This window comes from Rhipicephalus microplus, chromosome 5 (genome assembly GCF_043290135.1).
Source record: "Rhipicephalus microplus isolate Deutch F79 chromosome 5, USDA_Rmic, whole genome shotgun sequence".
NCBI classification, from domain to species: Eukaryota; Metazoa; Arthropoda; class Arachnida; order Ixodida; family Ixodidae; genus Rhipicephalus; species Rhipicephalus microplus.
Window position 1 is genome coordinate 199,847,533 of NC_134704.1, and position 288,358 is coordinate 200,135,890.

The 288,358-nt window shown below is 46.2% G+C and overlaps 5 protein-coding genes, 1 long non-coding RNA gene and 1 pseudogene across 10 annotated transcripts; 3 read left to right on the top strand and 4 right to left on the bottom strand.

Moving 5' to 3' along the window:
* Positions 1-44,805: 44,805 nt before the first annotated feature.
* LOC119173570 (RNA transcription, translation and transport factor protein) lies at positions 44,806-159,868 on the bottom strand. 4 transcript variants are annotated; one of them, XM_075896371.1, is made up of 9 exons: positions 159,513-159,864; positions 134,721-134,807; positions 134,296-134,420; positions 125,933-126,032; positions 85,631-85,720; positions 68,562-68,650; positions 62,191-62,262; positions 61,295-61,343; positions 44,806-46,184 (listed from the first exon to the last, which is right to left on the bottom strand). In XM_075896371.1, the coding sequence occupies exons 1-9, from the start codon at positions 159,571-159,573 to the stop codon at positions 46,030-46,032; spliced, it is 828 nt and encodes a 275-aa protein (XP_075752486.1). In that variant the 5' UTR covers positions 159,574-159,864; the 3' UTR covers positions 44,806-46,029. The 4 variants fall into 4 exon arrangements, with proteins under 4 accessions (XP_075752486.1, XP_075752487.1, XP_037280270.1 ...); XM_075896373.1 differs by having other exon boundaries at positions 46,152-46,247; positions 159,513-159,868; XM_075896372.1 differs by lacking the exon at positions 85,631-85,720 and having other exon boundaries at positions 159,513-159,866.
* A 2,861-nt stretch (positions 159,869-162,729) lies between these two features.
* LOC142818091 (uncharacterized) lies at positions 162,730-176,255 on the top strand. Of its 2 annotated transcripts, XM_075896374.1 has the most exons (7): positions 162,730-163,097; positions 163,421-164,066; positions 164,162-164,410; positions 171,698-171,908; positions 172,717-172,859; positions 173,017-173,145; positions 173,620-176,255. In XM_075896374.1, the coding sequence occupies exons 2-7, from the start codon at positions 163,995-163,997 to the stop codon at positions 174,232-174,234; spliced, it is 1,419 nt and encodes a 472-aa protein (XP_075752489.1). In that variant the 5' UTR covers positions 162,730-163,097; positions 163,421-163,994; the 3' UTR covers positions 174,235-176,255. The 2 variants fall into 2 exon arrangements, 1 of the variants encoding a protein (XP_075752489.1); XR_012895555.1 differs by lacking the exons at positions 171,698-171,908; positions 172,717-172,859; positions 173,017-173,145; positions 173,620-176,255 and adding an exon at positions 164,479-165,396.
* Positions 176,256-176,950: 695 nt separating this feature from the next.
* LOC119173569 (uncharacterized) lies at positions 176,951-180,633 on the bottom strand. The gene is made up of 2 exons (XR_005110148.2): positions 178,530-180,633; positions 176,951-177,565 (listed from the first exon to the last, which is right to left on the bottom strand). It is a non-coding gene; the product is annotated as an uncharacterized LOC119173569 (long non-coding RNA).
* Positions 180,634-210,561: 29,928 nt separating this feature from the next.
* Positions 210,562-212,520, top strand: LOC142817188 (uncharacterized). The gene is made up of 3 exons (XM_075894247.1): positions 210,562-210,801; positions 211,405-211,567; positions 212,185-212,520. Exons 2-3 carry the CDS (start codon positions 211,511-211,513, stop codon positions 212,518-212,520), a joined length of 393 nt encoding a protein of 130 aa, XP_075750362.1. The 5' UTR covers positions 210,562-210,801; positions 211,405-211,510.
* LOC142817189 (uncharacterized) lies at positions 211,782-213,444 on the bottom strand (annotated as a pseudogene).
* Positions 213,445-216,458: 3,014 nt separating this feature from the next.
* LOC142817190 (uncharacterized) lies at positions 216,459-218,102 on the top strand. The gene is made up of 2 exons (XM_075894248.1): positions 216,459-216,702; positions 216,931-218,102. Exons 1-2 carry the CDS (start codon positions 216,459-216,461, stop codon positions 217,962-217,964), a joined length of 1,278 nt encoding a protein of 425 aa, XP_075750363.1. The 3' UTR covers positions 217,965-218,102.
* Positions 218,103-239,103: 21,001 nt separating this feature from the next.
* Positions 239,104-249,103, bottom strand: LOC119173568 (uncharacterized). Its single transcript, XM_037424372.2, has 2 exons — positions 248,938-249,103; positions 239,104-248,694 (listed from the first exon to the last, which is right to left on the bottom strand). Exon 2 carries the CDS (start codon positions 248,539-248,541, stop codon positions 247,777-247,779), a length of 765 nt encoding a protein of 254 aa, XP_037280269.2. The 5' UTR covers positions 248,542-248,694; positions 248,938-249,103; the 3' UTR covers positions 239,104-247,776.
* Positions 249,104-288,358: the final 39,255 nt, after the last annotated feature.

A 288,358-nucleotide genomic window follows, 5' to 3' on the forward strand; every position in this document is an offset into this window, starting at 1 on the left:
GTGATGTTGCGTCCTTCCTACTGCATCGATTTATACTGCGCCACGGTCCACCTCAGGAGCTTCTCAGCGATCGAGGCCGTGTCTTCTTGTCGGAAGTCGTCGAAGCCATTCTGACGGAGTGCCATTCTGTCCACCGCAAAACTACTGCTTACCATCCACAGACGAATGGCCTAACCGAACGCTTTAACCGCACCCTCGGCGACATGCTTTCTATGTACGTCGCTGCCAACCACACTAATTGGGATAATATACTGCCCTTCGTCACCTACGCCTACAACACCGCCCCTCAGAGCACGACTGGTTTTTCACCTTTCTACTTGCTGTACGGAAGGCACCCGTCGCACACCATGGACACAATGCTCCCGTACACGCCGGATCCATCTGAGTGTACACCTATTTCCGAGACAGCCAGGCTTGCTGAAGAGTGTCGCGAGCTTGCCAAGACTTTTACGACGCAAGAGCAAGAGCGGCAGAAGAGTATTCGTGATGGCTCCACCACTTCTGAGCCCACGTTCCTTCCTGATGCGCTTGTATGGCTCTCAATCCCGACCTCTGCAGCTGGCCTTTCTTTCAAACTACTCCCAAAATATGAAGGTCCCTACCGTGTGATCGTGCGCACATCTCCGGTCAACTATCTGATCGAACCAATTGAAGAATCTTCGGACATGCGCCGTCGCGGGCGTGACATAGTTAACGTGGAGCGCCTGAAGGCTTACTATGACCCACTCATAGTGACAAGCTGTTAGGTCGCCAGGTGCCTCCCTCTTCAACCCCAGGCTAATTGTAGAGAAGCCACTGAACAATGAAATGGGTCGAACTCTTAAGTGTTCTCTAGTGGGTCTACCCAAAGAGGACGCCGCTCGCGCAGAGAGTTCGTGCTTAGCCGTTACTGTCGCCATTGTGTAGACTCGCTGTGTGACGGCTAATAAACACCCAAACAATATATATATATATATATATATATATATATATATATATATATATATATATATATATATATATATATATATATATATATATATATATATATATATATATATATATATATATATATAGATGAAATAGATGATCAGAGTTTCTTCCGGCTACCGTAATAAAAGTTATAAACTTCGAGAATAGTGCAGTATAGGAAACAAAACAATAAAATATTTATTTAATCCTAACAGTTTCGGCTGGTGGACCAGCCTTCTTCGGAGGATGTAAGTGAAATGATACAAGTTCCCGTAGCAGAGGGTCACCCTCACAGTTTAAAGACCCTCCAAAAAAAGAGAGAGAGAAAAAGACAAGCGGGCGAACGAGGTAGCAACAGACAACAAGAAGGAGAAGAAGGAGAGGAATTAGAAAGGAGCGACGGAGAGCCGCCGGAAACGAGCGGGTAATTCTGGCATTGTTGCTGCGTATAGGTAAGACGCGCCGCCAGCGGAGGCGACCAAGAAAAACGGAAAAATGTGGAACATGTTGCCGCTTACTCGCATCTCACACATGGATCGAGTTTAAGTTCACGTGGTTCGGCGGCTGGCCCGTGGCATCGGGCCACACACACACACACACACAAGAAGCATACGACCCGCTCCAGCTTTCGGAATATAATGGCCACGTTGGAAAGCTAATGTGCCCTCTCCCCCTCCCTCCACCTGCCCTCTCTTGCAGAAAAATGTACAACCAGTCATACTGAAAATACATAAATGGGTATTCTTGTAAAGGATGAAAATATATAAAAATAAATAATACTAAAAAGTTCTCAGAAATGAAAATAAAGTTTAATAATACTAACACAATCCGTTCGGTTTACGTAGCATCGAATTCGTTTAGTTTCGCTATATTGACTAACTTGCGTGTGCGACTTCACGTATGTATAAATAAATTAATTCAGTAATTCAATTTCTGTGTTTCACGAAACGTCGCGGAGACACGTCAGTCGCCCAGGGCTCTCGTTGATTCCGTGGGTAAGTGATCTGAATTTCTTTATAAAGTATGACTCCCGCTGTTCGCGCTCCCGTGTGTTCTGGAAGCCGGATTGTAGGAGTATGACACTTACGCGTTCGAAAGAGTGACCAGGAAGATTGATATGTTTGGAGAACGGCAAATTGGGGAGGCCCTTTACGTGTGCCCTGTGGTTGTTGAAACGCAAACGGAACGCGGTTTCCGTGTGTCCAATATATTCCTGTTTGCACACCTCGCAGCGAATTTTGTATACCACATTGGCTGAGTCACAGTTAAGGTCGTCTTTAATTTTGTACACATAGTCTGAACAGGAGGCTTCGGCCGTATCTGTGGTCACCATGTGTGTGCACACCCTGCAGCGAGGTTTCCCGCACGGTCTACAGCCCTGATGGTGGTCGGATTTGTGTGTTTTCGCCCTGACCAGTAAGTCTCTCAGGTTTTTATTTCTTCGGTAAACCACCTTGGGCGGAGTCTGAAAAATGGCAGAGAGGCGACTACTCTGTTTAAGTATGTTGAAGTGGCGGTTTAGTATAGAATTCACCCGAGGGGCGGCGGCGCAGTATGTGAGGATTAAATTTGCCCCTGAAGTTATATCATCCTTATTCCCACCTTTTTCTCCCATTGTTGATTCTCGGTCCAAAGAGCGAGCGCGCTCAATTGCATTGTCAATTATTTTTTCGGGGTACTTTTGACGCAAGAAGGCTGTTCTCAATTCCTGTGCGTGGGTGTCAAATTGCGTGATTTCAGAGCAAATTCTTCTGTATCTGTGGGCTTGAGAGTAAGGAACACCTGTTTTGCAGTGATGGGGGTGACTGCTATGGAAATGCAGATACTGTTGGCGGTCTGTTGGTTTTTTATACAGGGAAGTAGATATGGTGGTGCCACTGAGTGATACAGTGACATCCAGAAAGTGAACACTCTTCTGCGAATACGTGTGCGTGAATGTTATCGAAGGATGCACGGAGTTGAAACCGGAAATGAATTTGGAAAGATTATGTTCACTATCGGCCCACACGAAGAATATATCATCGAGGAAGCGTCGGTAAAATATAGGTTTGAATGGAGAATTTTCGAGGAAAGGAATCTCTAAAGAGGCCATGAAAATATTTGCGTAATTTGGGGCCATTTTGGTTCCCATGGCAGTTCCGTTTACTTGCAGATAATGATTTTGGTCGAATTCAAAGTTATTATGTTTAAGTACCAGATTTAGGAGCACCTCTAAAGCGCTTTCGTCGAATTCACTCGTCGATTTACTTTTTCCATAGGCGGCGACTGTGGCGGCGATTCCTTCGGTGTGGGGAATGTTTGTGTACAGTGATGAGACATCCATGGTGACCAAATAGCAATCTAGAGGTACCACAAGTTTTGAGACTTCTCGAAGGAAGTGGCTGGTATCTTTGATGTATGATGGGAATGATTGTGGGATGTGCCTAATCACGGAGTCAATGAAACTAGAAATTTTTTCAGTAGCAGTACCGTTGCTGGAAACTATGGGTCGGCCGGGATTGTTAGTCTTGTGAATTTTGGGTAGTAAATAGAAACGCCCGGGAGACGATTTGCCAGGTGACATCATTTTAAGCATAGGGTAGGTTATCTTCCCACTTTTACGTAATGATATTAGTGAGGCCTTTATAGTACTTTCATACTCCTCTGTCGGATCACAAGGGAGTTGTTTATAGAAATTTTCATCTGCCAGTTGGCGAAGCCCTTCTTTGATGTAGTCAGTCCTGTCGAGTACAACCACAGCACCACCCTTATCAGCTGGTTTAATAACGATGCTCTGGCTGTCACTTAAACTGCGCAAAGCCTCCCGCTCCTCTTTGGACAGATTGTTGCGAATGGGTCGGCGCTTTTCATATTCCCTGATTATATCACCCTGGACGGCTGAAATGTACATGTCTAGATATTTGTCTCGTTGTTCACCTGGAGTCCAAGATTTATCTGAAAATTGATTTTGTTGCGTGCTGCTTCGATCATGAAAATATCCTTTTAGACGCATGGTTCTGGCAAAGTTGTCCAAATCTTGGTAAAGTTTAAACTCATCAATTTTGCCAGAGGCGGGGCAGAAGGTTAGACCTTTTGATAGCAGCTTTGTTTGCGCAGGTGTCAAAGATTTGCCGGAAAGGTTAACCACATTGGTGACATCGGTGCTCTTTTGTGGAGATTGATGAGAGGTAACAGGTTGATCTGTATACGTTGTGGGAGGATTGCTGGCGGAGTATTTTAAAGTCGGCCACGCACCGTCTCGCCTCAATTTCTTGTCCTTCTTGCCCTGAATGGTCAATCTCTTTTTTCCTTCGTATTTGGCCAGCTCTTCTGTTTCTGACTGCGTTAAACTTGACTGTTTTAGTCGCGCCTTTTGTTCTTCTTTAAGTTCCGCGGCCTTACGTGTACTGTGTTGTATTACGACCTGTGTAAGCCTAATAGATGCATCTTTTAAGATATTGCTCCATTGCCGCTGCTCATTTTTGTTGAAGTTATTCATTGCGGGTTGCAGTTGCACAGTGAGACCCTTTGGTGCGAATCCCGATGAAATATATGTTTTAAGGTTTGAAGCATGCATTTCAAACCTCACGCGCTTATCAACATTCTTTCTTAAGGCCATGAAATCACGAGACCAATATGTGCTGGAGCGGGCCGTACCTGACGGGTTGTTGAGTCAGTCCCTGCGTGGGGGAGAAGCACTGTCACCGGAAGCCTCTGGGTGGCCCCGAGTCGTGTTGTAGGGGCTCTTGCTTCTTGATCTATGAGGAGCACCCCTCGGCGCTCGTGGTGATGATCGTCGGCATGGGATCCCGCTTGCTTCGCGGATGCTGGGGTTCTCACCCCGGGAATGACAATGTTCTCTCGGTGGGCCCGGCAGACCTAATGGTGCATGGTCAAGCCAGGTTGACGGCGACCTCACCATATTTCGCAGAAGCAGCGATCTCAGGTGGCTGGCGATGAGGGCAACACCCTCAAAACTTGGGTGTATACCATCGGCCGCCAGAACCCGGCCAGGCGGAAGCCATTCCAAGGCGTGATCGATGTAGAAGAGAGTCCCGTTTCGACGACAGTGCAATCGAAGGAGGTGGTTGAAGTGGCCCGCTTCTCTGTTAAACCGTGCGACGAAGGGCCGGTTGAGGCACGCGCGCCTGCGGTCTGGGGCCCTCGGTAGCACCAATGTGGTGAATATCTTCTTAATCTCCGGCCGCTGCTCCACGATTCGGCTCACCATGTCCTTGTATTTTTGAAACACCACAGTGGCTGAGGAGGAGGCTATGTCATTTGTACCCACGTGTAACACCAGAGTGGTCACTGTGCGTGGAATAAAGTCCAGCAGTGAGAGTGCTTCCTGCATAATCAGTCCAGATTGAGTCACGAAGACGGGCGTGTTTGTTCGACGGGGGTCAAAATGGCTGTAGAGATACTTTGCTTGAGAGTCACCGATGATGGCTGTCGTTGAGGGATGGTGGGGGAACTTCCATGTTAACTGTTTCCTTGCAGCACTTGCAGTAGCCATGAGTATAAAATAGATGAAATAGATGATCAGAGTTTCTTCCGGCTACCGTAATAAAAGTTATAAACTTCGAGAATAGTGCAGTATAGGAAACAAAACAATAAAATATTTATTTAATCCTAACAGTTTCGGCTGGTGGACCAGCCTTCTTCGGAGGATGTAAGTGAAATGATACAAGTTCCCGTAGCAGAGGGTCACCCTCACAGTTTAAAGACCCTCCAAAAAAAGAGAGAGAGAAAAAGACAAGCGGGCGAACGAGGTAGCAACAGACAACAAGAAGGAAGGGGTGCTCCTCATAGATCAAGAAGCAAGAGCCCCTACAACACGACTCGGGGCCACCCAGAGGCTTCCGGTGACAGTGCTTCTCCCCCACGCAGGGACTGACTCAACAACCCGTCAGGTACGGCCCGCTCCAGCACATATTGGTCTCGTGATTTCATGGCCTTAAGAAAGAATGTTGATAAGCGCGTGAGGTTTGAAATGCATGCTTCAAACCTTAAAACATATATTTCATCGGGATTCGCACCAAAGGGTCTCACTGTGCAACTGCAACCCGCAATGAATAACTTCAACAAAAATGAGCAGCGGCAATGGAGCAATATCTTAAAAGATGCATCTATTAGGCTTACACAGGTCGTAATACAACACAGTACACGTAAGGCCGCGGAACTTAAAGAAGAACAAAAGGCGCGACTAAAACAGTCAAGTTTAACGCAGTCAGAAACAGAAGAGCTGGCCAAATACGAAGGAAAAAAGAGATTGACCATTCAGGGCAAGAAGGACAAGAAATTGAGGCGAGACGGTGCGTGGCCGACTTTAAAATACTCCGCCAGCAATCCTCCCACAACGTATACAGATCAACCTGTTACCTCTCATCAATCTCCACAAAAGAGCACCGATGTCACCAATGTGGTTAACCTTTCCGGCAAATCTTTGACACCTGCGCAAACAAAGCTGCTATCAAAAGGTCTAACCTTCTGCCCCGCCTCTGGCAAAATTGATGAGTTTAAACTTTACCAAGATTTGGACAACTTTGCCAGAACCATGCGTCTAAAAGAATATTTTCATGATCGAAGCAGCACGCAACAAAATCAATTTTCAGATAAATCTTGGACTCCAGGTGAACAACGAGACAAATATCTAGACATGTACATTTCAGCCGTCCAGGGTGATATAATCAGGGAATATGAAAAGCGCCGACCCATTCGCAACAATCTGTCCAAAGAGGAGCGGGAGGCTTTGCGCAGTTTAAGTGACAGCCAGAGCATCGTTATTAAACCAGCTGATAAGGGTGGTGCTGTGGTTGTACTCGACAGGACTGACTACATCAAAGAAGGGCTTCGCCAACTGGCAGATGAAAATTTCTATAAACAACTCCCTTGTGATCCGACAGAGGAGTATGAAAGTACTATAAAGGCCTCACTAATATCATTACGTAAAAGTGGGAAGATAACCTACCCTATGCTTAAAATGATGTCACCTGGCAAATCGTCTCCCGGGCGTTTCTATTTACTACCCAAAATTCACAAGACTAACAATCCCGGCCGACCCATAGTTTCCAGCAACGGTACTGCTACTGAAAAAATTTCTAGTTTCATTGACTCCGTGATTAGGCACATCCCACAATCATTCCCATCATACATCAAAGATACCAGCCACTTCCTTCGAGAAGTCTCAAAACTTGTGGTACCTCTAGATTGCTATTTGGTCACCATGGATGTCTCATCACTGTACACAAACATTCCCCACACCGAAGGAATCGCCGCCACAGTCGCCGCCTATGGAAAAAGTAAATCGACGAGTGAATTCGACGAAAGCGCTTTAGAGGTGCTCCTAAATCTGGTACTTAAACATAATAACTTTGAATTCGACCAAAATCATTATCTGCAAGTAAACGGAACTGCCATGGGAACCAAAATGGCCCCAAATTACGCAAATATTTTCATGGCCTCTTTAGAGATTCCTTTCCTCGAAAATTCTCCATTCAAACCTATATTTTACCGACGCTTCCTCGATGATATATTCTTCGTGTGGGCCGATAGTGAACATAATCTTTCCAAATTCATTTCCGGTTTCAACTCCGTGCATCCTTCGATAACATTCACGCACACGTATTCGCAGAAGAGTGTTCACTTTCTGGATGTCACTGTATCACTCAGTGGCACCACCATATCTACTTCCCTGTATAAAAAACCAACAGACCGCCAACAGTATCTGCATTTCCATAGCAGTCACCCCCATCACTGCAAAACAGGTGTTCCTTACTCTCAAGCCCACAGATACAGAAGAATTTGCTCAGAAATCACGCAATTTGACACCCACGCACAGGAATTGAGAACAGCCTTCTTGCGTCAAAAGTACCCCGAAAAAATAATTGACAATGCAATTGAGCGCGCTCGCTCTTTGGACCGAGAATCAACAATGGGAGAAAAAGGTGGGAATAAGGATGATATAACTTCAGGGGCAAATTTAATCCTCACATACTGCGCCGCCGCCCCTCGGGTGAATTCTATACTAAACCGCCACTTCAACATACTTAAACAGAGTAGTCGCCTCTCTGCCATTTTTCAGACTCCGCCCAAGGTGGTTTACCGAAGAAATAAAAACCTGAGAGACTTACTGGTCAGGGCGAAAACACACAAATCCGACCACCATCAGGGCTGTAGACCGTGCGGGAAACCTCGCTGCAGGGTGTGCACACACATGGTGACCACAGATACGGCCGAAGCCTCCTGTTCAGACTATGTGTACAAAATTAAAGACGACCTTAACTGTGACTCAGCCAATGTGGTATACAAAATTCGCTGCGAGGTGTGCAAACAGGAATATATTGGACACACGGAAACCGCGTTCCGTTTGCGTTTCAACAACCACAGGGCACACGTAAAGGGCCTCCCCAATTTGCCGTTCTCCAAACATATCAATCTTCCTGGTCACTCTTTCGAACGCGTAAGTGTCATACTCCTACAATCCGGCTTTCAGAACACACGGGAGCGCGAACAGCGGGAGTCATACTTTATAAAGAAATTCAGATCACTTACCCACGGAATCAACGAGAGCCCTGGGCGACTGACGTGTCTCCGCGACGTTTCGTGAAACACAGAAATTGAATTACTGAATTAATTTATTTATACATACGTGAAGTCGCACACGCAAGTTAGTCAATATAGCGAAACTAAACGAATTCGATGCTACGTAAACCGAACGGATTGTGTTAGTATTATTAAACTTTATTTTCATTTCTGAGTACTTTTTAGTATTATTTATTTTTATATATTTTCATTCTTTACAAGAATACCCATTTATGTATTTTCAGTATGACTGGTTGTACATTTTTCTGCAAGAGAGGGCAGGTGGAGGGAGGGGGAGAGGGCACATTAGCTTTCCAACGTGGCCATTATATTCCGAAAGCTGGAGCGGGTCGTATGCTTCTTGTGTGTGTGTGTGTGTGTGTGGCCCGATGCCACGGGCCAGCCGCCGAACCACGTGAACTTAAACTCGATCCATGTGTGAGATGCGAGTAAGCGGCAACATGTTCCACATTTTTCCGTTTTTCTTGGTCGCCTCCGCTGGCGGCGCGTCTTACCTATACGCAGCAACAATGCCAGAATTACCCGCTCGTTTCCGGCGGCTCTCCGTCGCTCCTTTCTAGTTCCTCTCCTTCTTCTCCTTCTTGTTGTCTGTTGCTACCTCGTTCGCCCGCTTGTCTTTTTCTCTCTCTCTTTTTTTGGAGGGTCTTTAAACTGTGAGGGTGACCCTCTGCTACGGGAACTTGTATCATTTCACTTACATCCTCCGAAGAAGGCTGGTCCACCAGCCGAAACTGTTAGGATTAAATAAATATTTTATTGTTTTGTTTCCTATACTGCACTATTCTCGAAGTTTATATATATATATATATATATATATATATATATATATATATATATAATATATATATATATATATATATATATATATATATATATATATATATATATTATGACATCTGGGTTGAGACAGCGTTTATTCAGCCCAAGGGCTCAGCAACGAACGGGCAGTCTCAGACCGAGCATGCACACACACGATGATGATTGTGGTGACACCCAGTGAAGACAAGGACAGAGACCCAGGCAGAGGATGATGATTATGATAATGCATATATGAAAAGAAGCGCATGAAGAATGCCCACACTAATTCTCCCCCACATCCAAAACGGCCAACCTGGCCGTAGAAAGTCAATGTTACAGAGAACGTCGCCTGAAAGGCATCATGCGAGACACGTGCACAATCTCTGTGTTGCGGTGACGGTGGTCTGTTGGGACGACAAGTGGGGTCACACGATAATTAACGGGCGAAGTCTGCTCGATAACTATGTAAGGCCCAATGAATTGTGGCTGAAACTTGTCATACAGACCAGGTATACAAATAGTTGTGAATAGGAGCACCTCGTCACCAGGTCTGAAGAATACAAGGCGATGGTATGCGTCATAAATGACTTTTCCATCTTGCTGTCAGGCTTCCGTGTTGATGCGAGCACGATCTCGACACCAGGCTAGTCTTGAAATGTATTCCTCGCGGATAAACGGAGACGAGTTGACGTCAGTGTTGAAAAAGGAAACGTCGAGGAAAAAAGTAGGGGAACGTCCATAAACGAGGTAGAACGACCAATATCCGATGGTGCGCTGAACGGCCGTGTTGTAGGCAAAGGTGAGGAATGGCAGAAGAGTATCCCAGTTTTTGTGGTGTGGACTGATGTGGACGGCTATCATATCAGCAAGAGTACGGTGAAACCTCTGGGTAAGACCGTTGGTTTGAGGGTGGTAGCTGGAAGCTGTCTTGTGTGTTATTCCAGAGGCGCGCAATATTTCATTTAGCGCTTCTGACAAGAACACCCTTCCACGGTCACTCAAAAAGATACGAGGGGCGCCATGGCGCAGAATGATGGCGTGCAGAACGAAGTCGGCAGCTTCCGAAGCAGAGGCAGTTGATACAGACGTTGTCTCCGCGTAGCGCCGTACCGACGTAGCGCGCAACGCTAGTAGAAATACCAGGCCAGTAGAAGCGACTTCGGATGCGGTCGTAAGTTTTTTTGAATACCAAGATGTCCGGCAGTCAAGTCGTCGTGGAAGGCTTTAAGCACTTCAAGTGAAAGAGAGCGTGGTAGCACGGGAACCCAGCGTTGATCATCTGGGTGGTAGATGTGACAGTTGACGATGGTGTCGCGCGTTAGGTGGATGGGAAGCTCCTGAGAGCTGGTCCATGATACGCCTACAGTACGGATCAGACAACTGGCAGGAGTGAAATGTGCGCTTGTCATCTAAGAATAGCTGGTCTATTGAGGCGAGCGTAGGCGCTGCAGTAGAAGTGACGGCTGAACTTTGATCGATTCTGAGCTGGTTATTTGGTAGCAGGCAGCGGGAAGGGTGTCAGCGTTTTGGTGTTTTCTACCTGACTTGTAAGTGATATCGAAGTCATACTCCTGTAAACGTGGAATCCACCGACCCAAGCTTCCAGACAAGTTCTTCAACGTGCAGAGCCAGCATAGGGCGTGGTGGTCGGTAACGATCGTGAAATGATGGCCGTGGAGGTAGGGACGAAACTTTTGCACTGCCCAGACCACAGCCAAGCACTCCTGCTCAGTTATGATATAGTTCTTCTCGGTCGCGCTCAATACTCTACTGGCATATGCAACTACTCTCTCTTGTGAAGAGGTGTCGCGTTGGGGCAGAATGGCACCTATACCGCGGCCGCTAGCGTCCGTATGTAGGATGGTCGGTGCGGCCTCATCAAAGTGGCGGAGTACAGGTTCGGACGTGAGGGCACACTTTAACAGGTCGAATGCCGTTTGACATTCCTCCGACCACAGAAAGGGCACGTCGGAATCAAGAATCTTGTGCAGAGGAGCGGCTAATGATGCGAAGTTTCGTATAAAACGGCAAAAATAGGAGGCGAGACCAAGAAAACTTCGCAACTCCTTCGGCCTTTCAGGATGCGGAAAGCAAAGCAACGCAGCAATTTTGTCCAGATCCGGCCGAATTCCGTCTTTGCTCCCGACGTGGCCCAAAACTTTGATAGCTTTTGTAGCGAAACGGTATTTTGTCATGTTGAGTTGGAGACCAGCGCCGGCAAGGCACGTCAGAACGTCATCCAAATGTTGCAGGTGCTGAGGAAACGTTGACAAAAAATGAAGATGTCGTCCAAGTAGCAAAGACAGGCCTTCCATTTAAGGCCGCGCAGCACGGTATTGATCATGCGCTCAAATGTAACGGGCACGTTGCACAGCCCGAAAGGCATAACGTTGAATTAGTATAGCCCGTCGGGTGTTGCGAATGCCGTTTTCTCTTTATCCTCTTCGTGCATAGGAATTTGCCAGTATCCGGAACGCAGGTCGAGGCAGAAAAAGTATTTTGCGCCTTGTAGAGAATCGAGGGTGTCGTCAATGCGAGGCATTGGGTACAGATCTTTGTGAGTTATCTTGTTGAGCGCCCTGTAATCGACGCAAAAGAGCACGGAGCCATCCTTCTTGCGAACCAGAACCACAGGCGACGACCAAGGGCTAGATGAAGGGCGAATTACCTCTTGTTTGAGCATGTCAGCTATGTTTTCTTCGATGATTTTTCTCTCAGCAGGAGACACGCGGTAGGGCTGGCGGCGTACAACAGATGTTCCGACTGTGTGGATTCGATGCGTTATAGTAGTAGCGCGGCTCAACGTCGAGGAGTAAACGTCGAAGGAACTTGCGTGTTTCTTTAACAAAGCAAGTAGCTGTTGCGTCTGTGAAGGTGTCAGGTCCTCGCTAATGGCTGCAGTAAAGGCGGAAGAAGAAGCAGGCTCACTCCTAGGGCTGTCGTTTGAAGCGACGACATGAAGTGGCACGACGCACACAGGCTCGGGATCCGTCACGCAGGCACCGTGATGTTCTGGGGAAGTAGAATTTTTTCGGATGTTGTATTCACAGCGGTGACAAGTGCGGAACCATTAAGAAACCTAACTACACCGGAAGCGAGAATGATGCCTTTACCGACGCAACTAAATGATGGCGAGACCAAGACGTCGCCATGGTCGATGTCCTTGGAGGTAATAGCTGCAATCCGCTCCTGACCTGGTGGTAATTCGGTATCTTCCGCAGCTGTCAAACGAAGTAGCCTCTGGGGGTCGTCGTTGAGCGTGCAGTCCGTGTCGGTGAGGTAGACGACGCGTTGGTCCCAGCAAATAGCCGCGGAGGCAAGAGAAAGAAAATCCCCCCCTAAAATTAATTGGTGAGAGCAGTCAGTCAGGACAGCGAACTGAATGTGGTGTCGGATACCATCAATAAAAACGCGGGCTGTACAGAAAGCGGAAGGGTGAATGGTATACCCCTGCGCAGCAACCAACGTGGGTCCATCGTAAGGGGTCATCACTTTTTTCAGACGTTGGCCTAAATCAACGCGCATAAAAGAAAATGCCGCACCCGTGTCCACCTAAGCATCCACGTACACTTCTTCCACTACCACCGAAATCATACTGCACGGGCCTAATCGAGGAATATCAGTCCTAATTCGGGATGCAGTTTTTCCCCAGAAACTGCATCACTTAGTTTTCCGAATGACTGTTAGTGACGAATGAGGCAGGCCGAAGTGGGGAGGAGGAGCGGCGAAAGGGTGATGGTGAACGGCTTCTGGAGTTCCGGCTGTTCCGAGGTGCACTCGATGCGAACGGAGAGAGAGACCGGTGTGGAGGAGATGAATGGCGTTGAGCTTGATAGTACACACCTCGTTCACGCATGTCATAACCGCGGCGTTCGTCTTGCTGGCGCTTGCGGCAGAAACGAGAAATGTGGCCGCGATACCCACAGTAATAGCAGACAGAGCGGGACGAGCGCCAAGGGTGGGGAAAAGAAGGCATTAGGGGCACTTGGAGATAGCGCGCTCAGGTGGGCCGAAGAAGGGTCAGGTGGCATCGAACAGTAGTTGACCAGGGGAGCCGCAGCAACCGACGCGTAGGATGGTTGCGGCAATGTCACGTGTACATTGCTCGGAGGCGCGGCAGCGACCAGCCTAGATTGATATGGTGCGAGAAACAGGTGGTTGTACGATATCAGGGCCGGTCATGGATGTAAGTTCATCCCTGATAAGGTCACACAAAGGAACTCCCAAAGACTGTGTTGAACGTGGTGAAGAAGGTGTGAAGCCCATAGACCGCAATTCTTCTCGTATAATGTCCCGGATGAGGTCACGCAGATGGCCTTGGGACGTGGAGTGGTGGTCGCCAACGTCCGTTTGGAGACGAACGGAGTCGAGCGAATCAAGGCGCTGGCATGTCGCGACGTCAGCGATGGTAGCCAGATTTTGCGCAGCGAGGGCATTAAAAGCAACCGGTGCAACGCCTTTCAAGATGTGGCGTACTTTGTCCGATTCTGGCATAGATGAATTGACACGCCGGCACAGTGAAAGGACATCCTCAATGTAGGAAGTGTAAGATTCGCCGGGATGCTGTCGGCGAGTATCGAGGGTCCTCTCCGCGACGGCGGAACAAATATGTTCCAAAAACATGTGTGAACGGTGTTCCAAAAACATGTTGCAGCTGGTGCTAGAAGGTCGCCCAGTCGGGTAAGTCAATGACGTGGTTGAAATACCATGTCTTTGCCACACCAGTAGGTAGAAAGAGACGTAACGGAGCTTAGTGCTATCGTCCCAGTAATTAGCAACACTCACGCGGCTGTACTCATCGAGCCAGTCTTCCACGTCTTCCCCACGGAGACCGGCGAAGAGAGGGGGATCACGCTGGTGGTTGTGTACGTAAACAGGAGGCACGGCTGAAGACGCCGTGGGAGAGATGGCAGCAGCGATGATAGCAGCGCTGGCAGGCTCGTTCCGTGACATGCTGCCAGTGCCAGGCAGTGGGGGCAATCGGCGGCCTGAACGCAGCTCCAGGGAGCCGAGGGAAGTGGGAGAGGACCAAGGACCGAAAATCCACCTCCACCACGTATGACGTCTGGGTTGAGACAGCGTTTATTGAGCCCAAGGGCTCAGCAACGAACAGGCAGTCTCAGACCGAGCGTGCACACACACGATGATGATTGTGGTGACACCCAGTGAAGATGAGGACAGAGACGCAGGTGGATGATGATGATTATGATAATGCATATATGAAAAGAATCGCATGAAGAATGCCTGATCCCCTGATGAAGGGAGGACCCCTCCCGAAACTGTTGGGAAATAAATATATTTATCCTTGTTGACACCTGGAGACTTACAAAGAGGGTTCAGCTTAAATTGAGGACGACGCAGTGAGCAATGGAAAGAAAAATGGTAGGTGTAACCTTAAGAGACAAGAAGAGAGCAGAGTGGATTAGGGAACAAACGGGGGTTAAGGATATCATAGCTGAAATCAAGAAGAAGAAATGGACATGGGCAGGGCATGTAGCGCGTAGACAGGATAACCGCTGGTCATTAAGGGTAACTGACTGGATTCCCAGAGAAGGGAAGCGGGTTAGGGGGAGACATAAGATGAGGTGGGCAGATGAGATTAAGAAGTTTGCGGGTATAAATTGGAAGCAGCAAGCACAGGACCGGGTTAACTGGCGGAACATGGGAGAGGCCTTTGTCCTGCAGTGGACGTAGTCAGGCTGATGATGATGATGATGATGATGATGATGATCCTTGTTGACAACGCTCCCATTGTGCCATATCCCATACCTTCACAAAGAATAACTGGCCCATTGAATTATTACTCCCACTATATATATATATATATATATATATATATATATATATATATATATATATATATATATATATATATATATATATATATATATATATATATATATCTTGTAAGGCAACGTTTTGTCTGCAAGACACTTCTTTTACTTTCTGAGCCTCTGCCCCGTAACACAGATCAGGCTGATGATGATGAGTATGTACATATGATAAACGACGCGCATGAATAATGCTCACACTTATTTCCCCCCAACGCTTGAGCGGCCAGCCCGGACGCGTCTTAGACGGAAACGGAACGTCGAACGAATGGCTTCAGACGCGATACGTGGACAATCTCCGAACCACGGCAGTGACGATCCGAAGAAAGGTCGCTGGGAGTGACACGATAGTTCACTGGTGACGTTTGTTCATTGATTATATAGGGTCCAATGAAGTGTGACTGAAATTTATCGCACAATTCTGCAGTACGAATGGGCGTCCAAAGCAACACTTCATCCACAGGACTGAAGGAGACGTCGCAATGAGAGCTGTCGTAGCGCTGCTTGCGATCTTGCTGATTGGCTTCTGTATTAAGGCGAGCCCGTTGCCGACATTCCTCGAGCCTTCTGATGAACTGCTCTGATACGGTTGCCGAGGCGGCAGTTGGAACATTTAGGAAAGAGACGTCGATGGTGAATGTCGGTGAACGGCCGTACACGAGGTAGAAAGGCGAGTAGCCAGTAGTTCTTTGAACAGCGGTGTTATGGGCAAACGTCACAAAAGGCAAAATCGTATCCCAGTTGTCGTGGTTTGGTGCGATGTACATCGATAGCATGTCTGTTAGTGTCCGATGAAATCTCTCTGTCAGCCCATTAGTTTGGGGGTGGTAGGCTGACGTCGTCCTATGTACTGTACCACAGGTTGTGAGGAGGGTTTTTCGATTATGGCGGACAGGAACGTTTTGCCGCGATCACTCAGGAGGACGCGAGGTGCACCGTGGCGCAATACAATGGTGTTGAGAAAGAAGTCTGCGACGTCTGAAGCAGAACTTGTGCGTAGTGCAGCAGTCTCTGCGTACCGTGTCAGGTGATCGACAGCAGTCGCAATCCATCGATTACCTGCTGGTGTGATGGGAAGAGGTCCTAGTAGGTCTATGCCAACGATGGCGAAAGGAGTCTCGGGACACGGGATGGGTTGCAGAAGGCCGGCAGGAGACAAAGTTGGCCGCTTCCGCCGTTGACACAGATGGCAAGATGCAACGTATTTGGCCACAAAGGTAGAGATGCCAGGCCAGAAGAAACGTTTCCTGATGCGGTTTTGTGTTTTGTGAAATCCCAAGTGGCCTGCACATGGGTCGTCGTAAAAGGCTTCAAGGACTTGGTGACGTAGAGAACGCGGAAGTACTGGAACCGAGCGGTGTCCATCAGTAGTGTAAACGTAACGATAGAGCACATTGTTATCGAGCTTAAATTGCCGTAGTTGTCGGTTCAATCTAGCATTAGGAGTAGATGATATACCATTTAGGCGTTGAATAATGCTATTGCAATATGGATCAACACGCTGGCGTGTGGCGAACTCGGTGTAGTGATTTGAAGCCGGCGTGTCGATAACCGCAAGTTGTGATAATGTGAGGGTGGACGCAGAGTTTTGCCCACCAGACGAGCAATCACCTGACGTACTCGATGATCACAGGGGAAGGGGGCAGCGAGAGAGAGCATCTGCATCTTGGTGTTTTTTGCCAGACTTATAGATGACGTCAAAATCGTACTCTTGTAGGCGGAGCACCCAACGACCGAGGCGACCAGACAAGTTTTTCAGTGACGATAGCCAGCACAAGGCGTGATGGTCTGTAATGACTGTGAAGTGGCGTCCGTAAAGATACGGTCGAAATTTTTGTACAGCCCAAACGACAGCAAGACACTCCTGCTCAGTTATGGAGTAGTTCTGTTCAGCAGCTGTAAGAGCACGACTAGCATACACAATAACTCTTTCCCGTGAAGTGGCATCCCACTGTAGAAGAACTGCACCAATGCCATGGCCACTCGCGTCGGCGTGGAGACATGTAGGTGCGTTCTCGTCGAAATGGCACAGAACAGGGTCGGATGTTAAAGCATGCTTTAGGGCTTGAAAGGCACGCTCGCAGTTGTCGTTCCAAGCGAAAGTTGATCCGGATGTCAGCAGCTTATGCAGTGGCGACGCGATGGTAGCAAAATGGCTGATGAAGCGGCGAAAGTAGGACGCCAGGCCCAGGAAACTTCGTAGGTGTTTCTGATTTTCTGGCCGAGGGAAGCGTATCACGGCAGCAAGCTTGTCAGGATCCGGGCGAACGCCATCTTTGCTGACAAGGCGGCCCAACACCTTGATGTCCTTGTTGGCGAAATGGCATTTCTTTGTGCTTAGCTGAAGTGCAGCGCTAGAAATACACGTCAAAACTTCGTCTAAATGATCAAGGTGCTGACGAAAAGAAGTGGAGAAAATGACGATGTCATCTAGATAACAGAGACATGTTTTCCATTTTATGCTGCGTAGAACTGTGTCAATCATGCGTTCAAACGTGGCAGGAGCATTAAATAAACCGAATGGCATCACGCTGAATTCATACAGCCCATCTGGTGTTGCAAATGCAGTTTTTTCTTTGTCCGCTTCGTGCATAGGTATTTGCCAATAACCAGACCGTAAATCCAGGCTGGAGAAAAATTCAGCGCCTTGCAGACAGTCAAGTGCGTCGTCGACTCTTGGGATCGGGTACCCATCTTTTCGCGTGATCTTATCAAGTGCTCGATAATCGACGCAGAATCGCACCGAACCGTCCTTCTTTCGGACTAGCACTACAGGGGATGACCACGAGCTGGACGAAGGCCGGATAACATCTCGTTTGAGCATATCAGCAACGTTGCTCTCGATTATTTTTCGCTCTGCGGATGACACTCGATATGGGCGGCGGCGTACAATTGTATTGCCTTCCGTTTCAATTCGATGTACGGCGACGGAAGTGCGACCCAAAAGCTTGGAATTGACATCAAATGAAGCACTGTGTCTTTGAAGGATACCCAAAAGTTCTTGATTTTTCGCCGACGTGAGATCGGGATTTATTGTGGCTGTTAAAGCAGCCGTTGTAACATCGTCATCATTACTCGTAGAGAAAGATGGCGCGTCTGCGTGAAGGGGCACCAGAGAAAGTGGTTCGGTATCTGTGAAGCAAACCACACTGGTGCCCTGGGGCAGTGCAACAGGCAAAGAAGTAGGGTTAACTGCCGTAACTAATGCTCTGCCATCATGAAAGCGCACCAGGCTAGGAGCGATGGTAAGCCCACCAGAGATGTAGCGTCCACACAGTGACACATCACCAGTACTGATCTTATCTGATGTGAGGGTCAGAATATGCTCATTGCCTGGAGGAATAAAACAGTCATCAGCGGTGACGAAGTGCTGGCTATGAGCATCTTTATCGGACGAAAGCACAGTATCTGACATACCAATGATCCTCTGACGGCAAGATGTCGCGGCTGAAGCTGAGGAGAGAAAGTCCCACCCTAAAATAAGCGCATTAGTACTTGATGACAGAACGAGGAACTGTATATGGTGAAGGATGCCCTCGATAAAAACTCGTGCTGTGCAAACACCAGAAGGCTGAACAAAAACCGCATTAGCACAGCGAAGGGGAGGGCCATCATACGGTGTCCTCACTTTGCGCAAACGGGAACACAAGTCCACACTAATAACTGAGAGCGATGCACCTGTGTCCACCAAGGCTTCAGTCCATATACCCTCAACACACACTGAAAGTACATTTGAAGGGCGTTCCGGAGAAGTTTGATGCAGTTCGCCAAATGCAGCTTTCCCTCCTGAAGCTGCACTGTTTAGTTTTCCGGGCGGTGATCAGACGCCGTGGTAGCCGGACGAAGTGGTGACAAGGAACGGGGCATAGGTGATCCACAGGACTGAAGGGGAACGACGGCGTGAGGAGCGGAATGTACTTGCTGCGTCGAAGTGCTGTGGAGATGGTGAGCGGCGTTGGTACAGTTGATATGGGTGGCGATGATGTGGAGCAGGGGCAAGCTCATCCCTCTCAGTCACCATAGCCCCGCCTTTCGTCTTGTTGACATCGACGACAGAACCGTGATATGTGGCCACGTATTCCGCAATAATAGCAAATCGGTCGAGTTGGACGCCAGGCATGGAAAGAAGAAGGCGGTGCCCTTGGGGCAAGGGCATTTGAATGGCTGCGTAGTTGACACATACTGCGGTGATGGCTGAGAAGGTGACGCTGCAACCACCTGAGCGTATGTCGGCTTTGGAGTGGTATGCGAGCTCGGGACTTGCTCACACGTCATAGATGCCAGCTCCTCCCTGACGATGTTGCGGAGGCTGCCTGCAGAAGGCGTTACGCGGAGCTCATAAGACGACGAGGTGGCCTGGAGTTGCAGCTCCTCGCGGATCATGGACCGTATCAACGACCGGAGCTCATTGTCATGCGTTGGCCTGAGATCTCCTGTGTCAGGTTGTAAACGTATAAGTTGAAGGTCTTCGAGTCGCTGACACGTACTGATGATATCCGCGACCGTGGTGGGGTTCTTTGCCGCTAATGCCATTGAGCAGGTGGCGAACGCGGTCATGTTCCGCCATCGAGCTGTCGATGCGACGACATAGGGCGAGGACATCCTCAATGTACGCGGTATAAGACTCGCCGGAGTGCTGAACACGTTCAGCAAGCTTCCGTTTGGCTATGTCTGCACGGACAGAAGGGTTGGCAAATATCTGACCGAGCTGCTGCTTAAAGGTAGGCCAGTTTAGGAAATCCAGTTGATGGTTGAGAAACCATGTCTTGATTGATTTGTGGGCTTTAACGTCCCAAAACCACCATATGATTAAGAAACCATGTCTTAGCGACCCCGTTAGATAGAACGGTACGCGGGACAGCTTCAATGAATCATGCCAATAGTTAAGCGCACTCACACGGTCGTACTCATCCAATCAGTCTTCAACGTCTTCACCGCGAAGGCCGGCGAACATCGGTGGATCTTTTTGAGGGGCCGTGACAGTCCAAGAAGGCATGCCCAGGGGTGCAGGCGCGGTGGATGGAGCCGTGTTGCTGTGCTCGTCTTGCGACATGACCGTGGGCTGACTGCGCAGACGGCGACCTGACCGGAGCTCCAGGGATGGTTGATAGTCGAAAATAACGAAAAAGCGCTGCAGAGAGAGGACCAGGGGACCGGAAAGCACTCTCCACCACTTGTAAGGCAACATTTTGGCTGCAAGACACTTCTTTTACTTTCCGAGCCTCTGCCCCACAACACAGATCAGGCTGATGATGATGATGAGTATGTACGTATGATAAAATGACGCGCATGAATAATGCTCACAATATATATATATATATATATATATATATATATATATATATATATATATATATATATATATATATTGTTATGGCATTTATTAGCCGGCACACCGCGAGTATACAAAATGGTGACAGTAACGGCCAAGCACGGACTCTCCGCGCGAGCGGCGTTCTTTTTGGGTAGACCTACTAGAAAGCACTTGAGAGCTCGACCCATTTCAATGTTCGGCGGCTTCTCTACAATTACCCCGGCGTCGAAGAGGGAGCCGCCTGGCGACCTAACAGCTTGTCACTACGAGCGGGTCAAAGTAAGCCTTCAGGCGCTCTACGTTGACTATGTCGCGCCCACGACGGCGCATGTCCGAAGATGGTTCAATTGGCTCGATAAGATAGTTGACCGGAGATGTGCGCTCGATGACACGGTAGGGGCCTTCGTATTTCGGGAGTAGTTTGGAAGAAAGGCCAGCTACAGCGGTCGGGATTGAGAGCCATACAAGGGAACCGGGAAGGAACGTGGGCTCAGTAGTGGCGGAGCCATCACGAATACTCTTCTGCCGCTCTTGCTCATGCGTCGTAAACGTCTTGGCAAGCTCGCGACACTCTTCAGCAAGCCTGGCGGTCTCGGAAATAGGTGTACACTCAGATGGATCCGGCGTGTACGGGAGTATCGTGTCGATGGTGTGTGACGGGTGCCTTCCGTACAGCAAGAAGAAAGGTGAAAAACCGGTCGTGCTCTGAGGGGCGGTGTTGTAGGCGTAGGTGACGAAGGGCAGTATAGTATCCCAATTCGTGTGGTTGGCGGCGACGTACATCGACAGCATGTCACCGAGGGTGCGGTTAAAGCGTTCGGTCAGACCATTCGTATGCGGGTGATAAGCAGTAGTTTTGCGGTGGACAGAATGGCACTCAGTGAGAATGGCGTCGACGACTTCTGACAAGAAGACACGGCCTCGATCGCTGAGAAGCTCCTGGGGTGGACCGTGGCGCAGTATGAATCGATGCAGCAGGAAGGACGCAACATCACGCGCAGTAGCCGCAGGGAGAGCGGCGGTTTCGGCGTATCGCGTTAAATGATCTACGGCGACGATGGCCCAGCGGTTGCCAGTGGACGTCAGAGGGAATGGTCCATACAAATCGATACCTATGCGCCCAAACGGACGGTCAGGGCAAGGCAACGGTTGCAGACCGGCCGGTGACATGTGTGCGGGCGGTTTGCGGCGTTGGCAAGCGAGACAGGAGCGAACGAACTGCTGGACGTAGCGGTACATCCCACGCCAGAAGTAGCGTTGTCTAATCCGATGGTAGGTTTTGAATGCCCCAGAGTGCGCGCATTGTGGATTAGAATGGAAGGATTCACATATCTTTGACCGCAGACTGCGGGGTATCACGAGTAGCCACTGCCGGCCATCGGCGTCGTAATTGCGTCGGTGTAGGAGGCTGTCACGAATGGCGAAATGGTGAGCTCGACGACGCAAGGCACGCGTGAATGGCGTTGCGGATGGATCAGAGAGCAAGTCGATCAGTTGGGCGATCCAGTCATCCTTTCGCTGTTCGGTAGCGATGATGTCAATATCAATGGCAGAAACAGCAACCGAGGATACTAAGCAGAGCACGTCAGCTTTAGGCAGAGGGGAGCGCGAGAGGGCGTCGGTGTCAGCATGCTGGCGTCCGTTGCGGTAGAGCACGCGGATGTCGTAGTCTTGTAAGCGAAGAGACAGATGGGCGAGGCGGCCTGAGGGATTCTTCAATGATGATAGCCAACTTAGTGCATGATGGTCGGTGACGACATCAAATGGGCGACCATACAAATAAGGTCGAAACTTTGTAAGGGCCCAGACGATCGCCAAGCACTCTTTTCCGTGACGGTGTAGTTTGTCTCGGCTCTCGTGAGCGTACGGCTTGCGTATGCCACGACATAATCAGGGAACCCGGGTTTGCGCTGCGCCAGGACAGCGCCGAGGCCTACACCACTGGCGTCCGTGTGCACCTCCGTTGGGGCCGTAGGGTCGTAGTGGCGGAGAATGGGAGGAGATGTCAACACATGGCGGAGCTTCAAGAACGCGTCGTCGCACTCTGACGACAACGAATTGAGGGGCCCGTTACTTCCAAGGAGCTTCGTCAGCGGTGATATAATCGTGGCAAAATTTCGTATGAAGCGTCGGGAGTATGAGCACAGGCCCACGAAACTACGCAGTTCCTTGACGGACGCAGGTTTTGGGAATTCGGCCACGGCCCGAAGCTTGGCTGGGTCAGGAAGAATGCCATCCTTGGACACGACATACCCAGGGATGATGAGTTGACGTGCTGCAAAGCGGCACTTCTTCAGATTTAGTTGCAAGCCGGCATTGCTCACACGCGCGAAAACTTCTTTCAGGCGTTGGAGATGCGTGGGGAAATCTGGAGCGAAGACAACAACGTCATCGCGGTAACACAAGCACGTGTGCCATTTCAAGTTGCGCAGAACGGCGTCCATCAGCTACTCAAATGTCGCAGGTGCATTACACAAACCAAACGGCATGACGTTGAATTCGTACAAGCCGTCTGGTGTTATGAAGGCAGTCTTCGGTCGAGCGTCTTCAGCCAGGGGTACTTGCCAGTACCCCGAGCGCAGATCGAGAGAAGAAAAAAATTGGGCTCCGTGAAGACTGTCGATTGCGTCATCGATGCGCGGCAGTGGGTAGACATCCTTGCGAGCGATCTTATTGAGCCGTCTGTAGTCTACACAGAACCGTACAGAACCATCTTTCTTCGCAACAAGGACAACGGGAGACGCCCATGGACTGTTCGACGGCCGAATGACGTTGGGTCGGAGCATATCGTCAACCTGCTCGTTAATTTCCCGGCGTTCAGCAGGCGACACGCGGTATGGACGTTGCCGTAATGGTGGATGGGCACCAGTGTCGATACGATGCGTAACAGTGGACGCGCGACCGGGAGAACTTCGCCCGACATTGAAAGAAGAACGGTATTCTTGCAACACGTCCAGAAGCTGGGAACGCTGTACTGACGTAAGGTTGTTATCAATGTATGGGCCAAATACATCAGGAGATGATGGGTCAGAAGTATAAACAGCACTGATGGTACGCGAATTGGGACAACGCGAGTCTTCGGGTACATCCAGGACTTGTGCGTCGTCGACTGGTTCCACTCTGCCGAGACATTCCCCTCGAACCAAGGTAACACTGTACGGGGATGGGTTGGTCACGAAAACAGCGGCGTTGCCCTGGGTGATTTGCACGGTCGCGAAAGGTACTAGCAACCCTTTCCTTCTGGAAGCACGGTCAGATGGCGAAACGAGCGCAATTGTGTCGGAGAAACCGGTGCAGTAGACCGATACACCCATCGTCGAGCTTGGAGGCACTATATTATCGTCTTTCACGAGAATCTTGCTCAGTGTCGAGGGACCGTCTTCTGGCATCAAATGCGAGAAGGGCGAGAGTTCAATTTCGGCGGCGGCACAATGAATGACGGCGTCGTTGCGGGAGAAAAAATCCCATCCCAAGATGACGTCATGAGAGCATGCAGGAATGATGATGAATTAGGCGACATACAGAGCGTCCTGAACGACAACGCGAGCTGTGCAGCCTGCTGTAGGATGAATACGATGTGAGCTAGCGGTACGAAGGGACAACCCAGAAATCGGCGTCGTCACTTTTCGAAGCAAGCGGCAAAGGTTTTCGTTCATAACTGATACCGCAGCTCCATTGTCAATAAGAGCAGATGCATGAATACCAGCTCCAGTGTCAATAAGAGCACATGCATGAACACCGTCCACAAGCAAGTCAATGACATTATGTGGGCGGCTCTGAGGGCTTTCACAATTCGATAGCGTCGCAGTCCTTGCCTCTGGGACTGCGACGACTAGTTTTCCCGCTCATGAGCAGCCGCACTTGGGCGCATGGGGGACAGGGAACGACGTCGTGAAGACGGCGATCTTCGAGATGGACCTGGGCGAGACCGAGGTGGCATAGACGCCGGTTCTTCGCGATAAGGGCGGCTGAGTTGGCCAGCAACAGGTGAAGGAATAGGAGCCGGCTGTACGCGATGGCAATAACGGGCCACGTGATTGGCGTAACCCCACGCAAAGCAGATCGGCCGGTTGTCGGGTGTGCACCATCTGTTCACCGGAGTAGGTCTCACCCATGTCGCAAGGGCCGATGGACGGAAAGGTGGCTGCATGGTGGACTGAGGCTGAGGAGTTACGTCAACATACGTAGCCGGCATACCCGCTGCGAAGGACGGAGGCCGAGCGGCAGCTTCGGCGTAGGTCAGAGGAGCGGGTGCTGGAACGACTTGGGGCGGCCTGGCGACCACTTGCGCGTAACTCAGGGGCGCAGGAGCCGGAGGCTGTGGTGGGTGGTACGCAGGCATTACCTCCGCTATTTCCTGTTCAATCGCTCGACTGATGGGAGGGAGAAGGGTAGTAGCCGATTGTTGAACAGCCGGTTGGTGGGCAAAGGGCAGGAGCGAGAACTGACGCGCGATTTCCTCACGGATGAAGGACTTTAGGTCTGCTATCAACGGCACTTGGTCACAACTGGCCAAGCCAGCAAGCGTTGCAGCTCGTTGTGGAGAGCGTCGGGTCATCGAACGCTGCCGGCGGAGCTCCTCGTAGCTCTGGCACAGTGTGATGACCTCAGCCACTGTGCCGGGGTTTTTGGCGAGCAGCATCGTGAAGGCATCATCGTCAATGCCTTTCATGATGTTCCGGATCTTGTCAGACTCGGACATGGTGTGATTACATTTGTTGCATAGGTCCAGTACGTCTTCAATATAGCTGGTGAATGACTCACCAGCCTCCTGAGCACGTTCACGTAAGCACTGCTCGGCTTGCAGCTTGCAAACAGCAGGGCGGCCGAAGACGTTGATGATTACGGTCTTAAAATCCGACCAGGTGGCAAAATCGGACGCGTGGTTGTTGTACCACAAACTGGCAACACCCGTAAGGTAGAATACCAAGTTGGTCAGCTTGCCGTCCTCGTCCCATTTGATGGGGACGCTCACGCGCTCGTAAAGGGCGAGCCAGTCTTCCACGTCAGTGCCATCAGCGCCAGTGAAGATGGGTGGATCGCGGATCCTGGGGACACCGGGACAAGGGGGTGGCATGTGAGGAGGCGTTTGCTAAGAGGCGTCGTGGGACATGATAGATTGCAGGGTACGTTAGCGTAGTTCCAAGGGCATCGAAGGGGATCGTAGCACTCTCCCCCAACTTGTTATGGCCTTTATTAGCCGGCACACCGCGAGTATACAAAATAGCGACAGTAACGGCCAAGCACGGACTCTCCGCCCGAGCGGCGTTCTTTTTGGGTAGACTCACTAGAAAGCACTTGAGAGTTCGATCCATTTCAGTGTTCGGCGGCTTCTCTACAATATATATATATATATATATATATATATATATATATATATATATATATATATATATATATATATATATATATATATATATATATATATATATATATATATATATATATATATATATATATATATATATATACATATATATATATATATATATATATATATATATATATATATATATATATATATATATATATATATATATATATATATATATATATATATATATATATATATATATAGTCTAGTAGATCCTCCGTGAGCGGTCACAACGTGGTTTATTTCGACGTTTCGGCCTAGAGTCTGGCCTTCATCAGGAATAAAGATACAGTTTGTCGGTGCTCAGCTTTATACAATCTCAAATCAGAGGGCAAGGAAAAAAAAAGGAAAGAAAAAAAGAAAAGAAAAGGAAAGAAAAAAAGAAAAAGAGAAAAGTAATATACGGTGGACGCCCCTGGGGTGCCCCCCTTTCCACTTTTCCCTCCACTTCCCCCTATCTCTCTCCCCCCTCTCCCCTTCACCTTTCTGATGTCAGCGGTCTGTGTATGTTTCCGTTCACTAGCGCATTCCTCCCGATCAGACGGTTCCTCCTGGCACTGGCGGTTCGGTGTGGGGCAAAAAAGAGCTTTTCAGGAAGTCCTAAGCCTTTAACTACTCGGGGTCCCGTAAACAATTCGTCGTAGAAGGACGGGGACCACGTATTGTGGCAGAGGCTGGTCAGCGGGCATTTTAGGAAGTTCTAAGCCTTTAACTACTCCGCGCCCTGTCAACATTTCGTCGTAAAAATAGGGGTGCCCCGTATTGCGGTAGGCTGTGCAAGCGCGTGCAATGCGAATTCCTGGCCCGCTTCTAAATTACGCGTGTCGTGGGGGCCTCCTGGCTGTGCACATGGTTGCTGCTGGGCATGTCGTGCATGGCACAATTGATTGGGTAGTAAAATAAAACAAAACAGACGACAGCTGCACTTAGGAAGAGTAGTTACACTTGGAATTGTTTTAGGTTGTCCAGTGCCCTTCGCAGCTGCAGTGCCGTGAACTCAGTTACTATTTTCATTGTTGCCGTTATTGTTTTCTAATGCTTTAATTGCTGCAAGTGTACCAGGATTCTCATTTATTCCTCTATCGAGGGTGTTAAATCGGTGGATAAGGTATGACTCTCGTTGTTCACGTTCTCGATTTGATTTAAATCCCGTCTCTAAGAGCGTTACTGATAGTTTGTCGAACGCATGGTCGGGAAGATTGAGATGTTTTGATAGAGGTAGACTTGGGGCTGATTTCGCATGGGCTCTGTGATTATTGAAGCGAATCCTAAATGGTGTTTCTGTTTGTCCGATGTACTGCATACCACACACGTTGCATTCGAGTAGGTACACCACATTAGAGGAATCGCATGTTAGGTTTCCTCGTATCTTAATCGAAAACTTGGATTGCGTGCTGGTTGCTTTGTCTGTTTCTCGCATCGCCTTACATACAAGACATCGTGGCTTTAAGCAAGGGCGGCATGAATTATTGGGTGGTGATGTGTTAATTTGGGAGTGGACAAGGGTGTCTTTGAGGTTACGTGGTCGTCGGTAAACGACGCCTGGAGCGGATGGGAACGCGCGTTTCAGACGTTCACTTTGTTCCAGAATGTTGTAATGTCGTTTAAGGATTTTGTTTACATTGGGGAAGTTTGTGCTGTAAGTCAAGCAGAGGTTTGTTCGTTGTGGGTCTTCTCGTGGTGGTCGCTTCATAAGTAAGTCTTCACGCTTTAGTTTTTTCGCTTTTTGAACAGCGTCATTAATTACATGTGGGGGGTATTTTTGTTGCTCGAGCATAAGTTTTAGCCTCTGTGAGCTCGTGTCAAAGTCAGCGTCTCTAGAGCAGATTCGCTTAAACCGGTGAGCCTGGCTGTATGGAATACTGTTTTTACAGTGGCGTGGGTGATCGCTTTGGTAATGAAGGTATTGTTGTCGATCCGTTGGCTTGCGATATAGGGTTGTAGAGAGCTTCTCTTCTTCTATCGTTATGGTAACATCAAGAAAATTTACGGTAACTTGCGAGTATGTGTGTGTGAAGTGTATGTTCGGATGTACAGCATTGTAAGTGTCTATAAAGCTGAGAAGTTCGTCCTCGCTGTGGGTCCAAATGAGAAAGATGTCGTCTATGTATCTTCTGTATAACATTGGTTTCAAGGAACTTTGTGCAAGAAATTCAGATTCTAGCTTTCCCATAAATATGTTGGCATAATTAGGTGCCATTTTGGTGCCCATAGCGGTCCCGCTGATTTGTCGAAAATACTCTTGGTTAAACTCGAATGAATTTAATTCGAGGACCATCCTCGTCAATGTTGCAATGGCAGAGAAATCTGGGGTGTTAGATTGTCTATGGTTTGTGTACATGTTTTGTAATGCAGCTATGCCGTCATCGTGAGGAATATTTGTATATAATGAAGAGACATCAAGAGTAACCAAGTACGAGTTTTTCGGCACACAGATACCCGCAATGTCTCGAAGAAAATGTGTGGTGTCTTTTATGTACGACGCGAGGGTGCATGGAATGTGGCTTATTAGTTTGTCCACGTACCCTGATATGGGTTCAGTTATTGTACCGATGCCTGATATGATTGGTCGACCTGGGTTACCGGGTTTATGAATTTTTGGGAGGATGTAGAAGCGACCTGGACGAGGGTATGCTGCTTGCATCAGTTTGTGGTCAGTGTTGGTTATCTTTTCTGCGTCCAACAGTTTCTTTAGTTCTGTTGATACGATACGTTTGTACTCGTCTGTCGGGTCACCTGGGAGGCGTTCGTAAAATCTTGAGTCGTCTAGTTGGCGGTATGCTTCTTGTAGGTAGTCGGTTGTATTAAGGACTACAATTGCTCCTCCTTTGTCAGCGGGTTTTATTGTTATGTCTGTCCTAGATGCCAAATTTTTCATACTTATTTTTTCAGATTTGGTCAAGTTTTCTCGGTTTCCTTTCTGTCTGTGGTATTCGTGTACTATATCTTTCTGTACTGCAGTGATATAAAGGTCCAAGCACTTGTCTCGATTACTGTTCGGTGTCCAATCATTTGATTTACGGCGGTGAATTGTTTCGTAATTAGAAGGCCTATCCAAGAAATATTCGCGCAACCTTAAGCTTCGAGCGAAGTTGTCGAGGTCTCGGAGTAAGTGGAATTCATCGAAAAATTTTGTGGTCGGGCAGTAGCTTAGTCCCTTAGATAGCAGTTTTACTTCGTCAGGTGACAAGCTCGTGTCCGATAAGTTTACAACCACAGTGTCACACGGTGTGTTCCTAGATGGGTGCTCGTTTGTACCATTAGTGTTTTCCTGGGTGGTGGTGTTGTAATGATAAGGCACTGTATCAGGGAACGTGGGTTTGGGCACATGGTCTCTTTCGAGTTTATGAATTTTTGTGGTCCTGATGGCTTGGTATTTATTCTGCTCAAATTCTGTTAATCGCGTGATTTCTTCGTTCGATAAAGTGTTGTGGCGGAGAATGGTGTTGGTCATAGCGACCAGTTTCTTTACCTGCTTGTCACTATGATTAAGAGCAATTTCTGTTAATTTAAGAGATGCCTCAAGGAGGACGTTTTTCCATGTTATTTGGTCGTGTTTATCTAGATTTGTAGCGGCTGGTGTGAGGGAGAGTGTCATACCCTTGGGGGCTATTCTAGCACGAAGGTACACTTGCAATGTTGATTTATGCATTTCATGTCTAATTCGTTTGTCAGCAAGTTTTCGTACTTTAAGGAAAGTGGCACTGCAACTGGGAAGTGATGAGCTGGACTTACATTTCAGAAGTCAATCTTCTTTTGGGTGCGGGGATGGCACTGATGAGGTGCGCAGGTTGTAGTTATGTCCGGCAGGCCTTCGTCGTTGTGGGGAGAATTTCGGCGTTGGGCTCCCGGCGAACGTGTTCGTTGGCAGTTCCGGGGTCCGTAATAGGGGGACGCGGTTCCGTAGTTCGGCAGGCTTCCCTTTGAGGAGTGGTGTAGTGGTGCTGTCGTGTAGTGCTTCTGGTCTCGACATCCGCAATGGAGGGACGCGTGTTGGCTGTTCTGCAGACTTCCCCTCTAGTAGTGGTGCGCTGTTGATGATGATGAGGGGGTGCTTGAGGCTCGCGGGAGTCACAGTTTCGTTGATCGTCGGGAACTCATCTGTGGTGTTGGGTGGGTGTGGGGCTCCTGGTGTATGTTGATGTGCAGAAGTCTTCTCATGGGTGTCTTGTGTTGAACGTATATTCACGGGAGCTGCTGGTTGAGTCGACCACCCCGTTGTAGCTTCAAGATCTCCACGACCGAGTGCTTTCTTGAGGGTTTCGGCAATCAAAGCGACACCCATAAAACTCGGATGAAGCCCATCCGCAGCAAGAAAGCGTCTTGGTGGCAACTGCTCGAATTGGTAGTCAATGTATGACACCTTGCTTGGTCTTCGGCAGTAGGCCTTGACTGTCTCGTTGAATTGACGAGCGTCCCGGTTGAAGCGGTGCACGAATTGTTCGTTCGATCGCTGCAGGTGTAGGTTGAGGTACCGGGGCAGCACGCATGAAACAACGAGCCTTTCGAGTTCCTGGCGTGTCCGAAGCGTGTTGTTCACTAGGCGGCGAAGGCGGCGTAGCGATTCATCTAGTCCGTACGACGCCAGCTCGCTCGTACCGACGTGAAAGACGAGCGTGGTCACAGATCGTGGTATGCCAGAAGGCTCTTTCTCGATGTCGAATGTAGAGGCTCCGCGGATAGAAATGATTGCAGGTGTCGTCTTCTCATGTGGGTTGAAATGCCGATGTAAATACCTTGTTTGCGAGTTTCCGATGATGGCTGTAGTTGGTGCATGTTTAGGGAAATTCCGTGAGACCTGCTCGACTGGAGGTGCGCCTGTGGCCGGTCTTGTGTAGGCAGGCATGGTGGTTGAGTGGCCGTAGCGTTGCATATAGTCTAGTAGATCCTCCGTGAGCGGTCACAACGTGGTTTATTTCGACGTTTCGGCCTAGGGTCTGGCCTTCATCAGGAATAAAGATACAGTTTGTCGGTGCTCAGCTTTATACAATCTCAAATCAGAGGGCAAGGAAAAAAAAGGAAAGAAAAAAAGAAAAGAAAAGGAAAGAAAAAAAGAAAAAGAGAAAAGTAATATACGGTGGACGCCCCTGGGGTGCCCCCCTTTCCACTTTTCCCTCCACTTCCCCCTATCTCTCTCCCCCCTCTCCCCTTCACCTTTCTGATGTCAGCGGTCTGTGTATGTTTCCGTTCACTAGCGCATTCCTCCCGATCAGACGGTTCTTCCTGGCACTGGCGGTTCGGTGTGGGGCAAAAAAGAGCTTTTCAGGAAGTCCTAAGCCTTTAACTACTCGGGGTCCCGTAAACAATTCGTCGTAGAAGGACGGGGACCACGTATTGTGGCAGAGGCTGGTCAGCGGGCATTTTAGGAAGTTCTAAGCCTTTAACTACTCCGCGCCCTGTCAACATTTCGTCGTAAAAATAGGGGTGCCCCGTATTGCGGTAGGCTGTGCAAGCGCGTGCAATGCGAATTCCTGGCCCGCTTCTAAATTACGCGTGTCGTGGGGGCCTCCTGGCTGTGCACATGGTTGCTGCTGGGCATGTCGTGCATGGCACAATTGATTGGGTAGTAAAATAAAACAAAACAGACGACAGCTGCACTTAGGAAGAGTAGTTACACTTGGAATTGTTTTAGGTTGTCCAGTGCCCTTCGCAGCTGCAGTGCCGTGAACTCAGTTACTATTTTCATTGTTGCCGTTATTGTTTTCTAATGCTTTAATTGCTGCAAGTGTACCAGGATTCTCATTTATTCCTCTATCGAGGGTGTTAAATCGGTGGATAAGGTATGACTCTCGTTGTTCACGTTCTCGATTTGATTTAAATCCCGTCTCTAAGAGCGTTACTGATAGTTTGTCGAACGCATGGTCGGGAAGATTGAGATGTTTTGATAGAGGTAGACTTGGGGCTGATTTCGCATGGGCTCTGTGATTATTGAAGCGAATCCTAAATGGTGTTTCTGTTTGTCCGATGTACTGCATACCACACACGTTGCATTCGAGTAGGTACACCACATTAGAGGAATCGCATGTTAGGTTTCCTCGTATGTTAATCGAAAACTTGGATTGCGTGCTGGTTGCTTTGTCTGTTTCTCGCATCGCCTTACATACAAGACATCGTGGCTTTAAGCAAGGGCGGCATGAATTATTGGGTGGTGATGTGTTAATTTGGGAGTGGACAAGGGTGTCTTTGAGGTTACGTGGTCGTCGGTAAACGACGCCTGGAGCGGATGGGAACGCGCGTTTCAGACGTTCACTTTGTTCCAGAATGTTGTAATGTCGTTTAAGGATTTTGTTTACATTGGGGAAGTTTGTGCTGTAAGTCAAGCAGAGGTTTGTTCGTTGTGGGTCTTCTCGTGGTGGTCGCTTCATAAGTAAGTCTTCACGCTTTAGTTTTTTCGCTTTTTGAACAGCGTCATTAATTACATGTGGGGGGTATTTTTGTTGCTCGAGCATAAGTTTTAGCCTCTGTGAGCTCGTGTCAAAGTCAGCGTCTCTAGAGCAGATTCGCTTAAACCGGTGAGCCTGGCTGTATGGAATACTGTTTTTACAGTGGCGTGGGTGATCGCTTTGGTAATGAAGGTATTGTTGTCGATCCGTTGGCTTGCGATATAGGGTTGTAGAGAGCTTCTCTTCTTCTATCGTTATGGTAACATCAAGAAAATTTACGGTAACTTGCGAGTATGTGTGTGTGAAGTGTATGTTCGGATGTACAGCATTGTAAGTGTCTATAAAGCTGAGAAGTTCGTCCTCGCTGTGGGTCCAAATGAGAAAGATGTCGTCTATGTATCTTCTGTATAACATTGGTTTCAAGGAACTTTGTGCAAGAAATTCAGATTCTAGCTTTCCCATAAATATGTTGGCATAATTAGGTGCCATTTTGGTGCCCATAGCGGTCCCGCTGATTTGTCGAAAATACTCTTGGTTAAACTCGAATGAATTTAATTCGAGGACCATCCTCGTCAATGTTGCAATGGCAGAGAAATCTGGGGTGTTAGATTGTCTATGGTTTGTGTACATGTTTTGTAATGCAGCTATGCCGTCATCGTGAGGAATATTTGTATATAATGAAGAGACATCAAGAGTAACCAAGTACGAGTTTTTCGGCACACAGATACCCGCAATGTCTCGAAGAAAATGTGTGGTGTCTTTTATGTACGACGCGAGGGTGCATGGAATGTGGCTTATTAGTTTGTCCACGTACCCTGATATGGGTTCAGTTATTGTACCGATGCCTGATATGATTGGTCGACCTGGGTTACCGGGTTTATGAATTTTTGGGAGGATGTAGAAGCGACCTGGACGAGGGTATGCTGCTTGCATCAGTTTGTGGTCAGTGTTGGTTATCTTTTCTGCGTCCAACAGTTTCTTTAGTTCTGTTGATACGATACGTTTGTACTCGTCTGTCGGGTCACCTGGGAGGCGTTCGTAAAATCTTGAGTCGTCTAGTTGGCGGTATGCTTCTTGTAGGTAGTCGGTTGTATTAAGGACTACAATTGCTCCTCCTTTGTCAGCGGGTTTTATTGTTATGTCTGTCCTAGATGCCAAATTTTTCATACTTATTTTTTCAGATTTGGTCAAGTTTTCTCGGTTTCCTTTCTGTCTGTGGTATTCGTGTACTATATCTTTCTGTACTGCAGTGATATAAAGGTCCAAGCACTTGTCTCGATTACTGTTCGGTGTCCAATCATTTCATTTACGGCGGTGAATTGTTTCGTGGTTAGAAGGCCTATCCAAGAAATATTCGCGCAACCTTAAGCTTCGAGCGAAGTTGTCGAGGTCTCGGAGTAAGTGGAATTCATCGAAAAATTTTGTGGTCGGGCAGTAGCTTAGTCCCTTAGATAGCAGTTTTACTTCGTCAGGTGACAAGCTCGTGTCCGATAAGTTTACAACCACAGTGTCACACGGTGTGTTCCTAGATGGGTGCTCGTTTGTACCATTAGTGTTTTCCTGGGTGGTGGTGTTGTAATGATAAGGCACTGTATCAGGGAACGTGGGTTTGGGCACATGGTCTCTTTCGAGTTTATGAATTTTTGTGGTCCTGATGGCTTGGTATTTATTCTGCTCAAATTCTGTTAATCGCGTGATTTCTTCGTTCGATAAAGTGTTGTGGCGGAGAATGGTGTTGGTCATAGCGACCAGTTTCTTTACCTGCTTGTCACTATGATTAAGAGCAATTTCTGTTAATTTAAGAGATGCCTCAAGGAGAACGTTTTTCCATGTTATTTGGTCGTGTTTATCTAGATTTGTAGCGGCTGGTGTGAGGGAGAGTGTCATACCCTTGGGGGCTATTCTAGCACGAAGGTACACTTGCAATGTTGATTTATGCATTTCATGTCTAATTCGTTTGTCAGCAAGTTTTCGTACTTTAAGGAAAGTGGCACTGCAACTGGGAAGTGATGAGCTGGACTTACATTTCAGAAGTCAATCTTCTTTTGGGTGCGGGGATGGCACTGATGAGGTGCGCAGGTTGTAGTTATGTCCGGCAGGCCTTCGTCGTTGTGGGGAGAATTTCGGCGTTGGGCTCCCGGCGAACGTGTTCGTTGGCAGTTCCGGGGTCCGTAATAGGGGGACGCGGTTCCGTAGTTCGGCAGGCTTCCCTTTGAGGAGTGGTGTAGTGGTGCTGTCGTGTAGTGCTTCTGGTCTCGACATCCGCAATGGAGGGACGCGTGTTGGCTGTTCTGCAGACTTCCCCTCTAGTAGTGGTGCGCTGTTGATGATGATGAGGGGGTGCTTGAGGCTCGCGGGAGTCACAGTTTCGTTGATCGTCGGGAACTCATCTGTGGTGTTGGGTGGGTGTGGGGCTCCTGGTGTATGTTGATGTGCAGAAGTCTTCTCATGGGTGTCTTGTGTTGAACGTATATTCACGGGAGCTGCTGGTTGAGTCGACCACCCCGTTGTAGCTTCAAGATCTCCACGACCGAGTGCTTTCTTGAGGGTTTCGGCAATCAAAGCGACACCCATAAAACTCGGATGAAGCCCATCCGCAGCAAGAAAGCGTCTTGGTGGCAACTGCTCGAATTGGTAGTCAATGTATGACACCTTGCTTGGTCTTCGGCAGTAGGCCTTGACTGTCTCGTTGAATTGACGAGCGTCCCGGTTGAAGCGGTGCACGAATTGTTCGTTCGATCGCTGCAGGTGTAGGTTGAGGTACCGGGGCAGCACGCATGAAACAACGAGCCTTTCGAGTTCCTGGCGTGTCCGAAGCGTGTTGTTCACTAGGCGGCGAAGGCGGCGTAGCGATTCATCTAGTCCGTACGACGCCAGCTCGCTCGTACCGACGTGAAAGACGAGCGTGGTCACAGATCGTGGTATGCCAGAAGGCTCTTTCTCGATGTCGAATGTAGAGGCTCCGCGGATAGAAATGATTGCAGGTGTCGTCTTCTCATGTGGGTTGAAATGCCGATGTAAATACCTTGTTTGCGAGTTTCCGATGATGGCTGTAGTTGGTGCATGTTTAGGGAAATTCCGTGAGACCTGCTCGACTGGAGGTGCGCCTGTGGCCGGTCTTGTGTAGGCAGGCATGGTGGTTGAGTGGCCGTAGCGTTGCATATAGTCTAGTAGATCCTCCGTGAGCGGTCACAACGTGGTTTATTTCGACGTTTCGGCCTAGGGTCTGGCCTTCATCAGGAATAAAGATACAGTTTGTCGGTGCTCAGCTTTATACAATCTCAAATCAGAGGGCAAGGAAAAAAAGGAAAGAAAAAAAGAAAAGAAAAGGAAAGAAAAAAAGAAAAAGAGAAAAGTAATATACGGTGGACGCCCCTGGGGTGCCCCCCTTTCCACTTTTCCCTCCACTTCCCCCTATCTCTCTCCCCCCTCTCCCCTTCACCTTTCTGATGTCAGCGGTCTGTGTATGTTTCCGTTCACTAGCGCATTCCTCCCGATCAGACGGTTCCTCCTGGCACTGGCGGTTCGGTGTGGGGCAAAAAAGAGCTTTTCAGGAAGTCCTAAGCCTTTAACTACTCGGGGTCCCGTAAACAATTCGTCGTAGAAGGACGGGGACCACGTATTGTGGCAGAGGCTGGTCAGCGGGCATTTTAGGAAGTTCTAAGCCTTTAACTACTCCGAGCCCTGTCAACATTTCGTCGTAAAAATAGGGGTGCCCCGTATTGCGGTAGGCTGTGCAAGCGCGTGCAATGCGAATTGCACGCGCTTGCGGATGTCGCGACATCCATTGCGGATGTCGAGACCAGAAGCACTACACGACAGCACCACTACACCACTCCTCAAAGGGAAGCCTGCCGAACTACGGAACCGCGTCCCCCTATTACGGACCCCGGAACTGCCAACGAACACGTTCGCCGGGAGCCCAACGCCGAAATTCTCCCCACAACGACGAAGGCCTGCCGGACATAACTACAACCTGCGCACCTCATCAGTGCCATCCCCGCACCCAAAAGAAGATTGACTTCTGAAATGTAAGTCCAGCTCATCACTTCCCAGTTGCAGTGCCACTTTCCTTAAAGTACGAAAACTTGCTGACAAACGAATTAGACATGAAATGCATAAATCAACATTGCAAGTGTACCTTCGTGCTGGAATAGCCCCCAAGGGTATGACACTCTCCCTCACACCAGCCGCTACAAATCTAGATAAACACGACCAAATAACATGGAAAAACGTCCTCCTTGAGGCATCTCTTAAATTAACAGAAATTGCTCTTAATCATAGTGACAAGCAGGTAAAGAAACTGGTCGCTATGACCAACACCATTCTCCGCCACAACACTTTATCGAACGAAGAAATCACGCGATTAACAGAATTTGAGCAGAATAAATACCAAGCCATCAGGACCACAAAAATTCATAAACTCGAAAGAGACCATGTGCCCAAACCCACGTTCCCTGATACAGTGCCTTATCATTACAACACCACCACCCAGGAAAACACTAATGGTACAAACGAGCACCCATCTAGGAACACACCGTGTGACACTGTGGTTGTAAACTTATCGGACACGAGCTTGTCACCTGACGAAGTAAAACTGCTATCTAAGGGACTAAGCTACTGCCCGACCACAAAATTTTTCGATGAATTCCACTTACTCCGAGACCTCGACAACTTCGCTCGAAGCTTAAGGTTGCGCGAATATTTCTTGGATAGGCCTTCTAACCACGAAACAATTCACCGCCGTAAATGAAATGATTGGACACCGAACAGTAATCGAGACAAGTGCTTGGACCTTTATATCACTGCAGTACAGAAAGATATAGTACACGAATACCACAGACAGAAAGGAAACCGAGAAAACTTGACCAAATCTGAAAAAATAAGTATGAAAAATTTGGCATCTAGGACAGACATAACAATAAAACCCGCTGACAAAGGAGGAGCAATTGTAGTCCTTAATACAACCGACTACCTACAAGAAGCATACCGCCAACTAGACGACTCAAGATTTTACGAACGCCTCCCAGGTGACCCGACAGACGAGTACAAACGTATCGTATCAACAGAACTAAAGAAACTGTTGGACGCAGAAAAGATAACCAACACTGACCACAAACTGATGCAAGCAGCATACCCTCGTCCAGGTCGCTTCTACATCCTCCCAAAAATTCATAAACCCGGTAACCCAGGTCGACCAATCATATCAGGCATCGGTACAATAACTGAACCCATATCAGGGTACGTGGACAAACTAATAAGCCACATTCCATGCACCCTCGCGTCGTACATAAAAGACACCACACATTTTCTTCGAGACATTGCGGGTATCTGTGTGCCGAAAAACTCGTACTTGGTTACTCTTGATGTCTCTTCATTATATACAAATATTCCTCACGATGACGGCATAGCTGCATTACAAAACATGTACACAAACCATAGACAATCTAACACCCCAGATTTCTCTGCCATTGCAACATTGACGAGGATGGTCCTCGAATTAAATTCATTCGAGTTTAACCAAGAGTATTTTCGACAAATCAGCGGGACCGCTATGGGCACCAAAATGGCACCTAATTATGCCAACATATTTATGGGAAAGCTAGAATCTGAATTTCTTGCACAAAGTTCCTTGAAACCAATGTTATACAGAAGATACATAGACGACATCTTTCTCATTTGGACCCACAGCGAGGACGAACTTCTCAGCTTTATAGACACTTACAATGCTGTACATCCGAACATACACTTCACACACACATACTCGCAAGTTACCGTAAATTTTCTTGATGTTACCATAACGATAGAAGAAGAGAAGCTCTCTACAACCCTATATCGCAAGCCAACGGATCGACAACAATACCTTCATTACCAAAGCGATCACCCACGCCACTGTAAAAACAGTATTCCATACAGCCAGGCTCACCGGTTTAAGCGAATCTGCTCTAGAGACGCTGACTTTGACACGAGCTCACAGAGGCTAAAACTTATGCTCGAGCAACAAAAATACCCCCCACATGTAATTAATGACGCTGTTCAAAAAGCGAAAAAACTAAAGCGTGAAGACTTACTTATGAAGCGACCACCACGAGAAGACCCACAACGAACAAACCTCTGCTTGACTTACAGCACAAACTTCCCCAATGTAAACAAAATCCTTAAACGACATTACAACATTCTGGAACAAAGTGAACGTCTGAAACGCGCGTTCCCATCCGCTCCAGGCGTCGTTTACCGACGACCACGTAACCTCAAAGACACCCTTGTCCACTCCCAAATTAACACATCACCACCCAATAATTCATGCCGCCCTTGCTTAAAGCCACGATGTCTTGTATGTAAGGCGATGCGAGAAACAGACAAAGCAACCAGCACGCAATCCAAGTTTTCGATTAACATACGAGGAAACCTAACATGCGATTCCTCTAATGTGGTGTACCTACTCGAATGCAACGTGTGTGGTATGCAGTACATCGGACAAACAGAAACACCATTTAGGATTCGCTTCAATAATCACAGAGCCCATGCGAAATCAGCCCCAAGTCTACCTCTATCAAAACATCTCAATCTTCCCGACCATGCGTTCGACAAACTATCAGTAACGCTCTTAGAGACGGGATTTAAATCAAATCGAGAACGTGAACAACGAGAGTCATACCTTATCCACCGATTTAACACCCTCGATAGAGGAATAAATGAGAATCCTGGTACACTTGCAGCAATTAAAGCATTAGAAAACAATAACGGCAACAATGAAAATAGTAACTGAGTTCACGGCACTGCAGCTGCGAAGGGCACTGGACAACCTAAAACAATTCCAAGTGTAACTACTCTTCCTAAGTGCAGCTGTCGTCTGTTTTGTTTTATTTTACTACCCAATCAATTGTGCCATGCACGACATGCCCAGCAGCAACCATGTGCACAGCCAGGAGGCCCCCACGACACGCGTAATTTAGAAGCGGGCCAGGAATTCGCATTGCACGCGCTTGCACAGCCTACCGCAATACGGGGCACCCCTATTTTTACGACGAAATGTTGACAGGGCGCGGAGTAGTTAAAGGCTTAGAACTTCCTAAAATGCCCGCTGACCAGCCTCTGCCACAATACGTGGTCCCCGTCCTTCTACGACGAATTGTTTACGGGACCCCGAGTAGTTAAAGGCTTAGGACTTCCTGAAAAGCTCTTTTTTGCCCCACACCGAACCGCCAGTGCCAGGAGGAACCGTCTGATCGGGAGGAATGCGCTAGTGAACGGAAACATACACAGACCGCTGACATCAGAAAGGTGAAGGGGAGAGGGGGGAGAGAGATAGGGGGAAGTGGAGGGAAAAGTGGAAAGGGGGGCACCCCAGGGGCGTCCACCGTATATTACTTTTCTCTTTTTCTTTTTTTCTTTCCTTTTCTTTTCTTTTTTTCTTTCCTTTTTTTTTCCTTGCCCTCTGATTTGAGATTGTATAAAGCTGAGCACCGACAAACTGTATCTTTATTCCTGATGAAGGCCAGACTCTAGGCCGAAACGTCGAAATAAACCACGTTGTGACCGCTCACGGAGGATCTACTAGACTATATATATATATATATATATATATATATATATATATATATATATATATATATATATATATATATATAAAGTCAAGTAGATCCTCCGTGATCAGTCACAAGGTTCATTTTGACGTTTCAGCCAGAGGCTGGCCTTCAGGATTGAGGGTACAGTTTGTTAGTGCTCAGCTTTATACATTCTTAAATCGGAGAGGAAGAGAAAGGAAAAAAACGTGAGAATATAAGGTGGACTCCCTCGGGCGCCCTCTTTCACTCTTCCTTCACTCTCCCTCTTTCTCCCTTTTCTCCTTTTCATCCTTAGGATGTCTGCGGTCTGTGTATCCTTCCTTTCACTAACGCATTGTTCCCGACCAGACGGCGCCGCATGGCTCTGGCAGTTCGGTGGGGGGGAAAACAGCTTTTTTAAGAAGTTTAAGCCTTTAACTACTCAGCGCCTTATCGGCATCTCGTCATTGAAAGAGGGGCGCCGCTTATTGCCGCAGAGGCTGGCAAGTGGGTGCAATGTCAATTCTTGCCCGCTTCTGGATTACGCGTGCAGTAGGGGCCTCCCGATTGTGCACAGGATTGCTGTTGGGCATGTCATGCTAAGCACAATTGATTGGATAGTAAGGTAAAAACAGAAACAGACAACTGTACTTAGGAAGAGTAGTTACACTTGGAAATATATTGAGTCGTCCAGTGCCCTTCGCAGCTGCAGTGCCGTGAACTCGGTTGTTATTTTCATTATTGCTGTTATTGTTTTCTAATGCTTTAATTGCTGCAAGTGTACCCAGATTCTTATTTATTTCTCTATCGAGGGTGTTAAATCGGTGTATAAGGTATGACTCTCGTTCACATTCTCGGTTTGATTTAAATCCTGTCTCCAAGAGTGTTACTGATATTGTGTCGAATGCATAATCGGGAAGATTGAGACGTTTTGATAGAGGTAGACTTGGGGCTGATTTCGCTTGGGCTCTGCGATTATTGAGACAAATCCTAAATGGTGTTTCTGTTTGTCTTATGTACACTTGACATCGAATATTCTAGCGTTATGGCTAGCGGCGACGTAGGTTCCTAAATAATAATCGAAAAGGAGTACGAAAGGTCGTCTTGGATAGCAGGGGTGACTGCCGCAATGTAAGCTCAGGTGTGGAGGCCGCTGATCCTTGTGCACCACTGGACGTAGTATCAGGTGACACAAAGATGGTTGAGGACCAGGCAAAAAACTTTCTGAGCTACCAGAAGGTTAGGTCACAAGCACTGGTCCAAGCAGACAGGATAGCATCGAAAGTACACTCAAGCGCATCCGATGACATGGTCGTGCAGGATAGCCAACATGGTAAGGAAGATATCATTGAGTTCAACACTCATTTCGTTGAACATGAAGTAGGAGATGACAACAAATTGCAAGGGCATTAATTTCTCAGAAGCGAGGAATCTGGTACGTTTCCTGTGGCGTCTTGTGGCGCAGAATGCACTCCATTTGAGTTGTCAGACGAGTTGAGCACTTGTAGTAGAGCGCCAGTTGTCGGCTTGTTTGGGAGGCTCACTTTGTTACTACCTACGGGCTGTGCACGCAGCTGATGCCGCTTTTTGTATGTAAATCTTAGTTCTATTGATGCTACGGAAGCAGCTGGGCTTGCGCAGGACTCCATGCAGATTTACACAGAGGTGTCTGGTCATATATGCTCCCGAGTGTCTCGATTACTCAGCTGTGCGGGCCAGGCGTATGCCACCCGTCTCGTGTGGGACGCCATAACTTAAGCATACAGTTTTATAGTCAATTGCCCTGTCTGAAATTAGACTTTTCAAAACGAACTGGCATACTTTGTAGATAGTTGAGTGGAGTGTAAACTTGATCGGTGGCTTAATGCGTTTAATGTTTTAATGTTTAGCGATCAAGCGCATAGCTTCTGTAGGAGTTATTTGGTTGTATAGTGAAAGTCGACACTAAAAGAAATTTACTTATTGGGAAGTTCTTAGCTGTGACCGGGCTTCCCAAATAGCACATATAACTTGCATATGTTCACTGAACTTAAGGACACTATAGTTATGACGGCATTGATTATGATTCTTAAGCTGACGATTAGTAACTGAAGTGTGTCCGTATAGGCAATTTTGTGTGCTGTTCAGAGCTTACGAATGAGTTTTGCGCACTGGGCCGTAGTTTTTCGCAAGAAAGCTTTTCAAAAAGGGGGCCTGTGTGATAAGTGCAGTGCATACGTTAAGTGAGTGCCTCGGAAAGGTGCGCGACACTAAAAATCAGAAGACAAACAAAGCACATGCAAACATAAACCGGGTGAAGACGAGGAACATCGGCACGAGGGCGCTACATCAGCAACATAAGAGGAAAGTGGCCCAATCAGCAGTTCGTACGGAGTTCTGAGGGGCCCAAGTACGTGTTGATGCGGCAACCCAGGTAACTCGAATGAGAAGCTGCGGGGTCGACCCAAGGAGTGCCATGCAGTTGGGAATGTGGTGTTCGTTCGGGCAGAAGCAAGGTGGAGGCAGTTCGCCAGTGTCACGGTCATGGTTTGCCTCGAGTACCTGGCAGAGGTCAGGAGACAGCACGGCCTGTTTTGCTTGACCTCAAGCTTAGATGGTTCACGGAGCCAGTGGGAAGCTATCGCAGCCACCAGGTCCACTGTCTGGTGTTAGCCCGAGTGCTTGGCTGTGGCTCCTGGTGCGCACATCCGAGGAGAAGACTGCCTGATTTTGTTGGCCCTGTCTTCGGCACCTACCTGCTCCCTTGTGCCTTCATCTGAGCGTCGCCATGCTCTTCGCCGAATTTCTCTGGGGACGGCCTTTCCATGCACATATCTGCTCGCCGTAGATGTCTGCGACACCTCAGTAAACAGTAGGATCTCGATGGTACGATTAAAGTTAATGCGAATTTCATGACGATGTGAATTTTAAGGTTGCTTCGGATGGACTACATTATATAAAATACGACGCGATTCGGTGTCATATGAACGGTTTCCCCAGGCACCGCGGATGATACGAAAGCGTGATTGACTGCTGCACGCGAATGGCGCAACCCGGCTTGTCTGTAGGAGAAAGGCTCATTGACACTGTGCTTCGAAGGGAGTGAACACGGCAAAACTCACAGGAACTTCCTTCACTTCGCCACCAAAGTGGCTGGAAAACCATGCCGCAAGGCTGATATGACAAAATCGGCCTGAGATTAATTTTATCGCCCCACGATAGCAGAACGCCTTTTTGCTTCACGGCTTTGGCTACACAGGCTGCACTAGCTACGGATCATGCCCTTATATTTGGTTCAACCCACTTATGTTTGGATTCATACTAAAAGCAACACCTTGACCAAATATGAATATTCCGGCAATACCGTTCTACTTCCCCAAGCTTTGACTTCACCATTTGGCACTCATGCCACATCTTCACAAAATGAGCAACAGCTGCTCTCATGTTTTGCCATGTGAATCTTTGACTCAAAGTTTATAATCTGTATGCAGGTGAAATGACCCATCTAGCCTTTTCCTAATAGTGAATTTAGGTTCGAAGTGAATAGTGATTTTGGTCGAATAACTTCAAATGAAATAATATATATATACTATTTGAGTGGAAGTTACACATGTAGGATGCTATCGAGAGAGACTCAAGATGTTATGTCCAATTTATCACGAACATATCAAAATAGATAAGCGATTGTATATTAAACTGTGCAACCGGCGCCCAACCTGTTCATCTCATTCATTCAAGTTAATCGAATGTTCATGCCGAACCAACTTATTGAAGCAATAGTTTTTCCCCCAAGCAATCCATGAATGGAACGTCCCGTCAGAAAATGTACTGCAGAGCCCAACTATGTCGTCGTTCGTGATCGCTCTCGCTAATTTACGACGCGAGGTGTTTCACATATCTGTCGTTTTCAGATGACGTGCGATATTGGAATAAAACTGATAATAACACTGCTCTTTTTGTTTTCAAGCAGACCACAGAGTGAAGATGCACTCTTTTACACTTTTTTTCCTTGTAATTTTTATTTGCCTTAAACTGTCAATATCATTTTGCGATCTCTGTATTTTCTTGCCAATATGTTATGTACACTATCGTGTGTTTTTTTGGGTTTCATTGCCTCCTGTGTTTTCGCATAGTGACAAGATTGTTGAACACTGTTATTATTTTTCACAGATTTGTTTTCATTATGTTCAGAGATTGTTAAACATTTTCTTTTGTAGATTCCATTTCTGCCTATGGCTTGTAATATAAGCTGGCAGTATGAAATAAATAACATATATATTATAAAGAAAAACGGGCACATTTGTCATTGCCTATTGAACATACACAATATATTAAAAAAATTGAAATGAGGCCTATGCAAATGCCATTTTCTTGCATCACAACTTTTTTTTGAAACAACATTCTTGAAACAACTTTGCATAGTAGCAGGAGTTGAATTTCGGTACAATGCAAGTGACAGCCCGTAAATTATGTGATTTTAAAAGTTATAGAGACAAGTAGAGAGATTTTATTTACAGAAAGGTAGAGAAGTCGGTTTTTTCCTATACTTAGAGCATATAAGTCAGTATAACAAGCTATTAAACTTTTAAAGAATTAATGTGGAAGTAATATTTTCACTTAAACCTTGAAGAGAAACGTTGGAGCAATGCGGATTTCCCCTGGATATGTCTTTTCACGGCTTAGCACTGTTTTACTACAGTGAAACCACCTTAACAAGGTACGACATGCGGATATAAATACACCTATTATTTGTTTTGAATCATTCAAAATTACCAATTTTAATTCCATTAAAAGCAAATTCCAATACTGCATTATTCGTTCAAATATTTGAAGCATCCGTATATTCGTGCAAGCCTACACCCATCTTCTTTTCGAACAAATGAATAGGACATCAATAAACAACGACAGTCGCATTGTCTGCGTGAAAACTTTTACAAGATTGAATGCCTGCTGCCCGTCAGGTACACGGATCACTTTATCAGCAGTGCTTCTCAAAACATACTTCAGAAAATAAAGTTACAGAAAAGAAACCCGAACACTTAAATCAAGAATCACTTTTTATTACACCATATTTTCATTGTCTATCCCACATAAAAAAAAGTAGCGAGAAGGCACGGGATTCGCATCATGTTTTTAGCGCCATGTAAGCTCGAGAAAGTGTGCCCTATAATGCTAACTAAAGAACGAATAATGCTAACTAAAGAAAAGAACCCCAGGCCTGCGTAGAAGCACATAAACACATCAATGTTATGTATGTGTATTTTTTACTAGAAAAGGCATACATAAGTAACTCTAAGGACCGTAGCGTTTATCACACTGCGCTGACCATGCAATGCTTGCTCAAAAAGGCAAGTGTTTCCGATGCTTTGCTAAGACGACACCGTGGTGGCACCTACCCGTCGCCTTGCATTCTACACCTTACCACCTCAGAGATGGGCGCGCACGCCGTGCACTCCGTTTTCCAAGATAACTGCCAGATAGCGCTCATGTATCATGCGTGGCCTGACTTGATGCGCTCGTTCGCATCCGCTGCACGCTCGAAGCACTCTAAGCAGCGCCTGCAGAATACCATGCACCGATTTTCTTGCACAGAATATCAAATGAATGTTTCGTTCACTCTCTTCAGACGCAAGATTATCGTCTTTCGACGACATTTGCAGTGTAATATGCAGATACGGGCCAATTTTTTTATGTGGCTGACGGTATCGTTGATGTAAAAGTAGTTAAATAAATGTTTTTAGTTTGGGCTCAACAGCGTCGGCTGTGTTCGTTTGCTCTGAGGGTGGCTCTCATTACGAGACCTTACAATGTCTGTGCTTCAAGTGTCCCTATTCTGTGTGCCTAACATGTTGTCTTCTTTCCACAGTTTAGATATGTCTTCAATGTCGATTAACCAACTAGCCCAACAACATGCATTACTTGATCCAAAATATTGGCAGCATAATGAAGAACTGTAAACACAACACCCATGTGCACATTACAATTCCATTTTCTTATGGGGCTATAAACCTTTTAGGACTTCCCTATCTCTCTGCTCAGCAAAACTGTGCTATAAAGATATCAGCTAATAATCAACAATTGTGAACCAGAGGATATGAGTGTAGCTGTGAAAACAAAATGCAGAACCATTGTTAGTACTCCCTTAAAAAAAAAAGCAACACTTGTAAGATGTATGTGCTTAGTCGTTTCATGCATTCCACTACAGAAACCCAGGAGTGCATTAATAGAAATGCACACATACGAGCGCTTATTTGAGAAAAAAAACAGCCTAGCGCCCAACTTTTCCCAGGCGGGTGTCTGTCTTTGGATTTGCGGTGATGGCCTGCACGGCCACGATGGCTTCGTTGATGCGTGTTTGCAGGTCACGCAGGTCCTGCACGTACAGCAGTCGCAGCACCTTGGCGGCATGGTTCAGCACAATGTCTGCACCAATCAAGACAGAGCCTGATCAGCTTCCACATATGATTGACTTCGCAAGAAGACTACCTGCACAAAATACAATACGGGGAACATCTCCAGCTCATCTAATCACTGTTTCCATCTGCTCACAAAGCTGGCTTGGTCTGTAGCACTTACCACGTATCTCCGAAGGATTAACGAGACAAAGTCAAATAACAGTAGCTATTACAATTCAATATTACTATTATATTGCCACATTCTTTCCTCCCCATTACACAGTCAGTAATTATTAGAGCTAACCCAACAGTGTTCAGGAAGCTTGTAGTAGATTGTTTTGTTAAGATTACGCCCACTTCGTGAACATTACAGGTTATTCTAGAACCTACGTGGCCACTAGGGATAATGCTACAATATCTGACCATCCCCAGGACTTCTACACATGTACATGTTGCGCCATCTCTCGACGGCAGCTGGTGCGCCCCATTGTATCTCAATGGGAAGCGCACGAAAAACAATCATATCTCATGAACGAGACACAATATTAAAAACAACTCCCGGTTTGAGATACTACAGAACCACTAGAAAATTTAGAGCATTATTTTAATAACGTGCCACTAAGTTTCTTTCTTCCCAGGCCATCTGTTATTTACAAACGCTCGGAAGGCTCTGTAAGAAATAATGTGAAAGCGCAACTGAGCTTTATTACTAAATTAATCAGGATATTATGTGATAAGAAGGAGGGATATCTAGTTGTTCTCGTTGCAGCGCGATGGGGCGAGGACAGGAGGTACGGAAAAACGAGTGGCGGTGGCTCCCTCGAGGCAGCAGCCGCAGCAAATTAGCTGGTGGTTGTCACAAAAGTGACACACTCAGTTGTTTTAATCAGTGTTTTTTGAATCTCATTTATCACAGTGATTACCTATTGCATATTTAGTAGAGTGTGTAGGAGCTATCTAGTTAAAAAGCCAATTGAATTTTCGTGTGCGTGCCGAACACCTGTCTTTTTTTTTTTTCCAAAACCAGCTTCCTGCTTTGAAGCTGGAAGAAAAATCTACAATGCATGTAGCTAAATTATATCGCACTGATTGTGTGACAAAGTCATTGTTTTATTTATGATGATGTGTTAAACTAAGATATTTCAATTTTTGTGACGTTTATTCAGTACCTTCGCGTTTTCTCAGTCAAAATGCTTGGCGACTAATTTTTAGAAAACTTGACAGTAGACGTTCATAGTTTTTATATGCTGAACAAGCATGAAAGAAACATAATTGAATATTTTCCATCTTATCCGGTACACGGTAGTGTGCCGAAAAGTAATTCAGCTTCAAACAATGGATAAAAGTGGTTTCTACAAATATCAAGACGCTCTCCTCGTAACTTTATTGAAGAGGCTGCGAAAGTATGCATCATTAGAAGTGGCATTCAAATTTCTTGATAGTTCTTACAAGGCAGGAGAATTTACACACACACACACACACACACGCACGCACGCACGCGCGCGTTTTCCATCTTATCCGGTACACGGTAGTGTGCCGAAAAGTAATTCAGCTTCAAACAATGGATAAAAGTGGTTTCTACAAATATCAAGACGCTCTCCTCGTAACTTTATTGAAGAGGCTGCGAAAGTACGCATCATTAGAAGTGGCATTCAAATTTCTTGATAGTTCTTACAAGGCAGGAGAATTTACACACGCACGCACGCACGCGCGCGCGCGCACACACACACACACACACACACACACACACACACACACACACACACACACACACACACACACACACACACACACACACACACACACACACACACACACACACACACACACACACACACACACACACACACACACACAGAGTCGATCCGAGCCCACATATAACGACCCCACTTAAAACGAACAATATCCGCGTGACCGTGAAAATATACATTGGTTCAATGGCACAAAATCACACTTACAACGAACGCCTCCCAGCGCCGCTTATCAGTTACAGCGAACTGAATCAGCTCTCTGCCGACTTCCCGGGAAACAACTTTTGACCACCGATCTGGCATCGGCGAGGTGCCCATACATTCTTATTGTTAAACGCCGACCCTGCCTCCGCGACCCTCTAGTAGTTGCTGCTCTTCCTGACCCATAGAAGAAGAAAAGCTGTTTCCTTCCCCCATGCCCCGACTGTTTTTTGTTACGCACCCCTCCGTCCTTTGTCCCCCTGCTACTCTGAGTACCCCACATTGCCAGAGGAGGCCCGGGTTTCACACTGTCACCGATCTTTCGAAGACCTGTCGGCCATCTACCCTGTTTTTGATCGCTGGTGCTGTCGTTGGCGTCGCCAGCCTGGAGTGACCAGACCATTTGCCAACATCGTCGGCCACCGACTGTATTTGATAGTCTGCGCCTAGTGGACGCGCGTACGCTACCCCACCGACTCTGATAATTTGCGATTCGTTCCGTGTTTAGGACTTGTTCTAGCTCACTTCGCACTCGGCTCAGCATGCCTTTTGCTCGCGTGCGGAAGCACGAAAATGGCTGTTAATTTGCGTGGAACGAATTGCGAAATATCGAAGTTCGTGAGGCCACACAGACCCGCCGGCTCAACAAAACGATTTTTCGACTGCAGTCACCGATTCTGCAAAAACCGCTGCGCGCACCAATCCAGGCGGCCGTGCTTTGACTTTTTCTACGTGCGAGTTTCGCGGACCTTTCAAGCAAGCTACCCAACTTGCCAGCTTCCCATGTGTTTTGGTTTTCAAGGTCGCCCTCCCGCCCTATCCTCCCCTCTCTATAACGCAGCTCCTTCGAGCCAGTGTGGTGACGCCAGCCACGCTGGCTCGAATTAGTTTCGTTTTCTGGCTGGAAACAGCCCAGAACTGTTCCACGCGTTTTGGCATGTGTGCGCTCTTGGTGTGCATGTGTGATCAGGATGGCAGACGGGAGGACTAGCACGCTTTTTCCTGCCGCTCAACAAAACGTCGGAAGTGTGACCGCTTGGCTTGAGCGTAATCCACGTGATAGATGCCGCGTTGCGGAGCACTTGCTCATAGCTGTTGACCACTTGGCAGCCTACTTGCCGCTACGGGCGTCCCGGTATTCAGCAGTGGAGATGTTTAATATTTCGTGGGCGGCGGTGACGGCTACATATGCACAAACTGCTTTCACGAGGCAGACTTCGTTGACGCCAGGCCCGATGCCAAGCCTGAAGCTTCCGAACGGGACCACTGCGGCGGCGATTTCTGGCGGTGATTTCTGGCACCGCGTCAACTCTGACCTGGGAGAGTGGGCGGGACATCTGTTGCAATGGTTTAATTATGGCCGACAATAATGCGGACACTGCGAAACCATGCACGGATTGGGGCATTGTGAATGAAGTACGTGGCGAGAGCAATTTAGAGGAATCGGGTTGCGAGAACAACGAAACTGGAGCCAGTGCCTCATGCAACTTACGCCACGGGCTTCGGCGAACGAGCACCCTGCCGTTTTAAATGAACTCTAGACCGCCCTTATCGCTTCTGCTCTTCGTAATACATGCATAACGGACTTTTGGGGGCAAAATGGTTTGTGTTTTCACTGGCAACTTTTTTAAAAGCTGTGTTCATTTACTACGAACTTTCGAATACAGCGAACGGATGCCGCATCACGCTCAGGTTCGTTATAAGTGGGCTCGACTGTATATATATTGGCACAAGTTGTCTGGCCCCTTCTGTACTCACAGGCCCGTTCCTGTTTTGTGTATTCCGCCACACACCAGGTAAGAAAAGTGCGCACTTAAATGCTGAACTGCACGTGTCACCATACCACATGCTGAAGAAGACTGGTGGCTCATAGAATGACTAGCACGAGACAAAAAAAGGTTGAAGAAGACGTCAACGAAGTTTTGGAGAAGTGAGCGTAGAAGTTCTTCACAATTTGAGTAGCTTGAGTTAACGGGCACAGGTTTGCCCTAAACAAATAGTTGTTTTAACTGAAGATGCTGTATTTGTTGCTTACAATATATATACTGGCGTGAAGTGGCTTATATATAAAGCAACGACACTGACAATAGGCCTCAACTCCTCAAACAAAATGATGAAATTGCAGGGATAAACTCAAGCTATATTTATTTATGCATGACATTCACTTCCCCAGTTTTATATTTATTTATTTCTATTTATTTATTTTATATTCATTTATTCATATACCCTAAAGGCCCATTTGGGCATTACAATACAGCAGTATAGTAGTTACAATACAGTAACAGTAATATAACAATACAATACAGTACAGTAATATAACTACAGTATAGTAGTTACATAGTAGTTACAATACAGCAGGGTTATGTGCAAAACAGAAATATTTACACAGAACACGAAAAATAAAAAGGTAAACACAGAAACAAAGTTCGCACCAAAGAAGACATAGTAATGCAATGCAGCACTCAGTATGGCATAAAATGAGGTGTGCGATAAGTGATGTAATAATGGTACTATACTAAGCAAAAGAAAGCCACAAAATGTTACATTTCTACTTTACACATCTCCATTAATTTGCTAACAAACATGTCGTGATCATGCACAGTTACAACATCGCTTGGTGGTTTATTCCAATGATAAATCGCGAGAAACAATGGCGAGTCACGAAGGAAGTTAGTACGGGCAAACATGGGTTGTATTTTGTAAGCATGATCCACATGTGGAAAAATGCGGTGAGCTGGTTCAAATTGTGAATGTAAGAAACATGACTCACTGAAATAAAGCCCGCTGAAATGAGACAGCAGTGCAATAAGCCTACGTATTTCTAGAGTAGGTAATTTCAACGACGTTTTAATAGGTGTTATGCAATATAGCCGAGAATATATTTCTGTGATAAAGCGGGCTGCTTTGTTTTGAATGGCCTCAAGTTTATGAATATATTTGTGTTTATGAATATATAAATTTGTCGACGATACATAGTAGCGTGACAGAGACTGCCAAAAGACAAGCGCGTTGGAGTGCTATCGGGATTCGCCAGTGCCCGTGGAGAGGCTAACATGAAAATATGGAATGGATGGTTTTATTGTCGATAGACACATAAGTTAAACGTTGGGCGCACAAGATGGAGGCAGAACAAAACAACAATGACAAATAATGTGACAAGTAAACGGACATGAGTATAGCCGTGCATTTATGCCATTTTTTTTTCCTATCGCAGCTCTTTTCAAAACGACCCTCCTCACAATCTCCCGGTGAAAGGCTCTCAACGTGTGTGTCGGATACCAGTTGTCAGCTGCCATTTGTTTCAAATATACACTATTTTCGCCCACCAGCTGCTTAATGGCACCTCTTTGCCTCAGCATGTTTTGCTGATGTAAGTTTGAGTCTGTGTGCAGTTCCGCAAATGACCACAGACAGCCAAACTTCTGCAATGAAAGGGGTTGTCGAGCTGTCCTACGAGAGCGAACATCAGTTCCACATGGCCTTGCGGGTGAATGCACGGCACCGCAATGCGACAGCGTTCGGAAATAACTGGAACTAATGACAGAGGCACCAATGGCTTAAAAGGCAGGCATTAGAAAAATACTAAAGCTGGCAATTAGAAAAAAAAAAAACCTAGAGATAAGAGAAAATGGTCAGGTGGTGTGAAATCTCCTGGATGCAACAACGTTTCCAGCCAGCGGCTGTGGGGGTGTGAATGTAAACAATGCCTGTCGGCTGTGAAACGTGTGTGTGTGTGTGTCGCCAACTAATATGCACTCACTCAGGTATTCTCCCTGAAAAATATCGCCTACGAAGCTGTGAAGCAATTGCCAACTGGTTTATTATGCAAAAGTGTAAAGAAGTAAAAAAATATGAAAATTGCCAGGATCAGCCCTAAATTGAGAATAGATAATATATTTTCACATGATTGGTTCAGATTATGTGTTCACTGTTGAATGTAAAGTTGAATAAGTTGCATTATCATAAGAACGTCGTGACAGAAAGAGACGAAAACATTCAAAAGCGCAGGAACACAAACAGTTGTGTTCGCATTTTTCAGCCTTTCATTGCTCTTTTCGTTTCACAGTTTTCATATTATTCACTTCATAACTGCTCGCTCAATTGCCAGCACTGAAGTTACAGTCACTGAAATTCGAAAGAAGCTCGGGTCCACTGTTATGAGATCGCACACATGCTAAGTATATTTCGTGGCTGTTGCATCTGATATTGTATTGTAAGATTACTATAGAAGTGTTTGGAGCAAGTAAAAAGTTTATCTTATTTTGTGTTTAATCAACAGTGGCAACTGCAATTGCTAAGGTTGTTTATTCGAACGCGGCTGAAGCAGAAATTAAAACAGCCGACCTGTCTTTGTTGCACAAAGGGTGCTTGCGATCAAATAACCCCGCGTGCAGGCCTGCCATCAATTGTTACTCAAGCAGGGGTGCAAAAGCCAAAAAGAATTTGTAGCAATTTTCGGAGCAGCAAAACGTTATTTTTAGAGCACTAAAATCCACATTTGGAGCAGGTTACAGGGGAACAAACCATTTTTTAACACAAAAACAAGTTTGGAGCAGTTTGAGCAAGAAGGCTTACACTAAAAGTTTATATGTACAAACCATTCAACATACTATAAAGGAGATTTATTGAGCAGAAAGGTTCATGCTTGGAAGGCTTGGAAGGCGATGCACCAGCCGCAATTCCCGAGTTCGAGCCGCTGCTGCACGCTCGATGCTGCTGCCTCTGCGCCGGAGTACTTCCTCTTCTTTACAATGGACCCGCGGAGAAAAAAAGAAGCCATCCTGGCGACTTAGTCCTGTGCAGGCGGCGTTGAACCGTGGTACTGCTTGAGCCTCTCGACGTGTACAACCTTGCGGTTGCGACGTCGCAAGTCTGACGGTGGCGTAGGAGGCTCAAGAGGTAATTTACTGGCGAAGTTTGTTCGAGAATACGATATGAGCCATTTTACTTTTGCAGAAGTTTGGAAGAGAGCCCAGGTGTGCGATGCAGCACTGACAGCCACACGAGAGCACTCAGAAGAAAAACGGGAGTTGAGGTCTGGTCATCATGAATTGCTTTTTGCCTGTTTTGGTCATCGCAGGTAAAGAGAAGAGCTAACTGGCGACATTCTTCTGCGTGTCTGGCGGCGCCCAAGATCGGTAGACACTCGGACGCATCCGGTCGATAGGGCAGAATGGTGTCAATGGTGTGGGAGGGGTGACGGCCGTAGAGGAGGTAAAAAGGGGAGAAGCCTGTTGTCACTTGCGTTGCCGTATTATAGGCGTATGTAATGAATGAGAGAACTAAGTCCCAATTAGAGTGATCAGGCATCACATACATAGATAGCATGTCACCGAGAATACGATTAAAGCGCTCGGTAGCCCCATTGGTTTCAGGGTGGTAAGCGGTACATGTGCGATGTACAATAGCACACTCAGCGAGCAATTTTTCAATGACCTTGGACAAGAAGGCGCGGCCACGGTCACTGAGGAGTTCTTGAGGCCCTCCATGACGCAACATAAAATTACGCCGTAGGAAGATCAGCGGTCTCAGCATAGCGCGTTAGGTGGTCGAAAGCAACTATTATCCACCTGTTGCCAGTCGGAGTCAATGGAAGTGGCCTATAAATATCTATTCCGACCCGTTCGAAGGGTCAGGAAGAGCATGGCAAAGGCTGCAGTTCACCGGCAGAGGCGTGTGGTGGAGATTTTCGGCGCTGACGTTCGGCACAAGAGCGGACGAAGTTGCGGACGAAGGTATACATACCACGCCAGTAGTAACGATGTCGAAGCCTTTCGTAGGTCTTAAAGACTCCTGCGTGGCCACATTGTGGGTCAGCGTGGAAAGAGGAACAAATCTGTGACCTCAGGGTTCGTGGACCGACGAGCAGCCACTTGAGTCCCTCTGGTGCGTAGTTGCGTCGATAGAGAAGCGTGTGACGTATCGAGAAGTGTGAAACTTGGCGCCGGAGCGTTCGCGTCTTTGGAAGTCCAGAAGTGTCGGAGAGATGATTGAGAAGAGACGCAGTTTACGGGTCATTGCGTTGTTCGATAGCAAGGGTGTCAAAGTCGAGAGATGACAATGTGGAATCGCGAGCGGAGTCAGCTGTGGCATTCTGGGACAGGGGGGAACGGGAAAGGGCGTCGGCGTCAGCATGCTTCGGTACTGACCGATAAACGACGCGCATGTCATATTCTTGAATTTTCAACACCCAGCGAGCGAGGCGGCCAGATGAGTCTTTCAACGTCGAAGACCAGCACAGCGCGTGGTGGTCGGTCACGACGTCAAAAGAACGACCATATAGATATGGGCGAAACTTTCCAAGGACCCACACAATGGCCAAGCACTCCTTTTCTGTGACGCTGTAGTTGCTCTCAGCCTTAGTAAGTGTGCGACTAGGGTATGCCATGACGTATTCCTGATGCTCCGGTTTACGATGTGCGAGCACAGCACCCAGGCCTACACCACTGGCGTCGGTGTGGATTTTAGTTGGAGCTTTAGGATCGAAATGGCATAGAATGGGTGGCGTCGTGAGAAGCCGTCGCAAGGTGGTGAAAGCCTCGTCGCAGGCAGGGGACCACGATAAGAGGTCTTTACAGTTGCTGAGAAGTTGCGTGAGAGGTGATATAATAGACGCAAAGTTTCGGACGAATCGCCGGAAATACGAACACAAGCCGATGAAACTTCGAAGTTTTTTGATGGTGGCAGGTTTAGGAAACGCCGTAACAGCTCGCACTTTCTCAGGATCTGGGAGGATGCCTTCCTTGAAAACAACGTGGCCCAAAATGTTCAGTTGACACAAGGCAAATCGACATTTTTTGAGGTTTAATTGCAAACCGGCGTTAGTCAAGCAAGTAAGGACCTGCTGAAAGTGACGTAAGTGGGTGCCAAAGTTAGGGGCGAAAAACACGATATCATCGAGGTAACACAAGCATATCTTCCATTTTAGTCCACGCAGGATGTTGTCCATGATTCGTTCGAACGTTGCAGGTGCATTACAAAGTCCGAAGGGCATGACGGTAAATTCATATAAGCCGTATGGCGTGACAAAAGCGGTTTTGGGACGATCGGCCTCTGCCATAGGCACCTGCCAGTAGCGTGACTGCAAGTCTAATGAGGAAAAGAACTCGGCAGCCTGTAAACTGTCCAAAGCATGGTCAATGCGCAGTAGTGAATAGACATCCTTCAGCGTGATCTTTTTCAGTCGTCGGAAATCGACACAGAAACGAATAGAACCATTTTTCTTTTTGACGAGAGCCACCGGAGACACCCATGGGCTCTGTGAAGGTCGAACGACGCCTCTGCGAAACATGTCGTCCACTTGGTCAGCAATGACGCGGCGTACTGTAGTGGACACACAATATGGTCGTTGTTGCAGCGGTGAGTGGGACCCAGTGTCGATGTGGTGTTCTACTGCTAAGGCATGGCTGAGAGATGTTTGTTCAACGTCGAAAGAATGACGGTAGCACTCAAGAATGGTGAAGAGTTGTGAACGCTGCGCAGATGTCAAATCTGCAGCGATGAATGGTTGAAATATGTTTGCCAACGTTGAGTCAGCCGCTGAGACGACAGCCAATTCACAGACGGAGGTAGAAGGCACCTCATCGGGGACGGATATAATTCTGGTAGAACTGATTGTCTCGACGTGGCCAAGGCACTCGTGACAAAGTAGGGATAAAGACGACGACTCATGATTATAAATTAGCATTGTGGTTGAGCCTTCTACAAGGTCGAGAGCAGCAAAAGGCAGGGGGAGGGCTCTTCGGGCGACGAATATTGGAGATGGTGTGAATAAGACCGTGCCGTCAGATATGGCGCTGCATGAAACTGGCACGAACGCAAAAGAGCATGGAGGGATGTAGGTGTCATCGTTAACGACAAGTTTAGCGGCAGACTGGGTGTCGACGGACGCTTGGTCATCCAGTGAGCAAAATTCAACCTCAGCCCAAGCACAGTCGATTACAACGTTATGACGCGACAAAAAGTCCCATCCCAAGATAATAGTATGGGAGCACGATGAAAGGACCATGAACTCCATCGTATACAGAACATCCTGAATTATCACGCGGGCTGTACATACTGCGGTCGGTTGAACAGGTTGAGCACTGGCTGTGCGAAGCAATAATCCGGAGAAAGGCGTAGTAACTTTACGAATTGAGCGGCAAAATCCAGCATCTATAACAGAAACAGCTGCACCGGTATCGACAAAAACAACAATAGGGATATTTTCGACGAACACATCAATAACATTGGTAGGTGACAAATGAGAACTTGGGCGAACCGAAACTTGCGCAGTTCTTGCCTCAGGAACTGCGTCGTCTAGTTTTCCTCCTCGTTAGGCACGGGCCGTCGACGCATAGGAGAAGGCGAGCGGCGGCGTGGAGAGGGCGAGCGAAGACGTCCCGACCGAGGGCGGTGGTCATCCTGGTAGCGGGCTGGCGTTGGAGTGGAGGAACCGTATTGCGCGTTGGAGTCAAGCGGGAAGAAAGGCTCACGGTGGTTTTCATTGGTGATATGCGTCCGGCGGCGGCAATACCTTGCGACGTGTCCGGGGTATTGACAAGCGTAACATATCGGGCGATTGTCGAGGGTGCGCCACGGGTTGGCGGTGTTAGTGCTGGTCCAGTGAACTGGAGCTGGGGGATAGCTCGCACGAGGCTGGAACGGAGGCGCAGGCACCTTGCGAGTTGGCATGGCTGCAGCCGCGGCGTAGGTGAGAGGAGCAGCCACAAGATTATGCTCGCGAGCAGCTGGTAAGGCCTCGGCGACCTCTCCTTGAATGACGCCACGAAGAGACGATGGTAAAGTTGTGGTAGGTTCTGGTGTGAAGGGCACCAAGGAAAGCTGTCGTGCGACTTCTTCGCGGAAAAATGCTTTTATTTCGGCTATTAGTGACGCTTGGTCATGACCATTGATCACACTAGACAGTGATGCCAAATTGTGCGCTGGAGGACGTCTTGTCACAGCTCGCTACTTCCGTAATTCATCGTAGCTTTGGCAGAGGCTAATTACATCGTTAACAGTGGTCGGGCTTTTCGCCAAGAGCATTTGAAAAGCGTCGTCGTGAATCCCTTTGAGAATGTGCTTACATTTTTCAGCTTACGTCATTGCGGCGTTCACGCGTCTGCACAAATCGACGACGTCTTCTATGTAACTAGTGAAGGTTTCACCAGTTTCTTGTGCGCGTGTGCGTAAACATTGCTCGGCACGAAGTTTTCGAACGGCAGGTCGATCAAAGACTGCTACAGTCGACGTTTTAAATTGCGGCCACGTTCGGATGTCTGCCTCGTGGTTTCTAAGCCAAAGGCTGGCTACACCCGCGAGGTAGAACGACACGCGCAACTTGTCCGCGTCCGTCCATCTGTTTAAAGCGCTCACCCGTTCGAAAGTCGAGAGCCGGTCTTCAACGTCGTTGTTGTCTGTTCCGCTTAAGATTGGAGGCTCCCGCTGAGGAACACTGCCTGAACAGGAGGCCGGAAGAGATGGAAGCGTCAGCTGATCGGCGTCCGGCATAGCAGAAGGTAGCCGTCGAGAACGAAGTTCCAGGATAGTAGCGGGAAGGTATAGGGGACAGTACCCAGCATGGCTCCACCAATTTAAAGGAGATTTATTGAGCAGAAAGGTTGACGCTCGGAAGGCTTGGAAGGCGATGCACCAGCCACGATTTCTGAGCTCGAGCCGCTGCTGCACGCTCAATGCTGCTGCCTCTGCGCCGAAGTACTTCCTCTTCTTTACAATACCCTAAATCACGCAGAGTGAATATGAGCACTGATATTTCAATAAAAGAAGTATTTTCTTTAACTCGGCAAACAATGATGAAGTCCACAGAAAACTTCACCACTTCGGTCAAGTTGTTTGACAGACTAGTGATAGTTATTCGTCCCTCAGTTGTGTAGTCGCGAATCGCTACTAAGGTGTCGATAGCTACTCGGAGCAAAAATCTCGACATGAGTAAATTTGATGTCAGTGCTCTTCTAAGTTCCCCCGTCCCGCCGGTAGATATGCGCTGCCGTCAGCGGACAAATGGGCACGCCGTGTTGTTACTTCATCTGGTCAATCGCGTTTCACGAGTGTCTTGGTCTAATGAGTACATATATCCGACACCGCCGTTTACGGTTAGGGTCTGCTCGCTTGGATTGATTGATGACACAAATTACAGGTGGCCAACGTGGCCTACATTTCTCGCTCGAATTAGCGCAACTGAGAAATTTTGAGGCTGGTCGGGAATTTCGGCACAGCGTAGCATAAGCTTAGCAAATTTCATAATTAAGGCGCAGCTCTGCGCACAATTGAGAAATTGTATCGAATTGGCGCAACTGGCGCAGCTGTTGCACCCCTGCTCAAGCAAAGAGGAACATGCCGCCCATCTTCAAGGAGCATGAAGGAACTACAAATGTAAGTAGGGGAAGGGGGGGGTGTAGTGGACTTTAATGATGTGAGCGCTATTGTGGCAGGCATTACAGATGGATCATTTACCATTTTACGTGTTGTACTTTTAATGCGAAAAAACTGCGCGAAAAGTACTTCACTTTCTGAAGCGGCCATATAGGGAGTATGCACTAAGTCTTGAGTGCAAGACACCCACACCATTTTCACGCTATTTTGGAGGTCCATTCATATTCACCGTTTGTGCTGTACGTGCATCAGCATGCACATACACGCTGATGCACAAGATGTGTTCCAGGGATCTCTAGTGATCCATGTTGCTGTACCGATATCGAACAGAACCCATGCAGCACATTTCTTGCGCATTCGACGAGTGCGCAGACCTTCGAAATGGTGCTGCTCGCAGATGATGTCAAGCCTTACTTTACTTGGTATAATTACTTGATATAACAATACAATTTTTTGGAATCGTGGGGGGTCGTCATGTGTTCATTTTATTTCAGTGTGATAGCCAGCGCCGTTGACAATCCATACTACGTTAAATTAAGGCCTTAAGTCACAAAATAACAACACAATAAAAGCCAAAACACAGTTTTGCAACTGTGCTAAACAGTTGCGAGCAGTGCGAGAGCGGACGGTGTCAATCAAAACTTAAATGCTAAGCTTTTTGCACCAAAGCGCCATCTGTCGAATGCAGGAGAAACTTCTTTGCATTTAGCACCACACAAGCACAGCGGCACGAAAACAAACCAAAAAACAAAGTGCATGGCCTTCGCAATGGCAGGCATGCAGTGTAGAAACGCGGCATGCGCCCGCCATCTCGGAGCCCACGCAAAGTACAACCACGCCGATGATGCGTCGTGCACCCGCAACAATTGCGCGCTGCCATTTGACGCTGTTTTTTGTTGTCGGGTTTGTCATAGTGAACTTATTTGGACACCTGCTGTGCAGAGCTTGTTCGGCCAGTATGCTAGCTACATGGCTGCTTTAAAACCAAAGCTTTGTCGAGCATGCACTGGAGCATGGGAACCGAGTGGCTAGACGACATTTCGGCGTCAATCCTTGCACTTTTGTAATGAGAAAAAACGCGAAAAGCTTCGGACTACAAGAAGTATTCGTCACGCATTTCGCTGGCCAAAAGAAGCAAAGATGTTGTGCGAAATTTTCACTACCATAAGTCTCGTGATTTTTTCTCCCCCGTAATGAACCCTCCTCCCAAATTGGCGTCAACATTTCTGAAAAAAAAAAAAAAAAGGTGGGTTCAATGCGCCAGTAAATACGGGACCTTTTGAATTAGATAGCACCTAACAGAACGCTGGTTAAAGAGACTATGATTACTTCAGGTGCTGAAGCGGTTCTCGTGCTGTCACTTATCTTAATGGGAAGCAGAGGTTAATAACACAGAAAGTTAACAAGGAGTCTCGTGATGCCTCGAGACAGTGTGTGCCATTCGAGGGACGTAGCCTATCTCTCCTCCCCCGCCACCCAAACAAACTAAGGAATGAATGAGATGCCGTGATGCCCTTTTTTTTTTTTTTTTTTTTTTGGAGTGCGAGAGGCAGACGTGTAATAAGGACTAGCCGCCTCACAGTCGGTCTTCCGGTACAGGGGCCGCGAGCAATTGGCTCACTACTACTGAAAGCTGCGCTTATTAAAACTGAATTGTGGCTGCTCCGACCAAGGGGCACGCTTTTATTAATAAGATAACATAAAAAAACAAGAAAAATCTGAATTCAGACCCTAGCACTCAGGAGTTCAAAAGGACCGGTATAACAATACCGGGCGGGGCCTTTACCGCAACAGTGATTACAAACAAGGATTTGCTGGTGAAAGGAATGACGAAAAAGCTCTTCGGAAGGAAGATCTATGAATAGGAGAGGAAAAAGGCCAATGAATTCCCACCGTTCACCATTCTTCTGTGGACAAGAATCACTAAAAATTAGTTGTAGCAAATTGCTAATTGGAACATACTCGTCACGTTCAGCGCACAAAACGGACAAAAAACACAAGAAAGTGCACTACACAAGCGCTGCTGCGTCTTTTTGTGCACTGATCATGATGAGACGGAAAATGAGATCGCCATGTCCAGAAATAGATACCGCGGACATTGTGGCGGCACATTACTAGAGAAAATAGCTCCGGTTACGTGCAGTGCAACTCTTCAAACGAGCTATCAGCAGCGTTCCTAGAACAGACGACATCCGCCGGTGAAGCGCTGCCACAGCTACAGGCTATCAATTGAACTAGACATCATGAGCCCCTGCGAAGAGTGCATTCTTCTGTTGAGCCAACTTGCACAACAGAAGTTGCATTGGCACAGAGCACAGCATCATATATTACTTGGGATGTACGCGCAACCCTTGTTTATTTAGGTGCGTGGTTGTCTTTGATGTCCCCAAGAACATGCTGCACATGTTCTGACGCGCCAGCCTGACTACTGCCGGTGATAGACGCTCCCAAATCCTACTTTGACGCAGTTTGGTGCAATTTCCATTGATAATATCAGGATGGCGCAGTAAATCTGATTTGGCACTCTTTGGTGCAATGGGTGCAGGAGTGGAATCCCTAGACAAAGAATGTATTTTATTGCATAACCAACGTATTTGTTGTACTTGTATTTTTTGGAAAGCAATGTGTGCTACCCTTTCTTGTTGCCTGTATTTTTACCATATTATGATATATTTCCACCATCTTGAAATCCCCTATGGGAATCTTTAAATGAAAGAAAGTAAATAACCTACAATGCAATGCCGACACCCGCAACCAAAGCAGCAAGCAAAAAACAAACACTCGCATAGAAAAAGCTTTACTTCTGGCTCACCTCCAGTGTCGAAGCCTAGGCTGCTCTCTTTCAGAGGATAGGGTTTGCCCTGCACACAAGGACAGCAGGATCATCAAGCTAGTGCACAAAGGACCAGGGACCCACAAACCATTTAGAGTCCACGGGGACAGCAGGATTGTCACATTAAGCGAGTAAGTTGGAGATCTGTGATTTAAGTCAATATTATAGCATTACATGAGGAACATATAGCATATGCCATAAAAAATATTATTATCTATATTGTTGAAGCAGTACAAATGAGCGCATAAAATACAGATGCTTTGGTCTTCCTTTATTCCAGCATTTTTGAACTGTTGAAACTGTAAACAGACACACTATATCGGGGTTAGAAATACATGGTGCTCTATGGACATATGTCATAACATAAAGTACGGATGAAGCACTTCAGAAAACTTGAGTTTTGTGCTACAAAATGCTTAGTCTGAAAGCAAATGTTGTGGTTCGGACACCCATCAATGCAATTAGAAATCCCACTTGAGGCAATGACCTTTTAAAGTAGCGCTTACCATGAGCACACTACCCTGCAGCTGGCACAGCACAGCCAGGCAAGAATATAACTTGACTTGTTCTCGAGAGTGTAACAATAGTTTTTGTTTTGCATTAAACCAGACTGAGATGGTTCTTTTTCTGTCATAGGGAGTTTGAGAGCTTGCGATTGATTGTACTGAGACCTTACTAGGTCATCGGGTTCTAGTTGCAGGACGTCCCACTAGTGGTGCAAGGCATATCCCACATTTTACCTCAATGTCACAGTTACTGACGCACTGCTGTGTATACTAATTTAGATGTTGTAAACATTCTGAAGCACTGACTGTTGAAAATTTATTCACCCTTGGTGTCCCTTTGAATAGTTTGCTGTCTGTCAACTGTCCTACCTGCGTACTGCGTTGCTTGACAGTCTCCAGGCCAGTGGTCGACAGCCGCTCCTGGATCAATGCACACACACCCTGCACAAGGGGCACCACCAAACACAACAAACACGCCTCAGAAGATGTGCGCCCCAGGCTTGAGTCCAAATGACAATAATAGCATACCTGCCAAGTTCAAGAATTCTGAACCCAGGAGATTCATGCGACCGAGGGAAGGGGGGGGGGGGGGTTAGTGCTGATTGATGTCTTTTTTTTTTTTGCACAACAAATTCGCAAAAAAAAAATGGCGAAGGGGGGGGGTCCCAGCAACCCTGCGAACGTAACCATTGGCGTCGCGGTCTTATAATGGCTTGGAGTGGCTGAACACACGATGGTTCCTACCTAGTAGTAGAAAGCTCGAGTCTCAAAGCGCAAATACTCCCAAAGCTCCGAGCCATGAAAACAACTTGCAAAATCATTTCTATCAAAAGAAATGTCTTCCAGAGACACACCTGAACAGAGGAGACTGAGCATGGGTTAGAGATTCGCTACATTACTAGATTCTTTCAACAGGAATGCCAAAATGCTTCCAGCTTTTTTTTTTTTTACTTTTTCAGTGATTTTAATCTGCTGCTGTGTTAACTGCGTGCCCTCGGAGCTCGTAGATCGCTATCACGCCGCTGCGACATTGGCTGCAGCTAAAGGTAGATCTATTTTCAAACGCTCTGCACTGGCTGTGCACGTGCTTTAAGTTGTTTTCTACTATGATCGTATTTGCCGCAGTTTTGTCCACAGCGTTTGTGGAAAGCGGCATCGTTTAACTGGTCGGGCGATGAACGTGAGCACACTTTCAGAGTGCTGTCAGTTACGTCGTCACAATACTTGATTCTGTCAAGAGCAATCACTGTGGTCGTGGCGCGCACACTTTGAGCACGCTGCTTTTGGGCTTCGTTCGACGATTTCGCTACTAAAGTTCATATGAAATTGTTCGGCGCGTACGAATTTTGACCCAATGGACACAGTGAAATTCGGCTGGGTAATTTTGCGAATTCGTATCTGCAGGTTTCACATCACTGTGATGGGTTCACAAAACGTCTGGATCGGATTGATTGGCTTGCATTTTCGTCAGCCCAGCCAGATCATGCACAGGTATTTCGATTTCCAGAAGGTTTTCATGACAACCGCACAAACGTGAGAAATGGTCAAAATCCGCGAGTCTCCCGGGTGTTCCTGGAGGCTTGGCGAGTATGGAATGTCTAGTATGGAATAATGACACGCTATTGCCAAGTGTATTAAAACAATCTGTAATCTCATCAATACTTCACTGCACTTGATTTATTTGTGGGGTTTAACGTCCCAAAACCACCATATAATTATAAGAGACACCGTAGTGGAGGGCTCCGGAAATTTCGACCACCTGGGGTTCTTTAACGTGCCCCCAAATCTGAGTACACGGGCCTACAACATTTCCGCCTCCATCGGAAATGCAGCCGCCACAGCCGGGATTTGATCCCGCGACCTGCGGGTCAGCAGCCGAGTACCTTAGCCACTAGACCACCGTGGCGGGGCACTTCACTGCACTTGGTGAATGAAAGAAAATGAATTTTAAAAGCTCTTTTCTCTTGTTAGACATTATAATAACGACAACACTAACAGACAAGAAAGCCAAGGAAAGTATAAGAAAAGTTAAGTGTGGAACACACTTTTTGCCTGTTGGCATCACACAGCATGCGGTGCCATGGGCTATGTGACACCAACAGGTAAAAATAGTGTTCCACACTAGCCGTAATGGCAATGGGTGGCGCTGACTGATGCTCTCATGTCTAAATGCACATATGTCCTTTATGATGTGGACGGAGGAATGACCATCACTGTAGCTAAGTGGTAGAGCATCGGCTGTGCTATTCAAAGGTTCTGTCCCTACCGGTGGCAAGTTATCTTCTCATCCCCATTTCTTTTTTCACATTGACCATACAATTTCTTCTAATACCGTATTTAATCAAATCTAGGCCGATAATTTTTTCCAAATTTCTGTGTATTAAACTCCAGGATGGACTTAGATTCGAGGATTTCGAAAAAATTGGCAGATCCCCCATAGAATGGGAATTGATGGTATGCAACAAATCAGGAAGGTTGATATGTGACTTTAAAATCAGCAGAACGTTACGAGCGTAAACCTTTTTCAATGAGAATGTTTCAGTCTTTTTCTGGCTGCTTTGGTTGCGGGTGTTGGCATTACATAGTAACGTAATGTAATTACAAGTAAACGACTTCTATGTCATGGTTATCATCTTTGCACATGCCATTCACCTTCATTGCCCATTCACGTCACATGATACTAAATTTGGTATATGTGAAGCTAGCGAAATAACCATGAGCACGCTATAAGCTTAGCATGTAGTCATGTTTTACATGACACGCATGTCATGATTATCATTAATCGGTGCATGTCACCAGTAATGGTAATCCATCCATGAGAGCCTAGATGTGCGGCAAAATATCTAGTAAGTGTACTGGGAGGCACTGAAGCTATTTCAGACGTGGCTGCCACGATTTGACCACTTGAGCAGAATAAAAAAAATCATCAATTAGTTTTTTTGATTCCGATATTATGGACGATTTTGCGGTCTCTAAAAAGTCCAAAAAATCAGGCCATTCACTGTGTCGTGCAAGATAACGATGTTAGGCACAGTTTGTCTCGTCTATTTCGAGCTTCTAGATACACCTCCGGGCCACACAACGAGCAAAGGAGGTGGCGGAAAGACACGGCCTTACCACCATCCCTCTGTTACAAAATATTCTCACTTCAATAAAGCTCTTTATCTCCCTTTCTTTGCTCAGCTCGAATAGCGTTGTATGCAAGTGCACTGAGATTTTGCTTTCAATGGGAAAACTTGATCTGTTTTGTTTCTGAAAGTCAGCATACACCTTTTGGTGCAGGTTGGGTGCAGACACCCTAAATTTTAAGGAAATATAACAGGATGTAGCAGCAAGGGCACTTGGGCGCAATTTGGGGCAATTGGCGCAGCGGGAGCGTCACTGCAAGTTACATGGTGTATATGCTTTAAGGGGAGACGCGGGTCGAAAAGTCGTGGTTTTCCGGAAAATTTTCGCTTTTTTTTTTTCCGGCTGTATTGGCATCCTTGGACTATAATCTATTACTTCTGAAAATATCAAGCTGAAATTCGCACGAGAAATTATCAAAAAATGCTTCCAAGTGGGCAGCGTTGACGCGAGAAATGCGCGAAAGTCGCGAAAAACGGCGAAGTTCGTGTCGTCCTGTCGCGAAAACGACGCGTTGGCCGCCATTTGCAATCGTGCACGCATGCTGCGAAGGCCGTATCCTTCATAATCCACTAGTAGCCAGTCTCGTGCCTTCACGCAGAATAAACAAAAAACGAGAAAAACAACGCGTACGTCACGCGTTTTCAATAATGCGGCACACAGCGCGAGGCCGCCATTGGACGGCGGTGCGCTCCACGCTCCTCCCCCTCCTATCTCTCCGGCAAAAGAGCGAAGCCTCGGACGTCGCGATCGAGTTTTTATGCGTTTTTCTGCATTTTTGCGTCATGGCAAGCCCGAAGAAGTGCAGTTCAGATAATCGAAAGTTCAGAACTCGCCACAAGTATCGAGGGAAATGGCGTCGGACGCTTCGCAAAGTGACAGCGAACGACGATGTCGTCCCCGACCAACGCCCCGACGCTCCGACTTCGGATAGGCCTAACACCGTCACCGAACCCTGCGACAGTGGTTGTGAAATAGCCGCTGCCGTGGAATTCGTCAGTGCATCCCAAAGGAAGATTCGATTCTTCGAGAGTGAACGTAGACCGGTAGATGCTGCTACTGCGAACATGCTGCTTTGCGAAATCGATGCGCTGATGGCACTTGTGGCGGGTGCGCAATGCCCAACCTACCGCGAACGGAAGCTCGGCGTGCGAGAGGCAGCTGGAAAGTGCAAAGGACTTTCGGCATTCCTCGAACTGTGCTGTCAAAATTCTGATTGTTCTGAATCTGCACTTTCGTTCACGCACACGTCGAGACGTACTGCTTCGGCCGGGGACCAAGGAACGAGCGCTCGTTTTGACAGCGGCAGCTCGCGTGACAGCTTTGCTGTAAACGTGAAGGCAGTTCTGGCAGCACGCGCTATAGGCGCAGGCCACGACCAACTTTCACGATTTTGTGCGATTCTCGGTCTTCCGAGCCCTATGCATCACAAGACATTCAACGGCATTTGCAAGAAGCTCCATGGTGCGGCGATGACGGCAGTGAGCAAAAACTTGCACCAGGCACGAAACATCACGAAGGACGCAGTCGGCGGCGGAGATGTGCCAGTCATGTTTGATGGCACCTGGCAGAAAAGAGGTCATAAAAGCCACAATGGAGTGGGCACAGTCGTGTCCCTGGACACGGGGCTCTGCCTCGATTTTGAAGTTCTTTCGAACTACTGCCATGCTTGCAGTATACACAGGGACCTTGGGGAGGATGAAGAGATATGGCGAGCTTTTCATCTTCCAGTTTGCCAAAAAAACACTGACTGCTCATCCCATGCAATGGAACCTGCGGCAGCTGTCAATATATGGCAGAGGACCTTGTCTTATGAAACTCCACTGCGATTCACCAGCTTCCTAAGTGATGATGACAGCAAGGCCTACACTGCAGTCTGCGAGGCAAACGTATACTGTGACACCCCCATTGACAAAAAAGAGTGCACGAACCACGTTGCAAAGCGCTTGGGAACTGCCCTACGGAAATTGGCAACGCCACTGCCACGAGGCGAAAAACTGAAAGATGCGACAATAATAAAACTACAAACATATTACAAGATCGCCATCACGAGCAACAAGGACAGTGTCCGAAATATGTACACTGCCATATGGGCATCGTATTTTCATTGCTGCTCCAGTGATGGTGCCAGTAGCCACAACTTTTGCCCCGCGGGACCAAATTCGTGGTGCAAGCACAAGCGTGCGGAAGCACTGGGGGAGCCTGCACCACGCCACACCCCACTGTTGACGAAGGCTCAAGGATTGGCAATTATGCCTATCTACAAGCGCCTTACAGAGGAGAAACTCCTTATTCGGTGCCTTCATGGCAAGACACAGAATGCAGCCGAATCGCTGAACAGCAAGATATGGCTGTTAAGTCCAAAAACAAAGTTCGCCTCCAGAACAACTGTGGAGACAGCCACCGCTCTTGCTTTACTCTGGTACAACAAAGGCCACAGGGGCTTTGAAGAAGTGCTCGAAGGCATTGGAATTCTCCCCTCACAAGATCTGGCCACACATGGTGACCACTGTGACGTCATGCGCATCAGGAAGATGAACCTGAAGCGAACTGCAGAAGCGAGGGCACACCGTCGCAACACAGCGAAGAGAGCTCGTGTTGAGGACACTGACCGCAAGAGCCGTGAAGGACCAAGCTATGGTGCAGGGGACTTCTAGACACTTGCAGTGCATTCAAGGCAAGGTACTTTTCATTGTGCCCCAATTTGATGCAAAAAGAATGATTTCCTAATAAATGCCAACTTTGCGAACTTTCAAACTTGTTTTTCTCATTTTCATTTTTTCTGACAGTTTCACGTTTTCCGGGCAGCCTTTTAGAAACTTATATTCATTGTATAGTAACAAAACTTGGCACACATATTCTTCAACACATGCAGAATGCAAATATCTACTCTAAATTGCAATGCCTACCAGCATTAGTTGTGAAAGTACTAGCTTATTGTTTCAAGGGAGATTGAAAATAATAAGTCATTCAATACAATTTTTTTTTCTTGGTTCCAATATTTCTGTGACATATCTATATAGATATTTGCACTTTTCAATCTACCAAGAGTCAAATAAGATCAGACACAGTGCTTTTACTGAAAGTTTAGTACATAAAAGAGTGCCCGCAAAAAATGTAACTTTTTGCTATTGTTTATGGCATAACTCAATAATTATAGCAGCTACACAAAAAATGATTGCATATTTGAAATCTGCATGAAAAACTATACTAATAACAAACTTTTCAAGTCTCTATTATTAGAAATAAAAAAAAAACTTTTTCGAGGAGCGTCTCCCCTTAATTTGGCGACTTGTGTTATATAAGCAGTTCATGGTATAAAAGAAAGATAATCCGACCAGCACTGCACAGACGTGCATGTTTTCCTTAGTCTACGCATATTCACAGCTACGGTAGCATGGTGTGTGCACGTGAAGATGCTGGGGCGTTTTCGACCTCAATAAATAGTAGTTTAGTTTTCAAAATATGAAAACGCCATGTTTGGCGCAGCTTTGATGCAGAACAGTATAAGGATATAGTAGCATCAGTGTTTCCGCCTAGTTTTGTGCACTTGGCACAGCTTGAAGTTGCTCAAAGGGTTCAAGTGCAAGAATGTTACTAGAGGAACGACCTACTTGTAGCGTAACTATGTGATCTGGATGCTGAGTGACTCCAAGATACTGTGCCAGTGCTTGCACTCCTTGTCGAAACTCTTGACAGTCAACTGCAACACACAGGGTAAACCGAGCATTATCAAACAGGTCAGCCGTAGTGGTGCAACACACGTGATCATTAGAGACCGGATTATAGGAAAATGCCTGCTTTGTTCCTTGCATTCCTATCGTGCCATTTTGATATACGAGCGCAAATTAAAGGTTAAGAAGGGCTTTTATAGTTTTTTTATAGTGCCTATTAATGCCTATTTATCGTGTTCCCGCCTAAGTTCCTGTAAGTGCCTATGAATGCCCATTTTCCAAATCAGCGTCTATATGAGCGCTTTTTAAGCCCAAATTTTCTTTTCGAGCATGATTTGAAACCGTTATTCATGTGAAAAAGGCAATATTGCTATCTTCAAACACTATGAGCTTCAACAAAGTCCAATATTTCTAACATCTCCCGAAAAAAAAAAAAAAACCGCTAACCGCAGTAAAATGGCACTCGCTGGCCACCTTATGCCACAGAGCTGACACGCTGCGAATTATTGGAGGAGGAGCATGAGAAGTGCAAAAAAAAATGACATCTCTGCAGCCCTAAGTCTACAGAGGAATGAGGAGAGAGAATTGAAGATGGGATAAGAAATAAGAGTGGCGTCTATGGGCGAGGACATGGCGACCGTCTTCTACAGACAGCTGTCCAGTGTCCTTAAAGAACTGAAGAACCGCCCTTAAAACCTAGGTGTTGGGGTGGGAAAGAAGCAGCAGGTTTTTCTGTGCAGCCCCGGGTAGGTGGAGAATGAATGAAAAACCACGGAGGGCCAGACATCGAATTCTCATGTTGATTCACTGGTGGTCAAGACCGCCAAATCGTTATACTATATACAGCGAAGTCTGAGACAGGTGCCGGCACGTTTACAATCAATGGTGTATTTAGCATACATTCACCCTATGCCTGAATATGCTTGTGCCGTATGAGATTCCTTGGTATATGTCTGTAAGTGAAAAACACGAAGAAATACAGAACACACCTGCAAGGTTTGCCCAAAGCCACTACTCAAAAAATGACAGCTGTACCAATATGAAAAATGAGCTAGTATGGGAATTTATCATCACATCGAAGTAAACCGTGGCTAAAGCTCCTATGTCAAGGATTTAATGGTCAAACTGACATTCGAAAATGAATTACCTAAAGAGTCTTCTAACGGTAATTGTTTAAAATTTTAGAATGTCGTATCAGATCTAATATTTATATTATTTCACTTTTTGTTGTATTCATGACTGAATGAAATGGATTATAAAGAGAACAAGTGTGCTGTATCAATGAAGGTATGTTTTCATTGACATTGTAACCCATCTGCCGCAGCGATTTTGGGTAATAATTGTGATGTGCACGCGCCTTTTGTTTTGTTTGTAATTCACTTCTTCAAGCACCCCTCTTTAGGTGACATAAGAAGTAGTACTTGGACACTAGAGGTTTTTGCATGCACAATGAAAGGAGTTCTACCACGTTGATTTTTCCAATTGGTTTGCTACGAGCCACAAAGCCATGATGCGAAGAGGCAAGCTTGGATCCCTTGCCTCTTGCCCCACGTAGCCATCGCAAGCCTAATTCCTTCCCTGCTCTCTTCGGTATCCGAGCTGAAGGATCAGACAATGCACACGCACCAAAAACATCATGCATAAGCAAGGTCACACTTGTATGACGTGCCCTAGCCTATGTGTGCACGTACGTGATCGATGTTGTGTCGTTTCGGTGTTCTCTGTTGTGTATTACCCGCTTCTGTGTGATGAATCGGTCAGTGTGCGTACATTAGGAAAGGCTGGCATGGATCATGTATCGTGACCGCGATACATGACGTCCCTCCGCTGAAACTGCGGTCAGAGACGATTCACAAGCTAAGCGTTGTCAGGGTTGGGGAAGGCACGATGCAGGAATGACGAGAAGACGAACACGAGCGAAATCGGGGAGTAGTAGTCATAGTATATAGTAGTTGTAGTAGTAATAATAGTACATGTGGTTTTACGTGAAAAAACCACGATTTGATTATGTAGGATGCCGTAGTGGATATCTCTGAAAATTTTGGCCATCTCGTGCCCTTTAACGTGCACTGAACATCGCGAAGTACGCGGGCATCTATACCTTTTAGCCTCCATCTAGACGCGAAAGCCGCAGCCGAAATCGAACCCGCGGCATTCGGGTCAGCAGCGAAGCACCCTAGCCACTGGTTCACCGAGGTGGACGGGAAAAGTGGGCCGATTAGTGTATAGTATCTCACGGTCATTGAAAACAAAAATAAAAATAATAACAAGCTGACATTCCATTTGCGTGTTTTATTTTTCTTAGCTTTCGTTCATTATACTCAGTTTTAAAGGGCAGTGCAAAGACACAGAGAAAAGAAAAACATAGAAACAAAGGGCGCTGTCTGTCTTTTTCATTCGCGTTGCGCTTCCCTTTCAAAATGATATAAAGCAGCTAGCCCAAACCATAGTACTCCTCAGTCATGCTTCAGAACAGAACACACAAAGTACACACGCCAACTAGAATAATGTCACATGCAACTCTCTAATGAGGTACCGTTCTAAATGCAAAATACAATCATGAGACGGGACATTTTTCATTCGTTTTTCTAGATATAGCTAGCATTTAACATTGTTCTGATGTGTTTGATGAAGAGTGCACGGTGAGCGATGTCAGAGCACCAATGTCAACATAAAGGAGCAATGTAAAAGCAGGACCATTCCTTGATGAACGTCACTCCATCTATCTTGGGGCACACGCCCGCAAGAAGAGCAAATGATATTCAGTAGAAATTTAGAGTTTTTCCGTGACATGTAGTGTTGCAAATCTTAACAGATTGATTGATTGATATGTGGAGTTAAACGACCCAAAACCACGATATGATTATGAGAGACACCGTAGTGGAGGGCATCATGAATTTGGACCACCTGGGGTTCTTTAACGTGCACCTAAATCTGAGCACACAGGCCTACAACATTTCCGCCTCCATCGGAAATGCAGCCCCCACAACCGGGATTCAATCCCGCGACCTGCGGGTCAGCAGCGGAGTACCTTAGCCACTAGACCATCGTAGCGGGGCACAAATCTTAACAGGCATGATACTGAGGGCCCAGTGCATTCATTACGCTTGTCAGCTCGAAATGCCCAAACCAGTGAGAAGCCCTCTAAGGTGTTCATGGACAGGCGAGAAGTTGACCCTACGCGATTAGACCTGGCATCACTCCCTTCTGGGGTATCAGTAATCTGGTTATCTGCTCCTGTGCTGCCCTTTCCAGTCACGACGAAACCAAAGAGACCCAGAATAGTGTTGATTGGACGGTAGACACTTGACTCGTAATGCTAGACAATAAAACAAAATACCGTAATCTGCGAATCGTGTGGCAAAATGCATGCTTATGTTCAACTGTTGGTGCCTTTGTGCTTTCTTAAACGATATCATTTTTTTTGCTTCTTGTCATAGACACAAGTCACGGACGCCATTGTTTTAAATCATTTCAATTTTTGTAAAAATCAATGTGCCCATATTTATGATTTTGAAGGCCTAAAATGGTGATTTACCTGCCTGTCTTTGGTGCCTAAAATACACTTTTTTAGTGCCTGAAAATCCGGCCTCTAGTGATCATAACCACTATGATAAAACAATGAAAAGCTCTCTGTTAAGCACACGATTGCCTCTGGATTGTTTTTGCTCAAATTTCACAGCTACAGTCATCACCCACCAATTGGGCACAGCCCCCCTGATCAGGTCAGCCATTGAACAACAGCTTCACAAGTGCATCTTAATTTAGCCATGTGGTCGAGTAAATACAGCAATATGTTAGATCCGACACATTGCCAGTGCCTCGCTATACTAAACCGAAACTATGAAACAAATAGATCTCACAACCACAACCAAATTTGAAGAACAACAACTAATAAACTGCATCTCACATAAATCTGCCCTCGTGACAAACAGAGAGCATGCTACATTATTAAGAATGTGAAGGCAGTATTAATCAGACTTTAAATCAGGCACACACAGCTCATGCAGACAACTAGCCAGTTGCAAAAAGCAAGACCAGCCAATATGTGATATACTACAAGCACCACTGACAATACTGCACTGCAATTAAATGTCGCTCAGCTGCCAACTGAGCGAGTTGATGTACGGATGCATACTAATGAAACGGTACTGAAAATAAGATGAAATCATTCCGAACTCATGAACACAAGCACCAACACTTGACTGAAATTCTGTCGAAATGCATGCACAGAACTTATGAACTTGTGCATTAGAATAAAATTTCACTCGAGAGTTCGGGCTTGTGTTTGTATGCCCTTAGTGGTTTCTTTTCATTTTCTAGTGCCGTTTCACAAATATAAATTCTGATTATGTGCCGCACTATTTGCTAGCTGTACCACTTATGATTTCCACTCATTCACACAGCTAGCTCAGGACAACTGGTAAACCATTTTAGCCACTAAACACCAAGAGCACGCCAATAAGTTTGCTTCTACAAGAGAGGTGCTGATACAAAAAACAGTCCGGCAAAATAAACCATGCATGTCTTGAGGCCAAAGCCAATAGTAGACATATCGAGCAACAGCCTGCCTATGCTTTCACAGTGACTGCAAGGCGATTTAGCTCTTAACTGTGAGACCAGCCTTAAGTTATGTGAAATTGGCAAAACACTTGAACCATTGGCTTCCGCATTCGGCGATCCGCTGGCAGTGGCGGCGAGACCAACAACGCTTTGACCAACAAATCGCTGGCCGCTCATAGAATGTTTGTTTTGGACAATTCACCATATTTGCACAGCGCAATACTACAAGTATTTACAGCATAACTACTCGTAGTCTTGCTCTATACAATAATGTTGATTCTCAATCACCAACTAGCCCAAGCATCTGCCTTATCAAGTTTTATAGATGGCAGCACAATATTTAATTGTTAGCTGGATATGATCTCAGCTAAATGAGCATAGTTGTGCACTGTTCTTTAGTGGCGAAGGGTGCACGTTCCCGGCTTTTTCGATACATGGCATCAAGCAAGAACCTGCCCGTCACGGCCTCACCGATGTGCCTGCAAGCTGCCGAGTGGGCTCACTTTCCTCGTCACAAGCTGTTGAACGAATTAAAAAGAATCTCTCAAGGCTGTGCTTAGTTTGCAAGGCACACAGCAAAAAGTCCAAGAGTCGAAAAGAGTGTGAAACATGTGAATTGTTTTTCACATGACAGTGTGCTTCAAAGTTTTTCACAGACAAAAATCGTATTGATACATCTGATGCAGTGAAGCATTGCTAGCTGTATAAAACAAGATCTGTTATTTATTTATTTATTTATTTATTTATTTATTTATTTATTTATTTATTTATTTATTTATTTATTTATTTATTTATTTATTTATTTATTTATTTATTTATTACATACTGTCGGCCTCATATGGAGGCCTTAGACAGGAGCGGGGCATAAATACACAACACAGAACAAGCTCGAAGTATTGAATAGAACTACACAAACAAAAAAGAAATACATGACTTATTATTCTGCAAATCAACGGCATTGGCAAAATATGCAAAAGCAATGAAATGGAACCAATTGCACAGCAGTTAGTACTCGCATAGCACAAATTACTCACACTAAGTATTTACATAGCAAAAGCATTGCAGGTACTGGCATTGTACTTACATAGCACAAAAAGTCAAAAGGAAAAAAGAAAAAGAAAGTTTCAGCATTTATTCGAACACAGCAAAGTGAAAGCGAATGCAAGTGAGTACATGACTTTACATGACGCTTCGAGCATAGTGGCGATTAAAGAACTTCATTTCTGATCACCTGCAGAAAAGAATCAATGTTGGAACGTTCTATCACATGAACAGATAAGGCGTTCCACTCGACGATTGTCCGAAGAAAGAAAGAGTACGTAAAAGTGTTTGTTCTGCACTTCAGCTCGGCCACCTTTTTTGCGTGAAGAGACCGAGTAAAGCGGCTAATGGCAGGTTTTACGAATGCGGATGCATCAACGCGTAGCATTTTGTGATAGAACAAATAAAATAACTTTAACCATTCTATCGCATCTGAGTAGTATTGAAAACTGGAGAAATTGGTAACGATTCATAGCTGGTCGAGGTAAACAGCGCAAAAAACGAAGACAGAGAAAAGGAAGGACACAAGCGTCTTTTTTTTTTACAAATTTTATTGGTGATGATGATTTGTGGTGATTAATAATGCAAGAGCCAATTGATGGCCAAAGAACGCCATATCAGTAGACAGGAGATGTGAACAATGATATGGTATGTGGCTGTAAAGGCGCGTTAAAATTCTTCGCGCTAGCGCGGGTAAAACCATAGAAATAATAAAATCATGACAGTGACATGAAATATGTGCAGTGAAAAGGAAAGGCGAAATTTCGTGATAATAAAACCATGGTGAAGATGCAGCCACCTCAGTAGTGAGGTCGTGCTATGGATCAGCTTGGTATATGGGGTTAAGGCTATGTATGTCGTTTAATGGGCCATTCACCAGGTTTGACGATTTTGAGCTGACAAGTGCAATGTGTAGATGTATTTGTTCATAATCAGGTCTGTCAAAATTTGCAAGGCTACGCGCCGTGGAAATGGGTCAAATTTCAAGATGAACGCTGCTGCCCCTCCTTTTTGCGGGCGCACGCCCAGAGAATGAGGGCATAACGTGCGCATATGAATGGCACTACGTACACGGCAATGCAGTGATGTTGGCTACGTAGACTATGCTCTGACGTTGCCAACAGTGGCGTGTGACATGGCGAAAATTATTTAACACGACATGTGTAGTTTATGTATTTGTTGCTTGAAAAGAATAATAAAAATCTAGATAAATAACTGGACAATAAAGGAATGTGAGCATTCTTTTTTTTCATTTTTTTTCCCCGTGAATTGCAACGAGGTGCGGGGCTAATGTGCTGGCGTTTCGCACACGTTCGTGTCCCCGTGGTCAGCACATCGAGCAGACGATAGGTGTGGAACGCTCCTACGCGTTGGCACACCCATTGTGCTCATGTATTCTACCACTTCTAAGCCAGCGTTTCCAAACCGTCCCACAGAAACAGGCAGTAGACCTCAAAACAACAACAACAAAAAAAACCTGCTCGCATGCACGAGGGTTGGGCTTGTTCGGGCACGTCATGCGAACGTCAACTCTTGGTCGAATGCCGGAGAGGGTGGGGAAGATTTGGCTTGCGAAGGCTACGTAGAAGAGTGGCATGCGTTTCGAGCTCGCCTCATCTTCTCATTTTGTGCCGCTTCAAAAAAAAAAAAGTTTTCAAAGCTCGTAATGAACCGATTCAAGAAATTTTTGTGGCAAAATGTTTCTCAGCGAACACCCAACAACTTCCACGGTCTGACTGAAATTTTGTATGGGGCCTGGTGAGCCCCCCTTAAAAAACGTAAACAGCGATTCGAAAGCGGATCCCTACTGAGGAGCATGACCGGATGCAGCGGCAGCTGCTGTCGGTAGGGAAGTAAAACGTGCTTTTTTCTGAGAGAGTCTAGCTCATTGCACTGCACAAGGATGTGGAGAGCCGTAAGTGGCTCTCCACATCTCTCACACAATGGAGGATCCCCAGCTGACAAAAGGTCGGGTAAGTGTAACTTCTGTGCGGCGTGACCTCGACACTGGCGGCCAATTCCCTAGATGTGGCTTTATAAGATGAAGTTTATTCTGTGTTTGCCTGTCCCGTAATTGCTGTCAATGATCGAGTTTTCTTTTAAGGTATAGTTTCAGGTCAAGTGCAGGGATTGGTATTGATGTACTGGCAGTGGTTTCGTTAGCGGTTGCAGCTGGGCCAAAATGTTTACTTGTATCTCAGGATGCCCTGGTACCCAGCAGATTACAACATGTGTATTGAGTGAGTACACCGTGCACAGGACCGAGTATTGGGAGACAATGATGGGGTCTTTTTTGCCTTTTGTGAGTTTCGAGAGCTTTCACCACGCTCGGGGAATCTGTGTATATTACTGCACTTTGTAATTTTAGTTGTTTGATGCACTTAACAGCCACAAGTATAGCACAAGCTTCCGCTGTGTAAATGCTAGTGTTCGAATGCAGAATACCAGCATCTGAAAAACATGGACTGACTGCTGCGTAGGAGACAGAAGTACGAGTTTTTGAGGCATCAGTACAGGATTCTGGGCATGAGTATTTTTGCTGCAGTTCTAGGAAGTGTGTACAGATATGTGCAAAGGGCACGTGCTTGGTAACTTCTACAAAGTATATATCGCAATCTATGAGTTGCCACTGCCAAGGGGGAACATATGCAAAAGGATCAAAATGTGGGCCAGTTGGTAATTCATTTTCTTCGTTCAGCGAACTGGGAGCGCTCCCAGTTCGCTGAACGAAGGAACATATGCAGCAGGAGCAGCCAAACGGTGTTCAAGAAGCGGCACGCCCATCTCTTCGGCTAGACTCCTTACAAGAAGTGCGTATGGCTGTCTGATGGTAGGGCGGTTGTTGTACAGAACAGAACTTGACAAATCGTTGATGGTGGAGTGTACAGGGTGTTCTTTGTTCGCATTCATCTTGTGGAAATAGACAAAAGATTGGTAGGATCTTTGCGGATGGAGTGACCACTTGTTCGAGTCAACGTACTGGCTTTCCACGGGGCTAGTGCGAAAAGCACCCGTGGAAAGACGAATGCCTGAGCGATGTACAGGGTCAAGCATCTTTAAGGCAGTTGGTGTCGCAGACTGATAGGTTGTGGCTCCGTAATCGAGGCGTGTTCATATGAGGCTTATATACAAATTGATCACGCACTTTTTGTCATACCCCAGGTAGAGCGTAATAAGACTAAGAATGTGCATTGTTTTTAAGCACTTGTTATTTAGATACTTTATATGCGGTATGAAAGTTAACTTCGTGTCCAAAATTAGGCCTGAGAATTGAGAGAAACTCGCTGGCCATGTAGTTAAATGTCAGGTTGGGAATGATTGCCGCTCCTTCTAGAGAATAAGACGCACATGCTTTTTTGTGGATTCAGTCGGAACCCGTTTTCGTCAGCCCATTTAGAAATCCTGTTCAAACTGAGCTGAAACTGACACTCACACATCGCCAGGTTGCAAGACTTGAAGCCAAACTGGACATCATCTACATAAAGGCAGTAAAACATGTTGCTAGGGATGGAAAGGCTAAACGAATTCATTTTTGATAATAAAAAGAGTACAGCTCAGTACACCACCCTGGGGCACCCCTGCCACCTGAACAAATGTTCGGGACAAGACAGTGCCTACTCGAGCGCGGAATGTCCATTTGGAGAGGTAACTTTAAATTGTGGTTAGCATTTTACCCCGTAGAGACCCTTTCACTGTTTACAAACACAGCCCCTTGATGACATCCGGTTTCGTCCACCGATGTGCCAAAATAGAATTGGTGGGCAATAAGAGCTTTTAAAAATAGCCTGCTGATTTTCTATGCTTTCTTTCCATTATTTGGCAAAATATATTCAAATAAATGTTTGTTTGACCTACATATAAATTGTAAGATATTACCTTGAACTTGTGCACATTCCTTTTATCTGAAAAACTAGAGCGAGACATTTCTTACATTTAAAAAGAACTTAAAAACGTGCTTTCAGTTTCGACGTTAGGAGCTGTTAAATGAGGTGACCAGAAGTTTTCTGGGGTACAATGCTTGTGACCTTGAAACCATCTATACCCGAGTCTGAGAGGTCTCGAAGTATACCAAAGCACCATGTCGTGTCACAAGCCTTTTTAGTATCTAGAAAGACCAAGACGAAGAATTGTTTGTGGATGAAAGCATCTCGGATCTGTGCCTAAATAGGTACCAGGTGGTCAATGGTGAATCTACCTTCTCGAAAACCGCACTGGTACAGGTCAAGTAGACTGTTTCAAAATGGGAATGACAATGGCCTCTTTCCAAAAGGGAGGGATGACGCTGGAAAGCCAGATGGCATTATAGAGGGAAAGTAAGGTTTTCCCGAGTTTCGAGAAGTAGGTTTTTCAACGTTTCATAGATTACACGATCACATCCCGGGACGAAATCCCTGTAGCAATTAAGAGATGCCTGAAGCTCAGTGAAGCAGAATGGTTGATTATATGCCTACTCGTATTTTGTACATTTCGTGTCTAGTTTATTTTTCTCCACTCTTGTAGCGCCAGGATTCCGGAGAAAAATGTGAAGAGCTGGAAACTTGCTCGAAATGTGTGCCCAGGTAATTTGCCTGGTCTTCCAAGCTGTCGTTTTATGCCTTTATTAGAGAGAGTGGATATCCTTGTTTTTCTTCTACTCTTCTTAGCCTGTTCCATACTTTACCTTCTTGTGTATACGAGGTGATGCCTGATAAAAATGTATGCCAAATTTCTCTTGTAGCTTGTCAGCGCGTGCTCCTGCCTTGGGACTTAATCATCTTAAAGTTTACAAGGTTCTCGAACGTCATCGAGTTTCGAAATAACTTCCATGACTTGTTTTGTTTTTTTCCGTGCATTTTGACATTCATTATTCCACCATGGGACATGTTTGCCCAACAGTCCGCTTGTTTGTGGAATACATTTGGTGGCAGCATCGACCAAAAAAGCTGTGAAGTAATCCACAGCAGCCTCTATGTTTAACGCACTCATCTAATTCCAGGTTAAGAGAGTAATTTTTTTAAACTGTTCCCGATCGGCTTTTTGGTTGAGCCACTTATGAACCTACGGAGGACATTCATTTGCAATTGAGGTGCCGAGAAATGATCACTTCCACATGGATTATTAATGACTTTCCATTTGAAAAGGGCAAAAAATGATGGAGACGAAATGCGAAGGTCTGTTGAAGAGTAGGTGTTGTTAGCGATTTTGTAATATGTTGATATTTTGTGAAACAAGACACGTGAATCAAGACATGTGCCAGAACAGAAAAAGAATTGTTCGATTAGGTGACCTCGGGCATCGCACCATGAGTCTCCCCATAAACTATTATGCGTGTTGAAGTCTCCACGGAAAAGATACAGCTCAGGAAGTTCATCAATTAGAGACTGGAATTCCTGTTTATTGAGTAGGTGATGTGGAGGTATGTTAACAGAGCAGTGTCACTAGTTTGTTGAAGATAACGGCTCGAATGGCTACTGCATCAAGAGTGAAGAGATAAATGTGTGCAGGCCGTTCCTTGATTGACTATAACGGCAACACCACATGACACAACCGTGTCATCTCAGTCCTTTCAAAAATTAATGTACTTGCGTAGGAAGTTGCTGTGTTTCAATTTTAAGCACGTTTCGTGCACACACAGCACTGTTGGTGTATGTTTGTGTAGAAGTTCTTGGATGTCATCAAAGTCTTACAACAGTTTTCTGACGTTCCACGATAATTTGTGTCATTTTAAAGTTGTGTGGTGCAGTGTATACAAGTGTTGCCTAAGGTCACAGGGCCTTTTGAGGGCCCTGTAATGCGGGGCTTTCTTATTTTGTTGCATTCCAAAGAGCTGCGCCTGTCTTTCGGCGTCTGAGGCGAACGAAAAGCGTGGCTTGTATCCATCACTTCTTCCGAGTTGGCGGATGGCGCCTGCTCGGAAGGCACTTTAACAGCGGTTTCGGGTTTAGCTGTGGTTGGAGTGGTCTGCGGTCCGGCAGACTCCGGCGTCTGCTGGGCCAGTTTGGCAGGGGACGGAGCAGCATAGGCTACTCCAGCCTTGAGCGCAGATGGCGCGACCGCGGTCACACTCAGTTTCAGCACTCGCGAGCGCAGAAAGATGTGATGCGGCGCCACGGCGCGTCACAGCTGCAAAGGAAGGAGAGTGCTAATTATGGAGAGAAAAGCGCTTGCGCGCCTCTTCGAATGACAGGTTGAATTTGACCTTGATTTCTACTACTTGTTTCTCTTTTTTCCATGTGGGGTATGATCGTGAGTAGGCAGGGTGATCTCCTTCACAGTTCGAAAAATGAGTTGCTTCTGAGGGGCAGTTGCGGATATGTGTACAATAAATGCACACTTTGTGCAAGTGTTGAGCCCTCTGCAACTCTGCGATCCATGCCCGAAGCGTGGACACTTGAAACATCGACAAGGATTGGGTATATATGGTCTTACAAGGAGCTTACAATAGCCGGTTTCTATTGATTCTGGTAGGTCACTGGTTCGAAAGATAATTATGTGTTTTGGAGAGGTCTGTTTGTTGTCACGCCTAATTGCTATCCATTAGACCTTGACTATATTCCGGTCCTGCCAACCTTCGAACAGTTCACTTTCAGAAAGTTCAAGAAGATCATCATCGGAAATTACGCCACGGACAGTATTCATTCACCTGTGCGGGCCCACTGAAACAGGGGTCTCTCCAAACACCGCAAGTTCAGACAGCTTGACAATCTCACGAACCTCCAGAACAAGATCGCCACTTCCCATCTTTGTCACTTGATAACCTAGACCTATCGCTTCTATGAGAGTTTTCGACACAAGGAAAGGGGAAATTGCTCGGACTGTCTTCTTTTCGTTCTGGCTGTGGATAACATGGTACTTTGGGAAGGTCAGCTTTGGTGTGTTTAGCAGGAATGGTTTTTCAGTGCACCAACTTTTCAGGGAGCAATCAGGAAGAGGGGGGGATAGAATTTGCTATACGAAGACTATAAAGTTGGGGGCAATGGAGGCTACCCATCCCCAAGCCCAACAAGGGGACACTACAAGGTTGAATAACAAACACTTGGAGTCACTAGCCATGCATCGCTGCTGTAACCCTCATTGCCAGAAAATTTCAAAGTAAACAGAAAAGAGAAGATGACAGGACAGATAAAAAGTGTGAGAGAAAAACGTCTCTGTGAAAAGTGTGAGAGAAATCGTCTACGTGAAGCTGGGGCCAAATGGGAGTGTTGCCTCTGCTGGGGGGCTTTAAAGGTCCAAGCAAACAGCATCAGCTCAACCCCCAAGATCCCCTTTTCCACGGACACGGCTAAGCCACAAATTTTGAGATTTAGACGCACCGGCTCATGCCACTTGTAGGCATAGATCGGTCAAGCACGTGGAGTTCACTCACGAGAATTTTTTCCCAGCCAGACTCACTCAGAATCAGACTCACTGTCTGAGTCTGACTGTTTAACACTACTATTATCTCGCATAATCGGTGCTACATTTGGTGTCTTTGATTTCGAATGTTCAAGTACGAGATCCAGTAAGCACTTCTTAATTGACTCACATGACTCTCATTGAAAATTTCTGAGAAAGGGTTTTTGGATGTAGGGGAGGTCACACCCTCCTCTCCTTAATAATTCACACCTCTGATCAATAAATAGAGAGCAGGCATACGAACACTCATCAGTCATGCTTTCAAGTATGCTTGAGTTGATGTGAGCATAAACGTGAGCCTACCAACGTAAGGCTGATAATAATGCGCAAGTTGAGCAAGCAGAACCATATATCGGCAAAAAGTTAACCTCTCACTTAGACTCACTTGGGCTCACTCGGACTCGGACTCGCCAAACTTTTCCTCAACTGGACTCACTCGGCCTCACATTCGCGAAATATTACTCGTCTGTACTCGCTCAGACTCACTGCTCGATTAGAGTATGAGTGAGTAGACTGTCAAGTACCTCAACACTGCCAAGTGTTTGCAGTGTTTCGATTTAGGAATATTATGCCTGAAGTAAAGTAGCAAATTGGGCTAGTTGCAACATACCTATCACGATCAGTGCACAAAAAAAGCACAGAAAAACACAAGAAAGTGCATGACAAAAGTGCTTTCTAACAACTGAAAGTTTAATGGATGAAACTTGTCATATAGTTATATGCAAACATGAAGGCATAAAAAAAAAAAACCTTCACCCCCCAAGTACATACCGTAATTACTCGAATCTAACGCGCACCTTTTTTCCGGTTAAGCGAGTTTATAAATTGCATGCGCGTTAGAATCGAGTACAAACAAAAAAATTACGGTCAATCTATTGCCATCAGCAAATCCAAAATGGCCGCCCCCCCCTACGTGCGTCGGCATGGCGCGTCGGCCATTTCTGCCTATGTGTTTCCCATGTGCGGCACTTCGTACGTGTGCTGAGGAGTTCGTCATCTAGTAGTGCATTAGCATCGACGGCGTGGAAGGGCCGGCTCCAAAAACTCGATAGCACCACGATGCCGCTTTTAAAAGAAAAGTTATGGCGTGTGCAGAAACGGACGGAAATCGGGCCGCATCGCTGTTGTTCGGAGTTCCCGAAACGTGCGTGCGGGACCGGCGGAAACAAAAGCAGAAGATTCTCGACAGCAAAGCTTCACGCAAAGGCTTCAGTGGACCACAGCAGGGTCGGTTTCCGCAAATTAAAGAGCTGCTCGGCAAGTATGTGCTTGAGCAGCGAGCGGCAGGCACAGCAGCCCGTGACGACAGAACTGCTCCAAGTGCGGGCTATGCAATCAGTCTTGGAAAAAGGTCTAATGCAGAGCCAGTTTAAAGCGAGCAGGTGCTGGCTAACTAACTTTATTTAGAGGAAAGGCTTTTCCCTCCGAAGAGAACATGCATATGCGAAAAGTTTTGCGGAGGAGTATGATGAAAAGCTTCACAGTTTTCAGAGGTTCGTCCTAAACTTGCGGCGCAACAACGGCTACCTGCTTGGGCAAATCGGGATTGCCCATCAGACGCCTCTTTACTTCGACATGCCTGGCACCACAACCGTCGAGAAGAAGGGCGCGAAGCAAGTTCGCGTGCTGACATCGGTCCACGGTAAAACTACCGTGATGGAAAGCTCTGTTACACGTCAGATGGGCACAAGCTTCGCCCGTCCCTCATATTTAAATAGAATACGCTCCCGAAAGGAGTCGTTTTTTCGAGTGGTGTGATCGTGCGGGCCGGCGAGAAAAATGGGTGCGCGTTGCAATTGATGTCTTACGTTTTTTTTTTTTTTTCGCGGTGGAAATCGGGTGCGCGTTACAATCGAGGGCGCGGTAGAATCGAGTAAATACGGTAATCAAGTATGCTGTAGATACGAAATATCAGCATCTGTAAAAGCGATTGAAGGCTCGATCACACACCTGACTCTTGCTTTTATGAGTTCATACGCTTGAGCAATTTCACGCATGCGCTGGTCTTTACGCCTCATCAACACAGTGGTATTTTTTGAACTCAGCTGTACAGCCACTCTGCCAGCAATGAAGGGCAAGATGTGTAAATAGTGTACCTTTCAGAAAGCTAGCATGCTCCCTTAGACGGACGTTGAGGCAACGTCTCATCTGCCCAATGTATGTGCGCCCGCATGACAAAGGGATAGAGTACACCAATCTGCTCGCACAGTCAGTGAAACATTTAGAGTGCTTTATAAGGCAACCTGTTGTGTTGTGTTTTGGCGGCCCCAGCACCAAAGAAGAGGAAGAAGAGGCGTGTGGTGGCTCTTCGTCGTGTGGTGGCACGCCAAAGAGCCACCACACGACAAGATGCAGAGTGCCGAAGAGAACGTTTGCCTCGTCCCAGTGCTCATCATAAACTTCTTTTATTTACTCATATATACTTATGATGCATATCACTGCTGCACGAGGTGCCACATGACAATCGAACTGAAACCAAAACTGACACAACACCACACAACCTTCAGCGCTGACAATGGCCTGCTCCTTCTGCTCTCTTTTGTTAACTCTCACACACGCTTCCTTGCTTCTTGCCAGCACAAAAGAGAGTGTTTATGTCATGATGACTGGCCACCTTTCTCAGACAATGTGACACGTGCAGGTATAGGATAACGACGAACTTTTTTTGCCAATCCAAAGCCACACCCACTGCGTGAGGTTGCTCTATAAAGTACTTTAAATGTTTCACAGACTGTGCGAGCAGAGTGGTGTACTCTATCCCTTTGTCATGCGGGTGCACATACATTGGGCAGATGAGGCGTTGCCTCAACGTCCGTTTAAGGGAGCATGCTAGCTGTCTGAAAGGTACACTATCTCCACATCTTGCCCTTCATTGCTGGCAGTGCGTCTGTACAGCTGAGCTGTACAGTCATTGCTGGCAGTGCGGCTGTACTGCATGAACAGGACTCATGCATTAGCAAGCCTTCTGTGTCGCTGTCCCAGAAGGAATTAAGGTTCTTGTAAAGTATCGGCACACACAACTAGTGATAATCCTTTTATAGTGCAAAACAATAAAAAACGCTGACCAAAGTAAAATACACAAAAATTAAAGAGACCTTTGGGCTATTCTTATGAATGTTTCATCACGTGTTGCAGACATCGCGCGTACACAGGGGGGAGTGTCCCGATATTTCTGTTCAGCGTATGCGCAGTAGTTTGAATGGCCAGAGATTCCATGTGCAATCATGGTAACAAATTTCTTTCCGTCGCAATGATGCAGGCTTTATCCCAGTCAATAGCGTGCCCACTAGACGCAACATGTTCTGCGAGGGCATTAGAAGCCACTTTCTTGTTCCTGACATCATTAAAGTGTTCCCGGAGCCTTCATTTGTAATTGCCTGTCTCACCAATACATCCATATTCACAGTCTTTGCAAGGAATTTTATATACTACACCAGAAAAATTGTGTCTGTCCAACTTATCCTTCACATTTACGAGACGGCCTTTGAGCTTTTGTGTCGTAACTTGAGTCACTTGGACGTCACATTCTGTAGTTTTCTGTATCGTTTTCTTAGAATTCTTTCTTGGTTTTTGTCTTTCCTGCCTTACTCATCTTTGCATTGCTCATTTTTGTCACATGGTTTTTTTTTGTCACATGATTTACTGTCTCCTTTACATGTTTTTGCACTCTGCACAATGACTTTAGTGGGAAGCTAGTACTAGTCTTCTTGTCCCTTTGTTGTCGATCTCAGCTCGCGCTATAACAAGCGTCACTACTTCTAACTGTTACAATCCAATCACTAGTGACCGCATGACATAATCTGATCACATAAGAATACAGCAGTCTGAAACCGTTAAGCATTGACTACTGCAATAACTTCTCACCTCTACAGCCTGTACCCGCAGTGGTTGCGATTTACTTGCCACACAAGCTACGAAAATGTCACATGGGGTAGAGCGTGGCAGGAGGCCTGCTTGCTCAACGGAAACCGCATGCACAACAGTACCGTGCACACATGGGAAACCATCCGAACGATTGTCCACACACTCACAGTCCAGGTCATCCAGAGGGTTAGCATGCACCATCTTAGGGGCGCCTGTGTCCCGATCAGCCTCCTTGCTGGCCTTCACGTATTTGTCCGCTGCACACAACAAAGCAGTACACTTGACATGCACACAAAAAGAGACCAGCTTCTAAGCGGTGAGGTGGGCTAGTAGGCTTGTATTCATAGCACAAAAAGACCAGATGCATACAGTAAGATAGGTGAACACCTTCAAGAAAAAATTTCAGTTTTAATCCAAAGGTTACAATTATGGCTTTTACTTGTAGGGCTTTGAAAAATTTTTAAATTAAGATGATAAAATAGTTAAAAATCTAAAAAATAATATTTATCAAAATCAATAAGTGCTAAAATATGCATGTTCCACCAACAGTGATAACCAAAAATTTTTTCGTGCGACTCAAACGTGAATTGGCAGCTATGTTGCGAGGACAACACCCAGGGCATCCAGCCTCTACGACCATCGTATCTTGAAGTTAAGGTGTGTTATCATAAAAATAGGGAAAAAGTTGGTATTTGGCAAGTTTGTTTTGAACGCAGTTTGCCATATTACAAAAAGTTGCCACTTGTTATCAATGATTCTGCACGCAAAACTTTACGTGAAAATATTGGTTAGAAGCAGAGTTACCATTGTTCGCGTAAGACTAGGATGTAAAAAATCATGTTTTGGCAATAATGGCTTTCAAAATTTGAATTAAATGTTCGTGAAACAAAAAAACATTCAATACACCTGAAATTCACCAGGCTTATAGCTACTCCCCGTGCTCCACAACAGGTTCACGCTTGGCATACCGAATGGCTATTTGCATTTATGCTTCTTTTTTGTGCCATATTTTGCCATGTTTCATGGAATATCATAACTTTCTTCTTTTTTTTAAACAGCCAAAACAAAATCCGAGAACTCTAAATGACATAGAAAACACCACTGACTGCTGAACGAAAATGCATGCAATTTGGCTAGTGGAGTGCTCCGATCAAGTAGGAAAAATTTTAAAATAAATTGAGAATGTGATGTTCTGTGAGCTTTAAAACGTACTTGGATAACTTTGCATTACGTAGTGTGTATATGAAAAATATTTATGATGAGATGATAGGTGCTGTAGAAACGAAAACATTGTGTTTCGTTTTCGGATGCATCCACCAGGGTTTGAAAAAATGGTGATAACTATTGGCCGGTCGCATCCACGATGACTGGCACATAGGCAAAATGTCTTCAAATCAGGTGATCAGTTGCCTCTTCATTATCATTTAATCTCATTAACCTACACAATCTGTAAATTACTCGAGCATATTGTACATCTGAAATCATCACCTACCCAGGGGTGGAAGCGGGCTTCAGCCTTTTGAAGCAGCCTGGGAGCAGGAATAATGCGGTTTTAGAGCAGCTTTGGAGCAGTAAGTAGTTTTGGAGTAGCTCTAGAGCACTAAAAGATGTTTTGTAGCATCGAAATTTAGTTTGGAGCAAATTTCCAAGGTCACACATCCCTGTTAATTAAAATTTTTGGTTCCTGGTGAACACAAAAAAATTCAGAGAATTTCACTAAGCATGCAATGCTGATGAAGCTACCAGACTTACCCAAATTAGTATATATTAAACCTTATAACATCAAAGCTGAAAGCTCAGCAACTCAAAGAAAAAACGTAAGTGGTGCTGTGGACAGCTACTAGACCTCGGACGAATGGAAAACTTTAATGTTTAAATATTTGAATGCTCAAAATCTCATCAATACACCACATCCAACAAGAATAGAAACTCAAGACTAGAGATGAGCTAATATAATAAAAGTTACTTTCATACTAAACCAAAAGAGCTCTTAAAAATAAATGTAAAAAAACTATATTCCTGTCATTGAAGTGCGATAGCCAACATGAGAACTACGAGGAAGATGAGCTAGCCACACCATTGCTAGGCAATGAATTAGAAAATTCTTTATTATGATAGGAAATATATGGACACACCATAGGCTTTCGTCATCGCCACCATGTTCCGCGTGAATTCCAAGTTTGTAACATTCCTGCGCATCGTACGACCCACCCGCGCGTTAAATCGCGCGAGCTGGAGCAACGAGATCTGCTCAAGTAGATTAGATGAGGCGGCCAATCTCAGTCACTCGGAGAGCGCAGGCGATATTGAGCATGAGGACATACAGTGGCGCCACCATGCGGAGGCGTCCCTGTGACGTATGTGGTTGGATCGCTCAGACGACCTCTCGCGCACAGCCCTCAGCCGCTTTCGTGTCTTCTCTTTTTATTATTTTTTGTTGTACTTCAATAGACGAAATCAGCAAAATACTGCCGCAGCTTCTTCCCTGACTGTACGAAGAGCTAAATAACTGCCCTGGAAAAGTTTTACGCTTTCATAATGCCTGACTGCTGGCATCGTGTGCTATCACCACCTGAATGAAAACCACAGGGGCCGAGCGTGCCGCCTCTGTAAAAGATCGCAACTCATTCCGTGTAGAATTGAAGTATAAAATAGGTATTAACGGTAAAGAAACTTATCTTTGCTGCAAGAAATGTGTCCAACCACGCTACTTCATTCATTGTAGGTTTGCATCTATAAAGGGGCCGTGGTTGACATGGCAAGAATGCGCAAGTTGCATCTTTGTTTAGCAGACATAGCCCTACGAAGCATAGTGCAAGTCGATTCCACTATTTGTGGGAAGCAACACAGCATTATTACAGCCGCATGCAGCCGCAACCTTTTTGTTATCACTGCGGGCAAATGAGAGAATCACGCACGCGCGTGCCTCATTCAGAGTTGCAACTTTTCTCTGTGGCACGATCCTAATATCTAATGCGCAAAATTTCTATGATGGTCACATGTTGCACATTCGATCGCCATCAAACCACGCATGCGTAAAAATTATGAATGATTGGCTCAGTTACCGAGCTTCTATAAAAAGGTAAATCATGATAAAAAATGCGACCAACCAGCCGTATCGTTTGGTGGCTTTGAACGTGCATGCTGCGAGGTCTTGCGTACCGTGATCTAAACGGCACTTTCATGCTTTAGTAAAACTGCCAATGTTCAGTTTTTTTTTCTTTCTCTTTGCAGCTTGATTCATAATCTGTGTAATATTTCATGGCAGCTCTTAGAAGATGAATCAGTTTCCAAAGTTGACAACCTTTTCGCCTGTAGATCAAAACATTGAGAGGAAGTGACAGTGGCTACGGCCCGTTGTACAGAAGTAACCTATAAGTAATGAATTGAACCTGTGAGCTGAAGTCGTGGATGGCAGGGGCGTAGGCAGAAATTTTTTCCGGATGGGGCCATTACTTAAAGCACAGATACCATGAATTTTTTTTTTTTTGGGGGGGGGGGGGGGAAGGTCTGGCTACGCCACCATTGGCGCATGGAAATCCGTGGGGTCGGGCACACACACGGCGACGGACGACCGAGGAGGAGGATGGGGGTGGCGCATTCTGCGATAAAGGTTACCTTGGCAAGAGAAGTAAGCTTTAGCAAAGACTGGACTGGCACATGTATGATGTAAGAAAGAAGGTCTCGTCGAACGTGCTGGTCGAACACGCTGAAGCAACTGGTCACAAAATAAACCGAAATAGGGTAAAAATAGCGCAAATAAAGGGAAAAGAATTGGACTTGCGGGCTATCTTGACTCTCTGACAATTCAGACAACGGCGCACATTTTTTAATGTAATAATGGCAACTTCCTGCACATGTACGCTTCTACGTCCTATTTTAAAATATACATAATCGGAACGTTTGCACATTCCTTTTTCGTCGTGAATGAGGCTCCCGTGCGGAAACTGAAACGATCTGCTTTTATGTAAACATCAGTCTGTGCTCATGGGCTCGAAATAACAGCCACAATAAAGAAAGAAAGCGGTAACAGTGGCACTGCCAGCAGCTGTAACAGTGGCATCGCGTACGCAGCGAACTGTAGCACGCCCCCGACAACTTTTCGCATTGTGTAGTCTGCAGAAGTTTGTGCACCATACGTCAGAGCAATACAGCCCTGTTCAAAAATGAAAACACCGTGAAGTCGCGGCCAAGAACAACACATCCAACCGCCAGCTTTCCTTCCCCAGAGCGATGCGAGATTCCGTGATCCAACCCTGCACACCACAGTGATTGCAGCGCTTGCGCCTCCAATGGTGGGCCTCGCGCCCAATAGCATCCCACCGCATGTTAGACCTGCCATCAAATGCTCAAGCAGAGAGGAAACACACTGCCCATCTTGACAGAGCACGAAAAGACATCGGGGAAAGGAGGAGCCGCTCGGGCAGCAGCTGTGCACTTTGATTTTAAGGTGTGATGAGTAAAGAGGCACGAGGCACGTGCCGAACAGGGAAGCGGCACGGCGGTGCACGAGGAGAGGAGAGTCACCCGAGAGCACGCACCAGTCACGTAGATGCAGGAGATTGGTCGGAGAAAGGCTCGTGGCACGCGACCCGAGCCGAAAAGAAAAATTCCAGAGGATGAGCTGGCGCTGTGTGTTGGGTCTCCGAGCTGTGAAGACGGGAGAAAAGAGCCTTGCTACTGCGACGGAAGTAGCATGACTGCCCATTACTGAAGGATGTCGGCGTAAAGGGGCCCGGGAAGTGGCCGTCAACTCGAGATGGTCCCGAGTGAGGCTGCTTGGACTAGCTGCATCCTGCCCAGCTTTTCCTGGTAGACAGCTTCCCCACATCGCATTAGGAAGAGAGCAACCCACACCAGTCAGCCAAGTGGACGCATCAGCGGAGGAGTCCTTCACGAGCGGGCCCTAGCGAAGCCGGAAGTTGAGACAAGGACTGAGACATTGACGATGAGGAAGAGCAGTACATGCGGCGGGAGCCATCGACGGCGACCTTAAAGAATTAGAGAAGCCTGTCAACGACGTAGAACTCGATGCAACGTCGACACCGCAAGGGGCGCTGAGTCGTAACGTGACATGCTGTAATCAACGTTATTAAAATAAACTCAGTTTATTAGCTCCATATCTTTGCCAACGGAGGAGGACGAGCCAAACGGCAGTCGCAAGACCTAGCAGCGCTGCAGTCTGATCTTTCCCTACTCTCGACGCATCCTCTACTGCGGCGGTTCGCTGCACTGTTTCTCGCGCTAGCTTCCCTGTTGTACTGTTATTGAACTTATCCATTCATCATGCGCTTCCAGTTGACATTCTCGCGTTGCATTTGTGGACTGGACAAAGTCTCCTGTATAGACTGGCCCGGATGTGTTGCTCATTACAACTTGGCTAAGAATCAATGTCCTGCCTATACTAGCGCTGTCTACATTTGCGCTAACCTCCAAGTTCGAAAAATTCTACATAAATGAGCATATTCAGCGTAAAAATTTGATGACGACCACTAGCATTTTAACCACTGTCATCTGGCTTAGACGAAAAATGGCCCAAAGCATCTGTAAAAGCGTCAAACAAGTTGACTAACTGAAATACGAAAATGCTCTGTAAACAGTACTCATGTTTTCTACTAGTTACAAAAACAAAAAACTTTCTTCAAGAAACAGTACCCGTGCTTCACACTGTTCATCAGACAAGTCTTCGAGACAGCTGCCAATCGCGAACAGAGTGCAAAATGTTACAGCAACTTCACCTCCTTTCTTGCATTTTCCACATTTTTAGAAAGTTCCCGATTGGTTTTCTTGCAAAAAAAAAGAATAAATAACGAATATTCACGTTCTCATGATGAGCAGTATAACTCAAAAGATGCAGCAGCAGCCACTCAGACTTTTCAAGCACAATTCTAAAGAGGTTATCAACCAGGGGTTTTTCGTAAAAAGCCTCTCGACAGTTATCTGAATTGCTTTTAATGTAGAGAAAAGGCTGTGTAAGGGATGATCTAAGCAGCCTTCGTGAAAACACCACCTGAATGAGTTCAGTTTCGTTTGGTTTGGGCGCGCCTACTCCAGGGGTACTTGTGCGAGACGCTAGAGGCCCTCTTTGCACGTTGTCACTTATTCAATTTTTTACAAACGTACCCACAGACGCAGTACAATCATGGTGGGCTACTTCCTAGCGCACTTCGCTGCACCGAGAAGTGACACCGACATGTGCCACCATTGCCTGCTCTAGCTTCAGAAATGAGAACACTGCGATTGAGAAAAATATCTATTGCTGTAATATTAATGGAATGTAACAAAACCTGGTCACTGGCGAAACACCAACACAGATACGTTTGTGTCTTACTGCCTTTTGTCTTGCTGTTCTACTTCTGGCAACTCCTCCACACTAGGCACTGAGCATTCGAGAGGCGTTTGGGGCAGGGAGGGGGGGAGGATTGGCACCTTGGTTATGAACATTTCGGCTTCCAATATATAGGGCGGAATCGCTGGGAACAAGCGCGGATGGGTACCGGGTGCGAGCTCCCACTTCCAACATGAGATCAAGAATTCTTGTTCAGGAAGATACGACCGTAGTGCGTTACGATGCCGTCATTCTCACACTGAACGTCACAGACTTTGCGTTTGGCAGTGACCTTTCTATCTTGGCGACGCAAAGCTTGGTACCACCTTCTTAATTGCGCCAGATTTCTTCGGAGGGCTGTCACGGTCAACATAATTGGTTTATATCACAATCAAGACAAAATGATGGCACGCAATTGATTCACTTTACTATGCCTGATTTAAAAGTTCTACTATAGTAAAGTGGTCTTAAATTGTTTCGATCGTCTGGTCACTCTCCCGGGTTATTTTTGTTGGATGTTAGACCCACCTTTCAGTGTGTGCTTTGATCATACTCTCAAATTAAGTTGTAGGATAAACAACCATCCCAAACAAGTGAGGCCTCATGTTTGCACTTCTTTTGTTCATGTAGTAGAAGGAATTTCTTCAATCCATGCAATATTCAGTGGTACAAGCGTAGAATCGCGTCAGGCGTCCAAACATGTGAAATGCGCAGCGAGCGGGTGTTAGAAAGGCCCAGGCATTACAGGGTGCTCACTTACGCTCGCCTGTTGCTTCAACATGCGTAGAGGCCTCTTTGCTGATTCACAAAAGGAAGAATTATGGCACAGTGGGCACTTCGCAACTGTACTTGCAGTATACATCCTACAATACTTTGAAATGGCCAGTGTTGCACGCACAGTCATTCGTTCCCACACGGCACAGTTGAGGCATACACCGAGACTGAAGCTAGGCTGGCAATTGAAAAGGTGATTCACACAGGGCCCAGTTACGCTACTGCAGTCTACTCTTGAAGGCAAAGCTCAAGCGTCCTGCATGTTTTGTAATTGTTGTGTAATTGTTGTCACACAATGTACATAACACTCAACGGCGTCACCTCTGCCATATCCACCAATTGCTACCGCATGTATAATAATAATATTAATAATAATATTAATAATAATAATAATAATATAATTTTTATTTGCACTACAATATGTATTCTCTCGGATAACGTGCAAGGCTGCACAGCAAATTTGCTTACGATCGTTCATCTGCTAGCCCATCACCGCTGGGCAAAAGAGATCGGAGGCTACATATGTGAGGTTCTTAAGCTGCTTATAGTAGCTCTTATGTTGGCCCACACCACTGTGTAACCGTGTTTACACAGAAAATAAATTAATGAGTAAACAAACGAACAGACAAGTTCCGTGAAGCAGAGTCATGATTGCGGTCACCACTGTTGGGAGCCTGGCGCAAAGCTAATCTGTGTACCTCAATGTAGATAAATCTGCTCCTCCTCGCTCGCCTCATACTTGACAAAGGCGTTTTCGTACAAGAAACTACGCAGTGCCGAAAACAGTTCAAGAAGTGACGTGGGAATTCAGAGCACCATTCGCGGTAGCCGCTTGCACGTCGCCACCTATCACAACAAGTGCGCCCCGCGTCGCTAGAGCAAGATCGTACTGCAGCGCCACTAGTTCTCGTGACTGTCACGTGGCCCGGCTCTCCGGCGGAGCTTTCAAACTGAGTTTATTCTAGTAATGTTGGCTGTAAGGACCTACCTTAGTTGACCCCATATTGGCTTAGGGCTAGTGGCTATGGCTAGCAATAAATTAGAACTGAGCTGCAGCCAGTTTGAGCTTGCCCAAATACACAGATTGTTATTGAGGGTTATTGACTTATTGATTGTTGAGATATTGTATTTAAATTTTTGAGCATTATTGTTATTGAGTGCTGTAACGCGAGTTCTGGGCGTTGGTGTTGTCCGTTTGGTGTGATAAAGTATTTGTTTTGCCATGCCCGCGTTTGTCCAGTTCCTCCTTTGAATCCATCCTTCGCAAACGCTTCTAAGATAAATTCGTGACATGAGGGCGTAGTTACGATAGCTGGCACGCACGCTATCAGCAATCATCAGCACACTGCTCATAAACCATTCTACGTGGTGCACTCTCAACAGAAAGGGATAGTGCAATGAGGTCATTTCTCCCTGGAGCGGCTGAACTTTTTCTCTCATAACGGCGTTCTTTCAAGTGTGGTGATGACGGATCAAAAAGAGTTAACTGTGAGCCTCCGTATTGTTACAAGGTCATAGTGTTGACGAAGGCAGCAGCCGCATTTTCATGAATGAACATTTTATTTGGGCAAACCTGGGTCCGGAAGACGAAACATCACTCTACAGGCAATACACGCTGCAGACTGATAGCAGCAAACATAGAGCATCACTGCATAGACACCCTTGTTTCAGCCATCAATAATATGCCAAGCACCAAAGTGCGTCGGCACTTCTACATGTCATCGAAGATTCCACCATTATCGATAGAAGCCGCGTAAGCTCCAGAACAAGCTCTAATGTACAAGTTGTGCGTATAATCTCATTAAATGGTTCCAAGATTGTCTAGATGTTTCCCAGTCATTCGGGCACGGTTTGCACAAGGCAGCCTTACATGCATAGTGGTGTGGTAACATAAACAAAGGAGCATGTGCGGCATTACCACTAAAACATTACAAACTATTGCTGCTACTACAGTTATCGCTTCGCCGTTGAAACTGGATTTTATTTATATTTTGTTCAGTTTATATGTTTTGACGGTCTACATCGCAGAGCGCGTGCTGAGCTCGGTAGTTGCTTGGCAATGGTGCAGCCAGTTTTTCTGCAACACCACTGCTGTCTTTGTATTTTGACTAACAGCTTGCCTGTTAAAAACATTTATATAGAGTTGCATATATGCACACAAATGCCACTTTAACAAGATTCATGCTTTTTGTTCATGTGTTCATGCATGACCTAAAATACGATGTGACCAAACTAATTTGATATGGGCGTGGCTGCGTCCTCTGAGTAGCCCACGTGTGTTGCTCGATCGATGATAAAACTCGACTAAATTTGGCATTGCACGTGCAAATCGCCGTTTAGGCGCAACAGGTCAGATTGGCGCAAAATGATGCAATTGGCGCAAGCACTTCCACCTCTGCCTACCTTGAAGATCACAGTACCATTTTTAAGCACCAGCACGGTTTTCTCAAGGGCTCCTCATGCGACACCCAACTTGCTGGTTTTATTACCGACATTCACGCACTAATACACGCTCGTTTTCAGTTTGACACCATAAGTAAGAGACATTTTATTATTATTATTACGATAACAATTATATGAACATTCTCGACTCGCTTTTGCTGTCGCCATTACTTTTTGCGTAATGTCCAAATCGGTAACATCCCCCCCCGCATTGTATGTTTGACACGCAGGTAAAAGCATGCGGGTAAAAGTAGAGATAAAAAGAGCCGATCTATTCCTGTAACACGAAGGGCACATGAGATAATATCACTCCATGTGCCAGGCCTCCCATATATTGCTATTTTAGCAGAGAGGAATGCCCTGTTGTCTTCAAAGATCATGCATTGTGTAAGAGGGGGAGGGTTGTGCTCGTAAAGCGGCACCTGTGAACTTCGACTTGAAAGGAACGGTCACAATCGATAGTGTGTGCGCTTTTTCAGCAGGCACCAGCGTGAACAGACTGTGGGAAAAGTGCTACTCTCCATGAAGCAGCCATATCGGGGTATGCACCAAGCCTTGAACAGAGGCAACACCATCGTTACACCATTTCAGAGGTTCGTTCGCATGCGCCATTCATGCTGTACGTGCATAGGCGTGCAAAAGGTGTTCCAGAGGTCTCAAGTCTTTAGTCATCCAAGTCTCCGTATGAATCGTACTTTACTAAACAATAAAACTTGTGGGTATCGCATGAATTCATTGCTAAGAGCTTAAGCAAAGTTAACAAATGGTATTGTTATACGAAGTAAGGCCAGGAGCTCTTTCCGACGCATTATCCCGTAATTCCACAGATTGCTCGTTAAATAGGGCCACTCCAAATGCTGAAGCGATTTTCCTGCAGTCAGTTCTCTAAACACAAAGTATACGAGTAATCTTATGATGCCTTGAGATAGCGAGCGCCAACGACTGTTTTCGAGGGACGCTGCCTGCATCTCCCCCCCACAAATGAAGCAATGATTTTGATACTGTTTTTCAGGGTTGGGCATGTAACATTGCGTAGCCGCTACACAGTAAGCCTTCCGCCAGAAGTACATATCAGGGCAATCGGTGATGGGCCTGCTACACACAGCTGCACGTATTAAAACAGAATTGAGGTTGCTCCAACATGGAAGCATACATTTCATAATTAGATGACATTTTAAAAAAAAAAACACAAAAAATTCGCATTAAGACCCTAGCACTCACGAGCTCGAAAGGGCAGGGCCTCTTAAGCATTTACCGGAACAGAAATACTAACAAAGATGTGCTGGTGAAAGTAATTACGAAAAAGCTCTTCTGGAAGAATATTCATGAATAAAGTATATTTGAAGAGAAGTGTCAATTCTATGAGTGCAAAGCACGGAGAATTCGATATTGTTTCTTATATCTATTTTTAAAGTGTTCCCAGATTCCATTCTGCTATGTTCATATGTACAGAAATAGACGTGACAGACACTTGGGCAGCACGTGTGCAGTAGTAAAAATTTAATTATATACATGCAGTGCAACTCTTGAAGTGAGCTATCAGCAGTGTTTCTGGAATGAACGATGTCCCCGATGAATTGCCGCCATCCTTACACGTTAACGATTGGCCTACACGTCACAAGCCTGTACGGAGAGGGTATTTTGTCATTGAACCTAAAATTTCTTGAACTAGTGAATTCCAAAGGTGGCTGACTGATTTTGGTAGCTGCTTCACACATGAAGACCTTTGGTGACGTGCACTCGCTGTCTCAGAGTTCACTCAGCAACATGCAAAGCGGCCATGTAAATATTCGCAAATACAGACAAGTTCTGATTATCCCGAAGCCAAAGTTTTCAGCAATGCTTTCATGGCACAGTCGCAAGCTTTTTACACAGCAGTGTAATAAAAACAAATTGTGGACGCCATAACTCATCGTGCCCAGTTTTTCGGACAGCCCCCTCAGATTTCAGGTCCGAAATAGCATTAGTTAAAGCCCCACCTCTGCTACGTCTACCATTTCATGGGCTTGAATCAGTGCTTTTTTGCCAGGAGAACAATGTTTGAAAGCCAACTTTGCTGCAATGATTAGGTGGTATGGGGTGCAGCAGACTGAAAATCAAAAGGAACCCCTATCACAGTGCAGTGCAACATTGTCTTTACCGTTAAGTACCAGAGTCGCACAGAGGCAGGATCGCGGCAATGCAGGATACATTCCAGTACAACTTAATGGCTAACATCCCTTTTTGATAAGCATATTCAGTTAAAGGACAACTCCGGTGATTTTTCGAGGTCAATGGATTACAATGAAATTCACTGGGTACGTTGACTCGCACGTTTGTGCCATTCATACCAAATTGCAGGCCTGAGAGTTTTGCAGATTCTTTTAAAATTAATTTTTATAGCTTGCCTCGAAATGCTCACCTCACTTGCCAGAATTAATGGCAATATTGTGAGTGACATTGGTTTTTGCAAAGTGGAAGTGACGAAACTGATGTGCCACTGCAGCGTCTACTTGTTTGCTATGAAGTGTACACGTTTGGCCGACACGTCCTTGGTTGAGTGTGTTATTTCCTTTACCATGATGATGATGATGTTTGATGTTTTGTGGCTCAAGAGCCATTTCACGGCCAAAGAGCGCCAGTTCATTTTACAAGAAATATGGACAATGATTGTGATAAGCGACTGTATAAGGGCCATAAAATTCCTCGCGTAAAGGCGGGTAAAAACATACAAGTAATAAAATCATGACCATGCCGTGAAAGGTGTGTGTGGTGTGAATAGGTGACAAAAGTTGGTGATAATAGAAAACGATGGTGGACATGTATGGCATTAGCACAAGTGCCTCACTCGTTCATACCCTTGCGTCCAAGGGCTATAAGGCAAGTGCTTTGTTGAGTGTAGCCACCGCAGCGAAAACCTCTCTGGAGAGGTCGTGCTACAGAATGCCCAGGTATATGATATGAAACTATGAATTTCTTTTAAAGATGCTAACAATGATTTATGACTAAAAAGTGGTTCCCTGCCTACGAACATTGCAGGGTGTAAAGGTATATGTTGTCAATAGGGTAATGGAAAGTGTTGTTTTCTTAGAGTTTCTAACTGTTTCCACTGGATTAAAATGTGAAGAACTGTTAGTGCTTCACCACATCTGTCAAACAATAGTGGATCGCCGCGGGACGAAAGATATGTGTGTGTCGTGTATGTGTGTCCTATCCTGAGCCTCGTTAATATTACCTCTGTATGACGCGATTTTGATACTGGCGGCCAATGGCCAAGGTGTGGCTTAATAATCTGTACTTTGTTTTGTGTGTGTCAATCCCACTAGCTCTGCCAGTAGTCCCTGAGCTTTCATTTGAGAGACAGCTTAAGATCAAGGGCTGGGATTGATAGAGTGTCCGGCCATGTAGTTTCTTTTATGCTTCTTCACTCATTTATTGTTGTAACGGGCTTGTATATAGTTATGTTGGTAGCACACCTCCCCCTCACCCCTACCCTCGTTTTTTGTTCTAGTCTGTCACTTGTACCACCCCTCATGTAATGCCTCCTTCTAGGAGGCCCTTGAGGTATGAAAAATAAATAAATAAAATAAATAAATATGGGTGTAGTGGCAGTGCTTTTGTGGACGGATGCAGCGAGCTGATCCGCCATCACGTTGCCTTGGATCTCACGGTGCCCTGGCACCCAGCACGCTACAACATGTTGTTTGAGTGTGTAGAGTGTGCATAAAATGGAGTAAAGTGAGACGAGGACAGGGTTTTTTTGTTATGAGTGTGCAGAGCCGTTACCACACTGAGGGAGTCCGTATAAATTACTGCTTTTTGTATTTGTAATGGCTTGATGTGTTTAGCCGCCACAAGTATTGCGTAAGCTTCCGCTGTGAAGATACTTGTGCCTGGATGTAGAGGGCCAGCATCCGAAAAGGATGAACCGACAGCAGCGAAGGACACAGGGGAGTTAGACTTGGAGGCATCTGTAAAGAACTCGGGACGTGCGTATTTGTGTTGAAGTTCCAGGAAGTATGTTGGGATATGGGCAATAGGCACATGTTTTGTAACTTCTAGGAAAGACACATCGCATTCTATAGTCTGCCACTGCCACTGTGGCGAGTATGCTACAGGAGCCATTAAACTGTGTTCAAGTGACACTCGAGTTTCCTCAGCTAGATGCTTCAGGCGAACTGAGAAGGGCTGCCTCATCGAAGGCCTGTTTTGAAACAGAATGGAGCTCGACAAATCATTAATAGTAGAGTATGAGGGGTGCTTCTTGTCTACTTTCACCTTAAGGAAATATACAAAGGACATGTAAGTTCTCTGCAGATGAAGCGACCACTCATTTGACTCAACGTAAAGGCTTTCTACGGGGCTGGTGCGAAAAGCACCCGTAGAAAGGCGGATGCCCAAATGGTGCACGGGGTTCAGCATCTTCAAAGCACTTTGAGTCGCAGACTGATAAACAACGGCCCCATAATTTAAGCGGGTGCGAATGAGGCTTCTATACAGATTCAAAAGACATTGCCTGTCGCTACCCCATGTAGTACGTGACAGCACTTTTAAAACATTCATGGCTTTTAAACATTTTGTGTTTAAATACTTGATGTGCGGTACAAAGGTCAACTTGTTGTCCAAGATGAAGCCTCAGAATTTATGCTCTGCATTAACAGACAGACGTTGACCGTTCAGTTCAATGTCGGGTTTTGAGTGCATGCCTCTCTTCCGGGGAAAGAGACACACGTGCTTTTTTGTGGGTTCAGTCGGAATCCGTTTTCCTCTGCCCATTTGGAGACCTTGTTTAAACCTAACAGAACCTGCTGCTCACACATTGCTAGATTGCAAGATCTAAAGCCATGCTGGACGTCATCAACATATGTACAATGAAACATATTGCGAGGAATGGACAAGCGCAAGGAATTCATTTTGACGAGAAAAAGTGTGCAGCTAAGTACACCACCTTGCGGCACGCCTGTTTCCTCGACAAATGTTTGGGAAAGAACGCTGCCCACTCGGACACGGAATGTCCGGTTTGACAGGTAAATTTCGATTACGCGAAACATTCTTCCGCGCACGCCAAGGTGGGACAGGTCTCTTAGAATTCCAAAGCACCATGTTGTATCATAGGCCTTTTTGATATCGAGGAACACAGAGAGAAATATTGTTTATGGACGAAAGCGTCTTTGATCTGTGCCTCGATATGAACAAGGTGATCTGCGGTCCATCTACTCTCTCGAAACCCGCACTGAAATGGGTCGAGCAAATTGTTTGTTTCAAGAAAATGTAAAAGTCGGCAGTTTATCATTTTTTCAATGACTTTGCACAAGCAGCTCGTATAAGTGCAATAGGCCTATAACTCGAAGCTGAAGAATGGTCCTTGCATTCTTTCAAAATGGGAATAATAATAGCCCTTTCCAGGAGGTAGGGATAGTGCCAAAAAACCAGATAGCATTGTACAAACAAAGTAAGGTTTCTCGTGTTTCGATTGGTAGGTTTTTTAACATTTCATACACCACACGGTCAGAACCTGGGGCAGAAGTTCTGCCGGAGTTCAGAGATGTTTAGAGCGCAGCTAGACTGAAAGCTTGGTTATATGCCTCATATCTAGTGCATTTGTATTCGAGTTTCTGATTTTCTATTCTTGTTCTGTATTTTTGGAAAGTGTCAGTATAGTGTGACGAGCTGAACACCCGTTCGAAGTGTTCACCGAGGAAGTTTGCCTGATCTTCCAAGGTATCACCCTTAGTGTTTACGAGTGGAAGTGAATGCACTTGTCTTCCTGCTACTATACCAACCATGTTCCAGACTTTAGCCTCTTGTGTATATGAATTGATCTCTGATAAAAACTTGTGCCAACTTTCCCTTCTGACCTACCGACGCGTTCTCCTGGCCTGAGACTTCATTTTCTTAAAGATGTCAAGATTTTCGGCTGTCGATGAGTCCCGAAGCAACCTCCATGCTTTGTTTTGCTGCTTGCGCGCATTTCGGCACTCTGAGTTCCACCATGGCACACGTCGTTTTCCAGGGTGTCCATTCGTTTGTGGGATGCATTTTGTTGCTGCATCAATCAGAAACGCTGTGAAGTAGTTGACAGTCGCATCAATGCTTAAACTGCATATGTCACTCCGAGCTAAACGAGCGATGGTGTAAAACTGTTCCCAGTCGGCTCTGTTTATGAGCCATTTGGGAACACGTGGTGGACACTTAGTTGCTGTAGTTGTGCTCAGAACTAGGGGGAAGTGGTCACTTCCGTACGGATTACTGATGACTTTCCACTGGAGTAGAGGTACAAGATAGAGATACTATGCTTAGGTATATGGAGGAGTAGGTATTATTAGCGAGATTATAATAGGTTGGTTCTTTTCGATTTTAGAGACATGCGCTCGACGAGAGAAGGAACTCTTTAATCAGTCGACCTCGCGCGTCGCAACGAGAGTCACCCCATAGCCTGATATGCGCATTAAAGTCTCCAAGGAGAACATAAGACTCCGGAAGTTCATCAATGAAAGAGTGTAAATCACGTTTTTGCACCTGATAGGTAGAAGGAATGTAAATAGTACAGATTGTGATCAGTTTATCAAAAAGAACTGCTCGAACAGCCACTGCCTCAAGGGATGTTTGGAGTTGTGTGTGCATGCAATTCCTTGATTCACTATGATGGCAACACCTCCGGATGATGTCATGGCATCATCACGGTCCTTCCGGAAAATAACATATTTACGAAGAAAGTTGGTGTGTTTTGAATTAAGGTGTGTTTCTTGTACACACAGCACTTTTGGCGAGTGTTCGTGTAAAAGCTCTTGGACGTGGTCAAGGTTTCTCAGAAGGCCCCTGGCGTTCCATTGTATAATTTGAGTGTTCATGGTGGATGTAAAATAGTGCTGTGTGTACGAAAAGCGAGTGGCTGTTTAGGCAGGCAGTTTGAGTTCACATAACAGGGCCGTCACCAGGCCCTGTTATCTGCTTTTTTGTTTTCTTGGCACGCTCCAAGGAGCCACGCCGCTCTTTCGGCCACAAGGGTACCGACGTATCCATTGCCTCCTCGGAGGCACTGGATGCCCGCACGTTGTTACGCTTCATTTTACGCGAACCCCTTTGGGCCCAAATGCAAGACCACGGACAGCGTGCGAACGCTCCCGGGCCTGTAAACGTATCGGGGGTAGAGGCGCAGAAGTGTATGCCCAGACGCCGAGGAACCTGAGACGCTGCTGCCGCGAAGGTCGTCATGTGCTGTGCGCGAGAACGCGGTGAGCTCGTGGCTCATTCGCACCTGGCTCTTGAGTGTGCGAACGCCGGTGGTGTGATCCGTGGCGCGATCAGTTGCGTGATCGGTGGCGTGACCAGTGGCGTGGTAGGTGGTGCGAACACAAGGTGTTCCATATTTGGTCATGTCTGGAGGCGCCTGACGTCACACAAGCGTCTGGAACCCTTTAAAAACGCGCAGGGAGAGACTGGGTGAAGCAGTCTGGATTGAGACTCTGCCAGAACTCTGCTCCTCGGCTTCTTACCTTTGTGTGTAAACTTGAATGTCCACTTTGGTCTAACTATGTAGTATTAAACTCTTTTGATTTGCTGTTCTGCGCCGTCTCGCCGGTACTTCCCTTCTCGTCGGTCCTGATGCAAGTTACGAGCACAACCTGCTGACGGCGGTGGTCAAGAGACACCCTTAACAACTGGTGGCAGCGGTGGGATGCTGCAGTCATTTCGACGACTCGAGGGCTGAACTGCGACACGGATCCACGAGCCGTCTTGTCTGCCAGGCCGCAACCAGATGCAGTGTTTGCGAGGGTCTACGCGGAATTCTTGGCTGTTGAGTGGTGAGTGCGGGGCTTTGTCTGCCGAGTTTTGCCAGGCTTTTTCAGTGGGGAAGCGTAACTGGTAATTCGAACTATTGTTGTCGCCAAAGTGGGCTGCGGCAAGATAGTTGTGTACAGTAGGAAAGGTCGCACTGAACACAGCCATGAATTTGAAGTTGCTGCGTAAAGCGGAGTTATTACAGTTTGCAAAGGAGTTGCGTTTGGATGTTTCTGACGCACTCCGGAAACCAGAATTGATCGAGGCTATTAGTGCTCTGGAGGCTGAGGAAGATGAGCTGACGGAATGCCTTGAGATAGTTCGAGAAAGGGAAGCCGCAAAAAGACAGGCAGAGGAGCGTAGAGAACAGCAAGAGAAAGAGCGTGAGGAAAGGGAGCTCGAATTAAAACGACTCGAGTTTCAACGTTCGAGAGAGCGCGAGGAACGCGATCACGCGCTCGAGTTAAAGCGACTCGAGGTTGAAATAGAGCGCGTGCGAACGGCAGGGCAGAGAAGCGAGGCAAACAGTGCAGGGGTGCACATATCGCTCAAAATGACAGAACTAATTCGCCCTTATAAACTCGGAGAGGACATTGGGTTGTTCTTGGTGAACTTTGAGCGGACGTGTGAGAAGCAGGGGTTCTCCCGTGAGTCGTGGCCACAGCGCTTGCTCACACTCTTACCTGGCGAGGCAGCAGAAGTAATCGCTCGTTTATCCACTGAGGAGGTCGACGATTACGATAAAGTAAAATCCAGTTTGCTTAGGAAGTACAGGCTGTCCGCGGAGGCATTCCGGCGGAAATTCCGTGAATTGGAGAAAGGAAGGAGTGAGTCATACACTGAATTTGCCTATAAACTGAAGTCAAACATGGTGGAATGGCTAAAGGAGGAGAAGGCCTTCGGTGACCACGCAAAGGTTATTGAGTGTTTTTTACTAGAGCAATTCTACAACCGGTTACCAGAGAACATTAGGCATTGGGTGCAAGACAGGCCAGATGTTAGCTCTGTAGCCAGAGCCGCGGAGCTAGCAGAGGAATTCGTCACACGTCGGGCTCGCGAAGGCAGTGACAGTGGTCGAAAAGGGGGTCCCGATTTTGGGTTCAAGCCAAAGAGAGGGCCTGTGAAAACGAAGGAAGAGCCTGAAATTGGGAATGCCCGAACCATAAATACGTCGAAGTCGGAACGGAACACCGAACCTGCGTTAGAACAGCAAAGGAAGCTAGAAGCGAGGAAACCGTTCCTTTGCTATAACTGCCATAAACCCGGTCACATTGCGGCGCACTGTAAGAAACCAAAAGTTGTGTTTCTATCCATCAGTGGTAGGGACGAGAATATTGAGCTTCTCGAACCTTACATGCGCGACCTTGAAGTGAACGGGAAGCCATGCCGCGTACTGCGCGATTCTGCGGCTACAATGGACGTAGTTCACAGCTCGTACGTTGAACCGCAAATGTTCACGGGTGAGTGTGCTTGGATCAAGCAGGCTGTAGAGTCGTGTAGTGCATGCCTTCCCGTCGCAAAGGTAACTATCAAAGGCCCTTTCGGCACGCTCGAGACGGAAGCTGCCGTGTCACCGGCACTCCCTCCGCAATACCCTTACCTGTTTTCGAATAGATCTGACAAGATGCTGCGCGAGAGAGGGCAGCTGTTTGGGTAGGCAAATGTGATGGCGCTAACGCGTTCGAAAGCACGGGAACTCGCTGCGAAGGCAGTTGCCGAGTCCCCTTTAGCTGAAATCGGCCTGACGCAGGACTCCCCAGCAGAGGTCGAACTTACGCCAGCGTTACAACAGCAGGGGGTCCCATCCGTGGAGGATGAAGCTACGGCACGGGCACCATCAGAAATATTGGAAGAGCACTCCAGAGATTTACTTGTAGCGCCTACGTCGGAAAGCTTACAGCGACTATTAATGGTAGACAGCATGGCCTTGAGGAATCAACAAGATAAAGACCCGAGCTTGCGAAACATCCAGAGCAGGGTACATGAAAAGATAGCCCCGAAAAACATAAGTTATTATGAGAAGGATGGCATACTGTACAGGAAGTATGTTGACAAAAGGGGTGTAATGTTTGATCAGCTGGTCATGCCTCAAGCTTATCGAGAGGATTTACTGCGCTTGTCGCATGGAAGTTCTTGGGCAGGTCATTTAAGCGTCAAGAAAACGAAGGGACGGTTGTTGCAGGAGTATTATTGGCCAGGCTGTTTCCGCGACGCAGAGCGATTTGTAAGGACATGCGACACGTGTCAGCGTGTAGGTAAGCCGGGTGACAAGTCGAGGGCGCCGATGAAGCTGGTGCCTATCATCACAGAGCCGTTTCGGCGGCTCGTAGTGGACACTGTAGGCCCACTGCCGGCGACATCGTCGGGGTACCGCCACGTGCTGACTGCGATATGCCCAGCGACTAAGTTCCCCGAAGCGGTTCCACTTAAAAAACTTAGCTCTGTGGAAATAGTTAACGCGCTCCTTTCCATATTCGCACGAGTTGGCTTTCCCGCCGAAATACAGTCGGATCAAGGCTCTGTGTTTACTAGTGCTCTTACCACTACGTTTTTGAAAAGGTGCGGAGTAAAACTAATTCATAGTTCAGTCTACCACCCTCAGTCTAACTCCGTGGAGAAGCTCCACTCCGTTCTAAAGCGAGTGTTGAGGGCGTTATGCTACGAAAGGAAGACGGACTGGGAGCTATGTTTGCCGGCTACCATGTTCGCGTTAAGGACTGCCCCGCATGAAGCAACGGGGTTTTCACCAGCCGAGCTCGTGTACGGCCGCTCGTTGCGATCTCCTCTTCGCTTGCTTGGAGAATCGTGGGAAGGCCGAGCCGAAGACCCAGTAGTGGTCGAGTACGTTTTGAAGCTACTGGAGCGTTTAAGAAGCGCTCAACGGCTATCAGAGCAAGCCATGGCTAAAGCGCAACATAGGTCAAAGGTGTACTATGACCGCACAGCCAGAACCCGTCGATTCGATGTCGGGGACAAAGTAATGATACTGTGACCGTCGCAGAAAAACAAGTTAGAAGTGCAGTGGGAAGGTCCCGCCAACGTAGTTGAAAAGCTTTCTGACACAAACTACGTGATACGCCTGCCCGGAAAGCGAAAGATACAGCAAGTGTATCATTGCAATCTGCTCAAGCCATACCGAGAACGGGAGGCAGTGGTATGCATGATGGTGAACATCCCCGAGGAGATTCCAGTTGAACTTCCAGGGCTTGCATCAGTCATAAACGGTGAGGATGGTGAACCACTAATCAAAGAATTAATATCGAAAGCGCAGTTAGAGCCGGAGCAAAAGATTGAGCTCCAGGATCTTCTGACAGAATTTCAGGACATATTTGTAGATAGGCCTGGAAGAACCTCGGTTGTTACTCATGACATCGAGCTGACATCCTCAGAACCCGTGCGTAGCAAAGCTTACCGAGTGTCACCGCGCCAACGAGAGATTATGGATTCCGAGGTGAAGAAGATGTTGGAATTAGGCGTGATCGAGCCTTGTGAGAGCAATTACACTTCGCCCTTAATCTTAGTTGAGGTGCCGGGAAAAGATCCACGCCATTGTGTGGATTATCGCAAGCTAAACTCGATCACCAAAGATCAGATTTACCCGATACCAAACATTGAAGAGCGCATTGAGAGGGTTAGTGGAGCTCGATATATTTCCACGCTGGATCTCGTTCGAGGCTACTGGCAGGTTCCTCTCACCGAAAGGGCTAGCAGATATGCAGCGTTCATATCGCCGTTGGGAACGTTCCGCCCTAAGGTATTAAGCTTCGGTTTGAAAAATGCACCATACTGTTTTTCAAGTCTTATGGACAAGGTGTTACGAGGACTAGGGGAATTCGCTTTACCCTACTTAGACGATGTGGCGATATATTCGTCCTCTTGGTCGGAACACATGCAACATCTGCGAGTGGTTCTAACGCGTTTGCGTGAAGCGGGACTAACTGTGAAGGCACCTAAATGCCAACTCGCTCAAGCTGAGGTGATCTACCTAAGGTCACATAATCGGACAAGGACGCCTCCGACCTTCTGAGGTCAAGGTGGCTGCCATACGCGATTTCCCGCAACCACGCTCAAAGACAGATATCCGCTCATTTCTGGGGGTTGCAGGTTACTATCAACGTTACATCCCGAGATATTCGGAATTAGCTAGCGCTTTAACTGACGCGCTCCGGAAAACTGAGCCACAAACTGTCATCTGGGATGACCGTAAAGAGGAGGCTTTCAAAGCATTAAAAGCCGCCTTAACAGGTCAACCTGTGCTGAAATCACCTGATTATTCGAAAGAGTTCATAGTTCAGTGTGATGCTAGTGAGCGAGGCATGAGAGTAGTGTTGTGCCAACGAGGAGAGGACGCTGAACACCCAGTTCTTTATGCCAGTCGTAAGCTGACTGTGCGAGAACAAGCGTATAGCGCAACCGAGAAAGAATGTGCATGTCTCGTATGGGCAGTGCAAAAGTTGTCGTGCTACCTTGCAGGCTCAAGGTTCATAATAGAGACAGACCACTGTCCTCTCAGATGGCTGCAGTCCACTTCTTCCAAAAATGGTCGCCTCCTGTGCTGGAGCCTCGTTTTGCAGCAGTATTCATACGAAATACGGTACAAAAAGGGGAGTCTCAATGGCAATGCCGATGGCTTAAGCCGAAGCCCCTAGGTCATGAATTGGCCTCGATTGTTTTTCTTCCTGACATAGGTTTTTGTGTTATTATTTCTTCCGTAGTTTTGGAAGACCTGTGCGTCGTTAGGTGGGCAACGGAATTAGGGGTGTGTTTAGTACTTTGTACGAGTAATAAGATTGAGACTTTTGTGTTTAAGGTAAGCCTGGCGGGGCTCAGTGGATACGTGTCTCGCGCTTGCTTCTTCAGTGGCTTTGTTATCCTGTGTTTTCCCGTGGATTGTTTGTTCAGTCGACCGGCTCTATCATAGCGAGGATCTTGCTCTCCCAGAGAGAGGACTTCGTTGTCATCTGGCATCTCTTCGGACACCACGTCGGTTCCAAACTCTTGGCAGGAACGCCGGAAGAACCTGTGGTTTCCCTTCTTGCTGATGAAAGACCTGAAGCGGTGGGGTGTGATGATCTCACCACCCGGAGCTGCCTGGCGACCAGCCCCACCGACAAGCCCCTGCGGGGTCGCCCCGGAAAGGAGCTCATACCATTGTCTTTGGCCACTTTTGACTGTCGCCATTTGCTGGATTCCATTGTATGGTTCGCCTCCAGCCTCCGGCGAACCTCGACAACATCAGGGAAATCTGGCGGAACTACCTTACGAGACGGAACAGGGCCTAGAGCCAGGTATCACGTACCGTGCTCCAGGTTAAGAAGGCTACGAGCTTCGACGACTGATCCCTGTTGACAGTGGATGCTGTCCCCTGCCATTCGGGATCTCCATCCGCGAGGGGGCAGTCTGTTACGCTTCATTTTACGCGAACCCCTTTGGGCCCAAATGCAAGACCACAAACAGCGTGCGAACGCTCCCGGGCCTGTAAGCGTATCGGGGGTAGAGGCGCAGAAGTGTATGCCCAGACGCCGAGGAACCTGAGACGCTGCTGCCACGAAGGTCGTCATGTGCTGTGCGCGAGAACGCGGTGAGCTCGTGGCTCATTCGCACCTGGCTCTTGGGTGTGGGAACGCCGGTGGTGTGATCCGTGGCGCGATCAGTCGCGTGATCGGTGGCGTGACCAGTGGCGTGGTAGGTGGTGCGAACACAAGGTGTTCCATATTTGGTCATGTCTGGAGGCGCCTGACGTCACACAAGCGTCTGGAACCCTTTAAAAACGCGCAGGGAGAGACTGGGTGAAGCAGTCTGGATTGAGACTCTGCCGGAACTCTGCTCCTCGGCTTCTTACCTTTGTGTGTAAACTTGAATGTCCACTTTGGTCTAACTATGTAGTATTAAACTCTTTTGATTTGCTGTTCTGCGCCGTCTCGCCGGTACTTCCCTTCTCGTCGGTCCTGATGCAAGTTACGAGCACAACCTGCTGACGGCGGCGGTCAAGAGACACCCTTAACAACGTGCGAGCTGTTAGTTCGAATTTCGGGCCTCGCCTGGTGAGGTGAGGCCTTGAGACCTGAGGACTCTGGAGTCTCCGGTCTCTGTTCGGGAGTAGGCGGTGTAGTCTGGACTACAGCCGCCGGCTCGGTATGCGCGGGCTGAAGGAGTGGCGAGGGCTAGTGCGACGGTGCCCCCTGACGCGCTGCATCAGCATATGTAGGTTCATAGAAGGGTGAGACTCTTCGCCGTGCTTCCTTAAATGAAATGTTCTCCTTCACCTTCAATGTAATTATCTCTTTTTCTTTTTTTCAGTATGTGCAGGAGCGTGAATATGCGGCATGGTTTCCTTCACAGTTTACACAGTGTGGCGGTTGTTTGCAGTTCTCAGACACGTGGCCTAGAACTCCACATTGTGCACAAGTCTGGCGACCACGACAGGTTTTAGAACCATGGCCATATCTCTGGCATTGGAAGCAACGACGATAGTTCGGTATGTACGGTCTGAGAGAGGTCTTCGTGTACCCGGTTTGAATACTTTCTGGCAGATTACTGGAAGCGAACGTGAGTATTAGGTGTTTTGTCGGTGTTACCTTGTTGTCTCTTCTGATGATGATCCCTTGTACACTGGTCACATTCTGACTCTTCCACCACTCCAGAAGTTATTCTTCGGTCAAGCCAAGCAAATCAGCATCAGATACCACTCCACAGCTTGTGTTCATAGATCTTTGTGGTGTCACCAAAAAGTTGTGTCACCAAAAGTTGAAAGATTGTGTAGCTTCTCAAAATGCTCTATTTCTCGAATTTCGAGGAGGAGGTCTCCGCTGGCCATTTTGGTAACTTTGCACCCAGCCCCAAGAGTTTCTGTAAGACACCTGGCTACTACAAAGAGGGGTACAGTTCTGGCTTGCTTTCCACTTCTGGCTTGCTTTTCATTTGAAGTTATTACTCGCTGCCGAAACACATTGAGAAGACATCGACAGACGGACGAAAAATTAGAACATATTGATTGATTGATTTGTGGGGTTTAACGTCCCAAAACCACCATATGATTATGAGAGACGCTGTAGTGGAGGACTCCAGAAATTTCGACCACCTGGGGTTCTTTAACGTGCGCCCAAATCTGAGCACACGGGTCTACAACATTTCCGCCTCCATCGGAAATGCAGCCGCCGCAGCCGGAATTTGAACCCGCGACCTGCGGGTCAGCAGCCGAGTACCTTAGCCACTAGACCACCGCGGCGGGGCCTTTTCTCACTATGTATGACGTGAAAATGGGGGAAGTTTTCTTTTGAATGGTTCAAAAAACCCAAGTTTTAGGTGCATACGCGCTTTAAGGCGGTACGATCATTTAACGGAAGAAAAGCTCTATGCATGAGTGTTTCATTTTTTTCAGAATCGTTGGCAACCACCCACCACGGAGCCCAACGAGGGGACACTACAAGTTTGCGGATGCTAAAACCTGCAGACGCCAGTCGTACAACACAACTATAACCCAATGCACCTAGACCAAGGTAGGCTATTTGCACAGGGTTAACCCTAGCCACCACGAAGTTTGGAATTAAACAGAAGAGAGTAGAAGACAGGATAGATAAAAAGTGAGAGATAAAGACGAAGATGCAGGGAGAGCGAGATAGGAAAAGGCGACTGCCGATTTCCCCTGGGTGGGTCAGTCCAGGGGTGCCGTCTAGGTGAAGCCGGGGTTAAAGGGGTGTGTTGCCTCTGCTGGGGGGCCTTAATGGTCCGATCATCCAGCGTCGGCTCAACCCCCAGGATCCCCTTTGCCCCAGACTCGGCAGAGCCACGCACCGCTAGGCGTGGGAGGGAGTCGAAATCCCCCGTTAGCTCGGGTCCGTAATGTCGCTACACACCAAACGCCCGCTTTCACAGGCGCCCACTTTCACAGCTCACCCTATATGCAACGAAACTCTCCTCAATACCCCCTTCGCGCTCCTGGTGCCGTCTCGCGGCCACTGTGGCGACATAGCAAGCTCTCCCTATAGCGTTACCGGGGAGTTCCGTGACCAGAAAAGCATTGAAGGACTCTGGTTATACTGACGTTTTGACTGTAGTACAGTACAATTGTAGTTCTAGTTCCATTGCAAGAATAGATGCCAACAAATAAAATGAAACAACCCCAAAAGCTTTAGAGATAGTGCTTTGCAAGAAATCAAGGTTTAAAGAAGCCTTAAAATAGATGGAACCTATAGGGCCTGCCCTGTGCCCTTAATGAAGTCATTTTATGATTACGAGGAAAAATGCGGCTGTACTCCTTTGAAAGTGCACAGTCACTCATGTGCAACGCATGTATTAACGCACCTGAAACAAGGCTCCTTGTTTATAGCCTTATCACATTGTGTGTGCTCTATTGCCAAGATCAATGACATTTTTCACATGTCACTCAGACTGTTACAGCTGACTTTATTCTGGAACGGTCACACGAGCTGAGGCAATCAGCGCATATAATTTTCTTACATATATCCCGAACACTCCATAGCGATTCACAGGAAGTTTTCTACAATCCACACATACTGCTGCAAAGCTGGCGATCCCACATAGCTGACAAGCCCTGCTGTGAATCCACTTTTGCAGACAGGAGTAAATAGAAGCAATATTTGGCAATTTAATTTATCTGTCAGTGCAGCCACTGCATGCTGATATGCGGTGTCAGAATAAACAGGATCTTAACACTCCAGATTTGTAAAGCGAGTTGTTAGATGTAAATACAGAGGAATGACTAGGGGTCTTTCTTTTTTTTCAACTCTACCTAATCAAGAACCCAGATGGGAGATTAGCTTCAGCTGCCATTGTGGCTCAATTGCTACAGCATGTTAATTAGTAGTTCGGGGTTCGGTTCTCTTCAAGCCGATTCTTTGTCATCTTTATTCTTTTCACTTGCTTGAATGAACATCATGGAGTGACAATGTGCTCTTCTAAAAATTTTCACGGAGCAGTATTGAGCTATGCACACGTCCTACAAAGCAGAATATGTGCAGGAGGGTAGTTGGTATAGATCCCCAATTGAAACGTGAAAATGCGAATGAATAGGGCACAGAAAAAGCAGGACACAAATTGCGATTGTACGCATTTTTCTCTGTTCCATTTGTTTACACCACAAAGGATAAAGCCTGCCCTACCTTATATGGAAAATTATTGACAGGCGTAAGCTATCTCCCACCTTTTTCTGACCGTCCTTTCATATCCAAGCTTTACGAGAGTATTTTCAGAGCTTTTCGATTGTTTCCCACCAGAAAAATCTACTTATTTGGGGATTTTAATTTTCCTGACATTAACTGGTCATCCATGTCTTCATCGTGCAGTGCATCATGTGAATTCATTGAGCTATGTCTTGACCTCAATTTCACCCAGCTTGCTTCAGAGCCCACTCATGATAATAATATTTTAGATCACATTCTTACAAGAGAGCCACATACCATATATCTAATTTTGCAATTAGGCAGCTTTAGTGATCACAACCTTCCAGAGTTCTCAATCAATATCCCACAAAGCTTTTTGAGTGTCCAGCATAAGGTAATCAGGGATTATAGCAAGGCAAATTACAATAAAATGAGCACTAAACTTGATGTCTTCCCACACAAAACATTTCTTGCCTAATGCACCAACAGGTCTGTCCAAGATAACTGGATTTCTTTTAGAAATATTATGGCGTTCCTCGTAGACAAGTGTGTTAAACTAATCAATACCCCCACAACAAAACCAAACCATGGTTTATTAGATCGCTCAGATCTCTCAGAAATAAAAAGAAAAGGTTACATGCTTGCACTAAAAGGATATTGTCTCCTGAATCCTGGTATATATATATATAAGGACTACTTAAAATCTTACTGTCTTGCTGTTAGTGAAGCGAAAAAGAAATATTTGAACACTGATCTATCTACACTTTTGCACATTAACCCCAGAAAGTTCTGGCAAACCATTTCGCCTGATCGTGGCAGTGACATAGTTACATTACACAACACTGACAATATTCCTGGGTCTGCATCTGAATGTGCTTCATCCTTCAATTCATTTCTTTTTCTCTATCTTTACAAATAAAGACTTTTCATGAGTTCCCTGCATTTCTGATCTTGAATACTGCTTAATGTACCCTAACAGTGTTACTGTCGAAGGCATATGTAAACTTATAAACAGTCTTAAGTTGTTTAGATCGTGTCGTATGGACAATATATATTTCAAGGTGCTCAAAGACATATCCGCTTCGTCCAGACAAAGTTTATGCCACATTTTTCAAGTCTTTACCCACAGCTCAACTTTCCACCGACTGGAAAATTGCAAAGGTCATTCCGAAATTTAATGACGGGAACAAACGCTCTCCAGCTAACTATCGCCCCATTGTTACCTAATAGCTAAACTATTTGCATTTAGACTCGACTCATCAACATTATCTTGGCTCTGGAATTTTTTTATTGTATCGACAGCAGTTAACATTTGTCAATACCTCCAGCTCATCTAGCTCATTTGTCATCATATCTTCTTCAATTAATCTTTTCGTGGATTAATGTATAGTGTATAGGACCAGTAACTCTAAGGAAGACCTAGTAAGTGTTGAACGGGACCTCGACCTAATTAATCAGTGGTGTGACCGCTGGCAAATTATGCTTAACACATCTAAGTGCTGCGTATATTCTTTCACCCATACGAAATCTATTTTTCCCTTTCCTTTCTACTCTGTCTGTTCAGCTGAAGTTCCCTGTTACTCCCTGCAAATATCTCAGCGCTTATCTTGGTTCTAATCTTGCCTGGTGTAGTCGCTCCAAAAAGGTATGCGCGAAAGCTAACAGAACTTTGGAATTTTTGCACCAGAATCTAAGCATTCCCCATCGTCTATTCGGCAACAGGCCTATCTAATAATTGTGCGCCCTCACTATAAGTACACTTCATCAATCTGGTCCCGTCATCAACAATACCTAATAGAAAAAGTAGAATTCATCCACAGCTTCGGTGCCCCGGCAGCTCAACAGACGTTCCTCGCCTCAGCGAGGACACAGCCAGGCACAGCTTGGGTGCAGACGCTCATGGGCCAGTAGCCCAAGTCCCAGCCTAGCACATCGTTCGGTACGTCTCGGATCCCCTTGGCGGCCCTTTGATTAGTGAGTCCCCCGAACGCTGGCACCTGGAGCCTCGGCACATAGGCCACTCTGGACCTCGCCCGGCTCCATGGTCTTCCGTACTCTCACTCTTCTCACCGGGCAGAACGTCTCGCTCGTCTTGGAGCCCGGAACTGCATTGCGCATGGCATGAACCCTGAAAGTGCACCTCGTGCCACCGCGCTCTTTTTTTTTTCGTCCCTCCGTGCTCGGTGGTCTGCGCCGACGTTTTCGAAAGGTATTTACACATGACAGTTTGCTTCATTGCTGATTACTAATGCATGGTATGCACGTGCATTCATGTGCGCTCCGTAGGCCCTTACTTATTCCTTTATAATACCCTACAGGCTCCGAGGAGCATTGAGTGGGGGGGGGGGGGGGGGGGGGCTACAGAGAATTCATCATAAATCATCATTATGACTGCATCAAGAAAATACAAAGAAAGATTATACAATGAAAGAGAAAAGAACAAGCACTATAATACATTGTAGTAAAACATCTTTATACAAAAATCAAAGTAACATATAAACCTGCAAATGCTCCCGAAATTTCACAGGGTCTCTTCATGAGACAATCTCATCAAGAAGAATGTTCCCGTGCGATGGCGCGCGGAAAAGCAGAATTATTGAATGACTGTGTGTGACCTAAGATGCATCCGAAACTGAGATGATTATGAAGATGACGTGATGTACGCGAAGGAATTTAAACCTAGATATGACTGGTCCAAGAGCTGGAGAGGTATTTATAGAAGATGCATAGGAGGGGGACAGAGGGGTGGGAATCTAAGTTAGGGAGGGCAATATCGCATATGATTTGGTTGATGCTGAAATAGCGATTGTACTTAGAAGTTATGAAGCGGGCTGCACGATTTTGGGTAGATTCAACTTTATCTGTTAGGTATTGTTGATGAGGAGACCAGATCGATGAAGCGGATTCCAATTTAGGACGTACAAAAGTTAGATAGGCCTGTTGCCGTATGAATGATGGAGAATGATGCAGATTTCGGCGCAAGAATCTCAAAGTTGTATTAGCTTTTGCACATACTTTTTTGATGTGACTACACCAAGTAAAATTAGAGCAAAGATGAATGCCGAGATATATTTAAGTATATGCATGGGGAATTACAGTGGAACGGACAGAGTAAGAAATGAGAAAAACATTTTTAACGGGTGAAAGTACGCTGCACTTAGATGTGTTAAGCGTCATTTGCCATCGGTCACACCACTGATTGATTCGGTCGAGGTCGTGTTGTAATCTGACGTGGTCCTATACACTATGCAGTCATCCGCAAAAAACAGAATTGAAGAAGAAATGTTACAAGACAAACATTATATAAATGAGAAAAATAAGAGGGCCTAATACACTACCCTGGGGTACACTTGATGAGACAAATGAAGTAGATGAGCTGAAGTTATGGACAAATGTAAACTGCTGTCGATTAGATAAAAATTTTGGAGCCAAGATAATGTTGACGAGTCAAGTCTAAGGGCCGATAGTTTAGCTACTAGACGACAATGGGCAACTCTGTCGAATGCTTTCACAAAGTCAAGAAAGATGCCAATCAATGATATTATTATTCATACCATTATGTAAATCCAATGTAAATTCGAACAGTTGAGTATCGCACGATAGTGTTTTCCGAAAACTATGTTGATTTTCAAAGAAGAAGTTATTATACTCGAGATGACTGTAAATATGGGAGGCGATGATGTGTTCAAGTAGCTTGCAAGATATGCATGTTAGCGAGATGGGGCAATAGTTACCAGGGAAGTGTTTGCTCCCGTCTTTAAATACCAGAACGACCTTTGCAGTCTTTCAGTCGGTGGGAAGTTGACCAGTCGATAAAGACTGTTGAAAAGTGTGGCATAAAATTTGACTGGACGAAGCGGATCTGTTTTTCAGTATCTTGGAATTAATATTGCCCATACCACACGATGTAGGCAACTTTAGACTCTTTATTAGTTTAGACCGTTTATTATTTCAGCCTTTTCCCCGTAACAATATGCCTTCAACAGTAACACTGTTAAGGGACATGAAACAGTGATCAAGATCAAAGACGCAGGAAACTGATGAAAAGTCCTCACTTGTAAAGACGGAGCAAAAAAAAAAACGAATCGAAGGATGAAGCACATTCAGATGCAGACTCAGGAATATTATCAGTGTTGCGTAATGTAACCATGTCACTGCCACGATCAGGCGAAATGGTACAACAGAACTTTCTGGGGTTAATGTGCAAAAGTGTAGACAGATCAGTGTTGAAATATTTCTTTTATGCTTTACTAACAGCAAGACTGTAAGATTTTGAGTAGTCTTTATATATACACCAGGATTGAGGAGACGATAACGTTTCAGTGCAAACATGTAACCTTTTCTTTTTGTTTCTGAGAGATCTAAGCCATCTATTAAACCATGGTTTGGACTTGTTGTTAGCGATATTGATTAGTGGTACATATTTACCTATGAGGAGCGCCATAATATTTCTATGTGGGGTATGTAGTGTGCGTGCGCTCCATGCCAGTAGTTGTGAGCACTCTGCAATTTGAAATTTTACATGCACAGTTGTGTACAATAGTGGTGCCCTCTATTTGTTGTAAAAATATACCAAATAGTAGGTTGGCATTGCCCTGAATAGCTACTAAGCATACCATGGTCAATTGGCCAGTAGATCAGAAAATAGTCGAATCTCAATAATTCAAACTCGAAGGGGCCCGAAAATTTGTTCGAATTAAAGGAAGTTTGAATCAATAAAGGCTAAATGAACGGAAGGATCACCATGCAGTGGCGCATGTGCATTGAGCTAACACACGAGGTGGAAGTTTCAGAAGACTTACATTTATTTACAAATCACAGGACATCCGTCATTAATTTACGTAATCGGTGATGTGCGTCTGCACACGTTTGCCATGCAGCGAGTCAATTTTGCACGCAGCTTGCAAAGCATTTCTACTTCGGCTTCAGCAATCTCCTGGCAAAATAAGTTGCGCGCGGCAATGACCAGCGCTTACACTCTCCAAAGGCAACAACGACGACTGCATCCATGCTACGTAGCCGGAGCATGGCCAGCACGTGACGAGAAAGGAAGAGCGTCTACACGCGGAGAGAAACAGATCCGCATTTGAGAGAGAAACAAAATTCCACGGCAGCTTTTTTTTTTTTGCTTTCTTCGCACGCATTATTGAAAGGAGAAGGGTCTACCTGGCAGGGACGGGAAAGAGGGAAATGTGGCATCAGCACGTGAGAGAGAGCCAACACTCTGCAACAACTTTTTTTCCCTCACTCTCTTCGAGCACGGCGTTGAAAGGAGAAGGGTCTTTACATGGCAGGGTCGGAAAAGGGAGCAGCGTGGCACAGGCGCATCGCAGATCAGCATTTGAGAGAGAAAAAACATTCCACCGCAGTTTTTTCTTTCCTTTTTTTTTTCCTTCCAGTGCAGCGTTGAGGTGTCGGAGATACCGCTGCGGTATTGGGCGTGGTGCTGAGAGCATTTTCAGAGTGCGGTATGTTCGAATTAACCATCACAAGTGCTCCCGCATTTGAATTATAGGGTGTTTTCGCCCATTGGAATACACATAGCTTTGACGGGACCTCAATGTGAGTTCAAATTAACCAGTAGTTCAAATTAAGCGTGTTCGAATTAATGAGATTCGACTGCAGTTCTTTGAGAAAGGAAAAGAAAGGCTTTAACGTCTAGCAGAATGCGTAAACCACTGCCAGGTGAGTTGAAATACATTCGAACCCCGCTACAACGAATGTCGCTTCAATGAAATTCTCACTACAACACAAAATTCTCGGTTCCCCGCCACCAGTCCATAGCAGTCAATGCATAAATATTTACACCACAATGAACACTTTTTCTTCTGCTATTCCGCTTCAATAATGTTCGACAGTGGTATTCCTGGCTCAGATATTTATTGCTATGCAGTGAACACAATCTTTAATATCTTTATGCATTTCCAGAACCTGAACATACGTTAAGTCTAAAACACCGTTGGCACCACCAGAAACCAAAAACCGCCGCTGTTCACCAAGCATGGGGAGCCGCCATAGCTTGATAGCGTTGGCAATGAGACTGCCTTGCTTTTGCCACTAGCTTGCTTCTGAGCCGCAGATGATCCGTAACTGAAACTTAGTCGCCCAGTTCATGGTTTCCTTCACAGAGCTGCTGGGTGCAATCGCAGAACGATGCCTTCGCTGATGCCACTGCTTATTATTCTGTTTGCGCTTGGCCAGTGTAGTAACTAATCAGAGCGGCTGTTCGTCTGCATTACCAACAAAATCAGCCAGCCGCGAGTGAAGGGATGATGAAAATAGCATAGAATAAGGGAAAAGTCACCGCTCCACGATACGCAGTCTCCATCTCGGCGGTGTCGGATACACTTGGACGGTGGATAGCTGCGGGTGTTAGCGTGTTAATGCAACTGTTACGTTCGCTCACGAAAACCATTGTGGCCATTGTTTCAGCCTGCTCTTCACCATCCTATCGTTATGCATGAGTGAGAATTGCCTCGTGACGCTGCTGAGTAAAAATTAGAAGCAGCCAACACTTTCTGATTTTGAGGAGTAAAAGTTCTTTTATTTTGCTAGCTAAGATCTGCTACATTTTTTTTTCATTCACTACAACGAAATTTTCGCTTCAATGAAACTTTTTCTATGCCCCGTCAGTTTCATTGTAGCGGGGTTCGACTGTACCATCACGCATGGGATGAATGTTTTTGATTATGGCACGTACTGTTACTGTCTGTACTGTTGCACAAGAATGCCCCTAGAAAAATTTCAGCACACATCACTCAGGCCTGTTACACACAAGCAGCGCCGTAAATGTGTGCTTGCAACATTTTACTGCAAGTAAACTGCACAATACACGATACGTTTACGCAGACTCGAAAGATCTGCACAGAAACAAACCAGCAGCATGGCGGGGAGCCCGCTTGGTGGCTAAGCACTGTTTTGCATGCCGCTCTGACGTCACTTCCACCACCACACTTTTAGCAATGCACTGGAATACGATAGGGCCTCTCCCGAGTTTTCCTATCTGCAGTATTTAAAATATTCGACAGAATTATTACGCAGCTTTCAGCAAACAAATTGTATGATGGATATAGACATTTTTTTAATGTTTGGCAGGGGCGCAACAACTAAAGTAGTATTTGGAGCAATTTTGAAGCACAAAAATGTTACTTTTCCAAGTATGGAGCAGGTTATGCGAAAAAAATACATTCATTCAAAACTAAATTTGGAGCAGTATGAAGAAGAAGGCTCACATTTAGGGAAAAAAATATGTTCAAACCATTCAACCTAAACCATACAAAGTGAAAATGAGCACTACTTTTCTAATAAAAGTAGTATTTTGGAATATTCCACTCATCAAACGATAATGAGGTCAACATTAGTGCTTGCAATGCCTGTCAAATTCTCTGACAGAATCTGAGAATTAAAATAAAAGAAAACTGGCATACAGTTTTGTTAGATTTTTTTAGGGCTGCAGAGACGTCACACTGTGCTCCAAATGATTCTTTAGACATCGGCAATCGTATTAGTACTCACAATTACGCGGGGTACACATGCATGAGCAGACACAGAAAGGAGCTTTTGTCTCGCTGCCTCAGTGCAGAATGTCAGGATGTTGCGTTCCATAATACACTATCAAAGCTAAGATGGCTTTAAAATGTTCTCGTTTTTTTAAAGAACCAAAAAGACCGCTCCGGTGGACAGTGAAAATTAAGGGGAGATAATACAATTAAAAAAAAAAGGTTTCAGTAATTTGTAGCCTAGAGCAATCAAAAGCAGCTGTATCTATATGCTCTTATGATTATTTCAAATATGCAATTAGCTTCATAGTAAGTTGCAAAGAGAGAGAGAGAGAGAGAGACAATTTTATTTTAAGTTTCACAGTTTTTGTTTTGTGCCATGCAAAAGTGTAAGGTATAGTTCGTTATGGACAAACTTTTTATGCCACTGAACTTTTATGGTTCTGAGCCAGTAATGGCTCATATTGCTCTATATTTACTATAGAATGCATAAAGCTATAAATAAAGTGTGTGTCAAACATTTTAATGGAGAAAAAAATTCTAAAGTAAATATTCGTGGAATCATCAAACCATACTGATTGCTTACCTTAAGTTCATAATAACCATACGAGCAATATAAAGATTTAAAGCAGATAATTGCATAATCACATATTTAGGAACATGTGGTCGAAATTTCATCCCAATCGAGCTATCCGAAATTCCAACTCAGACTCAAGAAGTTGCTCAAGAATAGATCTTGAGAAAAACGCACTTATTATGATATAAGTGAAAGCTAATCTATGCAGGGAAGATAAGTTTTACAGCGAAAGCTGTTATGAGATCACTTTCCGGGTCGCGTGCAGTTGTTGTCCGCCACCGCCGCCGGTGTCCGTAACCACATCGCCCGAAATTAGAAAAAAAGACCTTGCACCAATGACACAGTGGAGCTTGAACAAGGGTCCGCTGGGTGCCAGTCCAATATTATAAAACTGAGTTATGCCGATGCTTGTAACTTGCCAAACTTGCCTTAGGCAGGCTTGATGTTGGGAAAGCAATCGCGTCTTAAGACATTATACAACTTATAAAGCATTTTACAGCAGCGAGAGAACAACCAGTCATCACATAATGCGAATAGTGTAACAAGTGGGCCGTCCAATGCTCCAAACCATCACAAAAGCTTGTTCTTGTTCCTCTATTATCTGTGGCGCATACTCATTTCATCCATAATTCCTCATCGTCATCAGCCACTGCACAGACAATTGGCACAAAATTTCTTGCAAGTGTTCAGCAGATAACACGATCCTCAGAAGAATGACGAAAAACAGCATAACGAATGCCGGCCTACTACCCAAAAGGTCATTAGTAATGCCCTAGTGGGTACCAAGCAAGTGTGCTTGCAGTAGTTACCCAATGCGTTTTTTGAAAAGGCTCTGAAAGGCCACTCTTCTAGCTTTCGCTGTGACTGTGCTGCGCCTACCGCGCAGGCCTGGCGTTTTTTTTAAGACAATTTCTTCCATGATGAGTGGTTGGGAATCATGGCTATCTTCAGCATACGGCTATAGTTAACTCGTCATGAGATTTGCAATGGCAAGCAGCCACGTGACAATTTCCACGGGGACTCACTCTAGACCATGATTATTTCTTAGTCTTTAGTAGCCGCAACGTCCCTTTAAAAGCTACTTTAGCCTACTTCGAGCTTAGTTGCAATCTAATTTTTTTTCGTGAAAGTAGAGAAACTAAACTTGTGAAAGCAAATAAAAATGAAAAATATGCAGTTTTAGAAAGAATTTGCATTTTTCGATTTGCATTTCCCCTTAAGCGGGACAAGAGGCAGCCGTGAAACTATTTTTGTATATATGGAATGTGAATAGGCGTGACTTCACAGCCGTACGAAATCCATGGACCAGAGCTTGTGCACCACTGTTTCTTTGACGCAGATGTGCGATCTTGTGTGTTTAGACTAGAGGGCTTTTGACAAACGTGTGGCTTTCTGATGCTTTATCATTGCATGCGTTTTTGAGCGGTGACCAACAATGAACAAATGGTGCACTTGCAGCTCCTGTTTTTTTTCGCCACTTGATATTAAGTACGTGTGAGCAGTGCAAATTCATTTCAAATCAAACTCTAATCGAACAGTGCAGAATAGTGACCAACTATCGAAAGTAGAAAGAAATAATATCTTCTCATAACCTAAAACGCAGTGAATGAGTGCTACGCTAAGACTACAGTGGTAAATATGGTACATCTGACAGTGCTCGTGGTACTTGGTCTTTTTGTCCCGTGTCTCCTCTTGCGCTGTAAACACTCCTGAAGTGAGATACTAGCTGGCCCATACACACATTGTTTCGGTAATGATCACTATGCGTGCTCTGGGCCCAAAAATGTTTGTGTTCTATTTCACAGCAGCGTTCTAATTGCACGCTAGAAAAATGGGAGTTTCTAATCGAGTGGTGTGGGGTGACAGTAGCAAATTCACAGCGACAGTCAAATTATTCGGAACTTTTAATACTGGCTATTTGGAAATGGAATTCAATTATTCAGATAGGTATCTTTTTAAATAAATTCAGAACATCAATACGTGATGTTTTGTATCCCAAGAACAAGAGAGGCGCTGTAGTGGAGGCCTCCAAAAATGTTGACCCACTGACATTGCACAGGCTTCTACCATTACATCTCCATTGATCAATATGAGGCCGCTGTGGCCAAGATTAAACCCTCTGGGTCAGCAGCCGAGCATCGTAGCCACTGTTCCACCGTAGCGAACGAAGCTCACACACCCCTACTTGTTGTAATGAAACAATGATATATTATGTGGGGTTTAACGTCCCAAAACCACCATATGATTATGAGAGACGCCGTAGTGGAGGACTCTGGAAATTTCGACAAACTGGGGTTCTTTCACATGCACCAAAATCTGAGCACACAGGCCTACACCGCCTCCATCAAAAATGCACCCGCTGCGGCCAAGATTCGATCCCGCGACCTGCAAGTCAGCAGTCGAGTGCCTTAGCCACTAGACCACCGCTGCGGGGCTTGTTATAATGAAATATGGCACAGGCTTAGAAAATATGACCAGTCTGTCTCAAGCATAAAGCGGAACCAGGAGCGCATCCCACTTATTTCCACAAAGGCCTTCACGCGTGTATAGCAGCGTGAAAGCAAAATTTGAGAGTGCAAAACAACATGTGGTGTGTTATGCTTGTACTTCGCTGCATTTTATCATATCAATTTCATTTATATGTTTCGGTGTGTACAAAATTATTATGGTACTTAAGACACTTAGTCTAGCATGTAATAGAAGCAGCGCATGAAGGTTAAATTATTTAGAACTGCAAATTCGCTTGCATTCTGAAGACGGCCCGTATTCGTGCTGATCTGTTTGTTCGATCCCATTGAGTCCTCGGAAAATTCGTATGAAGAAATGAACAATTCGAAGAATTTATTGATTAAGGTGCTGACGTCAACAAAATGCTGCATTTTACACTATCTTGAAGGTTTCGTACTAAAAAGAGTTTTGATGTCAGTATCCTAATCTCAGTGCAAGAATGCCATCTCTGGCACAGCCAGCAATAAATATGCTTCTTTGACGGTACTAAAAAAGATACAAGGAATAAAATGGAAAAAAATTGATTCATCCAGACAGTGAAGCGATTCGCTCCCTGAAGAACTACGACGAGACCTTCAAGGGTATTATTGTGTGGTGTACAAACAATGAAAACATGGTTAAGTCTCTACTACAGTCGATGACATAATACCTTACGGAGGTATTAAATGATTCTAGTCAAAGTATCAAATGATTGTACTCCTTCATGTGTAAGCATTTGTTTTGATTACCTGGTGTATGACTGACACAGTTTGCCGCCATGTCATGGTGTAGCCGCGCAGTAGTGCCAGTGGTCTTAAGGATGCCGGGAAACTGTACTTGTTATACCGTATGGTTAAGTGGTGCACTTTTTTACAGGGACAAGAAAGACAGTTTTATTATTTTTTTTATTTGATTATTTTTTTTTTGACAATAGAATTGCATTGCCCACGGTCAAGACAAAAGGAGGTGGTTTGCCTCCTGACGAGGTCCTGCTCGCACTGAGCGTAACATGACACTCGCTACTCTTGCAACTAAATTTATTGCAGAAAAAAATTCTTCATATGTATGCATCCTTCCGAGCGAGAAGGAAATGAAATAGAAGTCAATGAAATCTTATCTATAATATCAAAATTTGCACACTCAACAATGAAATGATCGCGGCATGTGCAGAAATGAGCTTCACAGTTCATGCATTCTTAAACCAATGAGGTGTCATCAAATAGTGGCAAGCAGCCACACTGAGTCTCTTAAGGTGGAAAAAATAATTTCTTCCAACAGATCTCGTACATTCCAACAGCCCGTTGTTCATACACTGACCAACCTAGCCAATGTATACTTTCCCAAACGACAGTGGTAAACAATATTCAACAGATTACTTGCATCTTACAAACTTTGTTTGGCGCTCGGTAAAGTGTGTCCAAAATTGAAGCACAAACTTTCAGCAACGAAAATATGTATGTATTATCAATGAATGCACGATAAATCATAAAAGAAAAGTGTCTGAACACCAGATTGTTGGTAACATAAGAGATCTTTAGGAAGAAATAATTTTTCTCACCTAAAGGGACACTGTTCTCAGTGTGGCTGCTTGCCACTATTTGGTAACACCACAGTGGATTTTCACCACGGAAAGCAAGAATAATTTCACATTAACAACAGAAAAGACTCCTGCGTTAGTCAATTATCAATTTCATCGGGAAGCTACCTTTCTGGGAGGGCTTCAAGAGAATGTGTAGTATTGCATTTGTTATGCAGGTTTTTGTAGCCAACGTCCATTTTGAGCACATGCAAGTTCTACCTGAACGTCTTGCAATAACCCTTAACTGTACATTTTTTTAGGTTTGCATTATTATTTCTTTGAAGTGTATAGGCTGCACATGCTCTGCTTTTATTTCCACATGTGCCGTTATTATTTCATCATTAAGTGTGCAATATTTGATATTGGATAAGTTTTCAATGACTGTTATTTCATTTCCGTGTCGCACGAGGGGAGCGTAGGTGCATATATATGAAGTAATTTTTCATGAAATAAATTTAGTTGCAAAAGTATTAAGTGTCGTGTCTTTCTTGTTCCTGTTAAAAGTGTGCTACTTAAACATACGATTTTTTGAGCAGTTATTTACTTTATTTATACATCCCGCTATGCCCAAACACAAGAGCAACGACAGAAAGCTCAGGGTGGCTGTGCTACTACGACGTGGAGCAGTTGCCGGCCGTTGTCAACTGTTGTAACTGCAATAATAATAATTATTCTCTCGAATTACTGGTCGCGTTACCGAATCTACTCTTGCTTATACTCTAGCAAAGGAATAAATACATCCAGGCTAAAGGGGCATGCATGCCCCCACTGAAAGTAGGAGCCATCACTGTTGAGGCGAAGCCCACAGCCAACACACACCTCACAACCCGTAGAGGCAAGGAAATGGTAGTTGCGCTAGCAGACGACGCAGTTGTCCTCACTCTGTGAAGGTGCTCGCATCGAAGCACCCTAGTGTTTACAGCCCCTTTCAAATCTTACGATTTTTTGCAAACCATTAGAGTACTGCGACCAAGGTGGCTTAAGTGGCATTGTGCACCGGTTGAAACAAGGCCAATACATTTTCAAACTGCTAGACACCCCCCCCCCCCCCCCATTTTGTTTTGTTTTTTTCACGATGGATTTAGGTTTAGGGCACAACTTCTTGGCTCACTTGCAGAGTATATTTGACCAGACAAAGTAAGAAGGGCACACACCCGTTGGCCTGGTGGTGGCACCGCATATCCATCACATGTGCCATTAATATGGCAACTTATCTGGTTGCCAGGAACTTCGGTGTTCGCAGCACGTCAAGTTTGCTCGCACGCAGTAATAGCAACATACGCTTCCAGCTTTAGTTCCTACCATGCCATAGCCATATTTGCTGACTAGGAAATTCATATTTCCCACAAAGTGTTGCTGGTTACGGAAACATATTTCTGGTATGAAGTTGTGTCATCCTACCGATAGACATCCGCTGCGGTCAGCGAACCGATGGCCACATGGCGTTGTTACTTTACGTGGTCTATTGCGTTTCTCGAGTGTCTAGGTTTAATGAGCATATACCTTATACTCTGGTTTAGGATTAGGGTCTGCGCATCTTTAATGACGCAAACTAGAGGTGGCCACCGTGGCCTTCATTACTTGCTGAAATTAGTGCAACTGAGAAAATTTTAGGCTGGCGGGACATTTCAGTGCAGCATGGCGCAATTTTGACAAATTTCACGGTTCCGGGGCAGCCTAACACGAAAATGGGGAATTCCTTCAAATTGGTGCAGCTGTTGCACCTCAGTGTTTGGGCATCCCTTACAGAGAGTCAATGCCAGCTGCATCTCCTTTCACTCACTTTTCTGGAAACTGCCTCTTGTGAAGCTCAGAGAAGTGGTGCTTGAAGCACGATCCCCAATGTGACTAATTTTTCAAGGAAAGACATTTCAAAAGCTTTGATGAAAGGTGCACTTACGGTCATCCGAATACTCCAGGTGCACAGCCAGGCCGAGAAGCCAGTCTAGCACAGTTTTTGTGTCTGAACTCTTGTGTGGGCAGCCCAAGTCTTGCAGGTACTGCACACAGTCAGGGAAGAGATGTACTATTGCAGCAGTACTGAAAGTTGAGCCAGTTGGTACAGAGGATACATGTTTGGTTACAAAGGCGGAAGGGACAGGGGACGAGCGCTGGCTCGCAACTGAAAATTTTATTTGAATAACCCAATGTCATAAGTAGGAGCCCCTCAGAGACAAAGAGGATAACAAAATTCAGAGAAAATTGGAAAAAGCGCGAGCACGCACACCGTAAAGCGAGGCCCACGGTGCGTGGAGCAGCCACGAGCGAGGATCGTCAATGTAGCCTTGCAAGAATTTCGCATTGCCAGCAAATACACTGGTGACGGAAGCGTCAGAACAGCGACTCTGCAGCTTGTGGCGCGGGCATCCCGAGCAGCGGGTGGAGACCTCGACCTGCTGCGAGGTAAGCTGCTTGGGATACAGCAGCCACGCACAGCAACCGCTGACGTTTCCTGGCGCAGGCCCCCTCACCCAAGCAAGCTGCCGAAGACAGTCCCCGGGTGGCCAAGTCACTGTGTAGCTCCGGCCACAACACCGTGTAGCCAGCGGCCGCTAGGCCCAACCACCGAAGCATCTGCCACGTCAGCATCGACGTAAGGCGACCACGTCGGCAGCGGCACGAACGGCGACGTTCATAGAGAAGGTCGACAACCCCAGCAAAGAAACAACCAATCAGGACATTGGCCACAAGTTCAGTGGTGAAAAGTAGAATAGACTTGAGTCATGAGCGGAATTAAGAGGGTAGAGATGCTGACCATGTTTAGAACAGTTTAGTTTGTGAAAGAATTTATTTGCAGGTTTGATTTGGTGTTAATTACATTTGTGGTGTATATTTTTTGCATATATTATTAGACTGCCCTCAGGGTTTATTAAATAAATATGTTGTTCACGGGGTCATGTCTCAGTTCATCACCCGCAGCAGCAGCCCGTAATCCTTGACACACAGGAACGTGAGAAAAATGATGAAAAAAGGTTCATAATGTGACTGTTGGAAAAAAAGGATAAAATAAGAAGCCTAATCACATCGTGCAGAAATGTTAAAAAGGAATATAAAAAGTTACATGGCTTATCACAACGACACATGTGCCAAGAAAATATGCCAATCCTTTTCTCATGTGATACATCGATGCAGCACCTCACTCACTGACGCATGCTGCATCCATTCGTTTAACATGGGAAGCTTCTATCACTTCCATTTTTATCTGGGATCTGTTTCGACAAAAGCTCTGTATGGGCAAAAACAGATGAACAGCCATACGTGCTGCAGTGCGATGTCAGATGCCAAGCATTCAGATTCTTGAGCGAATTTCTGTGCTCTCTTAAGCAGACATTAATGCATCGGCCGCTCTGCCCGACGTATGACCGCCCACATGTAAGAGGGATCTGGTATACGATGCCACGCATGACTTGAATAAGTCCTCAGTCAGGGGTCATAAATTAATACGCAACGCAATTTTTTATATTCCTTTATAACATTTCTGTGAAATGTGGTTACGCTTCTTTCTTTTCATCCTTTTTTTTACTGCTTTCAGGTTGTTGTGTTTTCTTAAATAAAACTTGCATTTGTGAATCTGCCCTCGTCTGGGCCCCTTCCATCTTCAACAATCTCACACTGTAACCAAAAATGCATAAAAAATGTGTTGCACTGCACAGCAATTCTGCAGCTACTTCTCAACACTTTGAATGGCTACAAAGAAATGATAACTGTTTTCATCTGACACAGTAATGTGATCAACCATAGCAACTTTGGCACAGCTCCTGGGGCTGAATTCTCGCTCAGCATAACATTTTATACAGCAAACATTTGTCTCTATGGTTGATCTACATGCTGAAAAATATTGGCATGCATGTTCACTTTGAACAAACGGAAAGATGAAACATGTTTAAAAATATTGACATGCATGTTCACTTTGAACAAACCGAAAGATGAAACTATGTTACTGCCTGTCATTTTAGAGTGTAGCTCTTAGGCCCCCGTTCCCGCATTGAGCAGCGCTGCCATAGGTGGCACTACCGTTACATGTGAAAAATAAAAAGAAATGAGGATTGAACGGAATCTGTGCCTGGCAGCCGAGTATTCCACCACAGAGCTACACTGGTGCTCGATACACCGCATACGGGCATCATGTCGGGCAAGAAGTTGTGTTAACCTCTGTAATATAACAAGCAGTGCTAATTGCACAACGCTTGCCACATACTGAAAAGCTGAAATTTTTCGTCAACCATCGTCAAAGTGCACAGACAGGCGAATCGACAAAGTGTGTAGCGGGTGCTGCCCCACACCATAAAAAATGTGACTTATGGCGTACCTTGTAGAAAGCCAAAATGTCCGACACTTTAGCTGCAATCAAAATGCCCATCAGGCAATGTCCTAACCCTCAGTGAATTTCTCTGTGCACAGTTGAAGCCACAAACCATGCTTCCCCCCCCCCACCCCCACCCCACCCCTACGGAGTTCACCTTATACTCGTTAAGGAACATAATTTTCTTCAATTCTTTAAATACAAGACTTCAAGCACAACCCGGATAAAATTTCTATGCACTATATTTACTATCCAGAAAGGCTACTATGATTTTCATACTTTCAGAACAGCCTAGGCCTTCGCTGCGACGTCAAGTGCCTGTCGTTGTGCTTTATGAAAAGGATCCTAGTTCATAGACGCTTGATAAAATTGAGGTTCTAAAAACTGGTCCTTTATACCTGAAATATAATTAATGCTGCATGAAAATTGCAGTAATGAAAAGCTTCATATTTAACTTGGGCAAGTTTTCAAACACCAACTTGCTGCATCCATAAACAGAACAGAGATACCAAAATGGTGGAAATGAATACGATTGGTATTGCTGACCAGAGACCGTATGGTCAGACTTGTAAATTGAGCACTCTGTACAAACTTTTATCGTAAACAAGTAGTATAACTTTTTTTTAAACAAGGTCTATTCAAGCACAAATATGTACTGCTTAATGTAGCTTGGTCCATAACCGTTAAAAGCTACTTTACAGAGCTTAATTTTGTAATACACTATGGACTAGCGGTAGACAAAAGCTTTACACATAGCATGAGCCAGTCAGAATTGTCCGGCACAGTTGCACGCAGCAACTACTTCAACTACATAGTACACGTCAGTATGGTCCAGCGATAACAATAAATAATATGTCTTGAACCATGATATCATTATGAAGTGCCATCTGGTGTTTCAGCCATCTGGTATTCTTTAACATGTACTGAAATCACACACTACACTAGCATTTCACCTCCATCAAAATACGTGCCCAGTATGCTCAAACTTGAAATGTGATTTGTGGTAGCTTAACCCTTTGATTCCAAGATTTGTCCATGTTGTCTGATGTCGCATCGCAGAGTGTCGATCTTCTGGCTCATGCAAGGGCACTGTTAGAAATTTCTGACAGCGTAGATTGTGGTCGCTTCACGTGGGACAACTACGAGGTTGCAAAGACCGCATTAGCAGAGACTGGGCCTACGATGAAAAGCATCACGCATGGCGCTCCGTCGCCTCGCCATGCAAAGAGAGAGGTGCTGCCACAAGTTGCTTCGACACGACGCAACTGTAGGCGAGTCTGTGGGCAACAGTTTGCCCTCGAGCGAGGTAGTCTTACAGAATACGCTGTCAGTGATGCAAAGCCTGGCGAGGAGCGCCTTGCAGAACACAGTGCAGGCCCCCGTGCAGAATGTGCGGCCCCGTGTCAAGGCAGACATGCTTACCTACAGTGGTTACGACGACTGCAAGAGCACCGAGTATCTCGACCGGTTGCTCCACTATCAGCAAACGACGGGGCTTTCTGACACTGAACTTCTCGAGCAGGTGGCCCCGGTGTCGCTCACGGAGCAAGCGGCTCGATGGTTCCAACTAACCGGACATTGTGCCCGCATGGTAGAAGAGTTCAGTGGCGAATTCCTACTGGCTAATTCTGAGTGGCGTTTGCGGAGGGAATTACAGGCTGGCTAGCCTGAAAGCAGCATTGCCACAGCAAGCCAAAAGTGCCTGAGGCTCATCAAGGCAAAACCGAATGACAAAGAAACAGTTGCCACAGTAGAGGAGAGAAGAAGGCACGCCATCATTCTATATGTTCACGGTCTTTTTCATCGACTGAAGAAGGTGGTCTCTCGATACAATGTGGACATCGTTTTAAATGAAAAGCATAAAATAGGTTCCATTTGTCCGGCAAATTTTTTTTTTGTATGATGGTCTTCATGAGTAGGAGACATGTGGGTTTGTTCTTTTTTTTATCTCTGAGGTGATAGCTGTCCTCCGGGTCTTTTAGATTGTTGTTTCACGCATGCGTTTCCGTGTTCCGTGTAGAATAAAATCAGGCCTTTTCTGTGAATGAACTTTAGTTTGAAGTGAGCGCTCGTCTGTCCACCTCTGTCTTTTGTTTCTTGTCTATTTACGCACTTTAAATACCACTATGTTCAAGTGCAAACTTGGCCAACTTTCAGTGCTTTGAAACTTTATTTCTAGTACACAGGGCTCTTACAGTCAGTCTAATTTTCCATTCACTAATCCGGCCATTTTGTCCTCATTGATCCCGGCCTACACTTCATGTGCAAGGACAGCATCATGGTAAGCCAAAACTTCTAGGTGTCCACCGGAGCTGCAAGTCCTGTGCGGTGTTCTGCGCCCTTCTGTTGGTCACTACAAGAGGATGTGCCGGCTACTCAATGCAGAGTATTGGCATGAAGTACGATTCTTCAAGGATTGTCTACATGTTGCGTGCAACATGGACGTACACCAGAGGAGCGCGACAAGAAACTTCTACATATGGTCTAAGGTGAGCAACCAGACAACAGAATGGCTTTGGCATCAGACACACCCTTTATTGCCTTCAAAGATGAAAAAGTCAGCTAAGGTGTTGGATAGTGTGCTTAATTTTGGCAACCAGTTCAACCCTCCAGAAGAAGAACATTTGCTCCGTCTTGGTCCGAAGTTCTGTCTCGCACAGCAGTTACAGCCAGGGGAGTTGCTAACGCTGTCAAGGACGATAGTGGCTCGACTGCCCAAAGACTCTAGGTCGGTGTGAATGGGAGAGTGCATCAACGCATTGTCAAAACTGGGTCGACCGTCATCAAGCAAAAAGAGCACCGGTTCTGTCGTCAACTTCTTTGCCACTTCTGGTCCCATAGCAGTCTTGTTGAACAAAGAGGGTTTCTTCGTCATTATGGCAGAAGAAATGTCCTCAGAGAAGAAAACAGCAGCCGTGAACGAGAACTTCAAAACAGGTGTTTGACAGGCCGGCGAAAGTGAGAGCTCATGCCGTTGACCTCCTAAACAAGTTCTCGCTTCAGAAACTTGCAAGCGAAGAACAGCAAGGGATTACTGATGAATGTGTTTGTCTCCGCTAAGACGCACAAGCCCGAAGTTCATTTCCGAGAAGGGTTCCTGGCTCTACGCAATGTCAGGCTGCCTACAGAAACTTTTGGGAGACTAACAATTGATGAACCTTACTACATTTCTAGCTCATTCTCTGTTGTGACATTTCCGTGCCAGGAGAACCCGGTTGGATGCAGTGCTTTTAGCATCGATGTTGAGCACCTTTATTATTCTTTGCTTCACAATGATTTGTTATTGAGAGTAAAGAAGTGTTTGTGAGATAACGAGATTTATTTAGAACCAGGTGCGGCATTTCTGTAGATAGTTTCCAGGAGCTGCTGTTTTTCTACCTACAATTCACGTTAAGGTCTTGGAAAAGGGCCGCTTATGCTCGGCATTTCGGTGTGTGTAGAGGGTCGCAAAGTTGCACCAATTTCAAGCCACGTTATCTCCACTAAAGTTGATAGAGCAGTTAATAAGAGCCTGTGTGGGTTGGCTCATAAAGTAATGGGGTACATGGATGACTACCTCATGTTTTTTTGATGCACTCAATTTCAGTCACAAGCTAGTGGACGTCTTGAAAGCCTTCAGGAAAGAAGGATTAGGCCCAAAGTTTTCGTTTGAAACCCCTTAAGATCAACCCATCCACTTCCATGACCTGAACCTCGTGCTAGGTGGTTCACACGTGTACTGGAAATACATGCCTCCCCTTTCAAAAGCACTGGTAGATAAACGCTCCGTGCACTCCAAGCTGGTAAAAAATAAAAGTTCCTTTAACTTCATCCGTTCAGCAGTCACAAAATCATGCCACCATTTGATGCACGAAAGTGCAACAGGCCAAGTAAAGAAACTACGCGAGGCTGGGTACCCTGAAAGCAGCATCGCCACAGCAAGCCAAAAGTGCCTGAGACTCATCACGGCAAAACCGAATGATGAAGAAACTGTTGCCCCAGTGGAGGAGAGAAGAAAGTACGCCGTAATTCCACAGGTTCACGGTTTTTCTCATTCACTGAAGTAAGTGGCCTCTTGATGCAATGTGGACGTTGTTTTTAATGCAAAGCATAAAATAGGTTCCATCTGTCCAGCTCTTCACAAAGGATTGCCAAAGCAGTCCACATGCAACGTTAACCATGGAATGCCTTCTGTTTACTGTATTTCCAACATTGTTTACAGTACTCCTTTCATATGCGGCCTATGCTATGTAGGTCAGACTGGCCGCTGCCTAAATGTCAGACTAAGGGAACACCATAGTTCCTTAAAAGGCGTTCCATATTCACACCTCGCACGGCACTGTCAAGAATGTGGGTGCACTCCAGAGTTTAACAATACTTTCGTTCTTTTCTGGCGCAGAAACAGGACAACAAGAGATATAATGAATGCCTTCTATATTCATGAAAATGCTTCCACGTGCGTCAGCCAGCCACTTATTATTCTACTAACCAGTGAAGTGGCTTACTTAAATAAGTTTTTCGACGCAGAGAGCAGGCCAGCGATAGCCACTTTCTTACTTGCCCTGACATGTGTGGTCTTTCACCTCAGTTGTTTCATTTTTTCTTATGATGTCTTCATGCGCAGAAGATACGTGGGGTGTTTTGTGGTTTTTTTACCTCCGAGATGATAGCTGTCCTCCGTGTTTTTTAGATTGTTGTTTCACGCATGCGTTTCCATGTTCGGTGTAGGATAAAACCTGGCCTTTTCTGTGAATAAACTTTAGTTTGAAGTGAGTGCTCGTCTCTCTACCTCCGTCTTTCGTTTCTTGTCTACTTACACGCTCTAAATACCACTATGTTTAATTAAAAAGTTGCCCAAATTTCAGTGCTTTTAAATTTATCAGCATGAGTAACTTAATGCTTGGGACCTAAGTGATATGCAGAAGCAACAGTAATGCACCACCTCTTTTTTTTACGCTTGCTTTTTTTTGTTACGCTTCTGCTCAGGTGTTCACTGTGGCTGCAGCCGAAGGAGCAACTTTTCAAGCTCTGATCAAAGGTAGATACAACTTTCATGACACAGACTGCTTCTACAGCCTGGCCAGGTTTTTCAATAATGCCTTGACTACTCCCCAACTTTACCAGGCTAGTAGACACCCTGCTTTAGGTACTATTTTTTAGGCACTATAATTCAGGCTTAATGTCACTCCCTCGGTCATTTTTACAAGTTTTTTTTTTTATACTGTCAATGGCTTGCACAGTGCAAATTATGGTTTAGTGCATGAAGACAGCCACTCAAAGTGAAGCATGAAAAGTGTCCACAAGTTATTTATGTGTTCTAGTAAGGAGAAGCCTAGAAGGATTTGCATTATAGATGTACAGTGAAAGCTCTGCAATTTAAATGTTACAGGACTGCAAAAATGTTTCTATTACCCGAACACGTAATTATAGAAAGTATTATAAAAACAATAAACAAGTGTGTGCTGCACCAATACACTAAATTTCTTCGAGTCTTTGACATAGGATCAATTGGTACACAGCAGTGAAGGTGCCTTTTGTTTCTATTATATATTAATATTGTGCCAGAACAGATATATAGAAACTATATGTTACTTCACATCTTTATCACTAACATTGTGAGTCCCCTGCGAGACATTGTGTCAATAAGCGCAGTAGTGAAAAAAAAAAAAAAGGTGGGAGTATAAAAGGTGGTGCGGTGAGTAAACACACGTGACTGCCATTAACAGAGCTTTTATACAGTTCCTGAATCATTTTTATAAGCTCACCCGGCATTGTTCCACTACTCTATGGCAATTAGATGGGTTTTGTCAAATGTAGCAGCAGGGCCATCAATGTGAACATATAAAGCTAACCAAAAAGACAATGGGATATTTCATAAATTAACCATTGCATGTGAGAAAAAAATGCTGAAGAATTTGCAAAATAAGCTGAGCTGACATATTTTCATAACTGGTAACTCATGCATTGCGAGTAACACAAACCGTTTCAAATGCTTGCATCCATCCAGGCGCGTCTAGTGCTCGCAAGGCTGCACGATCCTCAAGCTTGTAGTGACGTATCTTCTGATCCTCGAGCCAGGCTACCAGGCTGCGAAACTCACCTTGGCCTAGTAAAGACATTTGAGAGTCACGCATTATTAGCACACTATATTTCCTTAAAGGGAAATATGCTGTTGATGCATACACTAACAAGTAGAACATATCATCCCATTAACAATGGTAAACCTCAATAATACGGCGATTTGGTACTACTGCAATTTGGGCCCATTGGTATGTTAGCATGATAATTGACGGTAATGCAAGACAAAGAAAGCCACATTCAAGACAACAAAGCACAGTATTGAACTGAATGTGCCTTCTTTTGTTTATGTCCCTAGCCTGCACTATCATCAATTATCAAGGTAAACCTGTTTGCTTGGCTCGTATAGATGGCATTGCTTGTAGCTTGGATATGGCTGCAGAAGTCCGCTCATCTGTGGGTGCATAATAGGGCACTGAAACGAATAAACAGATGCCAAAACTGTTGGAAAGCATGTGATTACGTACCTTGTTATCTGCCATCAAACATTAGCAGTTAGTCAACAATTCTTACACTTTATGCACTTGCACATGTAAACAGCTATCTATATCAGTCAATTAATTAACCCCCGTGACAAACAGGTCACTGTTGGCCATGCGTTAATGTCAATACAGATACCGTATCCTGCCTGAACATATTGAGCTAAAATAGAAAAGAACAGCACAAAGAAGGTACACCAAACAGATTGAGCGCAAACTATTATGTGTTTTTATTGACTGTAGAGCGCTGGTAAACTAGGGATACCGAACATAGCTGCACAGACGCACCCAGGAACATCCTGTGCTAACGCACCTTATTCCAACTAAGCTCCTCAAGACACCTTGATCATGTGTCTGATGCTAGTTTTTCATTCACCTTTATAGCAGACACGGCAAATTAAGGTTATCCACCAATGAAGAAGTCTTGGCAAGCTTCTCATCTGTCAACGCACAATCTGTAGGTTGTGAAGCAAGTGGCGCAACACTGGCAGATGAACATGATATTAATGCTCATTTTTCCACCGCTTTTCAAGCTCTGAAAAATTGTTACTCTGTATATGCTATTTCAAATCTCTTTTCTTTTGTGGCTTATGATGGGACTTGACAATGCCATGTCTTTTTATACAAGTCCCTGCAAAATAAATTGATATCCTGTTACTGCACAAACCAAACACAGTCCTTGCAAAATGTTGATTTGATTGATTGATTTCTGGGGTTTAACGTCCCAAAACCACTATATGATTATGAGAGACGCCGTAGTGGAGGGCTCCGGAAATTTAGACCACCTGGGGTTCTTTAAAGTGCACCCAAATCTGAGTGCACGGGCCTACAACATTTCCGCCTCCATTGGAAATGCAGCCGCCACAGCCGGGATCCTTGCAAAATGTTGGCCTCTCTATTGCATCATGAAGTTTTTATGCCTTCAGCCCCTTTCGTGCTCTTTCAGTGCATACCTTTTTCAAGTGAAAGCTAACTATAGGATTTCAGTGACGATGCTGCACAGAGATGTGGCCCAACAAGTGCGTGCATGCCAGCCAGCGAGCTGGCCAAGGAACAGTTATTACGTAACGAAACTATGGAACAGTTATTACGCAATGCCTTTTTCTGAATTTTCATATCCACCATCTCCTGCTGCTTGGTCTAGGTAGTCTTCCTAAGGCCTTGATGACGTACACCAGGTCGCTAACTGTCTCCGCATAAGAGTCTGCTGTAAAAGTGGCTTCAAGTTTCTTTACCCTTTTTGTAAGCGTAGTCATCTCCTCCTCAATGCAACAGTCATTTTCTGTTCCTGCCTTTTCCAAGTTTCCAGAAATGCATGGAGTAGGTTTCGTGCACAAGCTACTGATGTTCTAAATTCTTTTGTCATAGGGACATTACATATGCAACCTGCTACATTTACGGCATCCCAAATAATGCATTTGCAAAAATTCTAGCACTTTTGAAATCCTTAAAAAGTAATTTTTCAAATTCAAGGATTTTCAAGGATTTCAAGCACCCGCATGAACCCCACAAAGAGAAGTGGTGTTTGTGATCAGTTTCAGTTCCCCGACACTCTATCAAGACGTGGATGTCAGTCAGCCTGTTGCTACATTTCCGAAAAATAGGAGGCTCTTAACCAATTAGGACATACGAATGTGTGCCGTACCTGCCTCCTATACTTAGGCAACAAGAGATGACATCATTCTTTCGTATTCTTGTTCGCTGCCAGAGTCCCAGCTGTGGCTAGATTAGGTGTAATTTGATTAAGGCATCCTCATCACACAATTGCTGTCAATAACCCTTAAGTGCTTTTCGTAAAGTTGGGTTCAAGGCAGTGGCAGGAACAGCTATTGAGGAAGTACTTCGTTTGCTTATTATCGATGTTGTCATTTCGTAAACAAGGGCATTACCTTTGATGCCTATGGTCCCATGAACCCAGCATATTACACCTTGTTGATTGTTGGCGCAGATGGCACATGTCATTCAAATTACCCCCTTATGCACCTTTCCTCCTCCTCCTTAATATGATTCATTGCTGACAGAAGCGCCTATGCTTCTGCAGAAAAGATCTCGTTTCTGGTGCAAGAGCACTAAATTCAGAGAAGGACAAACCAATGGCCATGTACGACACACCAAGGTTCAATTTTGACGTGCCTCAGTAGAATTCAGGGCAGGAGATTTTCGCTCGCAGCTGTTCAAAGTACCTTTGTATAATAATATCGGGGACATGCTTTATGGCATCAGTAAATGACATGTCTCCTTGTACTACCTGTCACTGCCCACGGAGGTAGGAGTTTCACTGGAACCATCAGGCTGTACTGCAAGAGTCAAACACCAACTTCCTCGCAAAGTTTGCTCCCACAAAGTGAGAAATGTTCTTACACTGATTGCCTATTGATGATTCTGTCACTGATGGTCACAGCATTCATGAGATAAGCTGTGACATATGCCACTGCATCACCTACATTGGGGGTGATAATGTCCCCCCGCACTAGAAGTGAGCAGTCTTGGAATTTATTCGTCTGCTGCAGCAGTCTTCCACCCAGGTCTAGATGGTATGCAATCAACCTGTTTCTGTAAGTTCAGAATTGACAGAAAATGATCCCTCCCGTAGGGATTCATCACTACTTCAAAACCTAAATAGTGTACCAGTGCTGCAGAGGCTCAGGAGAGTTGCTTGTTGGGCAAGTTGGTACATACTTAGTAAACTACAAATGAAGCCACGAAACGCCGAAACTGGGGGGGGGGGGGGGGGGAGCAGAGCTGCAGAAACAGACGTGGCACTAACAACTGACATTTCGAAAAAAAAACCTTCCTCCTAAGTATGTGCAACGCACGCTCAGATAACAAACCACAAAAACCAGCTAATCTAAGCAGATCACCTCTGTGCTAGAAACAAAAACATTCTTTCTTTGTGAGATAAACCAAAACTGCACTGACACATTTGTCTGAAACAACTTTCCAAATATAGAATACCTCTATAATCTCCCACATTCGCAGTGTCTTAGCCTTACCTAAAATTGTAACCTTATCAAACAGGGGCGTACAGCCACACAACTTGCAACGCAACGGCATTTTACCACCAGTTAACGAGGGTAGAAAATTTTCATGCTCCCTCAACCGAACAATTACACATGAACCAGATTGTCCAACATAAAACTTGTTATAACTTGAAGGGATGCTATACACCACACGTGTTACACACGCAGTATTTCTTGATTTGCTTTAAGTCGCAAATCCTGCTTTTCGTGCCGAGCTGCACAACCCTCTTACAAAGACTCGCGAGTTTGCTGGGTGTGGAACAGAGTAGTTTTACAGCAACCCTGGCCGGAACCATTTCCAATCCATGTGATATGCCATGTACATACGGCATAACCACAAGCTTCTTCTGTTCTCGAACACCACCATCACTTCTGTGTTTTACTTTGAGGCGCTTAAACACATATTCAGCAACAGAAGTTATCTATGACTTCAGGTAGCCAGCCAACAAAAATCTATTTTGCTGCTCAACCATGCTATTTTGCATTTTATGATTGCAACTAAGTAACAGCATTTAACAGACAAAAATTGGCAATACCTCTTTTGACCAGCTTGAAGTGAAAGGAATCATAGGACAAAAGATTCTTTTTAGTCCTTGGACTATACTTCCTGCACATGTGAACATGAGGATGAAACAAGCGTGTAAGGTCTAGAAACCTAATGATAATTTCCTGCGGAACTTCATGCGTGAAACGAAAGTGTCAGCAGCATGTTTGAAACACTGAAATGATGTTACCAATGACGTCTAACCCCCGTATTCTACAACGTCCCTTCACTCAACGCTTCACCTTCACTCGAGAAAGCCGATGGAAGCGCCCTCTCTAGGCATGGCAAGTCACTGCATATCAGCGATAATGTGGTGCGATTCTTGAGCAGCGCAGCGTCTTTTTCAGCCGATCAGCGGCGCAGTGCTCAACTCTGTCAAGTGAAGGGTTAAAGTCGAGTCGAGGAGCGTTTGTGAATACGGGGGTAAGACACAATCACTCCCGTCAATATTAAGAAAAATGAAATCATCAACATATCTGAAAAAACCAGCTCCCCGGTGATCATCGAAGCTTTGGCACAAGTGACTGTCAAAATTGGCTAAGAAAATACTGCAAAGCACCAGAGCAACACAAGACCCTATGCATAAACCGTTTTTCTGTAAAAACAACTTGTCATCGAAGGTGACAGAAGTTGCCAACAGATCAAAGTTCAATTACACTCTCAGTTGCAAGGCTGCAAAAAGAGGTCTCGCCTTGCAATTCAATGGCCTTGCGCAGAACTGCAAACAGTTTGGTATGGGGTACAGAATAATACAGCTCTTCAATTTCAACTGAAAAAGCTGTGTTCGTTAACTGCACTTCCGCCCTCAAAGCCCCAATTATCACACTCATGCTGTCAATGCCACACGTATCATCGGAAACAAGAGCGTTTAGGGAGCCTTGCCGAAATCTAAATACAAGTTTCTGCCACGAACCTTCCCCAGTTCTGATAGGGTGCTCCGGCTTAACTGTCTTAAGCGTTAAAAACACAGAGCACAGAGAGCACATGCTTGGGCTATTGAGTAGTAGTGTGCAGTACTTATGAAAAGTGAACTTCTTACTGTTAAGTACGACTGCATCGGAACACATAAACAGGGATGCAACAGCTAAAATAGAATTAGAAGCAATTTTTGCAGCATTAAACTCTTACTTTTGGAGCACTACATTGAAAATTTGTAGCAGATTACAGGAAAAAAACAATCCTACTTTTACCCCCAAAAGACCGAATTTGGGGCAGTATAAAAAACAAGGCTTACGTTTAGAAAAAAAAAGTATGTGCAAACCATTCAACCCCACTTAAATTGCGCAGAGTGAACATGAGCACTGCTGTTTCAATAATAGTAGTATCTTCTGCCATCGCACTGAGCAAACAATGATAAAGCCCACATTAGCATTTGCTGTGCCTGTTAAATCCTTTGACAGAATCCATGAATTCGAATGTAGATGTACAAAGCTGAGAACCTTAAAATTGAGGAGATTCGTGAATCTGAGCGGTAGGGGTGCCAAAATAAAAACTGGCGCAGAATTTATATATATATTGTAAGAATTCATTGGACGTCATCCTCATTTGTCAATAACCATCATCAGTCTTCGCCCGTTCCTCTTCATCATCGGCGCCATTTCGCTGTTGCTTGAATAAAGCGTCAGCTGAACCCGTGATATTTCAAGTGGTGGAAGGTGCTTCTTGATTTCTTCGACCTCTCTCCATCCAAAGCCACCTCCTGGAGCTCCGTTCGGAACGTCGCTTACGCCAGCAGAGCACCATGGCGCAAGAGCAAGCCCTCCAACTATTCAAGTTGGAGGACGATGTGCTACATCGATACATTTTCCACCCGGAAGGTCACCGATGGGTTCCCGTCGTACCACGAAACTACGCACTGAAGTTCTGCGCGCTTCCCATGACGACCCGACGTCAGGACACTTGGGTTACTACAAAACATAAGAGCGCATCCGCAGTCGATTCTTCTGGCCAGGTCTTTCCACGACGGTAGCTAAATATATTGCCTCGTGCGCACTTTGCCAACACCGCAAGCGGCCCACTACTGCTCCAGTCGGGACCCTACAACCACTTCCTTGTCCATCAGAGCCGTTCTCTGTCGTCGGAATTGACCTCTTTGGGCCCCTCCCAACTACATCAGACGGCAAGAGATGGATCGTCACCGCGGTAGATCACTTGATTCGGTACGCTGAGACGGCCTTGATCCCTTCAGGAACTGCTTCGGAAGTAGCAACTTTCTTCTTGCATTCTATTTATCTACGTCACGGAGCCCCTCGTGTTCTTTTGAGCGACCGGGGCAAGGCATTTCTTTCAAGCATGCTCAGTGAAGTTCTTCAAGCACCAAAAACAGTTCATAAAACAACATCTAGCTATCACCCGCAAACCAATGGCTTAACGGAAAGATTTTATCGCACGCTGTGTGACATGCTGTCCATGTATATCTGACCGGACCATCGCGATTGGGATGCCATACTTCCCTTTGTCACGTATGCATATAATACGGCAGTTCAACGAACCACAGGCTATTCTCCATTCTTCCTAGTATACGGACGCCAACCGACATCACCACTCGACGTTTCATTCTTTTCTGGCCCCGTCAACTCTTCACGATTCGTTTGCGACCAGTTTCTGTCCCGTGTTGCTCGATGCCGTCGTCTTGCCCGTGTAAACACCGAAGCTAGCCAAGAAGATCGCAAACATCGTTACGATGCCACTCACCGTGTCGTTCTCTACCGCCCTGGCGACGATGTACTTCTGTGGACTCCTGCGCGAACGCCTGGCTTATGCGAGAAGCTTGAGTCACGCTATCTCAGCCCCTACAAAGTTATCGAACAGACCTCACCGGTGAACTACCTTGTCACACCTGTTCATGTCCCCACTGACCAACGCTGCCGCGGGACAAAGATTGTTCACGCTTCGCGTCTCAAGCCCTATCGTATGCGTTCCCCAGCGTAATTCGCGGCCAGGCTGGCCGCTTCCGTCGACGGGGAAAATTAGTGTAAGAATTCATTGGACGTCATCCTCATCTGTCAATAACCATCATCAGTCTTCGCCCGTTCCTCTTAATCATCGGCGCCATTTCGCTGTTGCTTGAATAAAGCGTCAGGTGAACCCGTGGTATTTCAATATATATATATATATATATATATATATATATATATATATATATATATATATACACAGGGCAGCAGAAATGTCATACACTACTTTAAATGATTGCCAGCCACTTTTTCAGCTTTCGGTGATTATACCAGTGCTCACAATTATACATGCATGAGTAATTGATTGAAAAATACTATGTCCCATGAATAATGCTAACAGCCCCTTCCAAATCATAATATGCTTTCCCGCAGGGCACCAGTGTACTGCAGCAAATGTGGCTAAAGCCGCGTTCTGCGGATGTTAGATTAAGGCCAGAAAATTTTCAAACAGCGCTACGCCACCCCACCCCCACCCCCTTTTTTTTCCACGATTCGGGTTAGGTTTAAGGCACAAGTTCTTTGCCCACTTGCAAGATGCTTTCAACCAGATAAATTACAATGGCACAAGTCCATTGGTTCGGTGACAGCACCGGATATATTGCCAGGGCGATGCAACTAACAGAACTTCAAGATAGAAATATTTGATGTGCAGATGCTATGGCTGCCAATGTGGTCACCAGCAGTACTAATGTTTGCAACACGTTAACTCTGTTCGCGCAAAGAAAATGTGGTATGCTTTTCCAGCTCTAGTTGCTAACATGCCATAGCCGCTTTTGCAAACTAGTAAGGTCATATTACCCGCGCAGCGTTGGTGGCTACGGCAACACCGTTTTGTGTTGAAGTTGCGCTATCGCACAGATAGGTATCCCCTGCGGTCAGCGGACCGTGAGTGGGTGCTTGGCTTTGTTACTTCATATAGTCGATCACATCTTGCGAGTGCCCTGACCTAATGGGAATTTATCTTACACCATAGGTTGAGGTAAGAGTATGCCTGCTTGGATTGATTGATGCCGCAAACTGCCGCTGGGCAACGTAGCCTCCCTTTCTTGCTTAAATTAGCGCAACTGAGAAAATTTTGAGAATGATCAAGTATTTTCGCACAGCTTGGCCCAAAAATAGGGAATTGTATGAAGTGGCGCAATTGGTGCTGCTGTTTCACCCCTGCATAAGAAATTTTTCAATCATACGACCCGTTGCATCACAACGCATATTGGCACATAGCGTGTTATGAGCATTGAAGTTGCCAGTTAAAATGTAAGACTCGGGGAGCTGGTCCAGAATTTCCTCAAATTCCTCTAATTCCAAACAATATTCAGGTGAAATATACGAAAAACAGACCGTGACCAGCTCATCAAACAGGATGGCCCTAATGGCTACTGTTTCTATAGCATTGTACAAAGGCGCAAGTATTGACAACTTCAGCAATAATGGCCAGAGCTCGGATGCTGCGAGGCTAGTGTCGTGATCATTGTGGAATATCATGTACTGCATCAAAAAAATTGTGTTCGAACACAGAAAAGCCTCAGATCGAATTGCGGTAGTATTTCTCGGATATCATCAAAGTTTCTCAAAATGCCTCTGGCATTCCATTGGACAATTTGTGTCTCCATATCATCAGAAGGAAAAGTGTTCTGTGTTCAGGTGCTACCAGGACTATCGCCCAGTACTGTTATCAGCTTTTCATCTTTCTTTGCACGCTCAGCTTAGCCGTGCCAGACTTTCGGCACCAATAGTGCCAATGTTGTGTCGATCTGTCATGAACTTATCTCGAAAGTAATTGCAAAGGATGAATTTGGGAGAAGCGGGAGATGGGCGCGGCGAAACACACTTTATCACACCAAACACAAACAATGACAAAAGAAGTCAAAAATCAAAAGCAAAAACGAAACACTCGCGAGTACCCAAAATTATCACAATGACAACCAATACATAGTCAAACCAAAACTGACTATTGCTCAGTCTCAATCCATTGCTAGCCTTAGCCACTGGCCCTAAGCCAATGTGATGTCAACAATGGAATATTCTCCGGGCTCGTTGCGTTGTAACTGATTGCCCCTTGGTGTGTCGACATCTAGTAGAGTCCTCCGTCATCGACGGGCCACTCCACCTTTTACGGTCACCATGGGGTGCTCCTGCCGCACATACCACTCATCCTTATTGCCGGTGTCTCATTCCTTGTCTCAATTTTTGGCCTCGCTAGGCCCCGCTCGTCAAGGACTCCCCGCTGACACGTCTACTCGGCTGACTGCTTGGGCTGCTCCCTTACTAATGTGATGTAGAGAAGCTGCAAGTCCACCAGGAACTACTGGGCAGGATGTGGCAAGTCCGGGCAGCCTCATTCGGGACCATCCCGGAGTCGACGGCAACTTCCCGAGCTCTTCGAGTCAACATCCTTCAGAACCAGGCGGTCATGCTGCTTTCGTCATGGTAGCGATACTCGTTTCCCCCATCTTAGCAGCTCGGCGTCCCAACCCACAGTGCCAGCTCATCCTCTGGAATTTCTCTTCTCAGCCGGTCGCATGTCACGCGCCTTTTTCCGACCAATCTTTTGCGCCTACCTGGCTGGTGCGCGTGCACTCAGGTGACTCTACTCTTCTCCAGCATCGTCGCCGTGCTTCCGTATTTGGCCCGCGTCTCTCCTTTACTCATCGCATCATCACTTCCCAAGAGGTGCTGACAGCCCACATTTGGAGGCTGTTGCTTCGAGTTCGTGACCTCGCCTGGTGAAATGAGGCCCTGGAACCCGCCGTCCTTGGAGCTGCCGGGCTCAATGACAGTGTAGCTACTGCCATTTTAGGGGCAGGAATCACAGCCACAAGCTTGCTCTAAGCCGGCCGGACTAATGGCGAGTGACAGTGATGTTGGGCCACAGAATGTGCGAAACTCTCCTTTGTGCTTCCTTAAACGAAATGTTCTCCTTCACTTTCAATGTAGTCATCCCTCTTTCTTCCAGTATGAGCAGGAACATAAATATGCGGCATGGCCTCTCACAGTTTACGCAGTGCAGCGATTCTTTGCAGTTGTCGAACGTGTGGCCCAAGACTCCACATTGAGATAAAGTTTGGCGACCACGACCCCTTAGCGAGTCGTGGTCGTGTTGTTGACATCGGAAACGACTGGATTAGGTTTGTATGGCCTGACAGCAGTTTCGTGTACCAGATATAAATAGTTTCCATCAGATCACTGGAAGCAAACGTGAGTATTAGATGTTTTGTTGCTATTTTATTATTTTCTCTTCTCATGTCAATCCTCTCTACATTGATTTGGCTCTTCCACCTCTCCAGCACAATTCAGTTTCAGACAGGTCAAGCAAGTCTGCGTTAGATCCACGAGCTGATTTCATAGATCTGTGCGGTGTTAGAATGTCACCAAAACTTGAGAGACAGCCTGTTGTATTATCGTGTTTGTGCATCATGGTGCTGACGCAGACGCGCTTCACTATCAGCGGTGACCCAGACACGGACTGTTCGGCTTCGTGACGTCAATGCTCGGTGTGATAGTGACTCGAGCATGTATATAAGCAACCGCCCCTTTTCCTTCCAGGTTGTTAGACAGTTGGTTGTGTGACCGAATAAACACGAGTTGCACTTAGCCACCGTGTGTTACCTGCCGGTCTAGCACCCGTTTAGAGGAAGATATAATACAGCCTAGCTTTCCAAACTGTTGCTTCTCCCAAACTTGAAGAACGAGGTCTCTATTAGCCATTTTGGTAACTTTATACCCGGTTCCAAGAGTTCCTGTAAAACACCTCACTTTTTTTCGCAGGGTACAACATGGTAGTGAGGGAGTGTTTCACTTGGTCGGTCAATAAAATGAGGTCATCAGCGTGTATCCGCTTTGAGGAGGTACTATTACTTAGATCAGGTAATTCTCTATGCATGCTCATTGTATTTTGTTCAGCAGTATTGGCCCCACCATGGAGCCCAACAAGGGGACACTACAAGTTTGTGGATGCTCAAAGCTTGTAGATGCCAGTCGTACAGCGCTGCCATAACCCACTGCACCTAGACGAAGATAGGCTATTTGCACAGGGTTAATTAACCCTGTGCAACCATATGGTGCTTCACAGGTTCGAATGGCTTCATTGAGTCCGCCCTGCAAGAGGCCATCGACACCGCGTAGTCCTACCTCGACCACACCTGCCTCAGGTGCTCAACCGCGAGTCGGAGCTGTTGATATATTTGCCCAAACGCCAAAATGCCAAGCCCAAAGGGTGGAAACCTTCAGCGGAATGCAATATCACCCTCTACACCTACACCAGATATGGACGTACATTCCCCAGGGTAGAACACCATCAAGGTCCTCGGCATGATCATCGAGTCCCGCAGAACCAACACCCAAACAATACACAAGCTCAGGACTAAGACTAAAAACGCCATATGGCTCGAACGTAAAGTGGCCAACCATGACCTCAAAGAAGACAACCTGCTGCATTTTATCTATGTTGCCACTATACACAAATGGCTACGTGCTGAGCGCGATAAACTCAATACGCTTATTTGCAAGGTGGTCAAACGAGCTTTTGGCCTCCCTATCACCATTCCAATGCACAAACTCCTCGACCTTGGCATACATAACACACCAGGAGAAATCCCCGAAGCTCAGGAATGCGTACATTGACCTGACTCACCACCATAAAGGCGGGCCGCCATATTCTGCACAAGCTCGGCTTCTCCTCAACAGCCAGGGATCCCCCATAGTTGACTCTAATTCCCCGTGAAATCCGCGACCTTATCACAATCGCATCCATTCGGTGAAATGTACACTCCGAATACATCAGAGTTCAATAAAACTTGTAGCTGGGCGAGTTGGTTCATAATACTGGGTAAACTGATGTGCGCACAAAAAACAGACAAACGACAGCACGACCAAACGACAGCAGCGACCCTGTCTCTTCTCTGCTGTCGTTTGTCTGTTTTTTGTGCGCACATCAGTTTACCCAGTAGAAATACATCAGAGGCAGGTGCCTTGCGCAGGCGACTGCCATTCTCAAGCGCATAGACATGGAAACGGACGTCTCGTTCCTGGACGCCGCTGCCTATCACAACCGAGCCTTCACCGGGGTCGCGGTATCATCCCTGCAGCAGATTCTTAACTCTGCCACAATCCTCCTCCGAAACCCCTAAGTAGCGGAGCAAGTAGCTACTAGAGCTATAAGTATGCTCGACAGCAAACTGGAACTCATCTACATTGACTCCAGACCGGCCATCAAAGTCTTCGAACGCGGAGTCAACTTCGAGTCATCTGCGCTGAGCGGACCCGAGTGTCCTGAAGCACCACGCTGTCATCTGGTTCCCTGCCCATCTCGGCCAGGTGCCGGGTGCATCCAACCTCACTTACCGACCGCCTCGCCACTGGGCAACGCCATCTCGCTGAGTTAGCGAGCAATCAGGATGCACCCATAATGTACAACGACATAACAAAAACACTTACCATGAAGCCGCATTTGTCCATACCCATATCCCAAACTTAACAGATCGCAGGCGCTAACCCTTTGTATATTACAGACACACACGCACCCAAACCTTGCCAAGCTTCACGTTTATTATCCTGATGCATATCCCAGCGACACATGCCCCTCGTGTGCACAAACGGCAACACTCACACACATGCTCTGGGAGTGTAAAAACACTCCTCCCGACTCTACCTCAAACAAGTGGGAAAGGTCCCTCAGGAGCTCAGTTCTAGCCGACCAGCAATAGGCCGTCCAGCAGGCCCACAAAGCGGCCGCCAGGTACTTCTTGTACGTCCCTACGTGGGAGATGCCCGCTATGCGCTAAGCCCATCCTGCAGGACTGTAATAAAGTTTTTTCATTCTATTCCATTCCCTCACCACCAGAAATTCTGAAGTATACTGAAGAAAGGAGAAGACAGGAAAGATAGAGTAAGAGACAAAGGTGTAGGGAGAGAGAGAGAGATAGAAAAAGGTGACTGCCAATTTCCCCTGGGTGGGTCAGCCCAAGGGTACTGTCTACGTGGAGACGAGGCCAAAGGGGCGTGATGCCTTATAAGTCCAACCACGCAGCATTCGCTCGACCCCCGGAACCCTTTCCTCCGGACACAGCAATATCCAGCACGGCTAGGCAGGATCGAGATCCCCCCGCTAGCTCGGGCGACACCATTCATCAAACGACTGGTTGTGAGAATTATAAGTCTGTATAATGTATTTGCCGAGTTGTTAGTGTAAAAATGCTATAATTTATATATTTTAGTGTTTAACTGTTTTTTCCCATTTGTTGTTATGTCTATGCCTCGAAAACTGGAGCCATGGACTTCAATGCTTGCTGTCTTTTTTTCCATGAACACTATTTGTAAGAATGTTGAAATAACTTGATTTCATTTCATTCGGCTATTGTTGCCTTAGCCCTTGAATAAAGGTGCGGTTCCTGGCATGGAAGAAGCACTGCACAATGCAATAGAAAAGCAATAGGTTCACTAAACCCAATTTTCCCTGAAGCTCCTGGATTTTTTTCGTTCTCACACATATATTCATTCGCTAGTAATAACAGTTACCACAAATCCCTGCAAGCCAAGGAAGAGCAGTGAACAGAAATGTGGCTAAATCATTGCTTACTATGTACAAATTGTTCTTTGCGATGTCAGTGTTGAGAACTAGTCGGGCTCATATTTCTGGAAAGCTGCACAGCAGACGATACGCGCAAGAATGTTGCTTTTTGTTCTCTCCTGAGTTCCCTGTGCTGCGCAGCTTGCTAAAAGATGTCAGTGAACGCCAGATGATCAACATTGCCCGAGCGCTCCACCATTAAATGGCTCAAAATCATGATGTGGTACAACAAGACTTTGAAAGCACGGTTCCGCTTGGTGTCGCACAAGCCCACTGCCACATACAGAAGTCATTTGCTTCAAGAAAATAACTGTGTTGGTGGCACCGTCGCATCACTGTTGACTCTTGCTTAGTCAGTAGTAATACTGGCAAAAAAGTGAAGACCACTTAGTGGCACAGCGTAAGTTACCACCACCTTTGACATGGGCCAATCACTGACACTCAATACCACTCGTTCATTCTCCCACACAAGTGACACTGCAGGCACAAGCCAAGCGAACACCTATGGAAGTGACACAGCATTTTTGTGAAATGAATGCTCACTCATGAACTTACTTACAGCGCAACATCAGAAAAAATACAGGACAGGGAAGGAGTAAAAGAGAAAGAAAAAGAAAAGACGGCGCTGACTCACAACTGTTGTTTATATAAACAATGAATGCTCACTCATTAGACTACCAAGTACAAGACCATAAGAGCGGAGGATTGTGCTAGATTTCACATTAAGAACACTGTATCTGTAGAGATTCCCACCACACAATGTCTAATAAACACATCCCACTTTTCAGTGATTTGAGCGATAAAGTATGCCTCTCACGTGCAATATGGATGCTCAATGAACTGACATTTCATACTCACCACTAGAGATCGGATTTTTGACAAATGCCTATTTTGTTCCTCGCATTCCTATCGTGCCACTTTGATATATGAGCATGAATTAAACGTTGAGGAGGGCTTTCGTAGCGTTCTTTAGTGCCTATAAATGCTTCTTTTTTTTGTTCTTGCCAAGATTCTTGTAAGACTACTTTCAAAATCGGTGCCAACATGAAAACTGTTTAACGTCACATTTAGCTTTCGAGTACGGTTTAAGACTCAGGCAAAATTAGCGTTTTGAAACTCTATGGAGTGCAACCTAGCTTTTTAATTCTACAGACTTCTGGAAAGCAACTGCTCGCGGCAGTGAAATGGGACGGGCTGGCCATCTTACGCCACAGCATTGACACGGCATGTAGTGTCATTTCTGCAATTACTTTTTTCTGTAACCCTAAATGGGAGCATGCCCTAGCGTATACAGTGGAATAAGGAAAGGAAAATGAAAGTGAGAAGAGGAGGGGAAGCAGGAGAGAGGTCGGCCGAGGACGTCAGGAAGGGCTTTTAAGGCCGGTTTTTCAGTCCCGAAGAATTGAAGCACCTCATACAAAACCTGGTTGTCGTAGGGGTAGGGAGAAAGAGCCTTTGTGCACCTGAACAAAGGTCCTGGAGAGAAACCCTGGAGCGCTGTCACAGGCAAGAGAAAGTAGGTAAAATCACATGTGCACGTTTTTTGGAATTTCACTTTAAAGGGCATTTCAGCAGGTTACGTGAGAAATTTCAGTCAGACTCTGGAAGTTGTTGCACAACCGAACGAGAGCTTTGCACCACAAGAATTTTTTTTTAATTGGTTCATTACGAAGCACGAAAGCATGATGCAAAGAGGTGAGTATGAAACCTTTGCTAATCACTCTCTGTAGACTTCGTTAGCTAAATTCCTTTCCTGCCCTTTTTAGTATCGAAGCAACTCAAAGCCAGAAGATCCCGCAACAATGATGTCACGTCATACGCACGAAAGGCTACATGCACATGAAACGCCTCAGCAAGTATCTCGTGCACGCGCGGTTTCGTGTCGTTTTCAGTGTTCTCTGTAGTGTACTACCTGTTTCTGTGCCCTCCATTAGAGACAGTGACATGAATCAAGTATCCTTACCACAATACAGAGCATTGCACTGCTGGAACTGTTGTAAGGGACAATGCACCAAAACTGTGTCAAGCGTTGTCAGGGTTGGCACCGGCACAATGCGAGAACGGCGAGAATGTGAATGCAAATGAAATGGAGGCAGTTTAATTAAGCACTATGATACCAATAGACACACCAAGACGGGAACAAAGAGACGATGCACAGGGCCCTGCGTACAACGGACATATATTGTGATGCAAGCATGCCACATAAGTAGTCTCTTCCTTCAAGAAATGGTAACTGCACATGTTTGTGAGCCTGGCTTTCAGTTTCTCTCCTATCTCTACACTCTCCTTTCTCTCTTCTTTTTCCTTTCGTGCTAACCACACAGGCTTTGCTAGAAAGTGCATGGAAACTGGGTGACGCTGGAATTAAGTGCGTGATATGAAGTGGTTTTTTGGCCGGGACGCGTAGCATTGTAAACCTTGGCAGACGTGATCTTGAGCGCCCATTGCACGCCTTGCCACTTGCCAGCTCGAAATACTCAAACCTGGTGAGCGGCCCTCTCAGGTGTTCACAGGCAGAGGAAAAATCGACCCTGAGCAATGCCATAAAAAAAAACGGAAGAAACCCAGAAGCATGGCATAACTGTCAGTTCAAGTGCATGATTAAACAGAAAGGAAGAGAGGACAAGTGCTTTCTCGCAACTAAACGATTTATTAGAAAGGGAAGAATATATAAACAGGCATTCTTCCCTTTCTAATAACTCGTTTAGTTGCGAGAAAGTGCTTGTCCTCTCTTCCTTTCTGTTAATTCGTGCGCTTGAACTGACAGTTATACCATACCATGCATATCCAACTAGCCCAACTTTCGATTCTGTTGCAACCCAAAAGCATGTTAACTCGACACTTGACTCCCCATGCTGTACAATAACAGGAGAGACCATCTTCTCCAAACTGAGCGGCAAAAAGGACAGCAACATGGCTAGGTTATTGATTGATTTGTGGGGTTTAACGTCCCAAAACCACCATTTGATTATGAGAGACGCCGTAGTGGAGGGCTCCGGAAATTTCGACCACCTGGGGTTCTTTAACGTGCACCCAAATCTGAGTACACGGGCCTACAATATTTCCGCCTCCATCGGAAATGCAGCCGCCACAGCCGGGATTCGATCCCGCGACCTGCGGGTCAGCAGCCGAGTACCTTAGCCACTAGATCACCGTGGCGGGGCAACATGGCTAGGTTAACCCTAACGCACATGTTGTTGGGTTAGTCAGTTCATGCTCATTCAGAAGCCACCATTGTGGCTATTTCGTGCAAAGAAATAATGAGGGAATGTCAAGGTTAAACCATTTGAGCCTTTGTGCCATCATATTCTTGTTCACTGTGATAAGATTAGTTTTCCGCTCCCACCGAGGCGCCGATGTTTGCAATGAAATAAATATGGCACACAAGAACAGCCAGTCAGTGTGGAATCCACCAACGTCGGACCAAATCGCCGTGTGATTTGGTCTGACTTTCATAGCTCAGGATTTGGGCCACTCTCATAGCTCAATCACATTCACCTTCTCTTGTGGCTCATATCCACCATGGTAGATTGCCCAGAATTAAGTGGTTTTATGAAATCTTATGCAATTAAAGAGTAATGGAGGTTATAGAATAAAACATTACAATTTTAGAAATTTTGATGCTTACTGAAATGTATACAATACCGTATTTACTTGCATAATGGACACACTTTTTTTCCAGAAATTCCGGCACCAAGTATGGGATGCACCTATTACGCGGTGCAAAACTTTTGTACATTTTATTTCCAATGACAGCACAGACAGTTGATAACGTAAGTCGCCGATGTCATGTCTATTCACACTACAGCCAAAACAACCTTCTTCATATGCTACACTAGCGCAAAACATAATGATCCTGCAGTCGTGCATGTCCGAGAATCAAGGCATGCAAGGCGGTGTGCTTACAAGCATTCAAATTTCCCAAAATTGACATTGAAAGACCCAGGTTGCCGAAAAAATGAACAGGAACACGAAAAAAAACTACAAAAAGAAAGCACCATCACGGAAATTCGCTGATTACTTTTCAGGCCACCCAGATATGCACAATGTCACGGCCGAAATTTTGAGTACTGATTGGTATCGATGGTTCAATTTTACGGTCACGCACTCCTATCTAAGACATTGCAATTAAATTGCGAACCACCATTCAAGTGTTTAAAGCGCCACCCGAGCCCCTTTTCCTTCAAGTAAAGACACAGGAATGAGTTGAGTTACGGTGATTCCACACAAATGCACAACTATGGTCTCTCATGACCGCCACTGAAAAGCGTCAACAGTGATAAAGCCTAGCCTACGATTCAGCACGTTGTTTGGGGAGGTTTGTACAAGACAACATGAAGATTTGGCCACTGGGCATCTAAATGATCGAACTGAAGAACTGCATCCAAGAGCAGAGCGCATGATACGATGTTTAGGTTCAAGGCCAGAAAATCAATGGGACAGAAGTTCGTGGGGTAGCAGCAAAAGCAAAAGCTCGCTTCAGAAAGCCCAAAGTAGTATAAACTAGGTAGCAAAGGTGATGATGGCGATGTTTTGCCTGACAGGAAACTCAAAGCGCACTCGAAGAAGACTTGTTTGCGTTTCATGCCGAGCGCGCGCAGCCAGCTAGCGGCCAGTGAAAAGGTGCGACACCCAGGCAACCACCTTTCTTCACTCGGCGAGCCCGCAGAGCTGCAGCGCTGCTGCAGTCTTTTTTTTAACATGAAAGTATTTTATGGCATGGTTCACCACAGCTCCGCTGACATTTTTCCATCACAGAAGTGACGAAAAATATTTATTGAGATTGCAAAAAACCAGCAACCTCTCGATTCGCAGCGCACAGCACTGACTACTATGCCGCGAAGCCTACATTGTCGGGAGTGCTAACGGCAGGCCATTTATATACACCATACACCTATTGGCAGTCCTCATAGCTTCGAAATTTTAGCGCATTTTCGTTTATCAGTGGCGAGATGACGCGACAGGCTTGCGATAGGCACGCTCTTAAGGTTAGGTTAAGGCCTGACCACAATGCGTCAACGCGGGGCTTTTTGACGCAGCATCGTGCCCTCTCCCTGTGAAGAGAAAGGCCGTGTGGGTACTCGAAGCTGCACGCTCTCTCTCTCCATATGAGAGAGGGCTCGGCACCACGTCAAAAAGAGACGCGCCAACGCCTTTCAACGGATACATAGGGTCAGGCCTTTATACTCCAACGTTCTCAACGCCCGCGCGCACCGGCGTTCGTTTCGTCGCGTCACGCCGGTGTTGCCATGCCAGTTGCAGATCTACCTGCCATATACTCGCAGGCGCACAACGCGCTATATTGCCTAGACGCACACGCGTTTGAGTGGCGCCCGGCGTCCCTCCGTTGCAAAGAGAGGCAGTCGCGGTGCTGTATTTTAATGTCGGCGGTGTGAAATGCAGCATGTCGCATTTCACGTCGAAGGACGCTGGTCACGCCAGGCGTCAAACTATATAAAGTGCTCGTGTTTCGCTAGCGTTGCATCGTCACGCCCAGCGTGCGCGCACATGGCCTTTAGGTCGCAGTATATCAGGCCCTTAAGGTTGTCGCCTCCACGAAGCCCTGCCCCCACGGAACGTGGTTTCTCCTGCAAGCGCGCTTATCAGACTTGCAATTCGGGAGAAAACTTAGGTCACCTTGCATGCTGGCATGGCCGCGTTCATGAAAGCAACGCGTTGCTGACACAAGACGCAGGAAGAATCGTGGCAGTTGAACTGTGACAGCTCGTGCTTGGCCTGTGTATACTTGTGCGCTCATATGGTGCGTCTTTCTGATTGAACAGCGTGCTTTCTGTGACAGTTGTTAACCTATGCTCGTCCTGTGTATGCTAATTTCGTGCATGCTCTCTGCTTGAGATATGCACTGCAAGTTTTGAGCTGCTTGCTGATCCCACCCTGACTGTGTAATTTGTTGCAGTTTCTAAAACAATGCACAATAAATGCTCAACTACCTTTGTAAAAGCACGTCTCACTTTCGTGTTACACTGATTCCTATATAGGAGGATCAGCCAAGTTTTTTTAATTATGCTAATGATATCCACTATCTCCTGCTGCTTGGTTTTGGCAGTATTCCTGAGGCTGCTTGACTTGATGCACGTCAAGTCGCTAATTGACTCTGCCTATGGTGTAAATGAGTCTGCTGTAGCTGTTAATTCCTTAACAGAAGCTTCTAGTTTTTTTTTTTTTTGAGCATTGTGACCTCTCCTCAATGCAACATTTATTTTCCTATTTCTCATCCTCCTGTTCCTGCCTTATCAGAGTTTCCAGAAATGTATGGCATTGGTTTTGTGCAGAAGCCTCTGATGCTCTCTATTCTTTTGTGATGGGCACATTACATATGCCATATACAGCATTGCAAATAATACACTGTGAAATGTGTCAATGTTTATTATTAAAAAAAAAACCAAAAAATTTCCAGGATTTGTGAAAATTCCAGCACCTTTAAGGCCATGATAACAAACTTTTTGAATTAAAAAATACTCAAGGATTTCGAGGACCTGCATGAACCCTGCTAGAAATAGTAAACTTGAGGTAGTAAAATCTAATTCAAGGATGCGTAACGGCGTTTCCCGAGATCTTTTCTTAATGTAGAAAACTTTCGACAAGAGATCAAGAAGTGGTCTTTATAGTTTCCTTTTCTCCACAAAAAGGACAAATAGGGGAGGAAGTAAAGCCTGCACTGAATAAAAAAGAAAACTTATTTGAGGAATACGACAGCGTAACCTAGTGGTTATAACTTCAAGACCTCTGTTATGACATGAAGTTCTCCAGGGTGTCAGTAAACTATAAAAATTTCTTAAATAATAAAGTTTTTAAAAGATGCTATAGAGAATTCTTGCATCATAATTTGCCTCCGGAATCTAGCCCCTGCCATAAAAGCTGTTGTAGGGGTAATATTGATAGCTGGTTTGTCTAACGCCACTTTCGCTAGTGCATCAGCCGTTTCGTTTAGATTTAAGTCTATATGCCCCGGCACCCATACTAACTGAACTTTAGTTGAGTGATTAGGTACTAGTGAATTTCATTCTTTCAATGCATTTGAATCACCAGACGCCGTGAGCACACTCCACACTGATAAAGTGTCCGTCATTATTACGGCGGAATTAACCGATGTCAGTTTTCGAAGGGCCAGTACTACACCTAAAAATTCTGTAATAAAAATGGGTGTGGAATCTGGAATTCTGAGGGAAAGGGACCAATTAAGAACAGGGTAGTATATACCGATGCCACTCTTTTCAGCTCTCTGTGAAACGTCTGTTGCTATGATGACAATTGTTTGCATTCTTAGCAGGTAGTTCTGTAAAGTAATTCTTGACATTTACTCGGTAGGTGTTTAGCACTTTTAGAGAAAATGTCATCAAAGTATATTTGAAGAGACTTTGTCAAGTTACAAATTTGAATAACCTCCCTAATTTGCACGGACAGTAGATCGAGAAGAGATAGTACAAACTTTACTTGAGGTGTATGAAATCTAAGCCAATGACAATCGAAAAAAAGAAACACGCTACACAATAAAAACTGTTTCTTTACGCCTTCAAGGGGACTCAAAAGCCCTTACATATGCTTGTACTACCAATATTCTGAATCTCTTGACGAGTGAGGGGATTCTAGCTCCCACATACAAAACAAGGCTGATAAATTAGATGAAATGTTACTGCTCTATTCTCCAGACCCTATCAAAATTACAGAAACCTAGCTTCATCTTGAAATGTGTGATTCAGAGGTAGTCCCTCTCCGCACTGTTACACACAGATCGTAACTGGTGGGGAGGTGGAGTGGCTATCGCTATAAAGAATCACTCAAGGCCAAACCTAATAAACGCAAAAATGCACGTGACAGCGACGAGCTATGCTAGGAGCGAGGAAACAGCGCGTTTGCGCGACGTGCCGCGTTGTAGTTCTGGCGCGATCGCTCGGTTCTCCAGATTTGGAAACCGTGAGAAGAAGGCATAATAAATTAAGAGATTACATGTTACGGACAAGCTTCGGGACACTTCACTTTTAATAGGAGCTATTTATAGATGTCCAGTAGACCAGATGATTACCTTTTGCAGGTGCATGACGTTTTACTGAGCCTGACAAAAGATAATGCTAACAGATGACTTCAACCTGCCGGACACAAGGTGGGAAGACTTAACTGTGGGAACAAAGGTTAAGCAAAGTTTCGAGCAACTTTTTGATAAAATGTTCCATTTTTCATTATCTCAAACTGTCAAAGAACCGACCCATGCACAAGGAAACACCTCACAAGTGCCACACCTTGCTTTCGTGTCAGGAGCAAGTATAACCATGGATGACGGGATCTTGGATCATAAGATTTTGATGTTGCCAGTACGTAGCACAAATATGGTCTCTAGCCATCGTATTAAACCCTTGTGTATTGAAATTAAAGATTACAACTGTGCTGCTGATGAGAGCGTTATAGATTATTTGGACGAAGCATTGAAAGCTTCAAGTGAGCCGTGCTGTAATGTTAATGAATCGTGGCTGAAATTCAAGGAAGCTATCATTTATTGTGAAGCAACCTTTACACCCACAAAACGTAACAGAATTAGAAATATGTCTCCTTGAATAACACGCACCTTAAACGGAAACTAAAAAGAATGAGAAAGGAAATACCTGTGAAGACATACGTGAACTATGATGGACTTTAAAGTCGAAGATAAGAACTGCAAAAAAACAACTTCTTTTCAAATACCTTAGTGAATTTTATGAAGAACCAACCCCAAAAGTTCTGGAGATATCTATCAAAACCAGAGGATCGGGCAAGTAAATCAGAAATAAATGGTTCAGTAGTAACAAGTGAAGTTGTTATAGCAAACAAATATGTTTGATAATTATTTTCAGTTCGTATTCACTTGTTCACCCACGATAAGCACGCCTTTGGCTGAGCCTTTAATTGTTATGCAAGAGGTTGTGATTACAGAGTTTGGTGTGTTCAACTTGCCCTTAGAAAGTTATACCAAGGAAACGCCCAGTCCCGATAGCATATCTAGTACATTTCCAAGACAATATGCAGATTTCCACCGTAACACAACTTTTAGAGATAACTAAAGACTTTGCTTCAGCAATTAACGATAGGTATCAAACTGATGCCATATTCATAGATTTCTCAAAAGCATATGACTGCGTAATGCATTTTAAGGTAATTAAGAAACTTGAGTCTATTGTTATTGAACCAAAGTGAATGGCCTGGAGTACTGTCTATCTGTGCAATCGAACAGAATATGTCACAAGTATTAATACTAATGCTGACTTACCTTTATTCTACTCGGGGATACCACAAAGATGAGTGCTAAGATCCCTATTGCTCCTTATTTATATCAATGACATTGTTAATTTTGTTAAAGAAGGTGTGAAAGTGAGTTTATTTGCTGATGATCTGGTTATGTAAATCTGTATGCCTAGTGTTGACGATTAGAAGTTTCTTAATGGGTCTTGAAGATAAAAATACTGAGTGGTGCGCAACTTTTGGTATAGAAATAAACGTCAACAAAACAATGTGCATGACTATTGGTAATTAAAGATTACCTCCTACATTCATTGATAAAATTGCAATCTCTGATATCACATGAACGGACTCTAAGAAATCTTTGCATAAAGCCATCACAAGCAGCTTAAAGTGCAACGGTCACATTGGAAACACATGTACAAAAGCATTCAAAACACTCGAGTTTCTGCACAGGTCAGCTGCGGCTCCCGCATCTGTCAAATTAACAGCCTATAAAACTTCAGTGCGTCCACTTCTTGAATATGACCGTATAATTTGGAATCCCCACCAAGCATACCTTGCAGATGGAATAGAAAGTATCCAAAATAAAGCACTATGTTTTATCTTTTCAAAATATTGTCGAAAGGATAGCACCACTGCTCTTCAAAATGCCGCAGGAATTCCTACGCTTGCTTGCCGGCAGAGAGTGGCAGCAATAAAATTTCTTTTCTTGTTTTATAATAATAGTGTAAACATAGATAAGCATGAGCACTTAAAACCACCTCATCGCCAATGGCGCAGAAATTGTCATGGGAAGTACCTCAAGCAATACGTCACATGCCGCAACTCATTCAAATTTGCAATTTTTGGGGGGCTTCTAGTGAAATACGAAACACATTGCCCGAAGATATTATTGTCATGGATAGCATAGAGAGTTTTGTGGAAAAGGTAGAAGATTATTAAGTACTCTACAACGTAATGTTTTTTTAACTTTTCTTCATATCTTGAGTACGAGGCTTACACATTGTTTGTTGCTTTGGTTGTCGTTAATAATGTGCAGTTTGATGTAGCGCACATTGTAACCATTTTCTCCCTGATTATGAGACTTGCCAAACTTCGTTGTTTTGGTTCTTCTTATCAATGTCTAGTTTCATTTATTGTACATTGTACTACCGTGTGTACCTCTTGGCCCCCTTCCTGTAACGGACTTAGAGGTGTTGACCGTATTTGACAAATAAATAAATAATAAATAAACAGTGTTCACTACAAATTTAGGTAGCCCTAAGCACATGCGCAGTGCCTGCTTGTCTAGAACAATAAAAAAGCTGCCGTGAAGTATATTACACACCCAAATTCTAGAAGTGGTCTCGCATACATGCGGTATATTGATAATAACCTGGCTCTATTCCCGATTTCCTGTTGCTTATCCTCCGAAATATCCCAGCTGCCCGAACACCCTTTGCTGCAATATATTCGATGTGTTTTCGCTATAAACGAGAGCCGTCATATATCACTCTTACATATTTGGTGCTTTGAACTTGCGGCATATCAGTAAGCGAGACATATACGTACTGGGTCTTGTATAGGAAATACTAATAATGAACACTTGTTCACGTTTAGAGAAGGATGAATAACGTAAAGCCAGTGTTCTGTTTCAGGTAAGTATATATGCAGGTTTTGAGAGAGAGAGCAATACAATTATCAGTACATGTGATCAAGCTCAATCAAATATTGAATCTAACTTTTTTTTCCTCGCTTTCGTGTCATACACAAGTCGCGCACGTCTTCTTTAAAATTTGAATTTTCAGTAAAAATTTGTTGTGCCTATATTTACAAGTTTGGGGGCCCATTACTGTGCGTTTCCTGCTCGTTTTTGGCGCCCAAAATGCAATTTTTAGTACCTAAAAATCTGACTTTTACATCACAAACAAATTATGTTCACAACGTTCACAAAAAGTTATGTTGAGCCTTCAAGAAAAACAAATTAAATGCCTCAGCATGCACCACCAAAGTATAACAGGCTAAGCGTTCAAAAACCGAAAAAAAAAAGATTAAATAAAATACGTAGGACGAAAGAATAATGTGTACCTTCCTGGCACAAAAAGCCCGAAATATGATCCTGGCCTTCTTCCACACCAGAAGAGAGAACGAAAGATGCGTGAGCCAGCCATCGATCAGGATAAGCAGTACAAGTAGCACGTGCGAGAATTTGATGTAAGAACTGCTGTGCGCTGGTTCGAGCCGTTGAGGCATTCTTTCGTCTCTCTCTCTCTTTTCTTTTTGAGAGCGCTCAGTATGTATTCGAACCGAAGCTTGATGTAGCGAGCAATAACACGAGAACTTACTTTGAATGTTGAAATTGTCGGTGTTGTTGAATCCCAGTGCGGTCAGCTTTCGCTTGAACATCTCACAAAGGTGGTGCACACAATGAACCGCAACAAAGTTGGTCCTCTTAATGATACACTACAAGCTACGGCCAGAGAACACCTATACTAGGCAACCAACTGTAACTGTACCTTCGGACAACGCCTCCTAGAAATTCTATAACCACAGAACACCTACACACTACCAATTGGAGAAGGGAAACTGTACCAGTCAACAGGCAACAAAAATATGGGTTGCGGTGGCGCTGTGAACTAACTTATCCAACCTAGACACAGAACACCTAAACCAACGGCAACGGCTACTCTAGAAAGATGCCTGAGGAATGGCTCGCGCTCCCAGCGGCCTGCCTTCAGTTTTAAACGAGCTCCGCGCGGTGGCACTCGCGGCGACACTATCAACATCATCTGTCGGTTCACCCCGTTAAGCAGCAGCAGAGTGCTATTAAGGGACTGTGGCAGCAGGGTGAACCCACAGATGATGTTGAAAAGAAAGGGGAAACCTTTCTAAGCTGTAGAAGGGATGCATCTCTTCTGATCACTGAAAAGATTAGAAGAAAGGGAGCTCAGTGGCTGGCAGAAGTACAAAAAAAAAAAAACAAGATAGAAAAGCAGCTGCGAAATTTTGGAACCATCTAAACTCCCTAAGAAATGACACGAGCCTGGAGCAGAGTTTTATAACTACAGCCCAAGGTGCTAGGCTAGAAGTGGACGAAGCTATTGAATATATAAGAACAAGGGTGACAGAAAAATTTCAACAAAGAAATACTTTATGCACCACAATAGACAAGAACGAATCAAGTGGTGCAATGGCTCCATTTTTACAACGAGAGTGGGAAAAGGCTGAGAAAAGGGTTCCTAGTAGTACACCAACAGGCCCAGATGGCATTCCAATTATGCTGATAAAGACATTAGGTCCGAGGTCTAAGCAGGCTTTGAGAGAGGCAGTGAGCAAAATAATAATCGATGGTGAAGTTCCCGATGGATCGAAACTTAGCAGGATGAGCATGATCTATAAAGGAAAGGGGGACAAAGCTGACATAAACAACTACCGTCCTATAACACTGACATCAGAGGTCTACAAGCTGGCGATGCAGATTATAAAGGAAGGACTGCAGGCATGGATAGAGGATGAGGGGGTGCTGGGGAACTGCAGAATGGGTTTCGGAAACACAGGAGGTTGGAAGACAATCGGTTCTCACTGACGCAGTGCATCGAAATAGCAGAAAAGGAACACACGCCCACAGGGCTAGCATTTTTGGATATCAAGGGAGCGTACGATAGCGTGGTTCAAAAGGAATTGTGGGGAATACTGGGCACTCTAGGCGTGGAACATGTAGTCACTAATCTTTTAAAGGATATCTATAAAGGTAACAAGGTAGTTATAAAGTGGGAAAAACAGGTATCGAAGCCTGCAGAGGTAAAACGGGGGCTTAGGCAGGGGTCTTCCCTGTCACCCTTATTAATCATGATGTACCTACAAGGATTAGAGGCCAAATTAGAGGGAAATGGACTGGGCTTCAACCTCTCCTTAGGCAAACAAGGAAAGCTCATTGATCAGGCGCACTACCAGCATTAATGTACGCAGATGATATAGTGCTAATGGCCAACAACAAAAACAATTTGCAGAGATTGATGGACTTCTGCGGTAATAAGGGAGACAGGTTAGATTTCAGATTCAGTAAGGAAAAAACAACAGTCATGATTTTCAATGACAACGAAGGAAGTGAGCTTAGAATACAGGAGGTCACGCTAGAGATAACAGATAAATACAAATATCTGGGCGTATGGATAAGCAATGGGACCGAGTACCTGAGGGAACACTAAATATACGTGACGACTAAAGATAACAGGTATGCAGCAGTGATGAAAAATAGGGCACTGTGGAATTACAATAGGTATGATGTTTTGAGAGGAATATGGAGAGGGGTCATGGTTCCTGGGCTGATGTTCGGCAATGCGGTCTTGTGCATGAGATCAGAAGTTCAAGCAAGATTAGAAATTAAGCAATGTGGAATAGGTAGGCTTGCTTTAGGAGCTGACGGGAATACACCAAATCAGGGAGTTCAAGGTGATATGGGATGGACATCATTTGAGTGCAGGGAAGCTAGCAGCAAGATAAAATTTGAGAAGCGATTGAGAGAAATGGGGGAGGAGCGTTGGGCTAGGAAGGTTTTCAGCTACTTGTACATGAAGAATGTCGATACAAAATGCAGGAAGCCAACCAGGAAATTGACTGCTAAATACTTAGAAAACAGCAGGTGGCCAAACCAAAAAGAACTATCGGTTAAGAAAAAAAGTGAAGGAAAGGGAGACTGACATGAGGAGAATGGGCATGATTAAGAAGTCCGCACTAGAGATCTATCGAACTTTTAAGCAAGAAATTGCCAAGGAAAGGATCTATGATAATACTCGGGGTAGTTCTCTACTGTTTGAGGCCAGGACGGGAGTACTGCGAACCATATCGGCCAAATACGAAGGGGTAGACACAGTATGCAGTGCGTGTGGAGAGGAAGAAGAAACTGCCGAACACTTGATAATGTTCTGTAAAGGGTAAAGGATAATGTTCTGTAAACCCTATAGTTCAGGATGATGGCGCAGAGTTTTTCAAAGCACTGGGGTTTAGGGACGGGGAGGGCAAAATAGACTTTATGCGGGTAGATTTAACTGAAAGGAGGTTATCTGATTGGTGGCTAAAGTCAAGGCACGAGTGAAAATTAAACCCTTCACTACAAAGTATGAATCCTTAAACTTACTTTTTAAAGAAAAAAAAATAAATCTAGTTCTTGATTCATTAAGTATCACGGCTTGGTGGCGCTAGCCACCGCCCAATCTAAAGTGTACAGCACGGAGGAACCATAGCCATGATTTCATCCATCCATCATCACGGTGATGAATGGTACCTGGGTAGGGTGGCTAGAATCAACGTTTATTAATATATTAGTATATATTAATATATACTATATTATTAATTATATATTAAGTATATATTAATATAATATATTAATATATACTAATATAGTATATTAGTATATATTAATATATTAGTATATATCTATAAACGTTGGCTAGAATGGGGAGGTGTGATGACAGCGGCGGCGGCCTCTTGCCTAGCGAGGCCCCTTGCGCGTTCTCGCCGCTAGGGGAAAATTTGGCGCGTCAGTCTGGGGCGCTGTTGGCATGTGCCGACTGTGAGCATGTGTTGCTCGTGTCTCGTAGGTGACGGAGCAGCGCAAGTTAGCTGTTGCTGTTCGCGAAGTACGGCCTGCTTTTTCTATCGCTTCCTGATTTCTTGAAGGAGATGATGTCAGCGGTTGTCGTCAATTTTTGAACCGCTTTGAAGAATGCCGTCGACGGGGAAAAAAAAACGCAGAGGTGGTGCTTTGTGCCAGGTTGCGACGCCGGCTACAAGTCCTGCGGTGAAAGACTGTCTCTCTTTCGTGCACCTGCCCGTGAGGTTGAATTTGAAAAGTAGGCACGTGCCATACCATGTGCCGACAAGCCACTGCAAGAGAATTCTGCAGTTTGCGAAAGGCATTTTGACTCATGGTACGTATGGAATTCGTACATGTTTAAGCATATAGAAAAGTTGAGGTTTCTACAAGTTAACACACTGACCCGGTGTGACACACGGGTCATGAGCAGCAGAAGTGCAGTGGAAAGAGCCAGACTAATTCAGATCATCGGTTGTTCTTGTACTTACATTGGCATGTTGCTCCACGTGGGCGCGTTTTGCGTTCTGCCTCCATCGACCCGCGGCTAGATGTGTGTCACCTAACGCTGCAGCACATGCATTAATAATTGTTTCGTTGCTTGTAAATCCGAAGTGTCTTCATTACAGAGGCTAAGCTCACTTTTTATTACGTTTTCAGGTTTATTATGAGACACTACGTGCACATTGTGAATGAAAAGGAGGTCCATATACCACGCGATGTGCCTGCCCTTAAGGAGAGTGCTATTCCAACAATTTTCCCGAACCTTCCAAAGTATATGACGAAAACTCTGCCAAAAGAGAGGAAGAGGAGAGTGGGACAGGGCTCTTCCGTGCGTGCAAAGAAGAGCCGCGAGGACATTGACGATTCAGAACGCGAATCGGTTCAGCTCATTCCTCATGACGAACTGGACATAGTCAATGATGAGGTACCTCGGAAACACTTCATTTTTGGTCTTCGACTACCATCGGAGTATTGGTCACGTCCGACATTCCAAAACAAAAACATAGCGATTTACCAAACAGCTGAACATCATAAAAGCAAAATACCCCCTGTGGCCTTCAACAAGATAGCTGTGTTCGAAATTCACCCTCCTGCACCATTTTCCCGGCTGGCCACCTTCACTGTCAGCGCACCGTTGAGTCTGAGGAAGAGGCCCAAGAGCTTCTGGTGTATGCAGAAAAACTCTCTGTGTGTTGTGGAGTTGGAAATACCAGCGAGTTTAAGCGATTAGATGTGTCTGACTGCACAACATTGTCAGCAAATGGCCTGTTCTCCGCCGTGTGTGACGGATCTGTGTCACAAGGTATGTTGTGTTTTGATACATACGTCTTGGACATCACAACTATGAAAAATTATTTCATATAGTTCACATGTCACCCATTTTGTTGTTTCTTCCAGGTATATATGCCGGCCCATATGCCTCAGCGGTGTCTGAAGTGCAGAAAAATTAGGCGAATCCTCATGGCTCGTTTGCTGCGCTTAAAAAATAAGGTGCGACGCCCATTGGTAAAGACAGCGGGAATGAGACTGAAATGTGCCATTCGCACTTTGAGGCAGCGGAGTATGAAAGTGCACACCCTTCATGAGGTCGTACGAACGTTACGACAAAGGAATTCCTCTATCAAGGAAAACAGCTTTGAGGCAAAGGTAAGGTGCTGTATTTTTACATATTTGTTGTCATAAATAAAGCTTCCTGTTTCGTGCATTTGTTTCAGATCAAGCAGCTTCCGAAAAAGCAGCAGTATGCAGTCCGAGCATGTTTTGAGGCATCGAAGCGGAAATCCATGCGAGGATATTGATACGACAAAGCGTGGCTCTTAGAGTGCATTGTTTTAAGGATCATGAGCCCGAGCTATGTAATGTTATGTGATGTTTTAATGTACTGTTTCCAATAAGCTTGTATCAAGCCACCAGTCTTGTACTTTATTGCATTCTTCTGCCGCACTGCATACAAACTGCATTGCCTTCCACTATTTAAAGTACTATTTCAATCGAAAATGTATAACAAATCTGCGAGCGACACACGCAGGGTTGTTGCCACCTGCTGGTCTGCGGGAGAGATTCCTCTAAACTATTTTTCGCGTGACAAGCGCGCCCACCTCGCAAGAAGTTGCCGCGAAACCCACGCTCTGTATCGGCTGCGTGGTTGGCGCTTGTAGATTACACGTGCAAGTTTCTCGACGTCAACAACATAAGTAAAAAGACTACAGCGGTAAAACTGAGCGCGGTCGAATCATTTACCCGCCCAGAGGCAAATAGACGACGCGAGAAAAGCACATGGATGAATATGGCTGTACCCTTTAAATCGGGCGGTGGCTAGCGCCACCAAGCCGTAATACTTAATGAACCAAAAACTAGATTTATTTTTTCCTTTAAAAAGTGAGTTTGAGGATTCGTACTTTGCAGTGAAGAGTTTAATTTTCACTCGTGCCTTGACTTTAGCCACCAATCAGATAACCTCCTTCTAGTTAAGTCTACCCACTTAATGTCTATTTGGCCTCCCGGTCCCTAAACCCCAGTGCTTTGAAAAACTTTGCGCCATCATCCTGAACTATAGGGTGAAGCCCTTTACAGAACATTATCAAGTGTTCGGAAGTTTCTTCTTCCTCTCCACACGCACTGCATACTGTATCTACCCCCAACGTTTTTAGAACAATTCAGTTTCACAGCTTCCCATAGGCGCCCACTATCCGGCGCGGCCGCATAGCGTGTCGCGGCCGCTAGGGGCGCTGTAGGCATGCTTTGCTCCGCACTCTGCGCGTCGTCTGCTACACCGGAGGAAACGCGGTGCGGCGCGGCCGTGTTACCGCTCGCATTTCAAAGCGTTTCGCTTTGCTGGCGGAACAGTTCGTGCCAAAGCAGCAGTTTCTTCGTATACATGCATTTCATTGTTGCTGCGCCCATTTTCATCTGGTGGAATTACGTGTCTGGGCTCCATCTATAGCTACCGTCGCCAGTACATTCTTATGTGGGCATAGGCGGCCTCGCGCGAGCATAACTGTAAAAAAAAAAAAAAAAAAAAAAGACACCCTTCAAAGAAAACGTAGATGCAGTAAAACTTTTTAAAAGCATAGTGCTCGTTTCTGATGCCACATAGTCATGCGCCGTTTACCGAACAGACTCTGATTTCGGTGTTTTTTTTTTTTCCTTTCCTATTCCCGTGAATCTTATTTGAAGATAACATGGTGAGAATAATAATACGGAGAAAGTAAAAATGGCCAATTCAGAAGGAACATATATTTTCTTGCACATACAGATTAGTATTGCATCGTTCACTGAGCAAGAAAGGCAGCTCAAAGCAGCTTAGCTTTTTTTCTTGCATTTTGAACTTTTTCCCTGACAAGCAGTTCACGGTTCTTCTTTCGAGAGAAGAAGTGCATGCACATCAAACAATAGCATTTGATTATCTTTGCGGTGAGGAATTCATGGTGCTCATTACAACCAATTGCAGGCAGTGCAGTCGCATGAAGCCTGTCCAATACCATCCAGAAAATATCCCCGAACACTGCCGACGTTTCAAGCGTATCGTGCACAACCTCTTCTACTTCCTTAATTAATGCGTACAGCCTAAATGAGGCCTCTCGAAGGCATCCTGGCTTGAATGACCTCAACTCTGTCAGGCGCCTCTGGTTGAGCTGTGTTTCCTCGGAGTTGAACTGATCGGGAGAAGCTGTGAGCAACGCACAGCATTATTCGCACGTTATTGTTTTCGTGATTTTCTGGGAGTTTTGTGGGAGTTGCCATGCTGCCACTAACACCTAGCTGTTGCCACATGGAGCGGTTGTTTCCCGCACCATCGCTCACAATGGAAATGACTGTAGCATTATGCTTGTGAAGGCGCACCACTGCTTCCAGGACTAGTTCCGCCAAAATTTTGCCAGGAGCAGCACCTTTTGTCGCGAACGCTGCAATTGGCTGTACCCAGGATTCAAACAGAGGAACAAACATCAATACTAGCACATGGTCGGCTAGCTGGTTGGTTCCTTCATTCGTGACGCCTCCATAATCAACAAATCCGTCCATCTTGTAGCTGCATTTGTTGAAGTCATATGCCTGGCGCAACTTGATCTCGTCTAAGATCAAAGACCCCAACCTTTGCTCATCTGCTTTTCCATGAAACTGCTTCTGTATAGCTTCCAGACAAACGGGGTTGAAGCCGTGCTTGCACGGCAAGCCTTTCAAAATTTGTGCCAAGCGGCTAAGAGAAGGCAGCGGCAACATTTTCATCTCGCTAATCAGCTTGTATGCCCGTGGACTTGAAATTCTCAGCATCAAGCAGTTCAAAATCCACTCAGAATTATACCCCATGCCACACGGAGCTTCTGCTTTGAGTGACTTCAGTGCTGTCAGGAATGCCAGGCGTTGCAAGTGAGGAAGGCCACTTAAAGCTTCTTCTATTCCTTGGTAGGAAGCCTTCGCAAGCTCCTGTTTGAGCAGTGTGATTTCTTGCTTCCCCTTCTTCCTTGCAGCTGCAGCTCGGAAAACTTTTTTGGTCAAGTTTCGCATTTTTTTGCTTTTGTTCACCGCTGCCTTCATTGGCTTTCTTGCTCGCATTCGCCTTCGGAGGCGTAGGCACCGAGCACATACAGGTCGAGTTGTGAGGACAGAACACAGCTTGTGATGGACATTTTCTAATTTTCCTGTCACACCAGTGTGAGCTACCTGAATGCCTGAACAGATTTTCAAGCTATCTGTCTCATTGAGCAGGTGCTCGACGCTAGCAGTGCTGTCTACAGTCTTATGCAGTTGCTTGTGCATCTTGTTGTAACCGTTCACAACACAGCTACCATCATTTTTCACAATAACGGCCTTGCTCACTTTGAGCTCCCCTGCCACACCGCAAGTTTGCCCAGAACATTCATCGACGATGAGTTCAAGCTTCCAGTCCCTACTAGATAACGGCACTGTCACCAGTTCGTTCAGACAAGCACCGGAGGAGTTCGTTGCTGAGGTGCTAGGTGGTGGCGTGATGCCCACTGCTCCAAGCGAATCGCCTAAGGACAAAGAGGCCTCTCCTCACGAGCCACTCGAACAAGACGCACTTTCCGCCGATGCTTCCAAGCCGATTTCGTTCCGCTTTTTCGGTGATTTTCGCGTGCATTTCGTATTTCCTGGCTTGTGCTCCGGCAAGCCAGGAAAGAGACGCGGCAACGCTCCTGGCACTAACTTCCAGTTACCACGGGGAATTAAAACCTCCTGGCCCTTTACAACATGCTTGAAATACTTCACAATGTCTTGCTCTTCGAAATGTCTCTCACATACCTTGGACTTTTGCGTGAGGCGCCTGTCCTTGCGGTGCAGCATGTGTTCCCATTGTTTAAACTCCATGGCCTTACGTGGTGGGGTAAAAAAATGATGATTTGCGGCGTCATTTCTGTAGCCACTCGTACATCCCGGCGCAAAATACGAAGGCATTTTCACAACAAAAAAGCGAACATTCGGAAACCGGAAGATTCAGGCGCACGTGTGGGGAACGAAATCGCTTCGAACGACGCGCGCCGCCAAAGCACCCGCCTGTCCGCGCGCCCAAGTGAAGAAAAGCGTGACTGCAGCGCCACTAGTTCGCGTGACCGCCACCACGGCCGCCTCGGGAGCGGAGCTGTGAAACTGAATTGTTCTAAAAACGTTGTCTACCCCTTCGTATTTGGCTCGATATGTCTACCCCTTCATATTTGGCCCGCGCGGTGGCGCCCCCACCAGCAGCGCCACCGCGCGGCAGGAACGCGCTTTTGGGCCAGCCTCCGGAGGCTGGTCATCACACCTCCCCATTCTAGCCACCCTAACTTGGGTGCGACTGTTCTCACAACAAATCCGTGCAGGGCGGGGCCTCGCCGCGATGACGTAGCCACCATTTTCTTTTTTTTTCTCTCTGTCTCTCTCTCTCTCCGTTTGACGGCGCGGTACGCGGTAGCTGTGGATCTAGATGGATCTAGATGGATATACAGAGTATAACGGTGCAATGGTTATCGATATGTGTGAAGAACAGCAACTGGTAATAGTTAACCGGGGACATAAATGCGACGGGCAGATAACGTGGCAAAGCGACAGTAGACAGTCTTGCATAGACTACGGCCTGGTCTCAGAGCACACGTACGAGCGGTTGAACCAAATGACGATAGATGAAGAAGGAGAAAACAGTCTGGGCAGCGACCACAGGTGTATAATCCTGAAATTTGACAGTGGGGGGGCTAGGAAGAAAACACAGGAGGTTGGGCTCCCGAAAGTAAGCGAAAAGCAGATATCAGACATCGTCAATAGCATCGAAAGAGAATTAGAAGCACAGCCAATAAAGGTGTGGGAATATGGCGAGGTTGTTAGTTGTATACAAAAGGAAATAAACAAAGTAAAGAAAAAAAACCGCTGGAGGGGTAAACGGAAACCACGAAGCTGGTGGGACAAGGAAATTAAACTGGCTATTGAAGAGCGACGACGGGCCTCTAGACTGCACAGAAAAGCAAAGCAAATGGGATATCACGATGATGAGATGCAGTTACGGTGGAGCCGGTACCGAGAAAAGAAATTTGAGGTGCAGAAACTAGTACAAGCGAAGATTAAAGCTGCGAGTGAGAAATGGGTATCAGACATACGTAAGAAGGATAAGAGCGCCCTCCAAAAATTCTGGAGCCATTTAAAAGCATTGGGAACGACGACTAAAGAGATGCAGACTCACATACAGGACGGGGACGGTAACGTTCTCCTGGGGGACAGCGCATAAAAATACCTACATGGAGTCATAGGAAATACTTTCGGCCAAGCACGCGCGAGGTCGGCTAACTGGACACAGGTGGCAAATAAAATAGTGGCAGATGAAAAATTTAATATTGAATTTTTGTACTGGAAAAAGGCAGAACACAGTGTTCCAAAAAGTACGGCAACAGGACCGGATGGAATCCCGATAGAGATTATCAACCATTTGGGACCAGCGGGACAGGCGCACTTGTATGGAGCCAACGAGCGCGCTATAAAATCCAAGAGGATTCCTGCGCACTGGCGCGAAAGTAGAATGAGTTTGATCTACAAAGGCAAGGGTGAAAGGGACAACGCGAGCTCTTACAGGCCGATTACAGTCACGTCAGTGCTCTATAGATTAGCTATACAAGCCATCAAAGCCGAGTTGTTGAAGGGGGTTGAAAGTAATGGTATTTTAGGGGAACTGCAAAATGGATTTATGCCGGGTCGACGCTTGGAAGACAATCTATTCGTCATAACCCAGACCATCGAAATTTCGGCAGCACAGGGCAGACCAACATGGCTACTGTTTCTGGACATAAAGGGTGCCTATGACAACGTGGACAGGGGATTGCTGTGGCATATACTGGAAGAGGAGGGGATTGGGTCGGAATTTGTAGGGCTGCTAAGGGCAATATATGAGGATAACAAGGCACACATTACATGGGAAGGGCGTACATACACAGAGCCCGTGTACATTCGAAGAGGTTTAAAACAGGGATGCCCTCTTTCGCCATTGCTGTTCACACTGTACATTAGAGGAATGGAAAGACGACTAGAGGAGAGTGGATTGGGCTTTGATTTGTCACACCGAAGCAATGGAGTGTTAGTGGAGCAACGGATTCCGGGATTGATGTACGCAGACGATATAGTGCTGCTGGCGGATAATGCGGAAGAACTTCAAAAACTGGCTGACATTTGTGGTGATGAGGCAACGTACCTAGGCCTACATTTTAACCAACAGAAATCTGGAGTCATGGTGTTCAACGAGGAAGCTCATGTAGCACCAATAAGGATACAACAGGAAGCCATACCATTAGTAAAAAGTACAAATACTTGGGGATCTGGCTTAATGAAGGAAAAGGCTACCTGAATGCTCATGAAGAACACCTCAAACTGAAAGGGAGACGAAATGCAGCAGTAATGAAACATAGAGCACTTTGGGGACACAATAAGTACGAGGTAGTACGAGGCATCTGGAAAGGAGTAATGGTGCCGGCGCTCACGTTCTCTAATGCCGTATTAAGCTTAAAGTCAGATATCCTGTCGGGGCTGGAGGTTAACCAAAAGGCAGTCGGCAGGTTAGCTCTGGGAGCTCACAGTAAGACTACAAACGAGGCTGTACAAGGCGATATGGGTTGGGCTTCATTTGAGGCGAGGGAAGCACAAAGTAAAATACGGTTTGAGGAGCGACTCAGACATTTAGATGAGAAGAACTGGGCAGCCAGAGTGCACAGATACCTGTACCTGAAAAGTGTGGACACCCAATGGCGTAAGAGGACGCGAAAGCTGGCGACTAAATATAACTTGACCGCGGCAAATAAGCAAAGGGGGCCAGTTAAAAAGCAAGTGAGGGAAACAGAGACGATCATGTGGAAAGAGAGGATGGAAAAGAAGGGATCGCTGGGAATCTACAAGGCAAGCAAACAAGACATCCGGAAAGAGAACTTTTATGACAACAATAAAGGTAGTGCGTTGCTCTTTGAGGCGCGGGCTGGCTGCTTGAGAACTCTAACTTACAGGAGCAAATATTCGTCACAGGATGAGACATGTGTTGGATGTGGCATAAATAAAGAAACAATCGACCACATAGTCATGGAATGCCAAAAGATTCAGCCGGATAGAAATAAGGGGAAGGTCACACTTCCTGAGGCGCTGGGCTTCGCGGTTGATGGAAGCATTAACTGGTCAGCAGTAGGTATTACTAAGCAGCGGCTGGAGTATTGGTGGAGGAAAAGCAGAGAAGTCGATAAAATAACATCCCAGCCAAGAGTAGTGGCTGGGCAAAATTAAAGAAACATCCGAGTTGAGGGACAAAATTTAAACTCGAACTATTAAGGTAGGCTAGATGGCGCATGCCGTCACCCCGATTCAAAGGGGAGGCCTTTAATCATCATCATCATCATCATCATGTTGGCGTGCACTCACTGGTAGGTGTTCTGTGTGCACTCCACGTGAGCGAAAAGCGTGCACTGTCTTGTTAAGTGGCCGGAAAGTCGGAACGCAACGATGAGCGAGCCTCCTGACCGACAAAAGGTGATCGAAAAGTACCTCCAAGGATTACGTCATGACGACGGCTACTCTCATGGCTACCTGAAGTCAGACGAAGAGCTAAAGCTTTTTGAGAGGTCCCTGCCTGCCGTCAACGAGAGGTATGCTGTGCGGACATCAAGAGACCTGAGCAAGTCGTCTAAATGTGAGGATGTCTCGATTGCTCCTTAATGTATTGATCTGCGCGTAGATCTAGCATTGAAACACGCAGTAGTAATTTAAACCAGCTAGGGACACGGCAGGACAGGCTTCTTCTCAGTTGCGGTTATTGGTTATCGCCTTTTTGAAGTTGGGGTTAGGTATCATTGTTTTCGTTACCGGTTCACAGTTCCCCTGGAACCGATTCATTTCGGTGTGAGTGAAGTATTGTTCGGATTACTGGGACATGACCTGATCTTCAGAGATTCTATTGGAGCTGTAATTGGCGCCTTGTCTGTGTCTGTGTGTTTCTTTGGTCCCCGTTGCTTAGCAATTATTCAGTTGTAACTGAACTGTATTTTTTCGGTTTTAGTCATGATTAGCACCGCGCTAGCAAGCCAATTGTGACACGGCCGTGCGTGCCATCCGTGGTCCTCCAGGAAGTGTGAATTAGACGTCTAGAGCAAGGCGGGCCTGATGTTGAACGCTGTATATGAGAAGCTGAAGGGTCAGGGTCGAGATTTTTTGCCCAATTATATTAAAATCCCAAGGCCCAACCAAACTGTAACGTGTTGGGGCTGCTTGTAAGTTGTAACTTAAAAACCGCATAAAAACTCTGGGTAATTGTTAATAATAATAATGATCATTATATTTATTATTCTGGTTGACGAAAGCCAGAATTTCTTGCCAGAGGCAGCGCATCTCAAAGTTTTTTTGCTGCCATTACACAAAAACTAAAACAAGATTTGATATTGCCCTCTGCCATGCATAAAACTAGGTGCCTTCATTAAATCATCTTTATTTTTTATTTTCAGCCAATGTCGTCTTCTCCATGATCCACTGCGGATCTCGAATCTCTCTTGACAATGTGCCGTTCCGAGTTGTCAAGGAAACCGTCAAAGTGTGCATATTTGGAACGGAGTACTACAAGAAAACTCAGGAGAAAAAAAAAGAACAGGTATGTTACTGGGTGATGCACTTCCAAAAGTTTCAATCTCATGCACATATCCAGCAGTCTTCCAGTTCAAAGATTGTGTGTAGGCAGTGTAAAGAAGATTTACTTTAAGTTACTACAAGTTTACACAAGAAATAAATATTGTTAACTTCATTTACAGAGTTCAAGTACCACTGACTGGCAGAAGGAGGTGTACGAGAAGAAGCGGGTGAACCTCCAAGGCACAAAGAAGAAGGGGTGCGCAGCAACAATGAATTTGAAGCGGATTGAGTTGTACCCAGATTTCCAGGTATGTAATGTGCAATGACAAGTAAAAAATAATTCCAGATTAATTTCTGGGGACCTTTATCATGTCATTTATGATTGTGCAATCCGACACAACACAGTTGGTTGACGATCATTATGGTTTCAAGCAGCGCAACAAGATGAGGGCAAAGTCAAGATGAGACAGAAGACAGCGCTCTATATTTCCACCATTGCCAGTATGTATACACGTGAGAAATAGCAAGATAAACAGAGTGTGAAAGATAAAATGAGCACAACGCATACAGTCTCGGCATCTAAGCCAAGACTGTATGGGTTTTGTGCTTTGCGCTCTTATTTTACTATTTCCCACATGTATACATACTGGCAATAGTGGAAATATACTTCCAGCTATTAGTTCAGCGCTGTCTTATGTCTCATCTTGATTTCGCCCTCATCTTGTCGCACTGTTTGAAACCATAAAATATGATCTGTGTACTTAACAGTGCCTGCTTTCTAGGTGGATGTGCCCCAGCCATGCGGCCAGACAAGAGAGGGTCGTCTCAAAGCCGACAAGGCCAAGGAGCTGCAGGAGGCACTTGACGCAGAGCAGCAGACTGTGGCCAAAGAGACGCGGGTATATGCTAGAATTGCCGACTGCAGTTCCCATCAAAACCATCGTTTCGAGGACATGGAAGCTTTCAGCCAAAACATGGACAAGAGTGTTGCTGAGCGAATTCAGATGTTGGCAAGAGAAGGCATTACTTCTGTATCAGATGTGAAAAAGTGCCTTCACTATTATGTGCACGACGTACTTTTTGCGAACAAGGAGAAGCCTGATAGCAGCTGCAGGGCCTTTTTCCCAACACATCGTGACATCAGCAACCAGATCCAAGCTGTGCTTAAGAAAGACCGCTTCAGCACAGTTGATCAAGAGAATGCTAGAATCCTAATTGAAAAGATCAGGGGTGAGCAACCCGAATCCTCCGTTGTCTATCGGCCGTATGCAGCACCCAGCTTCGTGGGTAGCAGCGACTCCGACAACGTGGAAGAGGGTGTTGCCAGCGAGTGTGAAGACACGTTGCTGTTTTGCTTCCAAACAAAATTCATGAGGAGCATGCTTAAAAAGTACTGAGGCTGAGTAGTTTGCCTGGACGCAACGCACAAGACGAGTGACTATGCCCTATCACTTTTCTTGCTTCTCGTGAAAACACCGTCGGGATACACACCAGCTGGTGTGTTTATCATACAGTTCGAGACGGCTCGTTGTATCGCTGAGGCTTTAGACGTTTTCAAGCAGTGGTGTGACAACTGGTCCCCACAATACTGGATGGTGGATTATAGCAAGGCAGAAATAAGTGCCATCAAGCAAGTGTTTCCAGGGAGTCAAATCTCCATCTGTGACTTCCATAGACTACAGGCATGGCAGAGATGACTGCGCAGAAAGGAAAACAACATATCCGATCCAGATGAGGTCCTGAGACTCATGAAACACGTAGCCAGTGCTTCAAATAAGCATGACTTTGACAAGGCAGTTGAAGTCCTTGTTGACTCTGAGTGTTGGAAAAACGAAATATTCCGCAGTTACTTTAAAGAAGTGTGGCTGTCAGTAAAGGAGCTGTGGGTCATGTCTTACAGGCTGGAGTTTGACGTTGTGTTGACCACAAGTAACGGCATTGAGGCCCGAAACCACGTGTTGAAGGCACAGTACGTGAAAAGTTCCAGCGGGAAACGGTCGTTAACATTCCTGATCATGACTGTCGTTCATGGCTACCTTCCCGACAAATAAGCGAAATTCCATGAGGCAGCAAGGAGGCAGTCATCAGCGTACAGACAGTACAGTAATAATGTTCCTGCATACCTGCACAACCGGCCTCATGGGTTCGTTAAGCATATGCTGAGACGGCTCGTAATGCAGAGGAATACACCCCCACAGACATGGAAGAGCTCCCCGTTGAAGGTGTGTTTACGGTTCATTCTGAAAGAAGTGATGACGATCTGTACACTGTCGACTTCACCAAGCCATCGTGTACCTGCCCTGATTTCAGGAAGCACAAATACCCATGCAAGCACTTTTGTGTTGTTTTTAAGTACAGCGACAGGTGGGGCTTTTCCTCTCTTCCACAGAGTTACCTCACTCGACCGCAAATTACTCTTGGAAGCTGTCCAGAATCCGAAACAAGTTCCGAGATTCCCCTTGTCAATCAGCCCAGCCCTTCTGAAGTGTCTTTACAGGATCTTGGTACAGCAGCATCGGAGTCAGACATTCCCTTTGTCAATGAGACCAGCTTTTGTGAAGTGCCTTTACAGCCTGGGGTTGCTATGCTTCCTGGTTCAGCAGCCCCCTCAGTGTCAGAGCTACACAAAAGTATAACCGAGGAATTGGAAAAGTGCACTTCCCTCCTTTACTGCTGCCATGACGTTCAAACACTGGTGGAGGCTAGGGGCTTATTGCAAGCCACCTTCCGTAAGCTGGCTGAATCTGTGCCAGAGTTCTGGCCTTCACATTCGGGGCTCACCGACAAAAGGATGCTCGTCTCTGAAGCCTCTTCCGAAAAGAAGATGCCTATAGTGTGCTGTCACTCTGCCATTGACTGGAGCTTTGACTGCTAGGAAAGGATCGGGGGAAACGGTAGAGATGGACCACTCGGTGATTTTTTTCCATTCTTTTTAAAAAAACTGCAATTGTTGCAAAACTCAATTTATTTTACCATTCATAACTTTGGCCTAAACACAGTGTTCGGACATCTTTGTGAATAATTTTTAGAATGTTTAGAGCTTTTAAGATTAATATGGTATGTTTTATACTAGACTTCATTATAGTCATGCAATTGTGACATTGGCAACGACTGTGTATGTGTATAAATGCAGCGGTAATTTTTTGTGTTGGTGATACTCTCAATTCAGAGAGTGTGTGAAAGTATGTTTTTAGGCTTCTGCTTTCAATCTATGTGTATAAAACTGTTTTTAAAGTTGCATTCTTTCTGTACTTGCTACGGACGTGCTTGCTTTTATACTTTCCTTTTGACATTTTAATATAGTACCTGTTGTATGTGAAAGCATGTTGGTACATTTTTTCGGGTGGTCATTTCAAGATGTATTCATAGCGTGCTTGTAATATCCATAGACTGTAAATAAACCAAATGTGAGAGAATGCGTAATGTGCACAAAAAGTTTACTGTGAAAATGTGAAGTATGGTTACCTACACAGCAGAGCAATTTCATCAAGACTGCTGCAACAGCTGTGACCGGTTGATGTAGAGGCTGGGCAAACAAACTGGCCTTTTTTTTAGGGCAACTATGGGAAATACCCCCTCAGTGAAACGCTTTAGGTATACATATTGATACTGCAAAGGAAAGTTTGACATCCACCTAAATGTGGATGTCAAACTTTCCTTTGCAGAATGTTACTCCACTTTGGGGGTTTCCCTTAAATCTGGTCCATATTGATACTACTGACTTGGGCGAGCTGCTTAATTATTCAATCTGACAACTTTTTAAATGGCATCATATGGGAATGGGGATATAAAAAGGGGTTGCATAAGGAACACGAATGCACAAGAAAATATTACCGGAAGGTGATCGTCTCAACTTAGCATTTATCAGCTAGTATTTTTGAACTAAAGTCTTTAACATGTACATTAAGTATCGTGAAACTAGAAATAGTCAATGCAGAGCTGCCTAGTTTTTGCCCGTCATGTATCCAAAACATGCAACCCAATGTATGGTGCATACTACATAGCCTTTCCATGCAAAGGAGAGAAGCCTCATGAACCCTCTTCTTTGTGCCTTGGAGGTTCGTTCACTTTTTCCGTACACTCCTTCGGCCAATCAGTGGTACTTGCATGCTGTAAATGAAATAAAGAATATTTATTTCTGGTGTTTTTGCATGTTAACAGACACACAGGTTGGCTTTGATAAGTGGAAAAAAAAACAAGCCCATGTTCTTATAGTTCACACCAGGGATGTAGCCATGATTTTCTTTCGCTCGCAACCACTGATGGGGGGAAGGCATGGCAAAACGTCAAAGGTGGGAGAGGAGGTAGAAAAGGTCCTAGCAAAACTGAACATTTCGGTGTGCAGCAACCCCCGGTTATGTGTCTCGTTCACAGTCATAATGCTCTTGGGCTTTTCCTAAATGTATTCATTGGCTAGAAATACCCTAAGGGCCCCAAAAGGGGCACATGCATAAGGGAAAATACGTTAAATACAGCTGCCGCAAAGTATGCACCTTACACTGCCTGCACACAATCTTTGAACTGGAAGGCTACTGCATATATGAATGAGATGGAAACGTTTGCAAGTGCATCACGATGTAACATATTTGGTCTTCTTTTTCTCCTGTGTCTTCTGCTAGTATTCCATTCCAGATATGCATACTTTGACGGTTCCCTTGACAACTGGAAACGGCACATTGTCCAGAGGGATTCGAGATCCGCAGTGGATCACGGAGAAGACGACATTGACTGAAAATAAACAATAAAGAGGATTTAATGAAGGCACCTAGTTTTATGCATGGCAGAGGGCAAGATCAAATCTCGTTTTAGTTTTTGTGTAATGGCAGCAAAAAAACTTTAAGATGAGCTGCCTCTGGCAAGAAATTCTGGCTGGCTTTCGTCAACCAGAATAATAAATATAATTATCATTATTATTAATAATTACCCAGACTTTTTTCGTATGGCTTTTAAGTTACAGCTTACAAGCAGCACCAACACGTTACAGTTTGGTTGGGCCTTGGGTTTTTAATACAACACTACAAAAAAGCTCGACGCGGACGCTTCAGCTTCTCATATGAATTCAACATCGGGCCTGCCTCGCTCTAACGTGAAATTCACACTTTTAGCAGGACCAGGGATGGCACATACGGATGTGTCACGAATAACCCAACCACAATCCGTCTCTCGTGTTGCGCACGATTGCTTTTTCGGTGTTGAAAATAACATAAATGTTAATTCTAAAATGCACAAATAGAAAAAAAATAAATGCCCAAGCGCAGCTCTGCCTTGAATTCAAGGCAATTATCTAAAGAGCACAGGAGCAGAATAGATAAGGTATGTGACCCTATGGCAGACCTTTAATTTTTTTTAAGTCATGATTAGCTTGCATGCGCTGTTCTAATCATGACTGGAGCCCGAAACTAAAACAGTTCACTTCCAATAACGTTTCTTAAAATTTCTGAAGATCGTGTGATGTCCCGGACCCGGTACTCCACTCAAACCGAAATGAATCGGCGCCAGGGAAACTGAACGGGCAACCAGAACAATGATAACCCGACCTTCAAAAAGGCGAAAACCAATCAATTGTCTAGTGTTGCACTAACCGCAACTGCAAACAAGCCTGTCCTGCTGTGTTGAGTCCCTTCATCTACGTGTTTCAATGCTAAATCTACGCGCAGAGCAAAACATTAGGAAGCAATCGAGACATTCTTACCTTTAGGTCTCTTGATGTCCGCACAGAATACCTGCCGTTGACAACAGCTAAGGACCTCTCAACAGCTTAATATGACAAGACAGCGCACGCCACCACAGAACAGGGAGACGCCCCGCACAGCATACAGCGAACCAAGTCTAGGTGGTGTTGAGCGAACGCGCTGCCAAACAGAGAGGAAGGGAGAGAGAGAAAAAAAAAGGAAATGGTGGCCACGTCATCGCGGCGAGGCCTCGCCCTGCACGGATTTGTTGTGACACGGCCGGACTCGACGCTCCTTCCGCACACTCCTTACGGCCTTCTCAATACCGGCGCCGCGCATATATTTTTTTCTGACGCGTAGAGGGCAGCACCACCTCACTGTAAGCTCCGCCGGCTCCCCGCGTCGCCGACTGCGACTTTTCTTGACTGCGTTCGATAGCCTCGGGTAAACAATGCATCAGACACGCTCAGGCACGCTAACTGCACTAGCGTAGCCATGGTTTATTGTTGCGTGCCGCTGTGTAAGTCACAGCAAGGGAAGACACCGGGTGTGTCGTTCACCAATTTCCTAGCGATGAGGAACTGTGTTCGGAGTGGAGGAAAAATGTTTCACGTGAAAAACCTCGTCATCAATGACAAGTCCGCATCGACTGTAGTGTGCAGCAAACACTTCACGGAAAATGACTATGTTCCCGGATATCGTATCCGGAAACTGCGTCCAGGAGCCGTGCCCACGGTCTTCGATCAGTATCCTTCGTATATGGTCCCGGCTACGAAGAGGCCGTGTAAAGAACCTGCAGCGCGTGGCCACTCGGCCACCTCGGCTCCTCGACAGCCGACGAAACGGAAAGCGGAGTCATCGCCGTCTACCTACGGGAAGTTCTGGTCCACCTTACGACAAAATAAATATTGCTTTTTCTCTCTGAATTTTGTGCGCTGGAATGGATTACTGTTGCTTGTGACAACAAGCGTGTGCGAAAATCCGGGAAAGCCGCCGGAATGGTGTCGACTGGGTAAGCGGTGCTCTCAGAGGTAGACTATACCATTTTAACCTCATCACATGCAACGACCGAGCTGTATTGTGTGGATAAAACGTTCATCTTCGAGAATTCAGGCGCCGCAGCTGGTTCTGTTCCTCGTACTCAGCGCTGTTATGATGGCCATAGCGCTGTGGCGCGCACACTGCGCCCGTGAACGCGCTTGGAGGCGGCGGAGCATGGATAGATGGATGGATAAGGCTGTACCCTATAGATCGGGCGGTAGCCAGCGCCACCAAGCCGTAATACTTAATGAACCCAAAACTATATTCATTTTTTTCCCTTAAATAGTGAGTTTGAGAATTCGTACTTTGCAGTGAAGAGTTTAATTTTCACTCGTGTCTTGACTTTATCCACCAATCAGATAACCTCCTTCTATTTAAGTCTACTTGCTTAAAGTCTATTTTGCCCTCCCGGTCCCTAAACCCCAGTGCTTTGAAAAACTCTGCGCCATCATCCTGAACTATAGGGTAAAGCCCTTTACAGAACATTATGAAGTGTTCGGTAGTTTCTTCTTCCTCTCCACACGCACTGCATACTTTGTCTACCCCTTCGTATTTGGCCCGATATGTCTGTGTTCGCAGTACTCCCGTCCTTGCATCAAACAGTAGAAAACTACCCCGAGTATTATCATAGATCCTTTCCTTGGCAATTTCCTGCTTAAAAGTTCGATAGATCTCTAGTGCGGACTTCTTAATCATGCCCATTTTCCACATGTCAGTCTCCGTTTCCTTCACTTTCTTCTTAACCGATAGTTCTTTTAGGAGCGAAGCTCCTTAAGGCGTGGGCTGTGCGTCCCCTGTATGTAGCCACCTCTCGTTCAGTTCTAAGTATTACGCTAGCAACCGCCCGATCTAAAGGGTACAGCCATATCCATCCGTCCATCCGTCCGTCCATCCATCCATCCATCCATCCATCCATCCATCCATCCATCCATCCATCCATCCATCCATCCATCCATCCATCCATCCATCCATCCGTCCGTCCGTCCGTCCGTCCGTCCGTCCGCCCGTCCATCCATCCATTCGTCCATCCGTCCGTCCATCCATCCGTCCATCCGTCCGTCCATCCATCCGTCTGTCCGTCCGTCTGTCCGTCCGTCCGTCCGTCCGTCCGTCCATCCATCCGTCCGTCCGTCCATCCATCCGTCTGTCCGTCCGTCCATCCGTCCGTCCGTCCGTCCGTCCGTCCAAAAGATGCAAGATGTTATAAACTAGACGGCGGTACGTGTAGTTGATTATGAAAGATGCGAGGTGTTATAAAATAGGAATGATGCCACATATGGCGCATGTCATCGTTCGATATAGTGCGGCGACGTACGCTAGGGGGAGCGTTGCAATAAAATCGAGTGGGCAAAATGTACGGAGGATTCATGGTTTACCAGGTTTACCTCCGGAGCTTCGCCCACTCATCATCATTCACTTCGTGGATGTGGCGGCATTTTTTTGGTTTGGCCACCTGCTCTTTTCTAAGTATTTACCAGTCAACTTCCTGGTTCGCTTCCTCTATTTTGTATCGACATTCTTCATGTACAAGAAGCTGAAAACCTTCCTAGCCCAACGCTCCTCCTTCATTTCTCTCAATCGCTTCTCAAATTTAACTTGCTGCTAGCTTCCCTGCCCTCAAATGATGTCCATCCCATATCACCTTGAACTCCCTGATTTGGTGTAATCCCGTGAGCTCCTAAAGCAAGCCTACCTATTCCACGTTGCTTAATTTCTAATCTTGCTTGAACTTCTCATCTCATGCACAAGACCGCATTGCCGAACGTCAGCCCAGGAACCATGACCCCTTTCCATATTCCTCTCAAAACATCATACCTATTGTAATTCCACAGTGCCCTATTATTCATCACTGCTGCATTCCTGTTTCCTTTAGTCGTCACGTATAGTTCGTGTTCCCTCAGGTACTCGGTCCCATTGCTTATCCATACGCCCAGATATTTGTATTTATCTGTTATCTCAAGCGTGACCTCCTGTATCCTAAGCTCACTACCTTCGTTGTCATTGAAAACCATGACTGCTGATTTTTCCTTACTGAATCTAAAATCTAACCTATCTCCCTCATTACCACAGATGTCCATCAATCTCTGCAAATATCATCTGTTCTCTATATCATCTATATCATCTATATGATCTGCGTACATTAATGCTGGTAGTGCCTGATCAATAAGTTTTCCTTGTTTGACTAAATAGAGGTTGAAGCCCAGCCCACTTCCTTCTAATTTTGCCTCTAATCCTTGTAGGTACATCATGAATAATAAGGGTGACAGGGGACACCCCTGCCTAAGCCCCAGTTTTACCTCTGCAGGCTTGGATACCTGTTTTTCCCACTTTATAGCTACCTTGTTACCTTTATAGATACCCTTTAAAATATTAGTGACTACATGTTCCACGCCTAGTGTGTCCAGTATTCCGCACAATTCCTCTTGAACCACGCTATCGTACGCTCCCTTGATGTCCAAGAATGCTAGCCCTGTGGGCGTGTGTTCCTTTTCTGCTATTTCGATGCACCGCGTGTGTGAGAACAGATTGTCTTCCAACCTCCTGTGTTTCCGAAACCCAGTCTGCAGTTCCCCCAGCACCCCCTCATCTTTCATTTCATTTCATTTTATTACCTTAAAAGCCCAACAGGGGCATTACATAAGGGGTGGGTTTACATATGTTCATTATACATTGTTAGAAATGACATTTGAATAAGCATTTATTAAACATGACGTGGAAATATGGTTTACATGATTTTGTGGTATATACAATCAGTTGGAAAGATGAAAAATGACATCCAGTAATTGTTATTCTGAAAAATGATGAGATATCTCTTGCATGAATGCGGGTGCGCTGGTTAGGGCGGCAATTTGGTGAGGCAGGCTGTTCCAATCTATGGCTGTGCGAAGAAAAAAGAATCTTCTATCCATGCCTGCAGTCTTTCCTTTATAATCTGCATCGCCAGCCTGTAGACCACTGATGTCACTGTTACAGGACTGTAGTTGTTTATGTCAGCTTTGTCCCCCTTTTCTTCATAGATCATGCTCATCCTGCTAAGTTTCCATCCATCGGGAACTTCACCATCGATTATTATTTTGCTCACTTCCTCTCTCAAAGCCTGCTTAGACTTCGGACCTAATGGCTTTATCAGCCTAATTGGAATGCCATCTGGGCCTGTAGATGTACTACTAGGAACCCTTTGATGTACTACTAGGAACCGCGTTGCTTGGCATGTCTGTGTTCCCTAGATGTTTCATGACGTTTTTCTACGGCTCTCTTAACCTCCTCATCCCACCAAACTCGCAAATCATGTATTGTAGTCTGGGGTACGTGTAACAAAACAAACAATTAAAGTATTATTATTCTCGAAAAACGTGCACTACGTCTGCTAACTACATCGGTACCCACAAATACATCGCTTGTTCTTTCAACATCATCTGTCGGTTCACTCCGTTGCTTAGCATGTCTGTGTTCCCTAGATGCTTCCTGGCTCTCTTAACTTCCTCATCCCACCAACTCCCTGACTTGTGTATTCTTTCCGGGGTGATTTGTCACGTGCCTTAGCAAGTTCTAGCCCAAATAGTCTAATTAGATTTGTGTGACACTAGCGCCAGAGTTCTCTCTAGTAAGTATTGTAGGAAACTCAATGCTTTTACTGTCACTGACTGTCACTTGATATGCCTACCAGTGCCGTCTCTAGGTCTAGGCAACGCCTCCTCTAGGAAGATGCCTGCCGCATGAGAAAAAAAAACAGCCGCCACCCCCTTTCTCTCCTTCATTCTGAAAATGTTCTCAGTCGCTAGCGTCACCTGTGGCGGACGGTGTCACAACGCAACACTTTGCATAGCCTCCAAAACAGTGGTGCACATTTGCAGGTCTCGAACAAATCTCGACGGACGCGCCCCTATGGGCCGCAGATGAAAAACGCTTAGCTGGTACTAGAGGTGTGCGCCGACTGGTCGGTGCGCCGCTGCCGAAAGTTTTCGCCGCTTCGCCGCCGCCGACGCGAACTGACCGGCGCGCCGCAGCCGCCGACGTTTTTCATCGGCGCAATCTGCGCGCCATTTATGCACCAGTACCGACTTTTCAAGATTTGTTTGTTTGTTTTTCATCTTGAATTATAGCTTTGTTTCACATTTATGTAGCCAGTAAAAAACAGGCTTCTTAGTTATCTTATCCAGTTTTAGAGACCGAGAGTACCACTATGAACAGCGACACAAGTTCGGCGGCCGCTGCATGAAATGACATATTGGACAAATTGACAAAAAATAAATGTAACAGTTACAGTAATGCATAGACGCTGCCATCTGAGGCTTCAAATCAATTTTTGCTGGTTTTCTATGTCGTATTTAGCAATGAATATGGTCATACAACGTTGAATGTACTGGCCCAGCGTGTTGACGCGTGCAAGTTCACCGTAGCACTATTCAAATATTCATATGGATGCAAAACGGCATCATAATCAGTCCAAGATGGCAGCCTATGATCGTGCCCGAAACAGGGCGTATACATAGAAGAAATGAAATGGTAGCAGTGCAGCACGAATGCAGCGCGTTAGGTGAAGAACTACACAAAGCCCCGAAGGATGAAATCGAAAGGAAGAAGTTTAATGGAGATTAGAAGCGTCGAGGCATAATACATGCTCGAACCTACTCAGGGTATATCATCACCTGTCCGTGGTGTTAAAGTTGATAATTTTCGAGGATGACCACTCATATGCAGCGTCTCAAGATGCTGCAGAAAATATTTGATGCCGGGATGAAGATGCCAAGGCAGTAAGATGGCAAGAGAGAGAAAGGAAAGCTGTGGGATCAACCAGATCTTGGCATCCGGCTTTCTGCCAAGCACTGGGGGTGGAGAATTAGGGGCAAGAAAGGGGGTGTAGAGAGACAGAAAAGAAAACGCATGTGCACTCAGGAGTAGGATGGCACACTTAACAGAGGATTTATTACATTCTGTAAAGACAGGGCGAGAGATCTCTTGCGAATGAGCTGGGTGGCTCATTATAAAGTGTGCGTTTTCACTAAATCAGGGAATGGGTCCAGAATGCGCCGTTTAATCACGGGGGACACACACCATTTCTGACGGTGCTGCTCACACTCGCTCAAGTCAACGTCTTTGATTGGGGCGTTGCCACCACACTGCACATGTGACACCAAGAAACCACTGTGGTCGTCAATTCGAACGTCTTATGGTGTCGGAATGCCACCTTACTTCCCGGCTAAGATGGACAAAACACGGCGGACAGCAGGCTGGCAGCCCTTCGGTGACTTGTTTGACGAACAAAGAACGCCATTCTCTCCTGTCGGCCCAGGCGCCGCGTGTAACAACGCTATCCAGTGGTGAGCAGAGGCGTAAAAAGCTTGTCTTAGGCCACCAGTTTTAAAAAGAACAAAATAAAATTAAAAAAAAATGTGCCAGCAAAAAGTTTACAAAAGACGGCTGGATTCGTCAATATTGCGGAGACAGACACTTGAGTGACATGTCATATTTATAACATAGTCCAGCAAACAGGTTCTCATTACGTCACTTGAACGAACCTACTGGCACTGGGAGAGATAAAGAATAATTGTCGCGGACAGTGGTGATGTACTTTTGATGTGAAGGTAAGGCTCAGAATAAACCAAACCAATCTTAACATTATACTCAGGTCTTGATAAAAAAGTAAGTCAAATTAGAAAGATCCCCAGGTGGCCAAGTAATAAATTACTTCACCATACGTTATGGTGAAGTTCTTTGCAAATAAACAATGCAACCGCTGTTTAATTGATATTCAATGACATGACCGCAATCAACGGTGTGTCGTCGCTATAAAAACTGGAGCGTTATTGGCAGACACGAGTGGGCGAATGCAACGGAGAACGAATATGGCATGTAATAAAGCGATGTGATGTCGCACATTTTCGCCTGTTCAACTCCGTGCCCTTTTGCTTGCTCGTGATGTATTCGAAGCAGCTAGCCAACTCTTGGGGAGAATTCGAGCAGAGTAGCCGGGGCTGATAAGAGGAACGTTTATGTACACTATTTACACACTAAAGGTAGCGTTACACTATATGTTAATGGTAACATCATGGAAGCGTGATGGGAGCTTCTCAGGGATGGTTCAGAGCGTCTCGGTGCTTACGCTTTACGCCCTGGTATTTCTAAAATTATCTGCAGGAGAAAACAGTGGACAGTTTGCAATAATCTGCTAGGCAGCTTTTCTGTAAGGTTAGTTTTCAACCAAGAACTCACGTTCACAGGCTGCTTTTCTCGCTCATTTCGTTTTTGCCACTTTTTTTTTTTTGAGATCTTGTTGTGCTCGCGTGCCTTTGGTGGAATTAGGAGAGGTGACATTTTGTTGTACTCGCGTGCTCAAAATGAGAAACAAAAGCAGTCTGTGAACGAGCATTTTTGGTTGGAAAACAAACCTTACAGGAAAGCCGCCTTGCAGATCACTGTAAACTGACAGATTGCATGTCGATTCAGTTTAGGGCAGTCCGAACAAATTGTCGTCTTCATCTCCATCCAACAAATGGGGGGGGGGGGGGGGGTTATAAGAAGGTGCCTAATTTATGCAGCCCAGCAGGGAGCACAGGGAGCAGCGAATAAGGATTTAAAAAAAACGAGAGAGGGAGAAAGAGAAAGTCAAACACTGCCTTCTTTTCAACCAAGGAAGGAGAGGAGGTGCACGTTCAGTTTGTCACACGGCGAGAGAGAAACATAACGTATGTCACAGTGCAATAATACGCACAACATATCACAGTGCAATAAAATTGCATCGCATGTGCAGAATACGGTCTGCAGTGCTAGGCAGGCTAGGGCCTGGGGGAGTGGAAGACTTGCAAGCACCACAGAGTGTGGGAAACATACCTGACGAGGGATCCCAAGCTTTCGGCTAATTGTTCAGCGCGTCTCTTGGCACGTCGAACAAATCAAGCAGCCTCGATTTCAAACAGCTCTTCCTAGGCCGTCAGTCAGTCAGGTGTGTCCGAAGAGTTTTTGACGAGGGGAGCCAACAGCCCTAAAGAATTCGAAGTATGATTTTCATGTTGTCGCCGCTTTTGGCGCACCTCGAGAGCGTTGACCCGGAACAAATCAGGGCAGGCTTAGCTGCAATCGTCCCCCGCGTCCAAGCGGTGCCCAGCCAGGGAGGCCGATCTTAACATCTTCTACAGACACACGCACATAAGCACGCACAGTTTCACTCCGAGAGGGAATTGGTAGTGGTCGCAATGACGTACCTAACGTGCTTCTACTACAAAAAGGCGTGCAGTGTATGCGATAGCTTTTTTTTGAAAGTCTTGTAATTCTAGTATATTTTCATTATATAGCCGAGGTATGAGGCGGTAGTTAGTCGCATATATTTGAGTTAAAGTACTACAAAAATTTATTCGCCACGCATGACTTCTCGAAATGATACTCCAAAAAAAAAAAAAGGAAATCGCTCCAATATTTTTTAAACTAAGTTCGCACGTGGGAGTACTTGTTCTCTGTCTGCGCTTTTCCATGGTTCATGAGTGTTAAGCCCCGCTGCTGCTTCTATAGAATGGTGTACAATAAGCAATATCAACGCAGTGACAGGATTTCCTAGAGACTACCAAGCATTCGATCACCAGGAATTTTCCCTCTGGCATATTTTGATTGAAAGAAGCGACATATTTTTGCTGAAAACCCGGTTTATGCCCTGGGGCCCGGTGCACAGGTGTTCCAAATTGCAACTCTTGATCATCGCGAGCGCGAAGACAGCAAGTGAAAGCCACCATGATGTTGTCTGTACGGCCGGTGTAACGAAACCCTCTAGTCTTGAGGTTGGTGGGTTAAACTATGCACTTTGCTCATTGCTATTTTTCATCATGGCGTTTGTCAATTCACTGAGTGGTGCTATGTGGAGCACGCGGCAGTAGTGTCGATGTGCTTTTTGGTGCTGGTACAAAACGAAAACTAGCTTGCATCTCTTCTTCATTGAGTCCTTCAATTAAACCTATTCTAGGGGGCTGCATAGAAGAATATACGCCTGACGCAGTTGGAAAAGTAAAGCACGTTGTAAGAGACCACTTCTGCTAATTGAAGGACTTGTAGACCATCACCATCTAGACTTGGGTGTTCTGCAGAAAACCCGGTTTATGCACTGGGGCCCGGTGCACAGGTGTTCCCAATTGCAACTCTTGATCATCGCGAGCGCGAAGATGGCAAGTAAAAGCCACTATGCTGTTGTCTGTACGGCCGGTGTAACGAAACCATATATAAACATATTTTGCTTTGGACTCACTCGGAGTGAGACTAACGAAATTTCTCTCTATTTAAACTCACTCAGACTCACCGATGTTTTTGTCAGCCGGATCCACTAATTCTTTCCTCAAATATACCCACTCATACTCCGAGTGATCAAAACGTTCCTCCAGCGGACTCACTCGGACTAATAGACTCGCGAAATGTTTTTAAAACAGACGCACTTGGACTGAAAACGAGCGATATTCCACTTGGTCCGGCTCATACAATAAACGTCTAAGGAGCACCATTGAAAAACACATGTTGTGAAAGAATTGCAATTGCCAAGCAACCTATATATATATATATATATATATATATATATATATATATATATATATATATATATATATATATATATATATATATATATATATATATATATATCTTGAAAGTCTTCCTGGATTCCGGTCGAGTTATAAGTCACCAGAAGAAGCGAACGAGCAAACGAAAAACGATGCTTTATTGCCAACGTTACGGCCGGGGACCGGGCTTCGTCAGGGCATACGTGCATATGCACGTATGCTTCTTCTGCGCGTTCGCTTCTTCTGGTGACTTATATATATATATATATATATATATATATATATATATATATATATATATATATATATATATATATATATATATTAAGGCAAGGAAGTGTATAGCTAAGGGCTAGTTTTATATATATGTCCATATTCTAATAATATATGTCCATGTTCTACCACTAATGCGCAGCAGTTTGTTTCTTTTCTTTATTTATTTATTTATTTATTACAAGTACCTACATCGCCTATTGGGCATTGTTGTAGGGGGGTTACAGTAGAAAATAGAATACAAAACAGCAAAATTAAAAGCAAATAAATCGTGCATTGCAGTATGCAGGAGAAATCAACACTTGTTGTACAGCATGAGAACAAAAGTACAAAACACAGGATTATACAACGAAAGCAGTAATTATACATATTGTCACGCGGTTGTGACACACGCAGCACTTGAGAGGAAGCACACAGGAGTCAGGGCGATGTCGGGCGAACTGTTTATTGGGTGAACTTGTGCCCAGCAAAACAAGGCCAAACACAACTCACAGCAACAGCGGCGTGAACAGTCGTCGGTCGACGGAAAAAGACTGACTAGTGGCGCACTGCGCCGGCTTTTTATACACGCGTCATATCGCGTTCTCGATTTATTTCTGGAGCTCCAGAAGTTACTAAAATGTGCGCGTCAAGCATGCAAAGTTTCAAGAATGATCCACACGGTTCCAGAGTGGCATGCAAGATAAACGCGGCCTGCGTTGCGCTTAACAGAAAGTGATAACAATGCTCCCCGCAAACAATCACAACGAGCGCGCGCGTCACTGGAAAGTGATAGCGGCTTTCTTCGTAAACCAAAAAAACCGCACGTGTCACTACCCCCCCTGAAAAAAACATCGTCCCGATGCTAAAGACAGAACATAAGAGAGAGTACATGCAATAAAAACATTAACAATGCGTCACAGCTAATCAGCGCGCATAATAAGGTTTAAGTCGCACCACGTGTACGACTTCGGGTTGTGCACGGCGTCGTTGGGATGACGTTAAGCCATCGGGCACGACCTCATAGTCCAGTTCACCACGACGTCGGACTACCTTGTAGGGTCCAAAGTAGCGTCGCAAGAGCTTCTCAGACAATCCCCGTCGTCTTATCGGCGTCCAGACCCAGAAAAGGTCGCCGGGTTGGTATTCGGTGTGGCGTCGTCGAAGGTTGTAGTGGCGCCTGTCGACCGTCTGTTGGCTCTTGATACGCAGGCGGGCTAGCTGTCGAGCTTCTTCAGCGCAATCCAGGTGGCTGGCGATGTCGAGGTCTTCTTCGTCGGTGCCGACCGGTAGCATGGCGTCAAGCGTCGTTGTTGGGCTCCATCCGTAGACGAGCTTGTATGGAGCAAACTGCGTCGTTTCCTGCACGGCCGTGTTGTACGCGAAGGTTACATACGGGAGTATGGCGTCCCACGTCTTGTGTTCGACGTCCACGTACATGGCCAGCATGTCGGCGATGGTCTTATTTAGACGCTCGGTGAGGCCATTCGTCTGTGGGTGGTACGCGGTGGTTCTGCGGTGGCTTGTCTGACTGTACCTCAAGATCGCCTCCGTTAGGTCAGCCGTAAAGGCCGTACCTCTGTCGGTGATGAGGACCTCGGGGGCTCCGTGGCGGAGGACGATGTTCTCAATGAAGAACTTGGCGACCTCGGCGGCAGTGCCCTTGGGCAAGCCCCTTGTTTCGGCATAGCGGGTGAGGTAGTCAGTCGCTGCGACAATCCATTTGTTGCCAGAAGTTGACGTCGGGAACGGCCCCAGTAAGTCCATGCCGATTTGTTGGAATGGCCGTCGAGGTGGTTCGATGGGTTGCAGAAGTCCGGCTGGCCGAGTTGTCGGCGTCTTGCGTCGCTGACAGTCTCTGCATGTCTTTACGTAGTGGGCGACGTCGGCAGTGAGGCGAGGCAAATAGTACTTCTCTTGTATTCGTGACAGTGTGCGGGAAACACCAAGATGTCCGGCTGTCGGGTCGTCGTGTAATGCTTCCAGAACCTCTGGACGTAACGCTGAAGGCACCACGAGGAGGTGGTCGGCGCGGAGCGGCGAGAAGTTCTTCTTCAGGAGGACGTTGTTCCGCAGGAAAAACGAAGCCAGTCCTCGGCGGAATACTTTCGGCACGTCGGCGGTCTTGCCTTGCAGGTAGTCCATGAGGATCTTGAGCTCTGGGTCAGCTCGTTGGCGTTCCGTGAAGTCGTCGGTACTTATGGGTCCCAGGAAAGAGTCGTCGTCCCGGTCATCCTGGGGCGGCGGATCGACAGGGGCGCGAGACAAGCAGTCGGCGTCCGAGTGCTTTTGTCCGCTCTTGTAGACGACGGTGATGTCAAATTCTTGTAGTCTGAGACTCCACCGTGCGAGGCACTCTGATGGATCCTTCAAGTTAGCTAGCCAACACAAGGCGTGGTGGTCACTCACGACTTTGAAAGGCCTGCCGTACAGGTAGGGGTGGAACTTTGATGTAGCCCAGATGATGGCAAGGCATTCCTTTTCTGTCGTGGAATAATTGGCTTCTGCCTTCGAAAGTGAGCGGCTAGCGTAACTGATGACCCTTTCAAGTCCGTCGGTCCTCTGCACGAGCACGGCGCCGAGCCCTGTGCTGCTTGCGTCCGTGTGAATTTCGGTGTCAGCTTCTTCGTCGAAGTGCGCCAGTATTGGCGGCATTTGCAGGCATCGCTTTAATTCTTGAAATGCCTCGACTTGCGGCGTTTCCCATTTGAAGTCGACGTCGGCCTTCGTGAGGTACGTCAGCGGCTCGGCGATCCGCGAAAAGTTCTTCACGAAGCGCCTGTAATAAGCGCAGAGGCCAAGAAATCGGCGTACTGCTTTCTTGTCGGTAAGTGCAGGAAGTCGGCGATCGCAGCTGTTTTCTGTGGATCAGGGAGCACTCCCGACTTGCTGATAACGTGGCCAAGGAACAATAGCTCCTCGTAGGTGAAGTGGCACTTTTCTGGCTTCAGGGTAAGTCCCGAGGCTTTGATTACCCGAAGAACAGCTTCAAGGCGCCCGAGGTGCTCGTCGAAGTTGGAAGAAAATACGACTACGTCGTCCAAGTAGACGAGGCAAGTCTGCCACTTCAAGCCTGCGAGTACTGTGTCCATAACCCGTTGGAACGTCGCGGGCGCCGAGCAAAGACCAAAGGGCATGACCTTAAACTCGAACAGGCCGTCTGGTGTTATGAAGGCAGTCTTCTCTCGGTCTTTCTCGTCTACTTCGATTTGCCAGTAGCCGGTTTTGAGGTCCATCGACGAAAAATACTTGGCGTTGTAGAGTCTGTCCAGAGCATCGTCTACCCGTGGGAGGGGATACACGTCTTTCTTCGTGATCTTGTTCAGGCGACGATAATCGACGCAAAAACGTAGGGTTCCGTCCTTCTTCCTCACTAACACCACGGGTGATGCCCACGGGCTCGTAGACGGCTGAATGATGTCGTCACGCAGCATTTCGTCGACTTGTTGCTTGATGGCCTCGCGTTCCCGTGCAGAAACTCGGTAGGGGCTCTGACGGAGCGGACGGGCATATTCGTCGGTTATGATGCGATGTTTCGCGAGAGGGGTCTGACGAAGCCTCGATGACGACGAGAAGCAGTCCTTGTATTGGTGGAGTAAGGCTTTAAGCTCCTTTTGTTGCTGCCTGGAAAGGCCTTGACTTACGTCGAAGGCGGGCGCGGAAACTGCTGTCGACGTTGCGGCTCCCTGAGAATCGGTGAGGGCGAAGGCATTGCTCGTTTCCACAAATTCGCTTAGATGTGCCACTGTCGTGCCCCTATTCAAGTGCCTATATTCGTTGCTGAAGTTCGTCACCATTACCTTGGCTTCGCCGTTATGAAGCTTGGCTATGCCTCTTGCGACGCACATCTGACGGTCTAGGAGCAGGTGCTGGTCGCCTTCGATGACACCTTGTAAGTTGGTAGACGCTTTGGTGCCGACGGAAATGATGAAGCTCGACAGTGGCGGGATGGTTACCTGCTCTTCTGTTACATTCAAGGCATTGTGAGCGACGTTGCAGTCTGACGCCGTTGCATTATCCGTGGACAGCGTGATTGACCTGGATCTTAGGTCGATGACTGCGCCTTGCTGGTCCAGGAAATCCATGCCTAAAATGACGTCTCTCGAGCATTGCTGCAGGACCACAAAACTCACAGAATACGTCTGGCTGTGAATCGTGACTCTTGCCGTGCAGGTTCCAGTCGGTGTTATAAGGTGGCCCCCTGCTGTTCGGATATCCGGTCCTTCCCATGCAGTCTTTACCTTCTTGAGCTTAGCGGCGAAGAGACCACTGATGACAGAGTAGTCGGCGCCGGTATCGACTAGGGCGGTGACGCTGTGGCCGTCGATGATCACGTCGAGGTCGGTGGTTCGTCGTCTGGCGTTCCGGTTAGGTCGGGGCGTTGGATCACGGCTGCGTCGGCTTGGTCCGGCGCTGCTATGTCGCGTCGGCGGCGAGGCTCTGTCGTGAAGACTCTGCTCAGGCGGCGTACTGCGACTACATCGGGAAAGTTCGTGCGTCGTGGTCGTCGTCATCGGCAGCGGCGGCGGCGGTGGAGGAGGATCTTCGGCATTGCGTCGTGCAGCAACCATACCTCAATCGGTTGCTGCCTTTAGTTTCCCGGGTAGGGGCTTGGGGATCGGCCCCGGTTAGGGCCGGTGTACTGGCGGTGATCCGGAGAGGCGTAGCGGCCAGGCGAAGGTGAACGGGATGGTCGTCGTCGTTGCCACTGCGATCCGGCGATGTAGTCGGCGATGTCGCTCACCTGGGCGCGGACACGGCGCGTTCACGTCGAAGCCACGCAGTCCCATCTCACGGTACTCGCAGTAGCGGTAGGTGTGCCCTGCTTTGCCGCAGTGGTAGCATAGTGGGCGGTGGTTCGGGGTGCGCCAAACGTCAGTTTTCCTCGGCGAGCGCTGGATTACTGGCGAGCGGGAAGGCGTCGGGGGTGGCGGCGGTGGTTGGCGACGAAACTGCGGAGACGTTGGGTCCTGGCGTTGGCGAGGAGCGGCGACAGGTGCAGTAGCGGCGAAGGTCATCGCCTCCGGTTGGGGCTGTGGCCGTTCAGGAACGCTCAGTGAGCGCTGTAGTTCCTCGCGGACTATGTCTTCGAGAGAGGCGACTTGGGGCTGAGACGATGGCAACGTGCGGCGCAGTTCTTCACGAACAATAGCGCGTATGGTCTCGCGCAGGTCGTCGGGGCAGAGTCCTCGGACTTCTGCGACGTCTGGCGACATGCGCCGATCGTATTGGCGGGTCCGCATTTCAAGAGTCTTCTCGATGGTGGTAGCCTCGGAGAGGAATTCTTGTGCCGTCTTTGGCGGGTTTCTAATCAGTCCGGCGAAGAGCTCCTGCTTCACTCTTCGCATAAGCAGGCGAACCTTCTTTTCCTCAGACATGTCGGCGTCGGCGTGGCGGAAAAGTCGCGTCATCTCCTCCGTGAAGATCGTTACGTTTTCGTTGGGGAGCTGCACCCGAGTTTCAAGCAGTGATGCGGCTCTTTCCTTCCGCACGACGCTTGCAAAGGTGCGCAGGAAAGCAACGCGGAAGTCGTCCCAGGTTCGAAGCGTTGACTCGCGGTTCTCGAACCAAGTCCCTGCGGCGTCTTTCAGGTAAAAATACACATGACGCAGCTTGTCGTCCGGGTCCCACTTATTGAGGGCTGCGACGCGGTCGTAAATGTCAAGCCAGCTTTCCGGGTCTTCGTAGGTCGATCCGCGGAAGGTAGGCGGCTCTCTGGGCTGGTTGACGACCACGGTTGCCGAAGACCTTGCTTCCGTCATCGTGGATGCCGGCTTCGTAGCAGCCTTTGTTTTCTTGTCCTTGTCGGGAAGCGGCAGGTATTCGGGCGGTAGTCCTTGTGGTCTTCGGCTAACTCGAACGACCGGGTCGGCGTCGTCCTCTTGGCGGCTTGGGCTTGTCTCACGGCTGGACGGGGGCGTACGGTACATGGACCGAGAAGCACCTCCACCAGATGTCACGCGGTTGTGACACACGCAGCACTTGAGAGGAAGCACACAGGAGTCAGGGCGATGTCGGGCGAACTGTTTATTGGGCGAACTTGTGCCCAGCAAAACAAGGCCAAACACAACTCACAGCAACAGCGGCGTGAACAGTCGTCGGTCGACGGAAAAAGACTGACTAGTGACGCACTGCGCCGGCTTTTTATACACGCGTCATATCGCGTTCTCGATTTATTTCTGGAGCTCCAGAAGTTACTAAAATGTGCGCGTCAAGCATGCAAAGTTTCAAGAATGATCCACACGGTTCCAGAGTGGCATGCAAGATAAACGCGGCCTGCGTTGCGCTTAACAGAAAGTGATAACAATGCTCCCCGCAAACAATCACAACGAGCGCGCGTGTCACTGGAAAGTGATAGCGGCTTTCTTCGTAAACCAAAAGAACCGCACGTGTCAATATAAAAATCAACAACCAAGAGAAGTACAAAGCCAACGTTAAATATATGGGTTATTTCAGCAGCTCAAAATGCTGTTTCAATGGCTGTTAGGAAATTAGAATCAGAGAATATTGGTATTTTTAGTGCATTCCAGTCACTAATAGAACTTGGAAAGAAAGAGTATTTAAGGACATTCAATCGACGGGTATATTCTCTAATTTTATATAACTGATCTTTCATTTTGGACATATAACTAGGCGTCTTTAAATACCGCTCTTTATTTAGCCCAGTCTTACCGTGATATATATTATAGAGAAATTTAAGTCTTTGAACTTTCCGTCGTCCACAAAGGGGTTCCCATCCCAAGGCCTGAAGGATTCCAGTACACCTTATTCTGTTGGCTACGTCATACTTCATGAAACTTTCCTTCATTGAACATCGAGCAAGCACCGACGCACGTCACTCAGTTCGCTTTTTCCGAATCGGATTTCACTTTTACATGTACGCTGCACGAAAAAAGAAGCACCTCTGCTACGAGTTTTCTTATTGCGATTGCAGAAAACCGCTCTTTTGAGTTTCAAAAGAATCAAAATACCTACTTTTCACAATATGAGAATAACTTATGTAGCGGTATAAGATGCGGAAGAAAACAAATCTGCGCATTTAGTCAACTAGTCCTCACCGCAGTGTTCAATGAATGAAGTGTTCACATGGGCGTGGGCGAGGCGGGTGGTGCAAAAGGGGAACTTGACCCCTTCAAGCCGCGCCAGCACTTGCTACCCACTCTAGCGACACCAACACGACCCCCTCCCTCAGCCGTATTGCAAGTTGAAAAAAAGGTTTTCATCCCCCACCAAGACAAAAACCTGTCGATGGTCACCTGTGCAGATGAGAGCAAATTCAATATTTGCTCAGATACACAGTCCATACTGGTCACGACCTGGACGCCCGTTGACCACGCCTGCAGAGAACCTTGACTCCCCGACCCCTTTGTGCTTGGTCAGGGGAGGGCGGCACCCCTTGCAAGTGGGCTCCATGAAAATTTCTCTTAAAATGTCACAAATAAGAATGCTTGATAAGTATGTATAAAACATTCAACTTTTTACTGCTCTTTTGTAGCGTGTACACGTGCTTAATACCCATCAGGTGTGTGAGACAATTGAAATCGCAACTGCCCCTCTCGACTGGTTCCGGAAAAGACTCAATAGAAAAATGCAATCATGAGTGCTGGGAACCTACATTCGTTTGTCAATTTGATTTCTAGGCACGATTTTAATTCTTATATAAACAAAAAAAACCTGCAAAATATTAAAACAAAATGGCTGCTATAGCAAGATGTGTGTGCCCCTTCGTGATTTTTCTAGACTTACGTGTCTGCAAGCCACATCTGGTGTCACAAACTTGCAAGTGTCCCCCCTCCTCCCCACAACATCTCCCATAAAAAGGCACTAATGTAGGCCTCCGTAGGCCTCCATGATTGCCTACTGGCGTGCGGCGGGCCATTTCGGTTGTTAGGACCAACAGTACCGATTTCGACATGCTTTATTCAAGGTGCTGAAGGATCAAGAAAAGGCCGATTGTTGTAAATTTTTTGAGAGTTCAATGATAGCTTCTTTGTGAATACCGTAGATTATCGACCCTCACTTTGTGTATAATGATCCAATGAAAAAAAAATGGTTTCACCCTGGGTCACTGCAGTGTCAGAAGCCATCACATGGGCAGGCGTCATTAAGCCTTTATATAACATTGCTAAGGTTCAGCACATTTGTACAAATAATTCTCGTTAAATGAACATTGAGTATAATCCTTGCTTGGGTATGTGTGAAACATAAATTTGAAGTTTAAAAATTCTCATTGTGGATTTCTGCAGCAAAGACAGATTGATTAAAACTGACGATTCTGGAGCTACGGCAGAGGTAACATTCCTTATGTTTTTTTCGGTTACGGTAATGGTAATGCGTTACCTTTTTTATGTATATATAGAACGTGGAGCCATGAAACGTTTCTTATTAGAGTAACGAGTAACGTATTTAGTTACCTTTTACTCTAACGGATACAACCCTAAATATATAGACTTACAGGAGTGATGTCGGCCCACACCGTCAGTTGCGGTCTATAGGCTGGCTGTAAACATTACATATATATATTCCTGTCATCCAGCACGTGATAGTGAAGGTTCGCTCGACCATTGATGTTCTCGACCTTTGAGGAATACACAACAGCTTCTTAATAATATGCATATCATCCAACCGAAGCGTGTACTTCGTTTCGCTAAAATTTACAGTCAACGTGAGTGCTGTCGTCACGCCGTATGTTTTAGGTAGAAACTTAGCCTTCTCGAAATACCCAAAGACGTCGATCCACCTAGCAACGCGTAGCTATCCACTGACGGTTCTGTATGAAAATAGCATCCACAGCGGAGCCTGTCGCATCTGCTGAAATTTTATCGCAACATTACTATACTGCCACTTCGCTTGTATTTTTATGTCACTGTCTTGCGCAAAGACACCACCATTGTGGTTCAGTAGCTAAAGTAGTCGGCTGCTGACCCGCAGGTCGCGCGATCGAATTACGCCTGTGGCGGCTGCATTTTCGATAAAGGCGAAAATGCTGTAGGCCCATGTGTTCAGATTTGGGTGCATGTTAAAGAACCCCAGGTTGTCATAATTTCTGGAGTCCTCCACTTCGGCATCTCTCATAATCATATGGTGGTTTTGAAACGTTAAACACCACATATTAATGAATTGCCTTCTGCAAAGCACGCTTGGCTGTCTGCGGAAATTCTAGATTATTTTAGAATCTTCTGATAAGCTTGAGACACCTACAATACTGATGATGTTCGATGCTACGGGTATATAAAGCGATGTACCTTCACGCAGATCATAGTACCATCGACCAATGCTCTAATTACCACTATCTGCGTAAAGCGTGAAATTATAGTACTTTGTACTTCACTAGGCACACGTTCACGAAATAAAAAGTGTCGTCTTGAGCAACCAAAGTACCATATTTTTTGTCTTCACAACCACGTGGCAATATGGTGAGATGAGAACGGTGAGATGGGGCGTAAGTACACGGCCAAGTTTCATTTAAGATGCGTATACCACAAGCTATTTTCTTCTATAAAATCAACATAATGCGGATTTGTTAAATTACTGTGAAGTTAAATGTCAAGAAAGGAAGTACACGAACTTGGAAAGAGACAGTGGAGACGAAAAGTGATAAGTATCGACGTAAAGTTTGATCGGTCATTCCCCGCCAAACGTCTAAGGCGTTTTGGTGGCTACCTCAGGTGCATTCATAAAATGTCGGGATGATTTACTACATTGAAAGCAGTCTATTACGAAAATGTTTTGCAGAGAAAAATGTTTTTCGTAACCTATATATGTGACCAAAATACCGGCTACAGGCTGGGCCCTATATCGAGTCCTAAGATAAAAGCACATTTACTGAGCGAGTCTATATAGGCTCCATTTATTTTGCCGACCCATGGTTCCGAATATTTAAAACCTCCTACTATGGCGTCCCTTGTTGTTGTATTGACGTTCCGGTTTGCAAAGCCGAAAACTTTATTTTTCAGATGATAAAACTGTTCATATCTCTCCCTCCCTGGAACTCATTCTAGGTCCTTTGATAAACGCCAGTCATATATATTTAAAAAATACTTGGATATCAACTTTTCATAACTCTCATTTAAGGATATGGAAATGAAATGACCGTCACTAAAGGACCGATGAGGTGAAATATTAACAATAAAGGCATAGTAAACGTGACCAAACAGCTAATTCTACGCTAAAACAATGTAACCTGAACTAATGATGTCCCCACACATCTAAAACCTCATGCAATGTCTATTGCATACCTGGAAGGTGCAGTTATTCAAGCGCTTTTTGCAGTAAAATTCGGCCATGGAGTTAATCCCGTTCATGGTGGTGCTATTTTTAAATTTGACGTTTGAATATATAACGACGCATTAGAAAATTCTTTCCGTGAAACCCGTATTTTTTGTTTTTGGTGATGTAATTGAGGATTGCATGCATTGTGTTGGCATGAAGTTTAATGTAGGTGATGTGTTTGTAGAGTGCACCGTTCGCTGACTTTGGTGAAATAGAAACATCACCTTATGTTAATTCATCACGTGATCTGCTCCCAGAGAACAGAATACATAACGAAGTGCGTTACTAACGAACGGAGGAATTAAATAATTCTCGGTCTTTTAATGTTGTTTCGGTTCTCCAATCTACAAACGTTTGTATTAAACGAGCATGACGGTACGAAGGGATGGAATTGGGTTCTGCGACTTGTAACACATGTGCCACTCCAGGACACCGTTATTACGTGACATCGGAATCTACACTGAGCTTGATCTATGAATATGTACCTAATCAACGGAGAAGAAGTGCTAAGCTCCAGATTCATTATTAATGTGGCTTCAAAGACGAGAAAGCAGCACGATTCGTGAGCAATCGAGCACCCGTTCTCTCTCTCTATTGCGTTGAAATGCTTGTGCCCTGAGATGCCACTTCAGTTTTTTTCTTGAATAAATGTGGCAATTGGGATAGTTGTGAGCGCTAAACAAGACGTTAAGAAGAACGAGAGAGACAGGATGGGTGCTTGTGAAAGTCGTGAGGAAGCATTAGTTTGCGCTAAAAATTTCTCGATAGCAATGAGCCATCTGGCTGGATTTCAAGTTTTTTTAAAATGTACGATGACACCGACCATGGGCTTTTGTCATGTCATTTGCTACCAATTAAACAGCGGCTGCGTAATTTAGGGTACCATGAAAACTCTCGCAGCCATATTTCAAGAAGGAAGGAGGCAGAAACGCACCGTTCATGCCGTACGTGATCCTTCGTCACTCGCGGAAATAAATTTATTGAAGCTGAAACGTGGTCGAAGAATTCTTTTACCTCTCGGCAATCAGAGAGGCTTTTAATTTTCGAGCCTCTTTGTGAGATATTGCTGCCATCTTTTTCCAACAGGCCTGCAGTTCTGTTGTACCGACACAACATAGCAACGCCCGTGTTTTTGTAGATTTTTTTCATTCCCATTTAAACACTTTTCCATTCATAGTCATCTCTGAAGCACGTAAGAACTTCCTGTCGTCCTTCACCCATCATTGCGTTTTTTCCAGTCCACACTGCAAAAGGCTTGATGGTTAGGTCGTTCTCCACGCTCAACTTTCTCGTACCTAATCTTTTGCGCTCTGTGTGCTCTTCAAGGAATGCAGAAAGACTACAAATCGCAACGAGCTCTACACCGTGCCTTCGGGACTGGTATGGGGCAAACATGTTGCGAGTGGTGTCGCAGTGTTCTGCCATTGTGCTCCGTTCCCTGTTCCCTGCACTCAAGTTTGGTCGACATGCGGTGTCGTTGCAGTGCCATTGGTGTCGTGTTTCCCGTGTCGTTTCTTATACACAGTGTTCCGCGAATAAATGCCTCTGTGTAGCCGCTGGTGCTGAGGTTACGGATTACGTTTTTCCTTCTTTTCGCAAGTGTGGTGACAATCGGTGGTTGGATTATCGGTTGTTTATTTATTTTAGTTTTCTTGTTTAGCTAGGTATTCTTGCCCAAGAAGTGTGATCTAGGACATTTTTTTCTCGTGGGGATGACCATAGGTATGTGCGTACGTGGTTGCAGCTCCACATTTCCAAGTCGTACGACTCCAACTGCCCTGCCAACGACCCCTATTCTCTTTCTGCTCCGGCAGCCATGGCCGTCACGTTCTTCCAAACCTTCTCCTCCTTCCTACTTCTAAACTCTTTTCTCCACTACCCCCCCCCCCCTATCCCTTCAAGCCACTAAGCCCTGTTCTCGCAAGAAAAGATCGCGTCTTTTTCCTTTTCCTCAACCACAGATTCATCCAGTCAGGGGAAGCTTGCATGCAGTAACTGGTTTGAGAGGCAGGTAAGGTTCGCGGAAACTCACCTCACCCTGAGCTGCCGAGCACAAAACAAAGCTTAGCCGAGAGTCATGAGAAGGCAAGGAGATTACACAGCAAGATGAAAAGAAAAGATACTTTGCCTAATGAATTATTGCGAAAGCCACTGGGGCAACCCTTTTCTTTAATACCATCACCACTTCTAGTTGTACATTGAAGTAATGAGAAAAGTCCAACTAAAACATATTAAAAAATGACGTTTTGAAGCCTATCTCTCAACCCTGAGGAAGAAGCCGGGCCAGCTGCGAAACGTCTGTTTTTTTTCCTTAAATATATTTTGGTTGGAGTTCTCATTCCTTCAGTTTCTATCCAAAACAGACAGGCTTATGTCGAATGTTCACCTTTGATTCCTGTCGTACATTATATCCTCGCTGCTCCGATAAACCCCCTCACAGCGAAACATTTAGAGAAGCAATGACAGGTGCGCAACCGTTAAGAGCCCCTCTTCCTTCTTGGACACTTATGACTCTGGTGTGCGTGTGTGGTCCGGGGGTGGGGGGCAGAAAGAGGAGTACTGAAAGAAAAAGATGTTGCATCTTGTTTTTTTTATTTGTTGCAGCAGGTAGCTAACGACCCAGTCATTATATTCCTTTTGAGGAAGCAGTATACAATACAATACAATCATGCCCACCTAAAAAGACGCAAACATAGGCGCTGTATTGCAACTGATGAGTTATTGTCGAAAGACTCAGCTTATGTAGGATAACACGTGCATGTGCATTAACCACAGGTCCTTCCAGTGAAGACACGTTTTTCTTGCAGTGTTTGCAGGAAGACTTGATGAATAATGAACCATGAATGCATCTTACCTGATACGAAACTCGGGACAGGTAACAGACTTTTTAAAGAACGCGACCCTGTCAAGTCAAGGTTCTCAGATTTTCTACTGAGAAAAATTTTATATTACAGCATTCCGCACAATGACCAAATTACAGGCGTGGGCGAATATATATACCAGCATAGTATCACTAAATTTCAAAAATAGCACAGGTATTTACAGCAGCCAATTCATATGGTACTTATTTTATTTAGTGCTATCAGTGCGCATGTGCCTGTCGCGGAAATTGCATGTAATGTTAAGTTTCTCTTTAATAATAATATTTAGAGGCAGTAGAAATAACTTGTTATATATACATATGTATATACATAAATATATATATATATATATATATATATATATATATATATATATATATATATATATATATATATATATATATATATATATATATATATATATATATATATATATATATATATACAGGTTGCTTGGCAATTGCAATTCTTTCACATGTGTTTTTCAATGGTGCTCCTTCAACGTTTATTGTATGAGCCGGACCAAGTGGAATATCGCTCATTTTCAGTCCAAGTGCGTCTGATTTAGGAACATTTCGCGAGTCTATTAGTCCGAGTGAGTCCGCTGGAGGAACGTTTTGATCACTCGGAGTATGAGTGGGTATATTTGAGGAAAGTATTAGTGGATCCGGCTGACAAAAACATCGGTGAGTCTGAGTGAGTTTAAATAGAGAGAAATTTCGTTAGTCTCACTCCGAGTGAGTCCAAAGCAAAATATGTTTATATATTGTTTCGTTACACCGGCCATACAGACAACAGCATAGTGGCTTTTACTTGCCGTCTTCGCGCTCGCGATGATCAAGAGTTGCAATTGGGAACATCTGTGCACCGGGCCCCAGTGCATAAACCGGGTTTTCTGCAGAACACCAAAGTCTAGATGGTGATGGTCTACAAGTCCTTCAATTGGCAGAAGTGGTCTCTTACAATGTGCTTTACTTTTTCAAGTGTGTCAGGCGTATAGTCTTCTATGCAGTTCCTTAGCACAGGTTTAATTGAAGGACTCATTGAAGAAGCGATTCAAACTAGTTTTCTTTTTGTAGCAGCACCAAATAGCACAACGACACTACTGCCGCGTGCTCCACATAGCACAAGTCAGTTAATAGACAAACGCCATGATGAAAAATAGCAATGGGCAAAGTGCATGGTTTAACCCAACACCTTCAAGCCTGGAGGGATTCCTTACACCGGCCGTACAGACAACGTCATAGTGGCTTTCACTTGCCGTCTTCACGCTCGCGATGATCAAGAGTTGCAATTTGGAACACCTGTGCACCGGGCCCCAGTGCATAAAGCGGGTTTTCAGCAAAAATATGTCGCTTCTTTCAATCAAAGTATGCCAGAGGGAAAATTCCTGGTGATCGAATACTTGGTAGTCTCTAGGAAATCCTGTCACTGCGTTGATATTGCTTATCGTACACCATTCTATAGAAGCAGCAGCGGGGCTTAACACTCATGAACCATGGAAAAGCGCAGACAGAAAACAAGTATTCCCACGTGCGAACTTAGTTTAAAAAATATTGGAGCGATTTTCTTTTTTTTGAGTATCATTTCCAGCAGTCATGCGCGGCGAATAAATATTTCTAGTACTTTAACCCAAATATATGCGACTAACAACTGCCTCTTACTTCATCTATATAATGAAAATATACTAGAATTCCAAGACTTTCAAAGAAAAGAAGCTAAGGCATACACTGCCCGCCTTCTTATAGAAGATACACGTTACGTACGTCATTGCGACCAATTTCCTCTCGGAGTGAAACTGTGCGTGCTTGTGTGCGTTTGTCTGTAGAAGATGTAAGATCGGCCTCCCTGGCTGGGCGCCGCTTGGACGCGGGGGACGATTGAAGCTAAGCCTACCCTGATTTGTTCCGGGTCAACGCTCTCGAGGTGCGCCAAAAGCAGCGACAACACGAAAGTCATACTTCGAATTATTTAGGGCTGTTGGCTCCCCTCGTCAAAAACTCTTTGGACACGCCTGACTGACTGACGGCCTAGAAAGAGCTGTTTGACATCGAGGCTGCTTGTTTTGTTCGACGTGCGAAGAGACGCGCTGAACAATTAGCCGAGAGCTTGGGATCCCTCGTCAGGTAAGTTTCCCACACTCTGTGGTGCTTGCAAGTCTTCCATTCTCACAAGCCCTAGCCAGCCTAGTGCTGCAGACCCCATTTCTGCACATGCGATGCAATTGCACTGTGATGTGTTGTGCGTATTATTGCACTGTGACCTACGTTATGTTTCTCTCTCGCCGTGTGACAAACTGAACGTGCACCTTCTCTCTTTGCTAGGTTGAAAAGAAGGCAGTGTTTGACTTTCTCTCTCTTTCTCCCTCTCTCGTTTTTTAAAATCCTTATTCGCTGCTCCCTGTGCCTCTGCTGGGTTGTAGAAGTCAGACACCTTCTTATAACCACTACCCCCCCCCCCCCCCCACATTTGGCGGACAAAGATGAAGACGACACTTTGCTCGGACTGCCCTGAACTGAATTGACATGCAGCCTGTCAGTTTACAGTCATCTGCAAGGCAGCTTTCCTGTAAGGTTTGTTTTCCAACCAAAAACGCTCGTTCACAGACTGCTTTTGTTTCTCATTTTGAGCACGCGAGTACAACAAAATGTCACCTCTCCAAATTACAGCGAAGGCACGCGAGCACAACAAGATCTCAAAAAAAAAAAGTGGCAAAAACGAAATGAGCGAGAAAAGCAGCCTCTGAACGTGAGTTCTTGGTTGAAAACTAACCTTACAGAAAAGCTGCCTAGCAGATTATTGCAAACTGTCCACTGTTTTCTCCTGCAGATAATTTTAGAAAGACCAGGGCGTAAAGCGTGAGCACCGAGACGCTCTGAATCATCCCTGAGAAGCTCCCATCACGCTTCCATCATGCTACCATTAACATATAGTGTAACGCTTCCTCTAGTGTGTAAATAGTGTACATAAACGTTCCTCTTATCAGCCCCGGCTACTCTCTCGAATTCTACCCAAGAGTTGGCTAGCTGCTTCGAATACATCACGAGCAAGCAAAAGGGCACGGAGTTGAACAGGCGAAAATGTGCGACATCACATCGCTTTATTACATGCCATATTCGTTCTCCGTTGCACTCGCCCACTCGTGTCTGCCAATAACGCTCCAGTTTTTATAGCGACGACACACAGTTGATTGCGGTCATGTCATTGAATATCAATTAAACAGCGGTTGCATTGTTTATTTGCAAAATACTTCACCATAACGTATGGTGAAGTAATTTATTACTTGGCGACCTGAGGATCTTTCTAACTTGACTTACTTTTTTATCAAGACCTGAATATAATGTTAAGATTTTTTTGGTTTATTCTGAGCCTTATCTTCGCAACAAAAGTACACCACCACTGTCCGCAACAATTATTCTTCATTTCTCCCAGTGCCAGTAGGTCCGTTCAAGTGACGTGATGAAAACCTGTTTGCTGGACTATGCACTTGAATGGTATATATGACATGTCGCTCAATTGTCTGTCTCCGCAATATTGACGAATCCAGCCATCTTTTGTAAACTTTTTGCTGGCAAGTTTTTTTTAATTTTATTTTGTTCTTTTTAAAACTGGTGGCCTCAGACAAGCTTATTAGGCCTCTGCTCACCACTGGATAGCGTTGTTACACGCGGCACCTGGACCGACAGGGGAGAATGGCGTTCTTTGTTCGTCAAACAAGTCACCGAAGGGCTGCCAGCCTGCTGTCCGCCGTGTTTTGTCCATCTTAGCCGGGAAGTGAGGTGGCATTCCGACACCATAAGACGTTCGAATTGACGACCACAGTGGTTTCTTGGTGTCACATGTGCAGTGTGGTGGCAACGCCCCAATCAGAGACGTTGACTTGAGCGAGAGTTAGCAGCACCGTAAAAAATGGTGTGTGTCCCCCTTGATTAAACAGCGCATTCTGGACCCATTCTCTGATTTAGTGAAAACGCACACTTTATAATGAGCCACCCAGCTCATTCGCAAGAGATCACTCGCCACGTCTGTACAGAATGTAATAAATCCTCTGTTAAGTTTGCCATCCTACTCCTGAGGGCACATGAGTTTTATTTTCTGCCTCTCTACACCCCCTTTCTTGCCCCTACTTCTCCACTTCCAGTGCTGGGCAGCAAACCGGATGCCAAGATCTGGTTAATCCCCCAACCTTCCTTTCTCTCTCTTGCCATCTTACTGCCTTGGCATCTTTATCCCGGATATCTGATGCCTGAATTAAAAGGCATCAAATATTTTCTGCAGAATGTTGAGACGCTGCATATGAGTGGTTATCTTCGAAAATTATCAACTTTAACACCACGGGCAGGTGATGATATACCCTGAGTTGGTTCGAGCATGTATTATGCCTCGACGCTTCTAATCTCCATTAAACTTCTCCCTTTCAATTTCATCCTTCGGGGCTTTGTGTAGTTCTTCACCTAACGTGCTGCATTCGTGCTGCACTGCTGCCATTTCATTTCTTCTATGTATACGCCCTGTTTCGGGCACGATCATAGGCTGCCATCTTGGACTGATTAGGATGCCGCTTTGCGTCCATATGAATATTTGAGTAGTGCTACGGTGAACTTGCACGCGTCAACACGCTGGGCCAGTACATTCAACGTTGTATGACCATACTCATTGCTAATTACGACATAGAAAACCAGCAAAAATTGATTTGAAGCCTCAGATGGCAGCGTCTGTGCATTACTGTAACTGTTACATTTATTTTTTGTCAATTTGTCCAATATGTCATTTCATGCAGCGGCCGCCGAACTTGTGTCGCTGTTCATAGTGGTACTCTCGGTTTCTAAAGCTGGATGAAGATAACTAAGAAGCCTGTTTTTTACTGGCTACATAAATGTGAAACGAAGATATAATTCAAGATGAAAAAGAAACAAACAAATCTTGAAAATTCGGTACTGGTGCATAAATTGCGCGCAGATTGCGCCGATGAAAAACGTTGGCGGCGGCGGCGCGCCGATCAGTGCGCGTCGGCGGCGGCGACGCGGCGAAAACTTTCGGCGGCGGCGCGGCGACCAGTCGGCGCACACCTCTAGTACCAGCTAAGCGTTTTTCATCTGCGGCCCATAGGGGCGCGTCCGTCGAGATTTGTTCGAGACCTGCAAATGTGCACCACTGTTTTGGAGGCTATGCAAAGTGTTGCGTTTTTGCACCGTCCGCCACAGGTGACGCTAGCGACTGAGAACATTTTCAGAATGAAGGAAAGAAAGGGGGTGGCGGCTGTTTTTTTTTCTCATGCGGCAGGCATCTTCCTAGAGGAGGCGTTGCCTAGACCTAGAAACGGCACTGGTAGGCATATCAAGTGACAGTCAGTGACAGTAAAAGCATTGAGTTTCCTACAATACTTACTAGAGAGAACTCTGGCGCTAGTGTCAAACAAATCTAATTAGACTGTTTGGGCTAGAACTTGCTAAGGCACGTGACAAGTCACCCCGGAAAGAATACACAAGCCAAGGAGTTGGTGGGATGAGGAAGTTAAGAGAGCCAGGAAGCATCTAGGGAACACAGACATGCTAAGCAACGGGGTGAACCGACAGATGATGTTGAAAGAACAAGCGACGTATTTGTGAGGACCGATGTAGTTAGCAGACGTAGTGCACGTTTTTCGAGAATAATAATACTTTAATTGTTTGTTTTGTTACACGTACCCCAGACTACAATACATGATTTGCAAGTTTGGTGGGATGAGGAAGTTAAGAGAGCCGTAGCAAAACGTCATGAAGTATCTAGGGAACACAGACATGCCAAGCAACGCGGTTCCTAGTAGTACATCAAAGGGTTCCTAGTACTACATCAACAGGCCCAGATGGCATTCCAATTATGCTGATAAAGACATTAGGTCCGAAGTCTAAGCAGGCTTTGAGAGAGGCAGTGAGCGAAATAATAATCGATGGTGAAGTTCCCGATCGATGGAAACTTAGCCGGATGAGCGTGATCTATAAAGGAAAGGGGAACAAAGCTGACATAAACAACTACCGTCCTATAACAGTGACATCAGTGGTCTACAGGCTGGCGATGCAGATTATAAAGGAAAGACTGCAGGCATGAATAGAGGATGAGGGGGAGCTGGGGGAACTGCAGAATGGGCTTCGGAAACACAGGAGGTTGGAAGACAATCTGTTCTCACGGACGCAGTGCATCGAAATAGCAGAAAAGGAACACAGGCCCCTGTGGCTAGCATTTTTGGATATCAAGGGAGCGTACGATAGCGTGGTTCAAGAGAAATTGTGGGGAATACTGGACACACTAGGCGCGGAACATGTAGTCACTAATCTTTTAAAGGATATCTATAAAGGTAACAAGGTAGTTATAAAGTGGGAAAAACAGGTATCCAAGCCTGCAGAGGTAAAACGGGGGCTTATGCAGGGGTGTCCCCTGTCACCCTTATGATTCATGATGTACCTACAAGTATTAGAGGCCAAATTAGAGGGAAGTGGACAGGGCTTCAACCTCTCTTTAGTAAAACAAGGAAAGCTCATTGATCAGGCACTACCAGCATTAATGTACGCAGATGATATAGTGCTAATGGCCAACAAGAAAGATTTGCAGAGATTGATGGACATCTGCGGTAATGGGGGAGATAGGTTAGATTTTAGATTCAGTTAGGAAAAGTCAACAATCATGATTTTCAATGAAAACGAAGGTAGTGAGCTTAGAATACAGGAGGTCACGCTAGAGATAACAGATAAATACAAATATCTGGGCGTATAGATAAGCAATGGGACCGATAACTTATAAGGGAACACGAAATAGACGTGACGACTAAAGGTAACGGGAATGCCGCAGGGATGAAAAATAGGGCACTGGGGAATTACAATAGGTATGTTGTGAGAGGAATATTGAAAGGGGTCATGGTTCGTGGGCTGACGTTCGGCAATGTGGTCTTGTGCATGAGATCAGAAGTTCAAGCAAGATTAGAAATTAAGCAACGCGGAATAGGTAGGCTTGCTTTAGGAGCTCACGGGAATACACCAAATCAGGGAGTTCAAGGTGATATGGGATGGACATCATTTGAGGGCAGGGAAGCTAGCAGCAAGATAAAGTTTGAGAAGCGATTGAGAGAAATGGGGGAGGAGCGTTGGGCTAGGAAGGTTTTCAGCTTCTTGTACATGAAGGATGTCGATACAAAATGGAGGAAGCGAACCAGGAAATTGACTGGTAAATACTTAGAAAACAGCAGGTGGCCAAACCAAAAAGAACTATCGGTTAAGAAGAAAGTGAAGGAAACGGAGACTGACATTTGGAGGATGGGCATGATTAAGAAGTCCGCACTAGAGATCTATCGAACTTTTAAGCAAGAAATTGCCAAGGAAAGGATCTATGATAATACTCGGGGTAGTTCTCTACTGTTTGAGGCTAGGACGGGAGTACTGCGAACCGAGACATATCGGGCCAAATACGAAGGGGCAGACACAGTATGCAGTGCGTGTGGAGAGGAAGAAGAAACTTCCGAACACTTGATAATGTTCTGTAAAGGGCTTCACCCTATAGTTCAGGATGATGGCGCAGAGTTTTTCAAAGCACTGGGGTTTAGGAACCGGGAGGGCAAAATAGACTTTAAGCGAGAAGACTTAACTAGAAGGAGGTTATCTGATTGGTGGCTAAAGTCAAAGCGAGAGTGAAAATAAACCCTTCACTGCAAAGTGTGAATCCTAAACCTGACTATTTAAAGGGAAATATAAATAAATCTAATGGTTAGTTCACTTAGTATTAAGGCTAGATGGCGTTAGCCGCCGCCTGATCTAAAGTGTACAGCCACATTCATCCATCTATCCATCTATGCACCATTTTTATAGGAGCTGAACATTGAGGAAGGAAAAATATGGAGCTGAAGAGCAAGGCGCTTCAGCGAGGAATGATGGGTAGTACACAGCTTTGTATAATACTCGTACTTCTGGCCTGCTTTTGGCTCCGTGTGTGTTCGTGAGGCTTGGAGCTGTTTTCTTACGAAACAAGTATTAGCAAATGTTCAGTGGTTGCGCTTGACCATTTTCTTTTTTTAATGTTACTTTCCAAATTGGCTCACGAAGTTCAAAAGGGTTCAATCTTCCTTTAAAACAAAACCGAAACACAGCAATAAACGAAACCGCAAGTACGATTCGCCGCCCACAAGTACGAAGACTAGGCAAATGTGTGTACTACGGTAGGGTGGCTGGAATGGGGAGGTGTGATGACCGGCCTCCGAAGGCTGGCCCAAAAGCGCGTTGCTGTCACGTGATGGCGTTGTCAGCGGGGGCACCGTACTTTTCTCGCGTCGACTGCTTGCCTCTGGGTAGGCAAGAGATTCGACAGAGCTAAGTTTGAACGGTGGAGCGTTTTTGATGCTGATGGGCTTATTCATTTAATGTTGTATACGTCGAGAAACTTTAAAGTCGGTTTAAGGGAATCGCTCCCGTGGAATTGCTGGTTGGAATAACCCTGAGTGCGTCGCTCGCAGATTAGTTACAGTGTTTAGATTGTTATAGTAATTGAAAGAGGGGAAGTCAATGCAGTAGAAGCATGTATGAAAATAGAATACTGTTGGTTTGATAGATGTTTATTAAAAACAGTACAAGACAACATTCTTCGCTTTCTTTGCTTTATTATGCGTATAACATGCTGTTTTATACCCCTGTCACACGGGCACCTAAAAGTCTTTTGAGTAAGCGGTCTTTTTCCGAAAAGGAGTTCCTGACAGCAGACACACGGCACAGAGCGAACTCCTTTTCAGAAGCGGTCTTTTTCGTAAACGGTGTTCGTCGATCTCTTTTACGGCTCCGAATGAGCAGCCTCGAAACCAGTGGGCGCCAGCAATTTTCGAGTGGTGGGAAAAAAAGAGCGAGTGCTTACTTTTCTGTCATCAAAGCTCTTTGTAAAAACCAATTTCATATCCTGCCGAAGGTGTAATGAACTCTTTTAATGGTTATTTCCTTTTCTATTCTCGTAAGCAGCTACAACGCGTCGGCAATATCACGTGGTGACGCTCGGTCTTGCGCCACGCCATTTTGCACAAGCGAGGAAAGCGTGGCAGTCGTGTGTTTGCCCGTCATTCAAGTGGTCCGAGTCCGAGTGTCTATGGCCAACTCCGCAGATCAAGCAGCCGGCGCCCCACGGAAAAGGCAGCGTCTGCAATGGTCGGAAGCAGACACGTGGAGCCTAATCAGACTCTGGGAGGACAACCTGCACTCGTTGCGAGCGGAGAAGCACAACGGCGAGGTGTACGCCAGCATCGCGGCTGCGCTCACAAGTGCGGGTGTCTCCCGCACGAAGGACCAAGTGCTCACGAAAATAGAAAATCTGACACACACCTACAGGTGAGGCAAATTATTTGAGTAATCTTGATGCGTCTTAGCGGCCTGTCAGCGTGAGGACGGAAGTGGGACGACAACAGTGATCATGGGAAAAAATGATTTTTTAGATTGTATTGCAGGTATATTATCGAATGCTTCCAGTAAGTTTACTGGCTATTTGAGCAGCAGAATTTTTTCGCGAGCCGGTGAAGCGCATTTGGCGTGAGAAACGTCTGAACAATCTTTTAGAAACGACGCCCCACCGTAGGCAAAACGCTGAACGCCAAGTGAATGGCCACGTTTGGAAGCATGCTTATCGCGCGTTTTAGCCGCACACAAAGTTTCTTTTGGGCGATTTGCAGTGGGATTGCTTTACAATGACACGATGTTGCAGTTACACATGATTAAGTACAAACGTCAAGAAACGCGTCTTTGTTGCTTGTTAAGCATGCAAACTTGTCATGTAACAAGAAGGAAACGCGCACTTGATGTGGCGCAGGTTTAACCATTCGCTTCTTTCTACTTTTCGCCGCGCGATTGTACATTTTGCGTGTACCAGTGGTTTTCTCGGCACGCAGTTGTCAGTCTTGTAACATCTGTTTAATCATTTATTTTCGTTTTCTTCAGGAAATGCCTTCAAGAAAAGACAACGGGCTCGTCCCCACCAAACTGGCTCTTTTTTGTAGAGATCCATAAGTTTCTTTGAAGCCTGCCCGTGAACGACCCCTCTTTAATGGAGGAGGCTGGGATGAGCTCGGGCCCAGCAAGCAGCAGTCCCTCAGTTGAGGAAGTAAGTAACTTCTAGTGGCAGCTACATTCTTTATTGCAAGCAAGTAGCAGCGTTAAGTGCAATGGCAGTGGCTTTTTGTTTTTTGAAGCTGTAACCCACTCTTTGTACCAGTGTAGCACAGTGTGCACCACGTTGGTGCTTCACGTTTGCCTTTAGCCATGTTCTCCGAGATATTGTCGCTGTAGTGTTTTAAATAAACCAACAAAGAAATATATTTTCAGAAAGCATTTTCTTTTGCGTTTAATCAGCCACATCACCCCAATAAAGTACAATTTAACATGACATGGTGGCACAAACCAGAACAAATATAACAGGAACAGTCATAAGAGTAAGTACATTATGGGACAAATACTGCAGTGGCTGAAATTCATCTGCACTCACATTGCCATTTCGGCATCACAGAGCTTTTGGAACCATTACACCAGTCCTTAGAGTAAACGTAATGGTTAAGCGATTCGTGTGGGATTCAGCATTGTAACACAAAAAGCACTCTTGTTGACATTTTCTTCTCTATGTGACATTTCCATCACTCAGACGTATAGCACACAGTTGTTAATGGCTATTTCACGTGTGAAAATGTGCAATCACTGCATTTCTGTCATTTTCTTGAAATGCAGCTCATCTCTGGCATGGTGGCCGGATCGGCAAGTGACGATACGGAAGTAGATGCACCCGAATTCACACAGGCTTCATCAGCACCTCAGCAGCCAAGCAACATCCAAGACTGTGTCACCGGGCGCAGAAACAGCTCAAGCGACAGTGGAGATGGAGCCTGCAGAAAACGGAGGAAATACACAGGTGCCGAAATCAAGGAGAAGATGCTGAATGAGCAGCGGCTTTTGAGGGAGCAATTTGAAGCCGCCCATAAACAGGAGATGGAAATTCGAACCAAAGCATTAAAGCTGCAGGAGAAACTTGTAGATGCAATGGTTGATTTTTTAAATAAAAAGTGATGCGATTTCCTGTACTCGTTCCGGCGATTCTTGTGATTGGTGCGTTTTAGTTCACTTGACTGTAGTAGTCCACAAGCGCGGCCCTTATGTCTGCTGCGTTTCCAACTTGGGCTTCTGTTGTGCATGACGGCTGCGGGAAGTCAACGTCTGACTGCTGCACCTCATTTAACCACTGCGGGTGGACATTGTCATTGAAATGCTCACAAATGTTGCTGAGCTCGCAGCATGCCCGTATTACTAAGCGAGCATTGCCTACATGGCACTCCATCCTTTTTGCAGTGAAGCGGAACCTGGCCTTAAGCCTTCCAAATGCATTCTCAACAATTCTCCGGGCTGAACTTAAATGATAGTTGAACTTTTTTTCACTTTCACTACTCTTCTCGCGGTGTCCAAACGGCTTCATCAGGCTGGGTGCCAATGAAAATGCTTGGTCACACAGAATTAGTGGTGGTACTACTGTCCCGGCTATATGGTGGCAAGTGGAGCTTTAAAAAGGGGACCCTTAATAGCATTGGAGATTTGCGAATACCCAAACACGTGCGAGTCATGGCGGCGTCCAGGTGCTCCAACGTTGATATACCTGAAGCGGTATCTGTGATCCACAAGTGCCAGCAAGATGATACTATACCTGCAAAAAACAAAGAGCGTGGCACGTAAGGTGAATGCAGCGAAGTGCAATGGACACCAAATGTGTGTGCGTGTGTTTTTGTAGTTGTTAGAGTCGTGCAGCTACCTTAAAGTACTATCACAAAAGCATGTATATTTGTGTACAGCTAAGAATCTGCTGCTTTCTGTGGTCATTAATGGAGCCAGGGATGTTTTTTTTTTCTTGCAGCCTTGTCATATATCTTCAATATAGTAGGTAATAGACATTACGTTTTCTGCAGATGAGCTGCTGCTGCTTTCTGCGGCCGTTATGAGCATGTCGGAATTATCATTGCAAATGCAATCTGGCATCTTCATGATGTTGCATTAAAATGCTTACGTGAAAACTGCGTTGCTTGGCTTGCTCTAGTGCCTGTAAATGATGCGAGATGGTAGGAACCAAGTTGTGCGTTGACTAAAGCACTTGGCATCGCTTTTTTTATTTATTGCGATGTGGGCTTGCCCTTGTGGCAGAGCTAGGACTGAACTATATAGCGTAACGAAAAGGTTGAATAGTGCTGTTTTCTAGGCACATTAAAATACGGTATAAATCATGCTTTTTTTACATTAGGAAGTTGTATTAGGCCACTTACCAGCCTTCGTAGTTGTAGTAGTCTGTGGCATGCTCCTTAGGTGGCGAGATTGGAAAGTGGAATCTGTAGAGGTCGCCACCCTTCAGTCATTTAGTTCGGCTGCCACTAGCAGGTGGCGCCCCTGAGATTGTATATATTCTGCCCCGAATAAAGTGGGAGGCCCTTTTCGTTAGCTGAGCAGCTGTCGTGCGTATCGTCTCTCTTCGCTCGTGCTCTGCCACGCTGGTGCGGCACCAGCCACAAGTCATGGTGTCAGAAGTGGCTGCGTAACGCCCCCTCATCCCGAACTCGCCCGTACCGCACGACGATGGCGCCGAATAAGCTCAGTCTCAACCTCCAGCCGCCCGCACCATTCGACTTTGTGAACCCGGGAACCTGGCCAGCATGGCTCCGCCGCTACGAGGACTACGCCATCGTTTCCGGCCTGACTTAAGCATCCGGCGACATGCAGGTACGCTCGTTGTTGTACTGCATGGGGCCGGAGGCCCGCCCACTTCTGGAGATGTTCTCGCTCGACACCGCATCACTCGCCTCATTTCAAGCGGTTGCCGCTAGCTTCACCGACCACTTCGTGCATCCGGCGAATGAACTGTACGAGTCGTCGCGTTTTCACCGGCATGTTCAGTTACCCGACGAGAGCGTCGACGCCTACTACGCCGAACTGTGTAGAATGGTGAAGCGGTGCAACTATCCGTCAGCTGAGGTGGAGCAAAGGCTTGTACGCGATAGATTCGTCGTCGGCCTCCGCGACTCGCGCCTTTCGAACCAGCTTTGCCGGAACGCGAAATTGACGCTCAAAGAAGCATGGATGCAGGCCCGTCAATCAGAAGACGCCGACAAAAAAAAAAAAAAACGTTGCCTCAAAACTGCGCAGAGCACTCCCGCGAGCTACACCTCGACGCCGTACGAGATAAGAAGTTCGCCTCTCGCCGCCGCAACTACGATAAGCGGCCTTCGCCCCCGCGGAAAGCAGAGCGCTCCTGCCAGCCGTCAACATGTGAATTCTACGGCCGCGCGCCACATCCACGTTCTAACTGCCCTGCTCGAAACTCCGTCTGCAACTTCTGCAAAAAGAAAGGACACTTTGCGGAAGTGTGCCGCGCGCGGCAGGCAAAACAGAAGCTCGGCTCCATTCAGCTACACGCTGTCGGGACGCCCGCCGCGGCAAAGTTCGTCGACATCACCGTTGACAGCTACACAGCGCAGTTCAAGGTCGATTCTGGAGCCGAGGTGTCCGCCGTTCCGAGCGACTTCCCTGCATTGCCGGCCAAGCTCGACCCCGTCAACAGCCTGCTCACCGGACCTGGCGGTCAGCTGCTGCGCGTGCTGGGTTCGTACATGGCGAGACTTCGGTGGCACGGGAAAATGAGCTCTCAGCGCTTGTACGTGATCCAGTCTCTCACCGTACCTCTTCTTGGACTGCCGGCGCTTCAAGCTCTGGAGGTTGTAAAGTTTCTCGACGAACTTCAGACTCCGAAAGCAACATTGCGTGCTGAGCTCTTCCAGGGATTGGGCACCCTCAAGGACGAGTACACTATCCTTCTGAGACCCGACGCCGTACCCTTCTCCCTAAGTGTGCCTCGCAGGATTCCCATCCCGCTACGCGAGGTCGTCCGTCACGAGCTTGACAAACTGGAGGAAGGAGGCATGATCCGCAGGGTCGACAGCCCAACCCCGTGGTGCTCTGGTCTCGTTGTAGTACGGAAAGCCGATGGTTCCTACCGGCTGTGCGTTGACTTGACTCAGCTGAACAAGGTTGTCCTTCGGGAACGCCACATCCTACCAACTGTAGAGCAAGTCCTTGGCCTCCTTGGCGACGCAACAGTTTTCTCCAAGCTGGATGCAACAGCCAGTTTTCATCAAGTTAAACTATCTGCAGACTCCCAAGAGCTCACAACGTTCATCACCCCATTTGGCCGATACTGCTTCTGCCGGCTCCCCTTTGGCATCACCTCCGCGCCGGAGTACTTCCAAAAACAGATGGCCAGGATCCTGGAGGGCCAGGAAGGAGTCGCCAATATGATAGACGACATTCTGGTCTTTGGGCGCACCCGCGAGGAGCACGATGCCAGACTGAACCAGGTGCTGTCTCGCCTTGCAAAAGCAGGCCTCAAGTTGAACCAAGACAAGTGTCGTTTTGGCGTCTCCGAAGTCTCCTTCCTAGGAGTCATCGTTTCAGCACAAGGCATCAGGCCAAGTCCAGACAAGGTCGAAGCAATCAAAGCCATGGAGGCTCCAACCGACATCGCAGGTGTCCGGCGACTGCTCGGAATGGTGAACCATGTTGCCCGGTTTTTGCCTTGCATCTCAGAGGTCACAGCTCCCATCAGAGCACTTCTAAACAAGTCTGCGACTTGGGTGTGGCAGCATGAACAAAATGCTGCATTCGAGAAAATCAAGGAACTCCTGACATCAGACCGTTGCATGGCCAAGTACCATCCATCATACGCCACCACAGTTTCGGCTGACGCAAGCTCATTCGGACTGGGCGCAGTCTTGCTGCAGACACAGCCCTCTGGAGAGCGCCGCCCAGTTGCTTTTGCTTCGAGATAAATGACCGAGACAGAGCAGCGTTACAGCCAGACGGAAAAGGAAGCGTTGGCAACAACATGGGCTATCCAACGGTTTGACGAATTCGTCCGCAGCATCACCTTCGATGTTGAGACAGATCACCTACCACTCGTTTCTCTCTTCGGCAAGATGGAGCTGGACATGCTGCCGCCTCGCATACAGAGGCTCAGGTTAAAGTCCATGCGATACAAGTTCCGAATGCTCCACGTGCCAGGAAAGCTGTTAGCTACGGCAGATACCTTGTCACGCATCACCCAGAAGGCGTCCCCTCCCCTGGACACCGTGGAATTGTTTGCGGCTCAAGTGGTCAGCGGCATGTCAGAAGCCTTGCCACTAAGCCCAGAGGACGTGCGACAAGCACAAGAGTCCGATGGTGAATGCAGAGCCCTCACCTCTTTCTGCCAGAATGGTTGGCCACAGAAGTCCAAACTGCCACTGCACCTCTCCCAGTATGCCTCAGCAGCAGATGAGCTCTCTGTCTGCGACGGTGTTCTACTGAAAGGCGCCAGGATGGTCATCCCGCATTCTCTTCGGCCGGCTGTTTTGACGCTGTTGCACGAAGGACACCAAGGCATCAACAGAACGAAAGCTCTCGCTTGAGAGTCCATTTGGTGGCCTGGCATTTCGGCAGACATTACATCTCTGGTAACTAACTGCGAGCAATGTGCTTCCACTCGGGTGAACCTTGCAGAGCCCCTGGTCTCCACGGTCCTACCTGGACGTCCCTGGGAACTTGTCGGCGTGGACCTGTTCCACCTCCGCAGCCAGACATTCATCTTGGTGGTGGACTACCACTCCAGGTACCCTGAAGTTGTAACCTTGTGGAGCACAACGGCTCAGGCAGTCATCGACGTTCTCAAAAGCATCTTTGGCCGGCATGGGATTCCGCGAGAAGTCAGATCAGACAACGGTCCACCGTTCTCTTCACGCGAGTTTGCAGCATTGGCGGCATCTTACGGCTTTGACCACGTCACCAGCAGCCCGCACTATGCGCAATCGAACGGAGAGGTGGAGAGAATGGTCAGGACAATCAAGGAGTTGTTTCGCAAAGCAACAGACCCTCATCTGGCCTTGCTCAGCTATCGGGACACCCCCGGAGTCGATGGCTTCAGCCCGGCCCAGCTCTTGATGGGACGACAACTCCAAACAAAAGTGCCGAAACAGGACTCCCAGTTATGTCCTCACTGTCCGTCGAGGAAAGACGTGAGGAGAAAAGATGCAGCCTACAAGCAGAAACAGGCCGCTGACTTTAACAGGCATCACAGAGCTCAAGATCTGTCATCGCTCCGAACAGGCCAGTGTGTCTGGGTACGACCTGATCAGGTCAAAGCTACAGTGCTTAGCCCAGCACGCCGACCACGAAGTTATGTCGTGGAAACGGAGCAGGGTGGCGTCCTACAGCGCAACCGGCGTCACCTAGTGCCTTTTGCACCTCCTGCGCCAAGGGTGGAACCACTGCCGTCTGAGGAGCAGGAGCCACAGCGAACACTGCCTCCTCTGGAACCCCAGCGAACTACTACAGTGCAACCACCCGATTCCCTTGGACTGCCCCCTGCAGACAGTGACCGCAGTGATGGTGTGACACGAACACGTAGTGGCCGCCGTGTTGTGCCTCCGAACCGCCTGAACTTGTGATGTGCAGTGTCTGGCGTCCTCCGTCTTCCGTCTGGTCTTCAAGGGGGGAGATGTAGAGGTCGCCACCCTTCAGTCATTTAGTTCGGCTGCCACTAGCAGGTGGCGCCCCTGAGATTGTATATATTCTGCCCCGAATAAAGTGGGGGGCCCTTTTCGTTAGCTGAGCAGCTGTCGTGCGTATCGTCTCTCTTCGCTCGTGCTCTGCCACGCTGGTGCGGCACCAGCCACAAGGCAGAATCCATCCAAATTAAGGCTCCGACGCCTTGGCGGAAACCGGTGACGGCCTCGAATTCCTGAATGTGCCTCGCCATTTTCTCTGCGGGCACCATTTTGATCCACTCGTGTTCCAGTACAGCGACAACAGCCTCGCAAAACTGCCTGTATAAGGTATTTACTGTCGAGCGTCCAACGCCGAAGAGGTTGGCCACAGTCCTATCTTCGGCTGACGAGCACAGCTTGTATAGGGCAATGCCGACTCGCTTCTCAGGAGTGATGGATTCACGCATGCTGGTGCACTGTCTTTCGAGCTCACTGCGCAAGCTCTCCACAATGAAACGAAATGTGAACGGGTACACTCGAAAAGATTGCTTGAAGTTCTGCTCACTGAGGTGAGGTACAGTTCCCTCGAACCACCTCTCGTTTCGTCTGAAGGCCCAGATCGATCGATCGCAGGCCTTCTCCGACAGCTCCAGTGCACACAGCAAGGAATTGCTGAACAGCAGTTGCAGCTGTATCCTCTCCTTGGCGGCTTTTGCAGCGTCTGCCTCGCTTTCCAGAGCGAGAAGGCAGGCAGTGGGGCTTGCGATCCTCGCTTTTTCTCCCGTACGGTCGCCCATAACGTGTCGAGAGCAGTCGAGAGCAGCGAAAAACAAATACGGTAAATAAAAGCCCAGTGGTGCCAGACGGACTTGTGCACATCGCTAGTTATGGGAATGCTTCCTTATCTAGTGCAAAAAACTTTCACATTGGTGTTTCTTCATCTCTTATTCTTAAATTTATTTGAAGAAACGAGCAGTGCAACAAGTCTTTAATTTGTACATCGTGATACATCGTTTAAGTTTCATTGCTTCTCTTTTAACTGCTAGCGCCATGCTTTCGCTAGCGTCTTCGAACGAAAACACTGAAAGGAGATCGTTGCTGCCGTGTGTCTGCGCCGCAAACACCTCTTTGTTAAAAGTCTTTCAACTTCGTAAAAAACCGTTTACTTGAAAGACTTTTTGCGTGCCCATGTGACACAGGCAATAGCCCTCTAAGCCATCAATACACATGGCGTGTATTGATGGCTTTGTTTACCAAAACACTGCCGCATGGCTGTCTTCATGTCATATAAAAAGGCTGCTCGACAGCGTCTATGATTCCGGAAACGGCGGTCTGTACATTAACAGAGGAGGTGTTGACGGGGTTTGTGCTTGAATTGGTCGACTGCTTTAAGTCGAAAGCAGCAAATAGCCGGGAAAGGGCCCGCACCAGCGTTTGCCGTTCCGTCGTACTGAGAGTCTTGCTGATCGTAGCGAGCATTGGATCTTCATTATGGAGAATATCACAAGGAGAGAAATCGAGGTGGGGAGGTCCGTAGCTATTGCTTCTATCGAGTTGCATGAGGCTTCATCAAAGAGAGCTATCTTCATCCCGCGAGGAAGCACAACCGGCGTGGCAGAACAGTTCAGCGCCCACAATGTTGCTACTTCTTTTGTAATGCACACAACAGAACAAGGCACAAGTATGTCCTTCTTAAAACAGTTCTTGCGTAGAGGCCCCACTACGAGGTCAACACAAGCATCATCAACCGCTGTGGAAGAGTCTCGAACGGGTGTCAGGCACCAAGATGGTGTTGTCACTTCATCAATCACACTAAGTGTGTTCCTGTCTTCGCCACGGTAGTCTTCTTCGGAAAGCGACGGTAGAAACAAATGGTTTAGTGATATTTCCCCACTACCACAGTCAACGGAGGCACCGCATTTCTCCAGGAAATCGATACCAAGAATGACATCGTGCGAACAACGAGATGAAACCAGAAATTCCGATACAAATACTTTTCCAGCCAATGAAACATTGACAACACATACACCAAATGCATTAAGCCACTCGCCGCCTACACCACGAAAGGTGATTGTATCGTCCCATGAAAACATAACTTTGCGACCTAAGCGGTTTCTGAAGGCGAGGCTCATCACAGGCACAGTCGCCCCAGTGTCAACTAACGCCATCGTCGGTATTCCATAAATCAACACATTCACTTTGTCTTTAATCATAACAATAGGCAGAGGTATATCTTGAAAAGACCGTCTGGCGACCTAACCTCCTTTGGCCGCGGATGCTAGTTTCCCGGCGGTGGAGAAGAACGACGCAGAGGAGACGGCGAGCGACGAGAACAATTGGATGGTGGTGTCAAACTTCGCTCGGATGCTGGCGAATCACTGCGTCTGGTCTCGCGCGAAAGACGATCCCTTGGAAACAAGTCGGTTGTCCGCAGGTCATGTGAAGCACCGGGTCTCGGTGGCGAAGACATGGCTGGTGTCCTTCGTGATTGGCGGCGTTGTTGGCAGCCATACCGAGTGATATTCCCAGTGATTGATTGATTGATTTGTGGGGTTTAACGTCCCAAAACCACGATATGATTATGAGAGACGCCGTAGTGGAGGGCTCCGGAAATTTTGACCACCTGGGGTTCTTTAATGTGCACCCAAATCTGAGCACACGGGCCTACAACATTTTCGCCTCCATCGGAAATGCAGCCGCCGCAGCCGGGATTCGAACCCGCGCCCTGCTGGTCAGCAGCCGAGTACCTTAGCCACTAGACCACCGCGGCGGGACGATATGCCCAGTGAAACCACAGTTGTAGCACACGGGAGGGTCACGGTTTATACTATATTTATTGGAACGAATCCTGGGCCTCTGCTGTCGGCGAGGAAGTTCGTTATCACGCGGAGAACGGGTTTCTGCCACTCTCTGGAATCCATTGTATTCGTCGTAAGTTAAATCTTGGTAGTAGGGCTGATACTGTCCTTGCCGCAGCGGGACGTAGTCCGGCTGAGAGTCCTGAGTATAAGAATGCGGCTGTGCTCGTCGTGATCGTGCGTCATAGGCAGGGCCTCTATCGTATAGACGTGGCTGATACTGAGGTGTGGCATCAGAATCCTCAAAGCCCTCCGCCACTCGGTGCGAGGAGAATGAAGCAACGTTTCGCTCGAACTCTGGTGGTTGGTAGGGGGGATGAGTGCTTGGGCGGTTTGCCACTTGCGCGTACAGGCCGAGTTCTTCACGTGCTATTTGCTGGTTCACTTAAAAAACAGCGCCAATAACGTTAGCTATTTGCCGGATTGTTGATGCAAGATCAAGCGCCTGGTTGCTGTCTATACTTGTGATGGTCGTCACATTGAGTAGCCTGCCGAACTTCGGTGTGATGCGCCTCGTCTTTAGTTGCTCAAAAGTGCGGCAATGGCGAATGACCTAGGCGATGAGGAAACTGTAAACATCCTCGGCGATTCCTTTTAGAATGTGCCCGACTTTGTCTTCCTCAGACATTCCGGAGTCAATGGTCCTACATAGCTTGATGACTTCCTCAATGTAGGTCGTGCAAGTTTCACCTGGCACTTGAGCGCGTTGCATTAGCGTCTGTTCTGCTCCTTTCTTTATCGTTGTTGGGTCGCCGAAACGCTCTTTGATTTCAGAAACAAATCTGTCCCACGTCGTTAGCGTTTCCTCCCGATTCTCGTACCACATAATGCAGAATCCGTTAGAAAGAACGCGACGTACAGAAGCTGAGAAGCGGCTTCCCATTTGTTAGCGGTGCTCACCCGTTTGTAATGGATGAGCCAAGCCTCGACGTCTTCATCTGGTCTGCCGGCAAAGGCACGAGCATCTCTCAGTTGTGGAGCCGAACTGGTCGGCGCAGAAGTCGAGAGGGGTCGGTGTTCATTTGCGTTGTGGAACATGTTTAGCCCAGATGGATTCGTTGGAAGTCCAGCAATGCGACGGCTCCGTCGAAGAACTTGCGGTTCACCCTCCGTCTTCGGTGTCGATTACCCAGCCCGTCCACCGCAACTGTAACAGCGAGCTGGGATAAGATGGTTTTATTTACAGAAGGTGAACGATGGTCGTTTGCAACAGCACACTGATGATGATGATGATGATCCTTGATACTCTGGCGCACACCCACAAAGGGGGATCCCCCAAGAACCGGGCGGTAGGATCTTAACTAAAAGGCTTATGGTTTTTCAAACACAACGTAATTTTTGGCTGAAGAAAATATATCTAGAAAGAAAAGCCGAAAATCGAAAAAGGAGTATATCTGAGCAGGGAGCGATGCAGGCTATCAGATGTGATTTCAGACGGAGGTAATGGTGAGTCTAAAATAATATATATATATATATATATATATATATATATATAAGCAGATTAACATGGCAATAGCTTTGTTTCAATTATGTATTCAAATACCGCAGAGCAGACGTCCCTGTGGCTATAACCGAATTTAATGCTGCCAAACGACAAAATTACTGCCACATTTAATTCTAATCCCAATTTTTCTAGTGGAGCTACCGGGTGTCTTTTCCGCTGATGAGAATATCGGCGACAGAACAAAAAGAAGTGATCTATAGTTTCCATTTCTTCGCAAGTCTGACATAAAGGTGACGCCTTTAGACCAACTTTATGCAAATAATAATTCAGTTGCGGAATTCTGCAACGCAATCTTGTAAAAGAAACTTCCAAGTGCCATGTTCCACACCACTGTCTATTCCAGCGGCATCTTAGATGTGCAAAATCTTGATATTTACCCAATGAGTAGCAGTCGTATTCATGCAAACAGAGGTTTCTAAACCTTATTGCTGTCGCGTAAGCCGTATCAGGCAAAATCGGGATAAGGGGACCGCTAAGAGATACTGTGGCTAGTGCGTCCACCATCTCATTGAGATATATGCCACGATGACCTGGTACCCATAAGAGCTGCAGTTTTTTCAAGTTTGTCGATATGAGTTGTCGAAACATGTGCATAAGTGTTAAGTTGGCTCCTGAAGACAGAGCAGCACATACTGAAAAAGAATCTGTAATTACGACTGCTTCCGATTCGCCCAAAGGAAGTTTCCGTAGTGTCGGTACAATAGAAAATAATTCTGCTATGAATATTGGAGTGTAATCTGGGTGTCTAACCGAAAAGGACCAGTCAAGGGAACGTGAGAAGATACCTGCCCCAGCCTTTTCATTTTATACGGATGCATCAGTCGCAATTATGTTGTTCATGTTCACGTGTGCCAAGTAATCCTGCAGCCGATCATTTAAATATTGAAATGGCATTTGCTTTGCCTTAGAGGAATAAATATTCTCAAATTCTATCTTAAGATCTAAATTAACGTTTCTTGTTGAGAAAATATGTTTGATTTTGACATTCAGTGGTTCTAGCAGCGCTTGAACGAACAAGATCTGTGGGCAGTGGAATCGCGACCACCAAGTTTCGAAAAATGAGCTTGGTTCTTTAATAAAAGCATAAAACGATGCTCTCTGGGGCACAGTGCATAGTTTTAAAAATGTTTGGATAGTAAGTATTTTGAATCTGTTTAACAATGACGGGAGACGCGCTTCCATGTATAGCACATTGTTAGCAACAAACTTGGGCAGTCCAAGGCACAGTCGTAAAGCCTCCCTTTCTAATAGTATTAGCGGTCTCATTTTATATGTCGCACTGCCCGAAAATAAGACACAGCCGAATTCCATGATAGGACAAATGTACATTTTATAGACCATTACCAATGTATTTCTTCGAACCCCCTTTTTATGTTGCTGAGCTTGCGTAACCACCCCATGGCTCGTGTTGCTTTGGACGCAATGTAATCGATGTGGCTTTTCCAATTTAACGAGCTGTTATATATTGTCGCGGTACAACGCGAATAAAACAGAAGTACACCTTGAGGCAACGAAAGCAGCGTGTTTTCAACAGCTGAGCCACAAGATCGTCTTCTTCGGTCTCGAGTGAAGCTAGAGGCCCACTACCTCCTGTCCACTGAATCCCCCATCGTTGTTTTTGTCCACATGTAGACACGCGTCATTTGCCTCCCTCTCAAAGAGCATAGCCTCGATGCAAAGTCTGTAATGAAGTTTTTTTTGTTTTTTTACAAGAAAAGTCTCACATCACTAGCTGACGTAAGGCTTCATGCGGACTACGTGAACGAGTTCAGGATGGTGCTGATGACGCCTTGTACTATGCGAACAGTCGGGAACAACTTCGTAAGTGACGTCACTCAGTCTTCGCAGCACTAGGTAAGGTCCAAAGTATCTTCTTAAGAGCTTTTCGGAAAGTCCTCGTTTCCGTACCGGCGTCCAAACCCATACTTTGTCGCCAGTTTGGTAGAAAACTGTTCTGCGGTGAGCATTGTAACGGCCTGCATCGTACTGTTGCTGCTGGCTGATGCGTAAACGTGCAAGTTGCCTAGCTTCTTCCGCGCATTAGGTAAACGTGTCGGCATCCGGGACGATGTCGTCGCCTTCGTGCGGTAACATTGCATCTGACATGGTTCGTACTTCCCGTCCATAAACGAGGCTGAATGGTGTCATGCGGGTCGTTTCTTGCTTGGCCGTGTTGTATGCGAACGTTATGTATGGCAAGATTTGATCCCAAGTTTTGTGTTCAACGTCTACGTACATCGAAAGCATGTCTTCAATGGTGTTGTTTAGACGCTCTGTTAGCCCGTTCGTTTGCGGGTGGTAGATGGTGGACTTACGATGCTTTGTTTCACTCAGCATCAAGACATGGTCCAAAAGAGCTGCCGTAAATGCGGTACCTCTGTCTGTGATTACGACGGTTGGTGCACCATGCCTCAGTACAATATTCTCAATGAAAAATCTTGCCACCACCGCTGCTGTACCTCTCTGGATAGCCTTTGTCTCGGCATAACGGGTCAGATAATCTGTCGCGACGATAACCCATCGGTTTCCTGCAGTAGAAGTAGGGAGTGGGCCCAAGATGTCCATGCCAATCTGGTGGAATGGAGTCATTGGGACCTGTACGGGTTGCAGGAGGCCAGCTGGTTTAGTTGGTGGTGACTTCCGTCGCTGGCAGTCGAGACAGTTACGAACGTGGTTCTTCACGGCTGTGGTTAGTCTTGGCCAGTAATACCTTTGCTGTACACTGGCCAACGTTCTTGTGTAACCCAAGTGGCCAGAGGTAACCTCGTTGTGGCATGCTTTCAGTACTTCGGTGCGCAGGGCTGCTGGGATGACGAGTAGATAGGCGGATCCCGTCGATGAAAAGTTTCTTTTGTAGAGTACTCCGCCCCGTAAACAAAACGATGACAACACTCTTGCGAAAATTCTTGGCGCCTTCCGAGAACTGCCATCCAAGTAGGTAATTAAGCCAAGCAACTCAGTGTCACCACGTTGTTGCTGCGCAATGGTGGTCGTGCCGAGGACACCGAGAAATGATGTTTCCTCCTCTTAGGGTAGAGTCGCCGACTCAATGGGTGAACGGGACAAACAGTCAGCGTCCATATGCCGCTTCCCTGACTTATGTACGACTGCCATATCGAATTCCTGCAGCCTCAGACTCCAACGCGCTAATCGGCCGGTAGGGTCTTTAAGATTCGTTAACCAACACAGTGAGTGGTGATCGCTAATTACTTTGAAAGGGCGACCATACAAATACGGACGAAATTTTGTAACCGCCTATACCACGGCGAGACATTCCTTCTCAGTCGTGGAGTAATTAGCCTCAGCGCGTGTTAACGTTCTGCTTGCGTAAGCGATTACCCTTTCTGTGCCTTCTTAATTGCTGCAGCACAAGCACAGCTCCCAGACCAACATTGCTAGCATCGGTGTGAAGCATCGTAGGGGCTCTCTCGCCGAAGTGGGCAAGGACTGGAGGTGTTTGTAGTCGCTGGCGAAGATCGTTAAAAGCAGCTCCCTCTTCGTTATTCCACTCAAAGGTGAAGTCTTCTCTCGTGAGGCGAGTTAACGGTGATGCTATGCGTGCGAAGCCTGTGATAAATCGTCGGTAATATGCACAGAGGCCGAGAAAGCGTCTGACAGCCTTTTTATCGGTCGGCAAAGAGAACTGTTCTACGGCTGCAATTTTTTCAGGATCGGGACGAACACCTGCATAACTGACGACATGACCGAGAAATTCAGCTCTTCGCAGCAAAAGTGGCACTTCTCAGGCTTCAACGTTAGGCCCGCGGACTGCATGGCTCGTAAAACCACCTCAAGTCTCTCAAGGTGCTCGTCAAACGTTGCGGAGAACACTATGACGTCGTCCAGATATACTAAGCATGTTTTCCACTTTAACCCAGAAAGCACAGTATCCATGAGTCTTTGAAAGGTAGCAGGCGCTGAGAACAAACCGAATGGCAAGGCCTTAAATTCATACAACCCATCTGGTGTTACAAAAGCGGTCTTCTCGCGGTTTCTCGGGTCCACCTCGATTTGCCAATATCCACTCCGCAAATTCATTGAAGAGAAGTATCGAGCGTGCCGAAGTCTGTCGAGAGAGTCGTCTATACGCGGTAGTAGATATACGTCTTTCTTGGTCACCTGATTTAGCTTGCGGTAATCCACACAGAAGCGCAGGCTGCCGTCCTTTTTCTTAACGAGGACTACAGGTGACGCCCAGGGGCTCTGTGAATGCTGAATGACGTCATCTTCAAGCATTCCGTCTACCTGCTGTTGTATCGCTTCACATTCTTTTGGAGCCACGCGATAAGGGTTTTGGTGAATAGGTCTCGCCGTTTCGTCGGTAATTATTCGATGCGTGGTTAAAGGCGTGCGGCCAACTTTTGATGTTGTCGAAAAGCAGTCTTGAAATTGGGCCAGTAGCTCAAGGAGTCTGTGTCGGTCGTCTTTCGGCAAAGTAGTGCTAACGTCCAGAACAGGCGCTGAATCAAGATTTAGCGACTCATCGACTACCGCCAAGCAGCCTTTGGCATCTACGACGTCGTCGAAGTAAGCGACAGCCGTGCCTTTAGGAAGGTGCTGGCGCTCAGCACTGAAATTGGTAAGCAGCAAGTTCCAGCAGCAACTCTGACGATACCTCGTGCGACAGAAATTCCGTGGGTGAAGAGCAGCGAGCTTATTTGGTCGGCAACTCCTTCGGCGTCAAACTGGGCAGCGGCGGCCACCGAAACGAGCGTGCATGACCTAGGTGGGAGAACCATGTCGTCATCAGTAATACGCAGTTGGTTTGGTCGCGCCTCTGGAGAATTGGGTAAGCCCGACCTGTTGCAAAACGTAATCAAGCTCTCTGGTATGTTGATGACGGCGCCATATTTCCGTAAAAAATCCATGCCAAGAATTACATCTCTGCAGCATGCGGCGATAACGACGAACGACGCAGTGAAAGGAGAACCTATGATGTCAATTCTTGCGGTACATCTTCCAGAGGGCATCAGTAACTGGCCCCCTGCTGTTCTTATGTGAGGGCCCGTCCACGGCGTCTTCACTTTTCTGAGGCTGTCGGCGAGGTCCTGACTGATAATAGAGAAGTCGGCACCAGTGTCGACTAAAGCTGTCACTTTCTGACCGTCAAGAAGAACACTAATCTCGGCAGTCACAATTTCATCGTTTTCACGGTTTATCGGCTGTACGACGTCATGCTGTGGGAGCTTCTTGTCGTCATATTTATGGCCTGCAACCTTGCCCCCGGAGGTCGCCGCCCTCAGTTTCCCCGTCGCGGGCTAGGTGACCTTCTTGTATTAAGATCCGCGTATGTGCGGCGGTGCGACAAAGGCGAACGCGCGGGGGACGGAGAACGGGATTGACGTCTCAGACTAGGAGGGTGAGTAGGCATTGCCTCCTCTGCAGTGGTACAGCAATCCTCAAAGTGAGAACGGGCTCCATAGAAAGGGGTGTCGTCCCGGCGTGGTGTGTATTCGTCGTTGGTACGTCGACCGTCAAACCAAGGTCGATGAGGACGGAATGAATCACCTCGATGCCAGCAATGACGGGCAATATGGCCTGCACCTCCGCAGTGAAAGCATAGTGGACGTCTGTCTATTGTGCGTCAGACGTCCACCGGGTCGGTGGACGTCTGAGCATCTCCCTTCGCATCGCTGCTCATGGGGTGGCTGTGGACGGCTGGTTGTATGACCATAGCGTGGGTGGTTGATGCAGTGTCTGCTCTTGCGGCGGAGACCAAGGGACCATGGGAACCTGGTGGTACTGCGTCGGCATAGCGGGTGGTGGACGTCGAAGAGCGGCAGCGTAGTTCATAGAACGCTACTGAGTATCAGGACCAGTCGTAGACAATGCTTGGTGAAATTCGTCGCGTACGACTTCAGCGATCGACACGATGGGATTTTCAGCAACCGGAGTCCGTAACCTCTGCAGTTCTTCGCGAACTATCTCCGTAATCAACTCTCGTAAGGAGGTCTGATTCTCAGACGTCATGGCGTTAGCGTTGATTGGGACATTGCAGGACATGCGGTCATATTGCCTGCAGCGTTGATGAAGAGCCCCCTCGATAGCCGTAGCTTCCTTGATGAAGTCAACCATGGTACTTGGAGGGTTGCGCAGTAGCCCGGCGAAAAGCTGTTCCTTGACACCGCGCATGAGGTAACTCAACTTTTTATCTTCCGTCATGTGCGGGTTAGCTCGATGAAAGAGACGAGTCATGTCCTCGGCAAACATTGCGATGGTTTCGTTGGGTTTTTGAACCCGTATCTCCAATAACTGCTGCGCATGGTCCCTTCTATCAACATTGGCGAAGGTATTGACAAACTTCTGTCGAAAGTAAGGCCAAGCTGACAAATTGCCTTCTCTATTTTCATACCAAGTACGAGCACCGTCGTCAAGGTAGAAATAGACGCGAGAAAGCTTTTCCTGTTCCGACCACTGATTGACCTTGGCAACACGCTCGTAGTTGTCAAGCCAGTCGTGGACGTCTTCTTGGGCACCGCCACTAAAGCGATCGAGAACGAGGGGTTGAAAGATGGTCACCTGAGATGGGAGCATCAGAAAGCTGCCTTGAGGCACCTGTTGTGGGCTTGCGTTGGCCATTGGTTGAGGTGTACGGTGCCTAGGATGTTCCGGCGAGTGAGTGAGCTCTGGCGCGAGGCCTCGCAACCGTCGACTGGAGCGATGCACCGGAGTTGCTACCGGTGACAATGATTCTAGACTCGATGAACGGCTCCCAGCGGGCGTGTGGAGCATCAGACAGGGTTGCGGCCCAGCACCTACACCAGTGTCGCGGTACAACGCGAATAAAACAGAGGTACACCTTGAGGTAACGAAAGCAGCGTGTTTTCAACATCTGAGCCACAAGATCGTCTTCTTCGGTCTCGAGTGAAGCTAGAGGCCCATTACCTCCTGTCCACTGAATCCCCCATCATTGTTTTCGTCCACATGTAGACAAGTGTCAATATGATGCCTAAGTGTTTGAGTGAATCCACTTGGGGAATCTGCTCTATGCCATACATCAGGAGATGTTGACAGGATCCCTGAACGAGAACGCTAGAAGCGCGCTTTTGTTTACGTTTAGACACATTCCAATTTTTTCAAGCCATTCCTCTATCATGTTTAGGTAATTCTGTAATGTCTGATAAAGTAATTGCAGATCACTGTTTGTCGCGAAGAAAGCAATTTATTTATTTATTTATTTATTCATGTTACCCTACAGGCCCCAGAAGAGCATTGAGTAGGGGGGGTTACAGAAAAATCACAAAAGCATAAAAAGAAATTATATCGAAGAAAACAAAGAAAATTGCACAATGGAAGGGAGAAGAACAAACACTATAAGCAAATGCAGCAAAAAAACAAAATGAAAAAAAATAAAGCATCGTTATACAAAATCAAGAGAACATATAAATTTGCAGTAGCTCACGAAATTTGACCGGATCTCTCACAGAAACAATTTCATCCGGAAGGCTATTCCAAACTGCGATGGCGCGTGGCAATGCAGAATTATTGAATGACTGAGTGTTGCCGAATATTCATCTGAAACTGAGATGATTATGAAGTCGACTAGATGTACGCGAAGGAATGTCAAGCGATAGACGACTGGTCCACGAGTTGTAGTAGTACTTATGGAGGAGGCATAGACGGGAGACAGAGCGGCGGGAATCCAAGTTAGTAAGGGCAATATCGCGTTTGATTTGGGTGATGCTGGAGTGGCGGTTATACATTGAAGTGATGAAGCGGGCTGCACGATTTTGGATGGATTCCACTTTATCTATTAGGTATTGTTGATGCGGAGACCAGATCGATGAAGCGTATTCCAGCTGAGGACGTACAAACGTTTGGTAGGCCTGCTGCCGAATGGTAGATGGGGAATGATGCAGATTCCGGCGCAAGAATCCCAGAGTTCTGTTTGCTTTTGCGCATATCTTGTCGATGTGAGTACACCAGGCAAGATTAGTACAAAGATGGACACCAAGGTATTTGTATGTAGATGAACGGGGAATTACAGCTGAACAGATAGAGTAAGAAAAGTTAAAAACCGATTTCTTACGGGTGAAAGAAAGTACGCAGCACTTAGATGTGTTAAGCGTCATTTGCCAACGGTCACACCACTGATTTATTAAGTCGAGGTCCTTTTGTAAATGTACGTGGTCTTCATCAGAGTTAATAGTTCTGTACACTACGCAGTCATCCGCGAAAAGACGAATTGAGGAAGAAATGTTACAAGGCAAATCATTAATATAAATCAGAAAAAGAAGAGGGCCTAATACACTGCCCTGGGGCACACCTGATGAAACAAATGAAGTAGACGAGCTGAAGTTATTGACAAATGTAAACTGCTGTCGATTTGACATAAAATTTCTAAGCCAAGATAATGTTGATGAGTCGAGTTTAAGTGCAGACAGCTTAGCTATTAGGCGACAATGGGCAACTCTGTCAAATGCTTTCGCATAGTCTAAAAAGATGCAGTCAACAGTTTTATTACTATTCATGCCGTTATGTAAATCAGACGTAAATTCTAATAGCTGAGTATCACAAGATAACGCTTTCCGAAAACCATGCTGATTTAGAAAGAAGAAGTTATTTGACTCAAGATGGCTGTATATATGAGAGGTGATGATGTGTTCAAGCAGCTTGCAACAGATGCATGTTAGCGAAATGGGGCGGTAGTTACCGGGTGTGTGTTTGTTACCATCCTTGAATATCGGAATAACCTTTGCTATCTTCCAGTCAGTGGGAAGTTGACCAGAAGATAAAGACTGTTGAAAAATGTGGCATAAAATTTGACTGGAGGAAGCGGATGTGTTTTTAAGTACCTTGGAATTAATATTGTCAACACCACACGATGTAGACAGCTTTAGACCGTGTATAAGTTTGGATATGCCTTCAACAGTAACAATGATAGGAGACATGAAGCAGTACTCACGATCGGGGACACAGGGAACCGAAGAAAAGTCTTCATTAGTAAAAACCGAGCAAAAAAACGAATTGAAGGTTGAAGCACACTCATATGCAGAGACAGGAACATTATCGGCGTTATGTAATGTAACAATGTCACTGCCACGGTTAGGCGAAATGGCACGCCAAAACTTTTTAGGGTTAGTCAGTAAAAGTGAAGACAGGTCGGCGGAAAAATATTTCTTTTTCGCTTCGCTAATCGCAAGACAATAAGATTTTAAACAGTTTTTATACATAGACCATGACTTAGAAGATGATAACCTTTTAGCTGAAGCATATAACCTTTTCTTTTTATTTCTGAGCGATCTAAGCGAGATATTAAACCAAGGGTTGGATTTGTCGTTAGAGATTGTTATTAGTGGAACATATTTATCTATGAGGAGCGCTATAATGTTTCTAAAGGAATTCCAGTTATCCTGAACAGACCTGTTGGTGAATGAGGGAAGAAATGTATTGTGTAGGAAGACATCAAGTTCAGAGTTCATTAGATCGTAACTTGCCTTGCTATAATCCCTGATTACCTTGCGCTGAACACCCGGAAATTTTAGTGGAATATTAATTGAAAACTGTAGAAGGTTGTGATCGCTAAAACCCTCTAATTGCACAATTCTACCTATGGTATGTGGCTCTGTTGTAAGAATAAGATCTAAAATATTAGTATCGCGAGTGGGCTCTGAGACAAGCTGGGTGAAATTAAAGTCAAGGCATAGTTCGATGAATTCACTTGACGTACTGTTTGAAGAAGACGTGCGAGACCAATCAATATCAGGAAAATTAAAATCACCGAATAAGTAAATTTTTCTGGTGGGAAACAGATCAAGAGCCCTGGAAATACTTCTGTGAAGCTCAGACACGAAAAGGCAGTCAGAGGACGGAGGGCGATAGCATACGCCCATCAATAATTTTCCAGCTAAGGTAGGACAGGCGACCCAGACTATATCGAGGGGAGTGTCAGTATCGACAAGGAAGGAAGATATAGTTCGTTTGATGGCTAACAGCACGCTACCACCCCTTCTATGTGCCCGGTCATGGCGATAAATGGAGTACTGATTTGAAGCATGAAATAGCTCAGTGTCGCATACGTCAGCGTGAAGCCAAGTCTCGGTTAGCAATAGAATATCTGATTTACTGTCCTCGAGATATGAATCAAGCAAGACACGTTTCGGTAACAAACTGCGAATATTAGTAAATGATACTGAAAGTGAAGGAGAACATGAAGTAGACGGCTGCTGAGCATTACCACTGCGTACATCGGCAACTAGCTATCTAGCGGTTACTACGGTATCAGAACAAGTGTCTTAGATATATGTAGTATTATCGATACGAAGTTTGTCGACATTTAGTTTGAAAGGACAATTCCGTTCCCTAGCAAACTGAAGCAGTTTCCTGCGCGCTTGTCGTGTTGCTTGCGAAAAATCTTCTCTAATAGAGAAGCCAGTATTTTTCAGCCGATGTGCACCGGCGAGGATTGCTTGTTTGTCCTTAAAAAAACGTAAGCTTAGCAATTATCGGCCTACTTTTGTTTGAAGCAAATTTACCCAGCCGGTGCACACGTTCATATTGAGAACTGGTAGTGGTGATCGCTAACTTATCTGCGCATACGGCGATAATTTTCTTTTCAGAAGTTTCCCAGCTCTCTTTGTGCTCATCGGGAATTCCAAAAAACAACAAGTTGCACCGTCGCATTCTATTTTCTGCTTCCTCACACCTTGATACAACTGCTTGAAGCTGATCAGAAATAGAACCAATAGCACCATCAGCAAAGTTGGATGACGGAGGGGCATTAGAAACCAGCTTTGCTTCCAGAGTGACCACTCTCATGGTCAAGCTTTTGATTTCTTTATCAGTAGCATCCTGTTTTTCTTTTAGCCCCTTAATTTCACCAATTATTGTATTCTGACCCGCTTCCAGCCTACGCACTGTATCAAGAACAATTGCGAGTGTTTCCTCGACGCCAGGGCCGGGATTAGATTCAATGTCACCTGAAAGCAACAACAACAACGATACAAACTTCCGGCGCAGACATGAAAGAAACAGCAATGTACGGAACATCTTATCACGCAAGTCAGGAGGGCACGACACCGCAACAAGGCAGTAATTGCTACTTTTTAAACAGGAAGTATCTTTGAAGTAACCAACCTGAAAATACAGCAGCGGTAAGCGTCCCATCCCTTCAACGGTGTCGTGCCCAACCGAACTGGAGCATGGCTGGCTTATATATCCTTCGTCATGGCTTGCGAGGGCATCTGGGAATGAACCATGTTGCCAGCTGCCAGTAACCGAGGGAACCAAACGTGGCCAACTTTGCACTTTCAGAAACGAAACTGCCTGATCAGGGCAGCGCGGCCAATGTTCGAGAACCCTCGAAGGCAGGTCATCGAGGAACGTAACCGAGGTGTTGTCTGGCAGGCCGCTGTATCCGAAGTCATATTCTGCGATGGCGTTCACGAGAGAACCGTGTCGCGGGCCGCTGGTAGCCGAAGGAACCAGCTCGGACCATCGCTGCACGCTTAGAAGCGGGAGCGGAACTTCATGGCCAAGACAGCACGGCCACCGTACGAGAAGCCACGTCGACCAAGCGCTGAGGAACGAAACCTGAAAATACAGCAGCGGTAAGCGTCCCATCCCTTCAACGGTGTCGTGCCCCAATACACATATAAATGAATATCGCTATGTGTTGAAATCGAACTGAGGAAGATGTTAAACGACACCGGTGAGAGCACTGCCCCCTGTGGTACGCCACGGTATTGTCGATATCTGTTAGAAAAACAACCCCTTTGAAAGCAATAAAACTCTCTCTCCCTTAAAAACTCTGCTACCCATGCTGTCATGTAGTTTGGTAAGTGTGACATTTCCATCTGCTCTATTAGTATTTTATGCTCCACTTTGTCATACGCCTTGGCCAAATCCAGAGTAACTAATGCACAATACTCTCTTCTACGCCTAGCCAACTGTATACGACTCTCCAAATCCACGTGCGCACACCATATGGAGCATCCCGATTTAAGGCCCATTTGACTGGGGTTCAGTATTGATTTCTCCTCAATGTATTTTATTACACGTGCATTCAAAACTCTTTCAGTTAGTTTAACCAAATTAGATGTAAGAGAAATTGGCCTCACATTGTCAAGTGTATACCCAAGTCCCTGTTTTTAAGTGTGAATACACTTTATAGGCGACCCCAAACCATCCACCGCCGTCGGCGGCGTCCGCACTCTTCTCTCTATCTTTAAAAGAAAGAGGACTTGGCGGGCCGCAGCGGGACGCTCTACCGAATAAGCCACGGACGCGACGCTGATATCGGTGTCAGTACCACGCCTTATACCCCCTCCCCCTTCGCTCGCTCCTCCGCTCTCCTCACTCGCTGCAGCTGCGCGCGCACCCCTCTCTCTCGCGCGCCCGCCTTCTCTCTCAGTCTCCCGTCGAGAGCGGGTCGTGAGGGGGAGTAAAGTTAAAATCCGTTGGCATTCGCCAGTGAGTTAACGTAAACTCCCCCGTGTGATCAAATTGCGATTCCCAGGAACCATTAAACCATAAAGGCATCATAGTGTGATTAATAAATATAATAGTGCGAATTATTAAATACCTCTTATTGCATCACCTCGTGTATTCGCACTTTACCATGTTCACCCTCGGGGAAATGCTTGGGAGTTTTTTAAGTATCGGAATTATTTTGGAAAGTTTTCAATCCACCAGTATCCAAGAATTTTTCAAAGAGTAATTAACCATATTACAGAGTTCATGCGGGGAAATGTCATATAGTACTTTTATCATTGCTGAGGTTACTCCATCTGGTCCAGGTGCTGTAGGAGGTAAGTGCCTCAATACACCCGCTAGTTCCGCTAATGTCACCTCATTGAACTCCTCCCCTGCAATTGGCTTTACCATGTGTTTTGGCATTGTTGATCTGAATCTTTATTCTAAACCTTTAAGCAACGTTTTCTAATATTTCAGTGAGTTCGCTAGACGATGGAATTGAAGAATCAATATTGTCTGATGGTGGTATCATTTTTCTGGAACGCAAAAATCTAAAAAGCACTTTTCTGTTGTATGGTTTTGAAAGATAGCTAAACTTGTTAGTGCCATAGTCATCTTTTGCTTTGCCTACTGTACGTTTGAAATCTTCTGCCACGTATTTATAGTCACACCAGTTTTTGGGGCATTGGTTGTGGATAAGTTGCTTCAACGCCGCTTTTCGTTTTCTATACCCCCTCATACAATCAGCGTTCCACCATGAGCTAAACGACCCGCCTGTGCCTGAAGTTATTGAAAAAGTTGACTTTTTATTGCTCTTCTCAATACCGCACACAGACTCATAGCCCGAATGTCTTCCTGCATATCCTTGCGAAGAACCAAAGTAGACTTTAAGTCTTTTTGTAAACGCTCATACTTTACAAACGAGCCAATTTTATCAGTTGAAAATATCCCGGGAAAATTAATATCAAAGCTAATAGGAAGGTATAGTCACTGTTTGTTGCGCAATCTAATGTTTTCCACGACGAAATGTTTATTGAGGAGCTGGAAAAGGTCAGATCTACCGCCGACTTTGATTGTCTCCTAATAAAGGTAACAGTGGAGAAGTTTACACAAGATAAGTTATTATGAACAGTCCATTTCTACAAGCGCCTTCCATTTACATCAGTCTTGAAACCCCAAGACACGTGGTGTGAGTTAAAGTCACCAGTTAATATTACATCGTTCCTGCAGGAAGCTAACATTGCATCTAAGCATCTTGTGTCCTGTACTCCTACCGGAAAGTATGCGTTAACAAAAGAAAAAGGGGAACAGCCTGGTAGAGTGATGTCTAATGCCATAATTTCATAGTTAGAATCCATGCACAGGTAGTTAATCTTCGCTCTATGACTAAATTTAGTTGATATAAAAATGGCAAGTCCACCACCTCTGCTAGGTCTGTCTAAACAAAATAAGCAATAATTTTTAGGCAAAATTTTTGTCCATTTGTAAGCCAAGTTTCTTGTAAAGTAATAATATCTGGAGAAATTTGCGAAGAAATACACAATAAATCTGTGGTAGCTGACCCTATTGATCGACAATTCCACTGTAATACTTTTAAGGAGCCTATTTTTACACTATAAACCCGCCGCAGAGACTGCTTGATCCAAAAGATCTTTCTTCACAAAGTATTTTTTGGAGAGGTTCTCCAAATAGTCTTTCTTTGACAGGTACTTTTTAGATTTTGATTTCTGTGAAGACTTTTTCGATAGGGTAGATCTGGCACGCTTCAAGAAATTATGAGATTCCGCATCCATATCTGTGAATTCATCATAGTCATCTGATACAGGTTCTGGATCTGCCCGCAGTATCTTATTGGAGAGTCCTGCTTGAGGAAATGCGCATCGTGTAGGAGCTATTGGACTTTATGTCCCTGCACACTTTGAAACCTCCAACTCCTGTGAAGTCTGATTTTTAATAGACACTGGAGCAATGCTTTGGGTCAACTGAGATGTTAACAATTCAGCCACGACTCCAATAATACTGCTGTCAAGACGCTCCATCGCCTTTTCCGTTGCCTTCTCTATAGTCTTTGCTATATATTTTGCTAACGATGCATCCGTAGCAGTGGTTTGTCGTGCTGTTACGCTTGCGTAACCATTCGAGCGTTCTTGTAATTCAGTCACAGCTTCCCTCCGGGAGCAACGCCTGCGTTTCACAATTTAATTTCAAGCTGCTTAACCTCTCGTTCTTTGGCCTCACTATCTAAAGAGTCTGCAGGCTGCGCTTCATGACATAAACAGCGCTTCTCTTCCGTCGAGTTGCACTTACGGCTGTCGTGATTTTCTCCACATAGTCGACATCTGGCAGTTGATCTGCACCCTTTCGTGCTGTGGCCATATCTCGGACAATTCAAGCACTGCAGTGGCTTAGGGGATAGCGGCTCTACCTTATAGACAAGAGGCCAAGCTTTAATTTCAGATGGTCTTATCGTTCCCGCAAAGGTTACTATCACCGATTCGGTAGGTGTTTTTTTATTGTCAACCAGACGCGCGCACCTGTATACTGACACTGCACCTGCTACCGAAAATAACTCAAGAATTTCTGCAGGGGTCAGGCTCGTATCTACACCGCGGACTATGCCTTTCGAACATGCAAAATGCGCTGGAATAAACGGGCTCACCGGCTGCATTGCAAATTTGGAACAATTGAGAAGCTCTCGGACGCACTCCTGATCGGCAGAGCAGCACAAAATACCACCACGACCGAAATGCCAGACCTCAGTGATCTTTTGAAAGTGTGACGTGGCTTTCCGAAGCTCCATTTGAATCATCTTCGGATTCTTCATAGGTATCGTACCTCCATTGGTCGGTACCAGAGCCACGGGGACGTTGATAACCCCACTGCAAAGAAAAGAATCAATTGGCCAATCCTTGGCCGGTATAGATGCTAGCCAAGGAGAAGGCCCTTGGCCAGGCGAAGAAACTGACATCGAAATAGCCTGAGTCGCTTGAACTCAGAAAATCATATGGCACAAACCACAAAGAAGCAAACGTTAAACTCAAGTGCAATCCCACCGCCCGTCGTTCAAACCGTTCCAACCCGTGAGCAGCAGCGCAGAACAGGATCAGAGGAACAGTAGCTGTTCGAACGCAGCTGCAACAAATTCGATCGTGCCAAGATTCTTCATCTTCCTCTCCTTCTCTTCTCTACCTTTCACTAGTCCGTTACAATATATATATATATATATATATATATATATATATATATATATATATATATATATATATATATATATATATATATATATATATATATATATATATATATATATATATATATATATATATATATATATATATGGGGAGAGAAGTGTATACCTAAGGGCTCGTATTTCCGTGTTTTAACACAATATTAATGAGGGACGGCCGCTGTGATAGCTCAGTGGTTAGAGCATCGAACGCGTTATTCGAAGGTCGTAGGTTCAATTCCTGCTCACGGCAGGTTATTTTTTCATCCACTTTCCTGTCTTCTTATTTACATTCCATTGTTTCTAATAACTTCCCCTGTACATTCCTTGGCATTACTGTCTGTTACATCTCACATATATATATATATATATATATATATATATATATATATATATATATATATATATATATATATATATATATATATATATATATATATATTGCTACTGTATGAGCCGGCTGTAGTATGTGCCAGGTAGGTAGAAGAGGAAGACGACGTTGTCTGGTGCAGCCTGAGGACTCCATTTTTACCGTGACTGCCGAACTTCATCCTCACCCTGTAAATAAGTCAACCTATCCTTTAATTCAACCGTAACAGTTTTGTGGTGGAAATGCTGGGTAATCAACCAAGCATCACGACGCTTCAAGCACCTGATCTACGACGAAGCCACCGCCTTGCTGGACTGCCCCCGTTACCACTGGCAGCTGAGATGTCTCACGGCAAAGAAGGAAACTGGATTCCCGCAGCTGCAGACCTTCTACCAGTCCCAGCAGCACCGCTAGTGCCAGGTTTGCGTGCGGCTGGTCCCTAGTTGCGTCAGAATCTGATGGTGCCTCGCACATTCGGTGGCAAATCTGGCGAGGACGTGGACGCTTGGCTCACATACTACAAACGGGTGAGCAAATACTACCAGTGGGACGCGGCAACCCAGCTGACCAATGTAGTATTTTTCTTAACAGACACAGCACACGTGTGGTACGAGAACGACGAAGATGCCCTCTGTTGTGTCGGCGAGCGGCGTCCGACGGCGAGGGCCCGACGACTGAACGCGAGATGCAACGTGCGCCGGCACGCGCCCCCGACACGCGCAGTAGAAGTGAGTTGACCGGAGCCCGTGGAAGCCCAACAAAGACTGAGCGGGCCAGCGGCCGTTTATTGAACGACACACAACGGACACGCGGACACACGTGATTGGCTGCATGCAATCACGTGTGTGCCATTACAGACGACATCTGTTGACAGAGTACACACTAGGGTGCACTCAGTGCGCGCGCCACTCACAGGTGGCGCCACGACACCACATCGTTTAGGGTGCCTTGATGCACGCGCGCTCCGCTGAGGGTGAGGACAGCCGCGTCGTCTGCTACGACCGCCGCCATCGCGCCTCCCCACCACAACTCGACCATATGCGAAGCCCGCTACGCAACGCTCGTGTGGTGCCCTGATACGCCCGGAAACATGTGCAAGCTAGCGAGCTGTTCTTCTTATTGAAGGTTGGGCATCTTTTAGAGTTAATTTTGCCTGAATGCATGCAGGGAGCGCATATTTCATGTAAGCTGACGGCTTGCGCATGATTTATGTGCTAGAGGCAGACGCTGACTCTTTCATGTTGAAAACAAATCCCTACGACGGTTACCACAGAGGGGATTCTAAATCTATATCGGTGGTGTCGTTTATATGCTTTCTTTGTTAGTGGTAATTATTATCTGAGGCTTTTACGTTCTAAAATGACGCCTGATTGGAGGACTGCAGCAATTTTGACGATCAGTTTTTTTTTGCCTGCACTGACACAGTACATGGGTGTCCTCTGGTGTTTTACGTTATTCAAAAAGACCGCCGTGGCCTAGATCGAAAGCGTGAGCCTCGCGTCAGCAACCGAGCACCGTGCCCACGGTACCATTGAGGCAGGCGCCTTTCTTATTGCATTAACTATTTCTCCACGATTTTCTCATCGCACAACTTGACTTCTTTTTTTGTTTTTTTTTTGCGACATAGCGTGTTCATTCTACACAGCAGTGCCCCGTCTTGTCTTTATGCATCTTCTTTATATGGACGCTTCGCGAGTACAGTTTGCATAAGCACTTGCGTATGATCCCTGATAGCTCACAGTATTAATATATAAATTATTTACTTAAATAATAATCCGTGCTGAAAGAGTTTAAATACTCACGGTGTGTGTGTGTGCGTGTGTACACGCCTGCCGTTTTCCCTATTATCATCCAGTGTAGAAAGAATTTATTTTTGTGCATTAATGCAGCGCTGCCAGAAGCAATTCAAATTATACGCTCCATGGCAGAATTCACTGAGTACTGTCACTAGTTGCTTCGCAGTGGTCGTAAATGATTAAAAAAACAACATCAATTGCGTAATGATTCGAGACAGGACGAAAAGTAAACTTGAAGTACGGGAACAATGAAAAAAATTTGAACTGCACACATTCTTAGAAGGGTCATCACACCGGCATAGAAGGCGTACCTAAACCGAGGAAAAGATCGTAGAAAAAAAGAACCTGTGTGGCTTTGTAATGGTTTGGGCGCTCGAACGGTCGCTAATCGAATTCCGGCCGCAGTGGCCCCACTTCGATGGAGATGAAATGCCGGAGTTCTTAAACTTAGGTGCAAGTTACATAAAAACACCTGTTCAAAATTTCCGAAGACCTCCTATGTATACCGCGTCTCTCGTGATCATATGGTGATTCCGTAACGTACACACACTCTTCAAATTTCATTGGGTACGACACCACCGCTGCGCAAAGCTTTATTCCCACAAATGAATATTACGAAAAAAAACAAGGATATCATCTGCAAAGAAACACGTGTAATATATATTTAATGATAAAGTTCTCATCGCTCATAGTGAAACCAAGAATGAATGGCAGATACAGTACTAACCAAGAGCAGCAAGCAATGCTTACGAAGTGAAATACGCGATTCATGCACACGAGAATCAAGCATACAGCCGTCAGCGTGTCTGTTGCTTACACGAAATTGGTGCCGGTACAAATTATGCATGCGGAATACCGGCTGGAAACTTACGCTGTGAATGGATGATCTGTTTGTCGGATGCCACTTGTCATGTTTGATTTTCACTGTTGAAAAGGCCTTCATTTCGGGTCTCTTAGGAAACGATACAGCTTCCAGAGTTTCTGCAATGATTAGTGCCCTGCGGCACGCAATACCCGCTACGGTGACGGTAGCGAGCGCCAGCACAATTATTCGGGCGCAGCGAACACGCAGAAGTGACTGAGTGGAGTCAAAATGGCGGTCATGCCGCCGCTAAGGCCGAGGCGGCGGCACCTGCCCTTACAAAGGCTGACACCACTCTAAGCGGAGGCGCGCGCATCGAGGCACTCTAACATCCTCATCCCCCCCCCCCCCGTCGACAAAATGAGCATTATCACAGGGTAACACTAGAGGAAGTCCCAGGATCTCCACTAAAGAATGTTCACGCCACACGAGCGGCGGGGAGAAGAACAGTTCACGCACAGACACACGTGGCCTAATACAACAGATACGTCACACATCTTGTGAAACGAAATACACGGCAAAAAACACAGAACTGAAAGTCTCCTGCGATGTCGTGGCTGGGCCCACTAGCCACGGCATTATAGAAAGAACTCTTTTGACCTTAAGTGACAAAATATTTCAGCCAGTCAGGTCGTTTTGTCTGACGGCGTGGACGCATAGAAGTCTCAGTAGAACTTGTTAAAGTGCGACCAGGTTCGGTCGTCTTTGAAAGCTTTGTAGCCCCTTCACTTTCCCCCTCCCCAGGGTTGAGATTTAGTGGATTACTTGAAAAAGGTACCCGCACCGGGTCCTGCTGACTTCCCAACGTTCCTTGGGGAACAACTGATTCAGACTCTTTACTATAAGAGATCTCTGACGAATCAGAGTCTGGCTGAAAACTGGGGTTGGAGCCCTGCAACGTAGGTGCACCAGGGGACTGACTGCCACAAAGATCTAAACTGGAATAAGAGTAAATACATTCTTTGGGTGTAGTAGAAAGCGCGGCATTCTGGAAAGAATCCCTAGGAATTACTGTTAACTTGGATGCATTCCACACTTTTTTGTCACTAAGGAGAAAAGTGGACGGCGCAACCTGAGCCTTCACTGTAAGAAGCCTACTATACTTGAAAAAGCCTTTCCTATGGAGTCTTACCTTGACCAAATCGCCGACCTTTATGCAGGTTTGCTGCGCACCTTTCCTTTTGTCAAAATACCCTTTGCTCTTATTCTGTTTCGCTGCAACCTGATTCCGGACATGAGGCAACCCATTGGGCGACTCCGATACTTTAGGACGAATGTTGCTAATGCCTACTTTGGAACGAGGTTGTCGACCGTGCAACAAAAAAGCTGGAGACAGGCCAGTCACCGCATGTGGTGTGACCCTATACGAACTCAAAAATTGTGTGATGCTCCTCGAGGCATCTTTACCTTCAAGTCACCTGCAAATGTTCCTTAAGAACCCTGTTAAGGCGTTCTATTTGACCGTTGGCCCGGGGGTAATAATTGGACGAAAATATATGACGGATGCCCTGTTCCTTTAGATATTCCTGAAATTGTACAGAGACAAATTGTGGACCATTGTCAGTTACTAAGAACTCTGGTAGCTCTTCCCGGCTAAACGACAATTCCAAAAGCTTAAGGACATCCTCTGTGGAGATAGAATTCGTGCCAAGAACCTCAGGCCATTTTGAATAGTAGTGGACTAAGGTAACAAGATACCTGGAAAAGGATGCATTTAACGGGCCGACAATGTCCATACCCAACTTTTGCCACGGCCCTTCAGGCCATTCGACGGGCTGCAATGGTGCTACACGCGGCTTGGCCGGCTTGTCTGTCAGCTGACAGATGTGACAATGCTTGACATGTTCTTCTACAGAACAATCCATTTGGGGCCACCGATACCTTTCACGCAGAAGTTGCTTAGTACGTACTATCCCTTGATGATTTTCATGTGGTAATTGAAGGAAAGTAGGTACCAGAACACTAGGAATGACTACATGGTCACCACGCATGAGTAATCCGTCAACACAAGAGAGTTCATTCCTAGCATGAAAGTAATCCATTAACTCATTGTTTATATGCTTCTTAAAAGGCCAGCCCTTGGATACACATTCACAGACTTTTTACAACGTCACATCTGCATTCGTTGAAAGTTGGACGGTTTCTTTGTCAACTACAGATGTCACTAAAGACACTATTTCTTCATCCTTGCTAAGTTCTGGACAGGTTTGAATTGGCAGCCTAGACAGGGCTTCAGCGACCACATTTTCTGAGCCCTTGGAATATTCTATGTCAAAGTTGTAATACAAAAGTGTAGCTGACAACCGCGAAATCCTTAAAAGCCGTCGGCCTGCATCACCTGCGGCTAACAAAGCAACTACAGCCTGATGGTCGGTTCTAAGGGTGAAACGTCTACCTCAGAGGTAAATATGCCACCTTTCACATATATCTGGAGAACAGTTCGTGGTCTTCGCTCCTCTCCGCAACAATGGCACCCTTTTAAAGCTTTGGAATTCCATCATGGAAAAACAGAACTCGATGTGGCTGAAGAATTTTGCACGAGAGTTGCCGGGAATATTATGAACGAGAGCATGGACGCCGTTATCGTTCCTGAGACGTGATTACCAGAAATGGACATTCCGTTCACCATGGAAGAACTGGAAGGTGCGTTAGTCGCTTATAAGCGCATGTCATCGCCAGGTCCTGATGGTATTATTTATAGTGCGTTGGGACACCTTGGACAAAAAGCCAGAAAAGAACTTTTAACATGCTTCAGCAACTCCTGGCTCAGCGGCAGTGTTCTCCGAGAATGGAAAATAAGTCGATTAATACCACTTTTGAAATCGGGAAAATCACCATTGGACTTGACAGCGTATTGCCCTCGCAAGCTGCCTCGGAAAAGTGATGGAAAGAATGGTTCTATTTCGTCTCGAGTGGTACTTGGAACGATACACCAAATACCCTTCTTGCATGGCAGGCTTTCGTCGGGGCCGCTCCTCCATTGACTGTGTCCTTGACTTATCGACATTTGTTCAACAAGAAAAAAGTCGCAAGCGCATATCAGTGGCACTCTTTCTTGACCTGAAGGGTGCATACGATAATGTAGCTCACGATGCCATCCTCACTTCTCTCGCAGCAATGGGCATTGGTGGACGAATGTTTCAATGGATAAAAGATTATATAACTGGCAGGGGTTTCTTTGTACAAACATATGAGGGTACAACTTCCCAACATTACACCTACTGCGGAGTACCTCAGGGAGGTGTTTTAAGCCCCACATTGTTCAATGTGGCCCTCATTGATCTTGTGAAGGTTCTGCCAAAGTCGGTGTGCCTATCCATATACGCCGATGATATTTGCCTCTGGAGTGCTGCAGTTACTCGCCCTCAGGTGCGTGCACGAATACAGCGGGCAGCAACCCTCACAACAGCCTACCTTCAGAAACAAGGCTTAAATATATCAACTGTGAAGTGCGCATTGATGGCGTTTACACGCAAACCAATGACGCCATATCCTGTTTACATCAATGGGCAGAGTGTCAAATATGCACAAACGCATCGTTTCCTGGGCATAATTATTGACAGAAGTCTTTCGTGGAACCCACATTGTGCGTACTTGAAGAAGAGACTGCTATATATTGTGCATATCATGAAATTCTTGTGCGGTAAAGCATGGGGAACTTCTGTGGCCTCCATGCTACAGCTGTACAGGGCCCTATTTCTGGGTCTATTGCGCTACAGCTTGCCGGTACTGACTAACACTTGCAAATCGAATACTCATGCATTGGAGAGTTTGCAGGGTCAGGCACTGCGTATCTGCCTAGGACTGCCCCGATGCGCTTCTACTTATGCCACAATCATGCTTGCCAAAGACCATCCGGTCAGGACATATATAGTTGTGGATTGCCTCAGAGCACACATTCGACATGCTAGCCGTGTCCCCGACCACCACTTGGCCATTCTACCTTCCGGAAGACCACGTGCTACGTTTTCAGACGTCATAGCCAAGCACCTAAACAGCATTCCATCAGAATATACGCCAGCTGCGAGAACGGCATGTCCTTCGTGGTGCCTCGACCAGCCGCATGTACGTCTAGAAATTCCGGGAATCAAAAAGAAAAGCAGTCACTCCAGAGTAGCATTGAAGCAAGCAACACTGCTATTATTACATGAGTTGTACTTAGACCGAATGCAGATATACACTGATGGGTCCGTCTCGTCCAGCAGCTCATCAGGTGCCGCTGTAATTCCGACTGCAGAAATGACAATCAAGTTTAAGTTGTCGCATATGACTACATCTACGGCATCAGAGCTTGCTGCTGTAAGAGCTGCTTTACAATATCTCGTTCAAGAACGTCCAGGAAAATGGGTCATATTCTGTGATTCGAAGGCAGCGCTTCAGAGTTTGCAGTCTGCCATGCGAAGGAGGTGTCATGACCAACTGGTACAAGAAATAAGACATTGCCATCATGAAGCTCTAGCACGAGGGCATGATATTATATATCAATGGCTACCTGCACATATCGGTATTACCGGAAATCAATTAGCTGATGATGCAGCCCGCTCAGCCCATGAAGAAACCCGTGTAGTCCCGATTTCTCTATCAAGGAACGATGCAGCAAGACAACTTTACCTGCTGGCTCGAGATCTCACACGCACGTTCTGGTCGTCTACCAGCTTCCAAAGGTGTCAACTTTATGAACTGGATCCTTCGCTCAAGCTAAAGCTACCATCACGACTTTTCCGCTCCGATGCAACACTGTTATACCGCCTTTGGTTGGGTGTTGCATTTAAAAAGGTGTACTCCTTTCGCATTGGTATGGCAGACATTCCTACTTGCGACTACTGCGGAGCTGAAGAGACCGTCGAACACGTCCTGTGCAGCTGCGCTTGCTACGACACACAGCGATGCCAGCTCCGGATGGTTTTGAATCGACTTGACCCCGGACCATTTTGTGTGCAGAAGATACTAGGACCTTGGGCATCTGCCTCAGTTGCGCAGAAAGCAACTAAAGCGCTGCTACTTTACCTAAAGTCAACAAACCTGAGCGACCGCCTGTAGACTGTGTGTGCTCCCCGAGTGTGCTCGTGATTGTGTGTACCTTCTCATCTTTCTGCAACCTCTTTTCTCCCCTTTATCCCTTCCCCAGTGCAGGGTAGCAAATCGGATGTGCGTCTGGTTAACCTCCCTGCCTTTCCTTGCATCTTTATCTCTCTCTCTCTCTACACATGCGAATAGAAAGGCAAGCGCTTCGCGTTCACCCACAGTACTTTTTTTCAGTATCTGACAAGGTTCTCGACGCAAAGGCTACTATTCCAAGCTTAGGACCATACCGCTGCTGTAACACAGCCCCGATGCCCACATCAGATGCATCGGTTGTAACCACCACAGGTAGCTCAGGATTAAACACCTTAATGACAGGCGAACAAGTCAGGCGCGTTTTCAACTGGTTAAAACTGCGTTGGGCATCCTTCGACCAGCAAAACATTTGGCCCTGCCTGAGCATGAGACGAAGCGGTTCAACTAGGTCTGAATAGTAATCAATGAACTTGGCATAGTATCCTTCCAGACCTAAAAATGACTGTAAAGACTGAATGTCTGTAGGAGCTGGGGCATTTACTATAGCCTTTACTTTACTTTCTAACGGCGATATGCCATCAGCTGAAATACGGTGTCCCAAGAAGCCAAGTTTTTTCACGGAAAAAAGACATTTATCATTCAACTTCATGTCACTGTTGGCTATGCAAGTCAAGACTTCAATTAGGCTCGCGTCATGCTCAGACTGAGTCCTACTCCACACAAGGACATCATCCAGATAGCAAATTACATTCTTGCAATCTTTTAAAATCTGGGACATCATTTTTTGAAAAACTGCAGGCGCGGACGCCAGACCGAAACAGACACGCTTAAACCTGAACAAGCCATCATGCGTGATGAACGTCGTTAAGTCCCTACTGCTCTCCTCTAACAACAGCTGGTGATAAGCTGACGCTAAGTCTAGCTTAGCAAAACAAGTGGCTCCATGAAACATCTGCAATAACTCTTCAACGTGCGGCAAAGGATACCCATCGATGATAATTGCCTTATTCGGTTCTCTGAGATCTACACACAGCCGGACGCTTCCATTTTTCTTGCGGACGACGACGAGCGGCGAGACCCACTCGGAAGCGTCGACGCGTTCAATGACATCCGAGTCCTCGAGTCGTCGCAACTCGGTCGCCACCTGATTGCGAAGAGCCAGAGGGAGACGTCTCAGCTTGGATGCCGTTGAATGCGATGAATGCAACCCTTGACGAGACCCAACTCGTCGCTGAAAAGCTGCTCGAAGCCCGAAGGCACGTTGGAGGGACACTGCACTTCACATGATGCGAGTCGACACGCCGTCAATCTGGATGCCCAGTCGCTGAATGGCGTCAAGGCCAAAAAGCGATGTGCCCTTATCGTTGACGTAGAAGAACACGGAGCAAGACCACTGCGACACTTTGACTGGAGCTTGGAAGGAGCCAAAGATCCCGATGCGCTGCTTGGAGAAGTTTCGCAAGTCGACTACAGCTTTGGACAGGCTGTGCTGTTTGCTGAAATGACGCTGAAAGTCTTCTGCAGTCATCAAGGATACAGACGCTCCTGTATCCACCAGTATAGTCGCAGGGTAACACCATCGACCACAGCGTGGACGACTAAGTCTTTTCTGGATGAGGTGCTAACTTTGAGCACGGACAACAAAGGACGATCCGAAGATAACACTGATGAGCTTGAAGTTGAGTTCAACTGAGTGGAGGCCTGCTGCTCCGGTACGACGTCGATAGCTCCCCTCGAAGAGACGCGCTGTACAGGGGCAGTCTTGCAGCACATCGACGCGAAATGTCCCCAAGCGTTGCACGTATTGCAACGTCGACTTCGGGCTGGACAATTTCGAAAACTTGAGTGGTGCTATCTGCTTCCACAGTGGTCGTACAATTGAGGTTGGAAGTCGCCTCGAGACTTCCCATTTGGGACTGGAGCACGGTACCCCGACGACGACTGCCACTGAAAGTCGCCATCTTGGCCTCCCGGACCTGGTGCGTGACGTCACTACCTCCCCGACTGGCGCGACCATTCTTTCTCCTCGCGCCGCCATATTGGGCGCCTTGCCCAACGGCTTCGACATGTTCAGGTTGACTGGGGGCAAACTCTTGGTTCGCCAAGAACAACGCTTCGAGCGTCCGACCGACTTCTTCCGCCTTCTCCAAGGACAACTCTTCGCCGTATGCCAGCACCTTCTCTCTCACCCGCACTTTGGACGAGCCGCGAATAATCTGATCGCGGACGCGTTCCGCGTACGTGAGCCCAAACTTGCATTGTACGGCTTTCTCCTTCAGGACTGTCACGAAGTCGAGGAAACTCTCGCCGGGGAGTTGACGACAACTAGTGAACTTGTGACCTTCAACTAGCGGATTAGTGGACGCGGCGAAAAGCCGGTTGAGCTGCTTGACGAGACTGTCATACTTTCTAACGGCCGGAGCCGAAGAATCTGGGTCAGACGCCGGCATAGTTGGCGCCGCGTTGCTCGTCTCGTGTCGGGCTTCTTCCTGTTCGGCTGCCACGAAATACCTCCGCTGTCCTTCCCGTCCCAGCAGGCTAACGAGCGCCGACGCACGACGCGCGTCATTCCAGTCGCTGCCGCCGGCCACCTCGAGGTGGGCCTGAAACATTTTTTTCCAATGAGTCCACGGAACCGGGGGCGGCCCCGGCAGCTGGCGGAAGACATGAAGGTGCTCGAAGAGAGCCATGCCGACAGGAGAGGTAGTACAGAGAGGTGTGGAGCGGAGCAAGGGCGAAGGCCTAGGCAAGAGCTTGCCAGAGTCTGCACATAAAGAGCGCTAGGCCTCGCGGACGCCAGATGCGTCAGACAGGACAGAAACAGGCGGGAGTAATAGGAAACTCACGGGTTCTTTTTGCTGTGGTAGGAACCGAGGCGAAGAACATCCTCGTCGCCATGTTGTTGTGTCGGCGAGTGGCGTCCGACGGCGAGGGCCCGACGACTGAACGCGAGATGCAACGTGCGCCGGCACGCGCCCCCGACACGCGCAGTAGAAGTGAGTTGACCGGAGCCCGCGGAAGTTCAACAAAGACTGAGCCGGCCAGCAGCCGTTTATTGAACGACACACAACGGACACGCGGACACACGTGATTGGCTGCATGCAATCACGTGTGTGCTGTTACTGACGACATCTGTTGACAGAGTACACACTAGGGCGCATTTAGTGCGCGCGCCACTCACAGGTGGCGCCACGACACCACACCCTCATGTCACGGGATCGCTTCGTTCCCGAAGTAACAGCGTGCTTCGGAGACTCCGTAGCTAAGAGAAAGCAGGTGGAACAAACGTTACTGCAGAGAGCTCAGATCCCAGGAGAGACGTGCACGACCTATGTCGAGGCAATCTTGAAGCTCTGCAAGATTGTCAACCCTTCTATGTCAGAGGAAGACAAAGTTGGCCACCTGTTGAAGGGCATTGCCGAGGACGTGTATCAGTTCCTCATCAGCAAAGACAGCCTTGCTACGGTAACCGACGTCATAGGCCACTGTCGCACATTCGAGACCCTGAAGATGCGACGTATCACCCCCAAGGTCGGTCGCCTACCGAATATAACCATCGTGGCAAGTGTTGACGAATACACGCTGCTTGATCTGGCGTCGACAATACGCCAGATCGTTCGAGAAGAGCTCATTCGACACGCTCGCCCGACGACATACAAAGTTACACCCGCACTGCCTCCCTCTCACCCTCCCGTGTCAATTGCCGCAGCAGGCATCGATGACTGCAACTACAGGCCACCCTCACCACTGAGGTCACAGCGCAATAACTACCCGCTGCCGAGGTACGAAGACCGCTTCAATTACCCCCATCAGCCATCCAACACTTATTACGACCCGAACGAAGATTTACCTGTACCACCAGCGCAATGCATACCGCCAAGCCCCTGTGTGCTACCGTTGCGGTATCGCCGGGCACCTGTACCTGTACCACCACCACGTCAGTACAATGCATGCCGCCAAGCCCCTGTGTGCTACCTTGCGGTATCGCCGGGCATATAGCTCGGTTCTGTCGTCGACAGAGAGAGCCGACATCCCCATATCATTCCCCATCAGAGTTTCCGCCAGCGGGCACTGGTCACAATAACGGTCATTGGCCCGCCTATTCCAGGAGTACCTCACGGCGGGGAAATCACCGTGACAGTTCTCCTGCTTCTGACCGTAGTTTGACGCCTCCATCCGGCCGACTGCATCGTTCCTCTTTGCCGGGACGACGCCTGTTATCGCCGCTGCCGCTGGGAAACTAGCCAGCGCGACCGATGGAGGTCACGTCGCGCAACAGGATTTGCCTCAGACGCCTCCGCCAGTTATAATAGCAGGGAACAAGATACGTGTGGAAATAGATGGCTTTTGTACAAGCGCTTTGGTGGACACTGGTGCTACGATATCAGTTATGAGTCTTTCAAAATTCGCATTAGCCGCAAAGTTATGTTTTCTTGGGGCGAATCAACAATTTAAGGTTTCGTGGTGTTGGTGGGGAAGTACTTCATCCTGTCGGAGTATGTGCCGTCAATGTCTTATTGGCAGGAAAGGTGTTCCCAACAGAGTTTCTTGTGCTGCAACGTTGTACCCACGATGTGATTCTCGGTCTTGACTTTCTCCAAGGATGTGGCGCTTTCGTCGACTGTGGAAGCGGTGAACTTTCCGCCAGTAGTGACATTGTTCCTGCCCTCGTCGATGAGGTGCCGCAGGCCGCGAAGGATGCTCTGATTGTTTCCGATTAGCTGACAGTGCCACCATGGCCAATGAGGCCAGTTGCGGTGTTTGCCCCAGAATCTGCCACATCTTTTGACGCCATCGTTGAACCTGCCATCGTTCAATGTGCTAAGAAAGGCATACTCGTCCCTCGTTGTTTGGTATCTGTTGATGAAGGAGCAACCTTTCTGTGGGCACTGAACTGTTCGCCAATGCCGGTTTTGCTCCCTCGAGGAATGAAGCTTGGCGTCTTCGATGATTCCACTGAAGGTTCTGTAGCGGTCCTTAACCACGATAAAAGCGAGAAAGGTACAGTCTCTGCCAAGCGCTGTTGCTCTTACGAGTCGCAGATCCTAGGCATGATTAGCGCCACTTTGCGGTCACACGAGCAGCAGACGTTACGCCATCTGTTGAGGCGACATGCTTCTGTGTTTGACTTTTGCCAAGAGGAGAAGCCACTACCTTTACCGTATTCTCGCGCTCACCATAGGTTTGACACAAGCACTACCCATCCGATCCGACAAAAGCCTTACCGAATGTCGTCATCAGAACAAAAAGTTATTGCCGACCAGGTTCAGTAAATGCTCAAGAAGGGTGTCATTGAAGAGTCATGTAGCTCGTGGGCAGCACCAGTCATCTTGGTTAAGAAGAAAGATGGTGCCTGGCGGTTCTGCGTTGATTACAGAAGACTCAACGCCGTGACCAAAAAAGGTGTATATTCGCTGCCTAGGATTGATGATGTTATTGACTGCTTACACTTGGCTTCATACTTTTCTTCAATAGACCTACAATCAGGACATTTGCAGATACCTATGCACCCTTCAGACAAGAAGACCGCATTCATGATGCCCGGTGGACTGTACCAATTCAATGTGATGCCGTTCGGGCTTTGCAACGCCCCCGCCACTTTTGAAAGGTTTATGGACTCTGTCCTTCGTGGTCTTAAATGGGAGGTGTGCTTATGCTACCTGGATGACGACGTCATTTTTGGGCGTACCTTCGAAGAGCACAACGTCCGTTTAAGCTTTGTTTTGACTGTGTCGGAATGGCTGGCTTGATTTTGAACTCTAAGAAGTGCCGGTTTGGTGAACGACAAGCTTTAGTCCTAGGTCACCTAGTTGACAAAGATGATGTCAGGCCGGATCCCCGCAAAATCGAAACAGTCGGCACATTCAAACCACCCCAGACACTGAAGGAACTTCGCAGCTTCTTGGGCCTATGTTCCTACTTTCGCCGCTTTGTGCCCCGATTCACGGACGTAGTACACCCACTGACGAGCTTGTTGCGAAAAGACAGCCCATTCGAATGGACACCTGATTGTGATGCCGCATTTTCTGAACTGAAACTTCTACTGACATTTAAGCCTATTCATCGTCATTTCGATTCTTCGGTTCCTACAGAAGTGCACAGTGACGCAAGTGGAATTAGCATCGGAGGTGTGCTTGTTCAGCGCCATGATAATGCAGAGCATGTTGTTGCTTATACAAGTCGATCTCTAAGCAAGGTTGAAATGAATTATACGGTGACAGAGCAAGAATGTTTAGCGGCTGTATTCATAATTCAGAGGTTTCGAGGTTACCTCTACGGTCGTCCATTCACGATTGTGACAGACCATCATTCATTATGTTGTCTTGTTACCGTTCGAGACCCTTCTGGCTGCCTTGCTCGATGAGCTTTATGCTTTCAAGAATTTGACTTCAGAATGTCGTACAGAAGTGGACGACGTCATTCGGACGCTGATTGCCTTTCTCGCCTACCTATGACCACGACGGAGGGCAGTGCAGATACCCTCGACATCTGTTTTGCTGTGGTCTCTCACACGTTTCCTGACGCCAATCTTCAAACGAGAAAAACTGAATGATTTATCCTAGGACCCTTTGTTCGTTGACATTCGGAATATCAAAGGCAGTGGTCGCTTTCGCATTCATGATTGACTGTTGTGCAAAACGAATTACTCAGCAACCGGCGCACGTTATTTACTGGTTGTACCTCAAAGTCTTCAATGCGATGTTCTCCGTACTGCGCACGATCATCCAACGTCAGTACACCTTGGGTTCATTCGCGCCCTGCATCGAGTGCAGCAGCGTTTTTACTGGCCTCGAATGCGAGATTTTACGAAACAATACGTCTCGAGCTGCGAGAACTGCCAGCGTCACAAACGACCTACCAGTGCACTGCACGGCCTTCTTCACCCCGTAGAGCCGCCTACTACGCCTTTCGAGCAAGTGGGCATCGACCTATTGGGCCCGCTTCTGCGATCTTCGAACAACAACTGCTGGATAATAGTGTGCGTTGACCACCTTACCAGATACGCCGAAACCGCTGCGATATGATCTTCTACAGCTGATGGCGTTGCTGCCTTTTTGTTGAGCTCCGTTATTCTTCGCCATGGTCCACCTCAAGTAATCATCAGTGACCGTGGTCGCCAATTCATCGCGGACGCTGTGGAAGAATTGCTTCGCCTCTGCACTTCACAGTTCAGACATTCGACACCATACCATCCCCAGACGAATGGTCTTGTAGAACGTACCAATCGAACTCTTACTAACATGCTCACTATGTACGTCGCATCCAATCACAAAAAATGGGATGAGATCTTACCATTTATTACTTACGCATACAATACAGCGAAGCACGAGACCACGGACTTCACGCCCTTCTACCTGCTCTACGCTCGATCACCATGCAGCTTCCTTGATAAAATCCTCCTATTTAAGCTCTATACCGATGAGTCCGTGGCCGAAACATTGTGCCGGGCTGAAAAAGCCAGCCAAATTGCTCGCTTGCGCACACTGGCATCACAAGATCGCTCCAAGCAACGGTACGATCAATGCCATGATGCCATTTCATTCCGCAAGGGTGAATTTGTGTGGTTGTGGACACCCCAACGCAACCTAGTTTATGTCAGAAGTTTTTACCACAGTACACAGGCCCCTACGTCATTGTAGATCACTTGACTGACTTGACGTACGTTGTGGCATGATTGACGGCACCTTCTCGTCGGCCAAATCAAACGCAGTTGATGCACGTGGCTCACCTCAAGAAGTTTCATCCCTCCAGTGATTTAAACTCGCCCAGTGGGCTTCGTCTGTGAACCGGGGATTGCTATGGTATGAGCCGGGCTGTAGTATGTGCCAGGTAGGTAGAAGAGGAAGACGATGTCTGGTGCGGCCTGACGACTCCATCTTTACCGCGACTGCCGAACTTCATCCTCACTCTGTAATTAAATCCACCTATCCTTTAATTCAACCGTAACAATATATATATATATATATATATATATATATATATATATATATATATATATATATATATATATATATATATATATATATATATATATATATATATATATATATATATATATATTTATTTATATATATATATATATATATATATATATATGTGTGTGTGTGTGTATGTATGTATCCCGGGTGACGAGTGAGGTAGGCTTGCCCGCCCACTCACGAAAGAATCGGTACGCCAATGCAGAGAGATCTGTTAGCATTTTTAGTGTTGTATTCAGTGTGTGCATGCTAAGAAATGTTATTGGCAATCTGTATTCCGAGGTATTTATATCATGTTACCTACTCCAGGTTGATGTAATTGATGGCATAGCTGAAAGATTTTGTCGAGTCAGGGCGATGCAATTAATGCGTGATTTAGCATTGATGATGGGATTTTAGAACATAAGCCGTTGCGAGCAGTTGCTTTATATGTTATCCAAGTCAGATTGAAGAATAGAGTTATTGCTGTGTTGGGGGTCAGCGTCCCCGCCGGCCGCTTTCATATCCGTCGGCCGTCTTCTTCTTCTGTTTCGTCGGGACCAGCCAGTCCCCAACACAGCAATAGCGACGAGGATGGGATGATTGTTGTGTTCGGGGCGTCCAAAGTATAGAAGAGCTTTAACCCGGCAGGGCCCAACGCGTTGAGCAGCAGGGACTTGCGACGCTCGGGCTTGCTGGCGTCCTCCCCGGCTGCGTCTGCGTAGGCCTGAAACACCAATTTCTAGTCCGCCCACGGAAGTGGCGGGTCTCCGGGCGAAGGAAGAAATAGGGGAGGTGGAATAGGAGACACCATTTCAAGCAAGAAGAATTGAGAGGTGCAGACGAGAAGAAAATGACGCCAGTACACTGTTTGAAGAAGAAGGCAGAAGCGGCGTAGCTGAATAAAGAATAAATGAAGCGACGCAGCACGCAGCAGCCACCTTGCTGGGAACAAAGAGCGTCTAGGGTTTGCAGGGTAGGTCCGTTAGAAGCAAGAAAAAAACGAACACGGAGAACGAAATGGGTTCTTACACGTCCTCGTCGCCATTGCTGTGTTGGGGGCTGGCTGGTCCCGACGAAGCAGTAGAAGACGGCCGACGGAGATGAACGTGGCCGGCGGAGACGCCAACCAGCCCGAACACGTGGGTTGGCGCGAAGCGCCGAAGAGAAGAACAACAACCGCACTCCACGGCTACCCAACGCACACTCATTTTATTTTACAGTCGCCTTGAAATCCTGGATGCCAGAGCGGCACCCCCTGGCATCCTTACATGTCATTCCGAAACAGAAACCGACAACCCAGAACACGACAATCATCCCCTCCTCGAAAGAAGTTCACCTTTACACTGTTTATATTTATACATTGATCGGTACCAACGTATTATACAAGGTATGTACGTTAGAACACATGAAAATTCAGGGCACAGCACACCGAACTCACATTATGAGTCCTGAAAATGCACTGAAATATGTACAACGGAAGTCCTGAAAATGCACTGAAAAAATGTACACAACTCAGTACAATATTGATTTGGATGTATTGGACCTTTCCGCAGAACAGTAATGTTCACAAACAGTAATGAACAAGAGTTCTACATCACGTAGTCTTCGAACCGACGCGGCTTCTGCCGCTTCCGCTTAAGGCGGGCCCTTTTGGGTGTAGAATCAAGTGTCTCTGCACCTTGGTCACTTGTGCTCTGATGTGACACATCAAGAGCAGTAGAAGATTGTGAAGTCTCTGAACGAGCGTTAAAATTCGTGGTTTCATCAGAGCTCGCAGCATGAGCTTCGAAAGAACTTTGTGGACTGGAGTCCGGTTCAACGGTCTCAGCCGTATTTGAAGGTTCGAAGTGAACCGTACGACTTGGTGTACTTGAACCAGCGACACCAACTGGTAACTCCTCCCCCCTTGAAGAAGAAATGCCTGTACATTGAGGTCACATGTAACAGTCTGATGCATAGTTCAAAGGCGTGGGCGGAAGGTGATGGGGAAGACTTTTAGGTGTTGAAGGCGAATCCGTATGAAAAATAACAAGGCGCGAAGCATTCCAGATGTTACCATCACTTAAGCGAAAAGAAGTGGGGCTAATCTGGCCCAAGTCTTTCTAAGGACCCCGATACTTGGGGCGCTTGCCTGGCACACGAACCTTGACTAGATCGCCAGTGCGAACTTTGGACTGCTTTGCACCTCGACGGGTGTCGACATACTTTTTCATTGCTTGTTGATGAGAAAAAACTCTGGTACGGATTTGATCAGGAGAAGACACTGCTATGTTACGAGGCAAATAGACTATGTGGAGAGCAACTCGCGGTTGCCTACCGTCGAGAAGTTGAGCAGGAGACACTCCAGTGGTGCCTTGTGGTGTGAACCTGTACGAAGCTAAACGTTCAGTCAAGACTTGCTTGAGGGGACGGTGCTCTGATTGGGCGATCTGGATATGTTCCTTCAGAACGCGTTAAAGCGCTCGATTTGCCTATTTGAATGGGGATAGAAAACTGATGACCTCAAGTGCTGAATTCCTCGTTGTGAAAGAAAAGCCTCGAAATGTCAGGACTGAAACTGTGGACCATTGTCCGTAACTATAGCATCAGGAAAACCTTCCCACCTGAAGATTGAAGACAGAAACTCAATGATGACCTCAGAAGTAACCGTATGTGTGAAACAAAGCTCTTGCCATTTGGAATGGTAGTCGATGAGAGAAACAATGAACCGGGCATTTTGCGGAACATTATGCGAAGGACCGATGATGTCCATGCTGAGTTTCTGCCAAGGCCGATCAGGCCACTGGACTGGCTGCAACGGAGAAAATGCAGGTTTGGCAGACTTGTCAGCTGCCTGACATATATGGCAGTTGTAAACTGCATGCTCGACCTGCTTGTCTAAGGCTGGCCACCAGTACCTGCCTCGGAGATTCTATTTGGTGCGGACAATGCCTGGATGGGCCTCGTGGGCAAGCTGTATAAGCTTGTTACGGAAAGAAGCAGGGGGAATCACGCGTTCATCGCGGAAAAGCAAGTCCTCGACACAAGACAGTTCCTGTCGGACTGCCAAGTAAGGCAAGAATTCAGAAGCAAGAGCACATTTGGAAGACCATCCTTCACGTAAATATTTGAGAACTTGAGACCAAGTGGAATCTGCAGCTGTAGCTGCCTGAAGCTCAGCTTTAGTAATGCAGAAAGTAACTAATGAAACAACTTTCTCATCCCGCTCTTCAGTAACCAGTATCTGAAGAGGAAGGCGCGACAGTGCATCAACAACCACGTTATTAGAACCTTTACAATATTGAACACTGAAATTATAATACATGAGTTTGGCACAACAACGGGAAATGCGAATGGGGCGGCGGCCTTCGGATCCTGCAGAAAGAAGAGCAACTAGTGCTTCGTGATCTGTACGTAATGTGAAGTGCCGGCCCCACAAGTAAACATGCCATTTCTCACAGGCAAAAAGACACGCGAGAGCTTCACGCTCTCCTACTGAATATCTGCGTTCAGCAGGGGTCAATGTACGAGATGCAAAAGCGATAGTGATCAGCTGATCACCTCTGAGTTGTTGAAACACTGCTCCCATTCCAACATCGGACGCATCCGTCGTGAGGACGATGGGAATATTCTCATTGAAAATACTAACGGCTGGCTTTGAGGCCAGTATTGACTTAACTCAAATGAAGCTCTGCTCAGCTTCAGCTGACCAGTTAAAAGGCTGTGCTTGTCGAAGTAGAGTACGCAGTGATTCAACAACATCAGCATAGTGAGGAACAAACTTGGCATAATAACCAACAAGACCTAAAAAAGATTGCAAGGTTTTGGCATCAGTAGGCCGTGGGGCATTGACAATGGCCTGAACTTTAGATTCAACAGGTGTCAAGCCGCGGGAACTGACATTGTGTCCTAGAAATTGTAACTCATTCACAGAAAAAATGCACTTGCTATTAAGTCTCATACCACATTCACTGATGCGGTTGAGAACAGTATGCAAGTTAGCATTGTGCTTTTCGTGAGTACGTCCCCACACCAAAATGTTATCCAAGTAACAAAGGGCGCCATTACAACCCTTAAGAATAATTGACATCATTTTCTGAAACACTGCAGGGGCATATGCAAGCCCGAAACACACGCGGCGAAACCGAAACAAGCCTTCGTGCGATAGAAATGTGGTTAAGTCTCTACTGCACTCATAAAGTTCAACTTTGTGATAAGCGGACGCGAGGTCCAGCTTGGAGAAACATACTGCTCCGGAGAGCTGATGAAGCAATTCTTCAATTTGAGGAAGTGGAAAACCGTCTACGACGATCGCCTTGTTCGGTTCTCGTAAGTCGACGCATAGTCGATGGGATCCATCTTTTTTCTTGACGACGACCAGTGGAGAAACCCAGTCGGAAGCAGAGACAGGCTCGATGATTCCGCTGGCTTGAAGGCGAGACAGTTCCGCAGAGACTTGCTCACGGAGAAGAAGAGGAATGCGGTGCAGCTTGGCACGCACAGGGCACACACCTGGTCGACGCATCACTCTATGCACAAAACCGCGCACACAACCCAGTTCACGGGTGAACAGGTGGTGGAATTCAGAAGGCGCGTTGGCTGGCAGATCATCTTGGACGTCGACTTGAGCACACGTCATAGACGCACCGACGATGTTGATAAACAAAGCCCTGATGGCATCATGTCCCAAAAGCAAGCTGCCATTGGCAGTTACATAAAAAGTGATGGAAGCAGTGCGACTGCGATAGGAGACGTGAGCTGTAAAATGACCTAAATTATCAATCGTTTCCTTGGAATATGTCTGTAGAACGACGTGTGAAGGCAAAAGCCGAATGTTGGAAAAATTACTATAAAAGTCAGTGGCACTGATTAAAGAGACTGAGGCACCAGTGTCCACGAGAAATGACAAGGGAACACGGCCCACTGAAGCTACGATGCTGGGCTCGGACGTAGTGTGGAGGGCATGCACATTTAAAACAGTGACCATATTGGTCTGTGCAGTGCTCGAAGGAACGGACGAAGAAACTGGTTCAGGAAGATTTGCTGGACGGAAATTGCATACGGACTGAAAATGTCCGATTTTTCCGCACGCAAGACAAGTGCGGTTTCTCGCGGGACACTGCGCAAAATTGGCTAAATGCCGAGCCGATCCACAACGAAAGCAATGCGCGGTTGCACTTAGAGAAGAAAATTGCGAACGCGAGTTAGGAGCTCGGTGCTGTTCCTGAAAACCAAAATTTGGCGGAATGGGGTTGCCATATTGCCGGCTTCCTTGCCTCCGCGACGCAGAGAGGCCACCATGTTGGCCGCCACGGAAGGACTGTGCAGGCGGGCGTCCATGTTGGCCGCCGCGCCGAGACGAAGATGAAGGGCCGCCATGTTGACGCGTCCCGTGAAACAAAGAGCCGCCGCCTTGGCCCCCGCAGCAGAAAGTTGCTGCACTGGATGCGGAGCGAATTGCTCCAACTGGGAGCGAATAAGCTCGTCCTCTCGCGCAATCGAGAGGGCTTCGGATAATGAAATCGAGGACAGACAGACAGACAAAGAACTTTATTCAGGTCCTGAGGAACTGCGTAGTAACGGCCCCGTTTAGGGGGAATCCGTAGCAGTCGCGGGCCGCTCCCACGTAGGGACCGGAAGACCGTGGTCCTCCGCCCTCTCGCAGGCCCTCTGGACAGCCCGAAGTTGAACCAGGAGGTCGCCGCTGTGAAGGGCTTCCTCCCAGTCCTCTTCTTTGTTGAACTCTGCGTCACGTAACGCAGGACATTGCCAGAGCATATGAGGTAATGAGCAATACGCCTCACCGCAGTCTGGACAATGCGGCTCGATGTTGGGCGAAAAATGGCTGAACCTGCCACGCGAAGGGAAAGACCCCGTTTGGAGCATCCTGTAGGCCGATGATTGCGGTCGCGTAAGTTTAGGATGAGGAAGTGGAAAAGTCCTCCGAGATAGATGATAATGAGTCATGATCTCGTGGAAAGTGAGTAGCGAGTCCCTGTATCTTCCGGCGTCCCCGCCTGCGAATCCGCCGGGACCGCCGCGGTGAGCGATACCTCGCGCACGGTCATGGGCAAACTCATTGGCGTTGGGGACATCAGGATGTACGTTGGGCCCCATGTGGGCCGGGAACCATGTTATGGTGTGAAACCCGGCAGCCCCCTCACAGCCGAGGATGGCCACTGCCTCACGCGAGATCGAGCCCGAGGCGAAAGCCCTAGCTGCGGAACGCGAATCTGTAAAGACATTAGGACGCGATGGGTCCTTCATTGCTATGGCGATGGCGATTTGCTCAGCCACCATTGCCGAAACCTTTCTAACCGAGGCAGAGCATAGGAGTGTGCCACTATGATCGACCGAGACCACTGCGAAGCGATCCGAACGCCCGTACTGGGCTGCATCGACAAAGGTCGCGAGATGCGGTCTGTTTGCAACTGATTTTAATAAGGAACGGGCCCGAGCTATGCGGCGTCCTACATTGTATTGTGGGTGGACATTTCTTGGAAGTGGAGCTACCGAAAACGCGCCTCTGATTGAGGGTGGTTGTGTTACATTACGCTGGTTAGTCGCCGTAGGACCGCAGCCTATGGATTCCAGGATGCGCCTACCAGCCCTCGAGGACGATAGTCGCACGACCTGAGCCATGTGCTGGGCCTCTATCACCTCCGAGAGGGAGTTATGCATGCCCAATTGTAGGAGCTTCTCGGTGCTAGTGTGGATAGGCAAGCCTAGAACTCGCTTTATGCTTTTGTGCAGTAGTGTATCAATTCTTGCCTCTTCTCTTTTGGACCAGCGCAATGCCGAAGCGACATAATTAATGTGGCTCATGAGAAATGCATGATAGAGCCGAAGGAGATTGCTCTCGCTCAGCCCACCCCTGCGGTTCGAGACCCTGAGTATGAGCCTAAGCATGTTCTCCGTCTTGGAGGTGATGCGGGCTATAGTTCGTGAGTTGCCCCCCTTGGACTCTAGCAGGAGTCCGAGGACCCTGATGGAGTCCACCCTGGGTATTCTCTGCCCATCCCGTGTGTATAAAGCTATGGGAATCTGTTCTAAAGGAGTGAGGTTCCTCAGTCCTTGTCGGCTGGGTCTGTATAGTAGTAACTCAGACTTTGCCGATGACAGGCTCAGGCCCGAACCGACTAGAAAGTTCTCCGTGATGTCTAATGCCTCTTGGAGCGCCTGCTCTACCCCGGCGTCGGACCCTCCCATGCACCACACGGTGATATCGTCCGCATAGAGAGCATGGTTAACCCCGCGCACCGTAGCGAGTCGCTCCGAGAGGCCCTTCATGGCAATATTGAAGAGTAGAGGAGAGATAACTGCCCCCTGTGGGGTGCCTCTCGCTCCCAAGGTAAATTCCGTGGATTGGATTTGACCAATCCTAATGGTAGCCCTGCGATCCCTGAGAAAAGACCTAACGTATGCGTGGAACCGTTGCCCTAGACCCATAACCGAAATTGCCTCAAGCACAAACTTGTGCGAGATATTATCAAAAGTTTTAGCTAGGTCTAGAGCTAGTATGCCTCTAGTATCCCTGGTGTTGTTGTCAATGATTTGTCTTTTGATAATGAGCATCACGTCCTGTGTGGATAGTGCAGATCTGAATCCTACCATATTGTGTGGAAATAGCTCTCTGCTTTCTATGTACTCGGATACCCGATGGTGAATCGCATGTTCGGCCACCTTACCTACGCAGGACGTAAGCGAGATGGGTCGCATGTTCTCCAAAGCCAGAGGTTTGCCTGGCTTTGGGATAAGCGCTACCGAAGCTGTCTTCCAGGATTCGGGGACGTGCCCCGTCTCCCAGATATTGTTGACTTCCTCGGTAAGCTTCTCGATGGATTTGCCATCCAAGTTACGTAAGAGCTTATTTGAGATTCCATCCGGTCCCGGTGCAGAGCGTCCGTTGAGCTCGTGGAGGACCTTACAGATTTCTGGTTCAGTGAAAGGTGCGTCCAGCTCCGCCACCATTCCACCCCTGTAATGCGGATAGTCCGCATCGCCGGAAGGGCCCGGCGGAAGATAGCTGTCCGCTAACCTCTTCAGGAGGGCCTTTTCGGACACTCCCTTCGCTTTTTGGTTGTGAACGATTCTGTCGATAGCCAATCGCTGATTTCCCTTCGACTGTGACTCATCAAGTAATTGTTTGAGGAGGTTCCATTTGGCCCCCACTCTCATCTGTCCGTCAACCGAAGAACATACTTCATTCCACTGCTGTTTGGAGAGTTCAATAGAGTAGGCTTCGATCTCGCGATTGAGTTGCGCAATTTTCTTTCGAAGTCGGCGATTGAGCCTTTGCGTCCTCCACCGGGACAGGATGGAATTCTTAGCCTCTAAGAGATGCGCGAGGTGTGCATCCATCCGATCAACTTTCAGGTTCGTTTTGACAACCTTGGTCGCAGCATTAGCATCCGCCTTGAGCCTTGCAAAGAGGCTGTCTAAGTTGTCGTATTCATCCCGGTCCTCCTTCCGCAATTTACGAAAGGCATCCCAGTCCGTTACTTTAAATTCCCTGGGGGGAGCTGCATTGACTGCTAGGGTAATAGCCACTATGAAGTGGTCACTACCTAGATTCTCTTGCAAATTTTGCCACCCTGCTCCGGCGACGTTCTTGACGAAAGCCAAGTCTGGAGTAGTGTCTCGGACCACCGATGTGCCAATTCTTGTCGGGTATTGCGGGTCCGTAATCAATTCAAGAGAACAGCTAGATACGGCCTTTAGGAGGTTGTTGCCTTTGGGGGACTGCCTGGCGTATCCCCAAGCGTCGTGCGGAGCATTAAAGTCTCCCGCTACCACGATGGGGGCCCCCCTGGCCAGAGCCACCGCTTTTGCCATGATCGAAGCGAACCCCTGCCGCTTGTCCGACGGCGAGCTGTACACATTCAGGAAGAATACGCTGTTCTTGAGCCAGCTGTTGGGGATTATTTCAAGGATAATGACCTCAGCCTTGCTGTTGCCAAGCTGTAGTTTGTGTTCTTGAAAGGAGCGCTTTTTTGCGACCAAGGTTGCCAAACCGCGCTTCCCTTGCTCGCGCACCGAGACGACTCGATAGCCCGGGAAAGTTAGCGCATCACCGAGAGTTTCCTGTAACATAATTACGTGCGGTTTGACCGCCTGAGAAGCAATAAAGTGCAGCAGTGGAGCCCTGCGCCTTTTGAAACTGGCACAGTTCCACTGCCACACGACCAGTTCATTAGTGTTGCCCGCCATAATTACTGTTCTGAGACAGCCAATCTCCTGTCGGGTTGACTGTTACCGCGCCTGCAGGCGACTGTGCCCTGTTCGGGCCTATCGGAGGCGAGCTACCCGTAGCTAGCGCTGCCTGTGTACCTTCAAGAGACGACACCCTTTTCAGTAGGGTAGTCATGCTATCAGCCAGTTGTTTAATCGATTGCTGCATGCTTTCGAGAGCCTTGCTGTTGGATTCTGTCTCCATAGCATCCCACTCCCCTTGGGGGGGTGAGGCCCTACGTTTTCCCGAGCGCGCCTGCACGTCCTCTGGTGGGGGAATCTGTTGTCTCTCACCCTGCGAGGAGTAATGTTTGCGGAACGACTCGAGGTCAGCCCTCAGCTGTTGAATCTCTGCCTTAAGGCAAGCATTCTCTTGGATCAACTTAGCTACCCTGGGGTCTTCCCTATGCTCTGGCAATGGTACCCGCGTTACCTCTGGTGGCGGCGCCGCTGGCTTCGGCTTGGCTCGATCCGCCCAGGTAGGTACTTTCTGGATTCGTGCCCGGGAGCAAGAGCGCCCTTTGGTGCGAGCGCGGCCCCTGGAGCGGTAGCGCCGGCGGCCAGCCGGCGTGACGGAACGCCCCTGCCTGGGAGCGCTTGCCACGCTGGAATCCCTTGACTTGTCCTCTTCGACCAGCTGTTGCTGAGACTTTTTGACGCGCTTTCGGCGCCGTCGTCTTCTCCGTCGCACGACGTAAGGAACTTGAAAGCGTTCTTTGCACGTTCTGTCCGCCGTCGGATGTGGGCCTCCACAAAGGGCACATTTCGGCGAGCACTGGTGATCGTCGGGTGGAGACACGAGCCCACAGCTCCTGCACACCCTCTTGTTGGGGTTGGGGCAAACATCGGCCCTGTGACCAAGTCCTCCACACGCGTAGCACACGTCGGTTTGGCGCTTGTAGAGCGTGCAGCACAGCATGCTGACGCCGCATATGACATAATTTGGTACCTTCATGCCGTCGAAAAGCACTACCACAGTAGTGGTGTTCTTGATCCTTTTGGCTTCTAGGGCCTTCGGATTTCGCTGGTTGACGATCATCGTTTGGAGCTGGGCCTCGCTGATGTCAGTGTCCACTCCTCGTATGACTCCTTTACAGGTGTTATCGGGGGCCGCGACATATGCCGCCACATGGTACATTCCTTCGCTTATCCGAATCTGTTAGATCGCGGCGTAGGTGTTTGCGTTCTTCTGCTCCGGTGTGGAGACTACGAGAATGTTCTGGGCGATGTTTGGGCAAACGATGTCCCCTTCCGTCTCTGCCGGGGCAAGAGCAGCCGCCATGGCAATAGCCTGTGCGAGCCTAATTTGGCTTACTTTTCTGACGTCAAGTCCGTCCCTCGGCCTGACGATAATTCGTATGTGGTCCCTCGGCAGCCGGGGGAGCCTCGATGCAGCTGCGAGGCGCTTCATTGCACCTTGCGGGGCTGCCGTGCGGCGGCCTCCCTTCGAGCCCACATGTGATGCGTTGCCCGCGGAAACTGGCGTTTCTACACGAGCTTTCTTGTTCCTGCCCAGAGCTGTCGTCCAACCCGGGCGATTGGCTTCTTCGTGAGAGATTTCCTCTCCTTCCACCATCGCTACTTCGGGCATGTTGCCCCTTTTCTCCCGCCTCTCGCCGTCGACGCTAGGCTAAGCCCGGTAGGGTTAGCCGAGCCGCGGCGCGTTCCACAAGAAAAGTTCCAATAATTCAGCAAAAGGACCACTCACCGAAAAAAGTCTGGTGTCGACGTGATCCTCAGAAGAAACTGCGTCGAATGAAACGCAGCTCGAGCACAGGCACCACAAAAATCTTAACGAAAACATTAACAGAAACGGGAGCCGATCTTCTCGCGTCCGCACTGGTCGGCGCCCCCTGCGTCTCTCACTGAAATCGAGGAGTCTTTTAAGTGTGAATACACTTTATAAGCGACCCCAAACCCTCCACCGCCGTTGGCGGCGTCCGCAGTCTTCTCTCTATCTCTAAAAGAAAGAGGACTTGAGGGGCCGCAGCGCGACGCTCTACCGAATAAGCCACGGACGCGACGCTGATATCGGTGTCAGTAACGCGCCTTATACCCCCTCCCCCTTCGCTCGCTCCTCCGCTCTCCTCGCTCGCTGCAGCTGCGCGCGCACCCCTCTCTCTCGCGCGCCCGCCTTCTCTCTCAGTCTCCCGTCGAGAGCGGGTCGTGAGGGGGAGTAAAGTTAAAATCCGTTGGCATTCGCCAGTGAGTTAACGAAAACTCCCACGTGTGATGAAATTGCGGTTCCCAGGAACCATTACACCATAAAGGCACCATAGTGTGATTAATAAATATAATAGTGCGAATTAATAAATACCCCTCATAGCATCACCCCGTGTATTCGCACTTAACCATGTTCACCCTCGGGGAAATGCTTGGGAGTTTTTTGAAGCATGCGGCAGCGGACGTTTTCTCTTCCCTCACTACCTTATTGGCTTTAGGCCAGGCCTCTGTACGCAGGATGCTATGAAAATCATTAAGTGTCAAATTTTAGATAATCATACCAGAGACACCAGGGCGATCCTAGGCTTGGATTTAAAAAAAGCGTTTGATAATGTCCGCCATGATTCTATTTTAGATGCGATCTCAAGTCTCAACCTAGGTTCCTCATTTCATGCGTTTGTCAGATCCTTCCTGTGTGGTCGAAAAGCCATACTTAAAGTTGGAGATCTAGAATCGGATGTGCAAGCGCTGGGAAATAGGGGCACCCCGCAGGGATCTGTTCTATCACCCTTACTTTTTAACATCGTCATGGCTGGTCTCTCGAGGCAGCTTTCTGGAATTTCAGATGTTGGTCATACAATTTATGCCGATGATATCACCATTTGGTGTAGAGGAGGAAGTGATGGCACTGTAGAGGCGGCCCTGCAAGAGGCCATCGACACTACCGAGAGTTTTCTGGAAGACACAGGCCTTTCTTGCTCTCCGGAAAAGTCTGAGCTTCTCCTCTATAAACCGGTCAGGAGGGGCCGTCGACCGCGAGGCTGGGTGCCGCCCCTAGAAAATGACATCCACTTACGTACCAAAAGTGGACGATCAATCCCCAAAGTCGCTTCCATTCGGATCTTAGGTATGACGCTAGAAGCAACGGGCACCAACACCATCACGATTAAAAGGTTGGAAAAAAAGACAGACAGTGTTATTAGGCTCATAAGACGGGTGGCTAACCGAAGGACAGGACTATCAGAGGACAACTTGGTCAGGCTTATACATGCTTTTCTGCTGTGTCATTTTGCATATGTGGCGGCAATGCATGTCTGGAAGAGAATGGACAGGGACAAGCTTAATGCAATGATCAGGAGAGCTGTAAAGAATGCCCTTGGGCTCCCCAACTACACCCACACCAATCGTCTCCTGCAGTTGGGAATTCATAATACATTGGAGGAAATTGCGGAAGCACAAGAAAGAACACAGGTAATTAGGCTGTCTGGCTCAAAAGCGGGGAGGATGATTCTCGCAGAAATGGGTATTCCACCAGCTCAGATTGAGGCTCTGTACCAAGGGTTGACGAGGGATCAGAAGGAAAACATCATTGTCTCGCCTGCCCCGCGGAACATGCATCCCCAACGTAATGTTGGAAGGAGGAGAGCGCGCGCTCGGGCCCTTCTTCGCCAAGTTGCGGATCTTGACGGGGGGGCCTGTTTCGTAGACGCGGCGCAATATGATGGCCAGAGAGACCGATTCACGGTAGTGGCAATCAACCACAAAGGCATTACAATTAATGCGGCATCGGTATGCGCCAGAACTGCCAATGCAGCTGAGCAGGTTGCCATCGCCTTGGCTCTTTTAGATCAGCGTAATGAACACATATTTAGCGATTCTAGAGCTGCCATTCGTGCCTTCAGTGTTGGAGCTGTGTGCAAAGAGGCCAAAAATATACTCGGTGATAAGTTGCTTACAACCCATACCATTACATGGTTCCCAGCTCATATGGGAAACATGGACGGAGGGATCATAAATCTCAATGAGTTGGCCCACTCCAGGGCGCGAGGGTTAGCTGTCCGCGGCCATGGAGGACCTTTGGGTCGAACTGGAGATTTCGTAAACAGGGATCCGCCAACTACATATAATGAAATAACCCAACATTTCGCTATGGATAGGAGAATCTTTCCACCTCCACATGCGAAGCTAAATAGAGCGCAGGCGCTTACATTGCGATTACTTCAAACAGAAACGTACCCTAACCCTGCCTTTCTTCACAAGCTTTATCCTGATGTTTATTTAACCAACTCGTGTACAAAATGTGGCGGTTTAGCCACCTTACACCACATGCTCTGGGAGTGCCCTTCGGTACGTGGCACCGATACAGCATCGTCCAGAAAGTGGGACTCCGCTCTCCGGAGTCCAGACATAACATCGCAACTTTGGGCTGTCCAGAGGGCCCACGATGCGGCGCTAGGGCTCGGCCTTACTGTCCCATCGTGGGAGCGGCCCGCCGTGTGCTAGGGCGCACGCCTTCGGACTTGTCAATAAAGTTTTTCCAAACCAAACCAAGCGGACGTTTTGCGAGGCTTCCCCGGTCAAAAGCTGATGGCGGATCATATCGTCCTCGAGCGCGCCGAAGCCGCACGACGCGGCGAGCGTTCGAAGAGAAGTAATGAACTCGGCGACTGGCTCGCCAGGCAATTGTCGCCTTTCTTGGAATTTTACGCGTGCGAGATAATCGCACGAGAGATCTTTAAAAGGCTCATCGAAAAGAGCAACAACATTCTTGAAGGCATCGCCCGACGCTGGCGTCGGTGACGCGTTGGTGGCGTCCAAAGTATAGAAGAGCTTTAACCCGGCAGGGCCCAACGCGTTGAGCAGCAGGGACTTGCGACGCTCGGGCTTGCTGGCGTCCTCCCCGGCCGCGTCTGCGTAGGCCTGAAACACCAATTTCCAGTCCGCCCACGGAAGTGGCGGGTCTCCGGGCGAAGGAAGAAAAAGGGGAGGTGGAATAGGAGACGCCATTTCAAGCAAGAAGAATGGAGAGGTGCAGACGAGAAGAAAATGACGCCAGTACACTGTTTGAAGAAGAAGGCAGAAGCGGCGTAGCTGAATGAAGAATAAATGAAGCGACGCAGCACGCAGCAGCCACCTTGCTGGGAACAAAGAGTGTCTAGGGTTTGCAGGGTAGGTCCGTTAGAAGCAAGAAAAAAACGAACACGGAGAACGAAATGGGTTCTTACACGTCCTCGTCGCCATTGCTGTGTTGGGGGCTGGCTGGTCCCGACGAAGCAGTAGAAGACGGCCGACGGAGACGAACGTGGCCGGCGGAGACGCCGACCAGCCCGAACACGCGGGTTGGCGCAAAGCGCCGAAGAGAAGAACAACAACCGCACTCCACGGCTACCCAACGCACAAACTCTTTTTATTTTACAGTCGCCTTGAAATCCTGGATGCCAGAGCGGCACCCCCTGGCATCCTTACATGTCATTCCGAAACAGAAACCGACAACCCAGAACACAACAGTTATCATGCTGATTAGTGATTTCATGGCATTAAACACTGTCATCAGCAAATAGTTTAGTGGTACTATTAATTACTGTGGGTAAGTCATTAATATAACTTATCTAATATGACAAATGAATCAAAAACACAATGTGTTCTTTTCCGAGCTCTCGGCTTATTCCTGCATGCACCAAATTATGTTACCCTACAAAATTGAGGTGACCAAATCCATTAAGACGCTTGGAGTAGTTTTTAGTGAGCATATGTCCTGGAATGAGCATACAGACCACATTAGTTTGAAGTTGAGACACGTGGTTGGCACTCTAAATCGTTGTCGACGTCGTTTGCCCGTTACTCTAAAGCGACTCTTATATCAGGCTCTTTTCCATGCCCACTTGAACTACTGCGTTTTAGTATGGGCAAACACTATGTCAACAAATTTAAATAGGCTAAAAATACCTAAGAAAAGAGCAATCAGGGCAATAGAAAACATATCATACCTTGAACACACAGGACAACTCTTTGTTAAACATAAAATTGTTAAGGCAAATGACATACACAAATTCAGGTTGTTACAATCCTATATTAGCGCAAACAGAGGGAAACTCGACGCATTCCTGGCACTTGCAAATCTTGAACATACACAAACCATTTACTTCCATAGATATAAACCCCGTGGAAAATTCCGTTATCTCGCACCAATTACGGCACCCAAAGGCTTAGCCACATGCTACCTACTATACTGAACTTATACGAGCAGCAAGACATAAAAATTGACACGTTAAACAATATCGATGTGTAAACACTATTCTTGTAGATTTGTATTGTTTACATAGGTCACCCTGTATTGCTTTGCATCATTTATTGTGTATCTTTATATATTTTTTTATTATTTCTTCTGTGTAACCTCATTGTGTACATTTCTTATGTACGAAAGCGATGATACATACTCTGCGAATTACTGTGCTCATGTGTTTATGAAATATTTCTTTTTGTTTGTATACCTTGGCCTGTCATTTACTTTGCCTGCTGCTTGTATTGTTACTTGCTTTAGAATAATTGTTTTTTTTCATTTTATTGTATTTCATTTTTACCCGGTCATTGCTGACGAAGGGTGGACGGTGCTTAGTCAAGTTGCAATAATTGGAGCTTTTTTGCCGTCTCCTCATTTTCGCCATTGTTTATGTTTTGGTGAAAATAAATAAATAAATAAATAAATAAATAAATAAATAAATAAATAAAAATAAAAAATATAAATTAAAAATAACAATGAGCCGAGGACAGAGCCTTGAAGGACGTCCGATTTTACATCACAACAAGGGGATGCAGCATCAAGTTGCAAATTGAGTATGGTTATCCAGTTCAAGATGCTAGGGTCAATGTTTAGAATACTAAGTTGAAGAAGTTGTAAGCGATGAGACACGTTGTCAGAAGCTTTAGCAAAATTTTAAAAAATACAGTGAATAATATGGCCTTTGTCAAAAGTAGAGGAAATGGTATGGTTAAACAATATTAGTGTTGTTTCACATGAGTAGTTCTTGCAAAACCCATGCCAAAATGAAGTAAAATAAAGAGTTTGATGTGAGGAAGGAAACGAGATTAGTAAATAGAACGTGATGCTTAAGCGATCCTGCCTGCGCTTAATGTGGGATCGTCTGCTGTTGCCTGGCCAGTTTGGGCTGCGGTTCTGGCAGTTTGCACCATTCCTCTCGGTGTAACCGGGTAATGTCCCGAAGGCCGGTACCCTGGTGCAGTAGCTCTTGCGGTTCTTGCTCGGCCCAGCTTAACATTTCTCAGGCATGGTAGTCAGCGATGATGTTGCCTGCTAGCTGTGAGTGAGATGGAACCCACACAAGCTCTACAGAAACATGAATTTAGTAACATGATATGTGAGACACCACAAATGTCTGTGCACAGAAATTTCTGAGCTTTTCTTTTTCAACTATTGCAACTGCTGTACAGTCGAGCCCCTTAATCTCTGTTCGTTGTCACAATTCCTTTGCAGCGAGAACTCAAAAATAGGCAAATCTTGCAGTTACACAGCACAATAAAAACTTATTTAGGGTTGTTGGTGACCTTGTTCTGTTTCATATAATGACATTGCTTTGAAGGAGCTTGATGGCTGACCGCTTAGTACGCTTTGCATAGCTTTGTCATAATTGTGGGTGCTAAAGAATGTGCGAGCGTTGTTAAAAGCATCAACAACTTCACCCAAACTTGCTTTGCGGCTTTCCTCATTCTTGTTGTCATCTTCATTTTTCTTTTGCGCCCAGCAGGAGAGGTGTGTGAACACCCCTGTAACTTCATTAAGTCACAATATATGTGGTTAAAAGCACACTTCCTCTCTTTCTCTCTCCTCGAACCTCTCCGAGGCTGGCGCTGAGTTGGTTTTGGCTAGATGCTGTCACGTGGGACCACTCGCAGCTCTCGTTTGTTTACAGCCGCACTTGATTACCAACTTTGCTTTAGAAACACGGATTCGATGGTGTACAGCGCATCTGTTTTTTTTTTTTGGTTATGCACTTGTCCTTTAGTGCGCGTTGAGCTGTGAAATACCTTTCACCCTAGAATGACCTTGCTGTTGGATGCCATCGGTGCCTGTTGCACCTTCTCATGTCAGAATAAGTAATGTCGACCGAAAGCATTTCATGATGCCATCTGTTAAGTGTAACGAGTTGCAACAAAAGACACGGCTGCATAGAATCAGAATTAAGAATTTCAGGCAGCCCCGCCGCGGTGGTCTAGTGGCTAAGGTACTCGGCTGCTGACCCGCAGCTCGCGGGATCGAATCCTGGCTGCAGCGGATGCATTTCCGATGGAGGCGAAAATGTTGTAGGCCCGTGTGCTCAGATTTGGGTGCACGTTAAAGAACCCCAGGTGGTAGAAATTTCCGGAGCCCTCCACTACGGCGTCTCTCATAATCTTATGGTGGTTTTGGGACGTTAAATCTCACATATCAATCAATCAAATTAATCAAATCAGAATTTCAGGCAGACATTTTCCACTCGACATTGCGATGTAGGTTGCAAGTCTATCACTATGAGTATGGGATATGTCAAGGCTTGCTTAATTTAAAGCCTGCTTTAACACTGTAGACATGACCTACTGAGTCGTTGAGTGCGTTCGTTTAGGAACCTCACGTGAACATGCAATTTCGCGTGGCGGTCTTCGTGCTAATAAATGTGAAGATTTATATCCCCGACTGGAGCTCTTGTGAAGGAATCGCTTATGGTGGCATGCTAGTTCATTAATTTGCTAGCTAGTTATTTTGAGTGGTATAGTTTGTATGTTAGACACCTCCACAAGGCGTTTCTGCAAAATATGGCTGGTGCATCTAACCACTTAACGAAATAACTACTGTCGTTCGAATGTATCAGCTATAAATTATGTGCACCAAAAAAACTATCAAGTATGCCGTCTGGTGCATTATTAATGTGAAAAACTGAGATGCCTCCCCAAAACACTAATATTTGCCATCGGCAACATCGCCGTCGTACGTCGGCGGCATCAATGCGAGCTGTTGCTTCTACTGACAGTCAATGTGCGTGCTATCTGCACATGTTGTATACCTTATGCAGCACTTCACAGAGCTCTCATTGGCCAACGTGACACTCGTTTAGATATTTTTATGGTGAGTTTGACAGCTGGTGTGCAAGCTCTCATAGCACTGCCTGGAAAGCAAGGGCTCTCTCCACGAAAGGGCATCTGCTATGCAAGAACAAGGCAGGTGGCACCACATTCTTAAAGGTAATGTAAAGAAGACTGCGCAGGAGCACTGTGAAGAGAGTGTGACACGCTCTCCTTGTAATTGTTGGGGTTCAATGATAAGTAGCATCAGTTGCTGCCCAGTTATTTAACGCATGGTTTAGTAAGAATGCGTCACACTCTGCAGTTCATAATTGGGAGAAAATGTTTTGTACCCTGCTGCAATACACCCTGGGATATAAGATGTGAGAAAAAAAGTTTTCCTTGTTTTGTGCAACAAACGATGGTGATCTTCCGGACAAGTGGAAGCGAGCAGTCATCATGAACAATCAGGTCCTTCATTCAAATGATTTGCCTGCAAAAAACATTTTGAGCTCAAATGCATGTGCAAAGAATGAACAACACACTACAATGAACACGTCCTGAAGAACATGCCGCAAAGGAGGACATTGTCAAGGGACACTGTGCCGGTAAAGTTCCCTACCTGGCATACCCGACCAATGTGAGAAAACATTGCATTAAATGCCAAGCTGCTAAGCGCAGTGAAGCGATTGGTTCTGCTGAGGTTTTTAATAGAGTGTCGCTACCGCTCCTCTCTAGGTATTGCATGTATGTTACTGTCTTAGTTAACCATAGTTTTGTTTCACTGCAGTCTGTGCAGCTTAAGTGATATGACGTACTCTGCTGTGGTGCCTCATGCATGCTCACATAAGCAATGACACAATTGGCAAAGTTAGAAAATATATTTGTAACAGAAATTGCTTGAGTATGCGAGTAATGTGAGTCCAGCTAAACCACTGGCCCTGCGAGGATGCACAGGCACTATTTTACAACTCAAGACGACACAAACCACTGCATCACAGGCCCTTATAAAAGTAAGTGTGGGTACCGCAGCCTGCAGTTGTCGACGTTAGTAAATAACACTTTCAGTGTTGACAGAGTACCAACTATATAACGGAAACTAAATTTCAATATTCAATTCAAAAGCAAAATCAGAATAAAAACCAGCTTTGACTCTCCCTATAGCTTCATTGTGCTACAGAACAAAACCATTCCTCTAGTGGGGCATACATGTTGCAGGTGCCTGTTATACAAATGTGTATGTTGATTTTTCAGGCATTTTCATGTGACTGGTGTGCGCGTATAGGTATCTGTGCATGACAGCCGTGTCTGTGGCGACAGCCTACATTCGTTTCTACTTTCACAGCATGAGAAGATGATCGCAAGAACTTCGACAAAGGGAAAAAAATGTCAACAAACCCATTTTATTGCCCTCAATGGTTCAGCTGTGCTTTTTTTATATACACATATGGCAAGCTGGCGAAACCATGGTGCACAGCTCACAACAAATTGTGCCATCTATTGCAGAAAGAGCACAGCCTTATTGATTTGCCTACCAAATCTGGAGACCAGTTCATACACTTTATTTTTCCACTTAGGCATGTACTTCAGATGTTGGAAACATTGCAGAACTCGCATGCAATCAGGTCCCGATCAGCTCACACAAAGTCATGTAGATCAACAGTACCTGGTGTCGCTCCATTGAAGCTGAAATGCCAAACAACACTGCACGTAAGCAAACTGTGTGAGGTCTTAGCATGCGTTTGGACAGAACCACATCAGCAAGAAGTTAGGCAGTCTATAGAACATCTATCAAAATTATGGCACTTTATATGTCATGTGCTGACGTAGTTGCCAACAGAAGCAATAGAAAAAGTATTCTCTTGAAGAAAAAGAAGTGGTTTTGCTATCATCATTGTTGAACAATGTAAACAGCAATGATTGCACCAATGCCTTTTGGCAAATACACAAGTGCCCGACTTGTGAAATGAGTGGTGCTGCAATTTTTTTACATCTACTTTCTCACCTGGTTTAGGAGTCTAAAAAAAGTCGCATGTTATTAACATGTATTGTGGGAGTGCTTTTAAAATCTCTTCGCTGTTGAGAGAGAGCAAACACCTTGTACTCAATGAATGTTCATCATGGACGTTATAATTCTTCATTGCTATGAGAACTTCATTCTTCACAACTTCCGTTATGGAGGAGTTCAACTGTAAATGTGCTCCTCTGTGTTCCAGCTGCTGGGGTGCCTGCTACGTGTAGCCATCAAGCAAGCAAGCAAGGACCTTGAGGCAAGCCACAATGGAGCATTGCAGCAGCAGAGAGGAAAGGACCACAAGAAGCTTCAATTTAAGCGCAGTGATCAGTCTGAAGGGCTTTCACAGTATTGGAATAATGTAACTAATTTGCCAGCTCTTTCCACAGACCCTATGCTTGTTGTAGCGCCTGCATCTCTATGCAAGGAAATGTGGTCTGACGTTGCGCGGAAGTCTGATTCTGCTACCTTACAATGTCACAGTGCGATGTCAGTGACACCTAAGGTCACAGAAACAGACACTGCTCATGGGTACCCTTCACTGCCAATAACTGCAGTGGCAAGCACCAGGGGTCCAGCTGTGACTGTTTTCGCTCAAGTAAAACAGCACCCTGTGCGTACTCCTGCACTTGTCGGTGGTGTGTAGATGCAGCACAAAGTGAAGAAGACTGGGCGTACTGCCATGCCACTGTGCTCTGCTGCTTTTGAGCAGAGCCCACTTTCTGACTGTGGGCCACCCGACGCCTGCCGTGTAACATCCACGGTGAGCCCCCAGTCAGAAGGTGTGGTTCAGCGCAAGGGCAGCAGTGCGGCTGACGCCAGCGCTTCCACACCTCGTGGTGATCCCCGTGTAGAAAAGGAGGTTAGAGTCGAAAATAAGAAAGGGCGTAGTAACAAGAAACCAGTTTCTCCTGCTCTTGTCAGTGGTGCAAGTGTGCACCACAAAGTAAAGAAGACTGGGCGTACTGCTGTGCCACTGTGCTTTGCTGCTTTTGAGCCGAGCCCAGCTTTTGACTGTGGGTCACCCGACACCTGCGGCGTAACATACACGGTGAGCCCCCTGTCAGAAGGTGTGGTTCTGCGCAAGCACCGCAGTGCGGCTGACACCAGTACTTCCTCACCTCGTGGTGAAGACCTTGAACAGGAGCAGAAAGCAACATGAGCAATATTGTCACACAGCCATATTTGCATAGGTGGAGGAAATCTTTCTGTAGGGAGCAAATTCAGCACTTATAAGTAGTTTAAAGCTAGCTTTGAAGGATGGATAAGTGAAGGGTTCCATCTGATGCGTATTGAAAGATCAGATAAAAACCCATTGTGTATTGAGAACGATTTAAACAAAGCAGACTTTCCGTATGTTCGAGTTAAGTTTGTCTGTTGCCACGCAGGGTATCCAAATCCGAGGGGACAAAATATTCGGCCCAATCAACGCTTCAACGGTACAGGTTGCAACGTTGAACTTGAGCTTGCGCTGCGGGTTTCTCTACAGCCCTATTATGAAGTTATAAATTTAGTGGATGTACACAACCATAAAATTGGTCCCAAGATTTTTGTATGGTACAATAATAATTGTGCTTTAAGTGCTTCTGAAAAAGAGCAACTTTTGGAGATTTCTTGTAATGTGAAACCTAAAGACCTAAAGGATGCCATTCTGAGGAAAACGGGAAAACACGTTACTTCTCGTGATATTACAAACTTGAAGCATAGAACAGTTCAAAAAATTCAGGACAATGCTCATCATGGAGCCCTTCTGTTAGAAAAAATCAACAAATTGTTTTCTGGAAATTCTGGGTGGAAGGTTCATATTGAAAAAATACAGATAATCGTCTCTTGTACGTATTGATTCATTCAATCAGAGCATATGGCCCAGTTACTAGAAAAATACCCTGAATAGTTGTTCTTTGATGGTTTGTATAAAGTTAATAAAGAAGGGTATATCTTGCATTCGATTCTGTGTGAAGATGGAACAAGCCATGGGAGGCCTGTATGTTATGCATTTGTTCAGCAGGAGACATCAGAGATATTAAAGTCTTTCCTAGAGACATTCCTTTGTTTGAATCCTGTCGTAGAGGAGAAGTGCAAAATTGTGGTAATGGACAAAGATTTAAATGAAATGAATATAATTGAGCAGCTTCTGCCCAAATGTAGAATTTTGTTGTGTTCTTGGCACGTGTTAAAGTACTTACACACGAAAGTGATGCAGCATAAGTCAAACAGTCTAGATAAAAAGTATGTTAAAGATATAATTACGAAATTGGTTTTTGCACATACCGTAGATATATATCAAGAGCACTTGCAGGACTTGGTAGAAGCACTTGAAGATGACAAAGCCCTTCTGCAGTGCTTTTATAAAAATTGGCACAGCTGCAAGATCATGTGGGTTCATGCTTATCGTGCAAATGCATGTAGTTTAAGAAATAATACTAACAATCGAATGGAAAGTTATAATCAAAAGTTAAAAAATTATCTAACACGTGACATGCACCTAGTGGAAGCAGTGAAAGCTCTGATAAGGTATGTGACCCATGATGCTCTCGCACTCAGCCATACGCAATATAAAGAAATGAGAACTTGCATTGACACCAGTAAGACTGATAAGTTTTGCATTGAGGTGTCAGCAAAATGCACCGATATGCTAGAAAATTGGTATGTAAGGAATATGGGCTGTTTATGAAATATCCAGGAGACTGTTGTCTCTGATGGCAAATGCACCGTTTTTGTTGGCAGTATGCTTTATGAAGTTACTAATGCAACTGTTTGATGAAAGTTGTGTGTCGAAGTGCTGGCTTAAATCTGATTTTGTGCAGACCGACCAGACAGTGTCACCAGACAAACTAAGCATTTTAACCACAAGCATGGTAAAAAAGGTGCAGCCAAAACTTGATAACTCAGAGGCCAGATATAAATATGGATATGCACGTCTGTTGGAACTTTCAAAGCAAGCTGCTTATATACTAGCCCAATGTAGCGCAACTGAACTTAGGGAAAAATTGAGCGAGTGTGAGGACTGTTTCCAAAATCTTGTTACTTACCCTAGAAATAAAAAAAAACACGATTCACCACTTCCTAAAATAGCACAAAGTAATAAACAAGTTAGTGAGGAAGGAAAAGGCTTAGAAAAGTCAAAAGAAGTAAGTTTTTTGTGGAGTGTAGACCTGAACGACTATCTATTGGCCAAGTCTGTAGATGATGACACTACGGAAAAGGGCTCCACAGAAGATAAATCGGAACTGAAAGAGCAATCTGGTCAAGTTAAATCTGATTAAAAAGATGAAATTAACTTTACTATAGCCTCGCATGATGATAAGGTATGTCAGGTTCTAGCAAAGACGTCGGACACTAGCTCTTGCCCATGAGCATCCTAGCATGTTGCAACCTTTTTAGATGTTGAAGTATACAAATGTATGAAACCTTTTAAAGGGGCCCTAAAGGCATACTGTTGGTGCACTGTTTGTGGTGCACTGTTTCTTCCATGCTAAGAAAATGCCTTGTTTAAAATGAAGTTATATATTAAGTGGTCGGCATGCTACAACTGGTATTTAAACAACTTTCCAAGTAGGTCTTCTTGACATTTTGTCTCTTGGGTGGCGTGAAATACAGTAGTAGCAGGCGTGGTAGAAGGAAAGTTTAGCTATTATGAGCAGACACCAGTCAGTAGCTTCGGAGAAGCTTCTGTGGCACAGGTAGGTAATTCGAGAGAACTTTCACTGCCCCTCCCCCCCGTTTTTAAGGGATGATTGAAGCTAGCCATGAGTCTTGTCGGAGGCTCTTACCTCTTAGTTCGAAGAATGAAATAGAAAGAACCAAGCAGCATTTCATACCAGATTTGGGTGCGCGTTAAAAAAACCCCAGGTGGTAGAAATTTCCGGAGCCCTCCACTACGGTGTCTCTCGTAATCATGCTGGTTTTGAGACGTTAAACCTTACATATAAAAAAATAAGCATTTCATACCAGATTTTAATGCACTGAAATCATCTTTTCTACTGTGGACAGTTTCAGTAATTACTTTTTCTGGGACTCGACTATGTCATTTCATAGAGTTACAGAGCTCACAGAATATTGCATCGGTGCCTCGAGCCTTATCATACATTTACTTCTTTCTTGGTGAACTAAGCCCTGTAGATAATACTGACGTTTAGGCATTCTTAAACTTTCACTTATCATTCAAACGGGAGAAATTTTTTGCTTTAGCGCCCCTTTCAGATGAAGAAGATTTGTTTCTTTGTGATTGAATGCCTGACTTCATTTTCTAAGCTGTGCTATGTGGAAACACATACTTCGGCAAAACGAAAGCTAATGCGGGCAGCTGGTGAAAATTTACTTTTCCAACTGCAAATAAATTTTATGTGATTGTATTACAATGTAAGATGTTCTTAATGCTTTAACAAATAGTTCATATTCTGAACATTCCCCAGAAAACAGCATCATTTCTAGTAAAAGTCTAAATGTTTGCTATGGCAAAGTTTGATTCCATTAGGCTGGCTGCAGTTTGAGGCAGCAGTTCAACATGGCCTGTATTAGTTTCATACCGTCTAAGTCTTTGGGTGGAGCCTGACCGCTACAGAGCGCGTTCTCGGGTGGCGGATAGAGAAATGTTTCATGATGTGAAGTTGAACAAAGCTGCTTCATATCATAGTACAGGCAGTTATGCCCGCGGACCAACAGGCATGTAGTCATGGTTCATATTAGTCACAACCATATTTTTGCTGCTGTTAGCGGCCAGTGGTTTTTACACATCACCTGAATTTAAATCAGTGCATATACTTAGACATTCTGATGTGCGTGTAACATCAGTGCAGTGCTTATGTTGGTTACCATTCAAAGACCATAACAAGGACCTGCTGCCAGCCATCATGTCCTGGTACTGACCTGCATTTTTGGAGGGTGACTCAGCCATCTAGGTTGGCGAGCGGGTTCCTAATTCTGGTCACCAGGCACAATGGTGCAGTGACCAGCCACCATGGTGCATGCATGGGTAGATCTGTCTGATATAAAGTGTTAATTCAGACATGTTAATACGTCGTGAACTTTTTATAAACAGCACTACAACTAGACAAAGCAAGAAGCAACAGAAGCTGCAAGGGACATCCTGTCTCTTGCAGCTCTATCTATCAGATGTTCTGATCTCTCTGCTCCCATTTGGAGATTGTTTTCACACTATGAGTGAAGCGCTTCTGTCCATGACTTATGGGTGAATTGGGCTTCTCATCTGCTTCAGCCAACAAATAAACCTGCAAAGAGTGAGTCTACCACTGCGGATGACACTAGCATTGGAACTACTAGCGACTGTTTTTGTTTCAAATGTTCAGCAGAACTTCATTTAGGTACAAAGCTTTGCTTGTCTTAGTAGTTTTGTAATGGGTGCAGATTCAGTGTGGTTGTTTTGCTTTTATTTAAAACTACTTTCATTTTAAATGTTTGACATTTGTGTGTGAAAAACTGGCTCGTCCTTTCCTGAAACGAGACCCTGCCTCAGTAAAACGATCCTGCATCGCAGGCATGATTGCTGAATGGCTGCTGCTGCTTCAATGCTGCCCAAGGATGTAGTGTTGATGTTTGAGAGCAGCAGCCATAGGCCGGTAGAAAAAGTGGAACATATTTAAACTCACTCAAGAAATACGTTTCACCATGGAAACTCACTCGGACTCAAATACTCTGCTCAACATTCAAATTCAATAAGATCAACAGAAGTAATTGGGGCTCGCTAAACTGTTTATCAACCACTCTCACTCAGGCTCAAACTTACCAACATATTACTCAGTTCGGCACCCTCAGACTCGCGATTTGACCTGTGTCTGAGTGAGCGAACAGCTGTCACTAGTCGCAATCCAATAAGAATATTTTTATGAAATATGCAGCTCACATCAGAAATTTTTGCCATGAATGTGCCATGAGCGAGTTTGTGAAGGGAGGTCTTGGCGACCTCTTATCTCCTAACTTGCGCCTCTCTTCAATAACCGCATGAACGGTTGTGTGTTGACGTATGCTTGAACAGACTTGATTACCAATGTAAGCAAATATGACGTTGATAGTTATGCTGATAGGCGGGTATATAGGAACATAGGTTAGAAATAGAAACGGTGCTCACTAAGGCTCACCCAAGAAATACACATTGAGCTTAGGGCTCACCACCTCAGACCCGCAAATGTTTTACTCACTCGGATTCAAGCTCATTAAAATTTTCCTTAGCCAGACTCACTGTAACTCAAACTCATGTAATATTACGCAGCTGTACTCACTCAAACTCCTGACTTGATTTTAGTTCAAGTGAGCCTGGCCTCAGTAACGTCCAACGTTCCATGCTCGAATCAGCCAATCGCTGATACAATGGCTGTGATGGGTAATTTTTGAGCTTGTAGCGCAATTTGTCGAGTGAAAGGAAAGCAATTTTCTGGTGAATTTGAACATTTATTGAGAAATTCCGGCCCCGTGCTGCGCAATAATATTTGGCTCGCGTGTTCTCGGGAGTCATGACTACCGATTGGCCGCATTTTCCGACCATATTCAATAAGAGTTGCAGTGCCCCTTAAACTTTGAAGAGGTGTTGCGGTAGTGCGAATTCCCTTGGATAGGTGCTTTCACGGCATAGCACTTTATGCTGCAGTGAAATTACCTTTACAGCAGGTTATGTACAGATCAATGTTAACTATTTGTTCATTGCAAATACTTCAAAATTTTCAATAAATTAAAATCGAGTCGAAGCGCGTTTGAATACAGTACTGTTCCTTCAAATATTTGAAGCATTTGAATATTTGCACAAGCCTGCTTTCTTTAGTTAAAATATTTGTCTTTTTTTTACTCTCTCTACGCAATTGGTTTCTCCCCTTTTTTTTCTCCTTCTCCTCTTTCTAATGGCTCTCCCTTCTTTTTCACTCTCTCCTTTGCATCCTTCCTTGCCTTTCCCACCCCCTATACTATTTAGGGCTATGATTTCTTCTGTCACCATGCGTAAATAGCTGAAGATTTATTATGCTCAGCTTTCAATTGTACGTTCGCTGGTTCGGATATTGCCTCGGGTAAGCAAAAAAAAAAAAACCCCGAAGAAGTATTCTTGTTTTCTTTCCTTCTGCTGCTAAAAAGTGATTCATTGCAGATGGGGCCCATCTTCTAAAGCTTCAAAGGCTCGGAGGTGCCAGTTAGCTTGCCAGTCTTCATTCAAATGTTATGACTGGCAGTGCAAGGACCCAGTCTGCAATAGACGCTCATTGGCGTACCTGCCAAATGTGGTACGCGTCTAGCAGAAACGCAAGAGGTGTCTCGGTGTGCTGCAGGGAACACGCATCAGCATTTCTGGGACAGACAGTTCGTGTTTGAGGAGAGGCGCATGCGCGGACCGAGGATATGAAAAGCGCGTCGCGTGTGCGCCCAGGGCTCTCTCTGTGGCCTTCGTTACGGCCAGTCCTGTCTCCTGTAAAAGCGCATCTCAACGCCTTGTGTTTTTACACCTGTAAATATGTAAACAAATCGTGTGTTTCTGTTGTCAAGAAGCCTCTCAAAGGTGTCTCCTTCCCCGGCACCTGCGTGAAAGCCTGTGCCCCTAACCTCGGTCACATCAAGGTGTGCTTCCAAAAAGTATCGCTGTTGTATGTATTGTGTGCTCACAATTGACAACAATGAAGGCATGGCTAAACTTGTTGCTGGTTTATCACCAGCCTTCTTGCAATATGTGCCTGTTTCAAGTCTATGAGGGCTAGGTTTTTTTTTCTTTTTCAAGTCCTAATTCGTTTGCGATAAAACTACAGCGAATTCAAGACGCTCATATTTGAACATTTAGGTAGACTTTCCAGTTGCCCCTTTGCATAGTTGCCACTGCAATTAAGGCATTTGTTTTGGCCTTGTAGCAGCTTTTTTATGCCCCCCCCCCCCTCACACACACACATTGAAGACAGTCAAGCCAATTCTGTATGCCACTCACTGTCTGTAGATTGTTGTCTGCACAACCTGCTTCAATATTTCTATACTGTTTTTACACTCTGCTGTCACCAGGGTTGCCACCTTTTCTCAAACAAAAAACAGGCCCTTCAACGACGAAAAGAGGGAGGGCCGAGGACACCTGGAGATTAATGTCCAACAATAGACACCATGTCAGGTCTTTGGCATACAGTGCCATTTGAAAATGATATTGCTTTCTTTGACTCAAATAAACCTGATATAAACGCAAAAATGGCTCACTGAGCTAACCTTCTAGTCAAATTGCTGGCATAAAAATATCCATGGTTAGAATAATGCTTCGTTTCTCTCACTTAAAAAAGAAAAATTGGGGAACCCTCAAGGTTCGCTTTCAAGAATTGAACTTGATAACGATACCCTGGCCTTAGTGCGTACTTCAAGCACTTGGTGCATGAAATCTTTTCGAACTTGGTATGCACTCACTATGTGGTCTGAAGGAAACGTGTGCAGCAAAATGTGTGCGTTATGTTATGGCTGACCACCTTTTAACTATGAAGTCCTTAAGATAATCACATGTTCTGATGCCTGATTACAATGCACACTTGTATCAAGAAGTATTACTGTGATATTACATATTGAATTGTGAAGGCAGTATACAGGAAACATGTGTTTGCAAAGCCTAACGTTACTTTCACTGCATTTTCAAGCATATGAAGTTATTTTTCTTGAATTTTCATGCAGATGTGTGGCTGTGCGGTAGAACGCCTGCTTGCCATGCAAACGGCCTGGGCTCGATCCTCCCGCAAACTGGGAAATGTTTTATTACTTATTTTATTTGCATCTTTTTTAGTTTTTTGGTTGCTCACAAGGTCCATCAGTCACAATCAATGACGCCCACGAGATTTTAAAAACTATCGCGTTAAAACTGGCATAAAAGAGTAACAATGTATGACTGAGTGAATAAGCTTTTACAGCTTATGCCAAATCACATTGGTGTGATGTTGAAATCCCTAGGTCCATTGTTAGACTACCAAATGTCATGGCTTTCACATTTATCTCTGTTTAGGGGTAGAGCAATTAACTGGCCAGAAAGTGTAAATAGATCTTTCTTTATTTGGAAACATGCAGAAGTATGTTAAAATCAAGCTCCCTTTCCCTTGTGTAATTTGAGTTGTATATGTGTTTTGAAATGGTGTTTGAAAATCACAGCAGCTGTGCCATTGCACTGCTTCGTGGCAAAAGCTTAGCATCGAGTTCTGGAGAATTTCTGCACGTTGCCCGCTGCAGCTCAGACAATTGTTAATCTGGCCTAAAATTATATAGTATATAAATTGCATTCTCACTTTAAATTTTGCTTATTATGCAGTTTAGCTTACCCTTCGCAGGTTCATCGATATTTTTCACATAATTACAGAAATTCGCAGAATTTCATGCCTAAAAATAGTGTGACACAATCTTCACTAAAATATGGCCATCAATTTATGAGACAAAGTGAGATGCATGTGGCTCATCGACCCATGAAGCATCTTTGAATAAATGGGGCAACACCTATCACATTGTCTCATAAGGGCACTAAGCTGTAATTCTGCTGCCTAATTTCTTGCCTAAAATGTCCCAATGGAAGCAGTACAGAGGAACACTTCTAAAACTGTGGGGAAAAATTGTAGTGAACCTTAATTTACGATGTTCTACACAATTCTGCGCCTCTGCTTGTGGCATGGAGTCTAGCGGCTCTTTCCCAAGGTCTTCATATACACAAACCCTTTCAGCTTGTGTCTGTCTTGTCGGTAGGTGTAGATAATATTGAAACTCGACGAAGACAAGAAGAAAACAGCAGGCATAGAAGAGTGCACGCATTCATATGAAAATAAAGAAAAAGGAGAATATTGCTTTTCATTCAAATTCAACGAAGGTGTGTCTATGCATATCTTGTCTTGTATCTGCAATGGATAAGGGCGAACATCTCAGTTAAGCCTGCATTTTCGCACATAACTAAAATTGTGGTAATGAATCATGGCAAGCCACTTCGACGTGGTGTCAATGCACTGAATGCCGTAGGTGCGTTTACAAATGCTGCATCGTATTTGTGAACTCTATTCAAGTGTGAGATATTTGCTTTTCTCATATATCTTGCATGATTTGATGATCTTGAATATTCGTGTTCTCTTTGGCTTCCTGGCTGTATGAAGCAGCACTTTTGCCATATTTTTCCTTTGGCCCGAAATTTTAGCAACAGTGTCTTAGCCACAGCTTTTGGTCTCATTGCCTCTCCTCATAATCGTAAAAAATATAAAAGAATGTGCTGTTTTGTGACATTCATCAAACATGAAAAAACAGTTATGCATGTATGCTATGTTGTTAGGCTATACAAGGAACTGCTTCATTTTTCATTCGAGTGCACTTCTACAACGATTTTAGACAGATATAATTTTGCAATTTAGAAAGAAAATCCATAGTTACACGCTAAAATTCTCTAAAAAAATCTGAACAGAAGAATACCATAAATTTGAAAATTTAGCTACCTGGTACGCAATATGACACCGGCTGAAAAAATATTAGCATAATAAATGATTTTGAGCGCAACGTATGACTGATACCATGCATTGTAAACGTGCAATAGATAGTTTCTCAGTTTCCTTAATGTTTCTGGTACACCACAGCTGGAAGGCATTGTGCTGATGGCAACGTAAAGTGGCAGAGAAACTTTTACTGAAAAAAAGTGGGATGCATTTATCCTATTAACCCTCAAAAGGTTAAGAAATTGATGCTCAGCAGTAGAGCTTCATCCACAGCAACAAAAAACCTGCATTGAATTACAGTGCATGCACACACCATTTCTCCAGCATTTCGCTCGTGCACTCTGTCATGGCAGAATTTGGTACCAATGCAGTGAACAGCTGTAGGCCACTGTTTGCAACATGAGTTGCATATAAGATTCCATCAGCAACGTTTGGTGAAAACTGTTTCATTGCCTTTTTTGTGTTGCCAATGCGTGATTAGACACTCTAAATTACGAACTTTCCAGTGACATAAAAAATGAACATTAAAAAATTGGTTGGCCGTAGGAAATAATCAGGCCCTCGAAATCCACAGAACCATTAAAAAAGGGTAAATATAAATTTGTACAAGCACATTCCTAGAGCTAAGCACCCAACTGCGCTACACAAGTTCTCAAGCCTTTTCTTATAATGTGCCAGGGTGGATGCTGTGAATCATACTGTTGTGCAAGTTTTCCTTTTATTTTGGTGTACTTAACATTTTTAAACATTAGTAAACTGTTAAAACATATACAGTTTTGCAAATCATGACAGTTGCACTGAACACAAAAAAATTAAATTTGAAGTGTTAAATCACTAAGTATTTCTACAGATCGAATCACACTTGTCTAAAACACCCAGACGATTGCTCCAGTTGCCGTTTTCTGCAGAAATATGTTAATGCCGACGCCGTATGAATATCTAATATGGCATGCGGCGTGCTAGGCCTTTGCGCGATAATTTAAGCGTGAACAGAAACATGTAGCTAAGGTGACATAGAAGCCGTCGCTAACAAGAGCCAAGCGCTCCGCTGCTCTGAACAAGTGTGATTCCACCTGTACAGCTGCAGTGTTGGCATTTTTTTGGTGCATGAAATTCTTCATGTTCACTTTGCATCTAGTCCATGATATAAAAACATGAAAAGATGGAAATAAAAAGAATAACAAATAAAACCTTCTAGGTCTGAGTGAGAATAGAAGCCATGCTGCTTGTGTGGCAAGCAGGCGTTCTACCACAAAACCACGTGCCTGCTCAAAAATAATTTTCATGCTTTACAAATACACGTGTCTTGTATACACGCTTCACAATACAACATTTAATATCACAGTATTTCATGGTACAAATGTGCATTGCCACTGGCCGTTAGAACGTGTGATTATCATAATGACTTCGTTGTTTAAAGCCAGCCACGAATAACAAAAGGAACAAATGCTACTGGAGTATTCTCTAAGGACCACGTAGTGGGTGCATACCAAGTTTAAAAACATTTCATGCACATAGTTGCTCGTGGTTTAAAGCACACTACCCAGTGCCTGTATTGCGTGGTCTATCCTGTGCCCCATCTCTGCACTCTTCGAAGTAACTATGTGTACGTATCAACAAGCTCGCTTAGCCACCATTCAGAAATCTATTACACAGACTGCAAATATATGCGAAACCCTTTCTGGCACAAGCCAGTTTAAACAGTATTACGTAGTAATAATCTGCAGTATAAGCTTTTCAAGTAATGTCCCGCAAAAAGTATGCTCTAGGTGGTCGGAGTATGCACTAGGGATAGGATATCACTGTCGTGTTCTACTCAAACCTTAAGGGTCCCCAATTTATTTCACCACAAAAATTGCAAGATTCATATATAGTAATGTTCCACAAGCATGGTTTTGTAAGTAATCACCCTTTTGGCCTATACTGGAAGAGTGGAGGGGGTGCTGTTAGAAGTGGATTTACAGGTTGTTAAGAGTGGATGGACAAATTTGACAGATTGTTGTGCAAATATGCAAGCATTAGGGCATGTCAGTTCAAATTAAATACCTGAAAAAGATCACAGGCAGGGGCCCTGATAGATGTGGACTCTTGAAAGCATTTCATGCTAAGAAGTGATGTGTCATTGACACATCTGTTGAAACTTGGAAGGTCAGAGAAGTTTTTCGAGCATAGTTATGCGACATTTCTTGACAGTACATGACTGTGATATTACACACTTCCACACTGCACATGTGTCGGTTTCCTTACATATTTGCTAGCAAAGCCACAACAGGGTGTTTATCAATTGAGCTTTTTTCAAATATAGTGACTTTTCCAGGTTTTTCACATCGATTAAAAGCAAACTCCATGACCATAATATCTGCTTGAAAAACTGTGCGGTGGAAAGAACACTTTAGCGGTAAAAAAATAAAATATGAGGCACTCATATAAAACAAATGAACAAATTTTGCACACACACTCATAATGTTGTGAGTGTGTGTGGTAAATATGAAAAATTGTGCGTATCTGGTCGAAATAAAACCTGTGACCCAGGCACTGAGAAAGTTGGCTGTTTGATTTTTGGAACAACCAGGACACAACCGCACAAATAAAATCAACTGCAGCTGCAAATTTGAAGGAGCCTGCGATAGTCCAACAGTGCAGCCTGTAACTTGCAAGGACGACGATACAACATGATGGCCAGAACAAGAAGAGTCATCGGTTTATTCAGTCACTGATTATATAGGTGCATGATAACGCACCATGAGTATCTGCGCATGTTCGATGCGCAGTCGTGATGCAGTAGCCTTGCCGGATACATCCTTTCCGTTAACAACGAAATTACATACCCACCGAAACAGTGGTAAGTACATGGCATTTCAAAAAATGATATCATACACTTGGTTAAAGTCCTTTTCATAATGAAGACGCTATGGTGGCTTCACGGTTCGAGTCGACCTTCTCCAAGCTGGCGTCGGTGGTGAAGTTGACTGACGCACCACTGGTGGCGAATGGTCGCCCGACGTCGGCCATTGGCTGGCGAGGTTGAAGTTGCCACTGTCGGATGGCCACCAACGTTGTTGTCCGCTGAGCTGGTATCAATGTCGTCGTCGCTTTCCTCGATGAACCGTTCGCCAGTTTGAAGTAGGTGACGACGGTTGCGCTTAACAGCTTCTGGTCCTCCGTTTTGACAAGGTAGGACCTTGGATATGGCGAACCCACCACTTGAGCTTTTTGGGACCATGCAGCGTCTCTGAGCCTCACGATGACACCCTTCTGCAGAGGAGGCAAAGGTCTTCGCCCTTGGGCCTGGCTGTGCTTTTTGACGTCGGTTGCGGTCACCGTACTGAAGTCCGGGACGTTGGCGCGAAGGCGCCTTCCTTGCAGTAGTTCACCAGGGGATCGCCCGTCCTCCAGTGGGGTAGAGCGGTAGGCCAGCAGGCCCAGTCAGAAGTCGTCGCCCGAATCTGCAGTTTCTTTTAAGATGCGCTTCACAACCTGCACACCTTTTTCCGCAAGCCCGTTTGACTGCGGATAAGGAGGGCTTGAAGTGACGTGCGTGAAGTCGTATCTGCTTGAAAACAAAAGAAATTCATGGCTGGAAAGTTGTGGGCCGTTATCAGTGCATACTTCGACGGGCACGCCAAATCTGGCAAAAATAGCACTCAGAGCTGCGATGGTTGATTGCGCCGACATG

Bases quoted from the DNA above. Each gene is read 5' to 3' on its own strand.
- LOC119173570 (XM_075896371.1), bottom strand. From the start codon at position 159,573: ATGTTCAAGCGAAAGCTGACCGCACTGGGATTCAACAACACCGACAAT. The intron at 126,033-134,295 runs GTTTGTGTTACT...GACTGTGTGCAG, and splicing joins GGATGCAAGCATTTGAAACG to TACCTGCAAGACTTGGGCTG. The intron at 62,263-68,561 runs GTAGGTCGTTCC...CCCCTTGTGCAG, and splicing joins ATCACATAGTTACGCTACAA to GGTGTGTGTGCATTGATCCA.
- LOC142817190 (XM_075894248.1), top strand. From the start codon at position 216,459: ATGGAGCTGGACATGCTGCCGCCTCGCATACAGAGGCTCAGGTTAAAG. The intron at 216,703-216,930 runs GTGAATGCAGAG...CTCTCGCTTGAG, and splicing joins ACAAGCACAAGAGTCCGATG to AGTCCATTTGGTGGCCTGGC.
- LOC119173568 (XM_037424372.2), bottom strand. From the start codon at position 248,541: ATGCCGGCGTCTGACCCAGATTCTTCGGCTCCGGCCGTTAGAAAGTAT.
- LOC142818091 (XM_075896374.1), top strand. From the start codon at position 163,995: ATGTGTCTGACTGCACAACATTGTCAGCAAATGGCCTGTTCTCCGCCG. The intron at 164,411-171,697 runs GTAAGGTGCTGT...TGTCTTGTTAAG, and splicing joins AAAACAGCTTTGAGGCAAAG to TGGCCGGAAAGTCGGAACGC. The intron at 172,860-173,016 runs GTATGTTACTGG...CTTCATTTACAG, and splicing joins AGGAGAAAAAAAAAGAACAG to AGTTCAAGTACCACTGACTG.
- LOC142817188 (XM_075894247.1), top strand. From the start codon at position 211,511: ATGGAGGAGGCTGGGATGAGCTCGGGCCCAGCAAGCAGCAGTCCCTCA. The intron at 211,568-212,184 runs GTAAGTAACTTC...CTTGAAATGCAG, and splicing joins GCAGTCCCTCAGTTGAGGAA to CTCATCTCTGGCATGGTGGC.